The 247,664-nt window shown below is 38.9% G+C and overlaps 4 protein-coding genes and 2 long non-coding RNA genes across 14 annotated transcripts; 3 read left to right on the forward strand and 3 right to left on the reverse strand.

Annotated features, from left to right (window-relative positions):
* The first annotated feature begins 234 nt into the window (after positions 1-234).
* Positions 235-59,984, forward strand: NFATC3 (nuclear factor of activated T cells 3). Of its 3 annotated transcripts, none has more exons than XM_052685650.1 (11): positions 235-417; positions 15,227-16,358; positions 22,939-23,101; positions 34,695-34,894; positions 35,918-36,090; positions 36,841-36,981; positions 38,291-38,346; positions 38,979-39,105; positions 40,704-41,750; positions 42,464-42,537; positions 50,218-50,316. In XM_052685650.1, exons 1-10 carry the CDS (start codon positions 318-320, stop codon positions 42,505-42,507), a joined length of 3,183 nt encoding a protein of 1,060 aa, XP_052541610.1. In that variant the 5' UTR covers positions 235-317; the 3' UTR covers positions 42,508-42,537; positions 50,218-50,316. The 3 variants fall into 3 exon arrangements, with proteins under 3 accessions (XP_052541610.1, XP_052541609.1, XP_052541608.1); XM_052685648.1 differs by lacking the exon at positions 42,464-42,537 and adding an exon at positions 56,647-59,984 and having other exon boundaries at positions 237-417; positions 50,218-50,319; XM_052685649.1 differs by lacking the exons at positions 42,464-42,537; positions 50,218-50,316 and adding an exon at positions 56,647-59,984 and having other exon boundaries at positions 236-417.
* A 16,542-nt stretch (positions 59,985-76,526) lies between these two features.
* On the forward strand, positions 76,527-77,390 carry LOC128081942 (uncharacterized). The gene is made up of 2 exons (XR_008207475.1): positions 76,527-76,671; positions 76,768-77,390. It is a non-coding gene; the product is annotated as an uncharacterized LOC128081942 (long non-coding RNA).
* ESRP2 (epithelial splicing regulatory protein 2) lies at positions 77,152-120,557 on the reverse strand. 7 transcript variants are annotated; one of them, XM_052685689.1, is made up of 17 exons: positions 118,910-119,091; positions 118,525-118,677; positions 117,493-117,621; positions 98,118-98,231; positions 96,207-96,321; positions 95,357-95,455; positions 95,181-95,235; positions 93,868-93,978; positions 93,555-93,687; positions 93,339-93,381; positions 92,577-92,878; positions 90,813-91,034; positions 89,727-89,913; positions 88,729-88,921; positions 87,581-87,758; positions 81,105-81,216; positions 78,337-78,549 (listed from the first exon to the last, which is right to left on the reverse strand). In XM_052685689.1, the coding sequence occupies exons 2-16, from the start codon at positions 118,657-118,659 to the stop codon at positions 81,127-81,129; spliced, it is 2,106 nt and encodes a 701-aa protein (XP_052541649.1). In that variant the 5' UTR covers positions 118,660-118,677; positions 118,910-119,091; the 3' UTR covers positions 78,337-78,549; positions 81,105-81,126. The 7 variants fall into 7 exon arrangements, 6 of the variants coding, with proteins under 6 accessions (XP_052541645.1, XP_052541646.1, XP_052541647.1 ...); XM_052685688.1 differs by having other exon boundaries at positions 89,715-89,913; positions 118,910-119,090; XR_008207473.1 differs by lacking the exon at positions 78,337-78,549 and adding an exon at positions 85,660-85,742 and having other exon boundaries at positions 81,143-81,216; positions 89,715-89,913.
* A 35,643-nt stretch (positions 120,558-156,200) lies between these two features.
* Positions 156,201-158,711, reverse strand: LOC128081941 (leukotriene B4 receptor 1-like). Its single transcript, XM_052685690.1, has one exon. It carries the CDS (start codon positions 158,504-158,506, stop codon positions 157,502-157,504), a length of 1,005 nt encoding a protein of 334 aa, XP_052541650.1. The 5' UTR covers positions 158,507-158,711; the 3' UTR covers positions 156,201-157,501.
* Positions 158,712-174,635: 15,924 nt separating this feature from the next.
* On the forward strand, positions 174,636-196,006 carry PLA2G15 (phospholipase A2 group XV). Its single transcript, XM_052685798.1, has 6 exons — positions 174,636-174,850; positions 182,279-182,435; positions 185,033-185,151; positions 186,675-186,773; positions 188,120-188,344; positions 192,084-196,006. The coding sequence occupies exons 1-6, from the start codon at positions 174,718-174,720 to the stop codon at positions 192,593-192,595; spliced, it is 1,245 nt and encodes a 414-aa protein (XP_052541758.1). The 5' UTR covers positions 174,636-174,717; the 3' UTR covers positions 192,596-196,006.
* A 13,771-nt stretch (positions 196,007-209,777) lies between these two features.
* LOC128082284 (uncharacterized) lies at positions 209,778-225,288 on the reverse strand. Its single transcript, XR_008207605.1, has 3 exons — positions 225,222-225,288; positions 222,364-222,474; positions 209,778-209,867 (listed from the first exon to the last, which is right to left on the reverse strand). It is a non-coding gene; the product is annotated as an uncharacterized LOC128082284 (long non-coding RNA).
* Positions 225,289-247,664: the final 22,376 nt, after the last annotated feature.

Consider the following 247,664-nt stretch of genomic DNA (forward strand, 5'->3'; position numbering starts at 1 on the left):
ATCGCCGCGTGGGGGCGGGGCCGGCGGGCGCGCGCGGGGCGGGGGCGGGGCCGGCGTCGGCCCGTAGCGGGCGCCCTTCCCCTGTGAGTGACAGAAGGCGCCCGGGCACGGCCGCTCGCGCCGAGGTCGGAGCAGCCGCTCGCGCCGCCGCCTGCCGCCTGCCGCGCGCCCCCCCCTGCCTCGCGCCCCCTCCCCTCGGCCGCGCGCGGTGCCATGAGGCGGCCCTGAGGGGCGGCGGCCACAGCGCAGCCCGGCGCGGAGCCCGGCGCAGGCCCGGCAGGGCGACGGCGTCCCGCTTCGCCTCGCCGGCCAAACCCATGACTACGGCAAACTGCGGAGCCAACGACGAGTTCGACTTCAGGCTGATCTTCGGGGAGGACGGGCAGCCCGGGCCCGGGCCGCCGCTGGGCCCTGCAGGTGCGGTGCCGGCCGGGCCGTTGGGGGGGCGGGGGGGCGGCTTCCTGTTTTCCTCACGGCGCGGCGGGGGGGCGGGGAGCGGCCGTACCGCTCTCAGCGCTCGGGCCGGGCCCGGCGGGCGATGAAACGACGGCGATCAGAGGAGGGGCGGCCCGGCCCTGCCGTCGCTGGGAGGGGAAAAACTGAAGGGAGGAAAAAAAAGAAAAAAAAGAAAAAAAAAAAAAAAAAAAACGAAAAACTCGGGTTGCCCGGGAGACGGGGAGGGACGGGGCCGGGAGGAGCGGGGCAGAAAGTTGCGTCCGCAGGGCGTTGTTGCCGCGGCCGCTCCGTGCGGGGCTGCACGGCGATCGTGCGGAGCTGCTGGACGGCTGTGGGTGCGGAGCTGCGCGCAGCCATGTTGGGCCGCTTCGGTGGGAGAAGTGCTCCGCGTTCCGTGCGGCTGGTGCCAGAAGTGAACTCCGGCTTTCTTAGTGTTAAGTTTTAGCTTACAGATTCCTTACACACACAAAAAAAAAAAAGGGGGGAAAAAAAAAAAGATTTTCCTTCCTTGTTTTCCAACTTAACGGGACGGGAATGTTAAAAAGCAGATGGTGCTTTTGGGAAGGAGACCTGAGTTCTGCTAGCCAAAATAAATGCATTATGGACCAGATGGACAGGATGCGTGCAGGTCGAACGGGAAACAGTGGGGATGCTTCTTGATTACAATAAAAATTGATGGCGTTCCAATTTCTATGCACTTTCCACATAATACTGTGTTACTCAGTGAGGGATTGATGAAAATGAGAAAACATTGGTTGGAAGACAGGGCAGTGTAGTGGGCACAGAGGTGATGGGTCAGGAGTTAGACTTAATGATCCTGGAGTTCTTTTCCAACCTTAGCAATTCTATAATATTTGTATTTTGGTAGTATTCCATAACAAATGGTTCAGATGCTGCCTTACATAGACAGAAATTTCCATGTTTGATATGGTAAGACTATTTTTAAGGCAAGTTTGAAAACGTGACAGTTGGACCATGAAGTAGTCAGTTGCTGTAGCACTCAGTAAGAGCTCGTGTGCCTGCATCCTGTCTGCATCCCTGGCTGAGGAGCTCCTGGTTGGTGGTGTGCAGACGTGGGCTGGAGGTGGAAGGGTTGGGATCAGTCAATGCTAGAGTTCAGCTGTTAATGCTGCCTGTGTGTTGACGACTGGAATCTGTAAAAGCAAAGATCCAAATTGGAAATCTTTTCATCTTTCATTTTTTCCCTCATCTGAGTACAATTGTAGAGAAACTTTTTTGTACAATTGAAGAGAAACTTTTAGATCTCCATAAGGAGAGTATTTAGACCATATGTTTCATAGCCCTATATCTCTAGCTTCAGTGATGATGGCAGTTGTGTGGCAGAATAAGCATAAGGGTATTTTCTTTGCTAATGGAAGGTCATGTTAAGACATGTAGGTCACAGGGAAAGGTGCTTAATTTGAAATAAATAATATTCGAATTGCCAAGTCTCTTGGGATCACTTGAAGACAAGTTCTTGTGCTTCATGCTGTATCTCTGGGTGTTTGGGATCGCATCCCTGTGAAAGAGGTGTTGGGCACAAAGTTCTTGCACAAATAGCACAGAAATCTACGTTAATGCTTTCGTTTGTGCTGAGACTGCTGTAGTGATAGCATTTAATTATTCTGGATATATGGATGTATTTATAAGTTTTTTTATTTTTGACTTTTTAATCAAAAGTAAGAAAATATGAGCTTTCTTTCATGTAATGTACTTCTGATTCCTGAACTACCACGCAGATGTTGATCTCAGGCTGGAGATTACCTTTTTGTACGACTTCAAAAGGATAGTAGGAGGAATTAAAGCAGCCTGTTTTCCAAGTTAATACATAGAGCAATTTCAGTGGTTTTCAGGACACTTGAACCAGAGTACTTAGTTTTGTGCTGAGTGGCAGAAAATGAGATCAGTGTTCTGCAGCAGTGCTTGCACATCTTGTCTGAAAGTGGCAGTTCATATGATGGGGGGAAATGCATGAAGGATGGTTCAAAAGTGCTTAGAAGTCCATTGCGATACTGCAGTCTGCAGCATACTTCATTTAAATTCAGAGGGATTGCTCATTTCACATACCTCGTGAGCTGGCATGCAGATTTGGTTCAGAAGCATCTCAGGTAGTTGTAAATGGTGATCAGGCACTGAGCGCCTTCTGTAGCGCCTTCCTCTTCTCTTTGGTAGTTCAGTGTCCGTGTCCCAAGGAAGCAGCAAGGGATTGCTTTCATCTGGCAGTGTTCAGCAGCCAGTACAGCTGGTGGGGTTCTGGGGATTGATGGGCTTCATCTTTCTGACAGAATAATCCAGGCCTTCAGTGATAGAGCACTCTGAAGTGAACCAAATCCCTTTGCTGCAGAACTGTTCTGTTGCAGGAGCATCTGATTGCATCTTGCCACGTTCTGTCAGCTGCATTGAGGTCCTTTAAGTGGCTTTGCCAAATGTATTTGAGGTGTCTCCACCGTTTTGCTAAAAGGAGACTTTTGAGATTTCTGCATTTGATACTTGAATATTGAAAAAATGTATATTTACTTTTTTTCTGATGCCCCTACCCTGCTTGCCCCCAGTACTTCAATGCAATTCAGTGTAATTTTGAGAAGTTTGAATTTCAAATTTTTTAGGCATTAAGTAAATAAGCATTGTGGTGTCTGTGCTGCTGTTAAAGCTCATCTGTTGAGATGAAGTTCACTGCTGAAATACTGAGCTGTGCAAAAGGGAGCAAGGATGAATTGCTGTCATGTTTCTTTAGCTGAATTTTTATTTTCGGAGTTTATCTTCTGTTTCAAAAACTGTGCTTTTTACGAGGGAAGGGCTCTTTAAAGAACTCAGAGTATGTAGTACTGAGCTGGGAATTCAGGATCTTGTAAAGTTCTGAACCATCCAAAATTATTTCTTGTTGGTATGTGAAATGTGGGGTGGTTTAAAATCAGAGGCTGCAAGCGGTTCAATATCCAGAAAAGGAATGATTTAATTAGGAAATACAGGCAGTTGAGTGGTTGGTAGTGCAGTTCAGAACCCTGCAGAAGCTCTGTAAGAGAGAGAGGCAGGCGGAGGCCTTGTTACCCAGAATGGCTGCCCTGACCCCCAGCCTTTTGTTCTGCAGTTACGGAGGAGAAGAAATTCCTGTTACCTGCTCTCTTTCAGTGTTGGTTGTCATCCTTTGTCACTTTCTGTTTGCTTTCACCAGATTTGATTGCTTTACTGCAAAAAGCCAAAATTATTCTCCTTGGAGTTTTTGTTCATAATATCTGTTTTATTTTCTTGGAAACTGTGAAGAAAAGTAAAAAAATAAAAAATAAAAAAAAATCTGCATATTTTCCGTGACTTGATATTTGGTTAAGTAATACTGTTTAGTAATCTTGTTACTGGTACATTATTTCTCACAGTCCTCCTTACCTCCTGAGAAGAAAACAGACGGAGTTGTGGGTTGTTTGATTTATTTTGTTTGTTTGTTCTGTTTTTGTGTCCCAGTTTGGTGATGAATTTAGTGACAATTCAGAATGCCTTTGTTAGCTGGAGCTGTGCTCCATTGAAGGACACTGTAACTGGACTTGGCTCTGAGTTTATTTGAAAGCTTCCATAATTCAGTGGCACTTCAAGTTTTTTTCTTCTAGCTTAGAGCCGTTAGCTTACTGGTTCAAGGCCATTTCCAAATACCGATACACGATGCCATCGTGAATATCAAAGTAATACCATATTTTCTCTTTCAGGCTTCTGTATTTATTCTTCTTTCCCTGTGAGCACTTTGGAGCTCCTTGGGCTGCTCTGCATGTCCTGCTGCCTGTGTGCTGAGCACTCCAAAGTGATGTCTGCCACTGCATTGGCCTCAGCAACTCAGCTGTTCTCTGCAGCAGAAGCGGGCATTGCGTGAGAGTCTTTTAATTTAGGAATGTAGTAGAAAAATATTAGAACTGATGACTTGTACTGAAACAATACTGTTATACATCTTTACAGCTTTGCTTTGATCACTGATATCTAAAGTAACCTCCACTTCTTCAACATGTATTTATGACATTGCTGTCAGAGGCTGTTGGTAGAGAGTAGGAGACAGGCTAAAATGTTTATAGAAGTTTGTAGTGTGCTTGAACTTCTTGTTCTTTTCCCTAAGATGGTGATTAAGGTAGGCAAAGCTAAGAAAGTCAAGTTGTGCTATGAAAGAAAATAGTCTCATAATTAGACAGGGTGAAAATTGAAGGCTGAACGCTGGCAGTCGTTGTGCGCTCAAGGTGCGAGCAGAGCAGGGCTGCTGTGCTGACATCCTTTCTGTGACTGCGTACTTCTGGCCCTGAATTGCCACAAAGTCTGCTTTCCTTCACCAGGAGCAGCTCGTGGGATGTGATCTGCTGGAGTCTTTTTCAGAGTCCATCTTTCTACCCACCTGTTAAGCCCTTTTAGTCCATTTAGGTTTGGTTGGCTGTGGGTAGGGGAGAAAGTCTTTGCACAGGATGGTAACTGAGGTTAATGGCTATAATTTGAGCCATACCTGTAAGTACAGCAGTCTGTGTAGGTCTGTAAATGTTTGCTTTGCTGTACTAAAGAGAGCTCCTCAGTTAATGCCAACATCAGCTGGTGCAACAAAGAAACAAATGAGCAAGTTGCTTGAGTCTCTTTCTTTTTTTTTCCTTTTTCCCTCTAGAGGTAAACCAAAATATTTGTTTATTAGATATTGAGCACTAAATGTATTTCAGGAGGAACCACCACTTGAGGGGAAATTGAACTACTGCCACAGTTTTATTTCAGAAGGTGGTGATTTCTGTGACGTGCACGTGAAGGCCGATGCGCAGGGCGCGATGCAAATGATGCATGGGCTGCGGTTGTGTAATGTGCTGGTGGAGGGCAGGGGGGCCAAGCAGCTGCAGCTGGCTGAGAATAGAGGGTCTGTGACATGGACCTTGTGACGTGGAGATAATAGAGAGGTGATAGAAGAAAAAATTGTATTAAAATGAAATCTGGTATCAATTAAGTCAGAGTTGCTTGGGCTGCGCTAATACAGAAATCATGGGAGGCTGACACATTCAGATGCGTTGCTTCTTTCCATACTGTGCTCACTACATGAGGTCTCCATTGTTTGAATGAAGCTTGACCAGAACGAGACCATTTGGCAAAGTACCCAATTCTCATGTGTGCTGTTGCAAGGCAGTTGTAGTTGCACGTGATCTCATGTCATAACTTTCATGGTTTGGCTCTCTGCATTGCGCATCGAGGCACACTGATGCACAAGTTTCATCACTAGCTTGGCCAAGCGTCACCTATTTCATGTGAGCATTCAGCCTCACATGCCGCTCTCTGTTCCCCTTCCTCCCACCTGGATGTTGGGCACAGCGCAAGCCAGAACAAATGCTTAGGCTGGAAATAAACTTTCTTTAAAGAGAAAGTAGCTCTCTGCTACTGTCTTTTTTCCTTTTGTTTGTTTCCTATAGCTGCAAGCAGTTGATTATATCCCACTAGAGGACTAGTTAAGTAATGTTGCTGTTGAACGAGTGAGAAATAAGAGTAGATTGGGCCCTGCTCAATAGTAAGCAGCAGTTTGGCTGTTCACAGCAATAACGTAAATACTGGAGTTGTTGCCTGAAGCTGCCCTAGCGGGCCAGGGAAGTACGTGGAGCAGCGCTGGCAGTCAGCCCAGCCAGTAAAGCAGCATCCAGGTCCGTGCGCTTGTCCAGGCGTGCCGTGTGGGGCTCAGATGACAGTGGAATTTAAGATGAGTGAAATGATCGGTAGGGCTAGGTGAAATGGCAAAGCAGGAGCAAGCTTATTCCTGAGTCAGAGTTCTGTTCTGCCTTCAGAACACCCATCCGTACGGGTTTTTGTCAAACGCTGGTGGCGTAGGTCATCAGCAAACCTCGTGAAGCTGTTCAGCCTGAGGAGCTGCCGGCTGTCGGTAAGCTGGCTGGGTGCGGGCTGCGCATCTCGGCTGTTCGCTGCACGGCTGAACTTCATCATTTACTGCTCCTCTGGCTGAATATCCCACCGACGTCGCGTGCTGTGGATTCTTGTCAAGGAAAGGATGATGGGGTGATGGAAATTGGTTAGGTTTTTGAGGAGGTCTAGTTTTTGTTTTTAGGTACTTGGGGAAATGGGAGGAAAAAAGAAGTCTTGTTTGGTTTGGTGGTTTTGTTTGTTTTTTAACTGTGTAAAAAACAGTTGTAGGTGAACACATGGGCAGGTACCTGCAGTTGATACCTACACCCCTAGAAATGTAGAATGTCATTATTAGCATTTGTTTAAAAAATTGCTTCTTAGATTGTTCATCACTTCAAAAAAGGAGAAATAGTTCTAACAGAATATTGCTAGTTGAGGTGGGATTTTCTGAATGTTTAACACGTTTGTTGAGGGAAATATTCGGAATATTCATTTACTTTTAGGTCCTTTCAAATCTAGGTTTTTGTTTTTTAGATATGAGTCCATTGGGACTGCAGGAGGCAAAAACCTTGAATTCATTACTTAACCAGAATCTGTATTCTGTGACTGTTAACTTTAGTTTTTAGAAGCCAGTGCTGTGAGAGAGAGTTTCTTCCATTCTGTCTTTTAAATTGCTTTATATTGTTATGAGCAAATAGAGAAATGGGAAGATCGCTTAAAGATAAACTCGGCGATTAGCAGCCATTGTGCTGCACCGCGGAGGGAATTCGTGTTGTGACTGGAGGTAGCTGGGCAGCAACACCCAGTGTTACCTTCTAACTAAATTGATGTACAAAGTCCTTGCATCACCCGAAATGAAACCCACACCAAAAACAGAATTTCAAGCTGATGGTGAGTTCAGGATGCTTTTACTAACTGTGACAGTGGTTTGCTGCTTTGGCTGACTGGATAAAGTGCTGTAATAATGTCTGCAGTAACTTATAAGCATGCATACGTACTTTAAGTAAAACATAACAGTTGCCTGAGTCACAGACACAGAGGAGCAGCAGAGATGGAGTAACAACACAATTACAGGTTTGAGCAGGGTCATTTGGGACAGCCGCACTCAGGTGACAGTGTGAGATGAGAATCTGTAGTTTAATACAAGGAACCACTAAAAAAATCTGCCAATATTTTGTATTGTGTACAGCTTCTTTAAATTAGACCAGAGTTCCTGTGTTTCATCGGTGTAAATTATCAGGTCTAAGTGTTCAAGCAGCAGCTGCTAGTATCTTTTGTATTGCTTGGCGCTTCTGCTGGCAGGGGGAGGATTTGTTTTTGAACTGATTGCGTCGGTATCTGGTGAAGCCTTCGCTCCTGCTGGAATAAACACGAGTTATGTAGGACTCTACAAAGAAATATATAAGTTCCGGAGTTTGCATGTGGCACAGTCATGTTCTTTCTATTTTGGGGGATTATTCTGAAAGCTGCTGAAGAATTGGCGTTCTTTCTCTGACTCAGTGTTCACTTGGCTGTTGGGTTGGCTTCCCCTTGGCTGTTTCCCCAAGCACCTGCCTGGCTGTTAGATTCTCATTTCTGCTCATTATACCATGTCAGTCAGTTAACAGAGTGAATTCAGGGGGTTGTTAATTCTTCACTGATGCGAACACTTCTCATTCTGGCTCGTTTCAGTCTCTCTTTGAGATTTGTGTATGTAAAGTTTACATATTGATGAGTTGAAGCACTGAATTATCTGTAGGGTAGGCTTGCCTGCAGTGGAATGGAAGAGTTTGCCCTGGTTGTGCTGCAGGACAGCTGCAGAAGTACAGTGTGGCTTTGATGAAGTGTGAGATGTTCCCGAACTAATTTGTTCAGATCCCATTAACACCAATCTCAGCATCTGTGTCACACTCTGTTTGATCAGAAAAAGACATGCCTCCAGGTTTTGCCTCCCTTTCTCGTACTGTTTAACTTAGCTTTTCCCTGCTGAAACTTTTTGCCTTCACCACTTGTGTTCTTTTTCAGCAAACTTTCTCAGAGGCCACAACCTATGTCATCATGCTTTCCTATAAACCAAGATACTCATTTTCTTGCACGCTTCTGTGCTAGGTGTGTTGCTTTTATTTTGCTGTGGCCTTACTTAAGTGCTCTGGTCATGGAAAGTCAGCTTTTCTGCAGTGCTTGCTCTGGGACTGAAGCAGACAATACATTGGTTGTTCAGTATAGATCAGGCTGCTGTCAATAAGCTCGTGGGTGTTAGGAGCTATCAGTGGCCAATGCAGTCAGGTAGGTGTAGTTAGGTGACAATTTCAGTTTCTAGATAGAGCAGTAACCAAGGAGAACCCTTTATGAAGTCTTGTAGGTTTGCCCCCAGAAGTGAAATGGGTTGTGAGTGATAGTTCAGTTTACAGTACCAACAATCCAGACAAACCTTTGGCCAGCACGCAATTCCCTTTTTCTCCTCAGTCACTTACTGTCATTTTGTTTCTATCACCACTCATCTTACTGTGGTCAGGCACAGCACAACAGTTTGAGTGCTTGGTCTTCTCTTGGTCCCTGCATCCACACATACCAGATGCTCAGGGGATGCAGGACTAAGTTCTTTTACAGCATCTGGTTAACTGAACAGGTAAAATATTGTACTCTTATCTGGAAAAGAGCAGTAACAACTACATGTTATTAAATGCTGTGTGGAGGCATTGCACCATGTAAAGAATCTCTGAACTGCTTGGGTCGTGTTGAGCTGACTTTCAGTCTTACACTGAACGGTGGATGAGACTTCAGGCTGGAGAGCAGCAGCTTGCCTTTAGCTGTGAGGGTCTGGTGCCTTGAAGTAGGATGTCCTCTGGAGTGACAAACCCACAGGGGGAGAAGGGAAGCAAAGAGCAGCCTTGGAACTTGCAGATTTTTAAAGCAAGAAGCAAATATTTTTCTTTCACCTGTTATGAATATTAATGGATAATCCTTAAATATCGAATCACAAGATTTAAAAAGCTTTCACTTAAAACCTTGCTTCATACTAAGCAGAAATACAGAGAAAGGCTGAGAGGGCGCAGGTCTGAACAGTGCCTTGCGCTTCTGGTTGCTGTTTTCTGTTCTTGTAACTGAGCATGACAGTCCTGCTGAACCTTACTGCTACAAGCTGGACTCTTCTGCTGCTTTTTACATTGGTCTAATCAGCATATCTCAAAGCACTTTGCAGTGAAGGATTAGGAAAACTTGTATTTTAAAAACATGGAAGAAAGTAGCAAAGTGCATTAATCTCAGTTGAGAAACAAGCACGTAGTTTTTTGGAACATGCCTATGGCTTATTTGATTTTCATGTTTATTTAGTCTTTCTTATGTGCCAAATAAAATTTAATGACTGTTATTTCCCTATTTGGAACTGAATTCTGTTACGTTAAGGTGAGGCTTGATGTGTGTTACTCCACGGCCAGCCATTCCACATTAAGTGTTGTACCAGGCTGTGGCCTGAGGCTTTGACTGCATGTTACGTTTTTGTTTGGTAGCGCAGCCACCTGCGGTTCCTGTCCTGGTTGCTTGTTTCTCCATATATCCTAGGGCTTATGTTACTGCACTGTAAATCAGATTGCCAAAATCATCTGGGTTAAAAATACGTCTCTTCTCATTGCCCTTCCCCCTTTGTGTGGGTGGGTGGGCAGTTACTGCTGAAAAAACCTAAGGTGGAGCTCCATCCTGCCAGCTTGCCTGTTCCTTTTTCAATGCAGTGTCAGTTGTAAACATTTGATATGCTGTATGATTCTCTTGCTTCAACTACTGCAGTTCGTTACTGTTCTGCGGTTCTACTGAGGACAGCTCATTCTCATCAGACTAGAATTTGGAAGCTTCCCCTGTAGAAAAGATTCTTTTTCTTGCACATTTCCATTGTCCTTGCTTAACACAAGAAGATGAGTAATATTGGCAAGTGAAATGCTGATGGCCTCTTGCGTATGTGACTGACAGAAGTACATTTATTTCTGTCCTTTTTGAGTAATCAGATATGCATGAAACAGAGCACAGAATCATCGAACAGGGAGAAGTCCTTCACAAAAAGAGGTTGATGTAAATAATCTCTTTCCTGAAAGCTCTGCACTACTGCTCTGTAAGCTTGGAGTCCAAAGAGGTGTTTTCCGTCTGCTCCACGTTGTCACTCCAATTGTTTTACCAATTCATGCTTTTTTATTACCATATTAGGTGGCTTACTAGTCAGTTCTACTCCTTTATAAACAAACATGTGGCTGTGTTTCTCAAGCTTTTTTGAGTTGGTCGTTTTTAAGCTGCCTGCTAGCACTGATTAAACTTGTCAGAAGACAGGAATTGTCTCTGGAGAGCTAACAGGTTGCAGTGGAAAGCTGGAATGAAATATCTGACTGTAGAGCTTTAACATGGTGGTGTACCAACAAGAACTGATCAGTTGTGGTTTTAAGTGCATAGTGGGAAAACAGTGGCTCTTGAGTATTTTTGGTTTTTTGTGAAGATTAAGACTCTTCTTTCACCCCAAGAAAGAAGGCTGCAACTTAGCAGGATGCTGACATTTTAGAAATGGAGCTTCATACACTTTTTGTTCACATTAACAGATAGTTTTGTGGCATTCTTGTAGTACCATCAAGTTTGGAAAGAGATGATGGTGGCTGACTTTGGCAGACCTAAAAAACAGAGCAGGTTGTCTTTTTTGGGAATGGAGATGGAGATTATGTGACTTGTGTTAGAACACAGATGATGTCTGTGGCGGTGCTCAAGTCTTTCCTGATGCTATTTAAAGGACTTGATTACTGATCCTGTTTTCACAGTAGTATTTTTGTAAGACCTGGGTCGTGTTGCACTTGCTTAGTACCTTATGGCAACTCCTATTGTCTGAGCCTGTTTGTTTATGGGCTTACAAACCTAGGATAATAAAGTGGTTTGAATGTGTTTGGCATGGGGCTCGTGTTCAGACATTTGATAGTAATTGACCTTCCTTCTGTGGAGAAATCTGGCACGTTGCACAGCTGCACATAAGTGTGTGCCAGTGCGTGGCTGAGCAGCGAGCAACTGGTGGGCAGCATGACTAGATCCGAATGTGCAGTCTGATGCAGCAAGTAGTGAGCAAAGTGCACTTCAGAAACAGTTGTTCTGGGTATTATTTCATTATATGCCCTGGTTACATTGAAGAGTAGTTAACAGCTTTGTCAGAGATGAGCCAGTGCTGTTGTAACATTGAATGGGAGCTGCGGTACACCAGCCTGCTTCCAGACTGTTGCAAATGTGTGCTCAGAATGACGGCCTGCCCGGCTCCTGTTGTTAAGGGGAGGCACAGGCACCTGATGTCGGATTGCATTGCAGGTCTGCAGCTTTATATAGCTGTTACACACTTCGTGGATGTGGGAGATACGCTGCCTTTTATGTTCTCTGTGGTAAATGAGTTCTCAGCAGGGTGTGGAAAAGGGCTTTGCTGTGCTGCTAAAGACTCACCCGCTTCTGTGTGCTGGCAGCATTAAACGCCTCAGTAAGTTAAAGCAAAGCTGAGCTGCTTTCTGCATTGGCTACCAGAAAGACCTTCTTTTGTTCGTAACCACGTGGACTTCTTGTTTTGTTTCCCTGTCTTCTTTTTAAATGCTAACTGGAACAAATTACTCCTATAACTGAAGTTAAACTGATTGGTCTGTAGTTCTTCAGTACTCCTTAACCTTTTATTCAGTCCTGTTTTCTTTACTCTGCATTACTATTAATTTCGTTAATTTACTTAATTGACTACATGAAGAGAAGACATTTAACCATCTGCCCTTTCAAGGTCGTGGCAGACTTCTGATACACATGGCAGTGCTTTTGTTTAAATCCTTGTGTGTTGCTGTATCTGTCTACCTAGCATCTTGCCTCCATGTGTTTGTGGTATTTTTTTATGCTTTACTTTACGAATCTGATTTATTTTCTGTTTCTTGAATGGTTCTTTCATATATTTTAAGGTTGAAGGCCTCACGGCTAGGCCAACTTTCATCTTGTCCCCATAGTGTTACTGGGATGCAGTAGGTCTCCTGTTAAGATTCCAGATGCCCATGACTCCGTTTTTGCTTTGGGCTGCTTTGTAACTCCATTTTGCCTTCTACTGCCTTTTGTGAGACTTCTGTGAGTTTATTTATTCTCTGCTTTCCCGAAGCCCTGCATTGGATTTTTTTTTCTGAGCTATTGTCTCCATTTTATGGATTGTCAGTCTTTCTCTCCTCACCCCCTTCCTCCTCCCCCCCCCACTGGTTTCTTTTGCCCAAGCTGTATTTGTCTTTGTAAGCTGCCTTGTTCCTTCCATTTAGTTCGGGGGCCCATCCAGATCAAATTCTCCCTACAGTTAATATGACAGAAGAAAATTACTGGTAACTCATTCAGTAGAATTGATGAGACACACTGTAAAAGTCCCAGCGTTGTTGTTTGTATAAGCAGCTAACAGATTATTTTAACACATGGCTATGAGAGGAGAGTCAGAGGATGGTCCCAAACTGAGATAAAGCTGCCTGTTTATTGATGTTGTCCGAGAGCTGTTGATTGTAGACTTCAAAATACATTGTCTCCACAGCCATAAGCGTGCTGCTGGGGGAGTGTTTGTTAGATTCATAGGCCTTACTCCTGGTTCCTGGCTTCCTTTTTGTGGAGTGTGCACATGGGGTAACGGCAGCAGCTGTGCCAGGATCCTTGGAGGCAGTTTGTCATGGAGCAGGAGCTGCAAAGCTGGGTGCAGGGACGCGCCTGCTTTTCTCCCGCAGGCCTTCCCAGCCTGCACTGATGTTCCTGTGCTCTTCCACCTCAGCTCTGTGAAACGTGAATTCTGAGTGTGCCTGTGTGTTTTGTAAACCCAGTGGCGCTGAAAGAGAAGCTGTCTTTAATATAGTAAGATTTCTTGATTATTTCTGCAAGAGAAATAAATAAGGCTCTTTGCATTGCTGAGAGTTTTAACCCAGCAATGTACTGCTGCTGTTCCTAAAGCTGTTCATGACAGTAAATGGTTGTTCACAGGACTGTTGATTTTCTATAGCATTTTTAACGTTATTTCAGAATGTCTTTAACTGTGTGTTTCGTTTGTAACTTTCAAGTAGCTGGATAAATGCTTAGTAATTTAAGTCATCCTTTTGTCAGGATTGCCTTTTTTCTTTCTTGACCAGCTGTCCTAATACTAAATAAGGGAACAAAGACATCTGTGACCCTGCATATGAATATACCAGTAAATGTGGAAAATCTGTAACTAATTACTGCTTGCAGTTCATATTTTGTGATGGGAAACAGCACAAGATTATTTTTTTTCCCCCCAAATTTTAAAAAAAATCTTCAGAGAAGATAAATGTAATTCTGACAGTGTTGCTAATTATGTGTGTGACAGGCACGATAGTCCCTTAGCAGTGTCGTGATGCCGTTAGTAAATGCTTATTTATAAAGCAGCATGTAATAGTTTTTTGTGCTCCTAAAACATGCAGTAATAGTAATGGCATAGTTATATAAGAAGTGTTATGTATGACTGTAATATTGCATGCAACATCACGCAGTACTGAATGTTACTCTTAAATGCGTTTTTGTGCCTCTTTCAGAATACAGTGTTACAGTCTGCTTTCTGGTAGCACTGTGCTCTGTCTCCACTTGAAAATGCTTTCTTCTTGTCTCTGAGGAGATGCTTTCTTGCTTTGTTCCTGAATAATGCCTTTTAGTTAATTTTATGCTGATTGCTCTGAATGAAACTTAGAATAGAATGACTTGATTAACATCCTACATTTTTTTTTCATTATGGAGAAGGCTAAAATGCATGGCTTCCTGTCTGGGTACTTTATTTGATTGTGAGAGTAAATTTATTTAAAACCATTTTCATTTTAAGTAGCAAGGCAGCAAACTGAGGGGCAGAGTTAAAACATTGGTTGGGGTAAATGTGTATCTTTTTAAATGAGCAGAAACTTCTGAGCTGTGTGAACAGAATTGGCTAGATGGATCTTTTACTTGATGATAACTTCTAATGGATCTTGAAATCTGAAAAGATTGGGAAAGTGCTAATATCCTACTTGGGATCCCTTTCAGAAGAGAAAAGAAACAAATAGGAGTGGTCAGGAAATAAGGAAATAAGTCATTTCAAAGACAAGTATCTCATACTGGCATTTAATACTGAGAATCAGGGCAAAAGTTCCTGCTTTGGTTCTATGAGACAAAGCTGCTGAATCCATCACGATTGCATGCTTTTCTTTGGAATGTATCCTGTGTTTTAGTTCAGTTTGTGAGATCTGAGGCTGTTCTGCATTGCCTTTTTTATGCTGGATAGCTTTCACTCAAACTTTGTGAGACTTGAAAAAATGCTGTTGTGTGAGATGGGTGCTTACAGTTTTCTAGGAAGCCAAAAAGACCTTTGGAATGAGATTCTTTGTACTATGTTTAATAATATTTCTTGCTAGGCTTCTTCTGGTTAAGTATTTGCAGCTATCTGTCATCTCCATTGAAGTTTGAGTCACTGGAAGATACTTTCTGATGTTAAAGGAGACAAATATTACTCATGTCCTATTCTAGTGCTTATAATTGTTGACTGGTGAGATTGCAGAAAGTGTCATATTTGTTCATATTCATGTTAAGATGATCAAGCATCTGATTATGATAAAACAATTAGGAGGTGAATAAATTGAAAATAGTTATGAAAGATGATGATTGAGTTGAGTGTTTCATATTAGACACTGTCAAGATTTTAAACCCATGTTCTGTGTATATTACATATTCAGCTACTGAAGATGTGGATGAACTGCAGAATCTGATTGAAAGCAAGATTTATGAAAGAAAACTTGAGCTGTAGTCATAAATATGTAAATGGGAGGGATCTAAAATAATTAGCTTTATTTTTTGTGCCTACTATAATGAGATGTGTCTAAGGTGTTGAAAAGGTGTCTGGGAAACGAAAGGGTTTTGTGACATTTTTCAAGTAATTTACTCTGATTCAGTCCCTCTTCTTTTTCAGATCTTGAATCTGATGACTGTGCATCCATATACATCTTCAATGTAGACCAGCCATCATCTTCTGTAAATCAGCCAATTTGTATTCCTCGCCATGGACTGCAGTCTCACTCCTCTCCTCTGTCACCACCTACAAGACTTCAGAGTCATAAGAACTATGAAGGAACCGGTGAGGTACCAGAATCCAAATACAGTCCACTAGGTGGACCCAAACCCTTTGAGTGCCCCAGTATTCAGATTACTTCTATTTCGCCTAACTGTCATCAAGGGATTGAAGCCAATGAAGATGAATTGCACACAAATGGCACAGAAAATGAGTATATGGAAAGGCCTTCACGGGACCATCTCTATCTTCCTCTTGAGCCATCATATAGGGAATCATCCCTTAGTCCAAGCCCTGCCAGCAGCATTTCCTCCAGAAGTTGGTTTTCAGATGCTTCCTCTTGTGAGTCCATTTCCCACGTTTATGATGATGTAGACTCAGAGCTAAATGAGGCAGCTGCTCGATTTACCCTTGGCTCCCCTCTGGCCTCTCCCGGTGGTTCTCCAAGAGGTCCTAATGATGAATCTTGGCAACAGCCTTATGGATTTGGGCATGCCTTGTCACCTAGACAGTCTCCCTGTCATTCTCCTAGAACTAGCATTACGGATGAGAATTGGCTAAGCCCTAGACCAACGTCAAGGCCCTCCTCAAGACCTACATCCCCCTGTGGGAAACGGCGACACTCCAGTGCTGAGATTTGCTATGCTGGTTCTCTCTCTCCTCACCATTCTCCTACTCCATCACCTGGTCATTCTCCCAGAGGAAGCATAACAGAAGACACATGGCTAAACACTTCCATCCATAATGTGCAAGGTCTTAATTCTGGCCTTTCACCATTTCAGTGTTGTACAGAGACTGATATTCCTCTTAAAACAAGAAAGACCTCAGAGGATCAGACTGCTACTTTGTCTGGAAAAATAGATATCTGCCCTGAAGAACAGGGTAACTTATCATCTTCCCTTGAAAATGCAGTAGATGACTGCTCTGGTTCTCAACATGCCTTGAAAAAAGATTTGCCCGGAGACCAATTTCTGTCTGTTCCTTCGCACTTTACTTGGAACAAACCAAAGCCTGGTCATACTCCTATATTTCGGTAAGTTGTAAGAAAATATGCAAGTCCTTCAGAAGTTTTCCTTCCAATGCATCCTATGTAGGCATGCTAATGTGCTTATATTTCTATGCTATACTGAGACCTCTAAAAGAAAACTTCTTTTTTAAATGAAATGTCTGCAGCTTTTGTGCATGCTTAGATTGTAAGCAGTTGGATCCATTCTGAACAGTTAGCATTTTAATACAAGTGAGGTGCATGGAAAAAGAGCATGGCCAGCAGGTTGAGGGATGTCATCCTCCCCCCTGCCCTGCCATGGTGGGACCACGTCTGGAGCACTGGGTCCAGTTGTGGTCTCCCCATTTCAGGAAAGACAGAGAAGTGCTGGAGAGGCTCCAGCTGAGGGCCACAAAGGTGATGGGGCCTGGAGCATCTCCCTCATAAAGAAAGGTTTCATTTTTCCTGTGACTGTTCATCCTCCAGAAATGAGGGCTGAGAGGAGATCTTACCAAAGCTAATAAGTATCTAAAGGGCAGTAGTCAAATGGATGTGACTAGGCTTCTTTTGGTGGTGCTCTGTGACAGAACAAGGGGCAGTGGGCACAAGCTGGAGCATAGGAAGTTCCATACGAGCATGGGGAAAGACTTCTTTACTGTGAGAGTGACAGAGTGCTGGGTGACAGAGGCTGCCTGAGGAGGTGATAGTCTCCTTTTGGAGATATTCAAACCTGCCTGGACACTTTCCTGTGTAACCTGCTGTAGGAAACCTGCTTTAGCAGCAGGGTTGGACTACAAGACCTCCAGAGGTCCCTTCCGGCCCCTACTATTCTGTGATTCTGAAAAGAAACCTGAATGCTCATGTTATAAAACTGTGACAACACAAAAGAGGTGGAGGTTTTATTTCCTTATATTTTCACTTGCTTCTTTTGGGTTGATAGACTTCTACTAATTGGGGTAGAGAAAATAGATTTGCGTGTCATGCTGAAGGCCATCTAGAATTCTTTTAATAAAAGGAATTCCTTTTTGAGCTTTGGCTCCAAGGGTATTTTCTAACTGTGTGGTGCTGAGTTAATTGGGTTTTGTCCTTCTGTAGTTGTGTGCTTGCAGGATAATTTGTGGAGACTCTGTAGAAGGAACTAGTTCAGCTGGAGGAAGAATTCACTCTCCCTCCTTCCCATTCTGTTATTTTTTTAGGTGAAGCAGGTCTGTGATCTCTGGGACCACAGAACTTCTGGGACCACTTGGCCACAGTAGGTAGAGTAGAAATGAGAACTGAAGTCGCATTGCTGCTGACTGGGTAGCTATTGCAATTAATCAGCTAAAAATTATCTGCTTCCTTCCTGAACCTTTTTGTTGCTCTGCTAGGTTTGAAACGCAAGAGGTAGAAGGGGCTGGGAGGTGAAGCTATCCTTCTGGTTTTGTGTAGATGTTTTCTAATAGTTAGGTTAGTGTATGTAAAAGTTATCCATATAAAAACATGCTGTAGGCTTAAATGTTGGTGTTCCCATACTGCTGTGTACTGATTTGAAAATAAGGGATTGAAATAATGTCATTCTGTAGTGGCAGTGCTTGAGATTAGTTCTTCAGGGATGTGGTAGATGGAGAGATGAATGTAGTGAATGAAGCAATTTCTTAGCAGGGGGTAGGGGGAAAGCAAAAGCAAGAGCTAATGATTGACTTAACACAGAATGTCAGAATTTATTTAAAAGCTGGTACTTTTCAAAAATAAAAAATGGGTGTACGTGCAGAAGAAGGTAAAGACCAAATCTATTGACAAGTAAACTGAACAAAGCAAGCTGTGTACCTCTGCTGCCCAAAATACACCCTGAGTATTGAATTTGTGGAAATGGTTACGTTAGCAGCTGTATTCTCAGTGAAATGTTGAGCTATTTAGCATCTGTAGCCTGTTCCACTGGTGCAGTGAGCCTGCACGACTTCAGGATATTCAGGTGTTTCATTGTAAACTGTTTTGATTTTGATGCTCACGAAGTAGGGAAGCTCATTTGACTTCTGTTTTAGGAATAAAAATGAAACAGAGGGAAATCTCATTGAAGTAGTCTATGACAGCAAACAAAAGCAGGCACCTCAGTAGTCATAAGTTAGATACTAATTGCAATTCATGTGTTTATTATATATTACATGTAGGTAGCTCTGAACGTAATGTTTCCTGTTTATTTCCATGGAACCTACATCAGATAGAAAGAGCGCAATAATACGATTGGATAGAGCAGATTCTCAGCTACAAAACATTATTTTTCAGCACAGTCACCACTATTAGGTGTGCGTTGTCACCAGTGATGAACAAGAGCCTGCATGTCACACTCATAAAAATGCACAGAATGTTGGTGGGAAGGTTCTATTGCCATATCACCAACATCCACCCCTACTCTTGTGGGCCAGCATATAAAATAGGGGTCATTACTTTCAGAGCAGTCCTTACGTGCACTGTATTGCATGATATTAATGGTAATATATCTTGCAAAATATTTAATTATAGATTGAAAAATTGCAAATAGACATTTTGTAGGATATTAATGAGTCGTGCATTGTTTTATTTAACCCCTGGAACAAATTGTGCTTTTGTGTCCTGGAAATAGGCATTAACAAGCAAAATCTTTGAAATACAATGTTAGTTTATTCTGTTGTGCCTCTCCTTGTGCAATTGTTAGATTTGTAAATTGATTAAGAACAACTTCATGAACTGACAGTTGTCTTCAGAATACTGTATCAAAATTTAATCGGAAGTGCTGTGAATTGAAGGGCTGCCACACAGCTTCTTTGTCCCAGTGGCGATGAACAGAAGGGCTTTGATGCATTTATTGGCAATTCAGGACTGTTCTCTTTGGTGGTAGGTACTTCTCAGCAACTTGAGAGTATTTTACCCGCAATTATCTAGCAGTTTCAGCTGAACACTAGGATTGCTGACAATGTTACCTACTTTTTCAGGAAAAGAATCTGTAACCGTAGTGGCAGATGGTGAAATACTTGCAGCAGGCAGTTCTGTCGTCTAAATATTTCTGTTGTTAGTCTGGAGAAGAGAGAGCAGTGGATTTACGTTGTATTTTTAGCATGACTATTGGGATGTGCATCTTTAATTGCTTTAGAGGAATAAATCTTTCAATGTGAGCAGGCTGTAGGCGAACTTAGTCTGTATGTAGTTATCCATCAGTTTGTTGTTACATGAGATAACGCCAGTTGTGCTGCGATAACGAAGCTTTAAAGTGAAACTGTTTGCAAATCACAGGCTTTCAGGGTAGATGCTCATTTAAGTGAGATGAGGAAGAGGAATTCGAACCTCTTGGATTTGTAATAAGGGAGGCTATTGCTTTAGTGTTTACACACCATTAATGAATCCAAAGAAATTCACATAGAGTTTAATATATGACCTCTGTGCGATGCAGATGCTTCAGTTCTCTACTTTGTTCTGACGTGACAGAATATGGATTTTACTTGATGGCATGCTGTATCAATACTCTAAAGCATATTTAACTCTTGGTCTGCTAGTAGTAGAACAATTGAGATCCCAGGGTGTGTCTTTAAAATTTATTACTAGAATTTGTGATTACTGAGAAGCAGGAATGTATTCATACTGAGTTGCTAAAATGAGCTTTCATTCCACCTGTGTTCAGCAACATTCTAGGCATGGATGCCAACAGAGCATCAAGCTATACCTGAGCTAGTCGCACGTGTTTCAGCTGAGGGAGCAAGGTTAGCAGTTGCTGTCTGCCCAATGAATTTCCCAGGAAGACTGCTCCAAATGAAAGATGAACATTTTAAGGTTTGAACAGAATCGTGTTCTATGGCTGTAACTGGCTTCAGAACACTGCATGTAGGATAGAAGGAAAAATAAAGGGTAAGTCAAGTGCAAGTAGTCTTGTTTCTAGAGTTTGTTTCTTCCTGTGTGAGAGAGGCACAGCCCATGCTGAGCCCTGACTTCTGTGGGTTTGGAACATGAAATGTGGAAGTTGTGTGGTTGTCCTTTGGATGAACAAGAGGTGTTTGTTCACTGCATGCAGCCAGAAGCAGTTTTGCATTAGAAATTGTGACTGCAGGTTAAGAAGGTGTTGACTGAATTAGTATTTGAACACTGAAGTGATTGTTTCAAATGCAGTGGCTTCTGCTGCTGATGCTTCTAAAGGGTTCCTTCTTCTGAGTTTCCTTTAAATAGCAGCTGTTCCCTAAAGCCTTTAATCTTGATGTGATAGGAGTATGAGCTTTTGAAGACTAGCATTAATCAGATTATGAAATTCTCTTGGTATTACTGGTAGAACGTGTGCAGGTTTACAGAGTGGTGCTCCCTCAACAACATGCTGGGATTTGGTTTGAAGCAAATTCTGTATTCTGCTGCATGTAGAAGATCGATGTGACACAGCCTCTAAATCTTAATGCTGTGTCATTGGGCAAGTTTTTGAGGGTTTCCAGTCTTTGTTGTTTGCTTGTTTGAGTTATATTTTTGGGATCTGCATATGCACGTGTGCTTGCTCCCTCCCTCCCTTTGATATTTTGTCTGCTTTCAAAGAATGACAAAATCTAGACACTTGGTTGTTTTCCTGTGTCCATGTTTGTTCTAGTATTCCAAATATTTTTTTCAGGAGATAATGGGACTCTGAGGCAGCTTGCGCTATAATTTTACTAGTTAATTGCAGAATTAACTTCTCTGAGAGGTGTGGAGTTGTCAATAGCAATGAATACATTTTCTTGAGAGAGTTTAACATAGAATTCTCACTATAATGTCTCTCAGTAGTTGGTATGTTGTCTGTGGTGTGCATAGTATACCAAGCTCTCTTAGGGACTGTATGTGCTCACTATGCATACCAGCTATTTTGGCATAGGGTATTTGTGTATGGGAGAGAAAAATAGTTTTGAAAATAGTAAAGAAAAAATTCTTGCCTGCTAAAAAGAGTTTTTAAAGAAGTTTAGTATCTTCTAATCTTCACATTTTCTTTCCTTTTTCAGACTGAAGACTTGAGTCCAGTTCTTCAATAGCTATAAAAGTGAATGGAAAGGTCTAGTTGATAGCCAGTAATAGCATTTAGGCAGTACACATTGGCCTATGGTAAGTAACTGGAAGGACTGGGCTTATACTGCATACTGCATTCCTCTGTTTCCTCTTTTATTGCTGACATCACCGGTCTTCTTCCTACCCAGTAAATACTATTGCTGTGGAAGGACCAGTCCTCAGAGCTGCATGCTGGGAGAAGAAGAGTCTTTGCTATACACTGAGTGCTCATGGACGTGATTTACTGCTCACGTTTCTTCCTTTCAGTAAGAAGAAAGGGAAGTACTCCTGCTCCCCTTGACTCCCGAATGGGACTTCAGGAGATGAGGTTTAATTTACCAGGTGAGCTCTCTCCTGAAGTGCATTAGAAGTACTGCATGAAGCAGCAGGTCAACAGGCTTGTAGGTTGTCCTGCCATGGGAGGATGACAGCAAGTGGTACCTTTTCTTCTCCTCCTTTTTTGTGCCTAGTGACAGTGATGTTTGCAGTAAAAGGTGGATGTATGCTGCTGCAGGCTGAGCCCAAGTCCATCCAGGTACTTACTGGACAGAATTTTTTTTCCTCCCCTTCAATCTAAATGTTATCTCCTTTTCCAACTGTGGGTATGTTTATGAGTTGTAGCTGAATTCTGCAGAAGGTAACATTTGTCTGTTATGCATCTGCAGCTATTTGTGTTTGTGAAAATGTGCATGGTTTTGGATAGGTGGGGAGGCTTTTCCTGTCTCGCTGTGAAGGAGAAATGAAAATGAGCTTTCTCAGGCAGTGATACAAAGCAGTATCTGTCCGTCTCTTTAGAACCTACTTTGCTTTCCCTATTGGTCAAAGCATGGTAATAAGAAAAATTTAATTTTTCTTGTGTATGTTCTTATGTGATACACAGCACTATAAATATTCACTTGTAAATGTTTATGAATTAATTTGCTCTCCCAGGTAATTACTGACTTGAATCTGGCTGTTCTTATCAGAATAAGCATGTGAATTCATAAAGGTAAATGATAGGTATGAAAAAACTGACAATGTTACATGCCTTGTTTTCCTTTGAGGTTCTTCCATGTTACTTTGCTGCAATTTTTTTAATTTTATTTTTCTCCTTCCCTGGAGCAACATTGCTACTGGATGTAAGTGTACAAACTGTGGACAAATAAAGCAGGCACTTCACACACAAGGTGGCCATTGCAGTAAGTCTTTATGCTTAGATAGGACTACTGGTCTTGAAAAATTGAACCATCATATAGTGAAAATGAGTTACAGGTTGTTTCCTCTCACACCGCTTGAACTTGCTTGTTGGTACCCATGAGGATAAAAATTAATAGCATTAAGGAACAGCACTGGTAATGTGAGGCAGGGAGTCAGTATCTTTACAGTATCTATACAGTATCTTTCTTCTAATCAGGTGTTGGAAGAAAGAAATACAGCACTAACAATCCCAAAACGTTTAACTGAAGATTTTAATGCTTCAGTAAATTTGGGGAATTTTCAGGTAATAGCGTTAGGCTCATAGCTGTTCTTGTTTGGTAACCATTTGTTAGGAAAGTGAATCATGATATTTTATACACACGTTGTTTTGATACCATGCTGGCCAAATGTCATGCTTCATTTAACCATAGTGTTCATCTCTTGACTGCAGCACATCTTCGTTGCCACCTCTTGACTGGCCTTTACCAAGTCATTATGGGCAGTGTGAACTGAAAATAGAAGTCCAGCCTAAAACTCATCACAGAGCTCACTATGAAACAGAAGGAAGCAGAGGAGCTGTAAAAGCGTCTACTGGAGGACACCCTGTAGTGAAGGTAGGATGTCTGGCTTTCTTGAATCCAAGATAACTTTTTCTGTTAAGTACAGTTACTGGCATTTATGATGCTGTGGATTGTTGCCTTCTGTGAAGCTCGTATTCCTTCCTGGGTAAGATTCTCCTCTAGCTGTAACCTGTGCAATGTAAGAGTTAGCTTAGATTTGGACTGTTTATCTGTAACAGCAAGACTTGTTCCCCTCCTCCCCCGCCTTCTGTTTTGTCATTGTTTCCATTGTCTTAACTGAATCGAGCAAGTTTTATTGTCCCTTAGAACAGTTTGTTTTTTTCAGTAGTGAAACTCATGTAGATACAGCAATGCAGACAGCAGTTCTCTGACTGAGAGGGTGGTGATGCACTACCACAGTACTGGCCATTAACAGCTGTTGATGAGCTGTTTTGACTGGCTTCTTCCTTACTGCTAAATGTTCCAAATGCTGAAGACATCTGAAGCATAGTACTTGTATGCTTCACAAATGCCAACCAAATGTTGCTGAGATCAGAGTTAGATGTAAGGTCCTGATAAATTTGGCTTGGGTTTCATATGAAAGTTCTGGCATAGTGATCTTTGAAGGGCAAAATGCATGGGTGTTTGATGTTGCGACTGCAAGTAGGTACGGTGCTCAAGCTGAGATGTTTCCCCGTGAGGTGATGTGTGTACATGTCTCAGTGCTGAGCAGACTTCAGGATTAGTTTACCAGTACTTGATTCTCTCAAGCTCTGAAGCTATGCAATATAAACAAAGGTGTACCAGCAGAAATTAAATCTGTTGGACTGACTGTTTTCTTGCAGTCTCCAAGCCCTTTGTCTAATGCAGTTCTTGAAGACTGACCCTTAGTCATGTTCTTTGGGCTACATTCCCAACTTTGTTTCTTATGATAGCTTACCTTGATTTATTTTTTTTAATTTAATTTTATTTTTTAATTTTTCCTCTTCTTCATCTTCCTGTAGACTTTTTCATCTGTACCTTTCCTTGCTCTTTCTCTCCAAAAAAAGACTGGATCTTGTCATCACATCTTTTCTTCCTGGAGTGTCTTTCATCACTCTTATCTTCTGCCATTCCTTCATTTCCATTCTTACTGTGAGCTTTTCAGCCAGCTTTCGTTACTGTGTTTCCTCAGTGTTTTCCTCTTAGTGATGATACCATGACCCAACCAGCTCAAACCTCCTGTTGGCAGACATGCTCAATTTCATAGTGCAGTAGAGACAACAGTCAGGTGCTCAGCAGGGATGTCTGTTCTGTGTGCTAGAGAAAAGAGAGGATGCCTGAGCTAGGCTGGAATCTGAAAGAGGTTAACTGGGGACATTTCTTTTTGTGGAGCATCGCGTTGTTTTAGTCAGTGGAGGACAAGTAGACACAACTTTCACATGCCAAGGTAGCTGGCACTGGCGTTCAATACATTGTTAGTAAGAACAGAATCTTGGGAGATTGCAATTGACAAAATAAGTCTCTGCTGAGCTTTTGGAAGCTATTTATTTATTTATTTCTTCTCCCCTGGTGCTCGTGTCCTGCGCTTCTATTTGTGTTAAGGGAACCAGTTTTGCTGATGTTTTCCAGACTTAACAGATACCCATGGGGTTTCTTTTGTTCACAGTACTACTGGATGCTTCTGTAGCAGTGCTTAGACCTAAGTCAGAAAACAACAACTCTGTAACCTATGTGATTTATTATTGTCAAAGGTATTTATTCATGTAAGGATTGTGAAATACCTTGCCATGACAAGAATGCTGTCTTAAAAAAAGGGCATAGTATTTATAGTTGTTTCACAGTCTTGTGCTTGAACATGTGCATTGTGCTGTGCTGCTCTAAAGTAAAATGAACACAAATTCAGATCAATATTCAGTTTTGCAGTTTGGTCTCTTCCGGCTGGATTAGAAATTGTTCCTGATGGAAAAGAGGAAATTGTTATGAAACAAAAGAAGGATTTGAATTAACTTTTCACTCATTGCTGATTAAAAAAAACAGTATGCTAAGGGCCAAGTTTGGTGAAAAGTAAATACTATTGTGTGCAGACACAAACCATCTAAATGCAAAGATGCAGTCTTTTCTTGCACTTACGGAAGTTTACTGCACAACTTCAGTTCAAGATATGTGTTACAATTTGACTTTTTTTGTGCTCTTGGCCTTATACCACTTAGATCCATGTGTGTGATCACTGCAACAGCATACTGGGCATTTTCTTGTGTTACGTGTCTATAAGTTAAGCAGGTCAGAGACGAGGAAGGATATGGGTGCTTGAAGGCTCTTTCTTGCTTCAAACTTTTTGTTGCTCTTGAATTAAGAGCATATGCAAAGAGCACTTAATTTCCTAACTATGAAGCCTCTACTTCTGCATGTACAGTTGATATGTTATTTAAAATAAAGATTTTAAGATGTTGCGTAGCTTCAAGCCATTAATCTATTAGCACATGTCATTAATCCATTACTAATACTGTACTATACCAGTTGCTAGGAAACTAAGCTTCTGACAAATTTGGCATCATCTCTTGTGAGTACATTTAATCAGCTTATTTCCAAATGTGAGGAAATGAAATGAGTTGATCATCGTGCTTTGTTGTGTAAGTTCATTGACTTTAAGGAAGTAATTCTGTAATGCAGTTGTCTTATATTCAGCTTTTTAGTGGCAAAAGTTCCTAAATAGCAGATAACTGTTGCTTTAATCTCTGCTTGCCTGAGGGTATGTTTCAGCTAGTCCATGTAATTTGGCATTACTTACTTTACCTGAGTAGAAAAATCCGTGAGATTTTTCTCCCTGTCAGTTTTCACAGGGAGGAAATAAATATCTTGGCAGCAGGGCTAGCAAGGGGAAAGGTGACATTTTGAAATTGTCATGCAAATTGTGTGACGATTTTGTAATGCATAATCAGGAGACAAAAGCAGCCTCTGAGAGCCTCTGCCTTCACCTAACTCAGTGGATTAGTGTTTTACATCTCTAAGAAGCCTTCTGAACAAATAGCTGCTGCATTTTGTCTGAATCTTATATGAATGATCATAATGCCTTCTCACTCTTGCCCCAGATCATACGTACATAATAACCTGTTTGCTCTACAGTTTACTAGAATGAGATTTTCCTGTTATCTAAAGCGGTTCAGGCTTTTCACGAGTCCTCATGTGTGTGATTTAGAGCATTTCAGGATGGACAGAAACACATCTCAGGATCTCTCAGGAATAGTTTCTCTTTTTTTAGCTTCCTGTTCTAAAATTATTTATTAAACAAAACAAAACAAAAAAACAAAAAAAAAACCACACACACACACACACACAAAAAAACCCCACACACAAAAAACCCACTTTCTGCTGTGCACAACAAATATTTTCATGTTTCGTTCTGTTCCTCTTGAGGAAGGTGATCTCTGACCTTACAGTCAGTGTAGAAGGGGCTTTTGAGCTCCTCGTTCTCTATGCAAGTAGTGTGTCCTGTGGCAAGGTGCTCCCACAGTGGGGATGAGTTGTAGGTGTGAGCAATGATAAGAGGAACTTTCATCTCAAATGATGGCATATCTGCAACAAGTGTTGTGTAGGTTCCACTCATGGGTTGTGTCTCGTATATGCAATGTAAATCTGGGGCAGTGGTAGCTATTAGGAAATTGCTTGAACTATATGTGTCGTTTTTAGCCGTAACACTTAAGGGGTAGAATCTTTCATTAGTTACTCTGCCATGTGCAGAGCTCTTCAATAGTTGTATCTGCCAGAACAGAGGAGGGGGAGCATCATGTGAAATTTGTGTGTACTCAGCAATGTTGCAGTTGAGGAAAGATGTTGGATTAAAAATTAAAGTATTGAAGAAAAAGTGGCGTATGCAGTTGTAGTCGCAGAAACTTCTTACCTGAGGCCTGTGAAGGAGGTACTGAATGTCAGCTCTGTTTAATATGGTCACAGAGCATGAGGGGCATGACTGAGGAGCTGCAAGAGGAGAAAAAATATACTGATTTTTGAACGACATGATAAGTTCTGAACCAGAAGGGTGTCCTCTGAAAGCCTGTCGAACTCTGCCTGAATGCATGTATGCTGTAACTGTAACCTACATGGAAGGATCTGACTGAGAAATGTCAGAGATGGTCCAAGAAGTTAATGAAAGATCATATAAATGAGCGTTTGCTTCCTGGCCTGTAATTCTGTGCTGTCACTTTTTTTCAAGCGTTCTTTGCAACCAGTTCATGTAACTTCTTGAGTAACTGGCGTTATATCAGGATTCTCCCTGTTGTTCTCACAGCCCAATGAACAGCATGGGTTTTTTTGTGTGTCTCGTGACCTTTCCCATTCCTTCTGTCTTCATTTTTTTCAATTCTAATGCTTTTTTATTTGTCCTGAATTCTTCCCTTACTTGTACATCACCAGAAGATAGGTTGCAATCCAGCTTTAATTGTTCAGTATTGTTTGGTAACAGTAACCTGCAAATATATGTAGAAGGGAGAAGGTAAGTAAGTGTCAACCTGTGTGAATCATGTAACTGGCTGTATTGGATAAAGCAGTGACCTTTGGATGAGATTCTAGACATGAATATATTTCTAAGAACAGATATACATGGCTATATAAACATCTGCTCTAGAATCCCCCAGATAGATAGCAAAATTACACTGATGCATCTAATGTATGTTTGAATACTCAATCTAGAAAATGCTTGAATATGAAAAAAAAAAAGTAATGTGGCATACTGCATCAGTAATGGCAGTTGTCTGGTTTTTGTGTGGTGTGGTTACTAAGATGTGGAAAAGTAACCATCATTTTTTCCCAAAGCCAGGTCATGCTTTTTCTGTAAGTTACATAGGCTTTCCCTGAAAGGCTCATCTGGAAAACTGTCCATCGCATAATTTGGCACTGGAATTTGGAAGATCAGAAATAATGCTATTTTTTGGGTAGCATAGAGCAAACTGAACACGGCATGTATTGTGATGGCTGGTTTGATGTAGCTAGCAGTTCTGCAGTGTGTGAAGTTGAGTGTCCATTGGAGGGCCACAAAGATGATAAGGGACCTGGAGTGTTTCCCCTGTGAGGAAAGGCTGAGTGACCTGGGTCTGTTCAGCCTTGAGAAAAGAAGACCGAGAGGTGATCTTATTAATGTTTATAAATATCTTAAGTGTGGGAGTCAAAAGGACATGGCCAACCTCTTTCCTGCGGGCTGTGGGGGCAGGGCAAGGGGAAGTGGCCATAAAATTGAGCATAGGAAGTTCTGCACCAATATGCAAAGGAACTTCAGAGTGAAGGTGATGGAGCACTGGCACAGGCGGCCCAGGGGGGTTGTGGATTCTCCTCTGGAAATACTCAAGACTTTCCTGGACTCCTACCTGTGCGCCCTGCTGTAGGAGGCCTACTTTGCAGGGGGTTGGTCTCGATGATTTATAGGGGTCACTTCCAGGCCCTACAATTCTGTGATTCTACTGCTATTTTAACTATGAGTTGCTTTCCTTTCTTTAGTACCATAGAACGGCACAAGAGTCAGAGCTGAAAAATACTCTTCAAAACATACTTGAAATTTGTATTAAAATACTTTCAAATTATCTGCAAGCAGCGAGTGTGTGTGAAATTTCAGAAACAGAAAATCTAGCTTTTTAAACCTTGAAGGATGTTCAGTACATTGTATGATTATATGGTAATATGCCAGTAATGCACTGGCAGTTTTGTTTTGGTCCTTTGCAGGACTCATTCGTCTTTGTGATGACCTTCAGAATGCTTTTAATCTGGACTTGTGCCGCAGCCTAGTAGTTTATTAACTTTTGCTCTGTCATACTTCATTATTTCTAATTTATCTATTCTGAATCCCAGAGGTCTGTATTATTATAACATCTTCAAGTTAGTCTACTCAACAAATTTGTTAGCAAACGAGGAAGGAGGACTCTTTTCTGATGTGCATGCTATTCCTTCCTACATCAAATAATCAGCTGATTGATAATAGTACCACAATTCAGGAAGAGGAAGTAGATGTTTTGTTCTAACATTTAATTTTAAAATCAGGAATTTAACTTCTTGTAACATTAAAAGCTTTGTGGACTCAGAATGAAATTTAAAAAATAACCTATTCCCATGCACTAAGTCTTTCTGAGCCGGTGCTTGGGGTATTGTCAGAGAAATCTGAATGGAGTTCCCTTGCAAGAATGCCTCCCATTTCATGTGAACAGTCAACAGGAGATCCTAGGTGAGCCCTTTCTGCACCTCTGCAAGGTCAACGAGGTGATGATTGTAGTCACTGATATTTTTTTTCAGTAGTTTCCCTGAACTAATTTCTTGGTTTTGTACATATAGGTCAGTTCAAGCTTTTCAAAATGCCACTGTTGATAAATGTCTGGAAATTGCACCACCAGTGTCAGTCGTTCTGTTGCTTCGGTGCTTCTTGGGCATTGTTAGCCAGAGTATGCCAAGCTTGTTGGTCCCATCTCCATTGTCTCCAAGGACAAAATATCTCAGAGGCTTTTTTTTTTCCCTTATGATATTATTGTGGGGAGCTCTGGCAGGTTTTGTTTGGTAAACAGCTGTTTGAAAGTAAAGTAAAACTTGCGTAGTAAAAGTTCCTTTCTTCTCGGGTTGTTTAGATATCATGGTGAATTATTCCATGTCTTTATTTATACAGTTGTAGAAAGTAAAAATACCTAATACAAGAAAACAGCTTTGTTTTTCCTTTCCCTTTTGCCTTCATATAATTGGACCTTTTCTCCTCTGTTGACCTTACTGTGTAACTTTGGGGTTGCTCTAAGGAATTAGGCACCACTGCAATGCATCCAGCTGTCATGAGACCATTAAGGAAGAAATAACTAGTTATTTTGATCTTGATGATTGAAAATGTCTCATTAACATATTCTCTTTTTACTTGGTAAAAATTGCAAACTATTGACCTGCATGAGTTTACTGTGTGCAGTGTAGTTAATGAGGCTGGAACTGCTTTGGCGTGAGGCTCTTCTGGCTTATCCTGTTGTGACCTTCAGTCTTTAGCCTTCCAGCTTTAGTTTAACTTACGCATGCACTGACCTTTGCTATGGAAACGATATAGAAACACAAAAGCAACTTGGCTGAGTTTCCTCTGCAAAGCAGTGGGTGGTGTATCAGTATTCTGTTACAAAGGAGGGTTTCTAGAGGTCAGTAGTGACAGTACACAGTAACTTATTAGCTGGCTGCAGCACACTGCTGGCTACTCCTGGGAAAGTGGTATATTTTTTAAAAAATAATGTTTTTTTGTAGCACACAGCTGTAGGATTGTGTGCATTCCAACATTTATTCCATTGATGTGCATGGGGAGAAAAACAAACAAAAAGTTTGGTTTTGTTAGTCTTTCTGTGAATGACCCGTGACTGAAGCTCACGTAGGCTGATATCGTAGCAATTTATTGTAATGGATCTTCATCATAGCAGTTCTGCAGCACTGACCAGAAGTTTGTAAAACAGGTTAGTTTTGATACGTATAATCTCTACAGAAGCATTATGTTCTCTCTGTACAAATCATGGGTTATCTACTACAGTAAGGTCAAATAACAGGTACCAGAGTTTCACTAGACACTTGAACAGAACATTATATGCGTTAAATTATGTAGGTATTTTCATTGAAGAAAAAATGGCATGTTTTTTGTTGAACTTAAATGTTTGGGCTGCTTACCACACAGTATTGTGCCTAAGATGAGCTAGGAAGGAAGTGTAACTGACTCCACTGTCACCGAGTCAACATTTTTAAGAGTCAACATTTTTTGAATGAAAACCAGGCTGTAGTTTAATGTGTTTTAAATTTCCAAGTATGTCATTTCTCATAATTTGAAGTTGATTGTGGATAGCAAGCCCCTATTATTGCATCAACAATGGTGATTCAGGATCCAGATGCCACCTTTCCTCTGGGGAGAGCTTGTCATGTTGCTAGTCCGTTCGGATTCCTTGGTAATTCAGTCTCCAATGGGGACCAAGGATGGTGGGTGTAAAGGTGTAGAGGTTCTATCACAATATCTTAGGCTTGCTGTCACCAGGCTTATTCTTGTACTGATGTTACATTCATGCTCTTCTGCGTACTGCTGAATACAACTACAGTGAAATAAAGTAGGAGTATTTCAAGATAAATTAACCAAGTAATCCAGCATTGTCCTGTGTTCTCAGGAATGATATGAAATAGGCTGTCTTTAATTGCACGTTCATGTTGTGCTAGGCAAAGAATGTGGCTCAGGAGGAGGGTCATGAATGATTCTCTAAAAGAAATAATCTTCATGCTCACAGAATTCTGTTGTTAGTGTGATACTGTATTGGGACTCATGTTAGACCTTAGCTCCATCATGTAGTTTCAGAAGCATTAGCAATTAGCATTAATTCCACTGGACTGTCCTTAGTATTGACCATAAACCAAAGCAGCGTAAAAAGAGTAGCTACTCCACAGTATGTATGGATTGTACGTCTTTGGAAGTCATCTGCAGGCCTAAAAATAAGGGAGATTAATATCATATTTAGTGAATAAAAGGGAACTTGTGCTTTAAATGCAAAACAGCTCTCAACCAGAATTAGAGATCTGTAGCTGTTCCTGTCACAACGTGAATGTGAATCACAGTCATAGATACTGCAGGAATGTAATTGGGAGACAGCTATTGCTGTTTCTGACTAACCCATCCTGCTTTGACATTACCTTGGCTTTTTTAAAGGACCAAAAAATGCTACAAAGATAGATACGATGGGAAACTTCCTCAGAAAAACATTATGCAAGAGAAGTGTGCCATTGAGCAGGCTGAGCAGGCTCTGGAGATTACCACCACTGTAAAACAGTTCATTTTAGCCCCCAGTAGTCTCCAGCTGCGTTCTTACTAATGAGGTGCAGGCATCTTTTCCACAAGATCTCATCTCATTTTTTACTAACCCACTGTCCCCCAACAAAATCTTCTCTTTGATTAACAATGCTGTGTAAATTTACTGGTGTACTCTTGTGGAATCCTTGTAATGCATACTTAGACAAGAGAAGGGAAAGTGCTAAAATCTAAAGCTGCTCTCTCCAGCTGCCAAAAGTTTCAGCTCCACGTGTACAGCTTCCATAGGCAATTAGGTTTGCCATCTTTTTTGCTGTTGGAAACACGATGTTTAAATATGAAAACACTTAAGCTGCTCATTGCTTACTTAGAAAAAAATATTTCCTTGGTTCTTTGTAGCTCCTGTTTCTGTGATCAGGCCCAGAATTACACTGCAGTGTAGGAGACAAGGTTATTCTTTTACTTTGCCACTGCTTGCTTACTTGTCACACTCACTTGTAGACATTATTTATATTTATAGTTTAATTTTGTTTACTTTTCACGTTCTCTTTTAATTTTAAACATGATATAAACACGGTAAATCACTTTATGGAAAAGTAAAATTTTATGAAGTCTCTTCTAGTTTTCCAGCATGTTATTACTCTGCCTAACCATATATATTCCAGTGCCTTTAACAGCCTTCACCACAGGTGCTTTACAGCAGTGCATGAGAAGGCCGTAGTGCAAGTGTCTGATTAACGCAGCTCAGTGGAGGTGGAGGGAAGCTTGTTTGCTTTTCTTTTGAGATTGGTTTAAGCTTTTATTGCTTTTCAGTGTGTATGAAATTCTTAGGGGTTATGTTAATGTTATTATAGAACACTTTAAATCATGAGAAGCGTGATTTATATGTTTCTGATTTGTAACGTGCATAGGTTTTCTCTAAATTATTGTATGAGTGCATTCTGTTTCATTACAACATTCTTCCTTGCAATGTTGCTGGAGCATTCAGTTTCACATTCATCTGTTGGTTAATCTGGTATATATGAACCAGGAGTACAGTGCATGCATAAAAAAGTTTGTATTACAAGATGATCATTCAGAAAGTGCTCTTGATAACTTGCTGATACGTAACTAATCTGTTGGTGGGATGGGGATTTTTTTTTTTGTCTGTCTTTTCTGCCTCTTTCCCTTCCTCCAGAACACTTTGCAGAATAACATTTGGAAACTCAGCCCCCTGTGTCTTCCATAGCATATGTGAGCCAAGCATAGAAGGCGAACTCAGGAATAATGGAAGTAGTGTTAGAAACAGATCTGAGCAGTGGAGCAACCATGCTGCCTGGGAGGCTGTACCCCTGCAGCACCAGATGTACTTTGCTTCACTGAATTTAGCTCCTGCTCTGTGCAGGCTTCTGTACGGTCTCTGCTGGCAGGCTGGCACGGCGTTACAAGTCTGAGTGTCATTGCTGTTATCTCTAGAACTGTTGTGTATGTATCTATGTGTATGTTGTGTGTGTATCCATTGTTAAAGAAGGTGGAGATAGCTTTAATTGGAAGTCAGCTTTGTCACAGTGACCCTGCTTGGAAGTTATTCAAGTTTTTGAATAGGTCTGGCTTGTAATTTTTATAGTTCCTAGTATTAAGAGTGAATACGTTCCACAGCACTCACGTTCAGCCTGTGTTTCATCATGTTAAGACTGAATTTTAGCTGAGGAAAAAGGATGGTGGAGTCACAGCGTTGAGAATTTTGGAAAAGGTGGCTGCTGTAAATGCTAAATTAATATATGTACTTAGAGTGAATAACGTGTAAAGAATACTTAAGTGTTCTAAAAGAATGGAGATTTGTTCAAAGAGTGTTTTGGTATTACAGTAAAATATTTTGTAAAGATGGAGTCTTGCATCAAGTATTAAAAGGAAATTATCCTTAATTAATACGAGTCCCTCTGTCCCACTTTCAGTGGGATGATAAGAGAAGGATGTTGCGAGCTGTTTCTGTTGCTGTAGTTTATGGGTGACTGAACAAGTGCATGGCAAGAAACCTGTCAGAACACTGACAGTTACAGCAGCTTCGTCTGTACTTTGACATCAGTAAATGCTTCAATATTGCATTTATTTACATGGATATCAACTCTGGTAGCCTAGACTTTTGTTAGGGACTGAGGTTTTAGGTTTCTTTTTCTGAATTTAGCTTTTCATACTGAGAACTCTAGTCAGAGCAAAAAGATTTTACATATTTGAAAGAATATAAGCCTATTAGCAGTAGAAATATGTATATAAATGCAAATAAATGCAATCCTTTAAGAAACCTGATGGAAATTAGTCAATTATAGGACAGAATATTCCATTTAATAAAAGTTGCTGTGACTTTAAGCTTTGTGTACCTTTAGTGACAGGTACTTTTCCTTCACTGTAACAAGGATCCCAAGAGGTAAGGACTGATCAAGCTATAAGAAGATGTGACTTTTTGATTTAACATTGTTGCATCTGTTTTTCTGCTTGCCTGCAAACAAGTGAATTGCTGACGGTAGCTGGAATCAAGGAGGAAGCGGAATTTGAGTTTCAGAGCTGAAGTCAGTGTAGTTCAGTTATGGACGTTTTGTGGTAGAAGTTGGACTGGGCTGGCCTTTCAAAGGTACAGGGAGATTTGGGGACAGCAGAATCCAGAATTCTTTGCCTTCCAATAGTTCCCTTGCTGTAGTAATGGTCCAGAAATTGCTCAACCCAGAACAATAGAAACAGCAATTCCAAACTGCTTCCTTTCTCTTTCTTCTCACACTCCCACTCTTAACAAAAACAAACAAAAATACAAACAAAAAACCCCAAACACAGGAGACTGAATAAGTACACAAACTAAGTACTGCTCTTTCACACAAATGCAGAAAAATGAACTAATGTTTAAATACACCTTTTTTTCATCAGCTCCTGGGCTACAGTGAAAAGCCTGTAAACCTGCAGATGTTCATCGGAACTGCAGATGATCGCTACTTAAGGCCTCATGCATTTTACCAGGTGCACCGAATCACTGGAAAAACTGTTGCTACAGCAAGTCAGGAGATAATCATTGCCAGCACAAAAGTTTTGGAAATACCACTTCTTCCTGAAAATAATATGTCAGCCAGGTACTTTGCAGCTCTTCAGCTGATATGTCTTTTTTTTCTTTCCCATTTGTACTAAAGGAACATTTGGTAAAACAGCGTATTTATGATTCGTGAGAAATGTGTCAGCGCTCAGAAATAAGTCTGCAGGTAATGTTAGAAGTAATGAAACAGGGAAACATGGAAGCTCATGTGATTGATGGGAAGATGAACGACTTGGGGGTTTATACTTTCCATCTAATCTGTACATATGTATGACCCCACATTTGTAGAATTGCATGTGAACTATAACTGGCTGGTAGAGTTCAGCTGCTTGTTTTTCAGTAACGTGGTTGTCTGACTTCTCATATCCTGACAGACATTGTCTCAGATTTTTTTTTTAACAGAGCTTGACAGATTTTTTTTTAAACAGTCTTGACAGATAGAATGTGCAAAATAATAGTTTAATACTGCTTAGTTTCAGCAACAGTTATACTGCTCTGTTCTGCCTAGAGAGTCCATGAAGTGAGTGAAGCAGCTATTTGTTAATGTAGCTTGTTGTCTATTTCTAATGAGACTCGTAAGGCCAGCTTAGATTTCCTAAAGTTACAGATCTCAGGCTTCTTCCACTGAATGCTCTGGAATCACAGTAACAGTCTTCAGAAGCTTCTGTGTTATTTGATTGAAGTATTGTGTGGCTTATGTGAATAAATCAATAACCATACGGAACGGAAGCTGGGATGTGACAGCTGCAGTTCTGTCATTCTCTCTTCCTAAGCTGAACTAAATGTCATCCTTGTAAATGTTTACTGTGTTACACAGCTTGCTTTGAATAACACTAGAGGTTGAAAAAAGCAGCAGCTAGGTGTTTGTAAGGCAGAATATATAAAATTTGCTGACATTCGACACTAACATCTGTTAATGGAAACATTTAAAACAGCCTAACATGGGGAAAATTTGCATCATCTTCATTCTTTAACAGAAAGGCTTGCAGAGTATACGTAAGCAAAAGTTTGATTTGTTTTCTTCCATTTCTCTTCTAATCCATCCTTCCTCACCTCCCTCCAGTATCGATTGTGCGGGTATCTTGAAACTTCGCAATTCAGATATTGAGCTCCGCAAGGGAGAGACAGATATTGGAAGAAAGAACACCAGAGTCCGACTCGTGTTTCGTGTTCACATCCCACAGCCTAGTGGAAAAGTCTTATCTCTGCAGACTGCTTCCATACCTGTTGAATGCTGTAAGATTGCTTTAACTATATGTAATTCATACTCATGTTTCCGGCACGTGTCTGTAATAATGTCATTCTGATGACATTTACTGTCAGAATGTCTGTAATAATTGTGTGTGAAAAGTATTGTGTGTAAGGATCTTAATTTAAAAAAAAATGATACCTGTTTATTTGAGGATGGTACTTAGCAGTGGGTAACCTGGAGGTTCTGAGGAGCAGTGTTTTAAGCTTTAAACCTAATACTGCAGTCACACGATATCAGCTTAGGAAGCACCTGTATGCAGAAGGAGGCAGTGGTGAAAGTATTTGTTTTGGGAAGAAATGATACCTTTCATTTACAACAGTCTGTATGCCATTACTTGTTGTTTTACAGCAATACCTGATGAGCAGCTGAACTTGTAGGAAGTTCATGTCTTTAAATGCTGGCAGTAAGGAAACGTATGAAATAAGAAAGTAGCTTTTAAAGTACTTTTTAACTTACTGTTCCTAACTTGCAAATTGCATTTGCTGTAACAGTAGAATCTGTTGGGTTTAATGAATTCTTTTAACAAACAATGAGAAGCATGTTGAAATTAGGTAAATAGAGCAAACAAAGCACAATTTATATACTTATATATTTGTATATATTAAATTATACATTATATATATTTATAGGTGACTTTTAGTTTCTACTCCAGTGCTTTAGTTTAGGGCCATAGGAGAATTGCTGCTATGGTGATAACTGTGAGTAATGTTTTCCTTCTTCCTTTTGTTTTAAAGCTCAGCGATCTGCTCAAGAACTTCCTCAGATTGAGAAGTACAGCATCAATAGTTGCTCAGTCAATGGAGGCCATGAAATGGTGGTAACAGGATCTAATTTCCTTCCAGAATCAAAAATCATATTTTTCGAAAAAGGACAAGGTAAATGCTTCCCTCCTTTTATTCCTTAACAACAAAAATCACAAAACCTGATATTAAAATTGAATTTTTTACCCAAAGTCTCTGATTCTTCAGAGTTGCAGTCTAAGGGCTCATTTAGTTTTGGTGGTTGCCTTAGAAACATACAGGCTCAGTTCCTGCAAGTCTCAAATAGAGATAGAAAATTCACTGAGAAGTTATATTTGTGATGTAAGAACTATCTGTAACAGATGTTAATGTGGAAAATTAGTAGAAGAATTTTGCTTTTTAGCTGGAGTTAAACATTTTTTTTTCCATAGTTTTGTCATTTTCCAGAAATACCTACTATTTGCATAACAATTAAATTTTGTTTAATTATGCAACTACATCAACTGGGGAATTCGACACTCAAAAATGCTATGAAAATATCTTTGCTACTCTTTCCTGAAAAATTGAAACTGGTATTCCAGTTCCAGCAGTGATAATTTAACTTACTCAAATGTTGGATAATTTAGCATCTTGGAGCAGTGTGTATATGTAACGTGTGCACCTGTGTTATCACTAAACAAAGTAAATTAAGGGGTTGCAGCTAAGTCCAATTCTGCCACATCCTTGTTTTTCTTAAATATTTAAGTAAAAGTGTGGTGTTGATTTTATTTTAATTGGCAAATGTAGCATGAGTTGCTCTTTTAATGTATGGTATGTGTTGATATCCATTTGTTCAGGTTGTACTTTTAAACCCTTTTGAGGACACACTGCTGGACTGTAGATTAAGGATGGCAGGTTGTGCTAGGTCAGAGCAAGGAGGATGTTCGCCAAGGTGCAGTGACTTCCCTCACAGCACAGACAGCTTGCCTAAAGTTGAACTACAGGGCCTTTTGGTTCTGCAGCACGTATTTGTCTTCATTTCATAACCTTTGGATATGTACAGGCAGCTATGGTATATATTGTTTCTCACATGGTGACTGAACCTGTAAATCTTCAGCATGTTTGTTTGAATAATCCTAAGCAGTATTAGTTATTTACCTTCATTTTTAAAAGTCAGTTGGGAAAAAGAAAATCGCTCCAACTACACTGCCTCCTTTAGAGCCAGATCCAGCTGTTTGTAATCAGGTTCTGTTAAATGCAGAATCTTACACAACATTCAGCTTCAGTGACTGCAGCACTTAAACTCCAAAGAATCCCTATGCAATGCAATCTGTTTAAAATGTATCTCACAGAATTGCTGTTTTATAACTGACAGTAAATGCGCTTCTCAAGTATTTAACATTAAGTATTTAAGGAATGTAGAAGATGCTTTTTGCTTCAATTTTTTGTTAATTTCTCCCAACAGATGGACGACCTCAGTGGGAGGTAGAAGGGAAAATAATTAGGGAAAAGTGTCAAGGGGTGAGAAACTTTCTTTTTCTTTCTTTAGAAATTATGTCTTAAAGTGAGGATCTACTCCTCTTCATTGTTCTGAAATTTAGACTTTGTTTAGCAAAGCAGATATTGTCTGATTCAGACAGACAACTGGAGACTTCTAAATTGCCTTGATTCTTTAAAGTAGCCATTAAGATGATGTGCTGAAAGAACTGGAAGTAGTGTGCTTGAGAAAGCATTGCAAAAAGAAATTCAAATTGGACAGAAAGAAAACTGAAAATAAGTTCTGTAAGATGACAAGTAATTTCCAGTGCATTAGAATCTTTCTTTCAAGCTTGAGTGAGCCAAAGTGCAATTCTTTTTGACTCCTGTGTATTTTATGCACTGGCAGCCAAATGAAGCATCATTTACAAGTGTCTCTTTAATTACCAGTGCTGCCTTCAGAACGCTTCGGTTTAAGAAAGAAAAGAAGTCTCTGGTTTACAGTTTGCTAATGGTGCTGCTTTGATATGTAATATCGGCAGAAATTTGGAGTTCATCTGTTGAGAAATATCAGTTTGCTTTAGTTTTACTATTAAACTGTTTTGGTTCTTCTGTGATTAATAGCAGTTTCATTTGCATTTAATATGTAAAACTTTTTCTTCAAAACTTTCTTACAGGCAAACATCATACTTGAAATCCCACCATACCACAACAAAACTATTACAGCTGCAGTTCAGGTGCAGTTTTATCTCTGCAATGGCAAGAGGAAAAAAAGCCAATCTCAGCGTTTTACTTACACACCAGGTACTAAATGTAAAAAAAGTAAAAAGCTGCATTTTATGTATATTTTTTAAGGTAAACATTTGAAAGTAGTTCGGACAGTCTTTGTACCTTTGGCAGGTAGATGCGACTAGCTTTAACAGTCTGAAATTTAGAGTAATAAGCCACAGTGCTACAACTACAGCCAATTATTTCTTTGTTACACATTTTACAGAATAATTTGCATTTTTACCAATTTTTGAGAATGATTATAAGTCTCAGAATTTGCTTCTCATTAACCAGTGATGACAGAGAGGTCACAGAATATCAGGTTCTGTGCATCTGGTTCTGTGTTTTTTTTCCCTCCCAAATATCCACAAAAACAGTTTCAGATATAAGGAAAAGAAAGAAAAGTTTGTTTTTTTCCCCAAACATATTGCAGCCCTTTCTGAGATAATATTTTTGAATTTGAACAGAAGTGAAAATCGTGTTTCAGTTAAAAAAACAAGTCTTAATCCTTTATGTCTGGCACGAGACAATACTAGATATACAGTGCCTCCTGCTTTGCCTGCCACTACCTTGCTATTAAGAAATTTGTGCCCACTGAGAGTGGTCATAGATTACAGGGGTCAAACAATGTGTCCCGATCCTTTACTGCTGTTTGGAGGACCTAAGGTCAGATACCCAACGGAGTCTCTTTTTTATGACTATTGAAACAATCTTCTTGAAGATAACTTGTATGCTGGCAAAAAAAGCTTCCATTAATTTACACCATTTAAATAAGCTCTGCCTGCTGCTTGTTCTGTAAAAATACAGACTTTGTGCTTAATTTGAGCAACATTACCTAAGTAAGTTGTGCATTAGGTGTACATTTCTTGTGTTATCAAATATAGCTGTTGCTATTCTTAAGAATATCAGCTCCTATGATAATTACAAAAATATCATCTAAGATGCATCCTGTGATGCATATTCAAAGTGGAATGAAGTAATGAAACCTACTGCTTAAATAAGAAGCTATTCTACTTATAACTGCAGCTGTAATTGCACAAGCATTTAAACATCCATTTATTAATATGTTTAACACTTCAGCATTAATGTAAAATGTAGAACAGCAACCAAGCCTTAAAAAAGCCAATATTTTTCTACTGTTTGTTCTTAAAATCTGTATCTTTTCCTGAGCCTACCTCTGGCTTAAAAAAAAAAAAAAAAAAAGACAAGTAAAAATGGTATCTGTTTAAAAAAAAAAAAAAAGCATTTGCTTTTTCCTTGTGCCTCATTCTGAACTGTTATCTGACTGTTTTTAGCAGAGCCTGGTAGCAGCCTCTGCACACACACCCTTGGTAAGCTGTATCATTTGGAGGTACTACTGGCTGGGTTGCAATAAGAGCCATACACTGCATGCAGGGTAGTTCAGAAAGGAGAAAACTGCCTTGGAATAAATGCTAGGAGGATTCTTCTCTCTTTACGCCCGTAGTGCTAATTCTTGAAGTCAAAGAAAATAAAAGCATAGCAAAAGGAAAAAGGAAATTAGAACAAGGATATTAACAGTACTGTCATGGTTGTTAAATGACAGTTAGTGCGTATGCGTTTATCGCAGGATGAAAATGAATTGGAATTGTAATACACAATTTTACTTTTTCTAGTTATAATGAAGCAAGAGCACAGAGATGAGGTGGATTTGTCTACTGTTCCATCCTTGGCACTGCCTCACACAAGCAACGTCCAAGGCCTACATTCTATCCGAACTCAGTTGCCTTCACCGGAGCAAGGCCATCCTCATGACAATTTACTGTCTACATCACCTAGGAGCCTTGTGTGTCCAGTTCAACCACCATATACAGCAATGGTGACCTCAGCGGTATCCCACCTGTCGCATATGCAAGGTAGAAACCTTAGTCCAAGTGAAGAGTGTCACGTTTTGCCCCCTGCTGTGGTTCAGTCTTTTCAGGTAACATCACCACCTCCTGTGAGGCCTTCCTATCAGCCTATGCAGTCCAGCGATGTGTACAACGAACAGTCTGGTCTTCCTATGAACTCTGCCTCCAGCCAAGGATTTGATGCTATTTCATTTCAGCAAGACACAGCTGTACCTCATCTGATAAATCTTAGCTGCCAAGCTCTACCACCAATGCCGTTCCATTCTTCAAATCCAGGTTCTGTGTCAACATCGAGTGCAGCAGGGCACCCACTAGCACGCTCAGCACATTCAGGACAGTCATCTTCGCACCTGCCGTCCATGGGATACCACTGCCCAAGCGCCGGGCAGGCCTCCGTCCCTTCTGCAATGAGTCGCTCCCTAGGGCAGTCTTCTCCCCAGCTGCAGCAAGTCCCATACCATTCTACAAACCCAGCGTCCACTTCCCCATCCCCAACAGCTTCCCATCCTTTGGTCCACTCACCGCTGTCCGGACCATCGTCGCCCCAGCTACAACCTATGCCTTACCAATCTCCTAGTTCAGGACCTGCCTCATCTCCCCCACCAGCCACTGTAAGTCAGTCGGGACAGCACTCCCCTCAAGCACATAGTCCTGCACTGGGAGGTCTTAATGCAGCTTCATCTTTAGTGCACCATCCCGTGTGCGATTCATCTCCATTTTCACCAGATGGGGCAGCTATTAACATTAAACCAGAACCTGAAGATCGAGAATTGAATTTTCAGATAGGACTACAAGACATCACACTGGATGACGGTAAGTGGATTTAATAGTTTAATACTAGGGTATAATTACAAATTACACTAAACCAAAACTCATTGAAGGAAAGGGTTATTTTGTTTAGATCACACTCCTCTTCACAGAAGTATGACTGCATTTTTATAGTACAAATATATTTTTGCATCCAATGCAATGACTTATTTAAAACTAATAGTAGTCATACTGTTGAACTAGCTTAGCATACAGTCTGCCTGTAGCCTTTGTTTTTAGTCATAAAACAAGGCCAGAGAATTAATTCCTGCATATTTACACTTTATCACGGGAAATTAATTTGAAGCCTCTTCTAATTGTCTTTCCAGCATATTTCAGTGAAAGTCATCAAAATATCTGAGTTAGATAACTAGTTCAGATCATGATTTCATGGAGCTATCCCAGTTTCGAGAGGCAGGCTGTTTTGCTGAAAGTACCGCACGTGCATTTTGGCACCATCTTAGTCTCTTCCTAGACAGCAGAAAAGCTGCCGTCATTCAGCACCTCTGCTCACTGTAGCTGTTAGCTTTCTCCTTACCGCTTTGGCTACATTTTTGAGAAATTCACCAGCTTCCTGTAAACAAGGACCATGATGGGAGGCATTCTGATGCTAAGGCCAGACCATAAAATCCTTAACTTCTAATACCTGGACAGCGTTCATTTAGAAAACCAAGTGGAAAGTAGCAGTTACCAGATGCTGAGTGTTGGGAGTATCTTAGGCATGCATGAGAAGGAATTCAAAGAAAGCGACAGATTGAAGTGACTGAAAGAGCAGAAGGCCTGGCCTTAACAGGTATGTAGAAGGTATTTGATATTAATGATGGGCACCTTACTAGCATCTGTTTTCTCCAGTAGGTTTAGCTGTAGTTTTTTAGTTATTCCTTGCAAGCGTAGGCTATCTGTTAAATATCCACATCAGTCAGCTTTCCTTGAATTAGAAAGGAAGAAAAGAGACCAGCTCTTTCCAGGACATGCTGAGAGAAGGGGAAGACTTTAGGAAACAGAATATTTAAAATTTCTACGTCCATGCTAGAGGAGTGAGAACGAAATCTAATGTTTCCAAGAAGTGTCACATTAGAACCTGTCTCTTAGCCTGCTTCCCTTCACACCCACAAAAAAGATACAGAAATTGGAAAATAAAAAACAAACCACCTAAATACTGTAGTTAAACTCTTCACACTGTAAGCAGAGGCATTTAGCATTTATGAGCAGCTCAGTTTGGAAGTTCCTGCCTGGAAGTCAGAATAAATGCACAGTAGAGAAAAGAAAGCAAACTTTTTACCCCTATGGCACAAGTTGGAATTTCTTCTAGAAACTGTTTTTTCTGCTTAACAATGAAATTATTGAGTTGTTTCTATGCTGACGAACATATTCTTTCAATAGCAAGAAAACCTGAAAGAGCCATGCTTAAAGTGTACCCATTTGCTAACATGTTAGAGAAATAAAACCAGTATGCAGAAGATAGAAATGACCACAGTTTCAATAATTATTCTTTAAAATAATGCTGGCTGTGGAAGTTAGTCTCATAACCTGTGGCTACACTGTTTCCTACATGGAAAACAACGTATTTTTAAATGCTAAACAACCCCCGGGCATAAGCTGTACGTTTACAAGTGCTTAAGTGATGTTCTTTGCAGTTCAATATTACTGCCATTCAGTGATTTAATTGTTTAGACGTAGAATTCTGAGAAATGGAAAACTGGTGGGTTTTATTCTTATTCAGTCTGCCAGTTCAGGTTGGATGCCGAACCTGAAACTTGCTGTTCCAAAAGTCTTAAAGAGCACAGTGACATGAAACAAGCCGCTCATGTTCTCACCATAAATACACCCTGTCTTTAATCAGTTTGTGGTTTAAAAAATAAAAAAATGTTTAGACAGGAACTTTTTAAAATGTATCTAATGTTTTACTGTGGTTTATGAAATAATTAGAAAAACTTACTTTTGTTTATTATTGAATCTTAGTTTCCATTCAGATAGAGCTAGACACAAGTTGCAGATTAATTAATGTTATAAAACCTAAAAAAAATCTGAACATAAGTGGACTTAAAAATAAATATTAATAGGGTGTGTTCTCCCAAGTAACGTATCAAACATGAAAGCTACATTTAACTAGAAAATGGGCTTTTAAATAGGTTACCAATGAAGACAAGTAAACTGCCCCCCAAATTATTTTAAGGCCAATTAAAGTTTTTGTTTGAATGATATCTTGATTACTGCACTCAGTAGCTTAAGACAAACAAACAAGACAAACAAGCAAAATCTGACAACATAAATAATCTTCTTTCAGAAAGGTTCAGTATTTTAAAATCAGCATAGTTAGTTTCTTTGTCAAGAAAATAAAGTACTGGAATAGAATTTGAGTGGTGTACTTCTAGTTACTAAGCTGTTTAGCTTGCCAGAGTATAATCTGAATTTATTTAAAAAAAAAAAAATGAAGGTAATTATGTAAATCCCCTTAAGCAAGACTTCCTAAAGTGTGCTTCAGTGTGCTTCCCTTCAGCCACCATCCTGGCTGTTTCTTCAGGACAAATCCAAAACTTAATATGGAACTACAGAGCTACTACTTCAGTCTTGATCCAGCATCTCTTGGAAGCTGCAGTGTCTGGATTCACACTTTTTGGTTCTTTTGCAACATCAGAAACACTTGGCAACGACAGAACAGAGCATCATTTTAATTTAGTTCTATTCCTTTGCCCGTAACACAAGTAGGGCCCTCTTCAGACTGAGTGAAAAAGGCTTTCAGAATTGGAAAGCAGATCTTTTACCTGAATTACACTTACAGGAGAAAAAAAAAAAAAGTTAAGCCAGTGTAGCTTTTTGTTTTCCAACAGGATCTGACTGATACTTTAGGCCTTTTCAGTTGATGCCTTGAATTTGCCCTTATTCCCCAGTCCTTGCTTCCCACACTTTATAATTCACTTTAAGACTCTAAGGACATTAGAAGATTAAAGAAAATGTTTGATGCATAAGACAAATTCAAAGTCATTTGTATTTTAGGCTGCTACTTAAAGGACATCATGAAAACCAGTGCTATTTTCTCCTGCTTAGGACTTTCCAGTAGTCCATCTGCACAAGCTGATATTGCACTGCATAAGAGCAGCTTCCCATGCTTTATTTGTCCCATTCTCCTCTTCATCTCCTCCCCTCCTTCCTTTAACAGCTTTCACTAAGTCCTTCCTCTGCCTGTCTTCCCAGGCTGACATTTCCCTGTATAGATAGCAGAATACTTAGGGATGCAAGTATAAACAAGAAAGCTACAACAGTTGGTCATTTCAGTCCTTTCCTGTATACGTGGTCCATTCTGTGTTCTGTTGTGTAGTCATCTAATAAGGGTCCCATTTCTCTTTACAACTAGAAAAAAATTCGTCAAAGTTGCCTCCAATCCAATTCTCTGATGAGGCCTTGTTAATTTTTCACTTTTTTTTTTTTTTTAAAAAAAAAAGCTTCCAGTGTGGTAGTTTGCCTATCCTGCTGTCAAGTTCTAGATTTAAAGCTTTAATTCTAATACTGTTGATCTTACAAGAGCCTAGGTTTATTTTATGGTTTAGGAGCAAGTTTACCTTGTATTTCATGGCTTTCTACAACGACGAGATTTCTAGCATGTATTTCTAACAACTGTATTTAACCATTTTAAAGTATTACATTAGTCTGTATTCAGCAACTCAGGATGACCTTCTGCTAATCCTCTAACATTCTGTTACTCATTACATCTCCGCTACCTCAAGCAGGAGATTAGAAAATCTAGTACATGGATTTATTATAAATCATAACCAGAAATCCTCCAACAGCTTTGTGTACATAAAGCAATAATTCGGCTTTGTCAGATGCACTCTAAGCCACTTGCCTTCATTCATTATAATAGTTCTGTTTGATATCTCTCCAGTCAGTAAGCTCTCTTGCTTGGAAGCTCAAACTTCAGATTTTCTAGTGAAGGCAGAACAGATCAATCCAGGTAGCTTTTTACTTTACCTCCAGCTTAACTTCTGTACAAGCTGTAGTTGAACCTTAATAGCAGTAACTAGCAAGGAAGTTCTGAAGAATGACTAAGTGGTATTTCTCTATATCTAATTAAAATGTATGAATTAACAGTTACTAGTACAGCAGCTTCCTGCACAGCAAAGCAATCAGGGTCTACAGAAACAGGAATACTGAATGCTAGAACAACCTGTTGCCATACGTGTCCAGGTCAAGGCATGCAGCAGAATGCAAAAGCTGCAGCCTGCATTGTATGCAGGACCTGCAGAATACTTGCAATTCTAAAAGCCATTCAGAAAATCAGACTAGTGTAAGCCATTCATCAAGGTTGCATTTAAATACCATCTCTCTTTGTATTCTGTATATTAGATACCATCAAGCAGTGCAGGAATTGCAATAAAACAGTTTTACATAGTAAAGTAAATGCCTCTTGTAGTTTTCATGGAAACTACAGCAGAAACTACAACAGATACAAATAACAGTATTTGACAGAGCAGATTCTCAGCTGCATAACACTGTTTCTCAACAGTCACAACCATTAGCTATGCATTTCTGCCAGCGATGAGCAAGAGCCTGCATACCACGCTCATCAAAATATGCACCAGTGGAAGGGAACCACTACTGCTGCTGCCACTGCTGAAACGCACCACCCACTGCCTCACTGTGCTCACAGCCCTTGCCTGGTGTCTGTAAGTGTCCAGTGAGCACCAGTGAATGTCATTGGGTGCCATTCTTTTCCTGAATGGAGTAGAAATTCAGTGACACACCTTTTCTTCCTTTACGCTTTCAGTCAGACACCATTTTGTCAGACTGCCCCTCTGCTGCTGTCTGTCACACAACAACAAAACGTAACTCAGTTTTGATGGAAAGGTTCAGTCTTGACTGCAACACCACTCACATCCACCTCTGACATTGAGGGCCAATAATAGGATGCATTACTTTTGGAGCAGCCCTCAATTCTCCTCTTAAGCTTATGGACTGCTTCAATACATCCTAAGGTTGAATAAGATGGCAAGAAAAAACTTGATATGGATGGAAATGTGCTAGTTTTAATTAAGAGTGGAAGGAAGAAAGACCCAGACACTGAGTACTAGATTGAAGGGAAAAGGTTGGAACGATGACAAGTGAAAGGATGTTATCCATCTGTGGCTGCCAGCAGTTAAAAGATATTATGATCATATATCCTAGTGAAGTCATTCACTACGTTCATAAAACCGATGCCAGAGCAGTATCTTTTTAGATGATCAGTTGTAGATTGCTACTGCATTAAGTTGTCTGGATAAATCATCAGGAAGTTACAGCCAGCTAATGTCTGAATCCTGCTGTGTGTCTCGGATGGCTGCACGATGCCTCATAACTACTGTAAGAACACCTCATTGTACCGCCCCCAAAAGGTTCCCATTTAAGAATTAGAAGAGGTTGGAAACTTCTTTTGGGAATGCAAATGCTATGTGTACACCATGGTGCAGATACTACCAAGAGTAGCAAAACTGGAGGGAGTTAGACATGTCATTGCAACACTGTAAAAACACATCCAGACACTTCTGCACTGCTTTCCGCAGCCCAGCTCTAAGGCTCACGCATTATGCTTACTGTATTAAACTCATTTTCTTGCTTGAAAGAAAGAGGCAGTTGTGTGACATATATCACAGTAAAACCAATTCATTTAAATGCAGAGCGTGACATAACCATGGCATGCACAGAGATTCTTGTTACTGCACAAAGTAACTTTACAACTTCTACTGCAACTCTACAGGCCGAAGGTGTGTGCACACCTGTCTGTACAGCTGCAAATGTTATGTGCCTGTGAAGACTGTACTCTTAACACTTCTTACATCCTGATTAAATAAGTTAAAAAAAAATAATAAAAATCAGTGAAGCTGAAATTTCTAAAGTAAGCTCATTCTATCACTTGAAGTAGTAAGATGGTGAGCAAGGCAGCTCACCATGCCCTTGGTAGTTTGCCATTCCAAATGTGTGCTTCCATATGCCTGTCTTTGATCACAAACCAACAGTCACAGCTGGCTGCTCCACAGCAGGGAGGACTGAGGGTTAAGTATAGCCCTGCAGCTGCTTTTTTTTTTTTGGAGGGAAAGCTGACACCGTATTACTTGGTGGTTGTGGGAAGTCTAAATGAGGTTTAATACCCAGCACTAACTAGTGTGATGTAACAGCTGATCATAAATGCAGCTGATCTAACTATCTGGAGAAGACAAAAGGCAGCTTATATTCAAGGAAGCTTGTGCTGGGGTCTGCCCATAATGTTCTTTGAGGTTTACTGACACTCTTTCCATCTGCAAGTACACCAATTCACTGACCTGTCTTCTCAAATACAATCTCCTAGGTAGATGCAGCAATGCTACCAGGCCTAGGCAGTTTATACAGTCTGCTACAGACAAACTTCCTTTGCAAAGAATATAAAGAAACCCAATTGTGCTACTTACTGCAGCAGCACTGGAAACAGTCATGCATTTCATAGCTTTTGAGATCTGCTGTTCTAGAAACAGCACATCTGGTTTAAGTCTGGCTGCCCACAGCTTCTTTTCAGTTCATAGCAGTAAAACATATATGAGCTTCTGAGTAGTGCTACAAAAATACTAAGCTGCTTGACTCCTGTAGGAAGAGATCCTGAAAACCAAATGGTGGAACTCCATGAACTTCTTGGTCTGCCTGGTTCCACTCAAGAACGGGTACAACTACAGTGCATCAGATTTCTTGATTTCATTTAAATTGAGAAGCCTTCAGTTCAGTGTTACATTCTTTGCATACAAAATACATTCTAACATTATTTAAATACAGAAAACCCTCCTGGAATGTTTGCGGAATGATGAGATAGAAAGATATTTTTAATGTATGTTTGTCTGGTACGTTAAGTTCTGTCCAACTTCATTGAAAAAAAATCCATATAGTGCTATATTGTGCACTTTAAAAGGGCCTTGCTTTATGTACCGCATTTCACAAGTAGCAAGCATTGTGTGCCTGAGGCAAAGCATGCTTCACTCCAAGTGGTGCTGGCAGGAAAAGACTTGTTACACGTGTGACACCTGCAACACATCTTGTCAGGAATCTCTTAGAGTCAGAATTCAATACTGTCAATTTTGTCGGAGCACTTAAATGACTTGAAACCTTTCCATGCATTGAAATAATTAAGAAAAATTTACTCGGTCATCTTTCTCTGCTAGAGTGACAGATAATCTCTATTGTATAAACTATGACAACTTCACAGTGCAGATGCTATTGCTTAAAAGGCCTAATTAATTCCACTGTTACCCGTGGAGGCTCTGTGTGTTTATTGTCTGCTCCTTTTAAAGCCTGAGCTTGAGAAGATTCTCTGTAAAAGTTAATTTGTTTCATCCACAGGCAGTTTACTGCTCATCTCCCTGGATTCATTAAATCCCACCAGAGCCAATGGGAAAATGCTTAATATCCTGTCCTTCAAAATGTCAGTGGACATTTCTTCAAAACGCAGATCAGGCTTTCCACTTCCCCTTTAAATATGTGTAACTTTATGCTTTAAACAATTGAGCAAAAGCAGCACCAAAGTATGTAATCTGAACTGCTTGAATTTCAGGAGGGAGTGGGAATAAAGTTCTTCCCAGTAGTCATTCCTACACAGTGCTCAGAAACTACACTGGCAGAGCAGATGTGTGGCTCTGTCCAGAAGGCACCATTTAGTCAGCTTTCAGAGTAGTTCTTCAGATTGTATTAAAGTCCAGTTTACTAAAGTGTACACCACCATCTTGGAGAGAACAAAAAAGTATCCTAGTGCCATTTTTGCTGATCAAAACAGCGTAATAAACACAGTCTTGTTGCTTACATTAACAAATACATTATCCTACATTAATTTCTCCTCCAGGATCTACTTCAATGAAGTACAGTTCTCTGCTTCCTCCCTAGTTTCTCACATTGCCTCTATCTGCTAGAGCCACCTACACAGAGATAACACTTTGTTTTCCTGCACTTCTACACTTTGTGAGCCAGCTGACTGAAGAGCAATACCTTGAGCAAAACACTCAGTCTGACAAGTAAGGGGAAGCTAACAGCTGTTCACAGCAACAAATTCCTTTGTTTAAGAGATAAGAGAAATAAAAATGAAGGTTTTATTGACTAGCATTGTTTTGCCTGCCATGTTCAGCAGAGGTGCTGTCAGGAGGCGTAAGCACTACTAACTTTACCGCACCATGTAAAGCAAGTTGAGAAAACTGCAAGAGGAATACTCTAATGCAAATACTGAAAGAAGCTCATCTGGTATAAAATTAGGTAGACGTTGAAAAATATCAACATTACCTTTATGGCTCTGGCTACAAATTGAAAAACAATACAATTGACAATTTATAAATAGTTATTTATGTCAACGTATGTAGAAATTGTGGATGAAACTGGGTATTTGAAGTTAGTACTATTAAAAGAAAACTGAACGTCACTTCCTGGTTGAGTGAACTGTAACTTCTTGGTTTAGTCCAGTCAGTAGTTATGTCTGTCTTCTTCTCTGACACAGACAGTTTTATCTCTGACCTGGAATACCAGCCATCAGGTTCAACAGAGAAATGGACTCAACATTCAGCACTCATGTCCAACTCCTATGTGGAAAATCTAGAGGGTGAGTCTGCTTATGAAAATGCTTCAATGTTTAAAATTGGAGCACAAAGGAGAGGGGAAGGTGTTTTAATAGTCCTAACATATACAAGTGAAAAGCACAACGTAGTACTTCAGTATTGCATTCTGAAATAGTTGGAAATATCAGAAGTTGTGAACCAGGTGTACGCTTAATGGAGTAAAAGCCTCCACCTGAAGTATATCTAGCTGCCACAGAACTTCCTGAGTGCTGTAGAATCTAGTAGGGTAACAGAAGGATGTGAGATTTTTAAGTCTAATAAAGCCAAGGTGGTAGAATGGCCAGATCAGTTAACTGAGAAACTTGGAATGTTTCTCCTTTTTTACAAGATACAAAGTGATGTCAGTTTAACTACCAGTCTAAGTGCCAGAAATACAGATTGTATGGAAAGAATTCTAGTTGAATGTGCACTATAATTGAGAATGATCATCTGAACTTGCTTTAAGATGTTATCATCTTCTTTATTTCACATATAAACAAAATAATTATGCACTCTGACTCTTAGTAGTGATAGTGGAAATTGATAAGTAGCTTATTGGTCACATTCGTGTTTATAGTCATTTTTAAGTGTTTTTCACCTTATTACAAACATGTCTGCGGTGCCGAAGAACTGTCTTAACCCTTTAAATAAATAATGCACATGTATGTATGCATATACACACATATGTATGAACACATTTTACTTTTACCCAAATATTTTAAAGGGTGATACCTGTAAGTGCACATTCAATTGAGGACTGCTAACACTTAATGAACCTAGGTAGTCTTAATAAAACTCTTACACAATTAGCGTGTGAGCTTAAATTTACTCTCAGAACTAACTTAGTTCTGCTTTACCTGTTTGCTTGTCAGAATGTAATCAGTAAGGTAAGTAGCTACAACTCAGAGTGCCAAAGCTAGAGAATGCACTGCTGACATTTCTGGATTTTGAAACTACCTGTTGATTAGTACAGTATTACTTAGGGCTACTCTCGACTGCAACCAGCACAACTCAGAATCTAGTAGGATCTGTTGAAAGAGTTCTTGGGTGACAGAGTCATTGTAATCATAATAAAGCAAACCAAAGAACCGACGCATGCCAGCATATTTTAAGACCGAGATTGGCGAAACCTGCCTGTACGTTGACATTCAGGTCCCTTTTTACAAAGACACATACACAGAAAACCACATGCAGAGAGAAACTTGCTTATGCACACATGCTAGCATCTGAGAAACGTGGTTGGGAAAAATGGCATTTTTAAAGTTGAATAATTGATACTTCAGGTACTCGGTCTAAGAAGGAAAAATCACTGAAATACTAATGCTGTAATGGAAACTAATATTTACACATGAATGTTAGGTTCTGTATCTTAAGGAATGCCTAGCATCAGATAAGTGAGCTGTCAGTCAGTGGGATGGATGCTTATGGATCCTGCTTCCAGCTTTAAATCTGAAAGAGTATAGCTTCAGAATTACACTACTGAACGCTGAACTGCTAAAAGGAATTATAGTAGCGAGAGTGGGAAGAGGTGAAAAAGCAGAACTGCCCTGATTCCGTACAGACAGAGGTCTTGTCACCGAGCTATTTTCAAATAAAGCAGTCTTAAATTCAAAGGGGACACTTCTGTGAAAAGTTTCACAGTTCTGTTATAAGGATGATAAATGCTAAGAATGAGCATGAAATGAGCAGAGAAAAACACACTACTGCATCAGTTGTGTGCCTGCATCTTGTCCCCATCTGTCCTCCCTGATGTCAGAAAAGAATTAGATGCATACAGGTGCTGGGAGCGTTTCAGCAAAGATCAGCTAACCCACTCAGAAGTTGCATTGAATCAGCCTGGCTCTGTGGCCAGCAGAATGAATGAATGAATGAATGAATGAATGAATGAATGAATGAATGAATGAGGAAAAAGCATGGAAAAATGACAAAATGAATGGGTGCCATGGAAAGGGTAACACATAACATCATCTTGGGAAAGTAAATGCATTCACACTAAGTAGAAAAATCACATAGCAAGTCCAGTGCTAATAATTACAGTCCTTACGGCTACTTGTAGTTAAGTTTCAGAAGGGAGATGTTTCAGTACATTGTGCATGTCAGAATTTTGCACAGACCCAAAAGACCATAGAGAAAAATGCAGAAAGAATTGTTAAGCACATAAAAGTACACTGCCTCTGGAATTCCCTAGGACAGACACGTGTTGGAACCTGGTGAACACTGTGGGGACGCAGCACTATGTGTTTTTTCCTGCTTTTCCCTTGGTCTTTACTACTGCCCTTACATTAATAGTTCTTAATCTGAACTGGTTTCCTGATAGTCCTCCACAGAAGTATTTTTGGCCTATGAAAACCTGAAATGCTTGGCAACTGCTTGTTACAGAGACTGTCTTGTTCTACAGAAAGCATGGACATTGATCCCAGATTACCAGCTTCCTGCAAGGGAAAGGAGGCTGCTTGCATTATTAGCAGGAAGGCCTTTAGGGTGTAGGAATCATTTGCTGCATTCCTGTACGAAATGTTTGTCAGCACTCACAGAGATGGGGAGCTGTGGTTAAAACAGTGTAGGCAGATGTCAGTTTTTGGTTGACATTGTAGCTAAAAAGAGGATGATTACACTTCTGATCAGTGCACTGAAGACACCTGTCTCAGGGTTTACATCTAACTGTGTCTCAATAAGAAAAATTTAGTAAGATGGTAAGGTGTGCAAGATGTCTGACAAGTTATGGGTCTGGAACATAAAGTGATGTTGTAGAACTGATAAAAGAAATGGGGGGGAAGATAGACCTTGCAAATATGTAAAAGGACTGGTTTGTCTCTTTTAAGAGCTTGTTACTGCAATTTCCTCAAGACTGTTCTAAAAATTCATCCAAAACCACAACCTGTTCTTAGAAAGCACTTTCTCTTATGATATTCTTGTGTTTCATAACAAAAGATCTCCATTCTGCTCAAATCAGCTAATGCAGATAATTTTCAAAAGGTGAGAATTTCTTCTAAGAAGTTTATCAGTACAGCAGACAGGACACATCTGTATGGGAACAGCTGTAAGGATTACTCCCCCTAGCTTTGTGTCATTGCACAAATGGTGAGCAGCACAACCTAATTTTAGTTTATTTAAAAACTCTGGATTGCAAATTGCAACAGTTCAGCACATCTTCATGAATGGCCTGGCTGTTCATGCAGCTAGCAGCTGGAGCAATAGCTTTTACCAGCTGTCCCAGTGCAGGGACCAAAATGCAGTGCATTTTGAGCCATGCTGTATTTGACAATCAAGTTATTAGAACACAGTTGTCACTTTGGTAGTGGGAGAATCTGCCACATTTCAATGTGAATTACAATGTGTGCCACTGCTGTTTGTTTGTTTTAAATCTGATCCAAGATCAGCAACGTAGATTGTTAGCACACACAGGAGTATTGAATATTAGCTGGATTTCTGTAATTATTTGTATATAAAATATTTCTAATTCCTCATCTCTAGTGAGTAGAGTTCTGGGACTAGCAGTCAGATCACCAGGCATGAAACGTACAGAGGAAGCTTCATTAGGAAAAAAAGGTAGTTAAACTGAGAGCCAAGGTGCTATTCCCCATCTTAACTCTCATGAGATTGGGCTTCCTCAAAAGGACAACACAGCTGTAAGCTGCACACCATTCTTGAACCTGACAGACAGGCCACAGAACTTGAGAACACACTTGAGAGCACTGCTGCTGAATCCTGAGAGCTTAGCAGCCTTCCCCAGGAAACTTTTGTTGAAGGGAGAGAAGAAATGTTACTAAAAATAAGTGCAGGTTTAAAATAAACAAACAAACCATCATCAGCTCTGGCCTCTCTCTGGACTGACAAAACAGACTTCCTATCCCAATTTGTCACATAAGAACTTCAGTTTTGCTAGCCAGCCTTACAAGAAACCTGCATTTACACTCATGAATTTAAATGTTTCAATCACGGACAAATAAATGTTCTGGGGTAATACTGATTCTCTGTGGAGGAAGGCAATGTGTCGTGTATTTTAATACTAACTTCCGGAATACTAATTTAGTCTTAAGTGTTTTCTCAAAAATTAACACAGAAGGCAAACAGTGTGATTTTTACCTTCAGTTCTGTACATTTCTACACAGACTTCAGCTCTTCTTATTAATTACATTATTTACCTTTTAAGCTGTCTTAACTTATACTACTGCACAGTTAGACAATTGTGATTGCCTACAGGAAAGCTAGGGAGGAACTTTCTATAAGCGATAACAGAAATGGCTTTAAACTGGGAGACTGTAGATTTAGACTGGGTATCAGGAAAAAATTCTGTACAGTGAGGGTGGTGAGACACTGGACCACGTTGCCCAGAGAAGTTGTGAATACCTCCTCCACGAAGGCCTTCAAGGCCAGGCTGGAAGGGTCTTTGATCAACCTGGTCTATGGGAGGTGTCCCTGCCTATAGCAAGGAGGTTGGAATTAGATGATCTTAAAGGTTCCTTCCAACCCGATCCATTCTATGATAATGCCATGTAGATATAGCTGAGTATCATGTTTACCACCCTGAGTTGTACATATCTTCAGTGAGCTATTACAAAGGACTTCCAAGCTACCTAATTCAGCATGACTTCCATGCAGTGATAGGGTTTTGTTACTGTCATTTTTTGTTGGTTTAGGGGAAAAAAAAAAAAAAAAAAAAAAGCTTCTGAAAATCAGCCTCCTCTAGGAAATCTGCTTTCCTGATTTAAATGCCCACTCTTCCATCTGATAGCCAGCATGCTGCACAGGGACTCCCCAACTGTCCCATTCAACCCCTCCACTACTTAAAAGCATGCTGGGCACAGCAGCACAGCAGCAGCCATGTGCCTCAGCCCATGCATGTGACTCCCAGAACAGCCTCGCCTGGTTGCCTCAAACCTGGCAGCCGGGCTGCTGTGCTGCAGAAGGTCAGCATGCTTTCACCCCTGCTGTTGCCTTCTGCAGTCTGAGCTGTCTCTGAAGCAGTTTTACCATCATATGTACATAATTGATGTCACCCTAAAGACTTTGGAGTTTGCAGGCTTACCCTTACCCCTTTGTTCCTTACAGACAAACCTGTCTTAACATCAAGCTAAAAACTGCCAAAAAAAGTTCTCTAATTCCAAGATACAAAGCATGACAGAGCTATAACTCATAGATTTAAAAAGGAAAGTTAGTGTAGAAGTCGATTGTTTAAAACAAATTAACTGATAACTTTAATACTCTACATAATGAACTGTGCAGAAACTTGGCAAATAACACACCACATGACCAGCTCTTGTTCTCATGACATAAAGTCATTTCCAGAAAGTTTAATGCCATTTGGCCACACGTTATTCAGTTTGTAAACACTGTGGGAGCTACAAGGCATAGGCAGCATAGACCACTTTGTACTGATGCTGCCTACCATATATGCACATACACACTGCATATAAGATAGACTGAAACCTGAAGTAACTTGAAGTCTAATAATTTCAAAAGATAAGGATTTAGCTACGTTGCTTCTTGTTGTACCACTCATCAACATTTTAACTGAGTATTTGCAGTATTTGATTTGTGCAGCAACATCCTGTTCAACAGCATGCAGGAAATAATAGCTGTTGGGGCCCCTTAAAGCAAGCCAACAAGTGCCCTGACAGAAACTGATGGAGCATAATACTTCTAGGTGCAAAAATCATGTCCTCTTGCACTAGGAATGATCATTATTCAACAAAAGAATCATATTATATGTATGCTTAGAGAATATCCAAACAAATTCATAGCAGAGGCATTCCTAATATTACTATAATTTGGTGTACTCTATGTCTTGCAGAGTGACAGATTCTACACCTGCTGTGGCACCCAAACTGAATTGACATGCCAGTCAATATTAGTCAGTATTAATCCTCCACTGTAGAAAAACTGACTGGTTTTGTTACTGCAGCATTAGAAACATAAACATTCAGAAAACTGGCCAATTAAATAAGTATGGAGTTTTAAAAAAATAATAAAACATTAACAGCATCCAAGTTCTGAGGAAGTTCTGTAAGTAGCTTTAGAGAGCCTGGGGTTGGTAATTGTGCCAGTAGGTCTCCTGAACACAAAGCTCTAAGAAACCTGTATTAAACTGACCTGTACTGTGCCTTTTATTGACCTGGCTTTCATGAATACGCATTTGCTTGTTTTCTGCAAGCGTTATAGAGATGCTATGACATAGATTGCACTCCTGTTTAACTGTTACTGAAGTTAGTGTCCTTATTCACCCTGTTAACTTGCTGCATCACGGCTTAGCACCACAGTACTCCTTTTTAAAAGGGATGGGATGTGTTTTGAAAAGCATAAAAACAGCCTTTTTTCTTTTCTTTTTTTAGTAAATGAGATCATAGGAAGAGATATGTCACAGATCTCAGTGTCACATGGAACAACAGTGGCCACCCAGTCTCCATGTACGTGCCCTGGATCTTTGGAGACAAGAATATCTGATGGAATCCAGTAACAGATAAGCTTACAGCTAAACATACATGAAAACTTCACAGTCTCTCTGAATACTCTTCGTCCTCTTCCTCTTTAGACTTCCTGTGCTTCCAACTCTGTGGCCTTTATGAACTGGAACAGTGGATCCTTGCAAAGCCCTTTTAGTGGGTTACATTTTTGATGTAGAGACAGAGCATTTATAATTATAGTTCATCGGATGCTGTAAAGAGACTTCTTAAAATGGACACACAATCTGCGCCAGATACTTCTAACTGTTTTGGAGATACAAATAAGCTTTGCTTTTTGCATTGAAATAGAATACTTTTATATTATAAATGCTTCAAATGTGTGGAGATGTTAGTTTGCTCTTACAATATTCACAGAACTGAATGTGGAAAAAGATTTAATACACATCTTCAGTGTGCTGCTTTCCCTTAGAGATAGCGCAGTTTGTAACTGATGATTTGTTAACACCTTTTGGTCATTTTGGAAAGCCTTTAAGCTTATATTGTTTAATTTTATTTTTATTATGATCTTCCAGTGGCAGATCATACCTGTCATCTGAAGCCAATGCCATGGAAGCCATTGTGTATACAAATACTGTAGTGTTTTCTTTCTTAGAATCATAGGAAGCAAAGCCAAATGTAGATCTGCACTTGTTTATAAACTGAAAATGTTACTTGATAGGCTGCAAAAAGACCATTCCATCATGAAAGTGTTGGGATAGAAATGACATTCCAAAATTTAACTTTTATAACTTTGTGGATAATTTTCCTGTACTTTATTAGCACAGGTTCCTTGAAATAGGTTTTTCTTAGAAAGTTACATTTGTAATCAAATTTGAGAAGTAGGATTTTAGATTAAAGAACAGCAACATCAAAGCCATGTTAGATAACAGGAGAAATTTTAATATTTGCTGAGGATCCAAGTGTTCCTGGTAACCCTGCAGAATGCATTTTTCAAGTCACCAATTCAGTGGCATTCAAGTTTTCCATGCAATAAATCCTTTGACCACGTCTGTATCTTTTATGTGCTGTATGCCTCACCATGCCACTTTGAAGTCCTAAGGAGATAATGCAGCTCCTTAAACTGTTCATAAACTCAGTCTGCAAAAAAGTAATTTACTGTGAGCTAGTGAGTAAGTAGCATAACTTGTCCGTGTTGAATTGTAGATGTGTAAAGCATAAGCTACCAAAGAAATGCACCAGACTCATGGCAGCAGTACATGGTGCTGCGCCCCAAGGACATGTTTCCCTCACCAACATTATGTGATACATCTGAGACAATCTGTTTACATAATTACTAAAAGTCTCGGGCCTCTATGATTAGGCACCTAGGAGAGGATCTAAAACTGCCTGCTTAGGCCACAAACGTTCCCTCCCTCTCAAGAAATGGTCGTTTACAGAGCTTTCCTGATATGGAAAATACAGGGTACAACAATCACAGCCAAATAAGATGAGAAATATACTGAATCTCAGATGCTCAGCGGACATTTTATCAGCTAATCACACGTGGAGGATGCATCTCTGTTCTCTAGATTATCATAGGCTCGTAAAAAATTACAGTAAAATTTAAGTCTTTAAGTCAACTCCATTACCAAATTGTAACATCCATACCCATAAGAGTGAATTCAGATTCCCAGTGTTGCATTTTGCTGGAAAACTATAGAGAAGACTTCATTCACCCTTTTGCAGGCAAAGCATTACATCTACATTTAAGTCAGCATGCAAGTTCTAGGATTGAAGTAGCTATAATCACATCTTATTAATAGCTGAGTCATGTGCCTTTTTAAAAGGCCATTCACTAAGGAGGTGAAGCTGTAACTCTTGTCAGTTCCCTCCTCTTAGAGTCCACCCTAAAGCTACTGTGGTGGTGTTTCATAGTTACTTCAGACAGCTGAACACAGGGGCATGGCACGTGTGCTGGGAATCTAAGCATCCTCCTAGTGAATGTACTGTTCAGTGGTGCAAATCTGAAGAACTGAAGTAAAAGATTGGCAGGGCTGTAATCTGAAAGGTGTGATATTACACTTGTCCCTTAGTGATGGTGCTTTACTCTGTCCTCTACTCATTTGTGATCATAGATAAGGGTGACCTGCTCAGAAGTACACGTGCTTACGTTTTTGACATTAAAAAGACACCAAAAAGCCCCCATGGTAAGCTATGCAATTGTCTTCAGACTGTGTGCTGGTGGCAAGGCATGTTCCAGTTTTCAATCATTTATTGGGTCTTTTGCATTAAGCATTGTTTGTAGGAAAATTCTAACTTAAAAGCTTTTCATACCGTATGGGATTTATACTCCTTTATCCTACTGGTACAGATTCTCCTTGCAAGTTCTCCAAGTAAGTAGCTGGAATTCATACTGTACCTAAAATATAGGAGCCCATACAATACAGAGTTGCTATGCACTAAATTTTCTGATGCCTTTAAATACCTTGATGCCTGTAGACATAGATGCTTTCCTATTTAAAAATGAAATGAAAAAAATATATATATAGCTTTGGATACTAAAGCAGTTTTGTATTTGCCTTGTAAAAGCTTCAATACAAGGGTCTTAATTTTATTTTAGCTTGTGTGATAACGTAGGTAAAGACTGTTTATCTTGTATAATTTTAGTGATATAAAAAGCACACAATCTCTATTGGACTATGCAAATTTAATTAAACAGCAGAACCTGGCAACTATTGATGTTTTGTTGGCATCCACTTTCTTGCCCTGAAGTCTTTTCTCCTTCCTCTTCCAAAACTAATTTAGATTAACCTGAAGGAAAGCCTTAAAAATGGGGTTGCTTTTCTATAAGAAGGGCCAAAAGAGATCAACATTAAAAAAAAAAAAAAAAAAAAAAAAAAAAAAGGGATAATATTTTAATCAAAGGGGCAGGGAGTTTTTTGGAATTACCATAAACATGCCATCTCTGTTTCTGTAGTGAAACTTTCAGCTTGTCAGTGGAACTGCCATTCTTTTTAAACCAAAGAATGAAAAGAACATGACTGTTTTGTCCTGATACAAACAGAGCTTTGAAACTCTATTTTTGATACTCAGAATGGATGTCATTCCTTCAGGTTTGGAAATCATTCAAATTGAAGTTTTATATTTAAAAATATGGGACAATAAAGAATAAGTTCTAGATGTTTACAGAGCCTTGTATTGTAATTTCATGTACATTTTGTATTTTAAACATTTTTGTAAGTTATGATTGCAGTGCTACTTGCTGAAATAAAAGGGAAGAACTTGCATTTAGGCTCCTAAATCATAGTGTTGAAATAAATAAAAGAATGCAGATGTGGTGTCACTTATTCAAAATGCAGCCCTGACTGCAGAGTGGGGCTGTGCTCCCTCCTTGCACTGCAGTGCTAACATTGTGCTCAGACACGACAGATGAAGTGAAGAACATTTCGTACTTCCCTGTGAAGAGTGGTGATTCTGAACCAGTGCACGTGGGGCTCAGCTTAGGCCCAACAGCAGCAAACCTATACGTATTCAGCAAGTGACCAGCAGCCCTGACAGTAGCAGTTTCTACAATAACCAGTGACTTCCTATTTGCAGGTGGTTTCCACTCTGCTGATGTAAGATGATTTTCAGAGATTACTCCAGAAACTGCTGCTCAGGCATCGTAAAATGATCATAAAATCTTCATTCTTGAAAAAAAGGGGGTAATCACAGGTGAGATAAATTGTTTCAGAAATAGATGTAAAATTCCTACAGACTGTCTTGTTTTAAATATTTTCTATTAATCAAAGGTTGGCTAAATAAAGCAGTACTGATGGAAATGCCTTAAAATCTACATCCCACCTCAGTGATATTAGTGCCACTGGAAAGATTTAGTTATTTAGTACCCTTGCAGTCTGGCTGCAGGGTCTTACATTCATCTGTGAAATCCCTCTTGTGTACCTCAGTGTACTCAAGTATGCAAGTTCCAGTTCCAACTCTGAAGCAAAAGCTGTGGCCTTTGGTTACAATGCACACCTGCCCAGGAGAGATGAGGAACAGAGGTCACGCAGCCATTGCTCACATTGCACAGGGAGAACACAGACCAGTGTAGGATTAGCCTCTTATTTACAGTGCGTATCCTAACTGATCATGTTTGCCAATGGATTTTAATCTGCAAGTAGAACAGAGAGAGGTGGCCACTGTGTCAATTGCTGAAGGCAGAGTAATTATATCCGAGTTTTGCTAAATATAGGACATGGTTTTTGAAAGCTGCTCCACATGGTTTTAGTATGATCGCTCAGCATATAATTAGCATATACCAACACTAGCAGTAACCCATGGGTTGATTGTATATACTTTCCTGCCAGTTCAGATCTTCTTCCAGATGCTAATAAGCTGAAGACTGATTCACTATGATTGATAGCATCTGAAAGATGATAGGAAATGCATTCAAGCCAGGGCATGTAAAACCAAGCATGGCTAACCTGGAGTATTTGTTTCGACACTGTATCAGCTGTACTTCAGAGCAGAGATAGTGGGACATTATTCCAGGTGTCATGAAAACATCACTAATAACATGGAAAGCATTACTCTGTCATATCAAACAAGCAGAGAGAAGAAGAGCCCTGTTAAGGTCAGTCCTTTTAGAAGAGCAATCAGAACGTTTGGGACCCAAACACAAGATGAAGCGATGGCAGAAATCTCAATTATTTTAATGTAGCTCCTTTACAGCATTCCACAGCATGTTTTACCTGCTTCCGTCTACTTGTTTCCAGGCTTCTGACCCTATCTGTGCTGTCTCTCCCTGCCCAATTCACACTCAAAGCATACAGTGGTATTTAACTCCACTGTAATGAGTTAGGTGAGGGTTGAAATCAGAATTTTTCTTATCACTAAGAAATCCATAGCACATAGGGAATCTTAACCAGAAGCCACACCAAGCTGCCTGCGCCTGTTAGCAAGCCACGTTAACTACTGATCTTTTCAGCTCTCACTGAAGATGTATCCTGAAGGAGCAGTACAACAGAAGCATTTATATAAATATGTACTTAAAAAAAAAAAAAATAAAATCAAAAAACAAAATCTCATTTAAGTAAACCACATCTTTCTTCTGTTGCTGTCTGACTTAGGTTAATTTAGTCCTGACCACTTAAATCACTGCAGAAAGAGAGGCCTTTCTCCATAAGCTGTTTCTTAGAACATCTCTCAGAACTTACTTGCATACACATAGGTTGCCCTGAAATCAGTGCCTCCTGTTTATTTCCATGGAAACTACAGCAGATAACAAAGAGCACAATAAAGCTACTTGATAGAGCAAGTTCTGTTTCTCGACTTAGTCACCACTACTAGCTGTGCAGTTTTGCCAGCATGAACAAGAGCCTGCATGCTGCAATCATGAGATCCTGCACCAGCAGAGGGGACTCACTGTCACTGCTGCAGCTGCACCACCCATCACCTCGCTGTGCTCACATCTGCTGCTTGGTCTGCACAAATGTTCAGCAATCAATGAATGTCAGTGGGTGCAGTTTCCCCTACTTCAAGATACTCAGTTCTGCACTTTTGCTCCATTGCACTTTCACATCAGAGGCTATTTTGTCAGAGTGCCCCTCTGCTGCCATCCGTCACACAGCAACATGTAATGGAATATTGGTGGGAAGGCTCAACCTGTACTGCAGTACCACCAACATCTGCCTCTGACACCGTGGGCCAAAATAACGGGTTAGTCTGGAAGCATTGCCTCCTTTGTATATGGCAATCACAAAACAAGCATTTAAGAGAGGCAGAATTTGGGCTGGGCAGATAAGGGAAAAACAACAACTAAATATAATCTTAAAGTAATTGTCTGGTTTGTTTTTTAAGGCAATGTCTTGGAGCAAGATCATTAATTAACCAGTATGATCTTCTTAAATGTTGCTTTTGTAACACAGGCAAATCTTTCTCAAATCAGCAATTTGAAGCCTGAGGCTACAGGCCTCGAACGTTTATTTCAAAAGATGCTCCTGACATTACACTCATCTTACAGAAATACTCATTGTGATGCAGCAAATAAAAACGCATTGATGCTAGCCATTTCTGCATGTGAGAGCTGCAGTATCCATGAAGGTAGAAGGGAATCAGTAGGATAAAATAAAAAAGATGCACAACAGGGAAATTTGTGAAGGCTGGACAGACTGATTCACTTGGTAAGAGGGCAGGGAGCATGAGCTAAAGGGCCTGGAAAGGGTATAGGCAAGGTGGTCTGAGCAATTCAGACCGGAGTGATCTTGGCCCTTTGTATTGGGAAATTGAGTGCCAGCAGGTTATTTTCTGACATTGGTTTCTATTACATCTAACTGACAATGAGTATTTGTACCCTAGATGCCATTTACTGTAGGGCATTTTTCACCATCATTCCAGTTTTGTTTCCATTATCAAGGCAGTTCCTCCATCACTCCCCACTCGAGACTCCTTCCTACCCACCACACCTCTAACATGAAAAAAGCTACTACCAGCTTGTCCTCTTCTGTGGTTTGTGATCAACATCACGACTTTTGAAATGATAGACTGCAATCTTCTGCACCTAAAGAGGAGTCAGATAATCAAGAAAATAGCGTATGGACATGTGGTGCTGTGTATTCAGGTATCACCTGAAATAAGCAGGATGGAAAAAGGAATAATGTTCTCTCGAAAGTCCTTCTGTCAGTTCAGTGACCTGCACTAAGAGGATCTGTTCATACGTGTTCTGTCAGCCTTTAGGTGTATTCACCAGCTAAGTCTTTTTCACACTACTTTTAGAAGTCACTTCAAGTAGGAAATTCTGTGAGTATGACACATAAGAACAGATTTTTCCTGTCTTTTGACACTTGAATAAGTGCCCTCAAAGCCACTGTGCAGCCTGCTCCAGGCACAAGCATTTACAAATCTGAAGCACTTTTAGCTCACAGTAGATCTGCAGATTTCCAGTTTACTGCCATTATTTCAACATGTTCTCAACATGCTTTACAGCAGCGTCTCCAGCACACTGGTTGCTCACCCTGTACCATTTGCTTGGCCTTGTCACAGTAGCTGGATAAGGAGTGTGACTCATCAAACCAATAGGACAAATAAGGCAACTCTGAAACTGAATTAAGTGCTACTACGCGATATTTTTTCTAAGTAAGGGGGGTAGGAGGGGAAAGTTATGCCAAGAATGTCATCATTGCCATCTGACTTCACCACTGACAGCGGTTATAATGGAAAAGTTGCACAAACAATGAAGGTAATGAACAATCTAACACCAGCCAAGAACCGGGCTGAATGCCATGGGGGTTTGGAGACACGGATGTGCATTTGGTGGCTGGGAGCACGGTTTCACTGGGACTCTGAAATGCTGACTGACTGAGCCTAGCCCCTTTGGAAATAATCCAGCTGCTAAAATGATACTGGAGACCAATGGCGTTTCCTTAGCTAGAAAGAATACAGAGCACACGTACAAAAAAGATTTAGGTTACTGAGCAGGTCTGTCTTCAATTGCAGTCTTCCACTGCTACAAAAGGTAACCTCAACTTCTGCCTAGCATCAGAGAACAGAAAAACCCTTCACAAATACCTTTGTGATACTTCCTAGATATTAAAGTTGTACAAAATATCCCTTAGATAAGCTAGAGTTAAATGTATCACTGGCCAAGCATAGCATGCTCTAATATTTATTATTCAATTTTTGTGTCATTTTTACCCTTTCTTTTTGATTCCCTCTGCAGACACTGTGCCTTCACTGTTATGTATCACTTGCAATGTATCGCAGTATATATTTTTTCCCCTCCCTAAACAGTACATGAACCCTTAGCAATTTGAATAGCTTTCAGGCTAGTTCAATTAAAAGGGATTCTATCATTTGCAACAAAAAGATTGCTTTTGGTTGGAGGACCACAGTCTAAATACAGTACAATACTGGACAACATTAAATATTTAAATAGGGACTAAGTCATAAACAAAGAAGTGAAAATGAGAAAGGAGATTACACATCTTCCCACTCAGCTTGTAAGATACATTGTAACTTCACAACCTTTGCCTTTACCCAAAATCTACACCAAAAGCTCACTCAGCACAGAATGCCATTTTGCAGACATCAAGAATCTGCTGCAGATGGGCTCAAGTGATCAGACCAAACTGGTGGTTGGGCGCCACAAAAATGCTCAGAAGTGAAGTTGAAAGAAACACATTGCTGAGATGCACAGAGCTTGTTTGTTGAGCTGTTCTAAAAGCGTATCTCAAACACCTTTGTTTAAAACAGGCAGGTACCTCCAGATCTTTGGTGCTGCTGGCACTCGGATGGATAAAACCAATACGACTTATTTCTGACTTCTTTGATTATTTTTGCTGCTGTTGCCTTTTTTCTTTTGGTAATAAAGACAAAATGCAGATGGGGTGTAGAGAGGATGGTAAAACATTCAATCAACTTAGAGATCCCCTCTTTTTGCCACGTGTTCTAATGACCCATGCCTGGGAAGATCATGGAACAGATCCTCCTGGACAACATGCTGGTTCACATAAAGAATGAGCATGTGATCCGAGACAGCCAGCACAGCTTCACCAAAGGAAGGTCATGCCTGACTAATCTTGTGGCCTTCTATGATGGAGTGACGGCATTGGTGGACAAAGGGAAGGCGACCGATGTCATTTACCTGGACCTGAGCAAGGCCTTTGACATGGTCCCCACCACATCCTCATCTCCAAATTGGAGGGAAGTGGATTTGATGGGTGGACGACACGGTGGATAAGCAATTGGTTGAAGGGCCGCAGACAGAGGGTGGTGGTCAATGGCTCCTTGTCCAGGTGGAGGCCGGTAGCAAGTGGTGTCCCCCAAGGGTCTGTCTTGGGACCGGTGCTCTTTAACATCTTTATTAATGACATCGATGAGGGAATTGAGTGCACCCTCAGCAAGTTTGCTGACGACACCAAGCTGAGTGGTGCGGTTGATACGGTGGAAGGAAGGGATGCCATTCAGAGGGACCTCGACAGGCTAGAGGGCTGGGCTCTGGTGAACCTAATGAGGTTCAACACGGCAAAGTGCAAGGTTTTGCATTTGGGCCGGAAGAACCCCAGGCACCCGTACAGGCTGGGAGGAGTGGGCCTTGAGAGCAGCTCGGCAGAGAAGGACCTCGGGGTCCTGATGGACGAGAGACTGAACATGAGCCAGCAGTGCGCTCTGGCAGCTCGAAAGGCAAATGGGATCCTGGGCTCCATCAGGAGAGGTGGTCAGCAGGGAGAGGGAGGTGATTGTCCCTCTCTACTCGGCTCTTGTGAGGCCCCATCTGGAGTACTGTGTCCAGGTGTGGAGCCCTCAGTACAAGAAAGACATTGAGATTTTGGAAAGGGTCCAGAGGAGGGCGACTAAGATTGATCAAGGGGCTGGAGCACCTCCCCTATGAGGACAGGCTGAGGGAGTTGGGCTTGTTCAGCCTGGAGAAGAGAAGGCTGTGGGGTGACCTCATTGCAGCCTATCAATACCTGAAGGGAACCTACACCCAGGAGGGGAGTAAACTCTTCAAAAGGGCTGACAATAGCAGGACTAGGGGAAATGGATCCAAGTTGAAAGAGGGAAGATTTAGGTTGGATGTTAGGGGGAAGTTCTTTACAAGGAGAGTAGTTAGGCCCTGGAACGGGCTGCCCAGGGAGGTTGTGGATGCCCCGTCCTTGGACGTGTTCAAGGCCAGGTTGGACAGGGTCCTGGGCAACCTGATCTGAATGTGTACGTTTGGTGGCCCTGCTAGGCAGGGGGGTAGGAACTACATGATCCTTGAGGTCCCTTCCAACCCGGGTGATTCTGTGACCCCTAAGAAAAGTCAGGGGTAAGAAACAAAAGTTCACGGTGACATACAGCTCTCCTCCCTTCTTCCAGAAGCTCACAACATTTAACTGAAGTCCCCTTTGCGTAGGGAAGGTGGTGTGAGTGCTCAAGAAGCACAGGTCTGAATTACGTTTTGTGAGATTTCTCAAGGCACAGACAGCATAAGGCGAGAAGTTTATAGCACACTGGGCTTTAGCCAAGAGGTAAATCCAGGATCACGTGGAGTGGGAATGATTTCTCACCTCTTGTGTATTTTGAGTCACTCCATTCTCAGTATGACCCCCCGCCACATAAGGTAAGTGAGAACAGAAGACGAAGTTGCACATGTAGAGAGGACATGGGAAAAGAGCTTTGGTCTGCCTGCACTGAACTGATCAGGAGGTTTGCAGTTTGTTTAGCACCCCTCTGTACCAAGCTCTAGTAAAGTCATTACTGCTTCTAGTAAAGTCATTACTGCTTCTAGTAAAGTCATTACTGCACTACTACTTAACTGGAAGTAAACCAAACTACCTTGGTTTACTTCAGTTAACCAAGGACTGGCCTATCTTTTACCTTTTCCTGAAGAAAGACAAAACAAAACCAAAAAACCACAGTGATAGAAAATAACCTTTTAGCCTTTCCCAGAAGATACTAATGAAACAATGTCATCAAAACGTGTCCTTTCCAACTGAAACAAAGGGAAGTCTGGACTTCTGGTGCTGCTGCTAATACAGTAATCACCTATGCTTAATCACAGAACTAAACAAAACAAAAAAATGAAGGAGCTTGGTGGAAATTTGTTTTTACAAGAAAGAAAATGCTGTGAAGTATATAAACAGGAAAAGGTTGGAAATCTGCTACTGCAAAGGGGTGGGCAGTGTGTGGTCTGTATCAAGAGTGAGTAATGAGCAGTGTCAGATGGTAGCTTGCTGTTTTCCACTGTGCAGACAAACTGAGTACAGGCCTCAATAAAACTGCGCTCTGTGCTGTCCATCAGAGAACGAGGAGAGAGTTTAATACTTCAGAGAAGAAAAGGAATGGTTTAGTAAAAGAACTGATACTTAATACGTGGAGGCATATTCAAACCAGCAGGATGGTCAGACTGTCTCCACAAGAAGAGTGTGTGGAAGCAGGGGGATAGCAAGAGAGATTTAACTGATACAAACCCCCAAAGACTTGAAAAGAGAATACTGGCTGTAAAACCTAAAGGTACTCAATCAAAAAGGAAGAAAAGAAAGGCTAAACTCTTCAGCAGCTCTTACCAGAAGGGGAAGGAGCCAAGTGCACAAAAGAAGAGCTAACTTTCATAGTAGACTAAACCTGAACTTATTTACTTCCTTCTATACTTAAAAAAGTGCTTTGCTTTTGAGCATTATTATTAAGCTCTATGTTGACAGTCTAAATCCCACTTAGCTCAGGATAGTTAAAGCAACCTGTATATAGCTGCCAGACAGTCCCTGCCCTGGCACAAGCTGTGTCTGTCAACTGAGACTTCAGAACACTTCAGTGAGTAACGTAGGTCCCCATTTCTGTTAGTTTCAACCAAGCGTGTGGAAAAAGATGCTTCCCATTCAGTCAGTGCTGCTCAGGGAAGAGCTGATAATCTGGGCCAGAGAGCAAAAATAACTACTAGTCATACTGGAGGCTCTATGGGGGGCAGTCAGTTACTGGGTACGTACTTGAACCCCAAGGCTGACATGGCAGAGCATTGGAATATTGAATAAACTTGGGTGAAGTGGAGAGATATGTCTTAGGATTTGCCATATTTTCAGTACTGCTGTATCTTAGACTGTTTGTCCTATAATTCCGAATTTAAATCACTTTTCATTACAATTTTTTTCAAATATATGCAAAATAAATAAATCATGCAAGTCATAGTGGTTGTCAGAAGACAACCACCACTAAGACAGAAAGCAGTATTTAATAGTAACCATAGGAAGTCAGACATTACAAAATATCATAGCTAGCTGAAATACAGAACAGTTTCAAGTAGGTGTGACATCATCACCTGAATTGTGTAGAACACTAAGGTAAATTGTTCTCTTAAGTAGTATCAAGCAATCATCATCTGAATTCCATCAGGCTATTTTCCACTGTATCCCACAGAGATAACATAAAATCTCTGAAGTACTGTAATGCTCAATTCCAAGAACTCAATGGTTGGCATTTCAGGTCACGTATATAAAGCAATTTAGAGCCTTATCAGTTATGACACGCACTTCAACAGCCTCAGTATTTGTCAGCGTACCACATATCCCTCATGAGTTGTTTCATCACCTATCTTTCCCGTAACTCAAACTTTTAACTGCTCACAGCTTCATGAAGGATCTCTCTGCCATTCCAGATAGATTCAGCATTTAAAGTCAGTCTAAAAACCCAAGGAAATTTAAGGCTTGAATGAAAAGTTAATCACTTTTTTTTGTCCCCCTTTCCCTTATGCCACCTAGTAATCCATATCAGATTCCATTTAGGAGAGGAAAAGGACCAGAGACACAGACCCTCCCTGTTACAAACCCTAATTCAAGAACCAGCATTAGACACGTTCAAATGATGCACTGGCCACGAGTCCCCAGCTCTCCCTGCACCCACCAAGCAAGCTATTGCACAGCAAATGTGTGGGGATGAACTAAGCTGGGGGAAAAACACGGCTACTCAAGCACTTACATTATCTGCATCATAGATCTACAGTGACAGTAATGACTCCTGCCTGCAGGTAGAGCTGTTTGTATTATCTCACTCCATTCTGTTGCTGTTATTTTGTATCTACAGTTTTCTTTCTCAGCTCTAATTTTTTTTTCTTTTGCTGTCACTGGAAGATACTCAGGTTTAGCTAATGCCTTATTCACATCCCATCAGCACATTCACTTCAGTAACAGATGGTGACTGATGAACCCTAGAAACTTTTAACATGTGCTTCTCTTGTCAGTTCCATTCATTTAAAATTAATCAATAATTTATACATAAACAATTCAATGTTCCTGGTATTGTTCCTCCATCAGCACAGAACCATCCAAAACACAGGAAAAAAGTGCCTCAAACACGGGGCACAAGTAACTGCCCCATCTCCCCACCACAACAGCTTCTACCTGAAAGGCTGCCTTACACAAACGGTTGTTTTGATAGGACAAAAAACACAACCAGGGAAAGGACCACATGAAGGTGCATTTCTGAAGGGCAGCATTACCATTTTCAGAGCAGATCCCTGGTATCCCAAAATTTACCACATGCAGGTCCCATAAGGTGAGACAAAAGAACATCCACAGCATAGCACTGCAGAGTTTCGCATGGAGTAAATCTCCCTTATGAAGAAACAAGAAACTAAAGGGCCTGGATTCAGAGGCACAGCCAGGTACAGCTGAGGATTCAGTGTGGATTTTTAAGAAGAAAAGCCATTCTGAAAGAGAAACAGAGACAAACAGCCTTGTCCTTCCGGATCAGGGTTTCCTGCTATCACGGGGTTAAGAGGAAATCTTTGCTTGCTCAGTGTTGGGACTGCTTAAATTATTTTCTCTAAAGCCTGCATAATTAAGGCTGGCCTCAGTTGGCCCTCCAGCAACTCCTGTAGCCACTCCACTGGTTTCACACAGCTGGAGCAGTGTTTACAACATTTGAAAAGCTGAGCTCTTCTCAGAACATGGTGGGTGGGCTGGAACAGTAGGCACAGAGTGTGCTCACACTGCACAGCAGCAAGCTGCAGACTCACCAGCACTGACACCAGCTCTGCTCTGAGCTGGTTACAAATATCTAAAAGCCAAACTACGTGCCTCAGTTTGTCAGACATCCCTTGATACTCTCTATAAATATCTTCCCATCAGCAGTCCTCCCAGAAATGTCCATTAGATCACTCTTACAACAGCACAGAAAGGATTAATTATAAAGCTCCACATTAGTAATCTTTCAGCGAATGCTACAGTAAGATAAACGCAAATGCATTTTTTGAAAAGGAGGAACATTTTCCCATCATGAAGAATTATCAAGAGAACATTATCTTCAATATTTTAATACATATGAGTCAAAAGATTACGTGTGTGGTTTGACATTTGGCCAGAAATTGACTGCATTTGCCTAGAAAGCATGTTTTAGGAATAGCTGTGCGTGCCTGTAAATGAAAGCCTGAACAATTAATGCAGGGGAAAAACCTCAAGAAATTGAGGGAAAAAAATCACAAGTTTGTATTCAAGATGATATTCAGTGAGATATTGCATGACAAAACTCTTGATGACCATGTAAACCAAGGTAATCCTGAACTAAATGTGATGCTTCAAACATACCCAACTTCTAAAACAAAAACAAGCTGAGCTCATTTTGCAAATGAAGCTTAGATTTGGGGAATGTCATAGGAAACCCAGGCCATAATGCCTCTTGCTTTGAGCAGAAAGCTGGTCTAGCCTGCTTGTGCAATCCATTTGGAGAAAGGTTGAAGAAAATCATGCAACAGTTAATGATAGTAACCTCTGCATAGCAAGCAGGTTTATAAGAGCCCACTGTACAGAAGCAGGATATACAAAGAACAGGTCAGAGAAAGGCAAGATCCTTATATATGAAGCAGCCCGGGGCTGTGCCACAATAAGTTCTGCAAACACAGTTTGAGGAGATACCTGTAGGCATCAAAGCTAGGACAAAAGCTTTCCCTTCACAGCAGTTCTAGTATAGCATCCTTGGTATAAGTTGCCACTTCAATTTTCGTGTCTAAACAAACAAACCAATGACCTGATTACTCCTTTTAGTACTGAAAAGCTACCTCAGTGACAGAGCAGTTCAGGCTGTCTTCCACATCCTTCATGGTCAGCTATTTGCAAGCCAATTGGTGAGGAATCCATTGCAATCCATTGGTGAGGAATAGAACACATTAAGTTCTAGATCTTAGATTTCATTTGTCATTTCTGAAAGACACCTTCTAAACCTATGAAATTTGATAGAAGCGATTGAAGAGTAGCAAGTATGAAGCGTTATGTAATTCCTAAAGGATGCCAGCAGAATCTGAGAGAAAAGAATGAGTGACTGGTGATCTAACATTGCATCTTCCAGAGAAGCAGATTCTCATAGCAGTTACTCTTCTGCACAGCTACTCACTCACATTGCACACCGAACAACATGCATCTGCAAAGCACCATTTGTTGCTTATGTCAAGAAAATTACTGAAAAGCTCATCTCTTCACTATCATTGCTCACCAGTTCATTTGGAGCACTAAGAACAGAGTGTTTTTAATAAAGCTTAAAAACAGCCTATGTTTCATGTGGGCAAAAAACAAAAATGAATGATAAACCACAGTCTTATTTTTCCTGGGTACTCTGAACAATAGAGAAAAACATTCAAGTGTGGGGGGGAGGGCAGTGGTTTAGAGCATTCAGGGAAAAATGCAAGTCCTCTTACACAAAGAGTTCATAGAGTTCAAGTTTTAGTGGCACAGTCTGTTAAACAGCAACCATACCCATGTATTTTGTACAAGCTTTATACCTATAGCTGATGTGAGACAGCACTTCTGGAGTTTAGTAACAATAGACAGGAATAAGAAGAATTTCTGCTGAGACCTATTGTGCTTGCCAAATAGAATTCAGAAGTTACTTATTAATTGTAACAGCTTTTGTAAAGAATTTCTGACTCAAATAGCAGTGTTATAAATTTAAGGCTGCTTAGATCCAAGGCTGTCTGGTTCTTTACCAGCTCCATAATTATACCTCAAGCAAACAGTGCTTTTACAGTGACCTCAATACAAATACTACATGTTCCCTCTTGCTAAATAAGCTTTGTTATGCAGCTATGAAAACTGCAGAGCTGGCACAAGAAAAGTGATTCCTTGGCCCTTTCTTTGTACTCCAAATACAATTTCCCATTCTGTATCTAAAGTCTAAACTTTCTTTTATGCTCAATGACAGACACATAACCAAAAAGTCACGATCACGTTCCCAGCAATCTTTCCCCAACTTGGTTTATCTGGAGTGCCTCAAAACATCTAGAGCACATTATTTTGTAATCACTTGTCATTGCAGCTCACGAGACCAGCAACATGAGCAGAACCACCTCTGTCCTGTAACCACATCTCTGTCTGCCCAGCTTCTTGACTGAATACCACACAGTGCTGCTGAGGCCGTGGTGCTAACCATTCCAGAGCTACCTGCTCAGCGATAGGCAGCTGAATCTATTCACTTTGCTGCACTTTTCTCCTCACCTTCACTGCTTCAGTTATCCCCAAAAGAGTCTCTTAGCAGTAATGCCCTCAGCCTCCACCACATCCCATCCTACCCAGAGTATTTGCTAAGGCTGCAGACGGCGTCCTCAGCATATTCCTAACCTGCTTTTCCTGTTCAAAACAGGTCAGGAAAAAAATCACAGCACTTTCTAAATCCTTAGAAGGCAGATGCTAATCTCTGTATCATTAGTCAAACTAGTCTAGTCCTTAGAGCTTCAAAAGACACAGTATACAGAACTGAACTTCCCCTTGACTGAAAGGCCTGAGGTCCACTTTAATTGCAAGTTGCTACACTGTAACGTCACCATTCTCATTCCTCAGACTTGCCGTATTTAAAAACAGAGAACAGCTGCGAGATCTCCTGGTGCCAGTGACCAGAATAGGAAGAAAACCCTCAATATTGTTGCCACTGCATCCCAAGTTTCCCCTCAGTGTTAGCATACTGACACCGTGTGATGCCATCAGCAGCGCCTAGTGTCTCATGAAGACACTGCCACACTGTAATCTCTCACTCCCCAATCTCTTTTGGCTGAACAAAGAGATTAAGCTCAGAGATAAGCAGAAGTTGCATTTCCTTGAACACATGGAAGCTGCCATTACTGTAAGTTTTTCCCTCTTTACAAGCAAGAGAGGTGGCCAATTATTCAGAGGACTGTGAGCAGGTATAACTAACCACTTACTGCTTGCTCAGGATGTCTGCAGATCATCATCTGGCCTGCTTTTCAGGTTGCATTACCAATATGATGCCCATGAATTGATAAGTCATTTTAGGAGGATTTAAGAGGTAAATACTACACAATTGTAAGTGGAAAGTGTAAATACTACAGCATTACAAGTGATCTTGCAACTTTATACTCAAGCACAGATTACATCACTAAGAAAAAGCTAAGCAAAATTGTCAAAAATGGATATTTAAAAATTAATGCTGTTGTTACAACTAATATTAAATGTGATTTGTGTGGATTTTCTCAGTAAAATTATGGTGGTAGAAGGATGCATTTCATTAAACAGAAGACAGACCCACCAAGCCCAATGAGAATAAGACCCATGCTTCAGAGCATGTTTAAGAACTCACTGGATTAAGTTACAGCAAAATACGTTAGACTTCAGAGGAGACCCAGTCTGTCCCTTCCTCACTTCACCCCTCATGCCCTGACTGCAGACCAGGGAGCACCTGCAGCCAGCTCACCTCTTCCTTCAGTTCAGTTACACCTTGCTTATGCTGTTCTCCCACAGCCAGTCTGTATCTGCCATCCACAAAGATGGATTTAGGAAGACACGGCCCTATCAGCAAATAGTGCAGAAAATGTTTGGAAAAGCATTCATGTAAGGAAAAGTAAGACCTAAGCACTAGCTTTTGATGTAACAAAAAGAGGTAAGTTCTCTTGCTACTCCATAGCATGGAAATATGCTCTCTTCATCCTGTTCTCACATACTTTTATATACTTTTCTTTTAAAAACACTCAGAGTAAAGCTTTTGAAGCTCTATACACACAAGCATTTTCTAAAAGCTACATTTACATCCATTTGAAGTGTTCCAAGTTGTTTTTCAAGTGAAGATACGCATTAAAAAAAAAAACAAAAACAAAAAAAAACCATTAACTTTCCTCCCCACCAAGCAGAAAATTTAGTGCTCATGACAAGTGACCGTTAAAAGCAAAAGTCTCGAGATATGGGAAGCAGGAGAGCAACACTAAAAACCTGTCCTGTTTTTTATGACCATCACCATCCCCTACAAACAGGAAGGAAGTCAACTCTTTGAAAGGGTAGATAACAGCAGGACAAGGGGAAATGGTTTTTAAGTCGAAGGAGGGAAAATTTAGGTTGGATGTCAGAGGGAAGTTCTGTCCTATGAGAGTGGTGAGGTGCTGGAACAGCTGCCCAGAGAGGCTGTGATGCCCCGTCCATCCCTGGAGGCGTTCAAGGCCAGGTTGGATGGGGCCCTGGGCAGCCTGGGCTGCTATGATATGTGGAGGTTGGTGGCCCTGCGTGTGGCAGGGGGTTGGAGCTTCGTGATCCTTGAGGTCCCTTCCACCCCTGGCCATTCTGTGATTCTGTGACCTTTCTTTCTACATGATGTACATACTGTCCTCTGAGTAATTAGTGTACACAAGATCCTCACCAGAATTTATGAATACTGTCAGTTCATAGTGGTTATTCCCTCTGGTTGAGCAGTTTTGCACATTTTTAAACATCCCTGTCAAACCACTGTAGGCAGAAAACATTTAAAATAATTAAGAAACTAAGAACAACAAAAAACAGGTACAAACTAAAAAAATAAAAAAATGTAAAAAAATCTGGTTTTTTTTGTGAACTTAATGACCTCGGACTGCAGGAGCAGCAGACACGGGTGGCACATCGCCATTTGCACGTCGCTCCCGCTGCAGCCGCTATCGACGCTCTCGCACGTCACGCGCGCCGCTCGCACAGCCGGTGGGAGGGCGCCCCCTAGCGGCAACACGGCTCATTGCAGGCAGCGAACAAAGGAATGGGCCGGCTTAACGAAGCGCCCAGCTAAAACCCACTGAAGCAGCTGAGAAACCTCGAGGCTCCTGTCGCTAGGCAGACCTTGACACAGATGAGGAGAGATTTCTGCTTTAGGGCTTTTCCACCATTAGGTACAGCCAACTCCTAGGAGATGCTGTATCAGCCCCAAAAGTTATTAGCACGGACTTTGCCAAACACACATCTCTACAGAACGGGATGCAAGCAGCTAAACAGCAACAGTTCTGATTTATTTAAATGGGCCAAAAAGATACAAAAAATAAGGAGTGGATTTTCACCAGCTAATGTTCACTGAAACTATCTTCACTAACATAAACAAGCAAAACTTATCATAGGGCAAGAGTTTGCTCTGCAGATGAAGCAATTCCAGCACAGAACACCTGAGCCAGAAGCACAGCTGCAGCCATAAGCACAGGGAGCTGCCTTTCAAAGCTCTTCAGTCTCAACTCACCTCAATCTCAGCTAATAAGCACGCAGCACCTTCTCCCAAAACTGGGAGCAACACGCGAAGGGACAAACGTATCAGTAATTCCTATGTACAACCATCAGCGTCAAGCAAACAGGAACACACAAATAAACTCCTCAATGCATCCTCTGCGACGTGGCAGGTCAAAAAATTCAATTGCAAAGAATAAACGCGCACACCAAAGACAAAAAAAAAGTGAATTTCGACCTTACCGTGAATTCTCCAGCACTGCAAGTCGTCATCTGGAAGCACGCGAGGGAAGCCGCGATCCGTTCGCACAGAGCTGTCGGCGTGAAGGCGGCCGCACCACGCAGCAGCAGCACGCGGCCCTCAGCAGCACGAGTCGCACCCGCTCCTGCGGCCTTTTTTTGGGCGCCCCGCCCCGCCCCTCCCCTCGGCAGCGCACAGCTGTGCCACGGCGCCTCGGGCCGCCAGCCGGGCCTCGGCTATCCGGGTTCACGTGCACGTGGAGCGCTGCTGGGCGAGGGAGGAAACCCGGAGCGGAGGGGACGCAGCACGGGGAGGCTGAGGCGGGTCAGCGCAGCACGCCGCGGCTCCTCGAGGCTTCTCTCCCAACCCCGGCCTTACAGCCGACCGTCCTGGGGCAACCGACGAAGAAAAGCCCTGAGGCTGTGGAGGAAGGCGCAGCGTAGGAACAGAGAAGGGGCCGTAAGAAAGGAGATGCTCCCGGGTAAACGGAGCATCACTTCAGATAGCAGACAATCACGGATTTAATGCAGGGTACTAAGAGAAGAACAAGTCTTTTCAACTGCTGGCAAAGCCACGAGATGTGGTCAACGGTGGTGTGGCACAATGTAGCAGTGTAATAAACTGTCTGCTAACCAAGTTTCTACCTTCTGTACTCCTCAGAAACACGAGAAGAGCAGTAATTATAATGGCGTGGTTCTATCTTCTGTGAAAGTTCCCCTCAGATTTGTTTCTGGTTGTAGGATTTGCCTGAAGCAAGCCTGCTGCTAACAGCCTCCATAGAGCACCAAACAGCATCATCCATCACAGCTGTGAGCAGCAAGGCTTCACCAGGAGGTGGTAACGCTGACAGCAGCTGTGGCATGAGATAATTGGGTGTGTTTGATTTGAACCATCTTAATCAGATGTTTCCCTCTTCATTTTTTTCTGCAGAAATTATATTGAGCTCTGTCACAACAAAAAGCAGCACCTGGATTGCACAGAAAAGGGAATGACCCAGCAGCAGTGGAAACTGTGCACTTTGGGATTTCAGGTTCCATACTCAATTTCTTCTGGCACTAGAATGAGAAGTGAGCATATGAAATGTTACAACACTCTCTGAGAAGAGTTCCACTGAAAAAATAAGTGTTTACCACACACATTTCTGGCTTACCAGATCATATGAAAAACAACAGACACCCCTACGCACTCCCTCACAAAATACATACACTCTTCTGAAGTCAAGGGGTCAACAGAGTAGATAAAAGGTTATTATCAGAAAATGATGCCCCGTGAGATTACGTTAAAGCATAAGTTACTTTCAGAAACCAACACCCATCGTAAGCATCTCTTTTATTCGTTGTAATATAAAGAAGCATACATCATTCAGTTCCTTTAAGTACAACGCATTGTACGCTAACAAAACGAAACAAAAAAATCAATCCAGACATCCATGAACATGTCACAAAAGGACTCATGTTTTGCTCTGCTGGTATTGCACTTGGAATAGTTTTGAAGTAAGGCACGGTAAAAACAAAGTCATTTAGTGCTTCTACAGCAGATGTCTTTTTTTTTTTTTAAACACATGCTACATGACAAAGTACTTCTTCTAGCTTATGTATATACACACAAAGAAAAAAGCATGCACTAGAGAATTTAGATTTCAACATATCTTGTTGTTTCATAATATACAAATAAAGTAGTTCAAAGATGTAAACAAATTGCATGCACATAAACTAGAGCAAAATCTTTAATACAGTATTTGAAAGCTATTATGCTTAAATAAAAAAATATAACTTATTAGTACTCAGGTTTATGTGCCATTTTTGTCCTGTAGAGATTAAAAATTTGGGGTTGGGTAGGGAATTCTGGTTGGGCACAGAGGATTCTTCCGTTTTTGCCACTGTTTTTATTTTTTGCTTTACACATTTGGCAGCAGTACATTGGTAGGAAAGACAAATATGGCTTTTGCAAAACAACATAATGAAAACATGAGAAAGCACAACTGTATTTGGGGTCCAGCATCCTGGTATTTTCCAATCAAGAACAACCATGAAAAAAAAAAAAAAAAAAATCAATGAGCTATATGCTTTGAGATGGGAATGCTACACATTCCAAAAGCCCTTTATAAAGACATTTCAATTCTACAAAAAACAGACACTTTGCCAAGTGTAAACTCTTAAAAACTAAACAGAAGAATCTGAATGACTCAAGCTTCACTTTCCACTTCAAATGCTACTGAACAGGCAATAGGTTCCTCCCATGGCTGCGACAGCTGAAGTGCTATTAGACTGTCTTCAGAATTAACAAGTTGCCAATAAGGGGTTTGCTTATTTTCAAACAAGTACATAAGAGAATAAGTAAATTAACTGCATATATTTTCCTGTTGCTTTATCTTTGGCATACAATACACCCTTTTTCAAATTAAATACAGGACATGTACCATTCTACATTCCAACACAGCATGTTGAAAAGGCACATTTGATGCTGCAGGGGTGGCAAGGGAAGACTCCTTATTTAGTAAAAGGCACAGTGTTCAGCATGACATTCCTTCCCCATGCCCCAGAGTGTGTTTAGTTAGACCAGCAACAGTTCTACACAGCAGCCTCCCAGGAGCTGTCCATTTTTCTCAGCCACTGCTTTCTTAGCTAGATCCAGGCTTGGAAAAGTCACCAATGCCTCTCCACTGGGCTGGCCACTAAAGTTGTAAAGCATGAGGATGGAATCTGTGTGGAGCTGCAACGGTACAAAAAGACAAAAGGAAATGTGCTATTAAAACCAGAGATGACATCTGGAACAGCAGTTTTTTCATTCTCTGTATCAGGTTCATTCCACTCCTGTGTTTGCACTGAAGAGATTCTGGATGCAAGAATGAGGAAAAAAAGAGAGGAGACCAAAGATTAACAGAAATATGCTTTCAGCAGCAGCTCCTACTCTGCTGGTGTACTGAACAGAATGATGTAGACATAATTCCATGCAGAGCTTTTGCTAGAGAAGTAATTCAGCTTACAAGTTGACCAGAAAGACTTAGATGTTAATAAAGGATTAAAGGAGCAAGAAAATGCAAGCATTCAGAAGGTAATTCTTGTAATATGTGGACTACTGGCCAACTGACAAAGGCTGTAACAGCATGTGACTTGCATGCAAAGATTACAAAAAGAGACAGATGTATTACAGTTCTGTGTTGTGAAGATCTGCTGATCTTCACCCAGGTATACAAAGCAAGAAAGACTTCTCAGTGAAAGAAAGCTGAAGTACTGCACCAAATCTTACTGAACCAAGGAAAACTTTTTAATCATTTTAAGGAAGCTAAGAAAGACAGGATAGCAAAGTAAATTAGTTATTTACTGCAGAGTGCACCTGCAGTTCCTGATATGGAAGACAGTTTCAAAATGCTGAGTTTAAAGCAGATGTGTCTGCTCCCCTGTGGTACCCAGCCATCTCCTACAGCACTGGAAACCTGTACAGGTTAAGTTCAGAAGTCCCACTTGTACACTGGACAGAAATGGATCTGAGTGAAATTTCTAAACAAAAGATTGAAGGATTAAAAGCAAACAAAAAAAAGCCCAGCATACAAGATTAGTCTGTTGCAGAATTCAGTGCCAAACAAAACATGCAAGCTTTGCTGCAAGGCCAACCATTTTAGGAGTATTTTCCTGACTTAAGTTCATGTGACATCTGCCCTCCTGAGCTTATGAAGGATCAAAATACTGAAGTTGAATAGAATTCATGTATGCCTCACTGTCTGAAATGAATACTAGACTTCTCAGTTATTATCAGAAGTTTTTGATCAGCTTTACATTCAAACATAGAAGAATAAAGTAACACATGCTGGAGCTTCACAAACCCAAATATTTGGCAGGCAATAAAATTATTCTTGAAGATAGAAGCAACAACATATTTTAGAAACTAAAAGCATGGATATAGCATAAGGACAGCTAGCACAGACTTCACATCCATTTCATTTTATAAAGTTAGTTAAGAAATAGCATGCAGGAAGAAATTCAAAGACAAAACATCATGTCTGAAGCCCGGTTCAGATTTAAATTGAGTTTTATTCCAGAATGACACTGTGCTCAAAGAGAAAAATTGCACAAATCTGAGATAAGATATTCTGCTCTAAAATAGTTCTTTACTGCTGATCCTTGTAACAGCAAGTCATTTTCTGCTGGTCCTCTATTTAAGCTAAATAATGCTGTTAAAAATCAGTTGAAAACATACATGGAGCATAATTAGACTGCTGAGCACAGAAGACAGCAGGAATGGTATCTATAATCTTTGAAGTATGCAGAATTCACATTGAGCTACTCTACAACTTCTTTTCTAGTCAAAGACCATTTCCATCTAATACACAGTAGAACCCTATTGCTGGTTGGCTTTCCAGAAAATCTGGGTAAAAGAAGAGAGACAAATGGATTGTCTCAGTCTACATAAACACAAAAATGCTCCAAGTAGTAGCAGGTATTCTGCATACCACAGAAAATACAGCCTCTGCTCCATCTTCTCCTTAGCAGATCTAATAGTAACATTATAAAGCAAGTAATTCAAAAAACAACTGAGCAAATGCTGATTATATGAGAGTAGTTATGTTGATTACGGAGGGCATGAACATACTGCTATTAAGGCAAAGTATTTGATTACCCTTTTGTTGCACTGAAACTTTTTTTAAACCCTCCAAAAGGGGGAAAAAAATCCCACAGCAACTAATCAGTAGCATTTTGAATGGAATACAATAGCAATGATTAATTGCACCTAAGTATCAATGGCATTTCTCTTCAAAGTATATGGTAGTACTGAAAAGAACGCCATTAGTTTGTTGTATTAGAAAACCACTATACCAAAAAATCTCTCCTAAAAACAAAACAAAAAAAGTAGTTCACATTTCTTCAGTGAGATCAAGAGGCAGAGAAAAGATCCAGAGGTTTTGGAATTTTGTGCACACATTCAATAGTCACATCAAGAAAAAAAAAAAAAAAAAAAGACCATCTGCCTGTATGTTAGATACTGGACTGAAAGCTTTAATGAAAACACACATTTTTGGAAGGCTAACACACTATCTGAGCAAAACCAGGCAATCTCACCACAGCTACTCCACCAATTACAGATCATGATTGGCCTTTTTGCTTAGGTTAGTAGATTATTTTTTTTTTAATAGGACAAAAGCAAAAGATTAAAGCAAGGATCCCGACGCAAGCTAAGAAGGGGGAAAGAAAACAAAAACTGCATCAAGAAACCCTGCTTTAGCTTCCCATACACCATTGGAGATCCAGTTGCTTCGAGTTGCATCTTACCTTCTTTGGAAGTTACAAAGAGTTACAAACAGACCCACTCTTTCGGTGCTTGTAACACACTCCTTGCTTGTTCGCTCAGCTGAATAAGGCCATTGTAGTCATCAGGTGCATACTATAGTACAAGTGTGACATATGATAATCAGCAAGAGAAGGAACAGTTCTGGTACAGCAAGCCACACAGACTATCATTTGCAACCACAATTAAGAGCATTAGCTATAACAACTGGCAGGAGACAGTGAATTTGACAGATGCTATTTTAAAGCAAGATTGAAAAACAACCATCAACTGAATTACTGGTTGTAAGAATGGAATTGAAGTATAAGCACGTGGGGAATATTCTGAACTGTGTATTTGAGCTGCTCCTAATTAACAAAAGGAAACAGTTTAGACCATGAAGTATTCCTTTTCATCTTGTACTCGTGAGACAGTAGCATTAGTTAACAAATATTTTAAGTCTGCACAATCACGCTCCAGAAATGACTCTCACTGGGACAGCTAAGCATCTTTCAGCGTGCACACTGGGATTAGAAGTGTACAGATCTCGTTCAGATCTTCTATGCAGTCATGGAAATAATCTGCAGCTTCCCTAGTGCAGAGTGCTAAACACACTTCAGCTGTATAAAATACTTGCATTATACAGACTTGACATCAACAAAGTCAAACAAAAACGATGTCCCAGCATGAATGTACTTAATAGATTTTTTCCAAGGCATTTATACTAATACAGCTTATTTCCACATAAGAAAAGAAAAGCTACTCAGGTTAACTGCATCACAATAGACTTGTAGAGTATTTCAAATAAAAACACTGGCTGCACAGTACAGTCACACCAATGAATAGAAGATAAAACCCCCACATATGTGGGTTTTATTTAAGAAATATTTGAGATCTTGAATCTGAACAGTTATCGTGCACACTGCCGGGGAGCCTGGTACAAATATGAGATCTATGATCAGAAAGATTATCTTGGGAAACATGGAACATTGTTTTGCATGTCTCTCATTGTCTCTCCAAACTGACATATCCTGGAAAAGGACTGAGCATACTTGCACATGGTACAAACGCTACTGGAGTGGTTCCTGTAACCCAGATGACAATGTCTACCACAACTCAAGTTACAGAACAACCTTTCAGTGGCAAGGAGAGTTTTCTATGTCCCCCAAAATGGTTTTGTATTAATATTTTTAGAAGATTGCCAAATGCACACAAAGTACACATACTGCTTTCTTTGATATTTCTATAATACAAGAAGTCTCCTGCCAGCTTAGGGAGGAAATGATACTATACTTGGGTGTACAATACACATTGTATTCATCCAAAGCGAAGCTGAAGAAAAAAAACCAAACCAATCAACCATCACAATATACACCTTCCACAGAGAACAAAAACCAAGAGCCCAGAGAACAAAAAAGAAAAGAGACTCTCAGAATTTTTACTACTATTTCTAGCCACCTCTTACATCTAGAACCATGCCAGTAAGTAAAAGACAAATATAAGAAGTATTTTCCAGATAGTCTCTGCCAGGGCAACCAGAACGTGCAAATATTAGATTTATCAGTTCCCAGACCTGCCCTTGAAACAAATCTACAAAATGTAAGTTTACTCTTTGGAAAGAATGTCTCAAGATAGTACATACTTTAGATTATCAGTAGATGTATAGTAAGTAAAGGTCTACAATTTCTACTGAGGGCAAGTGTTCAAAACACAAGCAATGAGGAAAACATGAAAGTAGGAAAATTACCCAGCAAAGAAACACGGAAGTTGTAGCTTAGGCCCAGCCATAGGCCTGAAAAAGAAAATGGAAATAAAAATACCTAATGATAGAAGTAGCTTTCAATCACAGCAAGTGAAAGTGAGATTGCATTTAATTAAAGCATAAGTTATGGAATAGTAAATTATTCAAATTTACAGGTTACACAAAAAGAACTATTGCAAACGAAGACAGGAAAAAGAAGTGGAGGAACAAAAACATGTGAATGAAATAGAAACTACCTTAGTTTGCCTGATTAAAAACACAATCATGAATACTTCTGATTCTGTTCACAATTCAGAAACCCACGCAAAATAAAAACATCAAACAACTCAGGATGGACAGTGTAAAATCCAGGCTGAATCTATAATCCCAGAGCTCCAAATGAAAATACTGTTCTGCTGGTGGCCAAATTCTGCTTCCATTTAGATCTGAGAAATTCCACCCAGCGATTTGAACACCTCGCACGACCAGTTGCAACTTCACTGAGCTAGGTTCTAGAGCTTGCTTGCCATAAATATTACTGAGACAACATGAAACCTCATACTGTATTTTTGAACTCTACCCTTAACAGACAAACAATCAATAAGAAATACTGCAATAGTTGCCTTTAAATGCAATAAAATTATAAGCATATCTCATTGTTCCAGTCTCCAGTATCCTCCTTATCATCTCATTCCCACCTTCTTTGCTTCCCTGAACTGAAACACAGCTTCTTTCCTCAGACTGCTGCCTTTTCACCTTCTGAGCCCACGGCTCTTCAAGGGCTGGGCTGAAGTTGATGTGAAGAGTTCCCCTCCATCCTAAATGATCCTGTGATTCAGAAGCAAGCAATTTCTCCCCCACACCCACTCAGCGGGGACAGGGGGATGCACAATGGCAGAAGGAATATGCATACATACTGAACAAAAGGGACTGAAAAACAGGGACATTGACAGACATTGTCAAAAGTAAAGCAAAACAATGCTTGCTGAAGAATGTGTTGTTTCTTAATAGAGCCAGTGAATTATTGTACAAGTGTATCTACCCTTCTAGGTATTAACATTTGAATTGGCAGAGGCATTTCAACTCATGTATATTAAATAACACTATAATATTAAATAGTATGTATTATAGTAATCTTTAATAATATTAAGTGGCAGATATATATTAAAAAAAACAACAACAAACACCTCTGTCCTAAAAGAGATGACGAAAATCACAGCTTGGAGTACTGCCTTACTTTGCTGCATCAAACGCAGGAGGCAACTGACAGAAACTGTAACCACTAATTTACTAGTCCCATGCTCACAGAGGCTTTACCTACAAGAACAAAGTTTCAGAAAGAAGATAATTTAGGAACAAAGCAACAGTAAGTGGGATTTCTCCATCATATCCCCTTATTCCCTTCCCTGGACCGAAGGTGCTGCGCCAAGAACAGGCACACAGACAGTGGCTATCCCTCTCTGACTATGGAGCATCAGATTTCAAAAGGAACCCAATGGAAAGAGAGAATAGTTCTTTGTTCAAACATGCATTTCAGAGAAAAAGAACTAGTCCTTAAGAAGTCTGTAACAATGAAGCCTGCTGTCCTGATACAAGGGAGAAAGGTCGTTAATGCTCTTGGAATTTAGCCATCCATCCTTCCCCCTCTAACTCCTTACTAAGGTTTTAAGTACAACTTCCCACTCCAGCAAGTCTTGAATTTTGGGTCCCTGAAGAGTTGGAGGATTAACACACTGCAAGTTCTATACAGCTGCAGATAAAAGGCATGTAAGCCCACTACATTTTTAAAGAACCGCTGTCCACTTTTAATTATAAACACTTTTTTGTTGTTGTTAATTATCTTCCCCTCTTCAAGCATCTTTTAGCTACAAATCCTGTACATGACTGGAGTGAAATCACTGGCCCAGCTACAACAGAACACAACTTAGAAAAAACAAACAACAGTTTAACAGAGTAATTACTAAATCAGAAAGTTTTAACACTGGCTATTTTAAATGTTACAGTGCACTACAACATCATACAGAAAGGTGACTGGGAAAGTTACTACCTCCACGATTCGCTATTAAGATTATTCACAAGCTTTCTAAGATTGTTTAATGCAAAATGCATTAAACACATGCAAGCTGGGAGGAATTTTCAATGGTAAAAACAACAAAAAAAGCGTAACTATAGGAAGAAATTGAGCTATGTGAACCACTCAACAAGAGAACTGTGCTGATAAAATAATTGAAAATGGAAATAAGTGATAAAATGCTGATCTGCAGATGTTTACGTTATTTACTATTAGAAGCATGTACTGATGTTGAGACCAGCTTGTTGAAGCCCATTATACACAAAGTCTGTCTTTTATGAGGCAGGTCTGGTACAGAAGGTGTTTTCACTTCAATAGCAACGTGTGCATACATGCAATATATGGAGCCCATGAAGACTGAAGGAAGAAAACAGAGCATAAAGCAGGAACTCAAACTTAAAACTTGTTCCTTTCAGACAAAGAGAAAAAAAATCACCCTTCAATTTCAGCTTCTCCAATCTGTTTCCCAAGCCCATTGAATACCAACATCAATTAGTTATGCAGAGATTAAAACCACGCCCAGAACACTGACAATTATTAAGGGCTCACTTTATAAGTGACCAGAAGCATCGAGCAATACATCCTTGGGCAGCAGCAGTAAGTGAAATACATAACATGAGGAGGAGGAGAAGGAAAAAAAAAAAAAGAAAATTAGTATTTCCTCCAGAGACTCAATATTGTCCCAGTAAAGCAAGTCACCACCTCAGTTTTCCCCTAAAGGAATGAGGGATTATAAAACTAGCATTACCACATGTGGGATCCAAGAACAATTCAAAATAACTCCTTGGCTCCTTTAAGATATTGAACCCGATCTCATTTGGACAACATCTTCTAAAGAAATCAAAGAGGTGACCAATTTAATAAAGTAACTGATGACGACACAAGGTTGCAGCAGAAGAATATAAATTGCTTTCACACTGTGGTAAAATTTCTATTAGTTTCAAACATTTAATTGTGCAATCAAATGCTACAAGCTAATCTCTAAATGCAGAAAAAAAGTACAAGGTCAAATGCAGTACGAGACCCAAAGCCCAGCTTCACTAAATTGAAGATGTAGTGGATGAAGATATTGGAAGTCACCGACTTGCTCCATTCCCAGGATAGGACCATGTCCTTTTTCAACAGCACACTTACACTTCTGGCTGAATTTCAGTTTAGAAGACAAGACAGTCCTCACTTAAGGTTTTAATTCAGCCACTGTCTATCCATCTAAAAAAACCAGTCAGGTGAAAGAGTGAAGTATCAACAGATAAGAAACAAATTATTATCGCTCTGTTGGGGAAGAGGTGCAAGAAGGGGGAGAGAAAAGGGAATAAAATCCATAAACATCTGATTTAGTTTTAACTCTGTAGATGCTCTGTTGAAGAAAAATCCTTAAAGATACAACTAAGTTTAGCACGTGTCAAAAATTCAGCACACCTGTTACAAATTGACCCTCACATTTTTCCACTGAAAAAAACATGTATGCAAAATTATTTGTGAATATAACTGTGACATTTTAAGAGATGCCTCAAGAGGCACGTATCTTCCAAATACTTAAAACTGAGGACGGATATATTTAAGTACCTGTTCATATTCTGCATACATTTGCATAGCAAATACCTGGTTCTACAAACTAATGCCTACTGTCCTTCAGGATGAAAAAAAAAATATATCATGCCTGAATGTTTCATGTTAACTGCTAAACAAATATGCTCAACAAAGCAAAACAATTCCAGCCTTTAACAATACCACTGTTCACCAACCTACTGAATTTTATAAGACAAACTCATGCAAAAATTGCATTCTTTTTATGAATACCACTTAACAGGTGCTCGAGACACACCAAGTAGATTCTAAGTCAGGTCTTCTGAGTAGTACCAAAGGAAAGCTCTGGTATTTGTGCAAATGCTGTCACCCAAACAAGATAAATACTCATCAGAATACACACCACACTCAATTATCTTCCATTTTAGTAAATATCTGATGACAAAACATAGGTATATGTAGATACAATATCCTCCAAGATCAAAAGAAGATGACATGGAAAGACCCATTCCACAAATTCAAATATAGACTGCTGAAAAAAAAAAAGTCTTTGCACATGGTAGGTTTTTTTTTGTTTGTTTGTTTGTTTTTTTACTCTAGGAGATGAATTTCTATGCTTTCCTACTGATACAGTATTGAAGCAGCAGGTACTGACTGAAGTTACCTATAGCAGCACTTAGCATACTTGCTATCAGTACAACCTGCGTTGGAGAATACAGTTCTCTTCAGGTTGCAGTGTAATGCAGTTGGAATAGCTGTAATGCAAATGTGTTTATTTTGCTTATAGGCATGTGTTGCTGCCTACAAGCAAAACAAATGGCCCAAGCAAGAGTCTGACACTGGCATCTTTCCTCTTTTGTAACCTGGGTGTGGTGACTTGCATCGCAGCCTGTTAACTAGAACTTTGTTCTGAGCAGTCTTTAACAAGTCTTTCATGTGAGCACTAGATCATTGCCTTCAAATTCAGTTGTGTTTATTACATAAAAAATAGAGCAAATTTTACTACTACTGTCTGTCAATTAAATAGGGAATGCTGAAATTGTATACTTGTTGATCGATTTCCAAAAGCAGTCTTGCTTGGTTTGATCATTACTTAAAGGTGTAAATAAAACATCAGGGAGGGAGAGTGACTTCACACTAACCTGGTATCCCTGGAAGAAACTTAGAATCTCCTTCATTCCTGTGTTATATGGCAAACCCTGCATTCGGACTAATGCTCCAGGCTGGGGTAGAAGTGGAGTGTGGGTGGCAGTGGCAGCAGCAGCTACAGCTCCTGGAGGAGCTGTAAGATATCCCACTGTGGTAGGGGATACTGGAGGACTATAAGAGAGAAGAGGCAAAATTGTTATAAAAAAAAAAATAACTGATTTTAGCAGGCAGAGAAAAACTGAAAGTTCAAATATAAGAATAAGGTTAAAAAAAAAAAAAGGTAACAAGCAGCTTTGATATAGAAACTTTGTCAATTTTTCCAACTTCTCTTCAGCATTTGATGACTTGCAGAAGGGACATAGAGGAAAACAGCCAGCATTTGTAGTTGATAAGGTAAAAAAAGCAGATGTTCCACTGGGGAGGAGAAAAACGAGCTGCAGATGACTTCTTCTAAGATCATTAACAAAACCATGAAGACAGCATGGGAGAAAAACTGTAGAACGAAGATCAAGGGAGAAAAATGTGGTGCTTTTAAGCCACAAAAAGTGAGTAGAGCAGCATCTCCATTCAAGACCCATCTGACAAGTTACCACGTACTCAGGCTATTGTCATGAGCCTAGGAAGAGCCAATAAACTGTTTCCCCACAGATCCAACCACCAGGCTACAGTGAACCATCTTGATAACATCAGTAAGGGAAGAAAGACGGAGATAATTTGCTCTGTATACAAACAAAGTATTTTTTGGTCTCATTGATATAAGACATTTAAGTTAGTACATATCTATTATAAGCCTTTCAGTATGAAAACAGTATTGTAAGTACAACATCAAGCTAAGAGAAGACAGTAGAGGCATGGCTTCGTATTTAGTCAAGAAATAGAACTATCTTGATGACATCACATCAATGCCAAAAATGCTGCTAAACATTAGAATTACATTATTGCGAGGTTCAACCAGATCCTATGGAGAAGAGTGAGCATCATTAGAAGGCCACAGAGTAGTTAAAATGTCTCCACTGATCAACAATTTCTCAGCATTATCTACATGAGACGTACAATTTAAATAGCTATTGAAAGGTAATTACACAGCTGCCTAATCTATCGCAATAAAATGACAAGAGAAGCAGCCGAGTCTAGGGGATACCTGGGATAGTAAGCTGTGTAGTTCATATAAAGCTGAGCAGCCTGAGCTGGGTAGTAGGTAACAGCTGGAGGAGCAGCAGCTGAGGCCTGGGGAGTCCTTGCTGTTGGCAAGAGGGCTTGTGGCTGGTAAAGCGCTGCTTCTGCTGGGATCACAGCTGCTGTTTGAAAAGCAGCATAAGCTGGTGGAGAAAGACCTAAAAACAAACCAGGATATGAGAACAAAAAGCAGTCAGAACGCAGATCCCTGGCTTTAAGAAAGGACTTGTTCATCCCAGTGAGCTTAACGTCCGGGTATGATTTATGAACACATACAAATACTGTTCTCTAGCCTCTCCCTGAGCCGCATTTCTGCGAATGAAAACTGCAGCATTTGAAGCGAGTTCTTCCTAAGAGTTCACAACTCCTACAGTTGAGCACCCCTGTCTGTATGTAAATGGTAAGTAGGGAACTTCAGAGTTATTCAAAGAAAGCATAAAGCCATGTGCATAGAGAAAGCAGGCGTGCACACCAACACACCCTTTCTTCTTTCTAACAGAAGTCGTTCTCTGTGAGACAAGAGAACCATAATTAGCTATACCCGAAGAGTACCTTCTTAATGCTCTAAGGCAAGACAGCAAGAGCACTCATTGACAGCTAGCGTACAGAATTATTCCCTTTTTAAAAATCCCTCTAATTCCAAGTAGATTTCATGACAAGCAAGTCCACTGCAGAGCTCAGAAGAACAGTACACCCACAAAAAGCAAAGTGTGCAACTATTTCACTGGCAAGGCCTTGCTGCCCTCTATGCACCACCGAAAATTCAATAAAAAAATGCCTCCAATCAGTCCCATTATTGCCCAGAGGGAACAATTCCAATCTCAGCATGTATACAGATGAATGATTATTGATCACGGCAAAACCCAAGTCAAAAGGCGAAAGGCCACAAAGCTTCAGCACCTACCACATATCAGCCTTTAGCAGCAGAGAGCAGAAGAAATGCAGACTTACATGGTAACTTACATGGCGGTGGGGATAAGCCACTACGATTTAAAGTGCCACCCATTAAAACAAAGTTCATCTCCTCTCCTGAACACTGGAATACTTCCACATAACGGTCCTTCATCATTTTTTTGTGACATTTTTGAGCCACCATAAAGGCTTTGTCAGCAGATTTCATTTGGATAAAAGCATCACCTGATGGTCGTCCCTTTGGACAAGAAAAAGCAATAAGCTAATGTGTAATTTGACCATTCAGAACACAAGAAATGCAAAAAGTCCCAAGATAAATACCTACTTACATATTGTTCTTCTGTATCTAGTACTAATAAGTCAATAATTACTTTTAGAAGCAAAAAGGCAAGTCTCAGGTATCCATCACCCAGTTAACTTAATACTACCTCCTTCTGCAGAAAAAAGACTAGAGCTAACATTCACATTACATCAGGCCACACGTGATCTTTTCCGTTTGAATTTCAAACATCTCCAGGAGATGAAGATGCTGTAGATCTCTCTCATTTATTTACACAAAGAGTAGCATCTCAATGTTTCTGTGGTCAACGGTGCTTATTCTTGACTCAGGAAGACAAGTTAAAAAATATCCTTATAGCTGCACCAATAAAATATATCCAAAACATAAGTTAAATAAGCAGCTTCCTTTAAACTCCAGTAAGTCTTTAATCATGTCAGAAAAAGAAGTCCAAAAATGCCACTCAAACAATGCAGCAACCACTGAATAAAAAAAAAAAAAAAAAAAAAAAAAAAAAAAAAAAAAAAAAAGCCATTTCTATTCTGTGTATTTCCAGAACTTGTCTGAAACACAAAGGACTATTTCAAGGCAGCCTCCAAGACAAAGCTATTGTTAACAAGTCCTGCCACAAGCATCGTCCTCCCCTACCTTAAGCCTACATGCACAGAAAGAAACACAGATATGTATGTAGAAGGGAGGGCACAATGTGGGAGAAGAAAAGACATATATTCAAGTATTTTCTCAAAATTATAGAAGACCTAAGGCATAGCAAATAATAGGTAGGGTACCATGACTTCTAACCATCTCCAATAACTGGAAATAACATCTTCAATAACTTAGCTTTCATGCAGTGCTGTTACCTGTTGATTAAGGACCATGTGAACTCCATGAGGCTTTATATCAGCTGTGGCATCTCCCATGAAGTCCAGGATATCATCAATGCCAGCAGTGTAAGGAAGGCCTCTAAGCCGGACACAGTCCCGTATGCTACCCGTGGCAATTGTATATGGTGGGGGTATAACAGGAATGATGGGAGTTGGGAGGGTGGGAATAAGAGGCGTTGACATGTATCGATTAAGTACCTGTAAGGAAAAAAACACTTGGATAGAGATTTACACAGCATCTAGTTAAGCACAAATCAGTTTCCACGACGCTATTTCGTACAGTTAAATAAATCCACGTCCAACATCAGAGAAAAACATTTTCTTAAAACAAATTTCTGTGGGCAGCTTTCTGTTGGGCATTTCAAATTCATAACTCTGAAGGAAGACAATACAGATCTGATATATTTAACCTGCTAGACTCTACTAACAGACTTTAAGTTCATTACATTAAAAGATAACAGTTCATTTCTGATCATCCTAAAAAGAAGCATTTGGGAACAACATTTTCACTAATATATCAGTACTGCCACTTACAGTTTTTTCTTAGATTAGGATAAAAGAAAGCCAGCCAATTTAAAAGAACTGAGACCTGAAATAAATGACAAGTAAAAAGTCTAGCTCTAATTCATTCATAAAGCTAACAGGTTAATAAACAAAGACCCTTGTTTAACTAGAAAAACTATCTTGAGGCACATCTTGAAATCCAGGTAAGAGCTATAGGAGGCCTTGATCTCAACATTTTATTTTCTCTTGACTCATCCCACGTGACAAAGGGAACAACTTATGATTGGGATCTATTGCTGAAAGATGTATTTAACAGTGATTATCAGAAACACCTTCCACAGAAAGAGGCACCATATAAAGAGATTACAAATCTTTAGCTTTGTCAGTAACGATTCAGCAAAAAGAATTCCTCTCAATAGGAGTCTCTTTTTCAAGAATCTATTCTCAAAACACATTTCAGGCCAGAAATATATTATATACATATACACATATATTTTTAAAATATGTTATATATATAAATGGCTATATAAATACAGCCACTGTTTTCTCAAAGGCCAGATGAAATCTTATAACAGTACTTTTTGGCATTATTAGTCTAGAAATACTCTGTCAGGCAGAGAAATTTAGTATGTGATTCAGTACAAAGTTGGTGGTGCCAAAATAAACAGGTGCTTTACTGGTTTAAGAAGATGGTAATAGGAACTGGTGAAAGAAAAGAGGAAAAAAACTGGAATTGATTGAGAAACATCTCACTTCCTTTCGCCAGACATGAGATACCTGCAGCTAATTCTTAGCATCCAACAAAACAACTGTAGCAAAAGCTATTTTAATGTAGCTAGATTTAAATTTTGCATTCAATTCTGTGCACTGGAGACGAGTTTAAAGACAATATTGCAGCGTTTCAAGTATTACTACCATATAATTACTACAATCTTGAACATTTCTAGTATAATTTTTCAGGTTCCAGATTAATTTCTTTTAATTAATTAATTGATTTAATTATTTAAAATAATCCAATAATTACTTTATGGTCTGAGAGATGTGACAGTAAAAAAAAAAGAAAAAAAAAAACATTTGCACAATTTTCCTTGCCAATCAGTAAGCATATTTCCCTTCCCAGAACTAAACATCTTTAGTATATCAGACTCCCACAGCTGTCCACAGGATATTTGTGTGCAAGTACTGAAAGGAATCTTTAACTGTTAAGTTTTGAGTTTCACAGCCAATAGTTACAACCTGCTGCACTTCTGCTGCTGTGCTCCTGAAGAGTTCAATGTAACGCTTCCCAAGTATTTCTTTGTGCTTTTTAAGTGCATTCTGTGCATATTCTTCACAGGAAAACAACACAAATGCATCTCCTGTGGGCCTGCCATCTGGGTACTTGACAAAGAGAAGTCCTTCTTTCCCTCCTGTGACTGGACACTCTGGCCCCAGGAATCCTAAAACATCCTCCTGAGTAGCAGTGAATGGAAGACCTCTCATCCGGATGATAACTTGATTCTCTTTAGATAAGAACTGAGCCACTTCATTGGAGGTACCTAGTACAAAAAGAATAGTGTATGGACAGCCAATTCCATAGGACACAGGAGCAGATGCACATTAAGGAGCAACACAGCAGTAAGTAGCTAGCAAGAAACCCACAGAAGACCAGAAGCACTACTTACTCCCATACTGATTTATTTTAAAGTGGACCCTCTATCCCTAAAGTTGTTCATATTTTAATAAAATTGAAACAAATAAGAGATTAATGTCAGGTACAAAGATAATTCTGTTGCAAAGGCTCCTCTTCCTCTCAGCAAACTGAGCCTGCTAACATCACAGTCCAAACGCTCACAGGCTATAAGTCAACCAAATGAAAGCAGAGTTTCACAGGGTCAAGGAATCTTAGACAGCAAAGCAGGAAAAGCTACCTCAGGAATTACTTATGCCCTCAGCCAACAGAAAAATCAGAACTATAACAATTTAATGAAAGTAACACTGAGCTCCATGATCACTTACCTCCTGCAATTTTTAAGAATTCTTCCCCAGTTGCTTTGTAAACCTTAAAGAAAAAAAAACAACATGAAAATCACAACATTCAACTCTTTTGTGTGTGAGGCAGTGTATTTTGCTTACTTTGAGCAACTTAGGAGCACACCTTGTTCTTCTTTAAAATCATACTCTAAAATATTTAGATTGCTTTTCAAATATTTGTTTCAAGTTGCTCCTTCTTACCTCAATGTATCTGCTACCCATGTGATGCTTATGTCTTTCCAGTGCCAGATCTCTCTGTTCAGAATTGACAAATCGAACTAATGCTTCACCATTTCTTCTTCCTTGAGCATTCAGACAAAGGGCCACGCCACCTCTGGAAGGTAAAGCCAACAAATTAAGCAGTGTGATGTTGGATCTCACGCCGTTTGTCACTTTCTCAGCTTCCGCGCAGGGGAAACATTAGCATGGACTTCTGAGAGAGAGTGCACTGAATATTAAACACACACGATGTTAAAGAAAGCCATAAAGGCAAAACAAGTTCTTGTCTTCTTACTTGGCAATATTGAGCCCTTTGAAGAATCGGGCAATATCTTGGTCTGAAGACTGCCATGGCAAACCTCTAGCACGTATTACCGTCTCACTATCCACTGTTTCTGATTTGCTGCTGCACAGAAAGAAAAATAAATATGTAAAATTAAGCTTTTGTCTAGGTTTCCCATTACCTTATCAAATTTCCATTTAAATTGAAAATCTAGAGTATATTCATCGTTGAGATTCTTCAATTCTGCTCATTTTAGTGAAGAAAACAAAGATAACTGGGATAATCCCTTCAGATACACAATGCCCAAGGTGTGTTGTCATCACATCCAGTTCTTCAAGAAAAATAAGAAATGTCTCAAACTGAAGTAATAAGGAGCTTCCAAATTTTATTCAGAAGTTCTAACAATCTTCAGGTTTTATCCTAAATCCTGAAATCATTGTAGATGATTATGAAGCAGTCCTAAATGTGAATTATTTATGCTTAGTATATTTGATTCTACAGTTCATGAAGTATATTTGAAAACTGAGAACTGCTCTGTTTGTTGTCGGCCTAAGCCAAATTCAATTTAAATTGGAAAAAAAAAAAAAGGAGGAAAAAAGATTGCAGAAAAGCAGAGCTGTCTGTCTAGAAAACGAGCCCACAACAAGAGACCTGCATACAGTCAAAATGCCTCCAAAGTTGTAAGTCAAATCAAAATATGGTACAGGGAAATGCCCATTTTGATGAGCCTCTGAAGAGGCAGAACAGAAAAAACACCCGAAGTTGGGTAAGGAACATTTCTTTCAGTCAATAGCTTCCATTTTGACACTCGAACAAAGAACAAACTGAAAATATAAAAATATATCCAGGTACTCTTTGGCTAGACATCAAGGCTTTCACAAAAGCGTAAGTTACGCTTCTGTCAGACAGAAAAACCCCTTAAGCAGTCTCTCGAAATGATTTTCTTCTCATTTGCTTCAGCTACAGCTTCATAGATAATTCTTCAAAAGTATTACATAGCTCAGCTCCATACAGAGTGCACAAACCCCTGTTGACACAGGGAGCGTTCACAAATATTTTTTCACGATTGGTTAGGATAAGTCAACCTCATTCCCATTCAAAACAGAAACCAGTGAACAGTGTTCCACCTGCTGTGGCTTGAAAGGCAGAGTAAAACACAGAATTCAGTATACTAGCTATGGTGTGTCCACCAGATTACTGAATACACCTACTTTTCTCAGGATCCAACCTACTTCCATAGTGACAGCAGGGAAACACTTGCAAGCTTTCTCTGCTGCAGATGAGACTCAGTTTTGGTTGTAATGAACTGTGACAAAGGCACTTACCAAGGACCTGTTTCGTACTTGTATTTCACAGTTTCAGGGTCAGTAAATATGTGATCTGCAACAAAGCGGGAAGTTTAAACATAACCAGGGTCAGAGGTTACTTAAGAATGACAGTTCCACTGGCCATTCATCAAGAAAGAAAAAATTTCAGCATTCTGTGTAAATAGATCACTTACCACAATTTTCAGAGAGCATGCTGAAAATGATAGCCACCATTGTTTTTACTTGCCACACGCCAAAGTCCTCCTCTGCTTCATCTGTCCCTAAGCCTAGATCTGAACAGGCAATTAGAGAAAATAACAGACTTGAACAAATAGTCGTAAACAAGCCATAGGCTTTCCTGTTATTAACAAAAAATTGATAATCAAGTGATACCAGCCTTCACAGGGACACATGGCCATCAGGCATTTGTGACTGTGCTCACAAACTGGTTAATATTCACTTTCACAGTCAACATTCTGAGAACTACTGATAGTGTTAACAGCTCAAAAAAGTAGAATAAATTCCTATCACTTCAAACATAATTGAACTTTAACCACATTCTTCTGGAGCCACAGAATTACTCCTAAAATTTAGACATAGAAGTGGTTTATTTTGTCCATTTTTTCAATTAGCTTTTTGTTTTACACAAAACAGAATCAAAGAATAATAATTGTCTGCAAACATTGGAAATTTGCAGGCCATCTAGCTCTGAAAAGGCCCACCGATAGCTAAACCTTTCTCCATTAAGATCAAATACACATGCAAGGGATGGTTTTATTTTAGTGTTGGTGTGCACCTTAGTAATTTACTAAATATGGTCTAGATTCCATTACTAGAGACAAAGATTAAAAACCATTACAAACAGACTCTTACACACACACACACGCACACACACACACTTCAGCAAACGTTAATTTGATTTTACAGCCATGAGACTTTTTAAAACCCATCTTAATTTAGGAGAATAAAACCCATAACAATCACAAGAATAAAACCTAAAAAAGAGGAATCAATTCTGTTGCAAAAACTGCAGCAAAAGGATACATTCTGCCATGGTCTTGATAGTCAGGTCTTTCACGGCGGCTGAACTAGGGTAGCACGTGTGAAATTCTTTGCGCAGATCATAAAAGGAATAGAAGCATTCTGAGAGCAGGAAATTCTACAAGGAAAGCAAAAAAAGCATTGTACACATTCCTTCACACTCTGATCAGTATTCCTGGACTGAATGATGCCATCTCAAGAGCTACATAGTTGCATGTCATCAGCCTGTCTAAGATAGACCAGGTTGGATTTTTTCCCCCTTTGGAACAGTTCAGACACTGCAGTCTTACAGAATTCTCTCTCCACATGAGCACACCCAAGTAGCTGCTGAGAGGTAGGCCTATGCAAAACAACTCCATATCTAGGAAAAGTCACAAAACCCTCCAAAATTGTTTTTCCTGCTATATATATTCTTCCCATTAGGACACTGTTATTTCCTCTTTTGCAGCAACATTTAAAAGCAATATGGTACTGAGACATGGTAACAGTACGTATCAATATTGTCAGAATGTACAAAATATCTTCACAAACTTAAAGACACTCCTTCTTCACTATTACATATTTGATAACAAATATTTCTGTAATAATGTTATATAACTGAAGTTAAGCATTCTTTCATTTGAACATTGGCTCCTGTCCCCATGTTATAGCCCAGAACTAGTTCTGCTAATAATTTCTCTTTTACTCTCCCCAACTGTTTCACTATATGGAAGTTTGCCTTTGCTCTGAAAATAATTGAGAAAAATCACAAAGCAGCTCTTGTTAGCAATGGCAAGAACCAGCTTCTGAGGCTTAATAATACTTAGCGTTCAGGAAAAATTAAACTGCAGCAAATGAAAATGTATTGAAGAAAAAAAAAAAAAGAGAGAAAAGAAAGAAATGCAGTACTGGAAGATTAAGAATGTCATCAAGTCCATTGCTTGATCAGGTATGGGCAGTTCCAGTTCCAGGATACTTTTTTTGTTTGTCTTGCTTTAGTTCATTTGTGTCAAGACAGAAACATAAAGAATTACCCACAACCCATACAGCAGGATGGCATATTAAAAGAGAATCAAACAATGCTAACACATTTGAACACTGAATATCATTGTTTCCGTGTTTCATTCCCACAAAAGCATGTGTTTTTATGAAAAGTCACAATGTTATGATTTATAATACAACACAAATGCCAAACAAGTATTTGTAAAAACTCAGCATGACCAGTACACCTATACAGAGAAGAAAAAAACCACAGCTGATCAACTCCAATGTCAGCTGCTCCCATTCCTGTGGGATTTCTTCAGTCCCTGTCAAGCAGGTTAACTCGGCAGCCACCACCCCAAACAATGGCAAGCTTCTTCCTGTGCAAATCAGGCTTGATTGGGAACTGCTGCTTTGTGTGGGAGTAGCAAATAAGCTGTAGTACTGCATTCTGCTGAATAAATACAGATGGGAAACAATTGCCATTCTCCAGGCCTAGTCACTGCCTGCACATTTACTTTCTACAGGACACTGACATATGGTCCCACCAACTTCAGGTTTGGTACAAACACATAACCCTGCTCGTGACCAGTGACTTAATTCAAACCTAAACAGAGGAACACTTCTCTTCTACCACGTCCACTGAGGTCAGACCTTTGTAATCATGCCCTACAACACAGAATACAGGCAACTTGTAGTTTTTCTTCTAACTTGTCTTTCTTTATTTTCTTCTTCATAATGCTGCTCTGGCTGTCCTCTAGTGCTCTAGCTGATTTTCCAGAATAAGTGTTGAAGCACAGTAATAGTCTACAAGGTGAGGATCATCAGAAGTATTCCTGGAGCACTACAGTTCCCAGGGTGGAACTGTGTTGCTCATCTCAAACTCAGATGAAGGACATCAGAGAATATAGTTAAACACAGTAGTGCTCTTCTATGTCAGTTCTGATCTCATACCTTCTTAGATGTTTCTGGGTGGAGGACTTGTCGAATGAGTAACTGGCCATCACTGCAAAGGGTGTAAGAGTTCCTTCCAAATACTTTCAAATCACTGGATACCAGCTGAATAAACTGAAAAAGAGATAACTTGCATTTACTGACTGACACATGTAATGCAATAAAACAAACAGTAACTACAAAAACTCTTCTTTTAGAAAGGTAAAAAGTTCAATAATTCATAACTTTTGAAAAAAAATGATATAGAACAGACATGCGCTCCTAAGTAAAATGCAGACAAAAAACATTTTATATTCTGCAAATCCATCAAGAACACCAGCATTAAGACAAAAAGGACAACTAGGAAGAATTTAGTGATCATATAAAGGAAGTGGTGTTGTAATAGTAAGCTTCAAAATCCGAACTAATAATTAAAAATTGCTGTGCCGTGTTTTAAAGGAAAAAATCCCTCCAAGATCAATCAGAATACTAACTGTATGACAATCTTTCTTAACCTACAACACCTTTGACAACAGTTATATCCTCCATATTTTGCTTTAAATTAAACTTCAAAACAAAACAAAATCCAACCCATCACAATTTACTGTTTCAAAAGTTATATGCTAGGAAAAACAAACAAACTTTGGTCTGATGCCTTAAGAACTGAAATGATGAGCTAAAATCAAGTTATTCCTTGCACGTAGAATGGATTATCCCCAAAAAGGTCAATCCTCAAGAGGAAAGGGCTGCATCTGTCTCACTCAGTACTATTTTCCATCCTTGGACAACAGCTTCTGGCCTTTTATTAGCCCATATCAGGATTAAATTCCCTGTTCCTAATTGGTAACTAACACAGTATAGTTTCTACATATATGAAATCTGTACAAAGGAGCTTGTTAACTAACATTCAAGGCGACAAATATAATTATTCTAAGCTTCCCTCTTGATGCTACTCACTCCCAGGAAAGCATCACATCTAATCATGATGCAGTAGCAGCCACCCACTGCTCTCAGCTATAACCTACAGCAGAAAAACACCTCCCCTTTCAATAAGAACAAATCTGTAACTGCAAAGATATAAACATACTGTCTTTTAATCTGTGTATGTGGAAAATAACAGCTGGTTTGTTTTATTATCAACACATGCAACACTGTACATAGTTACAGTCTCTGCTTTCTAAAGACAACAGCCTAATGATCTGCTCTCACAGCTACACAATAACTTTGAACAAACATAGCAATTATGTCCCAAAGGTAAGTCTCACAAGGGAGAAATCTTACATTAGACACAGTGGTAGCAGCAAAGACAGGATTACCCAGGCTTTAATTTGAAGTAACTGCTTAAACCCAACATGGGTCCACTTAGAATCATAGAACCATAGAATCACTTTTTAGGCTTGGACAGCTAGTTGGTGTTCTTCTGCCAGTCTGAGTTCAGAAACACTGTAGTGACAGCTATTGCATGTCCCCAGACAGAGAACTGGGGACAGAAGTGAGTAAGGAAAGCTACTTACATCAGCATCTTGTGCAGCTTGCCTAATTTAAAGATAATAAAGATATAATTTGAAGATGTATCTACATATCTCTGTATGTAGGTCACACTGAAAGTAATGCCTCCTATTTATTCCCATGGAAACAACAACAGATAAAAAGAGGGCAATAACAGTATTTGGTAGAGCAAACTGTCAGCTACAAAACATTGTTTATCAACATAGTCACCACCATTAGCACTCTCACCAGCAATGACCAGGAACCTGCTTACCACACTCAAAATCCTACAGTAGCAGAGGTGACTCACTATTACTGTCAACACTGCTGAAATATCACCCACTGCCTCCCTTTGCTCACATCCACTGTTTGGTCTCCACACATGTTCAGCAAGTATCAGTGAATGTCAGTGGGTGCCATTTATTTTCCATCTGGAGGAAGAATTCAGCAACACATCTTTGGTTTCTTCACACTTCCCATGTCAGAAACCATTCCAACAGACTGCCCCTCTGCTGCCATCTGTCGCACAGCAACACAATGTAACAGAATATCAGTGGAAAGGTTCAAGCCCACATGATAAAATAGGAGGCATTACTTTCAGAGCAGCCCTGGTAAGTATATATATGTGATATTAAATAACTTCATTTTATATAAAAACAGAAGATAATTGAAACTTTTTAAAGGGTGAAATACCTCCTCTAATCCTTTCCAAAGCAATTCTTTGCACACTATCAAAGCAAACAAACAAACCACAAGACATTCTTGCAGACCAGAATGCCAGTTTCCTCCCAACTGGTAGCCCAGGTTCCCACCATGAGCTGAAGGCTTGGAGAACCTGAGGCTGTAAAGCAAGTCATTGTTTAGGAATGATTTAAAGTCAGAAAACCGAGCTCCAAGAGTGCTCTAAATACCTCAACTGATGTGTAAACACCAGAAAAAGAAGAAAATGCCAGAGCTCAAAAAGAACCACTTCAGAAACGCTGTTATGGGGCAGCAACAAATATTCTCACTATAACAAATACAATGAGAATTGCCTTCTTACTAAATGCAACATCTCTCTCCTGTTTTAACTTCTAGGCACAGTAAAAAGCAAATATTTGTAAGAAAGGATTGGAAATGGAAGTAAGCATTAGCCTGCAGAAGATGTACAGGAACTCTTGCCAAAGCAAAGCAGAGCCTTACTGTAGAGCAATTACAAAACACTCCTAGATCTCCAACTTTGCACCCTATGCTTCTGAAGGTGCACAGAAGGCCATATAACTCAAGTGCAATTGGAGAGCTGCTCTGATCAGAATCAAGAAGTGAAGCAGGAAATGCAGGAGTGGAAACTCCTATTTGTTTGTAAAGCAAATTGCTCTCAAAAAGTCTTCAAATTAGAAAATAAAAAGGAAAAAATGTTTGGATAAGAGAGGAAGCACTTAGACCAAACAGTATCAAATACATTGGTAAAAATAAACAAATCAAGACTGTTGCACTGAAATATTAATCTTTTTTCTTTTGTGTTTCCCATACAACTGAGAAGACAGATAAAGTCCATCACACACGTTCAGGAGTTAAAGCAACTATTGCACACACATTTTAATGCAGCTTTATAAATACAAGTTCAGTGATTACAAGCTTCAGCTGAAAGGCCACTTGAGCCTCCTTTTTCACACTATAAATTTCAGGCAGCACCTCAGAACACAACCTGCAACGTTCGTACACCAAATACAGCAAGATAAAAACACGTTAAGACCAGTGCCAGATTTACATTACAATTTTCTCTCACACCTTCAACAACTTGTCCACAGTTCAACCATTTTGTAAACTCCACCCACATTCCCTTAACTCCACTTAGAAAAACCATCTCAGCTATTTACCTCCTGTCATCCCCCTTCGTCCTGCTCTCCACAGCGCTGCCCCACATTCAGGTTTCCCCCAAGCTCACACACCCTCTTGTCTTCCCTGTTCACCTAGTCATTTTGTAGTAACTGAGTTCAAGAGCGCTAATTATCGCTGTTTGCATCTTGCAACCAGTCCTCACTGCAGGAAGCACAGTGTACAGGCATCATCCTCCACCCCTTATGGTTCCGCCGCTCAGTTTGTGCTAGAGTTCTGATGAATCACTCTATATTTAAAGGAACATGTTCAATAATTCGATACACAGATTAAAAATCAAGCAGAGAAAAGAGAAAAAATTAAACAAGCTGTTCTATACATTTACCTCCACGAAACACAAAACATTTCTCAGGGAAAATGTGCTGAGAGGGAAGGAGGGAGTCAGAAGACTACTTTGAAAAACTGGCTAAACAGGCTTTTGGTCATGGAGCAGAGAGTACAAAGAGAGCGCAGAGACATGTTTTGCCAGCAGCAAAGCTGGATGAAAGCCAGCACAAGCTGCTGTGTTTCCACAAATGAATCCCAAGTGGCTGAAATGACACAGCCCCCTTCGTGGAGCCTTAACTGAACAAAGCTGTAGATCTTAGAGAAACACGAAGATTCCTCAGAGCTCTTTCAGTAGTTACAGTGCACTAAAATAAACCTCTGGCTATTTGGATATTCCCATTTCCCTAACTAAAAATAGCTCCCATCCTTGAGAAAGGCCACTGCATCTGAGCTGTGTCTGTGGCTGGGATGGTAATGAAACAGATATAATTCAGTTGCAGAAGCCATCCATCTGACAAGCGAACTGTATCTGAACTACAGACCTGCAAGCCTCACCTCTGTGCCAGACAAGTTCATGGAACAAATCCTGCTGGACACTATGGCAGAGGGTAGACAGGGAGGTGATATGCGATAACCAGCTTCACCAAGAAATATTCACCAGCTTGGCTTCACCAAGGACAGGTCCTGCCTGACCAACAAAACTGTTTTTTTAGGATGGTTTAACCGTAAGAGGACAATGGAAGAGCCACTGATGACATCTACCTGGACTTCAGTAAAGCCTTTGACACAGTTGTCCATAATATGCTTCTCTCCAAATTGAGAATATAAGAATTTGATAGGTAGACTGTTCAACAGATGAGGAACTGGTTGCAGGGTCATACCCAGAGACTGGTGGTCAACTGCACAATGTCCAGATGGAGACTGGTGACAAGTGGCATCCCTCAGGGGTCAGTACTGGGATCTGTGCTCTTTAACATCTTCACCAACGACATCAACAGTGGGATTGAGTGCACCCTCAGCAGTTTGCAGATGACACCAAGCTGTGTGATGCAGTCAACACACCCAAAGACAGACCTAGACAGGCTGGAACAATGGGCCCAGGTAAACTTCATGAGGCTCAACAAATCCAAGTGCAGCAGCTTGCATCTGGGTCACAATAAACTCCAGTATCAGTGCAGGCTAGTGATGTAAGGATGGAGCACAACCCTGTTAAGAAGGACCTGAAGAGCACTGGTGGATGGCAAGCTGGACATGATCCAGCAATGTGCCCTCACAGCCCAGAAAGCCAACTGTATCCTGAGCTGCAACAAAAGGAGTACGGTCATCAGGTCAAGGGAGGTGATTCTGACCCTCTACTCTGCATTGGTGAGGCCTCACTTGGAGCACTGCATCCAGATGAGGAGTCCACAGCGCAGGAGAGATGTGGACCTGTTAAAGTGCACCCACAGTAGAGCCACAAAAACGATCCAAGGAATGGAACATCTTCCCTATGAGGACAAGCTGAGAGAGCTGAGGCTGTTCAGCCAGGAGAAGAGAAGGCTCTGGGGAGGTCTGACAGCAGCCTTTCAACATCTAAAGCGGGGCTGTGAGAAAGAAAGAGACAGACTCCTTAGCAGGGCCTGCTTTAAAAGGGCAAGGGAAAATGGTTTCAAACTGAAGGAGGGGTGCTTGACACTGGATAAGGTTGGGGTTTTTTTGTGTTTTTTTTTTTTTGTTTTGTTTTTGTTTTTTGTTTTTGTTTTTGTTTTTGTTTTCTGTTTTTTTTTTGTTTTGTTTTTTACAATAAGGGTGGTGAGTCACTGGAAAAGGTTTGCTCAAGAAGGTCATGGCTGTCCTGTCCTTGGAGACATTCAAGGTCAGGCTGGACCAGGCTCTGAGCACTTAATTGAGCTTCAGACATTCCTGTTCATTGCAAGGGCGTTGGTCTAAATGATCTGCAGGGTCCCTTCCAACATAAACAATTCTGTGATTCTAAATCTAAAACCAAGATAATCTGCAAAGATTCTCTCTTCCATTCACCTCTGAAAATTAACAAACTTTTGGCTGCTTCTTTCTCATCAGGTTTGTTCCTTCTTCAAACCTGGACCATTTCTATTTATAGCACTATCTGTTTCACTCTGTTAGCCCTACTGATCCAATACATCTAATGAAACCAGGTTAAACACAAAACTGTTCACAAAGCCAAAGAATTAAAGGCATCTTTGGAACTTAACTCTGGACAAAATCAGCTCCCAGAAAGAAGCCCAGCTTACATCCCACACTAAAGCTAGACATGTATCCATATCCCCATGTAGAAAGATGGTATTGGAAGATTTATCAATGTTCTCTGCACAATTGGATGGTCCTCACCGTGGAAGAGCATCATTTCATATCAGTGATATTAAAAGAATGCTGCTAAATTACCTAGAGATTAAAATTTGGTGCTGAATACATGTGATCACAATTAAAAGGAACACTTTCATGAATAGCTCAGAAAAAAAAAAAGTTATTTTAGCTCACCTAGAATCCTATATTCCATTATACTCCCTTGAACTTAAATTACCCATACACAGCTGTCCACGACAAACAGCAAAGATACACTCCACAGAATTTTATAATGTGCTGTTTGAGATAAAAAGTTTTATCTGAGTCATAGGAGTCGAGCTGCTTACATCCCCTTTGCTAAAACCTGTAAAATTAGATGTGCCTTCCCTATCTCTTAAGGCCCCCATTATTTCTAAAATAGAATAAGTTCTGACTCTAATAAGCATGCATCTCTATGCAAAACAGGAACTTAACATCTACTTCAGGTCTCTTTTGCAAACATATTCTTTAATCTACGTAAAAGATCTCCTCCATCAACAAGTTGCTAGAATGAAGAGTGGGACAGCATAGGCTCCATTACAGGCATGTGGCTCCTACATACAGATGTCTATGTAAGGATCTTCTTTGTATAGAATTATGCATACGGACAAGTTAAACTAGGAAATCTTATCAGATCAGTTGAGCATCTGTGTTTGCATGTCTAATAAGTCAGGCTTTCTAAATTTATGAAACTGAGGCTTCTAAATTTCACATCATTATTACTCAAAGCTTTGCTTTGGATCCTGAAAATTATCACATTTTCATTACATTTTACTAGCATTATGAATTTTGAGAACTACGGTTTATTGGACAGGTTGACAAAAGGAATTTGTCTACCTCAGCGTACCACTGACACTAAGATCTATTCAGATTTGCACATATAACAGTTTTATGTTGCAGAAACAACTTAAATAGCAACTATAAAGTGCTTTTTTCCTTCAACCCATAAACATCAGAGTCCATTTTCATGCAAACTCCCCCACTTTGACACATGTCCTTGGTCAATTGAAAAAGATACTAACCTTTCCTCCTAATTATAGCTCTCCTAGCAATGAGACCACATCAGTTCACTGCAAAGTGCAGCCTAAATGTGCATCTCATATGCCTCAACTAAAGCCAGACTACTTGTCACCATATATGATATTCAGACTTGTGTTTAGAAAAAAAAATACAAAATAACCATTACTTATTACACATTACTGTAAGTCACAACATCAGAGCTTTAAGCTGTCTTTTAGGCCTTGGTGTCAGTTATTCTTTGCTTGTAGCACACGTCACAAAACAATGACGTCTTCTTCCTGCTAAGAGAAGCATCAAACACAAATGAAAAAACAAAACACAGGCAAAGATATTGCAGGCCTTGGAGACTGATTTCACAGACTGCCCTCTACAATTTATCACCAGAGAACAGCCTCAACCAAGCATATTCTTGCAGGTGCAGTTCCTGGAATGACATTTCCATTGTCTGCCCTGTGAATCTGCAATCTCCCCATCCTTGGAGATACACAAGACTCAACTGCACACAGTGCTGGGCAGCCTGTTCTAGCTGCTCCTGCTTTAAGGGGTTGACCTAGAAACACAAGTCTGCTCCAACCTCAGCTATTCTATGACTCTGGTCTCTTAGGGCTCTTCGTTTTGTCTACTCTGCAGCTAAACAGGAGTGTTACATCAGTGTCACCTTAGCTCATATGTGGAGTCTGTGTGTGTCTTGAGAGAAAGGGTGAGATGCAGCAGAGTTTGATAAAATAACTCTTCTGCTACCAAACATAAGCAAGATTGGAGCACTGCTGGAAAAAAAAAAAAAAAGAAAACCACCCAGGGAAGTCTCCCTTAAGAATTAAAGGCTTTAATCTTTAAAGAAATCTCATGAGTAACAGCTCATCCTTGTGGTATACAAAGCTTGAACATACACACTATATCCATGTGTGATATGATGGCTTTGGAATATGCTCTCACCTGGACTTTGTGCCTTAGACTCAACACCCACAAGGGTTTCCCATTTATTTACAATACTCTCCACTGGCAGTTTTCTACTCCTTCACTCTTCAAACCTTGTTGATAATGTCAGCTTTATCCATGCAATGGTGGAATTTAAAGCATGCCAATACTACTGGAAAGTGTGCAGACTGCATTTCAGCAGTATTTACAAGTATGATAACCCTTTATTGTGCTAGGTAACTTTTTAAACAGCAAACCCTATAGTAAGCCATTGCCTTTGTTCATCTGTTAACTACTATTCCACATGGCTGATAATGGATGCATGGTGACCTTGTACTGAAACTGCTGTATGGAGAAAAAGCAACACTTAAGCCAACAAGCTGCAGCTGATTCCCCCCACCCCTTGTTACATAGAAGTTACTACATTTAGATACCATTTAAGTGTGAAAAAAAGAATTGCCTCTGGGCTTCATTTCTCTGTGGAGAAAACTTGAAGATGACACAAGCAGCCCAGGTCCACTCACGAGAAATACTAGAAAACAATACTGCCAGTTTGATTTTACTCTCTTCAACACCAATGCCTGACATTACTGAGCGACTGAAAACTAGCCTGGACAAAGGTGTGGCTTTCATTTCTAGCATGCCACAGATGGTATAACAGTGCTCAGCATGGTCACCTATAGCATGAAGGTACTGAAATGGTACGCAATAATTGAGTAATCAATCACAATGGCCACCATAGGCACACCTGAGATGGTATACCACCGTTGGTCCATGTATTACCCTCAGCCAGCACAATTTCCGTCCAGCTTTGGAATTCCAAAGTGTAAGAACAGGTTTGCCTACCTCAGTCTCAAGGAGCTGCAGGAAATGGCACCCAGCATGCAAGCACTGTAAGCTGGCTTCCACTCAAGTCTTCTCTGCAACCTCTTTCTACCTACTAACCTTGTCATTTTGTATTCTTACCTGAACAGAGTTTCAACAACATCAAAGCAGGCACCACACCTCCTGCTGCTTCTGATGCTTTTGCAACACAGTTTGATCTACACTTAGCATCTGTATAGACACAAACCCTTCTTGTTTCCTTTCTCATATTCACACTTCTCCATACATGGCACAAACTTCTACCAACAAAGATAGTGCGATTAAAGCCTCAATCAACATCTGCCTGGAGTTCTGCCATAAATTCCAAACACAGTAAGCCTTCAAAACAACATGCAGCTAATCAATAAATACAGGATAACTATTTTTAAAGCTATCTGAAGATATCCATTTTCATCCTCGGTTGCTGGGAATTTGAAATTTCAATAAATAATACTACTCTGTCCTCATTACAACTCTATGGTGACCAGTGTGATGGCAAAGTCAGGGAGCTGCATAGCCACATACACCTCTTAGGGAAAAAATTCCAGTTGATTACATTCTTCCATTCAACAACTTTTAAATTCACCATATTCTTTCACAGTTACACGGAGAGGGTGTACATTTAGCTTACATGAAGCTAACCTGTCGTTGCTGGTTCAGTAACCAGTATAATATAAATACAGAAACAAAGCAATGGTTGTCATGGATTGTCTGTCCCAGGGACAGCTTGTACAGCATCAAAAATATTGCTGTGACTCAGCATCATCAGAAACTTTACACTTTCGGAACAGTTTATACCTTATTTATTTCCTTGCCTCATTTTAACTGGACCTGGGCCTTTGTGTCACAAAGTAAACAACACTACCTAAAAGTTTAGTTTTTCCTAGGAAAGAATGCCTTCTGCCAAGACAAAGCCCTGTCCAACCCACATCACTTGAGGATTTTATGACCATATTTGATTAATTATTTCTCAGATAGAAGTTTGCAGCCCTAGCTTGTTTGTATGCTTTCCAGCTACGGTATCTATAGCATCTAATTCGGGTAATGCATTACGCATAAAAGAGGAGAGCGTGGTTCAGGCCACCTAAATGTCACAGCAATCAGGTCACAGCTTTTATCTTCAAAAGCACGGTCTGTTTTAATAAGAGAGTGCTGAAATGTGCACAGGACCAGAGGTTAGTCTTGTGTGAGACAAAAGAAACCCAGTCCAGCAGCATAAGAACTGCAGTTTCTGGACTTACTTCACAACTGTATTATGTGTCAGGGAACCAACCAATAAGAAACACTTGCTGAGAAAAAGCAGGTTGTTTTTCTGTTTAAATTAACCCCTATGGAAGAGGCCACCAGAAAGCAATAATAAACAAAATGCAGAAAAATTACAAACCTTGCAGATCACCTTAGCATGTGCCTGTGTGGGTTATTCACAAGTCTGTCATTATACAAAAGATAAGATTCAGGAAACCTGCAATATTTGCAACAACAACAAAACAATAATAATCCATATTCTGTCAACCTTTTACATATATTTCAAGCAGGATTACAACAGTGTAGTGCCTCACACACCACATAGGCTGCTGGCTGTCAGTACAGCTCACAGAACAACTCACCACAGCCTGAAAGAAAATGCTAGACATACCTCCTGAACTCTAAGTTTCAATATGGTATCACTAGCATTTCCTATTTTTTTTTAAACTTAAGCACAAGCTCTCTCTCAAAGTATTCTATATGACCCCCCACTCTCTCTTACCTCTGTTTCAAGGACAAATTTCATAGCAATGTGATCTTTAGCACTGGCTCTATTGACTGTAATGCATGGTACTGCTCTATTTACTCAACTACCTCACTGTTTGTAGTGCAAGCTTAACCAGTTGTAGAACAGCCAATGCCTTTAACATTAAATGTTTTTTTTCTGTTATTCTTCCCTTTTCTTTTTATAAGTTCTTTTTGCAGTAATGACCAAGGAAAGAAGAGGAAGTATAAAAAGAAGACGTATATATCATCCAAAATTCTCTTTTCTTCTAGATTCTATCATACTTCTGCCTCAACTTTAACCTGTACAGTAAGAATATAATACACTTTGACTGTCCTGAATAACAGACTTGAGATCCATTAAGTATTTTTGCTTATAAAAGAATCCAAGTAATCCTTGCACAAACTTACAAACATGAGCAAAAAAGGTAAAACTTCCATGAAACTGCTTCAAGTTTTCCCTTTCTTGTTCAACATGCCATTATGAAAGCAAAAATGAGAAGCAGACCTCTAAGCCAGCTAGCCTTTAGCCTCTGAAATGTTGAAGTCACAGACTGAAGCAACAAGGCCACGCATCAAATATTAAGTTTGATAAAAGGACAAGTGAAAATAAGCAAAATAATTACCTCTGAGATTTGAGCAGTCCACTTACATTGGGCTTTCCAAGGGATTCAAACCTACCCAATGCAGAACAAGAACATGAATGGTAGCGTTATTTAAATGCTGTTTAATCTCAGAGAACTGCATTCTCTTTCCCAGGTAGCTTTTTGCTTATGGAACTCTGTGACAGAGCAGACTCGATGGGAACTGTACAGAATACGAAGCAAACCACACAGCTCCTTGTGATCAGTTATTTCTATCCGAGGTGTGAGTGTAGCAGTGGGAGATGATTCATATTCTCCTGTATTTCTTTATGCATATCACAATTGCAGCAGCTTTCTTCTTCTGCCTTAGATATTTACCTGATGTCCTTCAACAATCTTTACAATAAGCAGAAGTTCATCGTGTAACGATTTGTGATACAAGGAGTAACAGTCCTGAAATTAAGTTTCCTTCCAATATTTTAGCACTAACAATATCCCCTTCTGACTACATTTTGCCCCTCTCTTGTATGGCACAGTAGCCATGGGAAAGAAAAACTCAAGAGTTTTCAAACTGAAGTGATGGCTTTTTCCTCTTTTCACAAGCTACAAATGCTCACAAACAGTGAGCACATTAAAGTTTCAATTCCCAATAATTTCCTTGTAATATTTACCTTACAAACCACAGAGTTCACAGCATGTGGATTTAATGAGCAAGGGACAGATAAGTAACGCAGTTGCTTATAACAAAGCAAAACAGAGGTTACCATATAGAAGTATCTTGGAGTAAGTTGTGAACAGTTTAAGGAATACCAGCACATTTATCAGAGCAATGCAACAAGGTTTCCAGAGCAAACAGATAGATATCAAGTAGATACAGATCCTGTATCTACTAAGGATACATACACAAAATTGCCTTTCTAACTATTGATATTTTCCTGGCTTGAAATGAGCATGTAGCTGGCAGAAATTGATGAAAAAGAACAATATGGTATCCTTGCAGTCTTCATGAAAAGCAGCAACTGTTACGAAAAAAATATATTTCTAGATCAGTAGAGGGAATAAGATTTACAACAGGGAAGAAAAAAAGACCATTTGCCAAGATCTATATGAGGACAACACCAAATCACTAAACTTGCAAAGAATTTTAAAAGCAGCAAAGTAAGTTAGTTGAGACCAATGCAATTAACACATCCATAGGTTTTCAATTCATTGTTCCCATTTTTTTTGCTAAAGATTTCTAACACAAGATTTGTCTAAGACAAATCTTTCATTATTCTACTGAATTTCAAATACATATAGAAGTCCTACTTCTGGGGAATAAAATTACATGGCATCAGTTTTTTCCTCTCTCACTTGAGGATACTAAAATGGCCCTAGATTAAAACTTGCTTGCTACAGTAAGCATTTCACCACACAGTTTCACATAACATGCCAGACACAGAGATCCACAGCCACTGAGATTCTACGATGCTTTGTTAATAATCTTAAATTATTTGATATTCCATTTTCCTAATCACAATCCTGCCAGTTGTAACTATTCCACTTGTATGCAGTACTTCCATATTAGCCTGCTGGTTTTAGCCTTCTGGCTTCACCAGAAAGACTGCCAAACAGATAGAGGAACAGAGAGAGGAATCACTCACATTCATAAGCTTTTGATGGCAACAATTTGCTAAGGAGAGGCCACAGATACAAGTGAGAGAAAAGATAGTGTTTCTATTTATGTTTCTAACTGAAAGACACAGAAGCTCTAATTTTAACCACAAGAAGCATAAAACAATACAGAGCTGACACTATGTAAATAGTTACTCCTGAACAAATCAAATCACAATCAGCATTTTTATGGCACTGGCCACAACTCTGCTCTGCTGACAACATCAACTCCTGTCAGCATCTGTAACTGTGTCACTCTTAAACCTAAACATTCAGCAGGGAAGTGCTGCTAACACTCTGACAGAAGTGTTGCTCTCATTTGGAAGCATCCAGCCACACAAGATCTGCTGCATATTAACCTGAGGGTGCTTTTGTTTTAAGAAAAATTCTGTGCAAACCAACACACTGATGCAAGAACAGCACAGCCCTCCCACAAGCTGTGACAAGGGCCAGATTAAGTGCCAGTGCAGGTTTGCAGACATTAGAGTACCCACAGAGAATTTTCTCAACTGCTTCCATGTTAACGTGTAAGGACTGGTAGAACCACTGCATTATTATTAAAATAGTGGAATCCAAGTCCTTTATTCTTCTTCTATTATCCTTCTGACAATTTTGAAAGCCATGAAAATAGTTCATTAACACATTTCCAAGGACTTTTTCAGTAACTACTTATGGCAAGTAATAAAACAAAGTTCAAGAATTTTGAGGATCGCATATTCACCACCAGCAATGCTTTCATCAACAAGCTTCCACCCTGTACTTTACCATCTTCCAGAGGCTTTTTAAAAGCTGCAAATACAATTTCAAGAGAAGTTCCAGTATTTGGTGTAACACAGCAGTGAGGACACTGCAAACTGCTAGGGATACAGCTCTAAACATTGAACAAAATCAGGCACTTCAAGCCATTCTGAGCAGCCTTTCTCCACACCTGTAATTGCAGTGTTTATTTTCTATATAATCTCGTCCATCTCATCCCAGTGAGAGAATTAACATTAATGCTTATCTTCATTGGAACAAGCAGCAGCATCCACTGCCACAAGCAGCCTGCTCAGGTCAAATCATTCACCCCTAATGAATACTGTCATCTTAACAGCACAAATGCTGTTAACAACAAATGCACCCACATTACGCATATTTATGCATACATTATAGATATAAAACACAGAGATTGTTTCTTCTATTAACTCTCAACTGTTTAAGAGAGCAGATTTCAGTGCTTTAATGATAACTTATGGGGAGTTGAGTAGCACAGAGAATTTGCAGTAGTAAAAAAATCTTTTACCTCGCCCAGTACAGAGTTAACAGAATCACTAGAGCTCTTTCACTTGCTGTCCATTTTCATTACTAAACAGCAAAAATCCAAACTGCAGAGGCCTGAAGCTACAGGAAGCATTACCACACCCTTACTTCCCCAACATAAAGACTGACAGTATTCCAGTATAAGGTGTCAAACCATTTAACTAATGCTCAGCTAAATTTATCAGCCAGAACAGGAAGCTATTAGATGCTAACACAAATTAAGAACAACACATAAGACTGTATGCCTCAGCCATCCTCCAGGAGCAGGGCTTTGTGTCTCACCTGCTCTGACAACCTGAAGGCCACCTTCTGTCTTTCAGGGGATCCTCATCACTTCTTGTTGACACAAAACCAAGGCCACACTACAAACTGCTTGGCATCCTACCTGCCTTAAAGCATTTCTCTCATTTCACCCGAATGCTTGCCCTCACCTTGGCACTGTGGCTGTCCTCAAACTATCTATCTGCTGCACTGCTCAGAAAGATCCACTCCAGAGCTGGTATTCAACTCAGAACTGCGTCCTGCTCCATTTGCAGCCCCCAAACCCCGTGTACTATCAGAATGCAGGGGAGAGAGGTCCATGTGAGAACCACTAAGTGAAAGGTGCCACAAAGTTTTTGTGCAACTGCAGCTTGAGAGCACGATGTGGGGGCAGAAATACTTTAAGCTGGCATCACCATCAAACAAGCTGGATCATGAAAGAAGCTGAAGGGTGCAATTTCATGGGATGTAAGCTTGGACAGCAAAGCAGTTTAGAAGATCCCACCCTATCTGCTCATTTCAGTGATCCTGATCATAGCACAGCTTCACAAAAAGCTTTACTGTCACAACAAAGAGGATGGCAAATTATGACATGGGGAGAAAAAGCTGGCTTCACTGCTGAAGCCAAGTCTTGTGAAACTACACCCTAAATATTTGCTGTGGAAAGAACAGCCTGCTCAGTAACACTTGCCAAAGGTTTCTCAAACACCTGCTCCAAAACTTCCAGACTCAGACCCAGCAAATACTCCAACATATGGACTCTAACAAGTGTTACATTGGGCCAATACAGTCACCAAATAATCTCACGCTGGAAGACCAGACACAGCACCAAATAAAGAAATAAAATTTAGGCTATTATCAGTTTCAATAAAATGTCTTTGAACACAAAGAAATATTTATATGCTTCTTTCTTCTTGAGTTAGCTATACTTAAGGTGGTCAAAAACAAAACAACATGAATTAACCTTCTAATCCATGAGAACAGCCCAGCATTACCACTAACATACATATGAATCTCCTTTTTTCGTATCCTGTATTTTTTGGGTTCATATTTATTTTGATTGGCAGTCAGCACACATTTTCAGGCTTCCTTCTCCAGTCTGAAGCCTAAGAGGTGCATTAAAAAAAAAAAAAAAAAAATTAAAAAAAATCATTTATCCAAAGTGAAAGTGTGACAGCTGGAAAGAAGGAGCCAAGAACAGTTTCTGCTAGCATTTTGAGAAGAGGAGGCTGCAGAACAAGTTTCTCTTTAAAAAGTTGTAACCGGTTTATCAGGTTAGAGGAATTCAGTGGTTCTTCTACCTCTTCCCCCATTTCTTTCCCAACGCTCACCTAACCTGCTTGTTTCTTGCAGAATTTCTTGATACTTCAGAAAATAAACTGCTCCTGCAGCTGAGGTGAACTATCAATAAGCATTCAAACAGGCTTTAGAGAACTAGTACCTTGTTATCACCTGATGAGACCTGACAGTCTCACTAGCTTTACTTTATGCACAGTTTAGTAAAGAAGGGCAAAATGAACATGTTGGTCATTCTATGTTTAAGAATCCAAACCAAATGCATCACTAACATACTGCATCCAAAACAGCGTGATGAAAGATCAGCAAGACTAGGACAGTCTTGGAGACAAATTCTTCATGCTGAAATGTCACTCCACAGGTGAAATTTGGATGCTTTCAACGGGCTCAAAGCAGACCCAGCTCTCATGAGAAACTCCCTTTTCATGTATATCGTTCAAAGTAAGAAGGTAATTACAGCTAAATACTTCAGTCAGATCTTCAAAATTGTTAGCTCTTCTGAGACTGTATCCTTTGTCAGGGTGACATGCAAATAACATCTTGCAAAAGGAAAGTAATATGTCTTAAGGCAAATCATGCTGATTCAGCCAGGTTTTCTGCATGGGAAATCCACAACACTTTCAACTTCATATTCAATCTTTAACTTAAGAATCCCCATGGCTATAATAAGAGAAGCATTTGAAGATGTTAGCCCTTTTAATGACAGAATCATGGGGATGAGAGAAAGGCAAAGTTCATTCTGGTTTTGCTCCTTTAAAGCAAGCTTCCAATCCTGTGAGGTTTCAGAGAGCAACTTGAAACCTCTTCTTCCCCTATAGTCTTTGAAACTGGGAAACCATAAAGTTACAGTAGTTATTCAGAAAACTCTAAATCACATCCTAAACAAGCCAGCACCATGATTTAGATCTGACCCAAGTAATTTGGCAAGGAAGTCCTAGAAATGCAGGAAGCAATGTAGGACACTGCTCCCTTCAGTGAGTCCTGTAGGTAACATGTGCTAAGGGGTTTACATCACAGGTTCAAGACAGTTCCAGACATACACTGAACTTGAGATTTCCTACTTTGTTTAAAAAAAAAGATCCTCATTTTTTTTTTCTACCCAGTAGCATTCTTCACTTACAACAACACATTTCTGTCAGCAGTTATATGTTCACCATTTGTGGCTCAAAAACAGAGCCAAGTTACAACTTTCACTTTGAACTAAATACATCAAGCAGACTGCTTCCAAGGTGAAATAATAATAATAAACCCTAATATTTGTACGCTGTGAGGATTCCCTCTTCCCCAACCAAAATAGCTATCTAAACATTCATGCCAAACATGGCACATCACCTGCCAGAACATACAGGTGGATCCCATAAATGCACTAGCACGTGTGGAATCAAACATTTGTGAGCTTGGACAAAACCAATATTTAAAACCTTGCAGCAAAATGTACACAATATAAATGTTGTTTATTTAGGGGGCACTGAGATTCAGAATGTCTCTCTGTAAAGTTACACAGTAAAATATATCAGGGAAAACATCTATTCCAGAATACTGAAGTCAAATCCAAGTAATAAGTTGCGTAAGATGCAATGCTGCAGAATATGAAATACAACTGAAATGATGCAACATTTGTGGAAGTGCTTTGCTGGGGAGGACAGACATAACCACAGACTATAGGCTACTGGTAGACTCCATCATTCCTGGAAAGTGAACTAAAAATTAGCAGGTCTTCCACAGTCAGTGGAAAAACTCCAGGCCCACAGAAGTTCATCTACTGTTTATCAGTTACGACTTGCCAAATCAGAATCAAAGAGTGGTTGAGGTTGGAAGAAATCTCCGAAATGCAGACAGAAGTTACAATGGCTTTATGCTTGGGGAGTCTCACTTCCCTCTACATGCAGAGGCTGAGAACAGAAGGAAAAAGCCAGAAGCAGGCACTGAAAACGTTTATTTGTAAGGCTGAGTGTTCAAGTGAGCAATTTGCAGCTGCATCATCAGATTCTCTACCACAACCCAAGCAGGGTGTGGAAAGCTAATTTCACATACTCTATAACATTATCTCAAATCAAGGTACAAGCTTACTTCCTTTTCCTCCTCCTTTTCAAATAATCACTTCATCTACCTGTGCTTTGGCTAATCAAAATACTTAAATGAGGATAAAAAAAAATCTACATGTACCTATAAACACCTGGAACATCCTTAAAAACACACAATGCAGTTAAATCATTTAATGGACTTAAAAAAAAAAAAAATGCAGAAAAGGATTTTCTGTTAAAAAATACAGAATTCTACCTTTTGCTACAATTGGAGGTGAAAGGATGAAAGGATGAAGTAATTCTCCACAAACTCCCAGAGAGACAGGAAGCACGGAGGGGCAGGGACACAAGCTGAGGTGAAGGGTGTTCCAGGAGACCCAAGACAGAACCAGCTGCATCACAACTGGTATGCCACAATTAACAGCAAAATCACTAGTTGCACAGATATGTCCAACAAAAGGGATAAAATTGTTGTTTTTCAAGAGTCCTTACCACACCTACACGCAAAGGTAGTATTTCCTTTTATTTGCTAACGCAGACCCACCTACACTGCAATTTACAGCAATAAGATACAATCTCTCATAAAGTATTGAGTATAATTAAAGTGTGTCTGTTATAAAGGTAAACAGAGTGTACTAGGCTAAGCTGTTCCAGATGTCTTTAGTGCAAGATCTGGGACAAGACCAAACCTGCAGCTGTGCATTTTCTCAGGGGTTATTTTGAAGCTTAAAAAAATTTTTTTTTTTTTTTTAAATCACCTTTCGATCTTAGAATCCAGCAAAATGTGTAACGAATGGCATTCATGGCTGATGTCAAGAAATTCTAAGACACACTGCAGTTACATATTTCTGTTTTTAAAGATACCCCTCCAGAGTGAAATGTTAGCCGTTCCATATCAAAGAGGGTTAGGAGTCAGTCTGCCAAGCTATCTCTGTGTCACCAGAACTTACAGCAACACGAACCTGTTCTACTGCCTAAGCAAGTTTCTTGCTGAAACACACCTACAAGTGACTCAGACAAGGTGTGGAAAGCCAGTCTTATACGTTCCACAAAAATGCACTATTGTATTTTTCCACTCGAGCACATTTTGTATGTATAAAAGGGAAAGAAAGTAAAATTTCAGGAACTGAGTAAGTACACAGTATTCACATTAAAAGCTTTAAAGTAATTGATGGCCTCTAGAAGTGAAAGGACCATACCAAACCACATATCAGTGTGATATAAGTCAGAGTAGAATACAGAAACTGAAGAAACAATCAATCACTAATTAAGCTCATCAGGAAGACTGATATAGATCAAAAAGCTGTGTTCCACATAACATAGTTTTTAAAGAATTCATCCAGTTTGAAGAATAACAATTGAGAGATGATTCACACTACAGCAATGAGCCCGTATATTAACACGTGCCACCTGCATTTCAAAAGTTTAAGCAGTACTGCTGTTATCATTCTACTTTAAGAAAAAAAAAAAAAGTCTTGAGCAAGAGAAATTTGGAACACAAGTTTGCCTATCAGAATAATCAGAAGCCAGAGCTTCTGAGAATCAGCTGGCATTGAACACAACTCTTTCAGAATTCCAGGGCTCCCAATTCAACTGTTTCAGGTCTTGTTTAGGTTCGCTTTGTCACAAACACAACAACTTGCCAATGACTTCAAAGTGAAAGACAGTTAAAGTATTTCTTTTACCAAATAGTTGGGTGTCATCCCCAGATTTCACCCTGAAGAGCCCCTTTTCTGAAGAGCAGCATCTCACCTGTTGAAGAACCCGGTCCAGAGGCTCAGCTTCGCCCAGTCCCTCTGGTGTTAAACCACTCACTTCACGACATTGGTCACTTAACTCCAAATTGTCTGCTTTCACCAGGGATTTGTGTAGCGTCCCTACCTAAAAACATTTAAGAAACAAGGGACAAAAGTGAGGAACAAACGAACGGGCTCTTGGTAACAATGCTTTCAGACTGCAGAAAAAATCAGCAAGGTGCAGTATCTCTGCCCCGGTAACGATCACAATGAGAAAAAGCATTTGTCGATTTCACAAATCGAAACCTTTCGCCTGGGTTTCTTCCCCTCCCACCCGGGAGAGCCACGCTGTCTGCTCCGGGCACCAGAGCTGGCCTTCATGGCACGCAGAGCTCATTTTAGAGGGAGTTGCTCAACGTAAGGGGAAAATCATCTAGTGTTAAGGCAGCTTCCCAGATCCCTTCACAAAATGGATCGTTTTATCAAAGCAAACGTGTTCATTTTGTCAAAGCCCTTTATCTCTAGAGATTCTTATTCGTAATAGGGCTTTTTTTTTTTTTTTTTTTTTTTTTGGGGGGTGGGGGGGGGTGGGGGGGGTGGGTTGGAAACTGGAACACGTTTTCAGATTAGCATAAAAATTAAAGGAATTTAAGGTTCTCTTAAGCGTTTGCCAGACGTCGGTTAAAAAACAACAAAAGCCGCCCGCTGCAGGCCGCCCCGGGCCCGACGGTTACGCCGAGAGCCGCCGGGGCAGCGTGCGCGTCCGAGCTGCAGCCAGCTTTGTGCTGGGAGGCTGCAGACGTCCCCGAAGTGGGAACCACCGACGGATCGGCAAGGACGGGGCGGGGGGCGGCGGGAAGCGGCCTAGCTGTCCTTAAAATCGTTCTCTCTTCCTTTTAAACGGGCACAAAACCGACAAGGACGGAAGGGCTTTGTGAAGGAGTAACGCGGTGAGCGGAGGGCCGGTCTGCCCTGCCCGGGGTGCATTTGTGAAATGAACAAACGGCAGCCGCCCGCAACGCGCCCTCGCCGGGTGTCGAAGCCGTACCTTCTTGCTGGGGAGATCCACAACTTGCCACACCAAGAGAATTAGTTCCCTCTCATCCGAACCCAGTTTAGCCCCATATGCACCAGCTGTTGCCCCAAACAACACCACCAAAGAGTCACTGTGCGAAGCCGTCATGACCACAGGGGGAAACAACTACAATCAAAAGCAGAGGTCAAAAAAAGAGAAAAAAAAAGTAAAAGAAAGACACGCAAACGGACAAAAAAAGGAACAACAAAATCCCGCAAAGGTTCACCCCCTACCTCCAAGTGATCGAAGGGGAAAGGAGAGATGAAGAGTACGGTATTAAGAGGAGAGAAAGAGCTGTTCAGAAGTCAGGTCTTTGGAGAGCCAAAAAAAGGAAAACGGAGAAAACTCGCATCTCTACCTGTTCCCGGTGATCTCCTTTTCCCGGGGCCGATTGGGAGGTGAAATTAGCAAGCTGTGGGTTTCTTTCCCTCTGACATCATGGCAGAAGCCCAGCCTGAGCCTGTTTTTTTTTTTCTTTTTTTTTTTTTTTTTTTACCCCCCCCTTCGCCTCTCCTGAGTTACCTGCCCTCGGTGCGGCTCATGTGACTCTAGTCAATCTCCCAGAGGGACAAGGCCATTGGGTCTTTGGGAAAGGTGTAGGAGGGACAGAAGGAGAATCAACGCCTGGCTGATCTGGCCTGATTGGTTTTTGAGGGAGATCAGAGGAAAACTCCCTTCTGCGGTGCTGCCTGCAGGAAGTGTCTCTACCTGCTTTCAGTTCTGTGCGATCCTGGCGAGCCCGCCCGGGGGCTTCAATGGGGGCTGAGCGCTCCCCCCGGCCCTCTCCTCCTCCTCCTCCTTTTCTGATTTTCAAATCTGGAAAGTATGCACGTGTGCTTCCCAAAGCACAACGTGTGTCTTAGCTTTGAAATCCTCAAAACGAAAAATCGTCACCTGCTTCTAATTAATTGCACTTGTGGACGTTGCTGTGTCCGAACTGAGCTATCAGTGCCAGAGTTTACGTGTAACAAAAGGTGCAATTGAGCACAGGATTTCTTTAGCGGACATCGCTGGCAGAAAGCACTTTGCATTTTAGGCCCTGTCCTGTATGAGGCTTCAAAGCTGAATCCTGTTGGTTTTGAGAAAGTGTATGTAGGATGACACACAAAACAGAAAGTCCTGTGCTTTCTGTAGAAAATGGCTGGATAAAGGACTATTTCCTTGTCATTATTTACAGTTCAAGATAAGTGGTTTTTCCTCTATAACTCCTTTCTGTTTCACAGGTGAGACTCTGCAATGGTAAAACACCATCTGGTTTAGCTACCATAGAAATGCTGCTCTAGGCATTTCTGCTGGGTGGCAGCAGTAGGAGAATCTGTAATGTTAGGGGCCACGAACATTTTTAGAGACACTGTCAAACTCAAATTTATCTCAAAGCAGCCATAACAAAAAAGCCTCTAAAATGCTCTCATTATGCTATTACATTTTCTATTACCAGCACTAATGAATCTCTAATAATTTTTAGAGGATAAATGTTGCAAGTTACACATTTTTTAATTTACTTGTTTAAATAGATTTTTAGTTTGTAATTCAATATCAGTGTTGGATTGAAATATACTTTTTGGTGACCAAAAAAACCTTGCTGCTGCTAAGTCACTCCTAACACAGGGAAAATGCAGAGCTGGACATTTAGCTGTGACTATCCAATGGATTTAAACATTAACATCTCATTTTCTTCCCTTCTTTTAATATATTAGTTTTATAAGTGGTCAGTTTTTTATGCTCCTTTAAAGTCTTACAAAGTTATGGACCCAGCTTGGCAGACACCAATTCACATGCTAAAAGCATTATTATTTACATTTATTTCAGTGAAAGTAAACTGCAGTTCAGGGATACCATCTCAGAACTCAAACTTACAAGTATTTACCTGGTGGAGACCACGCGGAGAACTTCACAGCACACAGGTGCAGCTCAGTGAACTTCACAAAGTAGCTGTTAAATGCCTCTCAGCTGTTGCCTCTGCTGCTCACGTGCAGCTGAAAAGCAGCCCCGATGATGTATCACTGCTGTAAAAGGGGCACGTTCCTAAATACACGGAGGTGAAAACTTCAGTCTGTAACATACTTATACTTACAGAATAAGAACATATTCAGTAGTGTATTTTCTGGCACACAGCAGCTATATTTTCTCCCATCACTGCCTGTCTAGAAGAGCCTATTTATACTCCTCCTGGTTGGATATACTGGTAATGAAGCAGCTTAATAACCTGTTAATTGTGTATGGGATGATTCTTATCCCTTTATAAGAACTATAAAAATACATTCATTTCAAGTGTTCTTCTTATCCCAACCTATTGCTCCCGTTCCAAATGCATGTATGCTACAGAGGTGTCTGGGGTAAGGTAGCATCTGTACATATGAATGAAAACACAGATTTTAGCTGTTCACAGAAGAAAAAGTGCTGCACTTAGCCACAAGTTTGGCACAATTCAGCTATCTTTATGAGGGTGCCATTTCAAAGCCTTAATATGTAACTACTTCACATAAAATTATAATTATTGGATTTGAATGGAAGCCTGTACACTTCATATATTCTTAGACAGCTTGACATATATGCTTACAGGCATCTATGAACTGGCATAAAGAATGCCAGTACCTCTGCACCTGTCTTGCAGGATCTAACATGAAAATAAAAGAAAAAAAGAATACAAAAATGAATTTACTTGAGCTACATTTCATGTTAAGGAAACCCAATTCACACCAATGCCAAAGACCTTGATACATTTGCAAGTTTGGCAATTGTCTTCCCACTCCTCTCTGTGCATAACTCTGCCACACCATTGATTTAAAAAATGCAGAGGAATGACATCGCGTGTCTGCAGAGAACAGCACCAGGATCCACTTCCTGAAACACCACGTGGTGTAAGCCCTGCACACTGGGCATTGGCAAAGTTAATTTGTAACTGAGATCTTGTTGAAATAAAGTTTATGGCTCACCTTTAGCTTTAATCCTGGCAGTCATGTTTATAGACGTTCTTGTTTGTAGGCTCCATACAAGGAGAATGTCTTGGATGGAGAATAAAAGTTTTAAAGATGAAGATTCATCGTTATCCAAGGTTAGCACTGTAGTCATTTTTTTTTCATTTAATAACACAGCAAAACTGGAAAATAAAACTGTCTTAGATGACATAAGAAAGTTGAAGAAGCTCATTTAATACATTGTGCTTGAAATGGACAAATCTGTGACAATTTCATTCTTACCACACATACTGCTCCCTCAGTTCCATAAATAGAAACAATTCAAAACAAAAACAAGACCCTCTTTTACTACAGTATTATTAAAAACACCACTGACCGAATGTTCTGACCACAGAAGTCTTTTTGAGATAGCCAAATAAAAAGAGGATGAAACTTAGGGACATGAGATATGGAGTGATATCCTTGCTACGTTCAGATCTACAGCAAAACTTACCTTTCAGAGCAGCTAAAAGTCAGTCCTCTGTTCCAAACTTGTATCTCAAAAAGTTATTTGTCTTCCTCACTTCCTTCCTACTTTACTCATCAGTTAAAAGGAAGACAATGATTATGAATCTTGTCAAATAGCTTGATATGCCTTGAGAAATGCAAACTAACTATGAAGCCAGGTCTAACTTCAAAATTAGTCATGCTGAGACTGTGGACAAAATGACCTCCAAAGGTCTCTTCTAGAAAAAATCATTTCGTTTCTGAGAAACCAAGAAGCTCAGTTAAATCAGTATGGACCCTTGTTTATTTGCACAACAGTAACAGATTTTTTTCTGTGTGCCTCAGCCTCTCTGAAATGATTTGGCAGGGGAAATGTCACCTATAAGCAAACATAAAAAGACATTCAGGAGGCATTCAGTTCTTAGCTCCTAGATGAGATTATAAGCAACTGTGGCAACGTTTTCTGAAGGAGGAGCTTACTGTAATTCTTGAAACATAAACCCGTATGTTAAGAATTTTTTGGCATCCTTTCTTTAACAGCAAATGAGTGGGAAAGGGCATGGGAAGAACTGCTTTGCAGTGTTCTTTGATTGCTGTCCAGATGTTTTGAGAGATCTGATTTTTTGGTCTGCCAGGTAGGTCTGTAATGATTGTAAATGTAGTGTGGAGGCCTCAAAATCCCATTGGGATAATCATAAAAGCTTGGTAATATGCAAAAATGTGTCAGAAAGGTGGTTTCTGATGGATTGATACCCTGCAGATATTAGCCTCACCAAGCTGTACTGAAAGCACTCACAATTCTGCACCAGCTGGAATTTAATTTATTTTTGACTCAAACTAAAATGTTAAACTGATGACTGGGCTACATAAATAAAAATGGAATTGCTTTCTCTATCATTTTACGTAGTTTCTCTCCCTTATGGGCTGAAAATCAATCCGTTGTCCAAGCTTACAAAAGTTGTATTCATACTCAGCTTCCACTTAATTCCAATGAACTGTATGTTGTTTAGTTGAGTTTCTGCAGATTTCAGGCTTTTGAATATCAAAATTCTATTTTTCTATGAAATTTATGGATGGACCAAAGGCACCTGCATGGTACTGTCCTTCATTAATATTATTATAAACTTACAGTAAAGTTACCAGTTTAAACAATTACACAATAAATTTAGACTTTTGTCTCATTAGAAATCATGTTTCCCTTCAAATAAGTCTTTAAACAGTTTTCTGGAATTAGAATCATTGAAATATTAGCAGGTAGGGACCTCTGGAATCCTCCTGTCCAACACTGCAGTCAGAGCTGGACCACGCCAACACCAGATTGAGCCACCAATGCTTTGTCCAGGTGAGTCCTGAAAACCTCCAAGGACAATGATTCCAAAACTCCAGGAATAACCTGCTCCAACACTGCAACTATGTTGCTGATGAGAAACTTTTTCCTACTGGCCAATCTGATCTTTCAAATAATTCACTGAAACTAGTTGAGACAGGATCTTAAAGCTGCGGTAAATCAGACAAGCCATGTGATAGGATTTCTGTTACCTAATGAGACGAATATGCAAGTACTTCCTGAACCCTTCAATCTGCTTTATTCGTGACTGCAAAATCACTTTCTGTAAAGCTTTACTGCCCCTAAAATCTGCCCAAATACATTCTCAATGCAATCAGTAACATTTTGGATAGTCTCAGGTACAAGATGAAAACAAAAAATTCAGCAGAAAATATTATTTCTTAGGCAAATTAATATTTTGTCTTAGATCAAGACACACACTGATAATACATCTTTATGTGGCCACTGAAAGCATATTGCACTTTACATACGTCAGTGTAAACAGCAGTAAAAAAAGAAAGATTTTATGTGAGATGTGAGTTGTTACTTCTGCTATAATGCAAAAAAGCCACTGCCACCTTCCTTGCCCCCAACACCACCACCACAATTCAGTGAAGAGAAGCACATATATTGATAACTCAAACTGCAATAGCTAAAAGCCAAAGTATCAGCTTTCATTCACTTCTACGCCTTCACAGTGGAGGTAAAGAAAGTTTTCAGAAATCCACTGAAACACGTAGTCAGCCAAAGCTACCTGAAACATGCACTTTCAACTCCAGCATAAACTACAATTCGACAACATATGAAGTGTAAATGTTACCATCCACATCAGAAGATCATGCCATACACTACTCTCACATACTGAGAGTTGACAATCAATTCTGCAAGACAGCAGTGATGAAAGAATTCATCAGCAAGGGAATACAAAAGACTGTATACTGGAAGTTCAAATGGCTCAGTGAAAAACAACAGACCAAATTGCACAACTAATGATGACTTAATACAAGTTACGCTTTCTCAGGCTTTACTGACAACTTGACACCAGCTTCATGAGAATATCTTGGCAGAGAACAGTAATGTGTATAGCTTTGGCTTTTTATTTAATTGTACCACAAGCCCTCAGTTGACTTAAAACACCGATAAAAATGAGGGTGTGTTCCTATAATGTTTCTTTCCCATTTGACTTGGCTGCTCTAATATTTGATTCTACATTATAATTTAATTAAACTTATTCCACATGAAGATATGCTAATGCACATCTTTTTCTCACCAAAGAATGAACAGAAGTAAAACATAAATGCAAAACTTAAGCAAAACTTAAACAGCTGTTGAAGCACTTAGGCTTTAAGGATAATTCATTGATGAATTTTTTATAATATGCTGATGAATACAAGTATGTGCATCCAAATGAGACACCATTCGTACAGCGGTTTCTTGATCTTTCATCTTCATCGGGATTATTTTTTTCCAATCAACTTCATCACCAATTATTACATATTCAGGAAGTGACACAGGGATTTCAAACATGCTCTGCATCCTACCACATCCATTCTCAAGAATGGAACTATCTTCTCCAGAAAATCAAGTCTCTTACACAACTTTTGTATTTTGGTTTTGACTGTCTTGTATTGAAAGTACATGGCCTTAGTCTTGTCTGACTAGTTACTAACAGACTGGTAGAATTTATATGCCATTTTGCTTCTACTCTATCATTTACAACTAAGTAAGACAACTACAGTTTTGGCAGGTATCCCATTTTCCTCTCCAGTTCCTCTAGATGCAATTGCTTGCACGGATACCAAATTGTACTATATATTTATGTGGATACAGTCATCAGATTCTCACTCAAATTAATGGCACTGCTTCTACTTAACAGATCATCTGTTCATTTTAACTTCTGAGTATGGATAAGCAAATACCATAGTTCCTTTGCCTTGATCATAGATTTTATTGTGCTGTGAAATAAATGATGGAAGTAAGATAGTAGTGTCCTTAGTAACATATTGAGTCAACATTAGAGTGATGTGAATTTCTAAGAAGAAACGCTGCCAATTACACATATTGCAGTATGTAAATGTATTCAAGAATATATAGATACATACCATGCACACATACTAACACGTCTGCACTAAACACACATGTACTAAAAATGTTCTTCCCTTTGGTGCACTGTAGAAATTTTTAATTTAAGATGTCATCTGATGCAAGTCAGTCCATTTTATCACTTAATAAGCACAGAATTGCTTTATAAACATAGATAATAAGTAAGCACATGGCATGCAGATGGAATTAGTTCTGCCCTTTCTCTTCCCAATTTGCTGGAGTTGTGATAAAATGCTCTGACAGAGCTGTTTTATAAGTGCCAATACTACCACACCTCCTTTCCACTGCCCTCTGTTAACGTGGCACACCCTTGTTTGACAGGAAATATCACCTTGTGTTCAGTCTTTCTTTGATTTTCTCAAGTAACTATTTCAAGTGCAGTGTGACATAGTTACAATACATTAAGATTGTGTCTTTTTTACACATAATTGTATGGTGGTAAGGAAAAGGGAAAGACTCCTAGGGCACACAGAAGAGAAAATTGCCTGGCATAACCTGGGTGTGGCTATGCAGTGAGAAGAGTCAACATACTGATAGTGCTCTAGGTAAAGCAGATGTCTGGGACACAACTTGGACTTACCATCATTCAGCTGCTGCTGCTAACACTGTGGGTAAAGTAGTTGCCTGGGACGTTGACTTAGGTTGACTTGCCATCATTCAACTGTTGCTTCCCATTGTCCAGTGCTTTGCTTTATGTGGATGGGGAGACAGACAAGTCCAACCTCCTTGTCCACAGTTTATGGGCTGGTTTTGGCCTCTCCTCTCTTTTTTTTTTTAAGATAGATTAAATCCTTACATGCACTATAAAAACCATACCTGCACTGAAGTAGCAGAAATAGGAGCTGGGTGGCCTGCCATAATATGTGACGAACTGTGCCCTAAAGCTGTGGGTTTAAAAGATAAACACCAGTATAAAAGATAAATACCAGTTTCAGGCATACCTTGTTCATCCAGACTCATTTATTCATTCTAATCCTCATTTATTCATTCTAAGTCATTGCTGTCCTCCCCAATCTTTCATAGCTACTATTTGTGGGGCTGTACACTGAACTGGCTTTGAAATACCTATCCTGATCTAGAAAGCTAGATACAATTCATTTAAAACTGGTTTTAACTGTTTTGTTCCATTTGGAACACCACACAAACTCAGTTTGGATGCGTTTTCCTTAGGATGAATCCATTCCCCCATTTGGTTCAGAGGTTGGTCCCACACACAGTTATCCTAAGGAAAAAGAAGTGACTCGTGGGAATAGCAAGATATGGAGAGTACTAATGTATTAGAGTATTATGAATCCATGGCCTTAAAGCACATGAAGTGTTTGTGTGGCCAGTCACTACTGAATAACTGCAGCTGTCACTAAAGGCAGACAGACTGGCTATCGCTGTAACAGAGGAGTCATGTTGGGTAGTACTTTACACCTACTTCGCACAGGCATAAATTGTAAGACTCTGAAGATCAGATCTGGTCCCTTCAGATCTTTGGTTTACTTTCTATGTGTGTAGGAATCCATGTCTGATGATGTATCTACAGTAGGAAAAAGCATGTTTTTGCGGTGCAGGATTTTGTTGAAGGCAATTCCATCTTTAAATTCTTGCCAGATGAAAGTACTAGCAACCTGACTCACCTGCAAAATTGAAGCTTATGCTATTCATCTTTATTCCCTGGGAAGACAAACATGACAAAGGGTGTAGATTCTGTTTCGTATTAAGTGTTCTGCTCTGTTCATCTCACTGTCAGATAAGCCGTTCTGTATAGGATGAGGTTTTTAGTAAATGAAACAAGGCTTTTCCCTTTAGCCACATTTTTGCGACTATAAAAATTCATCCTCTTTTTCTCACATCTCGCAAAAAGGGATTTTTAAAAACATTCCTTTGCATTAGTATTGAAAGCACTGAAAGACATAATGCATCCAACTCCTGTGAAACTGCTGGATGCAGGGAAACAAGGTGCAGCTCACCACCTAAATCAAAGATTTTATGCTTTAATCAAAGAGACAGCTTGCATTCTCAGCTTTTGATTTCCACAAAGCTTGTTTGTTTTACTTAAGGCTAGTTTACTACACCCCTGTTACCATGGAATTGCTAGGGAGCTAAGCCACACCTTTATGAACACACTTAGCACTTCCTGCACAGAATAGCCTTAAGAGCAGTCTCCTATATGCCAAAGAGATAATAGGAAGAAAAAGAGCATGAATGACTACATCTTAAGATCTTGGCTAGCTGGCAAAGCCATTGCATGTCACCTGTGTGTTCTCATAAAATAGTTCATGTAAGGTTTTTGGGCAGTGTTTACTGAGAGATGTATTTTTTCAAATAAATTTATACTTAGGATATAGGTAATATGTTTCCTACCCTTTCATCATCTGAATCCAGCTCTTCCACTGGTGACTGCTCTGTGACTGGAAGAAAACAAATGGTGGATTGCTCTCGAATCCTTCTGGTGTAATACATATTCTACTACTGTATTACAGTAATGGTAGACTGACAGGATGAGGGTTCCAACAGACAGGATGAGGGTTCATTATATGTAAACAACCCTCCTTCTCTCAGTGCTTTTTGGCAGTGTGGTATTATTGCTAGTTTACTTACATCTTCCTTTTCCTGGTTCACCTGCAATTTGAAAAATATGTGTCAGTTTTGACTGCTCCTTAATATTTATATCGAGATAAGGACTTTTTATTACATAGTAAAGACATAATTTTTAAAATACACATTCAGTACTATGAAAATCAAAGCACAAAACTTTCTGCTGAAACTTATGCTGCCTAGAGTTGCCTAAAGCACATTGAACACTCAGAAACCTCTCCTTACTGATGAATCATTCCAGTTGTTTCACAGATTCTTCCTTTAACCTTCTGACTGAGGATATAAAACTATCTTTCATTTTATTGACACAGCGTACTGCAAATAGGCCAGCAGTAGAGTTTGTGTAACAGTAAAGAAAAAAAGTGATTTCATACAAAAGACTGGGACTTCAGATCATTATTTCTTAGAGTTCTGGTAACATGCTACAGATGACAGTAGTTGCGAATGCTTGGGTGGATGGTAATGATGACTTATATGGTAGTTACTGGCACTGCAGCAAGGTGGAATACATAAAAGTAATTGTATTCTGTAGGAACATGACCACTATCATCCAGTTCATGGACACAAAACTATTTCAAAATCACAACAGGTAAAAGAAATGACAGAAAATCAACAGTATTATCATGCAACACTCCTTCATAATTTGTTAAAACAGGAAAATATTTACAGACAACACCAGAAACTTGAAAATTACACCAGAAAATTAAAAACATTACACAGTTACTATATTATCCTCCTGCTATTAGTAGGATTTAACCTGCAGTATACATTACCATGATAGAGGCTCAAATGTAATAGGAAAAGATTCACACTTTGAGTTAGAATTTGGTTCCACAGGCCTAAAAGCAGTATAGATATACTGTGCATCTTGGGATTTTAATTGCTTCAGAGCAACATTGTTCTCTAACCCCATACAGTCACAATGTACTACTGAGAAGTGGCAGAGAAGAGGTTGTGAACACATATACACTGAAACAAGGCAAGTGAATATAAAATAACAGCCAGTTTCATTTATTTGTGCACTTTATCTGTAGTAGCAACCAAAGCCCCAGTATGCAAACAGCCCAGGCAATTGGGGGCGGAGGTACGTAGTCTACAGCCCTGCAAAGAAGTCATGTGAAGCAATACTCTTTTATTAGCAGTCTTTCTCAAGACTTGGCTCAAAGGGATTTACAAATCACTGTATACACAGTCATGGAGCAACTTCTTCATTGTTGTATGGTCAATATGCTGCATAAGGCAGAAAAGTGGGTTTTTTTTGTGTCCTCAAGTAGAATAGAAGACATCCCTTTCTTAGTAGAATCTTAATGGACGTGCAAAACAGATTAGCAGGCAGGATTGTATAGTCCACAAAAAAGTTAAATCTGTTTCAGGAAAAGGGCTAATTAAGGCAAGAGTTCTATAAGTCAGGCTCACAGGTTTCTAATTCTTGGCAACAAATGTTCATTGTCATGTGCTGTTATTTAATACCAGATTTACTTTCCGTTGTTCATTTCTTTCCACATTGCAATCAAGGCTAGATTAGAAGCTTGTCACACCTCAACAATGGCATTTGCTTAGCTTTGGGCATGATGGTTTATGCAATGGATGAGGAATACTGAAGTAAAGATGTTTAGGAATGTGTTCTCAAACTTATAAAATCTTACAACTGTGTCCCTGAGTGAGAAAGTTAATTTTAAGAGTGTGCTTTATATATGAAGCTTAGAAATCTGTATCTTCTAGAGCTAAAAGAGAAAGAAAAAAAAAGACGTACAAAGCTTACTTCAATTTCAAATACTTCAATGGCATCAACCTTGAATTCCAGAGAAGGAAAAATATAAAAGTTCAATTTTCTAATCTATTTCCTAGAGCAAAATACATTATTTCAGTAACATAATGTTCACATTTACATTGCAAGCTGACCAAAGATGTAGAATCATAGAATCATAGGTTAGAAAAGACTCCTAAGGATGTCAGGTGCAACTATCAACCCATCGCTATCATGCCCATACTGCATACTGTACATGCTCATACACATGGAGCTTTGCTTATATATTCTTTTTCACTCCTTACCTTTGTGCTCCTTCAGTGTCTGAGAGAAAGGCAGACACATGATCTGTCTCCCTTTTAGCCCTTCTGGCTTCCTAGAAATCTTCCTTTGGTTTCTATGTTTTCTATACTTTATCTCAAGCACCTGAAAATGCAGAATATAAACTCAGCATACAGCAACACAATGATTACAAGACTGTATATACCATGGTTGCCCACGATAATAGTGAAAATAAAATGACAAGTATAAATTGAATATATATTTAATAGACTATTTAGGACATACAGTACAACCGGTCTCTCTCCTCCAATGAAGGAAAGAAAGTGACACTCCATGAAACAGTGTCTTAATAGAATGAAATTCACACCTGCTACAGGGCCATTCCATTATACATTTAATATTTACACACTTGATTTGAACATGACTTTTCTACCAGCAGTACGTAGGAGTGTTCTTTGTTATGGTTTTTTTCCCCCATAATGTTTGCCTAGGAAACAAACAGTCTTTCCATTCAGAATGCCCCTTCAGGAAACCTTTCCTCCTTTCCTATCAGCAGTACCATTATGGAATATTCAAGAACTGCTTAAGTTACATTACTGAATTGTCAGCACTGCGTGCATTTTAGAATTAAATGGATATTTTTTATATGTTGATTATGACCTAAATAGTACTATTGGAATGGGTATATATATTTTCATTATCTCCCTTTTTCTCTCAATTCTCCTCCCCATTAGTGCATAAATGCATGCATACTCAGCATTGCCACAGCCATAGTCAAGATGCCTCACTTTGCTACCCTTGATACAACAGCAGGGTGAATAGAAGAATTCCCTGTGAGGATTTGGGAGCTCAAGATGCCTGCTCCTACTAATAAAGAGCCCGAAACTGTATTTGAGTCACAAATGAAGAGGTGTTTGTCTTCTTTGGAGTGAGATGGAGATACGTTTCATTTAATTAGAAAAGTACAAAAGAGTTCTATGGCAGGTTTTAGTTCAGAGCAGGATCGTGACTGAATCTTTCCGAGGGTGTGCACAGATCCCAGATGTGAAGCACTTCACATGCTTAGAAAAGACCTAGTATTTCTTACCATTGAACCCATTTCTCAAGAAGTAGCTTGAGCGATGTGACTGATGTCAGCTGTGATGGCAGCGTCCTGCACATAGCTATTCTGATGTTTAGGGGTTCATCTACTGCTTCCTGCTAAGCAAACTCAATAGAAGTTGGCAGATAAAAGATTCCATTGTTTCGCAATCTTCAGTAATGCAAGGGTGAATTTCTGTTGAAATGTAAAGCAACAATGGATTCCATTATTTTTAAATACATTAGCTATGTTATAGTTATTGGACACTGGATCTGTATGAGAATAGACCAGGAGAATTGCTCCTGCTGTACCGGATGCATTTTATTTTGCCACGGTAGGACATGCAATGAACACAGGTATGAGGGTTATTCATGATACTGAACTTTGTTTTGAAGAATTCAAAATGTTATTTTCTTTGCCCATTGCTAAGGAGAAGAATGATGCTAATGGAACTGTCTTTTAATCTCTACATGACTGTATATTGGCTTGGACAGAGCTACGCTCTAAAAAGTTGAAATTAGTGGATGAGACCTTGAAGGGGACATAATATCATGATGCATTTGTGTTTCACCATGAAAATATGAACATCTTAAAAGAAATGCACTGGAAGATGGTGGTGGCACAGTACCCTACAGCAGTGCTCTGCATTTCAATCTCACATTTCAATCAAATGGTAGGTGCTATCATCTGAAACAATACCTAATAATGGAATTCCTCCTCCTATGGTCTCCTATTTAATTACGAATTTATATTAATTTGTATGAAATAGAAAAATGAAACGTTAAGCTGCACCTAGCCTACTTCTGTTGTTGGACCATTGGGCTAATCATACCCTATTCAGATGAACAAAGTCAGCCTTCAATGACTAACAATCTGAAAATATTCTTGGTTTTGCTGGCTTTACAAAGCATAATGGAAGAAACCTCTGCTCAACAGTTGCACATCCTTACCCTTCTGTTTCTCCTGCTTTTTTCAACGTAATTCTAATAATTCTCCTTAATGTCTTGGGAATGATTAGACATTTGTATGTTCTCTGGATTTATTTACTTTTTTTACTCTGAAGATGTGTTTCAAAATAAGTAGTTGTACCTAAAAAATACAGGAGACATGTTTAAACAGTAGCAAGTTTCACACTTCATATGCACTACAAAGAAAACCACAAAATAATAGACATATCCAGTTTTAAATATAAAATATATATGTTTACATACATGTAATATTGACATGTGGGAATCAGATATGAGACTTTCATAACATTGAGGTGATACATAGAAACTTTGAAGAGGCCATGGATATTCTTTTCCCATTTGTAAGCATGCATTTTTGTGTATAGCCCACACAGAACTTTGAAAGTCACCTTTGAAAATGTTCTTGTACAGTGAGTCCACAATACACTCTAAGAGGACAAATGCTTCTACTGCAGTTGCTCTGCTGTACAGCTTGTCTCCATAAGGAGCATTTGAACTTGTTAGAGAAAGATTTTATCTTCTGTCTTGAGTCATAGTTCTGAAAAGGGGAAGAGGAAAATCTACATCATTGTTAGTGTTTGTTAATAGAAACTGTATCACATATGGTAAACTGAAATATCAGTTTGTTTGTTCAGGCTAGCTTTTATCATTAGTACATTAACCCTTACCGAATAACGTGGCATCCTCTGCTTGAATGTTTTCTAATTATTAGGATAGTCAAGCTATGCTCTAGAAAGTGAACACAATTCATGACTTAATTCACGTGATCTACAGCCAATCATTTTTCAGTGTGAATTGTTGCTAGGTAATACAGAAGTAGGTACTAATATTTGGCCAGACAAAGGCATTTCAAAGATCTGTTCAGCCTTTAAGTAAGGAATGGACCTGCTATAGATTACTTTGAGCAGTTTTGTCAACCATAAAACACATCCCGTTTGCTTGTCAGAGCTTCTAAAAAAGTATGTATAGCCATTGTGGTCTTCAGATCAGGGAAGGACATACGATCCAATTTGTTTCAAAGTCATCATCTGCTTAGCTTTCAACAAAAGGTGTTTTATGACATCTGGGATAATTTTGCCCATACACTGTTAGGGAGTATTCACACGATCCTTTCTGCTGGATACTCTATATGACAGGAAACAGAAGGGTTATCAGTGATAGCATAGTAATACGCAGCAGTGCCAGGAAAATGCTGAGCTAAGGTTTATTACTTTCTTGGCAGTTTCTTAAACTGATACATTGCTCTGCCACTTAGTGTATGTGGTAAGATTACTGCAAACTTGGCTGAGAGCATTTGCATCTTTGTAAGCATTGTTTCATTGCATGATATCACAGAAGGAAACAAATGTCAAAGGAGAAGTCACACCTAAATCTGAAGCTTTAATGGTTTAATGAGGTATAAAACAGGCTCACATGAGCATCCGCAAGTTTGAATTGTATTCTGAACTTTAACTCTGTTTAGGAAATCTTTAGTTTGATGTTTGTCTTTTCAAGCAAAACTTTTCTTGAAGCAAAATATTACAGCTAAGCTGGTTTGACAGCTTGCCACCAGAAGTGGGAGGTCCTTCTTGTTTCCCCACTCTTTTCTTTCACAGCTTCATATTTCTCATTTCTTTATACATGCGGTGGTTGTGGTCAGACCCAGGCTGAGCCAATGCAAGTTGTTAAATCATCAGTAAAATGTATTTCAGTCATCAACATGATTTTGTTCTGCAGGGTTACTGCCAGAGCCTGCATACAAAGAGGGGCACAGTCAAGAGGGGGATCAAACCATAAAATCGTCCAAAGCCACAATGCAACATTCTTCTCATGACCTACTGTACCAAAATAAATAAATAGATAGATAGATAAATAAATAAAAAATCTATACATGTTTTTGCATGTGTGTGTTTGTAACCAGGAGTATGAAAGCTGTTTATTACGGCCTAGAACCCCAAAACTATCCTTTAGCTAGACTAAGTTACAGTTTCACATCGTATGTCTTTTTTGATAGGCAAGTTGGGTTTAGAAGAGCTGCATTTGGAATACTGCTACCAAGAAGAGTGATCATGGCATTCTGACCTCATAGGGTCCCTCAAAACAAGTGTGTTAGTTTGAGGTGTGACAAGGAACAGACTAAGATTTTATACCTGGAATATTAAGGTACAGATTCTCATCAGTTCAGTATAGACCAAGCCTCCTTACTGGTCTAAAGACACAGCATTTACTTCATAGATGCATGTACTGAAGGAGACAAAGCAACACAGTGAGATTAAGCAGTAAGCTGTCTGTTAGTGAATGGGTCATGCTTTCATAGTTGCACAGCGGTGTTATTTTAAATATCCACAGCAACCATTTTAGCCTCTGGGTAATCTTTCAAATTAATTACGGAATTTTACATTTTCAAACTTTTTTAGAGTGGAAACTAACAGACAGATGAAATGGCTAGACAAGAACAGAAAAGCACCATCTTTAAGCTTCCTATAAAAATCAAAGTATGAGACAGAGAAACTGATCTTGGACAGAGCTGCCAGTGCTAGATTCCCACAGTCTCACAAAAGCTTGCTGGTATGAAGGACAGACCTTTTCAGCACATCAGACACACAAGCATATGCATTTTGTGTGTGCTCCCTAGGCACCTCCAAACAGATTTATGTATAGCAGTGTGCGTAGACAGAGCCTTTGAACTGTTGCTTTAAGTACAATTTCAATCTGCTATGAGGTGATTCCGATTTTTGAGAAAAGGATTCAATCTGACAACTGGAGTGGTCATTTTAGGAACATCCTGATCCTATCAGCCAGCTTTGCTCATGAATAAATACCATGCAGCCAGATTCTTTTCTTCCCCATCCCACCTCTTAAAAACAAAAGCAGCCTCCGGCTATTAAGCCTTCCCCCATCACCCGTTAATCCCCAGGAAACAGCTTCTTTCTCAACTGTTTTTGCTTAACTGATGCAACATTTAACACCTCAGATGAATCAACACTGGGCAACTAGTCAGCTTCTGACTTCACAGCCGTTTCAGTTCCACAACACTAAATTAGGATTTCAGGATTCATTTTAGGAGGCCACTTCAGAACCCACAGTCGCCTCTGATACCTTATTTGCTCTTCTTCCTTTGAATCTGTAGATTCTGGTAATGCAATTCACTCCTCCTGCATAGACCGTTCTGGTAACTCATGACATCTACATTGTATAAAATGTTTTATAAGCACGGAAGTTCTTCAATCAAGTTTTTTAAGTTCTAGGATTCATATTTACAGTTATTCCTTATATGACTTTAGCATCAAAATAAAATATTCAATTGATATATTCACTGAAGAGAAAGTTTCAGTGAACAGAAGAACAGTTCTCTTTCTTAGTTGAGCTTAACAAGATACGCTGCTGGATGACAGAAATGGGAGGACAGGAAAATCAAAGAGAATCCCTAGGAATCCTTTCTTCAGTGTGCATTTATTTTTTAATATATTATATATATTTGTACATACACATTTTTTCAAGCAGTTATTCAAAAGGATGGATATGGATGAAAACCCTTGATTTTTGCAGGAGTTCAATTTGTTTCTATGTGTACTTCTCCTCCACCTCCCCAAGCCATTTTATTGAGCTGAGTGGCCTCTATGTGTAACAGAAATAGCATTAGTCAGCAAGATCTTGTCTTTAGTTTTTAAAGCTTATAACCAGTAAAGGAAATGACCCAGAGAGCAGAAAAGGAAGTCTCTACTTTCTTTGTTTCTATTCCACCAACTCTTCACTGTCTCTATCAGGAAGAATGTATCGTCTTTCAAGCAAGCGATGTTTTTTTATTTCAGCTTTGCCCCTAACCTCCTCCAGCATCCTCACGGGGTGAGGCTATGGGTCACGTTTGCTTAGCAGCCTCTAGCGGCTCCCCACAGAAGTTACCAAAGGCTGTATCTTCACGTGCAGCAGCCACAGCATATTTCTGCTCACTGTGCTTTGCCGGGATGCTCATAACCACATAGTAGCCTATGAACAAGGATGAAGAAAGAAAATAAAAAGATAAGCCAATTCCACTGAGCTGTGTGCCACAGGAGTTAATTTTTCTCTGAAACATTTACATTTTGGTGACAAAAGTGGTAAATGGTGATAAGTGGTGATAAAAGAAACAGATACAAAGAAAAGAAGAAGCAATAGCCATAAGGTGCTTGATTTGTCCCAAGTGCACTACATATTCCTTACAGTAACATTTGTCTTGGACCTTATGAGTTCATTCTTCAAGTTTCAAATAGAAACAATAGATGCAAGATTTCAAAGATTTCTCTCACATTCTAATAAGAAACTCTTCTAGAGGTTCCTCTTCCATCCACAAATGCAAGCCCCTACAATTTGAGACCTTAAAGTGTTTCTAGCAAATACAGCAATTGCTTACTGGAAAACTAAAGCACTGTGCAAATCCTTGTAGATGTTCTCCCATTTTTAAGAGAAAAGCAAAGAATTAGAGACGCCAGAATCACAAATCTAGCCAGAATACCTTTTGAGTCTTGAGCAGACAGTAGGTGAAAGGAAGGAGGTTTAAGATGTGTCCTGAAGATCAAAATCAAGCATGTTTACTAGGAATGATAAACCTCAGTTGCCTACACCTAATTTCATGCTATTAGGAGTTAATTGGTAATACATTTTTTTTTTTTTAAATGAAAGTGCATCTGACCTGTATTATAGTGAACAACAAAGTGTTGAACAACATCCTAGAATAGAATGAAGTTATAGAATGAAGTTATAGAATAGAACAGAATGAAGTTATAAGCATAGTTTCTGACTTCTCAGCTATCTAAGTTAAAATATTGCATACATTCTAGGCTACTCCCATAGGGATAACTCAGCTTACCATTGAGCATTGTAAAGCAGAACTGCATCTAAGAACTCATCTGTGCTTTTCTTCCTGTCTTATTTCCGGGTATCCAGATAGTTGATGACATGGAAACCAAAGACAAGGCTATTTGATAAGGCACTGCTACTCCCTGCATTGATAACAGCTCTCTCCAAGCTTGAATATTCTTCATCTCAGCTAATCCTCAGGTTTTAATGAAGCTGTACAGGAAAAAAGCTTCCAGTTGATTTCAGATTTTCTGGACAATGCTGGTAAGTACAGAACAGTGAGATTTGCAGTGTGAAGTTCTCATCTATATTTCTTCTTGAGAAAAATAAGATTAGTGTAATCAAGTGCGATATTTGGTCCTTTGTAATGGGTAAGAACTGGTTTATTCCAACTGCCCTTGTGGCCTTCCTGTTGATGATTTAGTATCCTGAACACTAACACAGCAGCTGTGTATACATATAAATAGGCTTTCTGTTGTGCTAATTGGAATTACATTTACTTATTTGGACCTGATCTTCTTCTGAGATTCTTTCATATTAAGTCTGCGATATAAAAAAATAGGAACTATTTATTTCAGCCTACTATCCAGTTTAACCAACTGTAATATAAACTGCTTTTCAAAACACCCCTAACCCAGTCTGCGTGTTCTTTCACAAAAGCTGAAACTATAGACTGCTGTCAGTTTGTCTCACATTTTACCTTTTCTCCTTAGTTAATCTCTCAACTAATGGCCTTCATCACACTGAAAAACTCTGTCCTCCAAATTCTGCTTCAGAAAGGAAGTTTAAAACACTTTGTTTAAAAAAAGCAAACAACTTGAAGTCAGGAAATTCAAAGATGAAAATTCAGTATAATTAGGAAGAAGAACCCAAAACCTGTGACCTTACATCAATATAGCCATGGAATGAAGGCTAAATCTGTGCTGTGAAAGAATTTTATCAAGGCTCGGGCAGTTTTTTTATTTTCACAGGAAAATACATTCATATGCTTAAAGAACTGAACACACCCAGACATTAAGAAAATTTCCTTAGTGAAGAAAGCATATGAAAGAAGTGGGAACAAGAACAAAAGGACATAAACCACCTCAAAAATGCCATTTATTTATAATGCCAGAATTCAGGGACGCTGAAAATACTCTTTTCCATTATGCTGTCCAGGGCTGCAGCTTTCCTCATCATCATGTAATGAGGAAGCAGCTGCACAGTTTGATCAGGGAGAGAACAGCTCCACAATCCAGAGGCAAAGCCTCACAGACTAGACCTCATAGGAGATCACCTGAGTGGACCAAAAGGATTTGTGGCAAAACAGATACTAGGATTTTACCTAGCATATTCCATGATCTTTGCTCTGTTTAAGAACTGTGAATCATAGCAGCTGTATAACACAGTTGATGCTGTGTGACGCATCAGCAGGCAAGCCCTCAGGTAGTGGAAGTGAGGACTGAGATGTCCAGATTTCCATTATTATCTCCACCTCTGTAGTCAGAGTTCACTAGTCAAAACTTGTTGGAACTGATTTTTAGGTTTTGATGATCAGTCTCCTGTAAGTTAAGGTGTCTGTGTGTTAGCTGTTCCTTATTAGCTTTGTGTTGCCCTCCATTGTATTTCTGATACCTTGTCATATTTGGAACACAGAATACTTTCATTCTACTTAATATCACATGAGATGATATCTTACTAGCCTCTGCTAGTCCTGTTTCTTCACAACTGCATGAGCTTACCTTTCCCTTGCTTTTCATTTCTACAGTCCAGACACAGAAGTTTCACAAAGCAATCACAAGGCATAAGCAAGATCTGCTACACTGAAGTACTGTCACCCCTGAAATGTAAGTCAGCTGCATGAAGGAAGGGAACCAGTAACAGACATCTTACAATAAAGAGCACAGAGCACATCTGCTATGGCTGAAATCACAGGGGAAAATTTTGGTAGGATACGCAATTATGGTACTGGAATTTGGCAGCAACACCTGGATTGACATTCTTCCTTCATAAGAAATCAGGGATTTTTGATGACTGGAAGTAAGAAAAGTCTTGGTTTTCCTTTTTTTTCCTAAAAAGCTGCCACTTCCATCAAAAGATTGATCCAGTATTGTCAGAAAGGCTTCTTCTCCAAACTAGAGCTTGCATCCAAATACAAATTGGAAAAAATAACTACTTGGATTAGTAACAACAGCTTGGATAGTTTAGCGTAGTGCTTTCTACAAAAATGTTCTAGTAACAATTAATTTTCATCAAAATACTTTTTTTAAAAAAGTAAGATTTTCTTTACCACAGCTCAACACCTGAAGTTGGTAGAAAAGAACACTGAATAGAAGAACATGCATGATCTCTGAGTTTATCTGAAGGATATCTTCATAGATCCTATAATTAAGTCTCTTATTTCAAAAGAGTAAATTTTAGTGCACAAGAAGGACTACTTAATGAATCTTCATCCATCAAAGACTGAAAGGAAGGGAAAGATCAAAGTGTGTTTACAGTCAAGATGCTAAAACTATGTATGTTACCCGAACTACAAAGAAAGGCTTCATCCATAACAAGATAAATAATCCATTCAGAAAGACAGAGATCTCAATTAGTGTCTCATATGAACGTCTCACACTTTATACAGCACAGCTAGTCATGTACAAAAGGTTTTCAGCATAGCAAAGGTATTGACTATATATGAATCATGTAAAACATTATCATAAAATTAATTACTAGGGCCTTTTAATTGTTGCTATTGTTTGTGTTTGCACATGTAAACTTGGTGTTCTGCTGTAACGTTTTGTTATATTAACTTATAAATTCATTATAAAGGACTTCAGCTTTAGACAGAAATTCAGTGTTATGAAACTCATAAAACCATGATGTCTACTTATTTTGAGATAATAGATACACATTAATATTACTCAAGTTTTAACACTAGTTTTTTTCACTAAAGAGCAATAAAACAAAAGCACTGGACAATAGGGCTTTGGGTTCACATTCTGTTCTGCACTGCCCTGCATGGATCTCTACATATAGCTGAAATAATAAGAATCTTGTCCTTTAGAGAGAAAAATCAACTGAATTTTTTACTTACTAGTTACTTTGCAATATGCAAAATGTAATTATTTGCTTATGAAAAAAAAATCAATAATGAAAAGTAGTATTTTTATTTGGGATTTTTCTTTGCCTTCGATACCCTACTAACACTGGTATTACTATAATACTATTACTATTAACATGACAGTAAGAGAATGAAACTCAGCACTGTCAAAGGAACAGTTATCAGTCTATTTTTCTCTGCTAAAAGGAGATATAAATAATATAACTTAAAAGTTCTGACCACACAAATCTCTTTTTGTTACTGTCTTTAAATCTGCTATAAAATTTATTGGGAGCCATATTTTAATGTCAGCATGCAGCAGTCATGTTATTTTCTAATCAGACTACTTCAGGTGTGCTTCTTTCCTATACATATGTCAGAGTGAGAGTCCTGAAGTTAGAATTACCAGAAGGCAACTAAGCAGTCATAGAGATGCTGATGAAAAATTGTTCCCAGCTATATACTTCATTTCTGCCACACAGAGGTTCAGATGCTTATGGATCAAACGCTGATCTACTGCAGATTCAGAACACCTTGCTATAAACAGCAGTTTAAGAGGTTATCTGAGAGTGGCTTTGCAGTTCTGACTAACAAAGCTAAGCTTGCCGTGTGTCCTTCCCCTATGCTCTTTGTAGAGGTTCAGCACAGTTGATAATGAAGCAGTCACTGCAGTGCTGCAATTTAGAATCCAACACTCTGAAGAGAATATCACACATTTTAGTGTTATTTAACATGGTAGGCAGTAAAACACAGAAAAAGTATGGCAGAAAAGCAATTGCTGCATGAATAGCTGTAGCATTCCCAAAGAGCAGCAAGGGCAGTGTGAACTGCAGTCAAAGCAAAGCATCCTTGCTCATGAATCTCAGCTCTCAGATATCTTCTTGACAGTCACTAGCACATACACAGGTCTAGAGATGTCACGAGCCAACCCAAGCTTGGGCCAGAATATTAATCCAGCTCCTGAGGCAAACCTGAGAACAGAACCAAGTTATCTTCTCTTCATTTTATGCACACATGCACTAGTTTACATGTAAAAACTAGTGATTGTGACAATGAAAAAGGGAAGCTGTATTTCAAGTATCTATTCAATAATTTAACTGGCGACCTGAAGCTTTAAACTCTCAAAAGCTCTAACCATTCTGTTCACGCTGTTTAGGAATCTGACAGAAGATTTTTCAGTTGATTCCTTCAATTTTCATCAGAAACAAATAAAAAGGGAAGAGCCAGTTTCACTGCTAGCCTGGCTAAATTCTACTGTTGAAGCAAGACCTTCCCAGCAGCAATTACTCAGTGCAACAGACATGTTATTACTTACAACTGAAGATTCACCAACCCTGCCCCAAGGGGAGAACAGCTACTGCACCTGTCAGCATGCAAATATGTTTGGTATGTTCAGTTACATTCACTGGCAAGCCAGTGAACCCACTAACAAAAAGATGGGGTTTTACTACACTGAGACACATATTTTCAAGAAATCAAAACAGTTGCCTGAAGAGACACTCAAAAAACTGGGAAATAAAATTTGCAAGGTTTTACAGTTCTATAAAAGACACCCAGATCCCCTAAGAAAACTCTGTCAGTTCCAATGCATCCTGAGTGCAGTCTGAGTGTAGCTTCAGGCTGTTAACTCTCCCTAATCCAAAATGCATAATTGCTTTTGGGTGACACAACCATCATGCTTTTGGTTGACTTCATAATGTTTTGAGATGATTTCTTATAAATCCAGAATCATTTAACCAATTGAAAAGCATTATTTAAGCTACATTAAAGAATATTTCTGTTTTAACATATTAAAAAATATTTCATTATTTGCTGTGTACTTCAAATTTCTTGATATTTCAGTCCGGTAGACAGGGATACTCTAGCCATGTAGGAAATGCTAGGAAATTCTGCCAACATCTTTGAAACCAAAGGATTAAATACCTAGTTTCACAAAACTGCAGGATGCAGAGGTAACCATGGAAGGAAATTGTTCAATAGTCTTTTCTACGTAGTGGTGTTCCCTAAGTTTTATATTTTCTAAACTGGGCATTGTAAGAGTTTACCCATCAGAACTGTGTGGTCTGAAACAAATAAGCTAGTGCCTCTTTTTTTTTTATATTAACATCCAATATATACATTCATGTGTATATATAATACGTACATACACATATATATGTCATTTACACCCAGTAAAACTGCATGTTGGTCTCTATTCTTCCTCCTTAGTGAGGATGACACAGCAGTGGGGTAAGATAACATATACTCTGCCTGCAGCCCTTTGTGTTTTTCTTAACTGCAGCAATGTAATTCTGCATTCCAGATACTGCAAAGGTTGGCCAGTGTATGCATTGTATACAGTGTAACTTAGCCTTATCATAAATAGTTTTGATCCTACCCCAGACACCTAAATAATGAAGTTATTTTAAAAGATGTATAACTACTGCCTTACAGTCTGAATCTGTCTACAGAGGATACGAAACAATCTATAATGGTCCACTGCTAGATTTTACCTCCACATCATTTAAGTTCCATTCCTCTGCTGGTGCTGAAAATCAAGGGGATGGATCAAATAGAGATTTGTGGTTTTTTTAGTGAGAACACTTAAGGACAAGCAGTATCTAAGAAAAATCTTACAGACATAAACCAGATTGTAATCTACTTCCTATTATAAGTCAGACTGGCAAATTTCCAAGTAGAGAAACTTTCTCACTAGCAATGATTTGTTCTTATGCCCCCTGCCTTTCAAAGCAATTAACTCTTATGTGTGATGATAATTAAGTACATGATTAAGTTTGAGAATGAACTGGATATAATTTTAATGGTCACTGAAAAGAAAGAGCTGCACCTGAAAATGCCTGCTGTCTATTTGTAATTACGCCAAGAAAACATACAGTGTCTGTAAGAAAACGAGGAAAGCAGTGTCCCATTCTGCTTCTTTTACCATAATTACCTGACCGATCATCTTGATGGCACTTCTTCAGTGACATTTATGACTGGCCACTCTTGAAGTATTTGCTGCTCCCTTCCATATGTCTTCCATAAAAACAATAAGGCACATTTTTATTCTGAAAAAAGTAAGTGAAAATGAAAACTTACTTTTCAACTGCTTGAAGGAAGGGACTGCCTTGACATTCTGCATTTTCAGTAGCTAAGTCTTGTTAATGTCTCCCTGCCCCTCTTCTGGGGTTTAATACAGTGGTTTGTACAACTACTTGTGGGGCTGCATGATGAAACTTACCAAGAAACTGATCTGAGAAAAAATAAATAACCATGAGAGCAAGAGTTATTTCTGACATATATCAATTCCCTGGTCTGCTCAAACATGCAGACCCACAAACAGTTGAACTCTCATCACCAGGGAGCATTCATGAGAACAGAAGTGCAAGGTGAGCAAATGTTGTTAACTGCCTTTGCTACTGAGAGAAAAAAGGGTGCCTTCATGCTCAACATTCTTGTTTCCTAAAGCATTTCTGTGGACTGACTGCACAATCAGCTTTTGCTTTGGCAATAAACAGATTACTACAGAAACTAATCAGAACATGTGCAAAATAGCATACACATGAGTCATACATACATTATGTTTAAAATTAAATCTTTCCAAAGTGCTGTTAAAATCAGTCAGTGGTTCTCTTTTGTTTTGTGTTGTTTTTTCTTTTTCATCCTCAACTCATCTCTGCATTTACAGGCCTTAGTCAAATGGTCCTTCACAATGGTTTTTTGATTTGTTATCCCAGCATTTCCAGCCAGACACCAGTTTCTGCTTCTTGTTTATTGTTTATGCTGAAAACTGCCTTTAACATTATCCCTTAAACCTGGAAAACCCTGCCCAAATTAATTAGCATTCAACTTAAAACTGAGCCCCAAGACATGTTTTTACTTTGATGCTTACAGTAAACTGCCAGCGAACAGTGGATAGGAAGACTGCAGACAGGGAATTTTGATTCTATAAACACTGTTTACTTCCAGCTTCAGGAAGTCTATGAAGTACGCAAATAACTAGACTTGTTGCTCTGTGTTCTTTTGTATCTTTTTCCATTAGTCTGCTACAGCTATTAAAATATAGTAATTGAGATCTCTGTGTGTTGTATTAATGAGGAAGAAAGCTGACTATTGCTATACATCTTCTGTTTGATGCTGTGCTTATATTAAGTAACACTGATGTGTCAGGAACAAAGTTGTGTAATTTACACATACCCTCATGGCAGCACAGTGCACACATAACCTTTTTTGTTTTTTAAGATCCATACTGATTTTTAATTAAACTTAGAAGCAAACTTGTTCTTTCTTTAAAGTTGTTACTGAGCTATAATTAATTTTACTTTTATCTGCCTTACTTTGGAAAAGGAGTTGGTCTGGACCAAAGCCAGCTCTTTTACTTCAATCCCAAGGGAAAATTCAGTCATCTGTATGACAGGAAAAACGAGACCTAACTCAGTCAGATCAACCAAGCTTCACAGCAATAAACTAACAGATTTCTATATGACACTGCTCAAGAAAGACAAAAGTGGATAATACCAATACCAATCTTTGAATTTTAAAAGCAGAAATTCAGTTTATTCCTAATTTCTACTGTATTTTCTGTCTGTACACAATCATTGGAAAAGGGCTGCTCCCAATCCTGTAAATACAGGCCATATTTTGCTTATTTTCAGGAGAATCTATAGACCTACACACTGCAGCATACTAATAAACTGAACCACTTCCAAATGTCGTTAGATCAAAACAATTCTTTTAGTACTGTCTTGTTAACGATTAACAATGGAAGCACTGCCAAAGTACATTGGCCTGGAATAGGCTGGCCCATAAAAGAGGGCCATGGCATCTTTATGCCATGTTATGTGAATAAACAACTCATTATGAAATTCTTTGGAATTCCTGTCCTAGAATGTCAGGGATATAAGGGGTAGACGTGAAAACTTCCATAAAAAAACAACAGTAACAACAGAACTTTCCCCAATATGGTTAAATGATAACATACTCAGCAAGACTAAAAACTTTGTTATTACAACAGTACTGCAGTCTTAAAGAGTGATTTGCAACCAGTCACAAAGCAGGTTCATTTTGTGGTTAGAAAGCCTTTTCCATTTGTGCACGATGTCATTCATATATTTTTGAGGATGAAAGGCCAGAAAACAGACCTACAAAATGCTGAGCACAATTAATCAATTCTGTGTAAAAGTGTAGATTGTTTTCAAATAGTGCGTGAATCTGCTTTCATTTCAATTTCAAGTTATGACAGAAGGCAAATTTATAGGATGGCTTTACAAGAAGTAGGCTTAGCAGAACTTACATTAAGGGCAACTGACTCAACAGCTCAAACCAATCTTTTTATCCACTTTCCCATATTTTATATTGTGAGCATCCCTCATTTAGCATCAATATGACAAAGGTGGCGTGGAACAGGGAACTTCAGTGACTTGAAACAGCTAGGGAAACAAAGGAGAAAGGAAATGAGAATAGATGCAGGAGAATCAATTTTAAAAATATATAACTGGTGGAAGAGAAATATAGAGAACATGTGGGTGCAAAGGACAAGTACACTAAAAGTATCAGCAGAGTAGCAGGATGTACATGGGAAAGATGATCTAATGGGAAAAACAGGTGCCATAAAAACAGAAAGTCTTGATTATATTTCCAGTGTTCCTACTGTGACTCTAAGAAATCCCAAAGAGGTTAGTCATCCACTAGATCCTCTGCCAGTAAAATCAGAAAGAGTACTTATGCGATAAGCAACATGGGAATATAAAAACCTGTAATAGTCAGGCCTATCAAGCTTTGTGCATGAAAATGAGATTTACCCAATTGCTTCCAAATACATTTTCTCCTACAGCCAGGCCTCCACTCGCTTGCTATGCAGTTCTGCAGCTTCCCTCCCATCATTGGAGGAGGTGCCTCTCAGTCACAGTCCTAGCTTGAACCCCTACAGCCTACAGTCCCAGCACTTTCCCAACATCCAAGTTGAAGCACCTGTCCTACCAAGCCTAGGTCTCCAGGTAATGCCACTTTGTTTGATGGAGTCTCCTGGGTAAGGAAAATAACTGAGAGGTCTGAGCTGTAAGATGTCACAGAGCTGGGGAAATTAAAATCCCTCGGTTGATGGAGGTGTCTTTTGGCTCAAATACTTGGCTAGATGGGTAACACCAGAAGAAAAACCCCTGACTCATCCCTTTAGATAGGGGTAAAATAAATGTCTAGTTTGTTACAAAATGACATCTTACTTTTCCTGAGGCTTTTTTTCCTATTTGCTTGTGATGTCTTGCTCTGTTATAACTTACTGCATTTTTTTAATGGAAAAACTTGACTAAAAGAGAAAAAAAAATCATGGAAAGAAAAATACAAATTAAACATAATAGAGAACGTAAGCAAATATAGAGAGAATGATGTTCTCTCATATTCAAACACACATAGCCACAGCAGCTGCAGAAGAATAAAAATACCAGGCAATAACACAGAAGAGGAGTAATAATGGCAACAAGATATATTGTTAATACAGACCATAGAGTACAAAGAATTAGAAACAGTCATACAGCATTAAAAGAGAACATCAAAAAAGCTCACGGAGATTGAGTTCCAAAGAAAAAAAAGTCCCAAATATGGAATTGTAAACAAAAGGAGTACTGAAAGGAGAACATTTCGCCAGATAGAAGAGAGAGATGTCAAACAGAAAAGATTAACAAAGAAGAAAAAGTCTTTGAGGTGCAGAGAGTATTTTCCAGCTTGCTCTGGAGGCTGGATTTGGAATCGTTAAGATATAGGTGAGGTATTTATACCACATGTTAAAATTTTCATTCCAAAAGTTAATTTGGAAAGCTTTTCTCCTTTTTTTTTTTTTTAAATATACATACAGTTGATAGCACAATACAGTCTTTCCCTAAATTGCTTCAGGAGATACTGACTTCTTTAGGTTAAGCAGGGAACCCAGAGTTGCAGGTGGCTGAGCCAAATGAGCAGCTCTCAGAGGGAGGCCATCCAGTTCTGCTCCCTCCCTTTCCCCTTCTACTTTTCTCCCACATCTTTGTGTTGCATCTGGAGCTTTTCTGATTGATCTCAAGGTTGGGCAATTAGACTCACTAACTTGGCAAAAACAGACACTTTGGAAGGTAGGCAAGGACAAGTTTTTACTGTTTTATCGGGCTGAAGAAGCTACAGAATTGAGTTCTGAGGTGACTCAAGATAAATAGTGAAATCACATAGCCCGGAACAGAGTGGGATACAGAAGGGCAGGAAAGGATGAGAGAAATCCACTTAGGAAGTATCAAACTCAAAACATCTCCTGAGGTCACAGGAAGCTGGTTTTGTAACTTAACCACCTCAATTAAACACTCTAAGTTAGATGGTGAGAATGGTGCTGCTGCCATCACTTTTGTATACAGAAGAGGGGCTGTTAGAAGTCTCGCACACTTTTCAAGCAGATATCTTCAGATTCTCATGTCTTTAGTGCCATATTAACCACATCATTCCACCAAAAGTTGGACTAAAAGAACATCTGTAATGTCCTGAACTAACAGCCTCCCCTTTCCTACTTTGCTCCACAGCACTGCTTTTGTATTATATTATCAGAAGCATTACATGCTTTAAAGTGGAAAATCACATTAGATTTTCACACCTGTGGTTTTCATTGCAAATCTCATTATGACTGTTGAGTTTCATTTTTTAGCCTTAAAGCCTTAAATTATGCAAGTAAACTAAACTCTGTTTTCAATAATTTATTTTTCCTTGGTGTTCACAGTTCCCTTGCTTATAGAAACTTGTTATGTATAAGAAATTTCCCTACTTTTCTGATATGTTCTATGTATACTTAATAGATGTAAATCAGGAAGGGTCTGTTTGGTATTCAGATTAAATTCAGCCTAATTTCACTCTCAATTATTTCTCTTTCTACTGTTCTGGCTGGTCACACCTGCTAAATTAAGTTTGAGCAAATAGGTGAAACAAGGCTTCTACTGCCTGTAGGTAGATGTACAAACAAGCTACTGCAGGGCAAGCGAAGGTGTGAACACACAGCACATCCCATGCTCGACAGAAACTGTCTGCAGCCTGTTCTTTCCTTAGGTTATTATGAGCTATTACTACATAAAAAGCTGACTTTATGATACTATTTTAACCAATAGGAACATTACAACTTTTAGATACCTGTAGAAAGAATATGCATCTTTTTTTTTAATCAACCTCTTAATTCACCTTCCATTTTCCTATTTTTAAACTGGGAGTAATAAATAATAACACTGACTAGAATCACCAGGAGCACAGCTTCTGCCAGCTGTTCAGAGAGTTTCTGCCTGCCTGCAGGCCTTCAAGGCAGCCTCTGAGATCTCTTCTGACTGTATTTTGAAGCACAATGGAATTTCTAAGAAATGTTTTATATTAAATAAAAAACTGATCGCTTTGTCCAGAATCATCAACATTTTTCTGGGAAAATGAACATGAAAAAAACACAGATGACAATGTCCTTCTGGATGCATGCAGTGGTGGGGTGTAAAAGAAGTGCCCTCCTGCCCCACATCTTAAGGCTTTGGGTTGCTTTGTGTCACTGCCTTAGCTTGTAAAACTGGTCATAAAATTACAGCATCTTAAAGCTCCTGCCACACCTCTCGTTCCCATGCTCACACGTAGCCCTGGCCTCCGTAGGCCAGTTGTAAACTGAGTATGGAAATATTTATTTATTTTCCCTTTTTTTAGTATTACATCCTCATATTTTCTTTGTGGAATATAATGGAATCTCCTAAGTTCTAATTATTACAGCTGAAAAGAGGCAATTTTCCATTTCCTGAGATTCTTTTTATACAGGTTAAAATTTCTCTGTCTTAAAAGAAAGAAAATATATTGTTGTAATAGATTATTTGCTATCATGTACGCATTAATTACACATCTTCAGTTAGTGTTTAAACCACATACTTCAGAGAGAGACAAAGAATTGTTTGAAGCAGTTTTATAGAAAAAGAGGCAAACCCTTAGGTTTTGCTGTCGTTGCATTCTTTAATAATTAGTATTCCCTTAATCTGTCTGAAAAATTGAATAAACTATAATGCTAATTAAAATATAGGAAACTGCTACTTAGGAGGTCAATCTTTCTTGTCTGATTCAGACAAATCAAATTCCTTTTTTGGTGGCCCACTTTACAAGAGAATAATGATCTCAGACATTTCCACACTACAGTTGAAGCCTATACCCAGGAACCAGAGACATCACTCCATTTCTTCTTAACCAGGAATGACAGTGAGCTATTTTGCATGTGGAAATGGGAAGAAGTGAAAAGAAAAGGAAGTGGTTTTGGCTAAAGCAGCACAGGAGAAAAGTAAGCTTATTTTTACATGCAGCCTCCAAGTATGAAACTTCATTTTCCATGCTTATAAATGCCATCTCCTGTGGGTTCAATTTTTCCTCTAAGTGTAGGAAACAAGAGAAGAAACTTCCTTGCCATACAGAAAATATTGGCAACGTGGGATATGTGGGTGTGTATGTGATATCACGTTATTACACTCAAACATTTTAAAAAAAAGAACTAAAAATGTGTACAATGAGGATCAAGTATATCTCAGCAGAGAAGGGAGGTCTGACAAAGGATGGAGCCGCGTGAGCAGCTCCCTGGCATAGGCTGCCAAGGTCCTTCAGAACTGGTGCTTCCGAGCTGCCAAAAGCATGTAGGAACTAAGTACTGTTACAGCAGCTGAAGCACAGAAAGAGATTCAGTGCAATGAATGTAAGGAGGGAAAGCTGAAACAGATGATGTGGTCACATCAACTCCAGCTAGGGGCCTGTTCATCCCCTGTAGCTCCCTCAACAGTTTGTAAAGAGAGGGAGGAAAACACTCTGTGGGCTACTGAAGAGTTTAATTTCCTTTGATGTAACTTAATACTCACAAATAATACTAGTAAACATCTATCTCTCTGTAAAACTATGTGGCTAAAAATATTCGTGTGTGTAAAACTGTACAGAAAAAAGGAAACAAGCACTTTATAGATAACATCATATGAATTTGATGCTTGGGAAATGTATCATTATGCTTTTAAGCACATATCAAGCATTTTTTCTTTTTTGTTAGTATGCTCAGGACACTAAATTCTTAACCTTATCCTATCAATGGCATTCATCTAAATGAAATGAAATGACAGATTGTATCACTTGGCCAATTTGACATTTAGCTTAGGTTATTCAATTATCTGGCTAACTCCGGCTGAAGTTCAGTGATCCAAAACAGGTGAAATTCTTCATGCAGTCTGCGATAAAATCTTCATGATCAGAACAGTGCATACTTTTTTAGCTCCTTCTCTTACACAGTTACTATGTATTGTCAATGGTGAAAACATTAGACTTAATTTTCTGTATGTTTATGTCTGAGGAAGCAAAATATGTTCCTGTGTTTGAAATGAAAAGAAACTGTGGCAAGGCTTGAAGACATAAGGAAAAAAAGGCATTACATGCAGGAAGAAGTCTACAGAGTCCTTATGTTAAAATTCCCAAGTGAATAATAAAATATTTAAAAGTATCTAGAGATATTACTCTAAAAATAACAAATGTTGACCTAGATGTGCCTGGCAGTTCAGTTCTGCTTTCTTAGCAGTGTTGCCATAAGTCAACACCAAGCACTTTACAAGTTTGGCTCAGACCATGTACAGACTAAAAAAACTGTAAGACAGATTTCCTTTCTCATTCATTATACTGTCAGCATTAGGTGCAAAACCTGAAAATCAAATAGGATCTAATTCCATCCCTGAGGAAAAAAAAAAGGTCAAACCACTGAATGCATGATTTGCTGTCATCCCAACAGAGGAGCATCAGATACAGCTTCACAATTTCCTGAAACAAATATTGTTTGAGGTCAACCAGAGAAAACCAGCTCAAATTTCTGTAAACTTGCACATATACTTCTAAGAATCATTTATATTTTTAAAAGCCATTTACTTGTCTTTTGTTTTGTTTGTATATAATAAAAGAAGTTAGTTTGGTCACAGTATTTTCTGTTTCTAATACATACATTTAATGAAATACAGCTTATCTATAGTTATAACATATATGTATATATAACATACATTATATATATAACTATACATCACTATATATAACTATAATGCAATGGATGATATCTTACAATTTAAAGTCCAGGCTCTCCTGCAGTGAGAGTCTAAAGTTGCCATCTCTTGGCTGTATCAATATACCCGTATTAGCCAGCTGAAGCATACAACCAATGAATTCAGTACTATAAGCTGACCTTCACTGTGTATATGCAAAAACTGAATAAAAATGTTTCTTTTCTTTTCCCGTTAGTGTTTGTGCCCATTTGAAAGCTGTAATATTAACTTTACAAGGAACACAAACACCAGCAAACAGCACGTATCTTAAAATATTAAAGAGCAAAAATAACAAAATTCTTGGTGTATCCTCTGTCTAAAATATCTGCCCAACTTCAACCATTACTTAAAATAGTAATTGAGGCTTATAGGCATTATTCTATATTTCTTCTTTGATGTCTTCATTGCTGCTGAGACTCTGCCATGAGTACACATAAAGTCCTTAAGGACCTTGATTAGTCTCCAACTGAGAGCTCAGTCCCACAGACCCTGCCTGCAGGCCCAGGAGCCCATACAAACTCAGGCCTGGGCATTCACTCCCTGTCTGAGCTCTGCTGTCAGAGTGACTGTTTTTCAGCTCTGCTACAGCTATGCTTGTGTTTGGCTGTGCACCTTGTTGATCCAGGCTCTGACCCATGCATAGGCTTCTTGGCTTGGCCTTGGCCCCGACTAATCACTGCAATTCTGCTTTGTGATTACTGGGCTGTATTTGACCCTTGATAGACCTGACCCTGAACCTTATGTATATATATTGACTTTCTAGCTTGACCCTTGAACTGACCCTGTCTGGATAACAATGGATAACAGGAGCAACAAGGGAACCCACAGAGACCAAACATCTTGGTTTCCAGTCTTAGTTTTGCCTTCACAGTACGAGTGAAATTAAGTTGTGCAGTACAGAATGGTAACAATGCTATTTAATTACTGTAATGTACAAGGCAAGTCTTGGGGTGAAGTATGTATTTAAGGAGTACATGGGTAGAACCCTTGAATGTATGAAATCTTTTTCCTCAAACAGCCATAAGAAGTTCTTCAGCAAAATCAGCTTCATAAGATTTTGATCTTCTAAAGAATCAGCCTATTAGTGCAATGCTACTCAATGTGACAAATGTTAAGAGGATTAAGCAAAGACTTGTTAATAGACATTCTAAAATCATTATATTCAAACACTACAACAGAGGAAAAAGGAATGTGAAATTAAATCTTGACTGTTTTCCACTTTACTCATAATGCTTCATCCTTTTTCTTAAGGGTGAAACTTTTGTGGTTTTTCTTGTTATGGACGCCTTCAAGACTGCAAAAACTATTCCTAATTTTAGCACAGTAAACTAAAGACCTTTTAATACTTTTTGGATGCTGAGGGAACACCTTAGAATAACACACAGTTTAGAAATCAATGCCCTTGTTGGGATGAAATGTGAGCTACTCGAATTCAAGAGCTTGGTTCTAGCTCAACATGCTTATTAATTTCTTATTTTCAACACAGGTTTTTCAAACTGGCATTTCTTGAGGAAATAGTATTCTGTCAAAAGTTCTTAGCCAGCTTAACTTGTGCAGTGCTTGAAATAAGTGTGGGCTTGAGTTCCTGGATAGTAAGAGATGAAACAACTACATCACTCTGAAAAAAATGGGACTTGGATGCTTAATACAGCATTGTGGATTTTGCAAACCTTTCTGCCTCAGTGACCTGAGTCTAAAAATACAATTTATAACTGAAAAAAAGTCCTGAAACAACAGACAGAGTCCTTCACCAGTTCTATCAGAGACTTTTCAATATAAAATTAAACCCAGTTTTCAAAATAAGAGCCACAAGATGGCAGAAGAGAACAGGAAACGTGAAAAGATTGCTATGCTGAATGCTTGTTCTGAATATATAACACTTCTCAATTCTAAAGCACAGCTGAAGGTTCCTGGCTCTGTTTTAAAATCAAATGGACATGAATATAATTCATTAGTGACTATGTTTTAAAAACAGTCTCAGCTTTGAAGTTTCTGAAGGCAATTCTACAGTGAATGCTAACACTGCAATAACAGTTCAGGTTATGTGTTACAGTTAGGACATGGAACATGCACTGTGTTTGTAGATTGTCCATACTCCCTCACCTTATCACAGTATGAGGTGTCTGATAGCTGTTTTCCAATTGCCATTCTTAATTTCTACTCAATTGACCATACAGAGAATTTTGCAGTTCTAGAAGACATAGCCTTAACTCTTACAGTTATGACTATTTAATCTGTACTGGAAGACCTTATAGCATCCTTTCCATTAATTCTATCACTTAAATGACTGACACTTTACACATTCCACAAAAATAGCTTTTTTTTTTATCCGAAACTTTCCATTTATTTTAACCTAACTGAATGCAGTTAAAAATATTGAATCCTTCCTAAGAACAACAACCATAACTTTAAAAATAACTATACTTTATAAAGCGAAAGAAAACATTAAAGAATGAAACAAGATAGAAGTCTATTATCTCTCGACTTATCAGTACAAGAATTTTTTTTGTACTTTTCTTAGTAAATGTGTTATAAAGCTTCAGAAATCTTAGATGCCATCACATCCTTGTCATACCCAACTTGTTATGTTAGCAGGAGCAGTGTAAGCCACTCAGCCTCTCAGCAGAGAGCATTATGACTTCATACTGCATTTTACAGCATTATTTTTCTTTAACCTATTAACAGTGGAGATCAAACTGAGTTTCCAGATAAAGAACATTTTTAGTGATTACTTGACCAGACAAGAAAGCATTTAGAAAAACCTAGAACTGCCTTGCAACAGAAGTTACTTCACTTCCTTCTCTGTTCCTGTACGCTTAGCTTCCACAGTCGAACTTCTCATTTTCATTCTAAGAACATATGTTTCTTTAATCTGAACTGACAGACCTCTTTTGCTTTTCCTCTCCAACTAGATGCAAAACTTTCTTACTCTTCTTCCCTTACCCATACATGCAGGAAAGGAAGCAATGCAAGGGTCGTAGTTGTAGGAAATAAAGACAAACTTCACCACTGTTAATATTCTCTAATTTTGCATCTTCTCAAGTTCTTATTCTCTCACATGCTTGTATATGGGAGAATTTGCACATTGTCCATGATACATGTCCTCTTCTAGGTTCTTTTACTCCTTTCACTCAAGTCCTGCCTACAATCTTTCTCTTTTAAGTCTTGTTAATAGTAACCCTAATAAAGTTCCGTAACTGTACTCTCAACTGTCCTTCAGATATCTCTTAACTTTTGCTCTGCTTCTTCCTGCTGAATGTTCTGCTGATTTGATTAAAGAAACAAAATTCTTTATTTAGAATAATGCAGCTCCCTGTTTTCTACCTCCAAACAAGGATCTTCCATTTCTTTTGTCACAAAACTCCACAAAACTCCACTCTTTTAATCCACATCTCTGTAACAACTATTTTACCATGATGTTTACAGAAAACAATAAAAGGCAATAAAAGTAAGGCCTTTGAGACCCGTATTTTTCCTTTGTTAGTTTTTTTTTGAATGCTTGTTGAATATTGGCTTCAATCCTGTTAGTACATGATGAATTCCCTTTATGCAGCACAACTCTACTACAGCACATGTGATAAATTCCTGCTGTATGCCCATAGAATGTTCATCAGGCTGATAAGATTTAAGTTAGAGCTTGATGTTAGAAGATTCTCATTTTTTACAAACAAATGAGAAGTTCAAAGCACCTGGAATCTTTTTTTTTCTTTTCACCTCCCAGTACACAGTGTTCTGAGCAGTGTTGCATTGATTCCACGTAATGTTCCGTGCACTTCAGTGTAAGCTGAGGTGATTTGACTCAGGTGACTGAAGTCACCCCCACTTAGCTCAGCCTTTCTTCTTGCTGTGTCATGAGAAATAGCTAGACACTGAAGCCACAGAGACAGGCTTCATAAACAAGGACCACAGAATTGGGAAGTAAGAAAAACAAGAGGAACTTAAGCAAGATGAAACCTCATTTTTCTCAGACAGAATTTGGAATACCTGAGATATCACTGAGTTATCTGAGTTTATTAGTAAGACTGCTTTTGTCTCTGGGTCACTGCTTGGAACTGCTTGGGATCAAGGGAAGTGTTTGCTATTAACATTCCAATACAATCTACAGAATGAACACAAAATGTAGTCAACAGCAGTCATGAAGTATCACCATCATAAGATGCAGCATTTTGCACCAGATCAATGCCAGGTTTTAGGTTTGGCTGGGATTCAGTATTTTAAGGCAAGAATATCCAATGCCTGCTGGCTGTTTTAGCGTGTAGTACTGTCAGACCTCAGGTTAGTATAAATGGAGTGGTAAATGTTGCAGCATTGACAGGTGTGTTGTATACATTTAAAAGGAAGAAGCAGTCAACCATGTCATCAGCTTATACGTCTACATCAACTCTTGTGGATCTGCTTATGTTACAGCCCTGCTGCCAAAATATTACATCAGTGGCTCTTATCAGTGCAAACCAGCATTTGCAAGAATTAGCTCCATCTGCTTTGTAGAAAGGTGAAATTAGTCAAGGCTGCTGCTTTAGCATCCTTTACTGCAGTAGGCAATACTGCACAGACTATGTATCTGGTCCCTAAGCTCTTTATAGTTCATCCTGGGTTGGGCATTAGGCATTAAAATGCAAGAAATGCACCTGGAAGGCTTCTTGAATAGCAAATAGCACCAGAAGAGATGGATGCCTCACACACACACATGATTAAACGGCTCAGCTGATCTCCTAGGATTGATGATAACTAGGTGCAGGACAGACTGATAGAAAATTCCACTCAAGTTGTGAAGGCCTAGGACCCTAACTAAGTTACACTATTTTTGTGCTTATTGTCCCTTCATCAGTTCTGTTGTTATTGAATAGAATGACTGTTATCTTAAAAACGTACTAGGAAATATCTTTGCTTTTTTATACAGTAGATAATAAAGTTGCTACCATTATTAGAAGGTACTGCTATATTTAATATGCTAGCAGCAATTAAGGAATAATTATTGGGGTGAAAAAAGTGGTAGTTTTATTGGATTAAATTTAAAGGATTTCATCTGCTTCTTACTCTGCCATAAACAAGGTCCTGCTGAAGTTTTCTCTCTTTTAATCTCAGTGAAGGAGTCCAATTGATGGAAAGTCATTGGTGTGGGAAAGTATGGTGTGAGCTTCCTTTTCAATGAGAAGAAAAAATGTCTTTTTCATAGAAAGCAGGAATAACAAATACGTATGCAAAATGATTAGAAATATTCTATTAATATATAAGGATTTATTTCTCTGTGTTGTTCCACTTCACAAGCTAAACTGATGTAACTCAAATTTCCTTGTCTTAAATAATAAGCTCTTCAATATTAAGTTCTAGTTAGTCTTTCACAATTTCTCTGTGAGTTACAAAACTATCTGCAGCTGTCCAAAACACAATCTGCAGGATATTACAATAGAAAGATAGTAACAGTAAGTCTCAGTAGTCAGTAGTTATCTTCATCTTATTACAAATCAATGATTAAAAAAATAAGCAAAAGAAAGTATAAAAAATGTCAAGCACAAACAGAAATTAAAAATACCCATTGAAAGCAAACATTTGATGCCATGCAGTTTTTTCACAGTGAGTTTGCATTCACAAAAGAAAAATAAATTCCTTGCAAGTCCTAAATGTATTTGCTTCTTTAAAGCAAGTTCTACTCTATTTTACAAGAGAAAAAAAAATGCTTCTATGTGCAAGGTGAAATTCTTAGGATATCAGGCACTTCATACTATTGCCATAACATTCTTACATGTAAAAGAATCTCACCGATGTCTCCTTCCCTCACTGTAGGCTTTGATTAAATTCCTCCAGAACTTTAATAGACATCTTGAGAGCTCAACTGAGTCAAATCATTTGAGAATACTCATACTATGAATATTAGATATATCAATAGTTCAGTTGCCACTGAGTTATGTATATAAATGAAGTATAGCTTGAGGTCTGTAACTGTCATGAAACACAGATTTCTTGTACCTTTTTCTGAAGATGCATGCCATTCCTAATGCTTTACTTCACATTAACATAAGATTCTTCTGTAAATGAAGTTGTGTAAAAGTTGTTACTTTTAAGCCTAAATGAAGTCCTGTATAAAAATTTTATGTGCCATTAATCATCTTGAAATCCATTCTTACCCATAATAAGAATCCAAGCTTGCTCACTTAGAACTTCAGATTATATATATGGGGATTTTTTGACCACTTCAGGTTTTGCTCCACAAAAACAAGTTTTAAATTTCCAAATTTTGTTTTCCATGTAAATGTTGTTTTCCACATTTTTTTCTAAAAATCACAACTCTACTGCAGAGTAAAAATATTGCATTCCTTACTTCAAACCTCCAGCTACCTTGATGAGGTTCTCAGCATCGTTGATTCTGTGATGTGGATACCAGCTTAGGAACCAAACAAGGCTTTACTGACAACTCTTTTAAAACATACAAAACTGTACTAACATTTACTTGTCCCTACGTGTAAGAACTACTGAGTGGATGCCCCAGGACCCCGTTATTAACTAAGTTTATGTTCTTTGTTAGAGATTTTCCATGCCTACTGAAGCAGTCTCTTGTTTGACTACAGAATGACTCTTCTTGTCTTCGTCTGTTACAGTCTGACTCATCTGTTCAAAGAGCTTGGATATCTTGGCAATTCTCAGGTGATTCTGAAATTTTCGTGCAGCAAAAGCATAAAGTAGAGGGTTAATGCAGCTACTGACAAACACAAGTGCTCCAGAGATATACTCTCCTATGTCTACAATTTTTTCCAGAGTCAAATACATTTCCTCAGAGTGCTCTATCTCAATTGAAATGATATCTAGGATGTTGAAAAGATGATGAGGAAACCAGCACAAAATGAATGCCACCACAATGCTGGTAATGAGCCGTTCTGATCGCTGCTTTGACCGGTAAGTCATTTTGCTTATTCTTTTTGCAACACACACATAAGAGGTGCATATAATTAGAAAAGGAATTACAAAACCTGCAAGAGTTTCCAGCAAAAGATACGACACTTTCTGTTTAATAGAGGAGTAGTTGCGACACGTGCATTGCTGCCCACCATTGATTTCGTCTGTCTCTTGAAATGGAATGATAGAAATACCAAGAGCTACAGACAGGAACCAAATGAAGACCATGATTATAGAAGTCTTTTCCTTTGTTCTGTATCTCTGAACAGCAAAAGGGTAAAACACAGCCATTAATCTCTCCAAGCTCAGTGCTGTAATCAGAAATATACTAGCATACATGCTGCAGTAAATAATGAAGACCAGTATTTTGCAGAAGATGATTCCAAAAACCCAGGAGTCAGCAAAGGAGTAAATCCAGATAGGCAAAGTGATCAGTACGAGGATATCTGCAATGGCCAGGTTCAAGATCAGCAGGACTGAAGGAGACACTTGCTTCATTTTAGTACAAACAGTCCAGATGACAATGCAATTTCCAGGAGTCCCAATAATAAATGACAAGCTCAGTATCACGCAAACTACCAGCTTCACAGTGTTCCATGTCACATGGGTACTGGTTTCCTCAGCTTGACTCATTCTGGATATTCTTCAGACGTTTTCGAAAGGTAATATCCTTGGCACTTTGCGTTCTGCTTTTATTCTGACAGTGCAAGCAAACAATCTCAGAGAAACTTCCCTTACTGATATCATGCAGTCTAGTAAGGCATGTGACCTCACATCCTAATGCTCACAAACATCTGACCGCATACGTTCCTGTTGTTTAGGAAAACAGTATGCATTTTTGCATGCAAAGCAAAAATAGAAATACAGTGTTGTGTTGTGCCTGGCTTTCCTCTTAATTGCAAATCCATCACACCTAGCAGATTTTACAGCATGAAGATAGTTTTTCAGAAGTCTCTTTTTTTAAAATAGCCCGCTACTTGGTTAAAACTGCCTGTGAGGAGAGTGAGGAATTATTGCATGCTCAGTCTTCAAGTAATCTCTTTTCTAAAAATTCAGGAGAGGTCTGTTGATTGTGCCTTAGAAACATGCTGACATAAAGAAACCAGCTTTTGCAGAGACAAGTGCAATAAAGCGAGAGGGAGTTGTTTTTCTAATGTTCTTCAACCAAACAAAACCACCAGAATGGTCTGCATGTAAGCTCAGGAGGAAACAGTCTGTTTCTCAGAAAACATATATTTCCATTGTCCTGCTGTGCCATCAATATGCTGTGACATAAACCCCTAGAAAATTCGGTAGTTAATGTAGTATTCAAATTTTTTGTGAATCAGAAGTTCTTCACTGTCTACCCAAAGAATATATAAGTACTACTTTGTTACTATGATGTCAGAACATTTTATTTTGAAGTCTGGTTCCAAATAATTAAAAGAGGAACTAAAAGAACAGCACCAACAAAAAGAGGCAAGTCACAGAAGTGAAACTAGAATGGGATTTTCTGTAAAATAAGCACTGAAAGAAGGAATTATGCATACTGTGCTCTGCTTAAGACTGTGATACAGATTATTTCCTTAAATACTGAGGTAGAATTGCACAAACCTGGCAAATATAGCGTCCAACATAACCAGAATGGAAAAAGGATTGCAACACCTCCTCCCAGCGCCAATCGGCTTAGCTGTTTTCGATCTCCTAAGAGTATAATGAGATCAACAGCAAATCCAAGAGTAACTCTACTGAAGTCAAGAATTACTTTATCAAAACACTATGTGAGATTTTAATTTGGATTTCATCTGATACATAATGCTGCTTCCTTTTATTTTTAATTGCATTTATTACGCACTGGGCAGAGAAAAATGCAAAGCAACTGATTGTGTTCTAAAGGGAATTTCTGAAAACCGTGCTTAAAAATCCATCAATGAAAGGAAGTGCTGGGCAGTGTCTCATCTTCTAATGAAATCACTGTTATGCATGTCATTATTTCTCCAGAAGTTGCTTTGGAAGCATTTTCTTATTGCCAGCGTTATATCTATTCTGTACTACACTGCAGACACTTATTATTTAAAAAAACATTCAAGGTGAGATGCTGAATATATGCTGAATAAGATCTTCCTCTTCATAAATTCCCACTGTTTGCACAGATATTGACTCGTAGCAACACTGCTATAGTTCCTATTCAGTGATGTGTGGATCTGGTTCTACTTCTGAAGCACTTGTCCTTACATTTTTCAGAAACATGTTTCTTCCACTTCATTTGAACCATGCTTTCCAGGAAGTCTTTGCCTTCATTTGTATCTTTAATTTAAACAAGAAACCAGATGGATCTTGGAATTGCAGCAGAAGTCTGAGATTTCTCTTTCAAAAAAGATCTCAGACAGGTGAAATGCTGAGATTTCCTGAGTATCATTCTGAAGGCAGGCTTTTAGATGAAGTAACGTAGATTTTAGAGTTAACATTAGATGAGGATCATTGTTTTTTAAGAGCTCTCTGTGATTGTTGGATCACTACAAAAATTTCAGACACACCTTAAGATGTCTCCAAATGTTCTCTAAAAGAGAACTGTTATTTTTGAAATTTACCCTAGTAGGACACAAACCCCTGGGAAATGTAACAGGTATTTCCAATAGCAGCATAATATGCTTAACAACATACTAAACACATCACAAGTGTAGCCATCTAGTGTCCAAACGTGGAGGGGTTTTTAATGTCTGAACACAGAGCTGAACTTCTGCCCTCATAAACTTGGTCTGCTTTAACAGCAGTGAATTTAGGCTGCATTTCTGTGTCTAAAAAGCAACTCTAAATATAATTTTGTGTGTGTGCGTGCATATTATATATTATTTCTATATGTGGTGCAACAGCAGAGTCATCAGCATGGGAAACTTCAAGTGTGAAAATTTACCTTTTGGTTTGAAAATAACTTCTGAAAACATTCAAAATCAGAATCAAGAAAGTCTGTGCTATTACTATGAAAAATTCTGAATTGAATTTGCAGTGTTTTTAGTATAAGGGGGATGCTTCATTCATCTTTCAAATTGTCTGGTTTTCTTTCTAAGCGTGTGTTTCCCCCTGGTGGACAGTTTGCAATTTGCTGAGTTACCACCACTGAGCATTTTCAGACAGCTAATGGTTTTGGATCAATAAAGGTAAATGATAATTTATATTTCCATCTTTAGTATGTTTCTCCTTAGAATTTCATTCCCAGAACTTTTTAACTTTGGGCTAACAGCTTCTTCTCAAAGCACATCCATCCTCCCATCCAGTAAAAGCATCTCTTAACAGCTTGCAGAATAGCTGATGCATGGGAAATTCGTATCACATGTAAAGGTATGAATAACTGCCCCAGAAAGACTTTTACAATTCTCTCCAACTGTTTTCTTCAGAACGATCCACTGGATATTCAGCTTTAGAGTACCTGATCATTAATCAATGCCAACTATCACGTATCTGCTGAAATGCTGGAAAGCGACGTCAGTAATCTTGTTTGCCTGCTGATCCTGAAGGAAGTTAGTAGTCTAAATCTTTTAGTTCTTCAGCCATTGAAAGAAGATAGCATTTGTACGATTGACATGGCTGTCTCACAACAAACTCAGATAAATGGTGTTATAAATGGCTGTGTGAAACTCACACATTACTTGATCCGAAAATCATGGGCTAGTCCATCTCCTAAGCTAGGGTAAGTTGGTATCACTTGCTAGTGAAAAGCTGCTGTAAACACTGCTTTCTTGCTTTCCTTGGTCTCCTATACAAATAATGCACGCAGCAGCTAATAATGCCTTTGCTCTGTAACTACTACAAAGGAAAGCACAGTCTAGGGAAAGACATATACTAGACATTTCTAAATTCTTGCAAACATTATCTGCAATAACCTGTGATGTAGCAAATACAACTGACAATACTCAGTGCTTCTTCATCACTGGGAAAAGTATCTCAATGAAGAGCTACCCAGGGATCAACTCCAGAACGTAATAAAAGGTTTGTGCCTTGCACTATTAATAAAAAGTTAGCAACGTTCCCTGCTGTGTTGTTGTTAACTGGACTTCTAATAATGATATTACAAAATAATATGCCCCTATCTAGCTCAGTAGCCAATAGCATTAATTTTGTAAGACTGGACAGAGAAAAGAATTCCTGTGTATTGTACTCAGGAAAGCTGCTTTAGAACTCGTGATTGGAGGAGTGCTTATAAAGGCACACTGTACGTGCAGCCACACATGCTTACATCTGATACCTTTCTTACTATAACAGAATGACTGTGAACAATCAGATCAGCACTTGTGAAACTATTAAAGTATAGGTTGAAACACTGTCCTCGTACAACCAGACATACTAGACCTGTGAGAGCAGAGGTGTTAATTAAGATAGTGGAGATCTGTATTCATAATTCTGAATACAAGCAGGAATAAAAACTATGTAGAGATTTTTGAAAAACTTTAAGAATTTCTTTTTTCAACATTATGAAATAGTACATTATTCAGAGTACAAGCTTTCAAACAGTAAATGTATAAATTTCCTACAGCTGAAGGTGAGAATTTGGCTTGTATTTACATTAGCTGTCAGTAAGTTGCTATTTGTATGTACACAAAGCATTGCTATCCAAAACCTTTACATAGGCATATCTGGCATCATAATTAATACTGGATAAATCAAACAAACATGAATTGTTTACACACTCTTCCTTTTGTGAGTAATAAATTACTGATGACAAATACAGCTTGGATGATTTGCTGCCAAAAGTTACTCAATTTTTTCTTTTTCTAAACCTACTGTCATTTTTACCTTGTTCAGAGTATCATGTAGATACTGTGTAACTCTGAAACACAATGAGAGTCTTCAGAGCCTCTTAGAGAAAGACTCTTTATCAAGAATCTGCCACATTTTGGTGTACATGCATTGCCCTTGTGACAAGGATCCATCCATGTAGTTGTGTATTTTCAACAGAGGGCGGCATTGGGGAACCATTTATTGTTTCCTCACATAAAACTGTAGATGAGGAAGGCATAGCCACTGTCTGTGTGTGGTACACACAGTTCAAGGCTGAGACTACAAAACCTATTTCCTTTCATAAAAAGGTTAGATGACTGCAACTTAAATTTAATTACTGCAGATAACATTTTCTAGATAAACTTCCTCGATAGAAATCACTGCTGTTTCTACCTTGCAGATAATTTTATTTTCTAGATATTCTCATAATTTTAGGTTAGTACTGTTTTGGTACATGATCAATTCCAATGCTATAATATATAATGAATAAAAGGACAGCTCTGCCATGAAAAAAATAGCATGTGAATTATTTCTCCACGCGTCTGAAGCAACAAACTTGGAAAGGTTAGCAATACGAACACTTCCTTTAGTGCAATTTACATGATTATGTTCCTAGTCTTTGAAAAGCAGACTAAGTTGTGCTCTCGACCCTGTTCAGCAGATTTGAGCAGATTAAGAGTCATTTAATACATAAACACTGAGCCACCAGGCTAGATATGCAGCCCTGGTTTCATGGCCTTTTGTCAGGAATCTTGCTAACTGTGCTGAAAGTAGAAAGACTATACTCATGACAAACATGAAGCTACTCTCATACTCTATAGCAGCCACCCTTGGGTATGTAAAAGACACTTGTAGAGCAATACTGAACTCCCTCAGTCACTTACTAATTAGCATACCTGGCATGTTGTTCTGCATGGCCAGAAAGAAGCTAGCGTCCTACTGTGCCACTGATCAAAAAGATCTTGACCAAGCATTCTTATTCTGAAATAAAAAGTAGTCAAGATTGATTCTGAGATGCCACACAGGTACACTTACAGCTTTCACCAAACACATACATAACATACTGTATGGAAAGCATGTAAGATATGCCATCTTTGCACAATAGTGATCTCTTATCATCATTCTATAATGTGACCTATTGCTTCTACAAGATTATCATTTAATACTAGAATGGCTGTGAATAATGACAACTTTTTCCAGTGTTTTCACTGGCAGAAAGTGCTGGCACTTAAAACTTACTCTCAGTAGAATGGTAGATTTTCTATTTACTATTTTCTATTTACTAATTTATAGACTGTAATGGAATGTAAGGCTATAGCATATTTTAAGGTCATCTGATCTCATGCTATTTACATTTGACATGAGCCTAATAATATGACCTGGATTTAGGCATTCTTATTTCATATGTTCCAGTTTTGGGTCAGATCAAAAGGTCCCCTTAGCCCAGCATTTTGTCTGTAGTGACATGAAAAAGCAGGTACCCAGGAAAGCAGGTAAGAACAAGCCAAGTCTGACTACACTTGTCCCACACAGCTTGTGTGTTTTAAAATGTTTAGTGGTCAACTGACCCGTAGACCTGTGAAGACCACGCTTGAACTCATGAACACCTCTGGCAGCAAAAGTTACTGCAGCAAGACGTTCTGCAGCTTTAATACACTGTGTGAAGAAACACATCTTTTCATTTGTTAGTCTCCTATCAGCTTCATCTGGTTAGTCACCATTTGTATACTGGAAGGAACAGTGAATAGTTGATCCTATTCACCCTCTCTATAGTCTTTATTCGATTAAACCCCTTATCTGTAACTTCTTCATTCCAAAGGTAACTCATTCTTTCCCCATTTAAGCCATATGCTCTATGGTCATAGAGATCCTCTACCTTGCCATCCCATCTTTATATCACAGACTGTCCTCTGCCTAGTAGAGTTTTGTAACTTACTTTGCTGTATCTCCTGTTCTGTGCTTAAATCAGTAAAAGTCATGTGTCATTTAAATTATTTTGTATTGAATGACAGTCAGTTTTAATTTTGTAAGCTATTTTTCTTGGCTTTGTGTTTCAAGTCATGCCTGTGCAGGATGCATTTAGTCCATAATGGCACTGAATGGTACCTCTTTAATGTCTGCTTTTTTTCCTACACAACAAATGATGTATGACTACTTTTATTATGATTGCTGCTTTCCTGTCTTTTGAGTTGCTGCATATCAACCAAGATATGTGGTATCTGACCACATTATTACCAAATCTATTGCTATAGCTCTGATGCCTTGTTTCTTTTCTCTATTAGCTGGATGTACTGCACAACAGCATAGCAAAATGTTCACTATGTGCAACACATCCTTATATAAAATCTTGGTTCTTAGTACATTTTGAGGGCTGTTACTGAGTGAATAGAGTACATAATGGGGAAATCATGGGTAGGAAGCCATCCTAGACACTGCTACTGCGTATCAGCTACAGCTGACAAAGTTCTGCCTGATGAGAGTTGTCCCCACCAGGACAGTTTTAAATTGCAAATCACAGATCCAGTCAGAAATATTATCCAAGTTCTAGCTATCAGATTCAGAACTTGAACAATGTTAGGCTGAATCTATAGCTCAGGAGACTGACTGAAGTCTTGTTGATAATTATGTAATGCTATATTCCACAAAAGATTATACAGACATCAAGAAGTTGAGTGTAAAAAATATAAAAACAGGATTTAAATAGACATTTAACAAGAATTTAAAATTTTAAAATTCTAGCCTATGTTATCTGAGAAGAGTCATTTATCTGAGCAAAGAATGAATTCAGTATAGTTTAGCAGCTAGCCAAAATGAGGAAATACCCAAGACAAGACAGTAATAAACTTTGAGAAAACCATTTTCTCCAGCTAATCCATACATCTCTGCAGCCCACAAATGCAGCAAAACTGTTTGTGAGCTATGTTAGGATAAGGTTCAAGCAGAAGAGTTCAAATCCCCTCAGAACAGAATTTTTTAACAGGAAATCATGAGACCAATTCATCTGCCATGTGAAAGCTCCTATATTTCTTGCTTTCAGCAGAAAATGTGTTTTTATGTCACATGATAGCAGTATCCCTTTTCTATCACTGCTTCAGCCTGTAATTTGAATTCTTTGGTTTCTTCACTTTCAGCTATCAAACACCAATAGCTAAATGACTATACCATGAAGAAACCTTTCAGAGTGTTATTCTAGTAACATATTTGAAACCTGGCATAACAGCAATATTTAAAGCTTCTCAAGCCATTTATAGCATATTCATTAAAAATCATTCTACTGCATCAGTTCTCTCGAAGCACTCTGTCAAGGCAGTCTTTGGCAAGGTTCCCCCCCTTTTCTAAACATGTCCACAAAGGGATCCAAAGTATCATTTTGCAGTTTAAAACCTGACAGTGTAGTTCACTGACCCCTCTCTCGATCAAAAGGGAGACTAAATGGTGGAAAGTTACTAAAATTGTCTGCTGCTGAAGTTGTTTGAAGTTTCAGATGCTGAACAGCACTGTAAAACTCCAGCTCATATTTGGAACCGTGCGTTTGTGGCTATAATCTTTCCTATGCTGAAGAGATCAGTGGGAAGCGATGATGTTAATCTGAGGATAAAATGGCACTGCGATGTGAAATATCTGTGCTTTGGCTTCCAAGGTTTGTGCATACAGAGCATTCAGTGATATAAATTTAACCTATATTTCCACTTGTGTTTGATGCTAATCGCTGCTGTCAAAACTTGTGAGATGCTAAGCCTTTGTGCAATAGCAGGTTGTAAGATTGGGTCATTCTATATTCTTTGATCGTTGTTCTTGGCCATTTGATTAACAGGGCCAGCAGGATAACTGTCCCAATCTAATTTTGATGCTAGCTATGGTTTGAGTGGAAGGATTAGAACAGTGACTTCAAAAGTCTACCAGAACTTAATTTTGTTCTGACTCTATTTTTGCACTGACACACCTAACAGCCTCTGACACAATGGTACTCACTGTGCTGCTGCTTAAACCAGTTTCCCATGACTAATCATTGGTAGGTGCCCATGTCCCTCGGTCCAGAAGGGAACTGTGTTCTTACAGGAATCATCAAGCAACGCTTTTTAACTTAGCATGCCCAAGGGAGGGGAGGGCAGGTGCCTGTGCGTAATTTAATATGTTTATAGGCTATCTCTTTCTCAGGAAAGTGGTTTAAGCAAAACATTACAGATCAGACATTTATTTTTAGATTGACAGTCCATACACAGATCTGAACAACTCATTTTGTTATCCTGTTTGTTTTAATGTTACTTAAGGTACCTCAGTAAAATCTGAATCTTTTTTATTTAACTCTTAACTGTAGCCAGTTTTCCTACTCCTGTTTCATGTTTATGTGATAAACTGGACTAAAAGAATAGAAAATACATGGGTAGTCTATGTTACATCTCCATATCTAAAGCTGTTTTACAGATGCATCTTTCATGGGTGTATGTGTTTCAGACCCAAAGAGCCATAACATAAAATTAAGATTAAAAAATAGGTATCTTTAAAGCGTCCCTTAAAAACTCAGTTAAAAAAACCTCTCTTACATTTGAAAGTACTCACTAAAGAGGAACTCTCAAATTATTTTCTATAGGACAAACCGAATTCTCAAAAGGTATGATCAGCATCAAAAATGAGTAAGTGAAACCTTAGTGAGGTTAGATACAGATCAACATGCCCCTCAGTAAATTACTAAATGACTAATGGACACCACTTTCAGTTCTTCTGGATACACTTGTACTTCCAGAAATGGAATAAATTCTGTCAGTAATCAGCTGGATCTAGTAGAAGCAGTGCTTTATCTTTTTAGAAGCAACTTTGAGTTAGCAAATTTCTGAAGCCCTGTATTTCTCAGCAGATTCCCTGACTCCCAGACCACGTGGAACATCAGTCAAGGTGTGACACCACGTGAAATTGCTTATGAAATGGAAGAATGGTCTCCTTGTCTTTTCATTACACATGAGCTAGAATCCTGAAATGCTGCTGTTTGACTCATGCCACATAACAAGCAAATAGAAATTCTTTTGCAATCCTTTGGCAAGAATGTCACTATGTCCTAGTCATTCTTACAGTCTTTTAAGACATGCTAGCCTTATAATAGCAGCATGTTGAACTTCCGCTCTATTTTTTCTCCAATTCCTCTATTTGTCTGAAATAATCTTGCCTGCAGATTATCTTGCTTGCAGATTAATACTGCCTTGTTAGACTCCTTAGCTTTTCATCTCAGAGAGCAGAAAGAGTTTCTCTGCACTGTACAAAATGTCAGACTCTATCATTCATGCAACGTGCTGGGAAATTGCTGTAACTTAGAACTTGTGCAAGCCATAAGCTGTCCCTGAGGGTTCAACCTACTCAGTTTTCATCACACTGTAGATCATATTTTCAACTTTTTATCATTCATTCCTCCTACACATAACTGTCCTCCAATTTCAAAACTCTTCAGTGGTCCAACCTGGAGCAAACACAATTTACAAAGATTCATTGGGTCTCAGCAAATTTGGAGCATTTTTCAAGAAAGTGTAATCTCTGGGTCCTGCCAGTAAATGAACATCTCATAGTTTGTAACACTACAAGGTCCAAAGATCAAGGAGATATTTACTATGTGTCTACTTTGCAAAACTACTTTATAGATGTGGGTTTTCAGGACTATAATTTCTTGTTGATCCCAAAGAGGAGTCAAATCAAATTGGAATGCAAGCTTGATTATTCTGTTCAGTTGTTGTTTTAAATGATGGGTATGTGAGTTCCCCCAAGGTACTAACTAGAAATAGAAGTTCTGAAGTTCATTTGCTTTCACAGATACATGAATTTTACAAATATAATTTTTCCTTACTGCTGAAATTTAGTAAGCAATATTGTAATTAAAATACCCCAAAAATGAATTGTTATCTTTTATCTGATATGATGGCTACGAGAGATCTGTAAATCCCTCAAATCAACAATACTTATTTTTCTTCCCAAACAAAATATGCTGTGTAACTCGGTGAATACAGGGAATAGGTAGTTCAAGTTAAAAATGTTTCCATTCTAAATGCAATTTTCTGAGTAGAACTACTGTTAAGGAGTACCTGCTACACTGGGCCAAATACTAGGATTACACTGGAAAGCCTCTAAATCCTCACAAGTGCAAGGCAACTATAATAGGCCTGGATTACCGAATGTATTAATAAAGTTCTCTGTCACTTTCTACCTTCAAAGTTTGTTTTAAATTGTTCATTAACATTTCCTGATTAGTAACACATCTTTGCATGGCTTTATGCTTCTTAACAGCAGGCTGCTCAAAACTTTGGATCATGGCAGGCTTACTCGTCATTGGGTGCTCACAATGAACTGTGAAGCTCAATTACATGGATTGTTTGCAAACACTAATTGATGAGCTTTAGAAAGAGTAATATGATCACCTTTCTACAGATTAATGTTTGAAGATGGGAGAGATGACAGTGACAAGATATACTAATTGTGTACATCCTACCTTGGCTGAAGGCTAAGCTCTGATGTTCTAGACTGATATTCAGGTAAGCCTGCACTTCTGCACCCACACTGCCCAGCTGCCTCCTCTCCTTTTTTCTGTCCACATTCTGCACTGTAAACTCATCATAAAGAGACTGAGGAACTGATCTCAAGTTTTGTTTCCTATCCTGATGCTAATGAGTAGCAGCATGAAGAACAATATGGAAGTGAATATAAAGTGCTGAGGAAGCAGGGGAAAAGAAAAGGAAGGGAAAATAGCCTTGCAGACCTGGTTCAAATGCATGTCAGATAGTGTCCCGGGATTACTGTGACTGTATGTAGAGCTTGGGTTTAAAAACTGTTGCATTTAGTTGGGAATGGCATTCTAAAATGTGTGCTAACTTGTGTAACAACGTATAAAAAACTAAACAAGTTGTTAAAGGTAAGGAAACAACAGTCTCTTCAGTAAGAGGAGAAATGGAACCCACCTCTGGCTGATTTAACAAAGGAGGGCCAAGAGTTGAACTGAATGTCTGGGATTTTTATGGATTCTTCTACGCATAGCTTCACTCTGAAGAAATGTTATTAAAAAACCCCGTGGTGCTAAACATATTGCAACATATATAGACCATAGATGTACAGCGTGCATAGAATAGTTACTTAATAGCAAATTAAAAACCACAGTAGCAGCCTCCTACAGTGCATTCTATAAGCTCTTGAGAAAATATATGTTTATGACTGTCCCCCACTGAGGTCATCCGCAAAATGTGTTGTCACAGGTCAGCCAAACCTGCACTGAAACCAGAATACATTGTCCTAGTGTGACTGACTTCAACTGAACCTCAAAGTATTCTTGACAAGGAGAGAGCAAGCTTCCTGAGCTGAGTTTAAAGGCCTGATATTTGTTTCAAGAAAAAGACAATTATCTTGCTTCACAGAAAGTGAAGAAAGACCATATCAGTTTTGTGTAATGCAATTTTTGGGCTTCTTTTTCAAACTAAAGTCATGTTTAAACAATGTTCAGGATTCCTACCAATGCAGAACAATGTAGGAGGGTAAATCTGTTGTGCCAAGGAGCTCTAGAAATCTTTGCACTACAGACAGAATTACTAGGGGGAGAAACTTGGCAACCTCCTTAAGAAAAGCTCTATTTTCTAATGATGTTTGAAAGTGGACATGTGTGGACATTCTGAAAGTGAACCCTATGGAATCTGAATACTTGTGGCAAACTAATTAAATGTACCAATCTTCCTAAGTCCAGTATATATGTTTGGTTCATAGGGTGCATGGGTTACAGGCCTGGCTTCTCCCTAGCGATCTTCATTCCTTCCAGGACTCAGGAATGAGTTCAAACTTGTGAGAATGAATATAGCTTGTTTATAAAGCAGAACACCTGAGCTAGTCTACGACGTTTAGTTGTGTAGGGGAAAAGACACATCACAGATCCTATCACAGTATTTTCCAAAGAACATGTGGGGGAATTCAGGAAGGGATGTTATAGTAAAGTCTGCAGGAAAAAATGAGATGAGCAGCAGATGTTTTCTGTGCATTCAGCAATGAGGAAGATGACTAAAGCAAACCACTGCAGCACACCGCAATATTGGGGTTTTTTTGTAAATATAATTAAATCTTTTACCTTCCTTCTTGTCTATGAGACTTTTGAGAATGTTCAAATTCTACTACTCACGTTTCCATTAAGGTGAGACTCTGCATCCCAGGGTAATTTTGACTGCTGCAAATTCAAATGCAAAAACTAGGGTGGCTGGTGAAATCTTGTGAAGCAATAGAAGTTAAAATAGCATGTTTCTGAAAGACCTGAATGGTGAGGATTTTGTTAGCATATTCTGAACTTGATACATTTCTCAATGAAACACGGTAGTAATGGAGAAAGCACTGACACAGGTCTCTGCCTACAGGGCAGACCTGGGCCAGTGTCTTGATCACTTTTACATCTTTCTTTTAAAATCACCTCAGCTGTAGACAGTTTATAATGAAGTTTCTTATTATGTTAATCATTTATTTTGTGTATTCCTTCTCCTATTGTGCATTATCTTTATTTGATATGAACGTGTATCTTTGGGATAAAGCTGCTTTTCCAGTAGTGTGTCTAGCACCGTGCAATCATGATTGGGAATATCTGAGCCAATACAAGCACTGCTTACATGCTAAGGATCAGAGGCAAACAGGGAATTCTGCTCAGTCAAATAAAAGGTGTGTAAGTAAATACTACGTTTCTGGAAAGGATCGTTTATTTTAAATGACTAGTCTGCAAACTCATATTCAGTTCACCCTTTTTGCCAAGCTGCCAGTCTAAGCCCTCAAAGAATCTTAAACAAAGATAATGGTACTGATATTCTCATTTTCTGCGCTTAATTTAGTTTAATTCTGCTGTTTGTTTGGAAAGAAGAATATTTTGCATACTGATTATACACATCAAAAAGAATGTGATTTAAAAAAACAGTGATTTAAAAAAAAAAAATAAAGTGGTCTTTGGAATATACATTTTTTCTTATACAAAGGTGATAAAGGCGTCTTACTGCTTTCACAAATATTTTCAATTCTAACAACTTCCTTTTTCATGTCCAGACAGTTTTTAATATGAGGCACATGAAGGAAGCAGTGTATAGTGTACCATTTCCAAAAATAAGCCTGCTGGCACTTCAGTCAGTTCAGACTTGTAGTTGGTTCTGATATTTATTACATTTTCCTTGAATTATGACAAGTAGAATTCTGTTGTGTGAGTGTGCACGATCATGGTCCTGAACTGTTGTCTGTGAATGTCCTGCTGTCAAGTCGTTCTTTGTAGAGGCAGAGGAGGACTACTCTTCTAGGAAATACACTGCATCGACTTATTTGCAGAGCATCAGCTAACTGGAAAGAAACGTTAAGAGGCTTCGCAGATTGTCTTGGTTCTTCCTATTTCTTAACGTCAAAGGAACCGGGCATTCAGTGTGAAAACAGAAACTTGCTGTTAGTATTTAAACAACCTTATAAAGACAAGGAGCTTTGTTTGCTTTGTTTTCCAGTGTTAATAGTACCGATCTCCCAAAAGGAAGCAACAAAAAAGCAGCAATTGTAATGGTACTTGATTCATCAACTGAGAGACTGTTATCTAAAGAACCAGGGCTTGCACAGAAGGAATAGCAATTACGTGCTTAGGAGGCTTTTCCTGGAGAAAAATAAGAGGAAAAGGTGAGGATACTCCCTACTGTTAGAAGAGTGCAGGGATTCATAACAGAAATATCAAGACTTGTCTGAATTGAGTACAGAAACATCTGCACAGAATTAATAAAATAAGGGTTACAAACATGACACATTTGATAATCAAGGCCATAAATAATGACACATTGGTAAACACTGAGAAATGAGGTGTTCAGGATCACAGAATCACAGAATGGCCCAGATGGAAGAGACCTCAAGGATCATGAAGCTCCAACCCCCCTGCCACAGGCAGGGCCACCAACCTCCACATTTAATACCAGACCAGGCTGCCCAGGGCCCCATCCAACCTGGCCTTGAACACCTCCAGGGACGGGGCATCCACATCCTGTTCCAGCACCTCACCACTCTCATAGTAAAAATCAAAAGGCCTGTGCTCTCAGAGGCTTACCGCAGAAAAGCTACATGGCAACAAGGCAACAAGGTTACAGTAAGTCAGATATACAACAGGCAGTGAGCTTGTTCAACATTTAGAAGTTCAAATAAAAAACTAAGACAAAACAAATTAACAAACAGAAGCACACCAAAATATCTGCATTCCTAAAGGGCACAGCAAATCTGTTCAGAAACTGCCTCTGCTTCTACCCAGGGGAAACCAAGAGGGGTAAGAGAGGATCTGACAGGTGGCATTATTTGAACCTCATATTACAACACAAGTGATCTCGGCCTGACTACTTAGTCATGTGCATTTTGGTGGTTTGGACTGAACATAACAATATGGGAGAAGGACAGAAGGACCAAGTGATTGAGATCAGCTTTCTTTAAACACTGCTCTGCCTTTCCATAAGGTCTTGCACTGCATTTTGTAACATTTAATTCCTACACCAGGATCAGTGTTGCAACCAGTTTTACAGTCTGTAATACTTACACACCCTGTAGTTTGTTTTAGTAGGAGGTCATTTCAAGTCACCACTTGTGTGGTGACTAAGCACCTGTCTCTGGACAGACCAAGGCCTCTGCTTGTATTGGATGTTGTCATCTCTTCCCTTAGCACAAATACAACAGGTGTGGCAGATGCCAGGAAAAACACGATCCTAGATTTAGACTTGGCCTTGGCTTCCTCGAGTGATTCGTTGCATTTTCTTCCCCTGTCTTATTTCAGGAGGAAAGATGTCGTCCTCATTCCATGTTAATGCCACACCATCCCCAACCCCACCCCATTTTTCTCAATTCCAGTCAATAGGCTGTGTGCCTGTTTTTCATGTGCATCTTTTTGATGCCTCTTTTTGCAGCAGCTACAAACATTGAATGCTGGTTCAATGAGGCAAGAATAGCTTCGTTTTTTCTACCTTATAATGCATGTAGCTGGTTGAATTACATAAGCCAATGAAAAGTAATTTTCTACATTGCATTTCTACATTCCATATCTACAGATTTCTGGTATCTCCCACTGATTTCTTGGTTTGAGATACTGTTCACATCAGTACGTAAACCATTCAAGGCATATTTCTGCAATTTAGCATCACACAGGAATACAGACTGTAGAGCCCTTTTTGCAAAAAGACCCCAGCAGCTTTTCCCTGAATGCGAAGCAAGAACACCTGGCTCAGAACGTGGAGTGGATGTATGAGTGAAGCAAGGAAGTTTCATCTTGTTCATTCAGGATCACAGTTGGCTATGAGTTGTGATCACAGTGACTCTGGGCACCATTTTTTCTTTCCTCTGTTCAGTTTCTGCTTGTATGGGTACCCTTGCTCCTCTCCACCAGCAACCAACACGCATCTCACTCTGAATGGGCAGCTTCACTAACTGCTGCGGACCAACCACAAAGGCTTACATCCTTCTGGCTTTAAAACCCTGTAATTACAAGTCCACCTGTTCTTGTTATACGTGTGAAGGTCTAATGATTTTTTTTGAGTGTTGCCAAATTTCTGGCCTCAACGATACTGTGAACCAATTAGCCGCTGCATTAGCCAGGCGTCGCCTGAAGCACTGCATTGCTTTTATACTGGCACTCATCCCGTGACTTTGCAACGAGAAAAGCTGCAGCTATCCTAAGGTTTATTTGCTTTTCCTCAAAACACGCAGACCGCACGTCTGCGCTAAGTTTATGCACGAGTCTGACACGAAACACCCCTCACTTCACCTCCAGGACCCACCACGACCGCACAAGTGCGCACGCAGCGGCGCGACTCGAACCCACCGCCCCGCAGCACCTCTCTCATCTCGCGGCCCGGAACCGAGCGGCCGCCGCGGAGCCGCACCACGCTACCAGCGGAGCCGGAGGAGCGGCAGCCCGGCTCGACGATCCCCGCTCGGCTCCGCGCTCGGCTGGTGACGCCTGCGGGGCGGGACCGGCCGCGGCCGGGGCGGGGCGAGCCCTTTTCAGGCCGGGCCGGGCGGCGGGGCCGCACTCCGGCGGCGGCCCCGGCGGAGCGACGGGAGGAGAGCGGAGGTGGCCGCGTGGTTATGCGCTGGGGGCGATGGTGCCGCCGGCCGGCGCTAGGCTCCTCCCGCGCCCGGGAAGGGGCCCGCTCCTCGGCGTGCTGCTGCTGCTCTGCTCCGGCGGTGGGTGCGTGCCGCGCCGCCGGCCCGCGGGGCCGCCCGTGGTGCTGGGTAAGAGCCGGGCGGGGGGCGGCGCGGGGCGGGCGCGGAGCGGAGCCGTGCCGAGCCGTGCCCGTGTTTGTGCCGCGGGGCACAGCGGGCTCGGGAGGCGCCGGCCGCCCCGGTTCCGCGGAGCGCTGCTCCAGGGGGTCCGTGGGGAGCGGCGGCTGCGTGTTACCGCGCTCACTGCGAGCGGCTGGAAACAACGCGCTTGGCTCAGAGCGCTGCGCAGGCGACGAGTGTTACCGGCCTGTGCTGCCGGGAACGCGCGGTAGCTCACAGCAAATACGCAGAACCTGTCTGTCTGATAGGTCCTACGGAGTTAAATGTCAGCTGCTCTCTGCGTCCATTGATAAGCTCATAAATAAATCTTAATTGTTTGAACAACTTGTCTGCTGAAGCTGTAGTCCCCAAGCATTCCCACGTACTGCTCAGGTTCACTGATGTGAACGGTCACTCCTGTAGCCATGTTCTGTATGCTCTGTGTTCTCATAGCATGAATAACAGCAATGATAAAGAGAGGAAAAAAGGTAAGAAAGTAGAAGAACATTAAGAATGCTGTTAGCATTAAGCTCTGTTTGTATACAGTAGTTTAGATTCTGTTGTTGACTGTTAGTGCTGCTATAAACTTCTGTCAGGGAAGACTAACTGCTGACCAAGAATTCTTTAAGAGGCACTGTGTGTGTGCCAAGTGTGCTGTGTGTGAGCTCACAGCTATAGTAGATGGCTGAGCTAGCTGAGAGAATGCAGATTCAGAAGAAGAAATCAGGATTTCCTTGGAGGCTGGAGTTGAAATGTGAGCAGAAGTTCTCTAAGTGCTGTCCCTGAAGGCTGGAAGCAATCTTTTATCCCATCTCTCTGCTGCGTAATGCTGGGTTTAGCAATAAGCCTTGGTGCTTACTTCGGTGGCAAGCTTTTTCCTGACAGAGGTGAGAGTGTTTTTGTTGCTGATCCGATATTCTGCTCTAGCTATGAAGGGATCAAAGAAGATTTAGAAGCAATTGGGATAAGGGAATACTGAATATAGCAGCATGAAGTTACTACTGATGGATGAATTGTAAGCTTATACGTTACTTAAGAGTGGTTTTAAAAGCAGTGACTGATCTATGTATTCATAAGAGAAGTTCTGGTTAATGCTGTGTGGCTGAGTGCAGATACATCAGTGAATGGATTAAAAAAAACAGATTTTCTTGCTCTTAAAGTTGAGTTTTTATCACACAGTATTTAACCTGCATCTTCTACTCCTGTGTCTTAAAATATGCTCTTCTTTGCTGTCTGGTCCTGGCCTGTCCAGAAAGTGAAGATTCAGTGTTTCCAACCAGCATCATTTTTCAGGCTTCTCTGTGTGTTCGGAGAGCATAGGCACTCTTAGGCATTGACCTGCTATAATTTGCTGCTGCAAAATCTCATGAAGTTTTTGATGCGTATAAATTAATGTCTTTGTAAAAACAAACAAACAAAAAAACCACCTGCACCAGGAGCTTAGCTTCAATTGGACATGACATGGCAAGTGAAGGTCAAGCAAATAAAGGAGGAGAAGGAGTGACTGTCGGTCATGTTTCCATCTTGCTTCTAGTTTGCTTTTCATGACCTTTTCTTCACCTTTCTTGTGTCTGTGACATGTTATGTTGAGATAAGCTTTTTAGGAATTACCGTGATGAGGATGGTAGAAAGGTTTAAGAGAAATCATTTTTTAGGGAGGCATTCTAAGTGCTGGCTTAACAGAGGTGTTTGGGAGAGGGGTGAAAAACACACATTGCACTTAAGTACCAAATGCAGAGGAGGCTGAGGTACCTGCAGGCTGCATTATGTGAGCAGTGCAGGCCTGAGGTGTTTCTGGAGTCACTGTGAGGTGGGTATGTGGAGTTGATCCTCTCAATTTATCAGGCTGGCATCTAGACTCTCAGTTCTTCATATGCCTTCAGTTTTATGTGTGATTTGTAGTAAATGTGGTCTCATGATCTGAGTATTCCCTCTTGGTCTGCTTGGATGTTTTGAACTCCTTTAAGCAGAAAAAGGAGTTGAGATCTTACCGTACTCTGTGGCAAGTTAGCCATCTGGTCTTATGGACTAAAAGAAGGAAGGAATGCTTTTTAAAGGAATGTTGTTAACATAATGATTGTTTCATAAATATTTTAGACCAATGATGGTCATAAGACCCAGTGTAACTTGTTCTCAACATTTTCCTGTAATGACCCTACTTGCAGCTGCAACCTGTGCTTACTCAAGTAATGGAGAAGGAAGTTCAGCCACAGCTTGTAAATATGGGGCACTGTTATTATATGGGTAATGTTTTGCTCTCTAGGCAATTTACTAAAAAAAAATAACAACAACAACAACAGCAAACACCTCTGAGCCTCTCTAATCTGAAAGCAGATAAGCTGCTTGAATATAACCCTGTAACAATTGGCTGTAGCTACTGACACATTAGTTTCTGAATTGCCAACAGATCACAGCTCTATGTAGAGCTGTCTAACTAGCTGAAGTGAGCTTCTGTAAAATAGCTAAGCCAAGCTAATAGCTCATTAGTGCTCTCCCTGCTTTCGTTGTGCAAAGTTACTGGTCATTTTGTAGAGTCATCTGTCTGCTACAGCACTAGAAAACTAATCTGCTGAGGAAGAAGTGAGCAGTTTTGCACTTGAACTGCCTTAATGGAAAAGAAGCTGGCATGTGTGGAGGCATGTGGACAGCAGCGAAGCTGTTTCCTTTGGGAAATGCTGGTCTGTGCACCATCAAATGGTGCCTTAGTAGCAGGAGCTAATGTCTGCTGAGCATGCTTGTACATACAAAGGTAGAAAGAACGGGGACTAAAATGACACAAGTAGAAAGCAAAATACTCTAGGGCAATTGCTCGCTTTCTCTGATATTTAAATAAAGCATCAAAGGTTATTCACATCGTAGTGGAATAGAGAATAAACACGATAAAAGTCAAAACCTTACTTCCAGAGTCTTGCCTAAAAGCTTTGTATTCAGGACAAGGTTGACTAAAACCTAAGCTGATAGTTTTAGAGTCCTTCCCTCAGGTTTTTTAGGGAAGGCAGGGCTACTTAATTGAAAAAAAAAAAAAAAAAATACTGAATTGTTTTCACGCTTTCTCTGACTTTGTATTCTTCCAGGACAGTGTGTTCATACTGGGAAATCTGAAAGAAACAAGATAACCTATCCAACACCTTGCTCTATTGACAGTATCGATCTCAAAAAAACCAAAAACAATCTCTGTACGAGTGCTTTGAGAGACCTGCCTCATGTTTACACACTACTAGAATTAATCTTGCACTCTTCTTATCAGTTCAGTTATATACTTATTCCACTTGTCTTCTAATAAGAAATTCCTGTGTTCTGTGGCTGTTCTCACCTCGTTTTCTCACACGGTATGCAGTGATGGTAGATGGCCTATCTTATGCCTTATCAATTTTGGGGGCTGATAACCTGTCCTTATAAGATCAGCAGTGGATTCACTGAACTCTTTACCTTTTAGAGCTGACTCAACACAATTACTATATCAATGTTCTGATACCTTCTGCAAACAATTTGTTAGGTACTTGGCTAAAGTTTTCTAGAAAGATGCCTAAATGAAGTGTGTTAATAATTGATTTACATGCAAAAGAGGTTTGTCTGAATTCCTGCTGACTGCTAATTGAGGAGTGTGTGTTTGTGTGGTCAGCTGGCTGGATGTCAGCAGTGATTTAACTGTTTATGCCTCATGTGATCTGAGGTATCTAGAAGTATCATGTGAGATCTTGTTTGCTTTCTTGTTCCTAATTTTAAACACAAGCCTTTTCTACAGCACTGTGTTGCTGACTCCATAAGCAACTGAGGCATTCAACCTGAAGAACAGCAGTCAGTATTCTGAATCAATTTTTAAGGAAGTGTAGTTTGGTTTGGAGGGGGGCTAATGTCTGGAACTAAAAACTTGACAGTTGTTTGAGGGAAGTTTTAACCTGTGAGAAATATTTGATAGTTGTTTTTTATCCAAAGGAATTTGTACTTCAGATAAATGCAATAAAAATATACAGTGGATTATTTGCTCTACAGACATAGATTTGCTATTTTTCAGTTATTATTATATTGGTACTTTTTAGTTGTTGTTTTTTTTTTTTTTTTTTAAAAGTTTCCAGAGGACTATTCAGGGAAGTTGCTTCCCAGATTGCAATTTGCTTATTGCTCCCTAATGGGAACTGTTAGTCAGTCATTAATTCTTCAGTAGGGGTATCAATGTATCCCAAAGCTAATTGTTTTAATTTCTGAATTTGGAGAAGTTGTAGCCTCTTCTAGGCTTTCAAATCTGTAAATGTTTTCTATAAAGCTTAAACAAAAATGCATTCCAGAAGGAGATCTGGTAGTACTATTAGTGCAGTTGAGGCAAAGAAAAAAGCGACACAGAAATGAGAGTTTGTAACATTAAAGTGAACTGCGTTTGTCAGTGTATCAGGATGGACTCTGTTGGGATTAATCTTTCTGAAAAATAGAATATGCAGAAAGTATCATCAAATCTGATGGAAATGCTCAATAGGAAACTGTTTTGTTTCCAAGTGTAGCAGTTCATTAGTTAACACATGCATTTCAAGTTGCAATTTAGGGAAGCAAGGGTACTGAGAGATCTTTCCTTGGATGCTTGATTTTTTTTTTTTTAAACTTGTGATGCTGTATTTTGCAGCATTTCATATGGTAGTTATTTGTAAAGGTATGGAGTCAGTCTGCAGGTTTTAAAAAGTAAGGAACTCCTGTAATATTTTTCTAAGACCACCTAGAAACCGTAGGTACTGGGAGATGTGAGGATGAGGAGAAAAACTGGAGTTTTGTGTGTATGGACTAAAAGCAGAGGGAAATGTTCTTTTCTACAGCTTGCAAATTCTATCACAGAAAACTCAAAAAGGTGAGTCCTTGTCCTACAGAATTCATCTTCAGTGTGATCTTTTCTAACCTGTTACTTATCAAAAAGTGATTAAGTAGCTCTGTAGCCAAAATGTAAATCATTAACACCCTTAAGTTGCATGGGGTGAGGACTGAAGATCTTGCTTGCTCTTTACATAATTTGGAAAATCAAAACTTGTACTTTGTTCCCTATAGCTTCATCACCAATCCTTTTTAGCTTGCAGCATATAGATTTGAAAATAACTCACTACTTGTGAGTTTACACTGATTAGTAGCTTCACTGTCAACATGAACACGTGAACATGATAAAGACACTGGTGTTAATATCTGCTTTATAAACAGACATCATACCTTTACATGACACTTGAACTGAACTATCATATCTTTGTGCAGGTGGAACTTGTTTCTTAGCTTTTGTTTAGCATTACATAGAAGTACCACTTCTGTTAACCAACCTCAGTTGTCATTCCCTGAGTTAAAAATTAGGACATGATGTTTCTCTTTTTTGCATTGAATACATGAATACAGCCTCTTTCCTTGAAGCCTGAAGAGAAAATATGCAAACCAAATTAAACTTGCAGTTAATCTAAAACCACTCCTATAGGTCCAAGGGAGACTCTGTGCAGTTTCCTGCTTTCAATGTTCTTGTTTATAAATGTATATTTGTAATGATCTTCAGGGTTGGGAGCCTTCCTACTCCAGGCAAGCGTGCTTACAATTATTTGTGTTGTTTGGAAACTTATGTTCTTAAAACTCTAAATAATATTGCAGGTGCTTATTTAAGCTTTTGAAATGTCTTTGCTGGAAGAATTTGATTTTTACTGAAAGGAGTATGTAATGAGTTCCAAGGTAAAACAATCACCTGTATCACTTTGCATTGGAACTGAACACAAAATCAACCTGTTTGTCCTTGGCAGGTCTGCTGCTGAAGCTGGTCAGCCATGAATGATTGATATAAATAGAATTACATTCCGTTCTTCCTGTAATTGAGAGTGCTGATACAGCAGCCAGAACAGGCACAAGACTGTGGAACAAGCTGTTGCCTTACAGTTCTATAACCAATAACTAAACAGCTTTTTCTGAGGTTACAAGACTGAACTTCAGTAAACTTCTAGAGTGTGATGCAATGCTATAATCTTCCTTATTATGCTTTCCAGTATATCAGTGTCCTTGAAATATGACCTAAAATAAACTGTGGTCAGCTACTGGAGCTTTTAACATTTCACTTAAGACTACAGAAATAAAAACACTAAAAACCTAATGAGAAGGTGGGGTAGGCAGTGAGGAACTCCAGAGGTATATTTTCTGTGATGGGCGCTGAAGTGGGAAGAGTCTGATTGTCACTCTCTGTTTAGCCCCAAGTTCTGTTCTTTTTCAGTTCTGCAGTAAATACTTTTCTGAAACCATATCTGGCTTTTCAGCTAAATTAGCTGTTCCACTGAAAGGCAGCATCTTCCTTAAAGCTCTTGCTTTAAGGGGTATAGAAAACTTAAATTGCTTTGATTCAACTTAGCAAAGCGAGGGGGGGGAAAAAGCAACTGTATGGGTGGGCCTGCTTCTACAAACTTCAACAGCATGCAGTTGTGCACATGCAAAGAAAAAAAATTGGGCGGAGGGAGGAGCATCTTGAAAGGTAGGGGAAGAGAGCTGGGGGGTGAGAACACTAAAGTGCCCATCTTCTAATTCTTCCTACCGCAGAGAAAGCTTTCAGTTACTGAAGCATCTTCGCTCTCCTGGTTCTTGAGAGTTGAAAATGATTTAATAGTGAAATGCAGGAAGCTCCTCTGGAGATGAGCAACGCTCCTAAAACTTTCTCAGAAGTTTAGTTTGAGTTCGGAAATAAGAATTTCATGTCTGTATTTTCTGTTTAAAATAAGAGACAATAAAACTTAAAGGAACCCTGGCATTTATCGAATGCTAAATTAAAAACAGTGCACTTGAGAGAAGGTGCAAATAGAAGACCTTTCCTTCCAAGTACTCTTCCATTACATCAATAATGTATTAAAAATATACGATGTACACTGTTGCATCCAAACTTGAATGTAAGTGATAAATGTTGTATTTGGATTAGTATGCTAGCCAACAAAATTTTTTGTATTCAAAGTGTAATAAGAGGTGATAACTTCATGTAACTTTTTGTATCTACTTTGCTTTCACACTTTTGTCAGATTAATAGTTTGTAGGCATCTCTTGAAGTACAGAACAACAATCAGTTGCAGTACCCAGAAAAAAATATTTCAGAAATACTTTGTTTTAAAACATAGGTAATTCTGATTAAGAGCTGAGATGTTTTTCATATCTGTGTCTTAACCTGACCTGATCTTATACTATCTGTTCTTTGAAGCTGGGAACTATTGATCCAGGGTTATTTTACACAGGGGTTCTGCAGGTCATGCTTCTATAAACTGAAATCTTTTCAGTGAAAAATAAAAATGCAATATGTTCTTAGGTAATATTTTTATCCAGTTACAAGAGTATCTCTGAGCACTGCAATGTTGCATATGAGGAACGCAGTGATGCAATTTGTTATACTCTTACATTTTAGTGTCTTTTCATGTTTTTCAGTTCCAGGGGACTTAGGTAATCAGTTGGAAGCAAAATTAGATAAGCCATCAGTAGTGCACTATCTCTGCTCTAAGAAGACTGACAGTTACTTTACGCTGTGGCTGAACTTAGAATTGCTCCTACCTGTCATCATTGACTGTTGGATTGACAATATCAGGTAAGACTGCATCTGTTGCTCTCTGCAGTTTTCTCCTTCCCTTAGACTGACATAGATGATACACAGCTTCCACCTTGAAATTTCATGTTCAAGACCAGTGAGAAATGACTAGGGAGTTCTGCTGGGTAGACTAGCAGGCTGAACTGAAGGATGTGGCTTTTGCAACTGTGGTACTTGCCGTCAGTGCTGAAAATCAGATTCTTCATTTCCTCCACCTCCCTCTGCTGCCAGTTACTGTGTGTTGGTTTGGGCACTTAGCAGACTTCCGTAGGCTTATCTAAAGCAGAACTTTTTCTGTTGCTTTGATGAGTTACTTAAGTTTTGATGAGGTAAGTGGGAAGGAGGTGCAATGGGTAGCTCAGAGGAGAGACTGGAGGAATGAGAACTTGTGCTTCCCCAGACTGTCATTAGTGAGCAATTTCAATAGGCAGCTGAGGTGTGGAATCCTTTAAGTGCAGTTTAGAAGTCTTTCCTTAATTATTTTGTTATACAAATTGTCTAATTAAAAGCTTCTGGACTATTTTATTGTAAAAATTGTAAACATATTTAAGACAAGAAATGTTTAGCCTGTGCAATTGGAAAAACACTGCACCAGCATGTTGTTCTTTTGTTTGAATGTGTTGAGCTTGGTGGCAGTTTAATTTTAACATATCTTTACAGACTCCCACAGTTTTTGATAATGTGGTTATGGATCTGACAAGCTCATAGCACACAAAAGGCACTGACATGAGACTGAAGTCCTAAATCCCTTTCTCTTTTTTGGGGTGATAATGAAAATCACAGTATAGCAACTATCAATTAAAAGACTCTTTCAATAATGAAACTAAATTGCTATAACCTTCTGTAGTATGGAAAGACAGTGTAGCAGTGCCTCCTCAAAAGCACTTTTGCTCCTCCTGGTTAGGCAAAATCCCCTGCAACTCCTTTCTGGTTTATGGACATCCATATTGAGCATTCAAGGAAAGCAGAATGTGAAAAACAGAAATACTTTCAAGAGTAGTGCATGAACACATTCAACAATGCAGCTATGTGAATGAGTTTCAACAAAGTTGGAAATTCAGGAGTCAAAGCATGTCTCTGCCTGTGGCTAGAACTGATAAACATGAGTACCTGCTGGAGGGCCCAGGTTGCAGGCACTGCAGTGTTAACTATGACATGAAAGGATGCATTTCTTTTATAAAGACATATAGCATAAATTGATCGAGAGGCTGCTTTTCCCCCTTAGTCTGTGTGTTTTGACATGTGTGCAAGTAATATTTCTGCAATAAGTAATCGTTTTTCTGGAATGGGAGGAAGGTAGTTCTACCACTAGAAACCTCTAAAAATAATCTCATGCTACTCATTTTCCAATTTCAACTTTGTGTGGCTTCAAAGTAATTTTTGATCCTAGCCTCTTCTGAGTAATGCTATGTCTTGAGCAAATCTCTGCCTGTAGCTTTCTGAGAAACATAAACATATGGACCCAAATATATTTTGTAATATAAATAGAATGCCAGAGGGATGTCATTTGCTTTTTTTTTTTTTTTTTTTTGCTGAAAATATTTTAGATTATCCATGTTCCTTCTGTTAAAGGTAACATCTTGAAGATAACATCTTGTAGCTTTCATAACTAGCTTTCATCACATGACTATGCATATAGGAAACTGATTCCATGTTGCTATTTTGTAGCAGCTTAGTGCTTTCTGTTGAAAGAATGAACAGATTGATCAAATAAAATAACCAAGGGCAGGGAGGAGGAAGATGGAAGAACGGTAATTAAAGATCTTCAAATTTGTGGGCAGCTGTAAAATAGATCTTAAGTTTTAAATTCCATTTCTCACAGTCTGCAGTTTGTGGGGAGGAAGGGTGTGTAATAATACCTCTGCTTTACTCCCTGTGTGTGTGTGTGTGTGTGTGTGTGTGTGTGTGTGATGATTTGAGCATCAATTCAGGTTGTCAGACCTTCATGTGGGGGTAAAAGTGCTCAGGAACTGCAGTTGCATTGATGAAGCATTAAAACAACAAAGCAAAATGCTCCAGACCCTCCATGTTCTTCCTCTTTCAAGAGGATTTTTAAAATACAGCACACTCCATACCTCTGCTTCCTGAGACACTAGTTGTTACTAGTGAAGAAATTTCAAGAGCTTCCTTAGTACTTCATGGGGTCTATTTAAACAGAAGTGTCTGTTTAAACATAAATGAATTATTTTTAAGTAGGGGACTTTGTCTACTACCTGACTTTTTGGAGGTATGTTTTCTACAGCCTCACCTCCGTTTTTACATTCTAAACAACTTTCTCCAATCTGTGGCTTGATGCACAGTGAAATGGTGTAGAACTACACTAAGCAGCTTGTACTGTTCCAAAACTGAAGTCCAGTTGTAATGCTATATGCCCTGTTTTACAAGGAAGATAAGTCTTCAGCATGCAAGGCATAAAAACTTAAAATTAAAATAGCTGTTTGTGTAACTGCTTAGCCATTAGAGTACTCTAGTTTTTTTTTACTTCTTGGTAACAGCACTTGAAATTTTTGTTTTTGCACTCAGAATGTAAGGCCCAACACAGCTAAAAGCTGTCATATGGTTGTATGACGTTTCATGGTTTGTCTCCTCTCCTCTAGGCTGGTATATAATAGAACAAGCAAAGTAACAGAACCACCAGATGGAGTGGATATCAGAGTTCCAGGTTTTGGGCAGACATTTTCCTTGGAATTCCTTGATCCAAGTAAAAGAAGCGTTGGTATGTAGAAGCTGTGTCTGAAATCTTTGTCACTTGTAGGATTTTATGGTATGTCCTTTAATTTGAAATCACATTTCTGTAGTTTGTTGCATAGTTTTGTTTGTAAGTAGCAATAGTTTTTTTTTTTTTTTTTTTGTAGAAGAGCAGCACGTGGCTCACTTTGCTTTTCATTTGCTTTTTCTTTTGTATGTCATTTCATCTCTTAGTCTGATGAACTGAGATGGGAAAACTGCTCATTCTTGTGTGGGATTGAAGGCCTTTGGATGAAACTTGAAGGGCATCTTGAAGATGCTCTAGAAAATGAGATGGAGTAAAAAATTCTATGACTTAAGCTTGACAAGCAAAATACCAAATGCTAACACTTTCTGCTTAGTTTTGAGCAGTGTTATTTGGTGTCAAGTATGAGTAGAAGGATTTGGGTGGAAATGGGAGCCTAGAGTGGCTTGGCTTGGAAAGGACCTTAAGGAAAATCCAGTTCCAACCGCTCACCTCTCGTTGGTGTCAGAATATTTACATAGTTAAATTTGTGCTGAAAAATATTTCTGCGTTATTTTGTTTGTAGGCTTTTTAGTGTTGCTTTTGCAGAAGTCATCTTTCAGAAAACGCTGGTAACCTTGTCAGGAACTGTTAGCTGTGGCTGATGTAATTTTATAGCCAGCTAGGTGCTAAGCTTCACTGTAGAATGGGCCCTCTTGCACTGCATATATTTCTTTTCCTTAGAGGCAGCCTTTAAAAGGGCACTACTGTATTTTGTGACCTGCACTTGATAATCCTTGTAAGAACAGAGTCATGTTTAAAACTTGCTTCTGTTTGTGTCAGGGACTATATAAGCAATCAAGACTAACAAATGAGGCATTGTTCAAAATGTTGAAATGGCTGTGATAATAAACAAGATGTTTTGATGCTTCACTTCTTATGCTGTTACTAGATGCAATTTAATTGTGGTAATACTTGCATCCTGTTTCAAAACATGTAACATACAACATCTTAACAGATTCTTGCAGCCAGTCTGCAAGTGTTTCCCTTTGCTACAAAAGCCTCTGACTTCAGTCTGTCTGAACTGATGGAAAAAGGATTTCTAGTGGTTCCAGAATTTTGCCCTTTGGTATACCTTCAGCTTTTGTTGCTTAATCCATTTGAATGTTGGCAAAACCAGGGATAATCTTTACAAATATATTACGTACCATAACTGAAATTCATCTGCAGTCAATACAAGCTATGACTCTATGGTAGTTACTTTAAACAGTTCAATGGTCTGACATAGAAGGCGTAACTTTTTTTCCAGTAATGCTGTGTTTGACAAGTTTTGTTGTGGATTAATAGGACAGCAGTTAAGAAGCTTTAATAATTTTGGCAGACAGTCAGCATAATTCATTTTGCTTAATATGCTGGATCCTAGACTGTCAGATTCATAACATTAGGACTTCAGTATCTGTATATATGGAATCAGATGTAATGCATCCAGGCCTCCTTTCATAGCACTAATATTTTGCTGTTCTGTTTCTTTTATCTGATTTCTCCAGGCAGCTACTTCTACATGCTGGTGCAGAGTTTAGTAGATTGGGGCTACAAGCGTGATGAAGACGTAAGAGGAGCACCTTATGACTGGAGAAAGGCACCAAGTAAATAATGTCTTATTTGAACAAAACTTTCTTGACACTTCCAGTAAGCAGATAGTTTTGGGTCTCTTCCCCCATTCCAGCCATACAATTCTATTAAAACATCAATTTTTAATTATCCCTTGAGGACTGGATATCCTAAATCCACATAAAAGCTCTGCTATGATATTTTTTTTGCTTTAAACAATTTGCTACTTAAGATTTGCCTAAAAAACCCAAACCAGTGAAACCTATAAAATTCCATAAGACCTTCCACATACCCCACTGTGCATCAGAGGCACAATCTCTAACCACAGCATGTACCAGTTCTGCAGATAGAACTTCAGTAAGACCATAATTTTCCTGGTTCTAATGTCACACCAAATCCAACAATTGCTGTGATTACATCCTGAGGAATAAATTATTTTGTCCTCAAAAATGAAGAAGGCTTTCTACGTTTTTCTAAATCTATCCTTATTCAAGTATTAGACCTCTGTATTCTTCATCTCATTATATTCCATAGGAGCACAAGTGATTTGTAGACTCTTCATACAGTTTGTGAGCTTGTACTGAAGAAATAATGCATCTGCTATTAATGACAATATTCTAGTATCAAGTTTGCCTTGGCCCACAGAAATGAAGCATGTGGTCTTGGCATCCAGGAACATTGCTTGAAGAAAATCAATAATGCTGACTTTTGCTATTGATGTGACTACTTCAAAGTTGTATTGCAGTTGTTACACTGAATTGGTATCTTATTACAGGGCTACAGAAATGCATTTTATTGATTTTTTCTTTTTTTTTTTTTTCTTTATTCTTTACTTTTAAAGCTCATTTAATTATGTGTAATAGAGATAAAGCATATTGTGCCAGCAGGAATCTGCTGGAATTCTCACTTAGAGTTAACCTTGCTGATAGAAATTGTCTAACATAAGCTGGTAACTGGTTTATGTACCCTTTATTAGATCTAACAAGTTTTATTTCTGTTTTCCATCAACTCAGAAGTCTTTCTGGACTTGTCAACTTCCTATCTTTTTTGGGGCGAAAAAAATGTAGATTCTAGAGAATATGGATGGATTTTTGTGGGAGAATATTAGCATTATTCCATTAGCACGAAATATTTCTGAGAAAAATTTGGGCTTAAATTTATTTTTAAAGGTGGGAGAAATTGGAGATCTTTTTCAAATATACTTGTTTCAGAGACGTGGGAAACAAAAGAGGTTTTAAAGACTCGCCCTTTTGTAAACTAATGATGTAAAGAAGCATTGGGTTTTTTTGTATCTTCAGAATATAACCTTGTAAAGAATTGTGTTGAAGGACACAACATTGACCTTTAGTGATTATAACCATGTAATGTGTATTTTATTTAGATGAGAATGGAGATTATTTTGTGGCCCTTCGCAAGATGATAGAGTTGATGTATGAGCAGTATGGAAGTCCTGTTGTCTTAATTGCCCACAGCATGGGTAATATGTATACCCTGTACTTCCTCAATCATCAGACTCAGGAATGGAAAGACAAATACATAAAAGACTACGTGTCATTAGGTGCTCCATGGGGAGGAGTGGCCAAAACTCTCCGTGTGCTGGCTTCAGGTATGTAATGTGAGGGTTTGCAATGTATTTTCTTAATAGTGCAAGATACTAAACATGGATGATACTAAAAATGGAGGATGAAAGTTGAAGATAATATGAAGTTAAAAACAGCAGTCTTTAGGTGATCGCACCTTATGGTTTCAAGCCCTTTAACCTGACTGTCTGTCTTGGACAAGAATGGAATTGACAAAGCCTTAACATCCTCTAATGATGAGCTGTGTGCTTCCTCTTGATTCTCCTAACTTCTTTACAGCAGATGAGACAAGCTGCTGTTTGGCCTGGTGCCTTCTGTTTCTGTCACTTCTGCCTTCAGCATGATTGTTCTCCGTTCAGTTTTGCTGAGCTGACACAAACAGCAGATCATTCAATAGTTCCCTTTGATTAAATATCACACAGCTGCTGAACATAAAGGGAAACTTGTGGATGCAATGATGAAGTGGTGTGCTGCCCACAGCACAGATGCCTGCTGAAGTTCAAGGTTTGCAGAAAAAGGAAATGAATCTGAGATCTTACATTTAGAATGCTGGGTATGCCTTTGACTTTAATAGGGAAAAGTATGTTCTGCCAAGCAACTCTAATAACAGAAACTTGCTTACCACATAACGTGGATCATGTAATACCATAATTATTTCATGGCAAAACACTATGTTTTGTGCTTTGGCATTTTAATTGTGTTGTCTGATTTCTGATTTGCTTTTCATTTATTAGCTTTGTTTATCAGTCTTCCTTCCCAAACAAAGCTGAAATCAGCAACTGGACTTCATCAAAATGCAGAGCACGTGGCAGTTGCCAGCCATGCATGGACAGATCAAAAGAATGCTTTGCTTAGCAAAGGAATTTGATTCTGAATAGGAGTGCACAACTCAGTTAATGCAAAATCCAAAAACTTAAACTGGGCATTTGTACAGAGTTATACATTATTAATTCAATTGCAGTGGCACTGTCAAAAATTGGTTTACCTTTTCTGTAGCATACAGACTTGTCAGATGAAGCCTGTGGGAAATGGCAGGAAGTAAGCAGTATTAAAATTGCCTTCATGAAACTCCAAAAGACTACACAATTCCAGTCTGATTTCTTCTGGATTTAATTTTTGTGCCTCATATTTTATCCATTATGAGTTTCATCCAAGATGGCTAGCTATGCAAATATACAATGAATAGTTAGATTTAGGGTAAAATGTAATCTCAATCTGCATGTCTGTGGTATTACTCCAGATTCTGGAGCAGAAAGTTAAGAATGATATAGGAAACTGAAGTGGGCAGAATATTGTATCAGAATGTGCTAAGTTTTAAGTTAGTTTTAAGCTAACAGTTTTAAGCTAGTTACGTCTCTTAAACATCCACAGGTAAAAAATCACCATAGGTGTTAATGTTCGGATGATGGTAGTCTAGTTATAGCTTGTGAAATTATAAGAGTGCTAGTATGTAGAGGGGGTGTTACTTGAGCAAAAACTACTGCATTGCTAGAAAGACAAGGCAAGGTTTCAAGCAGGAATATGTTCTCCCTGCTCCTATTCCTGTTTATAGTATATAAATGACCTGGAGCTTGTTAAAGCTGCAGTTTTTGTTAAAGTGGTAAGGAGGTGGAATTGCTTTCTCTGGATCTTGTTTTGCTTATTGCTACGTACTCAAGTGCTCCACAGGATCAGAGCTTATAACAATTCTATTGCTAACAGAAAAGTTGTTCTTTCCACTCCCTGGCAGACACATATGCAGAGTTCAATGATTCTTTTCTCTGGTTGCCAGCTTGGGATGCTAACAGCGTCTTTTCTTTAGACCTAGTATTTCATACACTACAATGTCAGTGCCTGCTGACTGAAGTGTGATACCGACCTCAGTACTTCTGCACTTCAGGAGAAAAGTACAGGACTTAAGCATTGATGAGCTGTTCTGGAAGAAAAGGCTGGAAAAGAGTCAGGTTTTGTACTTATCGTTCCACAGGAATTAAATGAACTTGCTGCAGATTCCCTATTTTTTTTTTTTTTTTTTTTTTTGAGGAAAACATGCAAATAGTGTTTGCTAAATTTGAGTGTGCACAGTTAGGTACTTATACAGCACAGTAATGTGAAACAAACTTAGGATGTTTGCCCTCTTTGCTGTGCTCTTGAATTTCATCTTTGTCCATTTGACAGGATTATGATTGTAATGTCTCCATGCAGTCCTTCTAAAAATGGTAGTGAAGACTAAACTGTACTTCAGGTCCTCTTGCCGAACCAATAGTGCCACCTTATGGAGTTGAAACGCACATACTTTAGTGCTATTTCAGGAACAGTGGTTTTGGTTTTGAGACTCTTTGAGTTTTTCTAATATAGTTGATTTGAATTGCTACCTGTTGCAGCCCCGTGGACCTAATAATGAAATAACCTGATTCAATTTCAGCTAGTAAATGAATTGAAGAGTGCCAGCAATTGTGATTATGGAGAATAAGTCTGATCAGCCATGAACAACTGTCAGTCTTAAGTAATTCCATAATCACTGTATGTGCTATGTATAAATGGCTTTGTTTTTTATGGGGAAAGACAAGAGGAATAGTTAAAATATGAAGGAACTTGGGTAAAAATTATAACTTATTCACTAACTGCCAAGGAAAATGTACAGCCTTCATATCTACAGGATATTTTGTTCTTAATTTTTTGGCCAAATAGTTATGTCTGAAGTCTAAACTGTCTAAAATTGTTCAACTTTGTTTGAGGTAAATGATAATATAGACATGTATTGTTCATAAAGTTTAGCTCTCTACACTTAGATTTAAAAAGTCTTAAAGCTTGACCAGGTGAAAACTTTTCTCAAATAAAGTGGTTACTAACTGGGCTTTGAAGAACTGTTGTTTTCCAAGTGAAGATAAAGTTCAGATTACAAGAGATGCTTGAAAACAGTAGTGCTACAATATTAAAGAAAACCTATATTCTGAGAAATACAAGTGTTTCAGCAGTCTTGAAATGCTGACTGGAATGGAAGATGCTGGTATCGGTGGTATCCTATGGTCTCTCCCAGATGCTAAGAAGTATCAACTCACTGACTCATGACAGGAGACTGAATTAGTTGGGGAACTTAGAATTCTTACTCAATAGTATTTAAAGCAAGAATTATTATCTCTGCTTTCTACTACAAGAATCTCCTGTTTTCCTTCAACTGTAGACATGTCCTGGTAGATCTCATTACAGAGGGCATGCATGTTAAAATGCTCTGCACCAACTTGTAGAAAAAGTCACTGTATGGTTAATAGCTATTCTGAATGAAATACTACTCTGCTTGTTTTGAATGTGCAAACCTAAAAATGTTCAGCCTGCAAGATCTCTTCAAGAGTTATTTCATGTCTAAAATAGTAATCTTTTCATTCAGTGAAACCATGGTCTAGGTACGGAATAGTTATAAAACATACTTCTGGAATAACATTTAAAATAAAACTTTCACATGCTGGAATTCCTAAGAAATGCTGATTTCTCACTTGACCAGTACAGGAAGTATTTTGTCCTTTCTACATGGGTCTATCAGAATAGAAGCAGTACTCTTGGTTTGTCTGTCAGGCGTTCATCCACTAAGTTTTATATAAAATTGTAAGTTACCAGAAATCACTCTGCAGAAGATGATCACTAAGGTGGTCATAAGTGAGGAACTCCTCAAACTTTCACTGTAAGCAAAAAGTGATTACTCATGTTGTTGCTGAGTGGTACTAATTGCTGCTGGTCACAAGATCCATGCATTGTTTTGTGTGTAATAACATTCTTCCTTTTTTTAAGGTGACAACAATAGAATACCAGTCATCAGTTCACTCAAAATTCGAGACCAGCAGAGATCAGCTGTTTCCACAAATTGGATGCTCCCCTACAACTACACATGGCCTCCAGATAAGGTCTTTGTAAGCACACCTACAGCCAACTACACTCTACGAGACTACAGAAAATTCTACAGGGACATTGACTTTGAAGATGGCTGGCTCATGAGACAAGACACTGAACCCTTGGTCTACCAGATGATACCACCCGGCGTACGCATACACTGTCTTTATGGTACTGGTGTGGAAACACCTGATTCCTTCCATTACGAAAGCTTTCCTGACAAAGAGCCCAAGATTATTTACAGTGATGGGGATGGTACAGTGAACTTACAGAGTGCCTTGCAATGTCAAAAATGGGTGGACATGCAGAAACAGGAAGTGGTGGTATTTGAGCTTTCAGGAAACGAACACATTCAAATGCTATCCAATGATACTACTATTTCATACGTGAAAAAGCTGCTTTTTAATTTGTGATGTTGTTGACAGTTGTTTTCCTCACCTGTGATGCCTTCCCTTAAGTATGGGAGAATGCCTTTTGATCTGTTGATACTTAGATATTTGAATTATTTATTTTGTTTTTTAAACTATGTTCAAGGATTTGGTTGGTGTCCTAAACAGTTGTTTGTCTCTGATTTGTGTTCATGAAGTTTCATAGTATTTTCATATTCTGAAAACTTGGTCAAATATGCGTTTTGTTGCCTCCAGTGTTGTCCAGTATTCATACGAACTTTCATGTGGAGACTGCACAGCCCCGTGCACATACTTTATAATTTTCTTTGTGATCTTTGAAGGGTTTGGAGTGGGAAGGTGGAAGCATTACAATCTCACTCCCATAAAACAAGGGAAGGATATTAACAATTTGGGAAGTCCATACAAATTCTTCCCAAAGGGTCTTGTGTATTCTGATCCCACAGCCCATTAACTTAGTTTGTAAATGCTTGTATCTACTAGGTAAAATGGGTGTGAGGTCTGTCTGGTACTGTACTATCTTTTTGTCATATCCACTCTTGCTTTTGTTATGGTTTTTAGGGGGGGAACAATGATATCTGAATTATTTTAAGCTTATTTTAGGTACCTTATAGCTTAAAAAAAAAAAAAAAAAGGCTTGTTTGTTGACCTTGAAAGCCTGATGACTTAAAATCTGTAGCCTAAGGGATTTTCACAGTGTTTTATTTTCCATGAGGGAAAGAAGCTGAACTGTGGTTAATGCTTTGCTGTGTGGAGTAGCACGTAAATTAAAGCTAATAGAATTGAATACTGGCAAATGATGCATACAGTGCAGGATTGCAATTCTGAGTGAAAATTACCATCAGTAGAAATGGAAGGTGAGTATTCATGAAAAATGAAGTGACCTTCCTGATCTGGGGCAGGGAGTGGAAACCAGTGTAATTCAGTATGAAATACAAACCTCATTCTCAGTCAAATAATTAACCTCTAATTCAATTACTGGCCAAGTAGGGATTGCATTTTCAGGAAGTTGAGATGTATTGTTCCTTAAATGTGTAGATAATCGAACACGTAACATGTTACATTCTTACAGTACTGTTTTCAATGTTTAGAAAAACATCTTTCAGCTTTGGACTCCACAGAAATAATAGCCTAAGGGCCACGGCATGTACAACTGTGGGAGAAATAGCTTCACTGAAAGATTCTCTTTTGTTGGTTCAAAACTAGTCACACAGTTAGATTGCACTTTTTCAAAAGAGAATTTCCAATGCTTTCAAAATGCTAGATCCTCCAGGAAAAATGGCTTAATTTCAGAAACTCATCAGAAATACTGAGAATTCATTACTTAAGGAACTGAAGTTCTCTGAAAGGTAAAACTATAACTATTTTGGTAAAATCCTTGCTGCCGTCACATGTAAGACTAAGGTACTTTTAAATAACAGGTCTGAACTCCTTTTGTAAAATGCAAATACTTTGGCACAGGAGGTAGCCTTAAAGATTTAAATTGTAATTCAGAAATCATTTGTAAATCTAAAAAAAAAAAAAAAAAATTTGAGCTGGAGTCCTAGATAAGCAAAGTGTCTTCCTAGGTTTGTAATTGCTTATTTAGCTTTGCTTTCTCCCTGCGTCTTGTAAATGATGCTGCATTTTCCTGATGTTTAAAAAGGAATTGTTTGTCATGTCATCAGCTGCCCAGTTCAGCACCTATATTGTCTACACTTTCCTAGAGAATAACTGTGCTGTCCCAAGCCACTTGTAACTGGTTACTGCTGAAATGAAGAGGGTTGCAGGGAAAGCACACAAGTCTTTTAGTCAAGTGTTCTGTGATGTGCAGGGCTGTTAGCTGTGTGTTCCAAGACTGCTCAAAGACAAAGCTCTTCCTGTGGTCTGACTCTATTTTTTTAATAAATTGCTACACTACTGGCTTGCAACAGAAAGAAATTACTGACAACAGCCTTTCAATAATCTTTCTTGCTGAAAGAGAATGCCTGTCAATAAGCACTCAAATGAATAGAGCTGAAAGCTTAATTGGTGCCACCAACATGGACGTAAAGGGCTGAAAGATGAGAAGAGCATAAGCAAACTGTTATTAACCTGATCTGGAGAATGTATCTAAGCTTCATTTAGAGTCTTACCACTTCAGTCAGTCACATTCTCAGTCTCAGACAGTGAGTTTAGTTTGAAGATCCAAAACAGGTCACTCCAAAAGAGTCTTTTTAAAACTTCAGTATTTTTGGGGGGGGCACAGAAAGAAACATTCTTTTCTAATTTTGGGAACCTCATGCTGAGCAGATAACTACATCTTTTTTACTTGAGAGCTTGTGAACAATTAATCTATATTTATCCTTACCTGTCCATGAGGAGATAAGTCTGATAGTCTGTTTACTTAAACCTGTCTGTTATCCTGGTACCAAAAAAAAGTTTTTTCAGGTCCTGGTTTTGTCTTTCATTGTTTGTTACTATAAAACTATGTTGTATGAGAATGTGCATGTGTTAGTGCAAACCAGTGCTTCTGGTGAGAGTCTGACCTGGTAATTCCACAGACTAAGTTTTGTTTTACATCCACAATTTGAGATTTTTTTTCTACTAGACCATCTTCAGCCTCTTCATTTTCAATTTCTTGCATATTAGGATGGAGCTCCCCTTGTAGAGGGAATGCAGCAAATAAGTTACATTATTCAGGTTGCTGAAACCGAACCACTTTACTCAGCCCCTTGAGAAGTGCTTACCAGGTAACTGAGGCATTCCTCTAAAAGGCAAGAGTATTTAGCATTACTTTACAGGCCTGTCAGAGCCACGTGTGCTCAAGCATTAAAGACTCTTGTGGGAGTTAGTGTTCTGATGCATTATATCTTTAAGGAAAGAGGGACATGCACCAGTTACTCACAAGGAGTAACTTGGCTGCTTTGCCATGATGCATAAGTTGACATCTTTGAATTTACTGACATGTTTTTGTACCTAACACATGTGGACCTTCTCTTTCTTTCCGTAACGTTCACCTGGTTTTATTCTTCTAGAATGTTTTTAGAAACCAAAATTAGTCTTGAGGACCAAATGCGTTTCACTTTGACTAAACGTACAGAAAACGCTGAAGGGGCTTTTATCCTAATACTTCTGAGGAGGCTCAGAGTCACTATGTGATTCTGTTTAAAAACAAAAGGCTTCAATAACTAGCAATAATTGCAAAGGACTAGCAGACCAAAGGAAGGAATGTTTGGTATTAAGGTAGTTCTTGGAACACAGTGTGTTCAAGGCCCTCTTAAATTCAGGGAATGTTTGGCAAAGACTTTGCTGCTCTACGTTTAACAGTATTTTGTATGAAACGTATATTCTGAGACCTAGCATTTTCTATGCCCTTTTTGTGTATGGATGCGGTCAATAGATTTTGAATATTTTACTGTCGTACTTTGATAACATAATAAAGTTGATCTAACAGAACTTGCTATGTTGTAAATGCTGTCTCGCCCCTCAGATGCAATGTCAGCTGGGTAAGAAAACTGAGGTGTCTCACTTTCTCACACTTGTTTCTTAGTTCATTACTCAAATGAATCTACTGTCTTTAGATGTTATTCCCTTCCCCTGCACTACATTAGAAACTCTCCTGTTCAATAAGCTATGAGGCTGAAATTCCTCAGCTCATTTTTTTACTTTCTTTTCTGCTTGTTCTGTATGCAGAAAGTATTCTCAGAATGCTCCATGCTTGTGTACGTTCTGAAGCTGAAATATTTTGATTCAACATTCTTCAGGCAAAAGTAAAGTGCAATATGAGCTGAATAAATCAAAGATTCATATACGATATTTTACTCACAATACTGCTGTTAAAATTGCCTTAATTGTTTGCTAATGTTAAAGCTGCTTTCTTTTGTACCTAAACAGACTCTCCCAATATTGCTATCCCTTCCTGTTCACGGAACTGGCGACCACTAGTTCTGTGTGAAATGATCTGACAAGGCCCATTCATTTCAGGCTTTAGCATTAATTTTCAAACAGTTGAATTTCTTCTCCTGGGGCCAGCAGATGTGGAAGCAGAAACAAACAGCGCTATCACACCAGTACTTCTAGAACTTTTGCAGGTTGCAGTTAGTGTTACCAGTTCAAGCCCATCTTACCACTTAAAGCACTGTTTGCACTTAGTGAGCACTTAAAGGTGTTTGATGAAGATGAGTGCTGCTCTCAGCTATGTGCTCAGAATGTGATCTTCGTTATTTTCAGAACAATCTGTGTACAGGAGTAAATTTTCAAATTTAGTTTTTAACCCAAGAATACGTGGCATATTACAGGTACTTGTTTTATGCTTTGAGCAGATTTTGACCATCAGTTTTACTTTTCCTGCCATCTGTTCATCAAGGCTACACTAACTCAGTGTTTGCACTGTTCTTCAGAACACACTGGTGTACTTGAATGTCCAAAAATCACAAATTCCTCAACTCTTCCAACTGTGTGAAGTTATGAAGCTTGCTTGCAAAGACTGCATTTGCAACAAAAGAAATGGTATTCCCAGGGGGTAATGGCTTTTGAGTTCTTTGTGTTTGTTCTTTTAAGGTTTGTGTTTTACTGTAAAGGCTTAGAATGGATTTTAGTTTGGGGGGGAAGGAGTTATTACCCAGTGACAGCATGATTGTGAGGCTGTAACTGCTTCATTGGACTCCCATGGAAATTTTTAGAGAACATACTTCAATTCTGTGTGGAAATAACTGGGATTAGAATTCAGACCTCAGCAACAGTATCTAGAATTGCCGCATCTGGTGCTTCTATTAAAATAGTGTGCCAAGGACTCATGCCATAAAAATCGGTGTTAATTTCTCTACTGGGAATGAATAACAAGATTTCAAGCACGTTTCTGTCAAGATGAACAGAAGGCCGTTTTTAGTAAACTTTTGTTCTGGTGTCGTGGTTTAAGTAAAGCCTCTAGAGGGAGCAGTATCTCCACAAACGTTTACTGGAGCATCCTGGTGATCAGTGATGAAGCTCGGTGGTGCTAGTGTAAGTGAAAATGTTCCCTTCCCTTGTGTGACAGAACCAAGGGAAGTTATCATCTGACCTTAATCTAATAAATTTTACTGAGAAATACACAGTACTTTATATTTCAACTTCCGTCCTTCTATTCTCTATTAGAAAAAGATGATAAGGGAGCATGCATGAAGCTTTCCAAGTATTGGAAGGTGCATCAAGTCTGAAATGCTTCCTGTCCCCCAGAAATCTTTCCTACACTGAAACAAAACTTCAGTTCCTGGGGAACTGAATTAAGAGCTTAGTTTCTTCTGAGATTAGCAGTTTCTTTTGACACTTGCTCTGGATGTAAGACAGCTTCACTAGTAAGACACCTTCATGGAAAAAAGTTGTTTACAGCCCTGCATTTGTTGCTTTTTAGAAGTCAACAGCATTTGAGATGTCTGGTCCTCACTGATATAACAAGGCATTAATAGTAGTTATAGTGCATATTTCAAATCTATAATGTTTTTTACTGATCTTAAAGACTTGTGTTTGATCAAGCATCTAGAGCTGAGGAATGTACTATTCTAAAATGAATATGATCTAATTTTCTAAATGTAGTTGGGAGCAGGAAGATGGGAGAATTCATGAATATGAATTGGTTAATGAATAATTTGGTTCAGATACACTGTGATTTTTCTTGCAGATCTTTTAACACGTTTTGGTTTACAGCTTTGCTGTGCAGGTGGGCTGGTTTAAAGAACCTTAGAAGAGTTTGGACTTGACAGTATCTACTACACTATAATGTACTATAGTATTTTACTAGTTACTATACCTTGGGGCAGCTTTCTGGTAGATCTGTGGGTGAATTACTGCGAAATGAAATCATGAATCAGCCTGGGGAATACGTCACGAAACGTAGAGAAGTTCAAATTTTCCAGTTTTTCTGGACTCTTCCTGATTTACACTTTTGTCTCTGCAAATTTCAGAGTGACGTGCATATATTTATGGTTAATATTAAAAGTATGATAGAGGGCGGCAGTACATAAGTTTGGTTGAAAGGCTTACATGTTCATTTCACCTGAGAAATTCAGGGTCACGTGGAAAGTAGATTCGAAATCCGTGAAATGTTTCCTATCCTTGAATACTTGTCCATGTGTGCATCTTGCTTTTGGAGGAACTTTAATAATGCTGGGCTGGCATTATTCCATCTAGATGTGAAAGGCAGGACCCTTCAAGTTGATACAAACTGAATTAAAAGAACGTGAGGCATGAATTTTGTCCACACACTCATTAAATAACAACTGTGTGATTTAACATGTGATTTGCCAACAACAGAGCGTGCAGCTACTCTACTGAACTTTTAAGATCTTGTCATTTGGGCACGTGCTTCCCTAACATGCATTCCTTTTGAACAACTAGATGGAATTGTGTATATACTCAGTATAAAGTAGAAAAGAGAGCATATATTAAAAAAAAATAAATCTAATAACACTGCTGGATCTGTTTTATTACTCTGCTGCTGAAAAACAGACAGATCTAAGTACCTTAAACTTTTCACTTTATTTGTAGTCGCTGACTCATACCTAACAGCATTTCTGGGAGGGCAGAATTATTGACCAAACTGTAATTGACACATATAACTAAAAATGTCACTTCATGTGAGTAAAGTATCTGTAATCATCAAGCCAGACATCAAATTCAGCTGCATGAAAGGCTTACAGGCTAGGTATTTTCATCACTATTATTATTTTTAAAACTGCTTTATCTGAGGTGGTCAAACAATGATTGTAGTATAGGTCTCAGCAGTCTAAACAAGCTGAGCCAAGAAGACTGTTATTCTATCTTAGCTGTGATAGCAGTCTTTATACCTATATAAAAAAACATAAGATAGAAGAAATCTCATTAAATACTTAAACTTAGTCCAGACGAGAAGAAAATTTTTCTACAAGTGACTTGGCAGTGTTTTTCTTTACCAGCATCAAGATACGGCAGGAGAGCCAATGCTATTTATTATGCACATTTCAACAAACAGCTGTCATCATGGTTAAGTAACAACAGTTCTTGTTTTAAAGCACATGATGCAACTAAACTGAGGTGTTTTGTTTTTTTTTAAAATTTGTTTGTTTTCTTTTTTACAGCATCTCTGAGCACATGTGTATCCAAATCTATTTCTGCATGTGCAGTGGAAATGCTGAGTCATGGTCTGAAACGGTGACTGAGCACCTACCTGATGGGAAGGCAGGGCCAACCCAAGGCAGCTTAGGTGCAAGTAATGTACCTGAATAATCAGAAGGGGTGGAGCCAGGATCCACCCCTTCCCAGACCTCATTTATGGGTTGGCAGTGGAGGTGAGAGTATTTTGCTGGAGATCCCTGCATACTTGAGGCCCTTCTAAGGTAAGCAGCTTTTTTCCTTTGTTTTTCTGACTCTGGCTGCTGTAGTTCAAGTGATTTATTTTTTTTAGCTGCTACCTGGAGTTTGTCACCTGGAGGTGATGGATGTATAAACGCGTGTGGATCATAACGGAAGAGGAAGGAAGGGTGCTCAGTTGCTGTGAAGCCATCAAACTGCAGAACCAGCAAGACTGACAGCCCCACTTGGAACAGATTTAAGGTGTCTGATATATTTCTTAATGCCCTGCTTGAAGAAATAGTGGGAGGTATCTCCAGTGTGCAAATAATACTAGTGACAGTCCAACAGAATGTCAACAAACTCTAAGTAGGCACTTCATAGCTGAAATGTGATTGTTGCCAAGCTGAGCAGGTATCATTATTTGGAGGCCGCTTATTGTTGTTAGTATCTCTTTTGTTCTAATGTAAATGGAGACTAGTAGATGTCTTTTTCATTGAGATAATGACCCTAGCAGAGTAAAGATGACAGCAGAATCTGAAAATGGATCTGGGATACAAGACTAGTAAGGGACCTCTTCCTATCTGCATGACAGTTCCATGGTCCAAATATGCCCAAAACAAAAATATGTACAATTAGATCACAAGACATGAACTGGTTACCGCTGTTTTATGCAATTCAGGTCTTTGTAAGAATCTTTGGAAGAAGAAACTTATACGTGAAGAGGTTTGAGTGAGGGCAAAATAATAAAGCAACTAACGTCAATCTCCCTAGGTGAGATCCCCACTTCAGTTGTACGTGCTCAGGTCCTGCAATTTCTCTCAATGTTGCAGAGAAGCACTGCTGTTCCCATCTGACACAAAGACACAGATAACTTGCTCAAATTCATCTAGCCAGAATCAAATTGCTCTTTTAACTCCAAAGTTAGTGTCTTCTCACTGAACCAGTTTTGGCCTACAGAACAAATCATCTGCTAGAGCGTAATGGCAAAGCTGGTATGCTCTGCTTCAACTGAGAAAAGAATATGTGAGAAAATATATGAATGAATGTATTTTCTGTATAATGTTCCTTGTTAGCAATTTTGTTTTGCTGAAGTAACTAATCCCATGCGAAGTAACACATCATTGATTTTTCATCTATTTACAGGTATTGTTGTATATGCCATTTCACATTTTCATAAAAACATAGGATTGTTTGGGTTGGAAGGGACCTTAAATACTATCTAGTTCCAACTCCTCTGCCATGGGTAGGGATACCTTCCATTTGACGAGGCTTCCCAAAGACCCATCCAGAGTGCCTCATTCACTCTCCTCTTCCAGAGAGGGGGCATCCAGATTTTTCCAGTCATCTGTTTGGTACCTCACCAACCTCCACATGAAGAACTTCCTTATGTGTCATCTACATCTACTTTCTTTTCAAAACCTTTACCCCTTGTACTATCAATACATGCTCTAGTGAAAAGTCTTTATCTTTCTTAGAGGAGATTTACTGCAGCTTTTCAATAGTTATAAGGTCTCCCTGGAGCCTCCTATTCTCCATGCTAATTCCCAGCTCTATCTAGTTTTCTTTGCAGAGAATGCGTTCATGTATTTTGTTTCCAATATGTCCTTTCGTACTTCTATGACAGGCTATGATGCAATAAAGAAAAGTATAACTAGAATATAAAAGACAAAGCTAAAAGCACCTCTTCATTTAAAAATCCTTCAATTTAATTTTGGTTCCTAATCCTACCATGCAAGAGCACTCCCCCTGGCTTTGATTGTAGCCTTTCTGACTTGGTTCTTGTCAATGAGCCCTGGCTTTTTTTTCTCCACAGCTTAAATAGTTAGCAAAATTTCAACATCTTAAGCTCAAATAAACCTTCTAAAGACAAACACTACCTGAAAATCCTCCACACAGACAGAAGCAAATAGATAACAAAGATTATACACAGTTTCTTTTTGGATAGAGACCAAATGTTTTATTAAAGATAAACAAGGATCAAAAAACCTATGCTTTCTTAGCAGGGAAATATAGAGTTGCAAAAGCAAAGCATATGCAAAGATAGAATTCAGCTCAGAGCTCAAGGATGCTATGAAACCAGAAGAGAAAGAAATGTCATTTTAGTGTCAGAAAAGCAGGAGGAAGAGATGGGAGGCTGGGCTGTCGAGCAATGTCTGTCCAGGTATGATGCATTTGTGTTTAAAATGTACGTCATCAAAGCAGAAAGAAAATTCTGACTCTCCCAGAGATGAGGAAAAAGCTAGCAGCTAGTTAGAATGCAGTTACTATAATTTGACTGGACTACACCAAAATTTACTTAGCAAGCTAATTTAAAGCTCTCTGAGCTCTCAACTAAAAAACTCTGGCCAGCAAATACTGATGTTGGCTTGACAAACATAAAGCCTGCAGCTGTCTGAGAATCTTTATGTTATCAAATATTTCCATATAAATCAAAATGAATCTAAAACTTAACCAAAGTTCCAGAATTATCTTCAGAACTTGCAGTTTATATGTATATAATTATGGTAAAACTTGTATCCTTCCCTACCAGTAAGTAGACTACAGAGGTATTTAGTTTTTCAACTAGATTGCTTTTGTAATGCTTCTTAAGGTGCAACATAACCAAATTTCTTTACAATGGAAACAGATTTCTCTAGGAGTGTTCTTTGGAATAGATACTTAGTATCAGGCATATAAAAAGCAGGATACATCACTGGATTACAATAAGACAGCATAAGCATGTTCCCTTTGGAAAGATTTTTGTAAATGCTAAATGTGTTGACTTTTTTTTCAAATGTTTCAGATCAGTAGAGGAGGAAACAATTTAATTTGCTATCATTTGTTCTTTGCTTCTATTTTCTGTACTCCAGTTAGTAAATTAAGAAATTAAACTGACTATTCCAGTTTCACTAATCAGCAGAAGGCAGGGCCAGGCTCAGGCTGACTTCTTAGTAATGCACTAACATGACATATGAAAACTACTTTTTTGTAGAAAAGTGATAGGGTGAAAACAAGAAGGATTGTATTTCAACTGCTGGTATTAAACAAGTTATGATAAATAATGAGAGACTGTGGGTTTAAACCTGTCCTTACATTCTACCAGTTTAACAGCACTGAGCCCCAGTTGTGAACCAGGAACCTGCTACTAAAGTAGTCCTGAAAACTCTAGCTGCCTTGAGCTCTGACTGCATATCAGGAATACATTCTGCCAGATACAGATCAGAACCTCTGGGTACTTCCAGGAAACAGGGGTTAGCATCTCGTACGACAGAAAAAGAACTGAATCGGCCCAAAGCACATATGCTCTTAAGATTCATCACTAAATTGTACTGCTATACTGTTAACTGCTTCCTCAGGGTTGAGTTACGTCATCTTTACTACTGTTATGGAGTTGTTGCAGATACGTCTGTTTTCTGCTAAGCTCCATCTATGATCCACGCAGGTAGTAGTTCAACACCCAAACATGTTTAACTTCGTTGGACAGGCTCTTTTGCAAGGTACTTGTTTCAAGATACAGCATCTGTCTTCCCAGTCCTCAACACAACATCACCTTTGCACAAGACATCACCTTTGCACAAGACATCACCTTTGCACAAGTTATGACTGCTTCTAATTGGTGCACCAACATCTCAGTAACAAAGTTTAAAAAAAAAAAAAAAAAAAAAAAAAAGGAATGCCAAGTAATTATAAATGGATGTAACACGCCACTGTCAACGCACTGCATTTGTAGTTTGGGACGTATCTACAACACTCATTAACTTTTCTAAATAAGGGGCCCTATTTCAAAAGGTGCGTAGGAAGCAATGCACAAATGTAATCAGTAGGAATTTGCATGCTAGCCTCCCACATTGCATTAAAATGTCCTGGACCACAGGAGGTGGTATGTAGGAGTGGGTGGGTAAACTTTAGAATAGAGGAAGGTTCTGAATCACTTGAAAATTTTCTTGCTCTTTATTTACGTATTCAATTACTTGTTCCAATTATTACCTCCTAAGCATTCTTTCTTTACAGAGTTATTTCAAGGCTGAATAGAAGTGCTACATTATTGATGCAAACCTGTCTTTACTCCCACTTCCTCTTCTCTTTAAATTTAACAAACAAAATTGTGCTGAAAGATGATGAACTAGCTCGCAAAGCAACTCAAAGCTTGCAGTTGTCAGTTGCTATCCAGAATTCATTGAGATGTTCAATTCCACTACAGCTTAGCTGAAAAACATCTGTATTTTATGGTAGACTGGCACATACTAGAAATCACTAGAAATCACACAGAACAGAAGAAAGAATAAAGAGCAGAAGAGCTTATGTATTTGAAACATGAGCAAAAAAACAAGATAGGGGTCAACACAAAAAAATAAAGGCGAAAAAATGGGTTTGGCTTTTGTGTCTTATGCAAGCTTTAGTAACTATAACTGGAAAAGCTACAGTTCTCATAAAGAAAGTAGAAATGAGTATTATAGCAATTAGGCCTTGAGGTGGTAACAATGACAAATTTAGGAAGTATGACTTTTCAGAAAGGGTGGTCAGGCACTGGAATGGATGCCCAGGGAGGTGGTGGAGTCACCGAGCCTGGGGGTGTTCAAGGAAAGGCTGGATGCTGTGTTGAGGGACATGGTTCAGTGGGAGCTGTTGGGAATAGGTGAACGGTTGGACTGGGTGAGCTTTTAGGTCTTTTCCAACCTTGGTGATTCTATGAAGATTTTATCAGAGTTTATTCAATGTATTAAGGCAGAAATGCAGAGTAGGGCTTTAAAACTGCACCTTGCTTAGAGATGCAGCATCAACCCATCATCTTTGTTAATGTACCAAAAAGCTTGCTTCATTCAACTAGCATTGTTACAGTTACTTTTGCCTGCTTGTCTATCAAAGATCTATTCATATCAATCTATAATGCAATCTACAGATCATGCATAACCCACAAGGCACAAGTTTTCTTCCCAGAATCTAAAGGTGTGTTAGAAGCACCTGAGATCTGGAAAAACAGGATATGAATTCCAATGCTGGGCAGCTATAGAAGGGGAAGACAGCTGTGATTCTAGAGCAGCAAAGCATCAAGCCTAGCCCTTCGTATTCATATCCTGAGTGATCACTGCAACCTCAGGCAGTTACAGTTGATTGCAAATCTGTGTGTTTATTTTTACACAAAATTGAAACCTCAGCTTACTACACTTAAGTTTTTATTAGCTTTGCTACAGATTTCTGTTCATTGAGTAAGATTTGCACTTAAATAATAAGCTATATGTAAAAGAAACCATAACTTACAACTTGACACTGAATTGTCCATTTCTAGTAATTGACAAAATTTTTGCCTTAATAAATCTCAGAAGTAATTATTTACATGATACTTTAAAATTAGCTTGTGGCTTTAAACAGCAGTTCCAGAATGCACTGTTTTGTCACAGATGTTTCCAAAACCAGTAATTACTCCCAATAAGCACCTGATAATATTGTTTATAATTGGATTTACAAGGGAGACCCAATTATTCCAAATACATTAGGGTGTACAGATGCCTGCTTATCTACTTGACAAGGCTGAGGGGAGAATAACTTGAATATTATAGAAGCATTTAAGTATTCTTCATTATTTTTTTAACTCCCTAAAATCTCTGCACATAGCCTGCCTCCATTTATTTCAGTGCTGCTTTTATGATCTACAGTACAGTTCTAACCTTCAACACATCCACCAGGAGCAGAGTAGCTCCATGGAAACTAAGATTTCTTTTGGAACTGATTTTTTTTTATTTTAATCTGTCAGTTAGCAAATGATCTGGCATAGCCAATGCATTTCATTGAGACATGTTGAGTATGAAGACAATGTATTTTTCAAGTTTGCTTTACAAATTATTTTCCATATTTAAGTGGTACTAATAGCTTCTGCAGTTGTAAGGTGAAATAAGAAAGCTACCAATTCCCTATTTGATTTCTATTACAGTAAACATGCTTAAGAAATAAGCAAGCTCACTGCTTTTGCTGCAGAACAGAATGCAGAGTTGTGAAATTCTTAATTATATACTCACTGAACAAGTTCACTTAGGACTCCTAAGGCTGACTAATGATCAGATTCTTATCTTCATTGTTAGATAAAAGTAAATCATGTCCTGGAAAAATAAACAACTGCTTTGCCCTGCGTCCACAAAACTCCCAAACAAAAAAACAATTAATAAAGCATCTGAGATTGACTTACGTAAAAGCACTTGGATCTCTCTCTCTGAATTCACACCCAAGTTCAGAACATCATATGAAACAGCCTTCAATCAGGCTGGGCTTATCTTCAGAAGGCTTGTATTTTTAAGATATAACATTACAAACACTAGGCAATTCAAATGGGTATTTAGTTACTTAAGGGGGATCCCTGCAAAAACATTTTGCATCAGGAAGATGTCTGTTCAGCATAGCTGGTTGCCTATTATGCAAATACTTCTTGAAATACTTGCTAAAAAACACTCTAAACTTCTAAGACAAAGCATTTACAACAATTTTAAATAGTAAGGAGGGAAATTTTATTTCATTTACAAAGCCATTCCCACTTCAGCAGTGGTCTAAACACTGAAAGCAGAAAATGTAACTATTTTAATGCGTATTTCATATAATTCCTGTTTCTTTGGCATGAAGGTAAACCTCTAGCAGTTACTGAGAAACTTCAAAGCAATATTAATCCTTATTGGTGTGCTGTAGTAAAGCCCTTTGAGATATAAGGATACATTATTTTTGCAATAGAAAATGTTTACAAGGTCTAAAGGAAATCTAGGAAGTCATTAGTCTGTAGAGTAACTGTGCAGTGCAGCAGAACGGGGAGCGGGAGGAAGAAGGAAAGTTGTCTGAAATCAGTGTGTATTTATTAGGTGTAAATCCAGATCTAATTTTTTTTGTTAGAGAACGGAATTACACTGTACCATATACTTCATACTGTACCAGTGTAACACCTGTAGAAATTGCCATTAACTTTTACATATTTAAGCATAGCTTTGTTTGTTTGTTTTTCTAATAAATATCATCTTTGAACCAAGATGCCCTTCTGTTTGCAGCTGTAGTTGTCTCAGCTTAGGTCTGACAGCAAGCTTGTGGTAACTAACATCACTGTGAGCTTTGTACTTCATGGTTTACAAAGCAATTCCTGAGAAAACACGCGGAAAACTCATCTTTAGCTCACTTGTCAAAGATTTATGACATGCAGTAAGGTTAAATAAATAATGATGTACAAATGTATCTCTGGTAAGAACTGAAAAACCTGCCTATAGCTCTTGGACCTTTTGAGGTGCATCCTCTCACTGCGGGATGCAGAGCAGTTGTAGAAGCAGATATTTTTTATCTGTGAGCATTTCCTATGTGATGTTTGAGGGGAATTACACTCTTGAGAACTACTGTCCAAAATTTCCTGCCTTTTTAGGTATGTCCTGCAAAATTGGCAAGGAGAACAAAAAACATATATGCTTACTTTACATGAAGGTAACTTTCTGTTTTTGTTGCTATGAATCCTCATTTTCTGATTTAGCAGAGAATCACCTATCACAAAATGCAAAAGCTAAAGGACAAGCTGACTTTAACTAGCTTTCATTTTGCTGCATGTTTAAACAATGCACACAGACAGACATTACAAATGTGGGTTTTTAGAAAACACACAAAAAAAACCTTAAAATTATTACTGTAAAGCCAACTTTGCTTCCTTTTAACACTAGTTACACAAAGGATTCTGATCATGAGAGTACTAAAACAGGGGAAGCTTAACAGGAACGTCAATACACCAGCATCCTGTGTACTACAGTGCTTTTCTTTTTTTGTTCAGTAATTCTATTCATAAACACATTGTGTGTTAGTTTGAAGCTAGGCTAAAGTTAATCTGCAACCCCCAAAGGTATTGTAAGAAAAAAAATGTTTCTTTGCCATCAACTGTTTAAGGGGAAAGTATGGCAGACACGTGCCTTAAGAAATGAAAATCACAGTTCTTAGAGCTCATATTTGTCAGAAAGCTGAAGCAGTGTATTAACATCCAATAGTCTCCATTGCCATAGCAACGTGTGCTTGTCAGATCAGGGCTGATTTGATGCAGGCACCTTAAAGGCAGAAATAATCTTCTAACTCTTTTAATACAAAGCTCCAGATTTCAATAGGATTTTCATTTCATTTCTTTTAGGAAGGTAATACTGTTATACAATGCAAGGTGCACGCCTCAAGGTAAGCTATCTGGTCTGGATCTGTGCAACCTGCTCTTTACTACAGCAATGTTCTCAGGTACGTAATGCAGCCAGGCATGCAAGAGGAACCCTGGCTGCAAGTTTTCTCGTATGGAAAATTGTAAATGAAAATAATCTGGTCTGGGTACCTAATTAGCATTTATACAATTGCTGTTCCCCTTGGAATCAATAGATATCCTGCTCCCTTTATTTCAGGAAAAGCAAAGATTTGTTCAATTTTGACCTACAGTCAAGTCAGCCATAAGATAAGCCATAAGGTAGCATAGCATATACAGATAGACAAAGAGGGAGAGAAGTGCAGAATTATGTTTTATGCAATTTTACATAGAAAGTGGGCATGAGAAATACTGTTATGCAGCTTTGAGTCTGTTATTACTAAATAACTATTGCTACATTTGCAATAATTTCTTTTCTTTATTATTTGACTAAAATAAAGAATTGCAATGCAAAAAGCTCTCAGCTAATGTGGCACACTTTAGAGGAATTCATCACACATTACTAAGCTTGGTTTCCACTGCAGTATGCTGTAGTTTTGAACCTTTGCACACTTTTAATAAATCAAGCATTGCGATATTCAAAAATACAAGCAGATTGAAATGTTAATGTTTTGGAAACTGAGGATTGAATCTTGCTTAAGTGTAAGCATTACGTATATTCAATACTGTGTTGTTCGTGCTTTTTGATTGTACGTTTTTCCTTCCAAAATTGGCTCATTCCTTTGCTGGAGGACAAATACAGAGATTCCCATGGAAATATTACCTCAGTCACATAACTGCATCTTACATTGCTAGAATCAACTTGCATACACATTATTCTGTAGCATAATCTGTCTGTAGAGCAAATTATTCAAAATCCCAAGTCATTTCTAACAATTCACGCAGTAAGAGATGGTTTTGCTTCACACAGTCATAGATTCCTTTAAATTGACCCCATAACTTATCTAGTTTGCAATAATACTAAGAGTCAAAAAAATTATGCTGCTTTGTGATCCTTCTTCAAACATGAGCAGTCAGTGTGGTTTGCTTTGAACTAAATCATCCTAAAACAAAGATCCTTCCTTCAAATATAGTTTAATACTTCTGTGTTCAAACTTCAATGGTAGGTTTACAAAAGTTTCTTACAGACTTGCTGAAAGATTTTTCTATGAATCCGATTAAGCCATTAGCAGTACATGTTTGAGACACACACTGAGATACCCCACAGAATGGCAAACAGATAACTCAGTAAGTCACAGCAGGTACTCTCCACTTCATATTAAGTAGCACTACTTGCTCGTTATGTGTCTTAATCATTACTATAAGGCTTATGATGTGCTTGGACTTGCAATAAGTTAAAATATTTTACAATGTTTATTCATATCAGATGGTTTGCAGGGTCACCTGAGCATTGGCTGCTCAGGGCAATATGAAATCAAAAAGATTCTAGTGAGATGAGATAGTTTCTCACATCTATTGTTTTCTGGATCCTTTTTAATAAAGCCAGCCATCTTCTTTGCTTTTAAATAAGGCATTAGACAGGAGTACAATAAAAACTTCTTTTTAGAATTTAGAATACTATTGAATGCTATTTAGAATACTAGTTTCAAATGTTCAATTTGCAGCCCAACTACAATAAGAACTGTAATCATAATTGAAAATCTGTTGGATTTATCTCTAAAAGTAAATTCCCAGTAATCCTTCAACTTGGAACTGAGTATTTATAGGAGTCTCCTACTATACTTGATTCATCTTTTAAAAAATGTTGTTAAAAAAGTTACCTTGAAAACATTTTGCAGCACTCCACTTTCTTCCTTCACTCATTGTTTCTGGGGCGCTTCATCTCAGGCTCTCTTTCTTGGTCAATGGCTAAAAAAAAGAATGTATATACACAGTTAAAAAAAAAGAAAGAAAGAAAGAACAGCAACAAGACAGCAACACATAACACTTGTTAGTAAAACAAAAATCCTTTACAGAAAAAAAGAAATTCATGAAAAAGCTGATCTTTCCAATTCAAAGAAAAGTACTTATTACAGAGAAACGTTGCATCAGCACTGTAAAGCACCACAGCTATTGTGCCTGGACTAAAATATGGTGGTGGGATACAGTCTAAAACAACACTTCAGAACAATAGAAAAACAGGGCTAGGGAAGTGACAAGAAACACACATCTCCTGGACTCTGCTGGCAATGAGCACAGATCACACACATCTAAACTATCCTTAGCAGCTACTAAATTTGTTTGGTCTATCTCAATAGATTCCAGTTGTTTTAAGAGTCTCACGTTTAGCTACAAGTAAAAAGCTTTATACCAAAGTAATTCCTAATTGCTACAAAAGTACACAAAAGTCCTGTCCTCTCTCCAGTAGGTACACAAAAACAATCTCTCACTATTGCCTTGTACATACCAAAAGAGTTACCATACCATCTGAAGCTTGAAGCAAAGAACAAGTCTCCTACCCTGTGAGAAACGCAGGTCCTTAATTGATACCGACGAAGGGGAAATGAGTACAGGAATACTAGTCAGAAAACCACTTAACCTGCTAAATATGCATTAGCATGACTGCTGTCAATCATAACATTCTGCACTGACTAGGTGCAGAAAGCTTTAAGCCTTAATAAACTGACATATACTGTGATTTTACAATTTTACCTTGTCCTTCTAAAAGGGTAATACAGAGCATATTTCAAAGTACTGTGTGAAGTACAGAACACTGAAAGCATCCCAAACTGTTATATAAGACCAACTAGAAGGCAGGAAATTGCAAAGCTCCATTAAAGATTAGTTAATTACTTCCAATACTCACCTGGGAGAAAACAATGCATTTTTTTGTTACTGTTTGTTTGTTTCTCCACTCTCTGCAGCTGCTGAAAAACAGCTGCCTGTTTTGCAGGGTAAAACTGAGAATTACTAGTTTCTGGGCAGCTGCTACACTTGTATGAAAACACTCAGCTTTTTGAAAGAGCTGGAAAAGATGTGGAGCTACAGCTGTGGTGTATTCAAGTAATTCAGCATGAGATAGCAGTAGCATGTCACATTTTTACCAATATATGAAGGAATAGAGTTGGTATAAAAATTTTTTTTGCCCTCTATGTACACTGTGTGTTTACTATGTTAATTTCTTGTTTGCCGGTTTTGCATCCTAGAATTCAGACCAGGAATTGTTACACACACCTTGCATTTCCACCAGAACCTTTCATTAGAATTCTAGTTTCAAAACCCAGTCACTATTCTTACCTTTTGAAATACCCAATATAATCTTTTCAAGTAGGTAAAGTGACAGTGATCTTTACACTGACTGCAGAGAGAGCCATGGACAGATTACTTAGAAATAAATTTAATTACAATGCTTACAAGCCACAATCACAGAACAGCTTAGTTCTCCACTAAGGCAATCAATCCAGTGTGTAGTACTGTACAAAGTTGAAATCAGGTTAGCACAACAATTGCTCAGACGTAGCTTATACCTACCTAAGCCAGAAGTTAATCTTTAAGAGACAGAATTCCAGATTTGCAATACATTATCTACTTCCACAGAATATTTTTTCTTTTCAAATAATGTTTTGAAACCTCTTAAAATATATAGCTAATTATTAATTTGATCTATAGTTGTATATCTTCCAACTTTAGGATTGGTGGTATTACTTAAATGTATTTCTTCCTGAAGTTACAGTATGTAGGTTGCTTCCAAAGCAATGCCTTCTATTTATTTCCATAGAACCTACAAGGATACAAAGTACACAATAACATTATTTGATAGATCGGATTCTCAGCTGTAAAATTCTGTTTCTCAGCAGTCACCACCACTAGCTATGCATTTTTGTCAGTGATGAACAAGAGCCAGCATGCTGCACTCATTAAAATCTGCTCCAATGGAGGTGACCTAGTGCTGCTGTCATCACTGCTGAAACACACCACCCACCACTGCCTGATCTCCACAAACATTCAGCAATTGTCAATGAATGTCAATGGGTGCATTTCTTGTCCTGCATGGAGGAATTCATTTCCACACCTTTGCTTCCTACAGGCTTCCATGTCAGTTGCCATTCTGTCAGACTGCCCCTCTGCTGCCATCTGTCACAGAGCTACAAAATGTAATGGAATATTGGTGGGAACACTCATCCTTTACTGCCATACCACCACCATCTGCCTCTGACACTGTGGGCCAACATAATAAGATAGAAGCATTACTTTTGGAGCAGTCCTCATATTTAATTCAGGGTAAGAAAGGATACCAGCCCCATATCCTGGACTCCTAAACGTACATACAGGACACCATCAAAATACCAGCATAATATGGGTGTATGTTTAAAATCAGACAAAGTATGTACACACAAATGTAATTTCAACTTGCTAAACTTACATACCCAGCCTGTAATACAATAGCAATGTTGCTATGGGAACAAGCTCTCAACAGAAGTAGATCACTAAGCAATGACACATGACAAAAGCACAGTTTTTGATCCTTTCTGTACACATTAGAGTGGAGAGCAAACACACCAAAGCTTAAGGCTAACTGATACAGAAGATTTTTGCAGTGATCACTTTGCTTTACACATTCAAAAGGATTCTACAGAGTATTACTTGCTCATGGCTACAGTCTTTCAAGGGTGTAAGAACTTTTTTCCCTCATCTTAATATTGTTTACTTTTCATTTGTAATTTCCTGTCTTATTATCAAGTCCTTCCCTTTCTGCTTTGTTTCCACATAAATGCATTTTAAATGCTAATACTTCCTTCCATTGAATGCCTCTTTCTTCTCTTTCTCTTTGTGTAAATTTCTTTCATGACTTTCAGTCCTCCTTTGTACATTATGCAGCCTACCTTTCCTCAGAGCTATGCACAACTCCTCCAACAGGGAGGCCTCCATGTGTTCAGAACTACAGTAAGATCGGTATTTTCATTCAACAAAATGAATGCAAATTTCTTCTTCCTATCTCCTCAAAAGCCAACAGACAGTCTCTTCCCTCGTGAAAAGAAATCTCTGTTTGCCCTCAAAGCCAATTCTATTCTCCCTGCTTTATTTTCAGATCCTCAGTACAGCATGCCTGGCAGAAAGGAGGCCACTGCATAGGAAACCAAATCACTTGAATCAGCAATTCATCATTAACAGCAGATACCATGTAGTGTTGTATGGAAATAGTCTGAGGTGATCGAGGTATGAAGATGATAATCTTATGCACGGTTGGCTGGGAGTAGGTTTATATCACTCATAAGGTAGTTCTCTTAGCTTAACCGGTGTGTCAAATGAAAATGAATGGCAAGATGTGCCCTGGATGTTGTCCCACACCCTTGTAACACGCTCTGATGGTAGACGTGGCATCAGCATTCTTATAACGAGTTATAAAGCTACCTCCAACACTACCATTTTTTCTAAATAGATATTGTCACTGCTTTTGGCCCATACAGTGTGTGAACTTCAAAGGTACATTCTCATCTGCTCTTTCAAAAATATTTAAGCAATTTCAACTGTTCATTTCTTCCTGCCACGTACAGCAGCAGGATGCCTTATGTAACTGATGCTGCACGTAAACCGACACAATATAACCCTTACATCCCAGTACAGTGTAGCCAAGGACAGTGACAGTGCAGCAGTACTCCAGAAATTTCTTTACTTAATTCCTTCCTTCCATTTGTCCATTACGATTTTATACTAGATTCTTGTAGATAATTCACGTTTGCTTTTTCTTTTGAATACTTACTGAAGCCTATAAACTAATAACTTGCACAAATAGGTTCCCATCCTTAGGTCTGGAAGCCATCCTGTAGTTTATCTGACATTTCAAACTGTTAGTCAGACATTGGCAGCATCAAGAAAACTTCAACTGAAGTGGAAGGTAACATTTCCAGTTTTCTAATTTCTTCTTGTTCCACAATTATTTCTCTGCATCAGCATCCTCAGGAATTTTTAAGTCAAATATAGACTTTCTAAACTGCCAATAGCTACACTTCCATCTGCGATCTGAACAGTCAAGCTGAGCTCCTTCTGCTACACATAATACTTACACCACCATTACTAATAAGTATTGTGAAATCAGAATTCTGCAGACATTCTCTAACGATCTACAGGCAGAACATAACAATTCACTCTTTCACACTTTTACTGTTCCTCCAATTATAGATCTCATAAAAACTAATTCTGTAAGGTAACAGTTTTAAATCTCAGCAAAACTAAATGAGAGAGAACTAAATTAATATGCTAACATAATAAATATTTCAGAACCACGAGTATAACAGCAGGACTGTCCACTGAACAGGTGAATAGCACCAGTTTGGCAGAGCGACAGCCACCAGCATTCATGATTCCTTTTTTTTTTTTTGCTATGCAGCAAATAATAGCTGCTGCAACATTGTCCCAGCAAAATTACTTTTCTGTGACTTACGGAGACTCCAATGAAGTGATCAGTTCTCAGCCCCTACCTGGGCTTTACAAGTAAAGCATAGCCTTCTGCTTTGAGCAAGTGTGAAATTCAGCACTATCTGATAGAGAAACTCTCAGCTACAAAACGTTATTTATCAACATACTGAACACAGTTAGCTATGTGTTTTTGCCAGCAATCTACAACACCTTGCATGTTGTGCTTGTAAAAATCTGCACCACCAGAGGAGACCCACAGTCACCACTGCTGAAATGCACCACTCCACCACCTCAGTGTGCTCCCATCCACTGCCTGGTCTCCTTAAGCGTTCAGTGAGCTTCAATGAGTGTTTATGGTGCCATTTTTTCCACGGGGAGGAATTCGATTCCACACAATTCCATGTCCGACTGCCCCTCTGCTGCTATCTGTCACACAGCAATGTGTGATGATATACTGGTGGGAATGTTCAACCCCTACCAATACCCCACCTCTGATACTGTGGGGCAACATAACAAAACAGGAGGCATTACATGCTCAGCAAAAACAGAAATAAATACCATCTCCTCACTCCCCTGTAAGTACACACAGTATTCCTGAGCACTTCACATATCAGAAAATCCACTAACTATACAACTGTCGTGTTGATAAAGCTGGTTTCATAACTTTGCAGAGTTTTGCTGCCTTTGGGAGATGTAACACTAGGTGGCATTCCACACCACAGAATGTGTAATGAAGTGTAAGCGAACTACACTGCATCAGAGCAGTCATTTAAGAAGCTTAAATCAACAGAGCTACACTTTCGTACTCGTTCCTTCTTTTTAAAAGATACTTCTGTTTTTCATGTGTGGCTGAATGGTACAGAGGAAATATAATAGTAGAAAATCCAATAGGTTAATCTCTGAAAAACATCCTTGGAGAATGAATGTCATAAAATATTCATAGATAGATGTCTCTCTTCAGCTTACCACTAAATGAATTCAATCTGGGTTGGAACACCTCCCCTGTGAGGACAGGCTGAGAGAGCTGGGGCTGTTCAGCCTGGAGAAGAGAAGGCTCCATGAGACCTGTGAGCAGCCTTCCAGTATCTAAACGGAAAATAAGAAAGAAGGGGACAGACTCCTTAACAGGGTCTGCTGTGATAGGACAATGGGAAATGGGGAGACTTACGCTGGATTTAATGCAGAAGTTTTTTTTACAATGTGTGGTGAGGCACTGGGACACATTGCCCAGAGAGGTGGTGGTGCCCCATCCCTGCAGACACCCAAGGTCAGCGAATGGGGCTCTGAGCAATGATGGAGCTGTGGGTGTCTTTGCTCACTGCAGGGGAGTTGCACTAGATGATGTTTCGGGGTCCCTTCAACTCAAATGATTCTAAGACTAGAAGGTATACTAAACATCTATTACATTAGCTGGTGCAAGCCTATACAAAACATTATTTTAACTCAGAATTTATAGTACTGAACACAACTACCGAATTTGGAACTCAAAATTGATCGCAACACTGTGACTTTTTCATACTAAAAATTATTAAGCCCATAAGTTGAGCTGCAATATCTAGATTTATTTTTTTCATAAATACGGAAAGATTACTTACAGAAAAAAATAAATCAGAAAAGCTCAAAAGCTAAGCATGCATTATTTTCAAGTGATGCTTCAGTTAGCTCATATAATACAAATACTCATAAACTCATGATAGGTAAAGCCTGCAAGTCAAGTACAATATCATATACATTGTAAACACATGATTTTTGGCACTTTAAGTAAGTTTTTTCACTTCAGAGAATAGAAAGCGCACCAGAAATAATTTGTACATCATTTAAATGCACCAGATGTATCATAACAGACACACAGTGATTCCTGCTACCCAGTAATTAAGCGTTGGTACCTCCTTAACTTACTGGTCTTTTCTCTTTTTTACGTCCTTTCTCCATGAAGGAGCTGAGATTTCAGCCTCCAAAATGCAAATTTATTTGTGCAATTGCAGATGCTGTGGCTGTGTACTGCAAGCAAAACTTTTAATTGTACAGTGGTTCTTATTGTGAATGCTTTACTGCTCAAGGTTTGGAGTTTTCTAGGCTACCAGCATAGGTCCCCAGTAAATGTATTTTTAGATCTGTACATAAATACCGAGGATTCACCTACGTATTGTATTTGTGATGCAAACTTGCAAAAAAAAAAAAAAAAAAAAAAAAAGCAACCTAAAAAGCCTCTTAAATTAGATCTGTATTTCATACAGATTCTGGAACAGCTTGGAATCACTAGAGCAGGAATCTGGCAGGTAGAGTACTTCTAAGCTATCCTTATGTCTGATGCATAAATCCTACGCAGGATGCTCACTGAGTAAGAACTGACTATGTGCTTCTTTTAAAATCTACCCTCAAGAACAAAAGAGCCCCTTCTTTCCAAATGGAAGATCTTGTAGGGAAACAATTTGGTCAATCAATGGAAAGTAACCTTTACAGACATCTTATATAAAAGCAAGGAAACGAGTGGTGGGACATACTACAAAATGTTATTTTTCTCAGTAGAAAATAAATAAATGTTTAGAACTCAATTTCATCTAAACTGAGACCAGACCAAAGCCTACAGTGTTTTAAATAACACTGTAATTGCAAGACAGAGAAGTTATACGGTTGCCATGGCTGCCTTCAAATGCCTTTATATGCTTTCACTTCTTCATATTTTAATCCCACCTCTGAACTAACTCTGAATTTATCTGTTTCTGCCATATCAGCCATTTTTTCTTTAGATTGCTTAATCTTCTACAGGGTAAGGCCAGACAGTCATGGCATAACAAATCTCACTGTTCAGCATTTCAATTCAACATTTTATTCTTCCCTATCTTCGTTTCTGACATGTACTTTAACACCTCGCTCCATATGCAATACAAAAATAACTGTGGTTAAACAGTTAAAGCTGCATTCATTTTCTTAACTTAGATTTTCTTATTTCTGGTAGATGCTCAGTCTAGAATAATACTCTAGCAGTACAACATATTTTTATCCACTAACACAGGCAAAAAAGCCCATGGTGTTCCCAGTACAGTTAGGCAACTAACATACTAACCACATCTATTTTGGTATCACATCTTACTGTATCACTCAAGGAGGACGAACAGTCAAAAATAATTTTCCCTCAAACACAATAATCAGGCTTGTATTTGATGTTGAAATTACAGGTGGTTTTGCATTGCAAACAACTTTGTGGCAGTCTGAAAATACAGACTTTTTTCTCCCTCAGTACACACATGCTGATTTACGTTGTCATTTTGGTAGAAGGAAGTTTCCTATGTATTTAAAACAAAACAACCCTTATTAAAACATAACGAGACTCTGAAATTACAAAGTAGAATCTGGGAAAACATCATCTAAAGATAACCTCACACTCCTGTCATAACTCTGTGGCTATAACCAGTGTAAATCGCTTGAGTTCTGTTATTTTTAGAGAAACATGCTGCAATGTACTGCCCATCAGCGGGGTTCAGTTCCCAACACAATTATGCCCTTGTTCAGACAGATCAGTATATGCTTTTTTTCCTGTAAAATGAAAGCCAAATGGAAGTTTGAAGACTGGTCAGCTTCTTTGTGAGTATCTCATGCTTGGAAGGGTAGTAATGAAAGGGCAACATTCACTGTGGGGCTGCCACAGTATTATGGTGCTTTTACCATATTTTATATAGAAATTATTTTTCATTTGTAGCTTTATGCCATAAGATATATTATAAGAAATAAAATACAAATGATAAATGTAAGGGAGTTCTGCCTCTAATCTCAGCATCCAGATACACATGCTTACATAAAGTGACAAGGATGGATCAGTTTGGGAAGTCATCATTTTACTTACTTTATTCTAGTTACTGAACATGTTAAATGTGCAGCACTGTGACAGTATGAATGAAATCCAGAGATGCAAAGATTCAGAGATAATACTGTAGACCTGGATTAGTGACATACATCTGTACTGCAAGGAGAGCACTCTAGACTCTGAGGATAACTTCTGCTAACTATTCTAAGGCTACTGCAGTATCAATTGTATGGTACAAAAATATATGCAAACTTTAAACAGTTAACAGTTTAAAAAGATCAGGAAATCAATTATGACCAGCCAAAAAAACTTTCAAACACTACTGAATCTATTTATTACTTACTTTCCCATTTCAAACCCAGATTTTCTGCCTCTGTTAGCAAAAAATATACAATTATATAGTGAGATTGTTCAAAGAAGTCAGAAGTTTCCATTTAGGATGGAAAATTATGTAGCTAAGCTTCCTGAAGTGCTGATCAACCAGCAAGTTTGAATCAGTTTATGCATTTTAAAATATCACTGTTTAATGTCAGGGTCTAAATACGAATTAAGCTATTGTAAATTATGCTCCTTGATGCAGTATGGAGAATAGCTAATACAATACTTTTTCCTTTAAAACATAGTTGTAAAACAAAAACAAACAAACAAAAAAACCAGCACTGTCACCTTGTTTCCAACTGCAACAGCGCTGCAATCACAGTACTGCACTACTACTGTACTTGCAGCAACAAAAGCTCTACAGACTTGGCAACATAAAAGCAGAATCTTGTAGCATGCAAATTAGGTGCAATCATTCTCTTTGCATCCTTAACTAAATTCTAGGTAGCCAAAGAACTGGTAGATTTATCCTGACAATCCTGATTTCTGTCTTTCATTGTAAATGGTGCATTTCTTTTTAACATTCAAAGTGTATAAAGCAGAAACTGGAGCATTGATCACAGTGCAAAAGTAATCAATGAGAAGATAAAAGGAGGCAATGTACCTGACTGGACAAGAAATCTGTCCTCAGTGGTGGAACACTTCTCACTGAGTGAATTCTAGATACCCCAAACAGACAGTAGGGCCTCAAGTTAGATGAGAGGGGATTCAGGTTGACTGTTAGAGTGGTCAGGCACTGAAATGGGCTGCCCAGGGAAGTGGTTGAGTCACCGACCCTGGAGGTGCTGAAGAACCATTTAGATGCTGTACTCACATCATTTAGTGGGGAAATATTGGTGGTAGGTGGAAGGTTGGAATGGATGATCTTGCAGGACATTTCCAGCTGTGGGAATTCTGTGATTCTCTGACACACCTGAAGCCTTTTCCTTGTTTGTAAAACAAACTCAAATAAACCCTGCTTGCAAAATGTTATGGAACCAGAAAACAACACTGAGGTGAAAATATTTTCAACAGGTATCTGCATGAACAAATGAACAACTGGCGTTTGGATAGTACAGGACTATGGAGAAAATGAGTTTCTCAAAAAGTATTTTGCACATTCCAGCAATGCTGCTGTCCTGGAGATTTTGTCCAGATCAAAGCTTCTCAAACATGGCATCAGTTCAAGCTTGTTACTATGCTGAAGCTTCTTACTATCCTACGCTGAACACTGCAGTTGTAATTTCTTCTCTATCATATCTGAACTTATCTTACTCTTCAGAGGAAGTAAGCTAGAGCAGACAACAAATACCACTTGAGTATAGTTCATGCAGATATAGAATTATTAATTATTTGCTTTTAGTGTGTTTCAATTCAACTTTACAAACCGTGTTCTCTATTTCTGCACTCATTGCACAGTACATACATAAAACACATTATACTTTTTCACTAAAGAATTACTTGTTCTCATTCCTTTTCCTAAAATAAATTCAAGTTAAAGTACATTATTATGGATGCCTAGAAAAGAAGAACACGTAGATCTAGAACTTTCAAGTTATTTTCCTATTTAGGTTATTCATTATAACTTAAAAAGGTTTCATTCTGGAATTTGCTGAATTATATCACTATGGCAACACTAGAGAAGTTGGCAGAACTTTTGGAAAGCTTCATTATCCAGACCTTTTGCAGTATGACAAGCTAGCAGTTCAGTTCTGCGACTCATTGTTGCTTACCACCAAGAATGAGAGATTAAAATAACTATGCAAGGCTCTCTGCTGGACACCACAGATATTCATATGCTGGAAACTGGCCTACCAACAAACTAGAAATCAAAGGTAGAACACTCAAGACTCCAATGAGCAAACTGCCAGTACCTTTTTCTCTTTTTCAAGACAAATGTCAGTAAATTCCCTTAGTTTAGAACAGCATGCAATGGCAGAAGAGGGAAACATGAAGTGCTGAGATGTTGTAAACTTTCAAACCAGCACCCTCAAAACTGGAAGTCCAACAAGACTTTATCACCAGAGAAAGTCAGTCAGATTGGATATTATTTGATTACAAATTGAATTTACTGACAACAGTGGGATTTTCATTCTGCATAGCAAACATTTGCTAGCAACACTCTTTTAAAGTTTAAATAAAAGAGAGCCACTCGTTCAGGAAGAAAGAGATCTCTAAGTGCCAAAAAATTCCAGTATGACTGTATCCTCAACAAAATGCAATTGAATATATTTAAATATCTAATACCAGATGGAGAGTTTACTTAGACATATGTCCACTATACCAGGCTTGACTGAATAGCATATGCCACAAGGACATGTCTTGCATTGAAATGCACACACAAGTAGAGAGACACTTTGGTTGTTTTTTGTTTTTTTTCATGTTAATATTTTAAAGGATGTTCCTGAAACAGTGGAGCAAGGATGCAGATCAGATCGTTAGTTAGATTAGTCTTTGGCACTCTCATTACTCACATTTGAAAACCCTTCCCTCTGTATAATTTAACAAACAGAAGGCAGGACTGTGGGTAAATAAAGGTATCAGGGAGATTTAGAAATGGAATCCAATTAAAGTCCTGCCAGATCAAAGCCACTGTAGACCTCATTTAAAATTCATATGTTTAAAACCACAGAATGTAAACTTCCAGTTACACTGAAAGCCATGACATCCAATAGCTGTTTGGACTCAAAGGAGGCTGTAAGTCTCCACTCTTACGTGCACATTTAGAAGCTGGCACAGTTACCTTGCATATTGCCTTTCCTTTCCACACTTCGGGAAAACGGAACCGCAGTTTTGCACTTTCTGTACTGAACTTTCACTGTACTCAGCCATTAGTGAAGGCTGTCACTATACACTCTCTTTGCATAGTTCCATGCCAAAAGACAGAACTATTTATGAACCTTTGTAGAAGCAGAGGTTAAACAGGGATACCAACAGGAATTGAAGGTGTCTTAGAATTCAGGATCTTAAGCAGAATTCTTTGGGCAGGATGGTAAACACACTGTGTTAGTCCTAGACTATCATACCCAGCAGAATAACATAAGCTGTGATAGACTCAATTCAATTTCTTTTATTTTCTTTTCCAAATAGAAAACTAATTTGAAGAAGGATCCTGTTCTCTAATTCCCTTTACATTTTCCATAACTAAAAATTCTCTTTAAGGTCTTTCCAAGAAGAGAATTTTTTTTTTCACGTCTCTTTTTGAAGAATCACCAAGACAATATCTTTGCTTATCTGTCAATGTGGAAAAAAATCCCTGGAATATCTATCTATGATGGAATTGCAGCTATGATGATGTAGTGATAAAGGAAGAATTATTTGATCTGTTACCTCATTAGATGATCTGATACAGTTGGAAAGAAATAACAAAACTAGTAAGATTCCACGCAGTACAGACATGTTTGATGGACTATTTTTCTGATATGGACCTCCTTCTACTTCCCCAGACTCACTGCTTTTAGAAGCATACTGTCTCACTCCAGCCTCCTTCCTTACAGATGCACAGTCCCACCACTGCACACACACTCTCCCTTTTCTTTAAAATTCTAAGTGATTACTGTACTTAGCTCACTCAGAGCCACTTTTTGCTGCCTCTGCTTCAAATCTGATGGGCTACACCCAAATTCTAGTTTTCCCCCAGTCAGAAATAGTTGCATTTAATACTTATTATATATAAAAATACATACAATATATGAACATAGACTTTTAATAGATATTTTGGTAGAAATTTCTTGTAGGTTCATTATTTGTTTAGTATCTTACAAGAAGCTGCTTGAACCACATTTCCTGTTAGAACTTACTTTTGCCCAAAGGTACATTGACAAAGTCAAAGGCTATGTAACTTACCAGAAATGCAAACTTGGTGAATACTTTCAGTCTTAATTGTTTCTTTGGTGAACTGCATTCATTTGTACTCTGTCTGTGGCCAGATTCAGAGGCAAAGACTAGGTCTCAAAGCTGCAAAAGTAAATAAAATTCTGTATGGACGCAGTAACACAGTTGTAGAATTTCTAACTTAAATTACATTATGTTTTCTGGTATGAATTTAATTCCTTAAAACATGATTAATAGAACAATATACATTTTATTAGGATGTTGCTTTTGCATAGCCTAGGGACTGAGGGAAAACATGTTCAACAAATAGAAAATACTAAACTATAAAGTCAACTTGGTATGCAATGCTAACTAAAATCAGATGTACCTCACTGTTAATTTTCCCTTCATAAAACAGAAATTACTCTTCCTCAACTTCAGTTTACTTCTCATTACTACACAATGCTTGTTAACACAAAGTAATAAAACTCTGCAAGATTCTACAAGAATATTTTATGGACACATGGTTGTGTGTGGGAATCGATTCGACTGGTTAACAGCATGATCTTTCAGGGTTTTATGGTAGGAAAATATTTGGCTTAAAAAGCAAAGTGTATTCATGAGTGTTTGCAGCTTAACCACACTTTATGTTATATTCTTCTAAGGATCTCATTATTAGCCATGTTATGATTTGCTGAGTTCTAAATTTAATTGGAATTTGGAAGATGGATGCAATACCTGCACGCCAATTGTAACTTCAACTCTTTTTCACAATGTTCTTTTTCAGGCCCCTCATGCCTTTAGCATTAGGCACCCAGTTCAAGAACTCAAACAGCAAAGTAAATGAGAAACAATGCATGGTTTGAGTTGGATATATTAGCTTTTGCTTGGGAAAAAGAAAACACTAGAAAAGTAGAAATGAACATTTCTAATACTTTTGACAAACAAACTAAAGTTTTGTTGCTAAAGTGAAATATCTAAATAACTGGGAAAACAAAATCCTGTAGCTGGAATTCTTAGAACAGCGTAAGCTGCAGCTGTTCCTGTTTTTCTCCATTCTGCACAAACTGCCTTGGTAATCTTTCTTCTATCTGCTACTTCTATCTTGAGAAGAATTTTCATGGGTGTAAAGGACATACAGACAAGAATCAAAATCAGAATGAAGAATGTACAGGCAGTGTAAACAGATTTCTCCATTTTTCTGCCCAACAGATCTCACCAAGTTACAAACTGAAACGTTGAGCCTTAAAGAGAGTTCTTTATTCCATTTATGCTTCAGAAAAAGAGCTGTTAAGTGGATTCAAACTATTTGCTCTTCTCAAATGAATAAAAACACTCTTCTCCATTCTTCCTGTCCTGTTTAAGCAGTTTTCCTTCTTGCTCTGGTGACAGTAACATAATCTCCTAATTCCATATGCTGTATGATCTGTCTCATAATGTACAACGTTTATTTTGATATGATTATATATGCAACACAAACCTAAACTCTAGAAATACTTAGCGTTTTAACTCTCACTTATCTCTTCTGATCAGTTGAATCCTCTTAGAAATGGAGATGATATTACTTGTATATTTCAGACTGGAACAAACTATTTTTTGCCTAAAACATTTTTATTTATTTTTTTTTTTTAAGAATGCCTGTTTATTACCATAACTGCAGGTACAGGAAAATGCCTAAGTTTACTATGCATAATATAAAAAAAAGTTTTAAACACCCATGTATTAAAAATAAAAGCAGTTAAACCAGCAATCTAATTTTGGATTTAGAAAGGGACGTTAGATAGACTGATGTCCTGTTTTGTCCTATAAAACAGTTAGATACCTTTAGAAAATGAGCTGGAGGTTAAAAACTTTTCTAGGAGGCATGGTTATAGATGTTCCTGGAATTACAATCAATGATAATCATTAACTGTAACTAAAAAAAAGAAATCCTGTAAGTTCAGGATATCATTAATGACTGTATTTCAAGAAAGAATATCATGTGACCAAAAAGGATATTTTAACACACAGGTAGAATTAAGTTCCTCTTTCTTTATCTGATCATGTCTGCCACATGCAAGGAAAGGCCAACAGGCAGTGGATTACTGTCACAGCCCTGAAGCCTTCGGTAGCTCAAAGAGAGATTCCAGTAATCCTTTATTAGTATCAGAGATGATCCTAGCTTCAGTGTTGGTCATAGGAACATTCATTATGCTGCACATATTGAATAAAGATGTTTGGGGTGAGATAATTATGCAAGGAGGGGAAAGTCTGTGAATTATTTAATGCTTGTGGTACTACTTCGCTTACTAAATAACTGCACAGTTAAACACGCTGTATCTTTTGCACAGGGAGGCTATTTGGAAATGAAGTAACACTCAGAGGCAGTGCTTAAATCAGTCTAAAGAACTCAGGAGCTCTAGTCTCTTAATTGGCCTATATTGTAGTACTCATTAGTATCCATGAAGATGTGTCCAAGTGGGGCTGTTCAACATTTTGCCATAGCCTTCCTGCTAATGAACAAATAAACCAGATCAATGTTAGTTTGGATATTCCCAAAATCCTGCAGCATAATAAAAATATCCCCTGAATCATCTTTGACAGAGATTCATTAACATAAGTGCTGGAAAGTTCTGAGAATGTCTCAATGTGTTTCTGCAGGCAAAAGCTCAGAATGTAAGACCTTCTTCGTATGGTGCTGTAACTTAGATGGCAAAACAGTTTTTTAAAAATTTGACTTAAGCCCTGACTCAGTTTCCCTCTTTTGTTTTTTTCAGCTTCCATTTAAAAGATTAATAACCAGAAAACAGCACTAAGTTAGGTGTCCATGGAACAGTACTAGAGCCAAAGAACAATGCTCCAACTTGAAAGCACGTTGCGCATCTTTTTGTTACGTGTAAAGCACAACTTACCTTTATTTTTGTCATTTATGTGCATTCCCAAATGTTATTTTCTGTGAATTGGTGCTCCCTGTAAAACTACAAAATAATAAAAAAAAGAAATGGTCACATTCTACTTTCTTAAGGTCATACTATAAATTGTCACTCATGTTACCATGGAAACAGAGTGGATTTCATCATTATAATGCATGCAGCGATAATTGTTTTTATTTTAGTCCATGGATAGGTAGTTAATGGTGCCAGCTGCAGTTAGCAGACACAGATTCTTGTCATCTAAGCACAAAGCTGCTGTCGGCCATCACTGTGAGCTCCCCTAACCATCAGCAATTCATAGGGGAACATCGGCAGAAAGAAGAGCTGTTAACAGGCCTTAGTTCTGTGGCTGAAATAGATTTCCCTGCAGGGATTGTGTTTTCATATGAAAAAGAAATAAACAAGCCACAGCAGAGTTCTTCACACTGTCCAGTCAGGTCTCTGCAGAAAAACTGGTCTCCATGTGGCAGCTTATAATACTTACATCCTATTGAAAAAAGGTTCAACTGCTATCCTTCTCGCAATGCAATTTTTCTCAAGAATGTACAGCTAGATATTATGAGGCTGCAGTTAACCTCATAGCTCTCTATGCAATTGCACACTTCAACCTTAGATCAACAGGTATTAAGTAAATGAAAATACTGCAGTTCTGTGAGTTTAGAGCCACTGCATGTACGCTCAAATTTATGTTTATCTAAAATACGCAAGTAGTTACCAATACATAACAAAATCATAAATGAAAGCAATATAGGGTAAGGGATAACAAGTGCTGTGGGATGATCTAGAGTCATCCAATCCCTACTTAAAAACAGGTTGCATCAGTTTTAAAATGTACAAGCAGTAATGCACTGTGGGGCCATTAACAACAGGTAGGGAACATTGGATTTGGATGCCATCCTTCCTAAGGTACAAACATGCACACTATTTTTCTTTCACACAGAATACTGAACTTGAGTTTTCCCTAAATTTAGAAAGCATAATATAGTTTTGGTTCCTTTGGATGTGCATTTCAGAGTGTTACAAACTGGTTGGGTTTAACAGGGACCTCAGGAAGATGTCATCCATCCCCTCCAGCAGAGTCAATTTGAGCAGGCTGCCCAGGACCATGTCCAGACCACATTTCAATGGTATCTTCATGGATTCCACAGCTTCTCCAGCCAGTGCTTAGTCACCACCACAAAAAAAAAAAAAAAAAATAATAAAAAAATAAAAATAAAAAAAAATCAACACCAAAACAACAACCACAACAAAAAACAGCCCACAATTTCCTCACTTTCAGAGGAAAGCTCTCATGCTTCACTTTGTGCCCACTACCTTTTGTCAGCAGGCAGATCACAGTACTATTTTTTGACCATATAAGTGGCCAAACAGTGGGATAGGAACACCTTACTGAGAATATGACAGATAACTTGAACAGGTTGCCCAGGAAGGTTGTGGAATCTCAATTTATAGATATACTGCAAAGTCTTCTGACCATGATCCTGCTCAACAAGCTCTAGGTGACCCTGCTTGAGCAGAGGCAGCTGGACAAGATGATCTTCAATGGTACTTCTGTACTTCAACCACCTATTCTGCACAAATATGGGCAAAGCATCATGATAAAGAGAAGCAAGCCAAAGCCTACTGGAATCAGGTGTCCAATGTTGTGAGAGAAAAATATTTTTCATAATAAATGTCAGTTAATTCCCTGAACTGGCCATTCTAATTTTCAAGATTATTTGAGGAACAGAAACCACATGTTGCAGGTCTTGGCACTGGACCAACTTCTACTTCAGCAATGATCCACACAATCCGCTGAGCAACACACAAAGTGCTCTTTCTTACTGTACATTTAATGCAGAAAAACTATCAAAGCTGTTACTTTATATGAAAACTTTCATTATTACTTTTACTAAGATTTGGCTTGGACTACAAAAGATTTATTACCAATTGGTTATTCTCAGTTCATGTTAATTTGGTTATAACTGATGATAGTTATGTGGAATATTGTCTCATCCTTGTAAGAGATGCAGCTAATGTGTAACTTAAATATTAATGAGCTTATCTTTGTAAGGATAACTGCAAAGCTTAGTGTAAATTATTACTCAAAGAGACAATTATTTTTCCTAAACTTAAGGTACTTCAGATCAGTAAGTTTAGAGGTTAACTATAAAGCACCATTTTCTGTACTTAGTCTTCCTTGCTCAACACGAAAAAATAAACCGGACAAGATTTTATTTCCCTCTGCCATATCCCTGTGCAGCTTAGTTCTGAAAAAAATCTCATAGAAAGCAACAATTTTGTATTAAAAGCTTTTGGATTTTCTTGACAATTTTCCCAATTTAGAACTGACAAAAATGCTGTAATAAACTAGAACAGTTTCAACAAAAGCAGATATTTATGCAAGGCATTCTGAAAACTTAATTATGGCTAGAATTACACTTGGGAATGTCTGTTTAGAGGTCCCATCTGTGAAGACAGCAAATTATAACAGACAAAGCATTGATTGTGGCATAATTTTTGAATGCCAATAATGACAATAAATGTTGCTCAACAGGTAACACACAGCAGTCCCCAACTTACACAGCTCTTTCATTGATCACTCGTCCTCAGATCCCAGGAATTGTAATGTATGTATTCATAGCCATCAGGTTTTACACAGCATCTCCGTGCATGCCTCCAATTATTGAAGTTTTCCCAACTCCTCTGGGATTCCTCACTCTGCACATATGTACCCTACTTATTCTGTATTTAGGTCACATCAACTATGCACACACAGCAGCACCAAAGAGGTCACCATATGTCCAAGAATTCCAGATACGTTTGTGATACACGTGCATTCTGAAATGTATTTAAAACAAACGAGCACACATATATTTATTTGTTCACAAATATAGTAAATCACAATTGTAATTTTAACAATACATCAGCTGCCTTGTGCAAACATTGTTTGGGGGGAAACATTAGGTTTATTGCACAGGCGCTCCACAGTGCATATACACAGATAACTTCCTTGTACATCTCAGGCAAATATGACAGTTGTATATTTTCTGAATGCTTTCCAGGTGGACAACCAGACTGGAAAGTTTCTGCTGCAGTCCTATAGGCTATATTTGGTAATAACTCATTTCCCAGCAAGTATATATAAAACTACGCTAGATGGAAAAACAAATTTGTAATTCTCACCGTTTGAAAAGAACTCAGTAGAAGGAAAACTGAGAGGCTTCTGTGCAAACGCTGCCTGATGCACAAAGCTGGCAATGACTGCACTATGATCCTTGTTCTTCTGACCCCAGCACACTCGCCCACAACCTGGCTCATCTGCTGAGGCAGGCACCGAGCTGGGACCTGGAACAGAAACAAAATGTGATCAGTGAGGTGGTTTAGGCTTGTTTTATTTTTACAAATACACACTGTGAGCAAGCATAGGTAACAATGAATACACTGTAGAAGGAAGAATAATTTAGACGTATTTCAGCAGTCAGCTTGACTTCCACAATATTTTGTCATGGTATCTCTTAAATACTCCATGTTCTGTCATAATTCTAGCATGGCACAACATTCTGTATTCTAAGCTGAAGTTAATCAGTACACACTGTGTGGCAAAGACATACAAAAACTAGGTAAGAACAGATCATGTACAGTGATATGAATAACAGTACTACAACCAGAATTTGGACAAAAATAGGCATCAAAAGCGTCGTTCTTTTCATATTCCAAATGACCAGTATTGAGTTCAATACCTTGATTTTTCCCTAGGATTTGCTTAGCTACGCACTTGCAACTAAGTATGAACATATAATTTAGAGCTATCAATACAAGAACAGCAAGAAAAGGGATCTTTTTCCAAAAAGTAGCAAAACTGAAGCATGTTAAAAAAAACAAACAAAAAACAAAACAAAACAAAACCATCCTACCAAGCAAAAAAGCGATGCATGTAGTTATGGGTATGTTTTGATGTACTGAAACATCACAAAGCTGAATGAGCTCAAAGACAAACCACTTGGAAAAGGCTCACTGGAAAATACTTCTGTAACTCATTTTTGAACTGCCTATGTGGGGCTGCATGCCGTAATTTCTGAGAAAGAAAGTGGGGGGATCTTGGTCTTTAACAAGGTTAAACATACGCAGCTCCAGAGAGATTATCCAGACATCTGCCATCAGCTTCCTCCTGCTACATGGAGCACATCAGAATGGTAGAGACAACTGTTACACTACTATCTTTTATGCTTATACCAGCCCAGAGTAGTGATTTAAGATCCCGACTGGGAAAGAATTAAAAATAAATGTATCAAAGTCATTACGTCAAACAACTATTCAACAAATTGATGGTATTTACATAAAGGTTACTTTATGAATAGTGACCGTTTGAATGTCATCTTGACCCTTGGAACTCCTGAGGAAGCCTTCACAGAACAATGCAGACAATACCAGGCAAGAGTCAGCTCTCCGTGAAACTCAGAGAAATTTTGCATACTTTACTATAGAAATAAACAAATCAGTTTGCTTTCTTCCAAGTGGTTTTCGTAAGCATTTGCTAATTTTCTGGACAATTTTTTGCGCTTTCACTGTATTTCACTCTGCATGACAGGGTAGAAAATCATCCCACATGTATCAAACATGTATCACAAGTACCAAATTCACCTGGCCGTCCAGAAAAACCAGTAGCCCTTTTTTTTGGGGGGGGCAGGGGTGCAGGGGGTTCAGGAGGGCGAGATGGGACCTGCTATAACAACACTGCTCCTGCCCTTATATTTCTAACACTTTTATTTCACTCTTCCTTCTTCACTCATCCTTCTCCCAATGTTAGCAATAGATGAGTTTTGGTTACTTATGCTTTACCTCACAAAGCATGCAAGAACAACCATAAGCAATCACCAGTGACTTCAGTAGTTACTGCATTAACTTGCCAAAAGCTGGAAACTGATGGAGCAAATTGCACTTATGTGACTAGTGCGATTGATCATCTCAACATGCAGTTAAACGGGAGATAAACAGTTTATACATCCCCCTCTCCTTTCTATTCTATAAGTAAACTTGAGAGATTATAACATATATACATTTTTAGACAGTAACATGGAATATTTTCAAGCCACTCTCCTTTAGGATATATGTGCTGCTATTATAGATGGTTTGGAGAGACAGGATATTATTTATTAACAACATTTTAATGCAGGCTGTCTTGTTCAGCAAAGTAAATTTGGTGTGTGGAAAAAAAACCCTCCCCTATCAGCTCTTACAAAGATGCAGGTAATATTCTGTCTGATCAAAAGACCAGCTAATTTACTTCTGACCACATCCTTCTCTGACAGTGAATGCAGTGAAATATAAGCCTGCAGGCACATGGTAGAATAAAAATATTCTTAGATTTTCAATCCCCTGGCTGGATACAGCCATATTAAATATATATTACCTTTTATGACTACAGATAAAGCTGAATGAAAGAAAAGCCACTGAGTGAGAGAAGTGCAGCAAGGAAGGTACATCACATAAGTTGTAGACAGTAGAGTATAAAGCTAACATATGTTCATCATATGAAGCAGAACAATAAAGACTGCATTTCAGAGGTAGATATTTTGATAGCAAACATTTATGAATGCATTCTTACCCTAATTACAGGACTGAACCATCCTTAAAATTTCAAGGCCGTATTTTTAAAATCCTTCAAACATCATGAGATGCAGACCCAGCAATTTACATTTACACAGAGAATTTACATGGAGAATACATGGAGAATACGTAACACAGTTTTATGTTTTTAAAGTTGCTGAACTTGTAATTTTGAGAACTCAATGGCACTTGCACTAACTAAGAAAAAGTTGGGTTCCCTTGGCCAGCCAAGCAAAATGAAACAGTACCATTTTGATAAAGGATTCCAAATAGAGCTTGTTATTTTTAACTGCAAGAGAAGTTAATGTTCTATTTAAATTTTCAGTGTATTGGTACAGTCAATAGAGCCTTCCTCTTATCAACTGAGATATGTTTATTCAGCTTTTTATTGAGACTTCATGCCATCCTCCTTTCTTACAGGCAAAAGTTATATTTTTAGCATGAAAATGCTGATGGAGCAAACAGCAACACAACTTCCACTCTGAAGGAGTTAAGTCATGTAAGAAGATGAAACTGTTCTGCTTTAGTGAGCGACTGCTGGGAAGGACAAGGTGCAATTGTTTGCACACTGAACAGTTCAGCAGTAGACAGGGAGAAAAGGGGTTGAGTAGCCCCAGCTCTTCTCACAGAGCCTGGCATTGAAGCCCTCCTGTTTGCATATTGCATATAGGATGGAATGAAGAAAAAGAAGCTGTTCCAAGCAATGGCTCACAACGTGCTACTTTCCACAGAAGCAGCAAGTCTTTCCCACAGCGATGCTTCTTTGACAGTCCAGCACCCAAATCTACTGAGCCAATCTAGAAGCCTCCTTTCATTTATACATCCAAATCCTTTTTTTGTATACACTGATGATACAGATTAAAACACAATGACAGAGAGAAAAAAAACCACCGAAGGTCCCCCTCTCTTTAGACTCATTCATCTGCAATACATACATCAATCATCTCTTACAGAAAGAGCTACAGCTTGTACTTCCAACGCAGCAGTAATAACAAGGTGCCTAACTAGACAGCCAGTGCGATGATAAAAGTACTGCATACAAAAAAACCAAAAACCAAAAAACAAAAACCCCAACCATTTTAAAGAGTGTTATTTTATTTAAGACTTTCTGTTTAAAAAAAAAATAAATAAATAAAACAAAAAGCCAAACAACAGCTCTTCCTGGCATGGCAGACTTCAGAAGCACAGATCAGCTGAGGGATAGTTCTCAGTGGACACATCTCCAACTAGAATTTTCTACAGGATCAACACTGCTATTCAGCAGTGGCTGATTGAACCTAAGAGTCAGTGCAGTTTGCACATTGCATAGAAAGAAAAAACCATTCAAGTTCAATATTCTTCTGCTGATGAAGATGGGCCATTTGGGTTGAAATTCTGTACTGGAGATTAATGTTCTTTTTTGTAAAGGAAGAATCATTAAATAATACTGAAGCATCTACTGCTGCAGTCACTAGCACTGGGTTTAAAATATTTCTAACTCATGGTTCTATTTTTGGCTTTTTTTTTCCTCTTGTTTGAAATTTTGAAATTGTTCACAGCCAAAAGAGGGAATTGAAGCTTTTAAATTATCTGCACAGAAGAGAGATGGCCAACTTTTGAAGATCTAAGGAGTTAAGAATACTGTAAGCATACAAAGCCTGTTTGATTACAGAGGAACAAAACTGCCTGTGATCGATGAAGTGTCACATACTTTCTCTAAAAAAGTAAAATCTTCCAACTTGTGGAAATTTTCAATGCTTTATGGTATATAGGATATAGAGCATAATCCTTCAGCTCTTGTAGTAAACTTTGCAAAATTCCTCTCTTAGAATACCCTCTATTACAACTTTGTTTTGGCTAAAACAGCATGCCAGATGCATTCCCCCAGCTTCATCCCACTTCCAAAGGAAACAGGTCTCAACACAGTAAAATTCCAGTTGCAGTGTTCTCTGCCTGGCTCTGAGCTCTTGGTTTTTGCTTTTTCCTTCCCAAAGACTGCTGTGTTATCCCTCCTGCTATTGTTAAATCTGCTACCAAGTCTGGCTGACGGGAGGTTCATTTGAAAACCTTACTGGTTACGAAGGAGACATCATCCTGTTCATCTTCAACACTGGTATAAACCAGCTGGAGTCATTAGACAGGCACTGGCTCATTCCAGGGCTGAATTTGATACTTTGTGTTTACATTCTTTCACCATTTGAAACAAATGTTTATTTAAAGCTGATTGAGGTAAGAGCTGACACAGTGTGCCATTTACATCATCAGTGACTTTGCCACTCCATCTCAGCAGGTTTTACTTTGAAGAAGCAAAAATAGCTTCATCAGACAAAGAAGGAAAATCTTACAGCTCTGGTTAATCAGCAGCAGTCTGTGGAGAAAACAGCAAAGTAATGAAATCTCCATTTCTGAATAATTTTACTTGGGAAGCAGTCAGATTTCAGCATAAATTAATTCTGAGCATCCAGCTCCATTTTCAGCCAGAATGCTGAATCAATCAAGTGCTGAAGTTAAATTCACAGCTCCTTCTGGCATACTTTAGGATAAGGCACTGAACAGGTACAGAGCAGATCCAGTAGGGGTAAAATCAAAATTACAGTCACTGACATAGGGACTTCATTACCCTTATCTTCTCAGTATTCTAAGTACCAGTGCTCAATACGTTGGAAGGCTCATAGAGGTAAATACATTTAGACATTCATTTCGCTCTCCATCTGTCAGAACTCGCAGCACCAGAGCATTCCTGCAATTTACCTCCTGACTTTGCCCACAATCAGAGAGTAAAAATGAATTGTCTAATTCTGAGCTGTTAATTCTCATCTGTTAAAGAAGAATTTTAGCTACATTACTGCAGCCATTTGTCCTAAATAATAACACCAAAAAAGCCAAAACCCACAGTACTGCTTAACAAGAAAGATGGACAATTAATAGAGCAAAGGAATGCTGTATGTTCCCCAGTACTTTGTAGGCAAATTTACCATTACACACTTTTATATTGTTTCTAAGGTAACTGCAGATATTTTTGGTGTATTTTCCTCCCTCATCCCTCAAATCTCACAAGAATAAACCATGCTAAAACCTATGCATAAGAGTAAAAAAAGCTTCTACAAATTCTCTGTTAACCAAATCCCAAAGAGTTACTCATAAGCACATTAAATCGCTTGCCTGTCTGAATTTCCAAGACTGACAGCTGTATTAACATCTGCAAGCCTATGAAAATGATAGGCAAAAACCAACCACTTTAAAATCATTCCACTTTTGGCCAGCAGACCAGGCAACATGTGAATGTTCTACTTTTGGTACATAAGCATAAATCACCAGGAGCAACAAAACTGTGATACTATTCCAAAAGGGCCAAAGAGATCAGGAAACTTTAAGTGTGATGCGAACATCGACTTACGGGGTGTAATGCACAATGAAAACAGCTTAAATAACAGTATCCAGCAGGAGTATTCCAGAAAGCCCTCTGTCTTACCTGTCCACAGAAAAGCTAAACATGAACTAAGAATGCATATGGAATTTATATTCCAGCAGTGCTTCGGAGTTTCTGGGGAACATCAGCCCCGAAGGCTCAGTGCTGCTGAGCTCCTAGGGGTCATTTCCATTCTCACAGACAAAAACAGCAACAGCAATCAACAAAGCAAAACCCCATGCTGCATTTTGCAGAAAACGCAGCCCCAAGGAGATGACAAAACAAGTGTTTGAAGTAGATGCAAACAGCCTGCAAATGAGGAAAGTCAGCAGTACCACTGGCTGTGTGAACACGTTAAGGTAAAGCAACATGCTCAGAAGTGTACTGTTACTAACAGGAATCAGTATTATGCAGTATCTTCCAACAACTCTTCTGTAGATGATTAAAAAAAAAAAAAAGACCCAAACCTTTTCCCTTTTTTTCCCCTCTCCAGAACCAGGTCTCATGTAAACTGGTACTCATAAGAAGTTCCTACGGAAACAACACATTCTGAATTCAATCTTTTCAGAAAGATTACTAATGAACAGAAGCGTAGAGCTCAAACTGGCTTAAGCTTTTTAAACCACTTTAAAAAAAAAAAGAAAAAAAGAAAAAAAAGAAAAAAAGGAATGCTCAGAATATTTTCAATGGAGAATTCTTGAAGCTTTTAAGCCAGAGGCAAGACGTGTATCAGACAGGCACTGTTAATCAGCTGACACAAGTTACTTAGCATAGTTCTGAATCATTAATTTCCTTTTTTCCCCACATTATCTTTACAGTCTTCAAATTCCACATAATGTAAGCAAAATCAAGGCAGTAACTAAATAAAATGGCCTCTTCTTCAACTGTCTTCACCAAACTGGCCCTGCCACAACAAATACACCATTACTCCTAAATCAGAGCACAAAAAAAAAAATTGCTTTAAATCAAGATTTGCCATTTGCACAGCATCAGAAGTTTTCTGTGAGGAAATTTCCTGGACACATATTTTACATCTTTAAAATTAATATTTGCATGGCTATTTTGGGAATATGTACTCATTACAGTGTGAGACAGTTCTGAAAATGTTTGAAGTAACACAGCCAAAGCTGAAGACAACAGCACAGGAAGTTGTTATGGAACAATGCTGTTCTTTGCTTATCAGAATCATGATTTGTCATCTGGGGGAGAAAAGGAACTAAAGTTAAAACGTTTTAGAAAATTACTTTTCTAAATTTTCTGAAAATGTTGCTCTTAGAACAGTAATAGAAAATTATTTCCTTAGTATAAGCTGTCATTTCACACTGGGAAACCACACAATTTTACGTTCTGATAGATTGTGTTGCCCTGGAACATGTTCAGAGAAGAGTAACACAGCTGTGAGAGGTCTGGATCACAAGCCTTACGAGGAACGGCTGAGGGAAACGGGATGTTTAGTCCGGAGAGGAGGAGGCTCAGGGGAAACCTCATCACTCTCTACAACTGCATGATGAGAGGAGAGGTGGGAGTCGGCCTCTTCTCCCACATCAGCAGTGATAGGCCAAGAGGAAATGGCCTCAAGTGGCACCAGGGGAGATTCAGGTTGGGTGTTAGGAAAAATTTCTTCTCCAAGAGAATGGTCAGGACTGAAACGGGCTGCCCAGGGAGGTGTTGAATCACCATCCCCAGTGGTGCACAAGAACCATTTCGATGCTGTACTGAGGGACATTTACTGGGGAAATATTGGTGGTAGCTGGATGGTTGGACTGGATGATCTTGGAGGTGTTTTCCAACCATGGGGATTCTATGATTCTAAGAGACCTCCTACCGCACAGCAATCCCCACATCTCAAATAATTCATCTCCTCAACACTTCCCAAGTTAGTGAACCGACCCTCCCAGGCTTTACAAGAGTTGAAATCAAAGATCTTCATGTATGTGTATGCAACACCTCTAAAACTGGCAACTGGAAGCATGGGTGTCTTGAGTTTTGCTAATGGACCTCAGCACATCACAGGACCCTAAGCAATCACATTTGTCTCTCCAAAGAAAAAAAACTTTCTAACAATTGCAAATAAATAGAAAATAATTAACTCACCAAGTACAAAATCTGAAATCATCACATCAAAAGAACTGATCTGAGAGTCCAAAGTACATTAAACAAATTTTTCCTCCTAGAAAAAAAAATAGAATGGCTACAAATTAACAAAAGAAAAAAAAAAGAACAAACCACCAAACAAACAAAAAAAAAACTCCTTTTTGAGATTCTCACATCTGAGAAAGATAGAAATTGGAAGCCCATCCCACAGATGAACATCCTAGGAAAGATAGAACACAGAGCACATAAATCTAAGAAGTTCGGTGGTTCCTCAATATTAGAACAAGAGACAAAGGTTACAGTAAGCTTTCTTCTGCTTGTCTGAATTTTGATACTCTGCAGTAACTGTTGCTAAAACTCGCAATCCTACATATTGATTCAGTGTTAACTGAGAGCTTGGTGGTGTAAAACAGAGCACAGCTTCCATTTCCCATCCCCCCCTGAAGAAGGATGATTCCTTTTTCCTTATGCTTCAGAAGCTGAAAGCTCTCTGTTCATTCATTAGGACTTCCCATGAGATCAAGGGAGAGAGGGATTACACTGCCATGACTGCAGCTCTCAGAAAGTTTTCTTTGTAATGACAGCACCTCAGATTTCAAGTTTGTTGTTCAATGCTTGCTGGTGACCCACATCAATGCAGTTCAAAGAAAGCATAATTGTATAAAAGTCACAGCAGAGTCCAAATTAAAGAAGTCATAATTGATCTGAATGAAAGGTCTGTCTACAACAGGAGCTGGAATTGCAATGTGCACCTCTTCGATTAATGACAGAGTCCTCCACAGTCTCACTTTACACTCTTTATTGCTTAAATTAGAGGATGAAAACGCACTGGTTACCCAAGACGTTTTGGACCACACTCATCTCTGAACTTACTCCCCTTACTGGCTCAATGAAGAGTAAATTTTTTCGCTAAAAAAAAAAAAAATAAAAAAATAATCCCAGTAATCCCAGTGTTTCACTATGGAAAGTGCCAGCTTTTATTATAGGGACAGGCAGTGCATTCTGAACAGAAAAATAAATTTTAAACAACACCAAGAAATCTGGGATTTTAACTGCTATCTTCCTAGCTGCACATATACCACAAATTAAAACACATGAGGGACTTTAAATAGTATGGAAAACAGAGCAGTGAAACTACTTTCGCATACTAGAACAGACATTTTTACTAAGTAGCACAGAAATTGTTTCTCATCAGTATGTAACCAGAGGTCCATCAAGCTAGATTGTGAAGCTTTGAGCACAACAGTGCTACTCAAACTACATCTAATTTCATAGTAAAAAAGTTTGTAAAAGCTGAAAACTGTGTTTCAATTAAAAACTCTTGTCCTGTTGTTATGCACCCCAGAAAATAGCCTGGCCCCATCCTGTTGATATCCTCTCTTAAGACTTTTCTAAACATTAATCAGATTCCGTGTCAGTCATCTATTTTCCAGGCTAAGCAGGCCCAGCTCTCAGCCCTTCCTCATAAAAGAGGTGCTCCAGCCCCTCAATCAATCCTATACCACATCACAGATGTTATCAGAATAGCTAGCAAAATCCTGAGACTGACAAACTGCAGCAGCTGGCATTGTGATAATGCTATAGTAAACAAGAACATAATCTTGCTCGAAGAATTACTATCTACCTTTCAAAGCTCTATAGCAAGAAATCTATTGCAGATGAACATATGAGCTTAGTAGCAGGAAAGTATAGCTCTGTCAAGGCTATGCATGCCACTTCATTGACCTCTGATACCCTCTCTAAGGTTTGAATGAAGTTTTACCTTTGTAAAGGATTGTGACACCCAAATGCAGCTCAACAACTGTCAGTGCCAAGCCAGTCTGAACTGACCTAGCACTGGTAGCCAAGCAAAGCACAAAAATGTAATCCCTGAAATGATATGGAACTGCACCCTCAAAGGGAGCTACGACAGGGCTTCGGCATTCCTGCTATCCCTCCTTTCAAAGACTGTTTGCTTCAGACCCTTTCCTTCCATCAGCACTAGTAAACTAACTTGGGAGTGGAAAACTAAATCTTTACCAAACAAGACCAACTTTACTAAATGCTTTATGCTTTACTACTATGCTATACTTTACTACTAATACTACTATGCTTTACTAAAAGCATATTCACAGTAGTGCATCTGCACCAGCTTTGGACCAGCAGGTGGATCACGGATGGATTTTGGCTTCAGCTTCCTAAGAAGTATAACTGAAGTTCTTACCGGTATGTGCATGCAACAGCACACTTGTACCTCAGTAAAACCACTTGCACACACTGGTAGGATCACTAAATCTCCTAAATAGGCGATGCTTAGTTTATAGAATCACTTAAGTTATTAAAGACCTTTAAGACCAAATCCAGCCTTCAGCCTAACCTTCCATGCCCCACCCCACTTCATAGAATGGCTTGGGCTGGAAGGGACCTCAATGCTCATCAAGTTCCATCCTGCCTGCCACAGGCAGAATTATCAACTGCTACATAAAGTACCAGATCAGATCACCCAATTCCCCATACAACCTGGTGGTAAACACCTCCAGTGACAGGACACCCACAGCCTCACAGCAACACGTTCCAGCACCTCACCACTCTCTCAGTAATAAACCTCCCCTTGACATTTAATCTAGATCCCCCTCCTTTACCTTAAAACCATTCCTGCTTGTCCTATCATTATTCATTCACATAAAAAGTTGATTTCTCTAATGCTTTAAACTCCCTTTAAATACTGGAAGACTGCAATGAGGTCTCCCCACAGCCTTCTCTTTTCCAGGCTCAACAAGCCCAGTTCCTTCATCCTGTCTTTATAGGAGAGGTGCTCCAGTCCTTCAAACATCTTTGCAGAGCTCTTCAGCCCCCTCTCCAAAAGCTCCACATATTCCCTGTGGTGGAGGCCCCAGAGCTGGACGCAGTACTCCAGCTGGGGCCTCACGAGGGCAGAGTAGAGACCGATAATCACTTCCCTCGCCCGGCAGGCCAGCCCTCTTCTGATTGCACCACAACACCGTTGGCCTTCCAGGCTGCAAACATACACTGCTGGCTTATGCTGTTTTTCAGCAGCCAGAACCCCTAAGTTCTTCTCAGCAGGGCTACCCTCTAGGAGTTCTCTCAGTTTGTATACATAGCTGGGATTACCTCAACCCAAATTCAAATCCTTGTGCTTTACTTCACTGAACCTCATTAGGTTCACAAAGATCTACCTTTTGAGTTTATCAAAGTTCCTCTGGATGGCATCTCTTTTTCCTGCATTATCAAACATACTGCTCAGCTTTGAGTCACTGGCAAACATGCTGAAGGAGCACTCAATCCCATCATCTACGTCATGGATCAAGATGTTAAAGAGTACCGGATCCAAAATGGACCCCTGGTGGTCACTGCTTGTTACCAGCTTCCCCCTGGACAAAGAGCCCCTGACCACAACCCTTTGGCTGTGCGCTTCCAGCTAATTCCTTATTCACTGAATAAGTCAGTCCACCCTTCAAATCCATCTTTGTCCAATTCAGAGATAAGGATGTGGAGGGGGACCATGACAAAGGCCTCGCAGAAGTCCAGGTAGATGATATCAGTTGTCTTCATTCATTAGCTCTCTTCTCCAATATTATTCTTCTAGAAATTTCTATTTTAGCAAATAATTAAACCTGCTTCACAAGTTTTGTAACATTTTCTCATTATTTTTTATTACTGCTTTTTTTTTTTTTTAACCAGATAGGCAGCATATGGCTTCAATATGGAGTAATACTTAATGAATCCTATTTTAATTAACTCCATGCTCTGTACTAGTTACTCATCTATGATCAGATCTTTTTTTTTCTTGAAACAATCCAATATTCAATATTAATCTGACAAACTGAAGTTAAAAATTAACTAGAAACTTGCAAACTATTTATGGCAATTATTCAATATTAAACTAGCTTAACTTCAAAACCATTCTGAAATTTTCCATCTTGAATGTAGGCAGCTTGATCTATACTTGATACCTAAATTAATGGGCTGTTTTTTTAAATATATAAAGCAGATTTTTTTTTTTTTTTTTTTTTTTTTTTTTTTTTTTTTTGCTAAATAAGGCTTAACTAATTGTAGCTTGCACAAACTTCATATTTTTGAAGGGCTATAAAAATGGATTTTCATTTCTGAAATATTTCACAAAAAGAAGAATGATATTTTAATGTTTTTCTGTTAAGGAGTAATAAAGTAAGTGCCTTTGTACTCCAAAATAAATAAAACATGACACAAAACAGTAAAACTCTTTTGCTCCACCCGTAACATCAGTGAACATCTAATTCCAATGAATAATGAAAGAGAGCAGCACAGACTTTATGCTCTCAATATTTACTTACTGATCATTTAATTTCCTCACAGGGCTAATGTGGAAACTGGAAGCTACTACCATACACAATCAATAACTCTCCTACAAGTTTAATGTGAGACTTTGGAGACACTGGCAGAAGTAGCCAGCCAGAAATTAAATAGCGACTGCCCCCTTTGTTTTTTGTATAGAGAAAAGCAATACAAACATTCCCAGCATCCTTCTTTAGCTTACTATCTCTTTCTGATGAAGGATGATGAAGGTTGAAATCCTCAGAAGCTGTGTTGGACTGGAAAAGCTGGACTGGGTAGAACCTATTAGCACAACTGGAACTCAAAGAAAAACCCCTCTGTGGAGGGGTTGTCATAACTGAAGAGGGCAAGCTCAGCTTATCGGTCCTTACTGTTTTGCTCCCCAAAAAAGTGTGAGTCATTTTGTCCAAAGGGTAAAAAAAAATAATTACCTGTTTGCTTTAGAAAGTGAAATTGCAACAAAAGATTATACCTGATAGAAGGAGCACACATTCCTCCTAGGAACAGCAAGAACTAGAAACAAGATTCAGATACACAAGATGTTGCATATTTTAACTAGTGCTGTTCTTTGATGACAAACAAGAATACATCAACTATAGAGTCCAGATAGTCATTTGCAATTTGGGTCCTTCAAGACAAACAGAGAGCTATTCTTCTAGAAGTGATCCAGCCTGGCTCCTTAGAAAAGGCAACACTTTTAGAGAAAGATCTAGACCACCATAAAAAGTTGCTCTACAACATGAAGCACCCATAAGAATGAAAGCATCCAAAATCCAGTAACTGGAATTTAGTTCTAGTTCTTTTTTTAGGTACACAAATAAAACTGGTTTGGGCATCCAAACAGAAGCAGCTTTCAGAGGAGAAAGAACGCAAAATCTGAATTCAGATATTCAGATTGAAGTTTCAGCCTTCATTACCATTACAGCACTGTTGACTTCTGATGGATTAGCTACATTTTATTGATGATTACTTTCCTCTTACTCAGTTGATTAGTTCACTTCATGCCTATTTGATATTTGCTCTCTTCAAGGCTACTGAGGGTTTAAAACCTCTCTGCACATTTAGAAGCTGTGTCAGAATAACAGGATATTCTGTTGGGATCTCACAAATACAGTTTTTCCCTAAAATGCTCATGTGCTCCCTGACACAGAATTTTCTTGTGATACAATCATTACTCAGACTTCATTCAGGAACTATTTTTCCCCCTGTTCCTGCATTCCAGGTATTTTGCCTAATTTATGCTTTGTTGTTTAAATATTTTTTTTCCTTCCTCTGTGTTCCACATCATAACCTGCATCTACCCAAAATGGACAGCACTGTGCCTAAAACGCAGCACTGTTTCTCTTCCTTCTCCAGTGGCCCATCTGCTCTCCTTTTCTCTGGAAAGCAATCCTGCTGCACAACACCAGCTGATATACAGTTCCAAAGATTAAACCACAATAGAGATTTTGGAAAGACATGAAGGGAAGGAGAAGTTATTTCATAACCAATTGACAGTGAAGGGCAACTTGTTTGAAATGGTTTTGATGACACGTCACAAACTGAATCTTCATACTGTTTATTTCTCTGGGCAGAGGCCAAACGTGTCTTTTGGAGGCAAAATATATTTCATATTTTTCTTGGATATCTTTATGAAATTAGTCTCTCACCGTATATAACTTTGAAAAGCTTCCCATCTGGTTACCTGTTGTACAAGACATTTATTATATTGAACTACATTAAATTGGTTTTGAACATTTTGAATATTTTCCCTCTATGATGTCACCTTAAATAAAACATTTGGGCAGGTTTTAGAAAATGATACAAGAAAATTTTAATTAAGTCATGCTTTCTCACTAATTTCTTGGAAATGAGCAATCTTTCATGAAGGTTTTTAATGGAGATTTTGCTGAACCACTTAAGAAAATCATCTCAGAATGAACACCCATCATTTACGTGATTACCCAGAAGAGTATTTTAAACATCTCACAGACAGAAGCTGGTAATGTATTCCAAAACAAGAAGCTTCTTACTGATGGCTGGCAGCAAAGTGTATTCCTTGATGCTTATTTTAACATTTTTGAAAATAAATTCCAAAATATTGAAAGGAACAACCTAACTCACAAATCCATAAAGCTTAAAGATTTCAGAACAATTTCTCAGCAGACTTAAAAAGCCAAGGAGCTCCTTCCTTACAGTATCTGCCCTGCTAATACACTCATTCGTACACAATAACTTCTTTCACGCCCCAATTTTCCGTGCGCTCACCTAAATTTCCACGTTATTGAAGTGTACACATTAAGTACTGAGAGACAGATCTGTGCGTAGGTGCAAGTTTTCCTACCACCAAGTTAACCAGAAAAATAAATGCTAAGTATGATCTGGAGAACTTTAAAGCCAAATACAAGAAGAAATTCATAAATTTACAGCCAAACTAACTTCACTAGTTCTTCTCAGCCTTTGTGTTATTCTCTCATTTCTTCTGTCCACCAGGTGAATTCAAAAACTACCAACAAAGAGCAACAATCTTTACAATGTGAGTGAGCGCCTACGAGTCCATCGGTTACCTTGAAATAGCTGTAATCATCAAAACTTGGCAACACCTTGAAGTGGAGAAAACTGCCAAAAATCAGGTTACAGTATTACACCTGTTATTTACTACTAACTTCTGATTAAGAGGGGAGCCCAAAATTCAAGAACAAACAAGCAAGTCAAAGAATTATCGCAAACTAATGATCATTCAGAAGTACAAAAGTCTCTAAATTTCATAGCTAAGCTGTAAGAAACAGTTTAGCACACTGGAAATACATCAATTCTGGTTTTTCTTTCTTTCTTTTTTTTTTTTTAATAAAGGGAAGGTCTAAACTGCTTAAATGCAATAATGAAAGAACCCATCTGCATTCCCAAAGTTGGACCGTTGAGAAGAAGGAATACACATGAGTGGATCCAGTCAGCTTCAGACACTGTAATTATCCTGGCCAATTGGAGATGAAAAACGATCTGCATTCTTACAGAAATCTAGAGCACAGTCTACCAGCTCAGATAAGAACACTGCTTAAAACCCAATACAGTGAACAATTTGCTGAGACCTTGTCATCTTCAGTAATTAGAACATCAGATCAGAAACTGAAAATAAATATTTGGTTCCTGCTTTGCTGTCTTTTGTAGAGTACTACCAAGGAATTAAACAATGGATTGAGTGTCCTTCAAACTAAGCTTTTATATGAGAGGAAAAAAAGGTACAAGAAAGTCATTTTAATGATGTTCTTTTATCTAAATGTAAGTTATTTGACTACACTCAACATTAGGGTAGCACTTCAACAATATACTGCTTTTTCATTAAGCAACTTGTAAGATAAGAGTACAAAAGTGATTAAAATGAAGCTTCTGGTGGTGCTGACAAAGGCTTTGTTATGGTGTACCCAGTGGCAACACTGAGCAGTATGGGTTTTTCTACCTCACAATAGAAGTGAGCTGTCATGACCAAAAAAGATTTCAGATTACAATTATTGCATTTTTCATCATGCTAAAGAAAAATAATTCTCATCCACAACCATTTAAAAAAAAAAATCTCCTCTAAATCCAAGGTGGCCTCAAGGTAACCATAAATACCAAATAAGAATACCAACCATCAAGCTCTAGCTGACCTCATGTCTTAATCTATGGCTATTTGCCTTCAGGTTGTAGAGTCCAATAAGTGACTCAGAATCAACGCAGTGTAGCCGAGGCTACACTACAGGCCTCCAGCAGGTCTGTTGAGATAATCAGTTTTCTTTACACACAAGACAGTTCCCTTATCATAAACATGGCACAGGCTTTTCTGTACTATCAAAAATATTTCCGACTTCAACTTTTCATTCCTCATGTAGACTTCACAATGAGGGTGTGATATAAACCTCATAAAGTTAAACAGGAAAATTAATTTCCTACTGTGGGTTCTAATAAATGAAAGTATACAATTAAATCACAGTATTACTCAAAAAACATATCTCCATGGCAATGACAAAGCAGAGCCCACAGTCAGTAATTCCAATACCTACTCCAGAGCCTTAGTCTTCAGTATAGACTGCTTCCTGTGCTTCTTTCACTTTCTGTTCTATTGAATTCACTTACATGATTTCCAACAATATCACACAATATCGTAACAAACTGAGCTCCACTTTATTTCTGGCAGCACAACAGCTGAAGTCTCCTTTTGCAAAGCCAACCTGAACATCTTCCTGGATTCCCTCAAGCTTTGAGGATTATCAGAAAAAGGGTGGATTGTCTGAATAAGGCCTTTAAGCACTGCTATCTGTCACATCCCCTTATGTAGTTATGTCTCTCACATCTACAACTGTTTTCAACTTCTGCTCCTCATTTGTTAACTGTCCCTCATAAAAACATCTCCAGATAACTTAAAATGAACTGCTTTTGCAAGTCAGCCTATTTTTCTGTGTATTTGATATCTACCTTTGAACAGCAGTAAACAAACCATCACAACTACTTACACAGAGTAATACGCCATGGAATCACTAACTGATAATTAATTTACCTTCCAATGAAGAACCATAAAAAAGCTATGGAGCCCATCTCAGAACAACTTCTGGTACTTTCTATGTGAACTAGAAGGTCTAAAAAGGTATTTAAATACTGACTACTTAAGGGAAGATTAAGGCTGTCCCTCAGAAGCACTTATTTCATGGTTTATTGTGCTTTTGAACACTTAACATGCTTTATTTTCTATATATCCTTTCAATTAAATGAGGCTGTTATTACATCTGGCTGCGTCATTTATTTTAGCTACTCCACTTGGCATTTTTTTGTTATCAACTAGGCAGAGCTTTTATTTTTTTTTCAGTTTACTTCTTTGCAAGGCACCGTGACCCACACGGTTATAATTTACTGAGAATGAGAAAACTGAGGTAGTGAGGCTGAATTGTGACATCTGGTGTTCTTTCAAGTAATAAAAGCAACAACAACCATTAGAACTATAGTTGGGCAACCCTTACAATGATCAGAGATCCTCTGGAATACACAATTATACGCTTACTAATACAACAAACTGAAAACAAGCAATACATTGAGGTATCCTTAGGAAATAACATCAGTAATCTTTTTCTTCTGTTCCTTTGTAAGGTTTATTTTTCATTCCTCCTCCTGCTGAAATAAATGCTGAAATTCCACTGAAACTGGGAAGGAAGTTAATCTTGCTGGCCTTCTCCACACCTATTTTTCACTTGTACAAGAAAATGAGTGTTACAGTCTGCAGGGTAAGCAGGCTGGTTGCTGTTGACAACAGCACACCACAGCTGCTGTTATCAGACAGCGGGATCCATGAATTCAGTTATTCAGCTGTACTCAAATGCCTAATGGTGGTCCATACAAGGCTTTTAAGAACTTTTCTTATTTGATTCAGGTCACTCTACACTTACTTCTGTCCAAAGCTACTTGGAACTCTATCTTATTTAGCACAGGCAGACCTAATTCCAGTTCTCAAGAATTTTTACATGAATCTGGAAGCAAAGTCATGTTTGTTCTTCAATTTCAGTGCCCAAAAAGTTATAGTTCAGGACTATGGGCAGGAAAGAAAGGAAGAAAGGTGAGAGATCTGAGTTACAACTTACCTAATTTGCCTGCAATACGTACAGAGTTGTTCACACTAAATCCTTTAATTGTTAGATGATGTAAACTGTGTTACTATTTGAAACAACATATGTTGCTGTTTGAAATAATACATTTCCACAACTATTTTGATTATACTATTGACATGTCTTTCAAATCAACCATTTCAAGCAGTTACTGCTTTACTAGGACCCTTTCAGCTAAGAACAGAACAAACATGGCTTCATCAGGGTCATGGTGTACGGAAATAAAGCACAATCAGTTGCAGTGGGCATCTTCCATTTAAGCAAATTCAATGGTACTAATTCCTGGTCCTGTGATTTGCGATGCTTTACAGCTACATAAACACCTGAAAGTTTTCCTCACATACAGTTTATCACTGCTAGGCTCTCTGTTATTTCAAATTCCCTGCAACCTCAGATATAGCATCTCCTCGCTCCAAAATACCACATGTCCGTCTCTGAGGACGCTCTTTCTACGGTTATTTGTTATAGGAAATGATGAAAGGAAGAAATTCTTTTTTTCCCAATTTATTTTTGACTACACCCAAAACTCAGTTTTAATAATCATGAGTCATTATTCAAAGGGAAGCATTTGCCTTGTAGTTCCACAAATACTTCCCACACCTGCCATCTCAGTCAAATGAAAGTCCTAACAGAGTAAATACCACCTTCAGCTTATTGCTACAAATGCGTAAAGATGAGAACTTCAGGTAGAGCACTATGAATACAGAATTGTTATTTAAGTTGTGAAAACTCTGCATTAAGTTACTTTAGGAAGTAACTTAGCAGTTCTAAATGTAGCAAAGATGAGAATGATTATTCAGGTGTTCCACACCTCACTTATGCTGTGATCAAATTACTACGCCAGATGCATATAATGTAGCAGGAATGCACTACAACACAAATCAAATACTTTGAATCTAAAAATCACTTTGCAACGTGCAGCACCAGAGTCTGTACCAGCTCCTGACCTCTTCAAAAGAGCTGCAGAAGTGAGCTTGCTCAGTACTCTGACTGCATGACCAGCTGCTATCACAGAAGCCTGTTACATGGCTGTTCTAAGAACTATCTAAAAAGCATATGAAAGGGGAAATCATTGCAATATCTACCTTTTTAAAGAAATAAATAAATAAACAAACAGTAAATTGGACGTTTTCTACATCACTAGCTTAGAACATAGAGCACAGGGATTAAGATGAACCAAAGGAAGGTTTTGCTAACACAAGTAAATAAACTATTCTGCTTACTTTAGTTCAGCTGTCCTACTTGGTAGCTTGCAGTACAATCGCTAACAGCTATCTCCTAGACATCAGTGATGGCTGGGCATCAGTTTCAAAGTAGCAACAGCAGGGGAGGGCACATGACCCTAACTGGAGAATTCTAAGCTCCCCTCTACAAAGCGAAAGCTGAAGCAACACTTAACATTCTCACCTTCTAGCACTGCAAAATCCC

This window comes from Tympanuchus pallidicinctus, unplaced genomic scaffold, assembly GCF_026119805.1.
Source record: "Tympanuchus pallidicinctus isolate F22 unplaced genomic scaffold, pur_lepc_1.0 scaffold22, whole genome shotgun sequence".
NCBI lineage: Eukaryota > Metazoa > Chordata > Aves > Galliformes > Phasianidae > Tympanuchus > Tympanuchus pallidicinctus.

Coding starts and splice junctions, on each gene's coding strand:
- NFATC3 (XM_052685648.1), top strand. CDS start 318: ATGACTACGGCAAACTGCGGAGCCAACGACGAGTTCGACTTCAGGCTG. Junction 418..15,226: donor GCCGCCGCTGGGCCCTGCAG/GTGCGGTGCCGG, acceptor CTTCTTTTTCAG/ATCTTGAATCTGATGACTGT. Junction 23,102..34,694: donor GAGGACACCCTGTAGTGAAG/GTAGGATGTCTG, acceptor TTTTTTCATCAG/CTCCTGGGCTACAGTGAAAA.
- ESRP2 (XM_052685685.1), bottom strand. CDS start 118,659: ATGACGGCTTCGCACAGTGACTCTTTGGTGGTGTTGTTTGGGGCAACA. Junction 117,622..118,524: donor TGGATCTCCCCAGCAAGAAG/GTACGGCTTCGA, acceptor AAATGTTTTTAG/GTAGGGACGCTACACAAATC. Junction 98,232..117,492: donor TGGACCGGGTTCTTCAACAG/GTGAGATGCTGC, acceptor TCTCTTTTTCAG/TTTATTCAGCTGGTATCCAG.
- LOC128081941 (XM_052685690.1), bottom strand. CDS start 158,506: ATGAGTCAAGCTGAGGAAACCAGTACCCATGTGACATGGAACACTGTG.
- PLA2G15 (XM_052685798.1), top strand. CDS start 174,718: ATGGTGCCGCCGGCCGGCGCTAGGCTCCTCCCGCGCCCGGGAAGGGGC. Junction 174,851..182,278: donor GGGGCCGCCCGTGGTGCTGG/GTAAGAGCCGGG, acceptor CATGTTTTTCAG/TTCCAGGGGACTTAGGTAAT. Junction 186,774..188,119: donor TGACTGGAGAAAGGCACCAA/GTAAATAATGTC, acceptor TATTTTATTTAG/ATGAGAATGGAGATTATTTT.